The 288,358-nt window shown below is 43.7% G+C and overlaps 1 protein-coding gene across 2 annotated transcripts; it reads right to left on the reverse strand.

Moving 5' to 3' along the window:
- Window positions 1–47,536: 47,536 nt before the first annotated feature.
- PDE8B (phosphodiesterase 8B) lies at window positions 47,537–168,260 on the reverse strand. Of its 2 annotated transcripts, XM_040340900.1 has the most exons (21): window positions 167,625–168,260; window positions 158,892–159,082; window positions 148,011–148,070; window positions 139,094–139,151; window positions 133,381–133,469; window positions 123,068–123,146; window positions 117,786–117,926; window positions 116,491–116,579; window positions 114,176–114,236; window positions 109,003–109,054; window positions 105,201–105,284; window positions 103,422–103,498; window positions 99,092–99,256; window positions 97,832–97,877; window positions 93,134–93,269; window positions 78,049–78,247; window positions 71,606–71,823; window positions 66,712–66,847; window positions 54,905–55,072; window positions 53,174–53,303; window positions 47,537–48,981 (listed from the first exon to the last, which is right to left on the reverse strand). In XM_040340900.1, the coding sequence occupies exons 1-21, from the start codon at window positions 167,649–167,651 to the stop codon at window positions 48,866–48,868; spliced, it is 2,322 nt and encodes a 773-aa protein (XP_040196834.1). In that variant the 5' UTR covers window positions 167,652–168,260; the 3' UTR covers window positions 47,537–48,865. The 2 variants fall into 2 exon arrangements, with proteins under 2 accessions (XP_040196834.1, XP_040196843.1); XM_040340909.1 differs by lacking the exon at window positions 158,892–159,082 and having other exon boundaries at window positions 167,625–167,699.
- Window positions 168,261–288,358: the final 120,098 nt, after the last annotated feature.

The following is a 288,358-nucleotide window of genomic DNA, read 5'->3' on the forward strand; positions in this document are numbered from 1 at the left end:
CTGATGACCACTGCTGTAAGGGATAGGTGGGGCTAGTGCGGATTTAAGGCGGAAGTGGTATATTCACTCAACTGATTCTGTCTGGGAAAACTGCCAAATATCCTTTTGCTGGACCATGTTGTCTACATGGCATTAAATAAATGTTAAATATCTTCTGTATTCAGACACAGAGCTGTGGCCCGTCCCCACCCCCTTTCTTTTCTTATTGGCTGACTGACTTTGACCATATCGGGAGCCAATAGTGCCATGCTGCTGTCTCAGCCAATGAGGAGGGGATTCCCAGGCTGGCTCTAGATGGGGCTCAGGTAAGTATTAGGGGGGCTGTTGCACACAGAAGGTTTTTTATCTTAATGCATAGAATGCATTAAGATGAAAAAAAAAACTTCTACCTTTACAACCACTTTAAGAGTTGGCATTTTGTATTATTTTACAAATAAAAAAAAAAAATATTTTTATTTTATATGAATGGATCCATATTACTGCTTTGATCTTACCATTGATGTGTCTGCATACAGAACAATTAACTACTGATTTGTTTTTATCCAAATAACAATTATTCACAATAGTATTTGCCAAACTGGTTAATTAAATAATTATGAAGTACAGCAAATGAAGATGTTAACTATGTGATGTATAGATGAAGCAAAATGGGTATTATTTTAATTTGATTATTACTAATTTATACAGAGTATTGTCTCCTACTTGTGGTTCTTGTGTAATCAGACCTGCTTGCACTAATTTTTTATTTATTTTTAAAATATCTTCAGTTATTTATTTTGGTGGACTGTTTTCTTGTAGAACGATGTTATTAGGTAGCTCTACCTTTTAAGGAGCTCCATCTATATTAATGCGGACCTTCAACCTCAGTGGCAGGGTTCGCCTGGCCACTTCCCTAAGAATCTGCATAAAAGTACAGGCAGTCACCGATTTACGAACACCTGACTTACAAACAACCTCAATTGCAGCCACTTGTGCTGCATGCTGGTCCTGGATACCTCAGATCACCTCCAGACACATCCCACACTGCAGTACTACATGTACTGCATGGCCAGAAGAGCCCCAGATAACATAAGCGCCCAGAACATCCCACATCCATGTACAGGTGGACGTTACACTTACGAATGCAGAGTTCCAACTTACGAACAACCTTGACTTACGAACAAACCTTCAGTCCTTATTGTGTTCGGAACTCGGGACTGCCTGTACCTATGGAAGGAAAAATAGATTCACTTAGCCCAAAAATCAAGTTAAGACAATCTTGCATTATCGCCCTGTGAAATTTAAGCTAGCTTGCCTTCCCAGGGATCTTGTCAGCAGGAAGACGTCAACCCATGCACTGGGGATGTTGGGAAATTTGAGCATACTGTTCCCCCTCCCAAAGGTACTTTTATGCAGCTTTAAAGGGAGGGGAGAGGGATACCTAAAATATAATAAACTTTCCACTCAGATGGGCTTTAAATTTGATTGGTTTCTATGGTGAGCTAGTTCATGACAATCCCTAGCATTTTAGGGAGTTTTCATACCACCTAGTGGCCATACTTGGCTGTAGTCCTATTTATATAAGTTGGAAAGGGAAGTATGTTCTGCAGTGTATTCTGTATTTTTCTTGGCATATTGTAATTTTAAGTGTAAGTGACTAAAAATATTAAAGACATTTCTAACGCATAGCATGTACATAGCAAACATTACACCCTAAAATACATTCTGCTGCTCTTCCTGAGTATGGTGATACCACATGTGTGAGACTTTTACACAGCCTGGCCACATACCGAGGCCCAACATGCAGGGAGCACTGTCAGATGTTCTAGGGTCATAAAATACACATCTAGTTTCATGACACTTTTGTGAGGCACTGTAGTACCACTGTGATGACACGGATGGGCATTGATGTCGCATGGATGGGGCACTGATTGGCATGAATGGCGCACGGATGAGCACTGATGGGGCATGGATGGGCATGTATTGGCGCTGTGGGCACTTCGGATCCAGCCCACTTACGCTGCTGTACTGGCTCCCTCCCCTCCTCACAGAGAAGAGGATTGAACCGGACATACGCTGGTTTGTTGACGAGTGATTGCTCCGTCATTGGATGGAGCGATCAAGTGGTAAAGGGCTGCTGTCATTGATCCTCTACCCTGATCCGTGATGCGCTGGGTCCAGAATTAAAGGATAAGTTCACTTTTTTTTTTTATTGATTTTTTGTTGGAGGAGCTTGAAAAGCTACAAAATATCAGTGTAAGCTTCCTGTACATCGTATAGGCAGGCAGTTTCACACTGACAGGAAGAATCGATAAACTACAAGCCCACAGCCGTAAACGCGGAAGATCCTCTACACCCCCCCGTCACAACAGGTGATTGGGGGGCAGTGCGGGGGCCGGTGCTACTGTAACATATATGTTACCCCCTAAAAATGGGTGTAACATGTTACAAAAGGTGAACTTATCCTTTAAATGGCCAGGTGTAAAACAGGCCACAGAATTTGAGCTGTACTCGTCACTTGACTGTTTCAAATTATTATGGATTATTTAGCATCTGGTGTGAAAGAGTGCTTAAAGTGGATGTAAACCCTCTCCTATACCCTAACCCCCAAACATTATTATTATTTTTTTTAGAATAAAATGGAGTCCGTTGCAAATTATGTCACACTGTATTTGCGCAGCGGTCTTACAAACGCAATTTTTTTATAAAAAAATAAGAAAACGGTAAAGTTAGCGCAACATTTTTTCTATATTATAAAAGATAATGTTACGCCGAGTTGATACCCAACATGTCATGCTTCAAAATTGCGCCCGCTTGTGGAATGGTGACAAACTGCCATTTTAAAAGTCTCTACAGGTTACCAGTTTTGAGTTACAGAAGAGGTCTAGTGCTAGAATTATTGCTCTTGCTCTAATGATCACAGCAATGTCTCAAGTGTGGTTTGGACACCGTTTACATATGTGGGCGTGACTTGCGTATGCGTTCGATTCTTATTTTATTTTTACACTGTCCCTTTAAAAAAAAAAAATTGGATCACTTTTATTCCTATTACAAGGAATGTAAACATTCCCTGTAATAGAAAATAAGCATGACAGGACCTTTTTAATGTGGGGTCTGGGGTCAAAAAGACCTCAGAGCCATTTATTATTAAAAGCAATAAAAAAAAGTTTCGCTGTGGAGACAACTTTTCCCTTAAAGCGGACCGCTCGCCGTAAATAAAAATACCAGGGTTATTTATGGCAGCTATCTGCTGCCATAACAACGGTATTTAATGTCAAAGTAGCAGCGTAAATCCACGATGGGCGGTCCGGAAGTGGTTAAAGGGATGAGGTGGTATTCCTATTGGAGAAGCTCTCCATGATCTTTCCAGATGGTGAAACAGTGTCGTTACCAAATGAATGGTAACGACACTACCTGGATGGAGTTTGCATGTTTCCTCCCACACTCCAAAGACATGCTGGTAGGTTAATTGGATTATGTCTAAATTGGCCCTAGTATATGAATGCGTGTTAGGGACCTTAGATTGTAAGCTCCTTGAGGATAGGGACTGATGTGAATGTACAATGTATATGTAAAGTGCTGTGTAAATTGACTGCGCTATATAAGTACCTTAAATAATAATGGTACCCAAGCCTCGGTAGATGGAAGCCTACGAGGTGTTACCTGTAATACAACCCATGGGGGCTCTGGACCCTGGGATCTGAACCCTTCGTAAGAAAAATCCAAAGACGATCCGGCAGGGTGCTCTACAGGTCCAGGGGAGTGGCCCCAAGATTATAGGGGGACTCTGTCCTTGAAGGTCCATAAGAGACGGAACCTGCCGTGATGGATGAAGATTGGAGTCTAGCTATAAGCAGAGTCCTGCGGGGGATTGGTAAGAGATTTGTTTTGAAAAATAAACATTTCCATTATCCACTACAGAAAAATTAATTGTACAAGAATCATTACCCTTTAAATAGGCTACACGTAGCATTCCTTATCTGGGTATCCAGCTCACCACCAGCCACTTGGATTTATTTTCCGCCAACTATCCTGCTTTACTAAACTAACTACAAACTTGCTTTTAACATGGTCATCTATACCGACATCATGGGTTAGGAAAATAAATATAATAAAGATGGCCATACAGTGGAACCTCGGACTTGCGAATAACTCGGTTAACGAACGTTTCGCAATACGAGCACTGTATTTTTAAAAAGTTTAACTCTGTTTGCGAGTGTTGTCTTGCAAAACGAGCAGGATTCAGGCCAAAGCGGTGTGCAGCACCACGTTTGGCCTGAGGTGGGGGGGTGCCGGAGTCGAACGGCACCGCTCGGAAAGACATGTAAATACTCGGTTCCCAAGCCTTTCCGAGGTTTGCCAAGGTCGGCCGAGCGGTCCTCGGTCCTTTCCGTCTGTTTCCAAGGCTCTCCGGCCCCCACATCTGGCCGCATGCAGTATTGCATGCCATTGAAGTCTATGCGGAACAAATTATTTTAGTTTCCATTGAATATTTTATGGTTGTGTCCCATAGATTGCAAAACTAAAAAACCCAATCACTAAACGTTCTCTAGCTTTTTGGGATAGACTTAATCTCTCATGGTCTGCAATCCAAACATAATCCACTTCTATCTTTTCTCAAAAACCCAGCTTTCTATCCAGCATGGACCTATCCCAGATCTTTTTATGCTTGGTCTAAAGCAGGTATAACATGTTTACATCACGTGATACTAAATACAACAATCTGTCCCTTCCCAGACTTATGCAGGTCTTTTGGGCTCCCCCAATCAGAAATATTTTGTTGCCTTCAAATTAAGAACTATTTTATTCCTTTCCTAAGCATTGAAGGTTCCGTAGATGATTTTACTAAGTTTGAAAATATATGCATGAAAGACCCTCATACCAGAGGTCTCGTATCAACAATATACTCCACATTGCTTGTTAAATCAGATGCTAAATTACCATATGGTTAAATGGGAAAAAGATCTTGATCAAACTATAGATAAAGTAGAATGGTCTGCAATTTGGTCCAATATCAAATCTTTTTCTTCTAACGTGATAGATATCGACACCGCCTACAAGGTACTGTCACGCTGGTATTTGGTTGCTTCTACAATAGCTAAATTTGCACCTGATTACTCAGGTCTCTGCTTTCAGGGCTGTTCAGAACAAGGAACATATATACACATGTGGTGGAATTGTTCTATTATAAAAAAAATCTGGAAAAAGGTCTTTCTTTATCGTACACCATGGGACACAGAGCCTCTATTCATTACATAGTGGGTTGTATGGTCACCAGCAGTGATTGGACACTGGAACAACCAATGAAGACAAGTTCCCCTCCATATAACCCCTCCCCTAAGGAAAGTACCTCAGTTTTTTCACCAGTGTCTAAGGTGTTGGACGCGAGTAGGATGTGCTAAAGGAAGCCCTGCTGTAGAACCCCTTGGGGGTAAAAGCTACACTTTCGGGTCCATCCAAGACGCCTAAAATTTTACGCCAAAGCTGGATGGTATCCAGGCCTCAGACGAGGTGTGACCTTTAATGTCTCACTTCGGAGGACTGGGCTCTAGGGTCCAGCACTTTTGCTCTATATGCTAAAATTCCTGGCAGAGTCTTTTACAAGACCCAGGGAAGAGGTCTCCTTTAAGTAGGAACCCATATCCCTGAAGGTTGGCATGCATACCCCACCGTGATGGGGTAAGATTGGTTCTGCTTGGCAGAAAACCTGCAGCGGGGACAAGGTAAGCCAGGAAATTTGAGTCCTAAGTTTAAACTTAAGGACCTTTTTCTATTTGGAGTAGGTGTCTTTTTTTTCTGGCCACCACTGGGGGGAGTAAAGAGCTGAGTTCCACTCAGTAGGCTCCAGAGCAGTGTCAGTTCCTCCAGACAGCAAACTCCTTCCGCTGCATAAACTCCATAGTCGGCTGCCTTCCTTCTCTCAGGCAGGTATCGGGAGGATCTCCCTCACACTTGATCAACGCCTTTTAACCTCTAGGATGTGCTTTATGCTGTTTACAATGGGAGGGGGGCGGGCCTGGGGGCATGCATGGGCGCGGGCACGCTGTATAGATGGCAAACAGGCAGGAAGTGATAAAAGAATTTCACAAGCCTGGAGCTTTCCTGCAAGGGGCACGGCAGCGTAAAGGGCATGTAAGATTTCCATGTGGTTGGCTGAGCACTCCCAAAGATAAGACACCTACTCTAGCATGAAACTGTGTTTTATTAGTTGCATACTTATATTTAGATTACTAAACTAGCACAGTAGTATATGCATTTGTTGGTACCTTGGCTTTGCTTGGTAATATGTCTTCCCAAAGAAGAAATTCTGGGACTAAAAACAAAAAAGCATCGCCGCCTAAGACAGGGGGCTCTAGCCGTGCCTGGCTCGGTACCTTCCTCTCCTGTAATATCTGATGCACCTGTACAGGATGAGCCATTACCTCTATCAGGAGCAGCAGCCTTTCCTGTGGTGCCCGTGCCTGCTTATGTCACTGAAGACTCACTGGCAACAGCACTGGACAACTTAGAAGAGAAAATCGCTGCGTTAATCGCAAAGTCCTCAGAAAAGGACAAAAAGCGAAGCAGATCTCCTGTTGTTTAAGATCTCCTTGCAGAAAGATCTGAGGAGGAGGAGGCTCCATCAGGGGATGAGGACTCAGAGGGATCAGTGAGATCAGAGGAAGCTTTTTCTGCTTCCCAGGTTCTGAAGTTAAAGGTGCAATGTTATGCTGAAGCAGTACGCTCTACATTCAGATTACCCTCTGCTGATTTAACTGAATCACCTGTCTCCTCTCTGGGTTCATTAAAATCCCCACAGGCTGCTTGTGCCTTTCCGATTCAGCCTTTATTGGAGAATCTGATTTACGCAGACTGGAAACACCCAGATAAACGTTTTTCTCCTCCTAGGAAGTTTGAACTTCTTTATCCTATGGAGGCGAAGTTTACCAAGAAGTGGAGTCTGCCTGCTGTGGATGCAGCTATTTCTTGTGTAAAATAAAAGCCTAACTTGTTCGGTGGACAATGCCCAGGTATTTAAAGATCCTTCCAAGAAGAAGTTGGAATCTTTACTAAAATCTTCCTTCCTCCTAGCAGGCGCAGTAACCCAACCTGCTGTAGCGGCGGTTGGTATGTGTCAGGTCTTAAAGGACCAGGTGAAACAGGGGATGAGAGATCTGACTTCGGAGCAGATCAAATTTTGGGAGAATATGCCTAGGGCCTTATGTTTTACAGTGGATGCTGTTAGAGATTCTATCCAACAGGCATCTCGCCTTACGCTCCAGCTGGTACATATGTGCAGAATTCTTTGGCTAAGGCATTGGTCAGCAGAAGCCCCATGCAAAAAGATTTTGGCCAGTTTCCCCTTCCATGGCGAATGCCTCTTTGGGGATGATTTGGAAAAGTATATCCAAAAAATATCGAGCGGTAAAACTACCCTTTTGTCAGAGAAGAAGAAAAACAAGCGTCCTTGTTTTAAGCGTTCTCTCTCCCCGGCTCCTGGTAGATCTACCTCCAGCCAGTGGCGACGGCATTTTCAGCCAGCCACAAAGGGAGAAGACCAGGCCCAGAAGAACTAACAAGCAAAACCCCAAAGCCTCTTTATGAAGAAGCGCCCCCGCTCGGCCGAGTGGGGAGACGGCTTTGTCAGTTTTCAGCGGCGTGGCAGACAGAAATCCAGGACAAGTGGGTAGTATCCACAGTATCCCTAGGGTACAAACTGGAATTTCGAGAGATCCCATCTTCTCTGTTCCAAAGTTCAAGGCTCTCCAAAGATCCACTAAAAAGAGGAGCCTTCTTCAAGGGATTGGATCACTTGCTTTCTCAGGGGGTGATCACAGAGGTCCCCCTAAAGGAGCAAGGTTCAGGTTTTTATTCAAACTTCTTTGTGATTCCAAAACCAAATGGAGACGTCCGACCCATACTGAATCTAAGATCTCGAAATCAGTTTCTGAACATTTCGGAATGGAAACTATTCGATCCGTGGTCGCCACCTTACAAGGCTGAGAAATTATGGCGTCTATAGACATCAAGGATGCATATTTACATGTGCCTATCCATCCCGCTCACCAAAAATTCTTAAGGTTCGCAGTAGAACATTGCCACTTCCAGTTTGTGGCTCTGCCCTTTGGTGTGGCTACCGCACCCCGGGTATTTACAAAGGTACTAGCCCCTCTGTTGGCAAATCTGAGGGCACAGGGCATAGCGGTAACAGCCTATCTAGACGATCTACTGGTGATAGATCAGTCAGTGGCAGGATTAGATCACACTGTGCTCACCACAATAAAATACCTGGAGCATTTAGGATGGATTGTAAACCTACAAAAATCCTCTCTACAAGCCCAAAGAAGAGTAGAGTATTTTGGCATGATCACAGACACAGCCCAAAGCATGGTATTCCTGCCAGAGCCAAAGATTAGGTCTCTAAAGAACCTGATCCACAAGGTCAAGACAAAAAAAATGCTGTCTATTCGCCTTTGCATGAGGCTATTAGGGAAGATGGTGGCCTCCTTCGAGGCTGTCCCTTAAGCCCAATTCCATTTGAGACTACTTCAAGGCATTATTTTGGCCGCCTGGAAGAGGAAGATCCAAGCTCTGGATTTACCCATGCGCCTGTCTCCACAAGTGCGCCAAAGCTTCAGTGGGTGGTTAAAAACCAAGAACTTGCTGAAAGGAAGATCCTTTCTCCCAGTGACCTGGAAGGTGGTGTCTATGGATGCCAGCCTAATGGGCTGGGGAGCGGTGTTAGAAGAAGCTTCAGCCCAGGGAACCTGGGCCAAGACCGAAGAGAACCTGCCCATCAACATACTAGAGATTCGAGCAGTATACCTAGACCTCAGAACCTGGACACAGGTTACAGGGCCACCCTGTTCGGATTCAATCCGACAATGCTACTGCAGTAGCTTACATCAATCACCAAGGAGGCACCCGTAGTCAGGGTGCTCAGAAGGAGGTGAATCGGATGTTGGCATAAGCAGAAGATCATGTTCCTTGTCTTTCTGCAATCTTCTTTCCAGGGGTAGAAAATTGGCAAGCGGACTATCTGAGTCACCAGCAGCTATCAACAGGAGAGTGGTCTCTCCACCCCGATGTTTTTCAGGCCATATATCAGAAATGGGGACCCCGGATATAGACCTGCTAGCTTCCAGGTTCAACAGGAAGTTGGACAACTTTGTATCCAGGACTAGAGATCCTCTGGCCTACTGATCGGATGCTCTAATAATTCCCTGTAATCGGTTCTCACTGATCTATGCATTTCCTCCAATCGCTCTCTTACAAAGGCTACTTTGCAGGATCAAGTAGGAAGGAATTCCAGTAATCCTATTGGCCCAGAGGGCCCTGGTATGCCGAGATCATAAAGATCCGCTTCGTCATGACCTGCTGTCGCAGGGTCCAGTGTTCCATCCTTCCTTACAAAAGCAAAATTTTGATGGTCTGGCTAATGAGACCCACATTTTGAAGAAACAAGGGATCTCAGGTCTAGTGCTTTCTACAGTCATTAATGCTATAAAGCCAGCCTCCTGGCTTATCTACTATAGAGTCTGGAAAGCATATGTTTCCTGGTGTGAAACCAAGAAATAGAATCCTCAGAAGTATGACATAAGTAGGATTCTTGCCTTTTGCCAGTTAGGAGTGGATATGAAATTAGCCCTTAGCACCATTAAGGGTCAAATATCGACTCTATCAGTTTTTTCAAAGACCGCTGGCATCTCATTCCCTAGTTTGGGCTTTCATCCAGGGGGTACTGCTGATCAATACGCCAGTCAAGTCTTCCTTGTGCCCATGGGATTTGAATTTGGTATTGTCAGTGTTGCAAAAGCAAATTTTTGAACCTATTCGCCATATTCCTTTGATCCTTTTGAGCAGGAAATTGGCCTTTTTGATTGCTATCTCTTCTGCTAGGAGAGTATCAGAATAGCAGCTCTTTCTTGTAAAGAGCCTTATTTAATTTGTCACAAGGACAAGATTGTTATACGACCCCATCCTACCTGTTTGCCAAAGGTGGTGTCGGCATTTAATTTGAATCAAGATATTGTTCTGCCTTCTTTTTTTTTTCCTGATCCACGGACAGCGGAGGAAAAGTTATTGCACTCTCTATATGTAGTGAGAGCAGTAAAAGTGTATCTGCAGACAACCGCTCAGATACGTAAAACAGATGTTTTGTTTATTTTGCCAGATGGTCCCAAGAAGGGACAAGCGGCATCAAAATCTACCATTTCTCGGTGGATTTGACAAGTAATTATTCAAGCTTATGGTTTAAGGAACAAAGTTTCTCCTTTTTCTGTTAAGGCGCACTCGACCAGAGCTATGAGTGCTTCATGGGCAGTGCATCACCAGGCTTCGATGGCTCAGATCTGTAAAGCTGCAATTTGGTCTTCAATCCATACATTTAATAAATTCTATCAAATTGATGTAAGAGGATTCTGCCTTCGGGCGTAGTGTGCTGCAGGCAGCGGTCTAGGGCTTCTTGTCCGTTAACGGCCTGCTTGGATCTGTGTCTCCCACCCTTCATTGAGCATTGCTCTGGGACGTCCCACTATGTAATGAATCGAGGCTCTGTGTCCCGTGGTGTACAATAAAGAAAATAGGATTTTTAATAACAGCTTACCTGTAAAATACTTTTCTTAGAGTACAACATGGGACACAGAGGTCCCCCCCCCTTCTTATGGGAACCTTACTGCTTTGCTACAAAACTGAGGTACTTCCCTTAGGTGAGGGTTTATATGGAGGGGAACTTGTCCTCATTGGTTGTGCCAGTGTCCAATCACCGCTGGTGACCATACAACCCACTATGTAATGAATAGAGGCTCTGTGTCCCGTGGTATACTCCAAGAATAGTTTTTTGCGGGTAAGCTGTTATTAAAAATCCTATTTTTTCTCTTTCGTTCATAGACGGACACAGCCTTCATTGACCTTAGGGTTATGCTTCTTCCTACCAGAAGATTTAGGCAGAATTCTACAGCACTTAAGGTGTTAAAAACCTTTCCTTCATGCTGCTCCTCCCAGGGGGCGTGGCTCCCCAGGCATAACCCACACCCTGCTCTAGCAGCCTCAGTTTTTTTTTCTGCCTAACGACAGGAGAGTCGGGCTCTCTCTGGAGTCCTGGACTCTGGAGTTTTTTCTTGCGATTTTTATCGCTTTTTATTTTTTTGTTCCTGCATTTTTGAATCCTGCGATTCTTCTATCAACAGCCGACTGGGTGACAGGCTGGGTCCTTGACCCTTGTAATCCCCCCATGTTTGGCCTTCGAGCGTGTGCCGGCCCTCAGCTCAGCTTTGGGACGTCCGCGACAGGCCCCGTTGCTCCAGGGGCGGCCGGGGAACTTCGGTTCTAGGGCACACATATGACCGGTCTTTTATGGCTTTGTCACAGTGTGTCTGGCCGACAGCCATGCCATTCACGGACGTTGGTTCTGTCTGGGATACCTCCAGCCGGGTATTCGCAGGACGGGTAAGTAGTGACCTCTTACTCAGGTAAGTGGTCTGGCTGGAATGTTTCCCTTGGGAGGTCGACTGAGGGTTTTTTCCCTGCTTTCCTCTCTCCCTTATTCCTCTCCCTCCTTCCCTTTTTGGGTGACGGCTGTGAGGGGTTTTTTTTATGGGGCTCATGTCACTGGGCCCGGGTGTAGCAGGGGCTGTGTGTGTGTGTCACTGCAGGGGGCTGTGGTGTTCACTTCTGGGCCTTTGCAGTGTGCTGTGAGTGACAGTTGCTGAAAAAAAAAAAGTCACTGTCTTTTTAAATCTGCGTCATTGGCGGCCATTTTGCCGGAGCCTAGCCTTATATAGCCTGGCGGCCATTTTCTTGTAGTCCTGTGCTGTTTTTTCAGCATTTGGCGGCCATCTTCATATTTTCGTCTGCCTCATGTGGCGGCTGTTGGCGCTGCAATCACCTCGGATGTGTCTCAGAAAGCAGACACAGCGCTGCACGGCTCTCAGCACACCCTGTCCTCTCGGACCACGCTGCAACGGGTGGGGTGGTGAGTACCAGAGGCCCCCATTTTCTCCTTTAGCTGCAGGGAGGTGACCAGTGGAGATTTTTTTGTCCTGCCTTGCAGGGGGGGTGTCTCAGCGCTGGCACTGTGGAACCTGAGCCAGGTCTCCCTCTCCACTAGGCCTGAGATAACCCTTAGCGTCCCTTCCCCTGACACATCTGTTATGTTGGCTGTCCTGGTTTTTCTTGCCAGGTTTGAAGCAGCTAGTGCCCGGATGGGGGGTAATAAAGCGCCTCCTCCCTGAGCCTGCTTCTGGGGATGTCTCTGACATGGGATCTGGTTCTGCTATGTCAGAGGCTGCGGACTTGACCAACATGGATAGTGAGGATGTCTGCTGCAGTGACATCAAAAATTGTTGGAGCTCTTGTTTTTTTCTGTGGTGCGTGAGACTCTAAAAATTGAGGATGTGGCGGAGACACCAGTGTCAGTACCTTTTTGATCCGCAGACCGCCACGCACTGCTGAAGGGTTCCTTGTGTTCCTTTTTGGACAATATGTTATACAAGGAATGGGATGCACCGCAAAAAGTTTGTCTAAAAACTTTGCAACCCGTTACCCCCTTGAGGGGGATTTAAAAAAAAAAAAAAGGGGGTCCACTGGCGGAGGAGAGACCCTATGTCCAGACTGTGCAGGGCCACCACGTTGCCTGTGGAAGGGGCTCCTGCTTTTCAGGATCCCGCTGATAGAGTGGAGGCCGTGGCCCGCTCCCTATTCACGGTGGTGGTTTCGGCGGTGAGGCCGGCTCTGGCCGGGGCCCTGGTCAGGCCCCGACTGTCAGGGCGAAGCTCCTGCTGCAGGAGCTGGAAGAAGGGGACGCTTCCGAGTCCTCTTGGGACCTGGCTGCACGATAGTTCAGGGTCTGAATTTTCTCTGCGAGGCGGCCATGGATACGTTCCGGAGATTCCGTCTATGCAGGGTTCTGCGCCGCCTTGTGTGGCTGAAGAGCTGGTCTGCGGGCTAGTCCTCTAAGGAGGCCTTGGTGATGGCCTTTATGGGTGAACGGTCCTTTTTGGGACTTCCCTTGGTGGCATCATTGTGGATGCCACAGGTGGTAAGCACATGCTGTTCCCACAGTCTGGGAAGGGCTTGGGACCTTGCCCTACGCAAGGACCCTCCTTGACTACCTCCAAGCGTTTTTTTCGCCCGCCCTGTGCGGTGGGGGTAGGTCTACATGGTGCTTAAATCCCCGCGGTGGGGTAACTGCGCACCTGATGCCGCATGCCTAACAAGTCTGCGGACATACCTGCTTCCGCCTGTGGGTCTGCTCCCGCCCGTGTCTAGGGTGGGAGACTGGATTCGCACATTCGTGGCTTGGTGGAGGTCTCTCCTCTCCGATCGTTGGGGTTGCGAAGTGGTTTCCTTGGGGTACAAGATTGAGTTTCTCTCTTGTCTGCCAAAACAGGTTTTTTTCCCTCCGGCCTCCTCCGGTTCGCCGGTTGGCTCTGTCAGGGGCTGTCCAGGATCTTCTGGTCAGGGGAGTGCTTGTGCCAGTTCCCTCGTTGGAACTGTCTCAGGGGTTTTACTCCATTCTGTTTGTGTCACCACGGAGGATGGGGCCCGGTCGATCCTGGGCCTCAAGTCCCTCGTTTGTTTTGTCAAGGTGCAAACTTTCAGGTGGTGTCGATTCGCTTGGTAATAGCGGCACTCCATTCTGGCATCCTTGGATGTCATGAACGTGTACCTACATGTTCGCGTATCCTCAAAGCACCAGAGATTCTGTGCTTTGCGGTCGGGGGGGACCATTTTCAATTGGTGTCCTTCCCATTCGCCGAGTTTTCGCCAAGGTGCTCGTCCCGATACTGGCCCGGCTGTGACAGCGGCGGTTTGTTTTCATGGGATGTCGGGACGACATTCTCCTACGAGCTTCTTCGAGCTCTGCATTGGTGGAGCCGTGTCTATCACGTGTCAGGCTCTCCAAGTGTTTGGCTGGTTTCTGGATTGATTCCGTCTCGGGGACTGGAATACCTGGGACTAGTCCTGGATTCCTAACGGGGAAAACTTCAGACTCTGCTATCTGCTGTGCAGCAGTTGCCGACCCAGAAACGGTCATCTCTGCAGTTCTGCAGGAAGGTTCTGGGTCTGTTGGTGGCCTCTTTCGAGGCGGTTCCGTATGTCCGATTCCACGCCATAGTACTTTGGAGGGAATTGCTGTCACGATGGGACTAGCTTCTGTCATCTCTGGATTACCAGATTCATTTGAGTCATCTGATCATGTCTCCCCTGGTGTGGTGGCTGGCGTTTCCTGTGCTTCGGGCCGGGAAGTCGTTTTTTTCTGCAGGCCACTGGACAGTGGTCATGACGGATGCCAGCCTCTCCGGTTGGGGAGGGGCGCTTGGGACACCCAGTCAGCCCAGGGGCACTGGACTCAGGTGGAGTCCTGCCTACTGATCAACGTTCTGGAGCTCCGAACATTCCAGCTTTGCCTTGCCAGGTGGTCCCTGGATTTACGGGGCCGACAGGTCAGGATCCTGTCCGATGACGCCACGGCCGTGGCGTAGGTTGATCATCCGGGAGGCACACAGAGTTCTGTTGCAGCGACGGGGTCGCGCACATCCTTTTGGTGGGCCGAAGGGTCCGTTCCGGCTCTATCGGCCGGGTACATTCCGGGAATACGGAATTGGCTAGCCGACTACCTAAGACGCACTGCACTGGGCCAAGGAGAGTGGTCTCTCCACCCGCAGGTGTTTCGGGGTCTGTGCCGAAAGTGGGGCACTCCGGACGTGGACCTTCTAGCGTCCCGTCTCGGTAGGTGCCACGGTTCGTGGCCAGGTTTAAGGACCCGTGGGCGGACGCGTCAGGCGCGTTGGTGGCTCCTTGGGGTCACTAATGCCTATTTAACATCTTCCCTCCTCGGAAGCTTCTTCCTCGCCTGCGGCGCAGAGTGGAAGCTGTAGGGATTCTATCAATCCTGATTGCCCCAGATTGGTCGCGTCGCTTCTGGTACGTGGACCTGGGGCGTCTGGTGGCAGACGCCCCCTAGCGTCTTCCCCTGGGAGTTGATATTCTGTTACAGCGTCCGATCTTCCACCCTGTTTCACAGCCAACGGCCTTAGCGGCGTGGCTGTTGAGAACCGGGGGCTTAAGGACCGAGGCCTATTGGGCTCGGTGGTCTCTACCGTGCTGCGTGCACGGAAGTCTACCTCACGTAGGTTTTTTCCTCATACATGGAAGGCCTACATCTCTGTGTGTGGGGAGATGAACTGGCACTCTCGTACATGCGTTGTGTACAGGATTCTGCTGTCTTTGCAGCAGGGAGTGGTTCAGGCTCTCGCCTTACGTACGGTTAGGAGCCAGATTTCTGCTCTGGCTGTTTTTACTTGCGGCGACCCTTGGCGTTGCACTCCTGGGTGCGTACGTTGGGTCAGGGGGTCTGGCAGGTGGCCCCTCCGCTGCGCCCTCCTTTACCCCCATGGAACTTGAATTTAGTCCTTTCAGTGCTTCGGGATGCTCCCTTTGAGGACATTCGGAGGGTTTTTTGTTTATTGTCACAAAAGGTGATTTTATTTCTGGTAGCAATTACCTCGATCAGATGTGTGTCTGTCTGATCTGGCGGCCTTGTCTTGCAAGGCTCCCTGTTTGGTCACCCGTATGGATGAGGTGGTGCTGCGGCCGCTGCCGTTTTTTCTCCCTAAGGTCGTTTCGGCTTTTCACATTGAGGTGGACATTGTTCTTCCATCCTTATGTCCTCGGCCTGAAATGCCAGGAGGAGGCCACTTTGCATCCTCTGGATGTGGTTCGGGCCCTATGAGTGTACTTATATGTTACAGTTCCGTTCCGGAAGTCGGGCTCACTGTTCGTGTCGGTGGCTGGCCCTACAAGAGGGCCTGGCAGTCTCGTCGGCCACCGTTCCTAGGTGGTTTCGATGGATTGTGCTTCAGGCCTATGCCCTGAAGGGGCGTGCACCCCCCTTTCGGGTTATGGCGCATTCGACCAGGGCGATCGGGGCCTCTTGGGTTTTCCGGCATCTTGCCTCTGTGTTACAGCAGTGTTAGGATGCATCCTGGTCGTCAATCCACGCTGTTTCAAAGTCTTACAAGGTGGATGTGGGTGCATCTTTTGATGCCTTCCTCAGCCGCAGGTGTTACTGGCAGCAGTTTATGGTTGGAGTTTCTCCATTGAGCAACTCTGGTTTTTGTTTGGGGGGTAACCTGGTTTGCTGTGTTACCTTCCCACCCCTCGAATTTTTTGACACTGCTTGGGGACGTCTCTAAGGTCAATGAAGGCTGTGTCCGTCTATGAACGAAAGAGAAAATAGTGTTTTTGTACTCACCGTAAAATCCATTTCTCTGAGTTCATAGACGGACACAGCACCCACCCCTCCTTTATTTGTACTGCTTGTTACGAACTGAGGCTGCTAGAGCAGGGTGTGGGTTATGCCTTGGGGAGCCATGCCCCCTGGGAGGAGCGGCATGAAGGAATGGTTTTTAACACCTTAAGTGCTGTAGAATTCTGCCTAAATCTCCTGGTAGGAAGAAGCATAACCCTAAGGTCAATGAAGGCTGTGTCCGTCTATGAACTCAGAGAAATGGATTTTACGGTGAGTACAAAAATCCTATTTTTTACTCGTTTCAGAAATGTTTGAAATTACAATAATGCCAGATCCAGAAATTGCCATTTTAAATATAAAACCTGACATGACTCATAAACAATTTAAGCTATTCATACAACTTATGACGGCCGCGAAACAGGCAATAACTAAAGCATGGAAAACTCCCCTACTAAACATAGCAGAAACCAAACCAAGCCCTAGATAAAGAAAATTTGAAAGACTATGAAGATCTATGGAAACCAGGGATGGACTGGCCATAGGGACTACAGGGAGTTTCCCGGTGGGCCGATGGCTCAGTGGGCCGTTTTTTTTAAAACAGAGCCTCTCTCAGACCCCACTGTCTCTCAGTCCCCCCCTCTGTGTCTCAGTCCCCGTGTCTCTCATTCCCATTCTCTTTTAGCCCCCTCCTCTGTCTATCAGCCCCCTGTATCTCTCAGCTCCCCCCCTCTGTCTCTCAGCTCCCCCCCTCTGTCTCTCAGCTCCCCCCCCTCTGTCTCTCAGCTCCCTCTTCTGTCTCATTCACTCCCTGACTCTTAGGCTGCTTTCACACTGGGGCAGGCATTGTCGGTAAAACACTGCTAGTTTTAGCAGCACTTTACTGTCATTTTAGCTGCACAATTCGGCGTCTAGCAGGCGCTTTTAACCCCCACTAGCAGCCGAATTCAAGGTTAAATGCGCCCATGTAGTGCTGCTGCCGAAGTGCTTTGCAGGCGCTTTAGCTGCGGAAGCCATTCATTTCAATGGGCAGGAGCAGTTTGTGCACCGCTCCTCCACCGCCCCAAAGATGCTACTTGGAAGCCTTTTTTTAACGCCCTGGCAGCGACCCAGTGGGCCGGTCTGGATGAAGTCCAGGGCCAAATTTTTGGCCCAGTCCAGCCCTGATGGGTCACACATTGTTTACCTATAAACTTTGACCACCAGGTACTCCAGTCATGGTAACTAACATTTGTATATGCAACAATAATAAAACTATAAAAATAGATTATGCCTCCGGAACACCCCATGCCCTCTGCCCCCCCCCCAACTTTCTTTACCCTTATTTTTTCTTCTCTTCCTTATTTCTTTTATTATCATTTCATAAGGTACCTAACAGCTACAGGTGATATGGAATACATATACTTTATTCAAATGTTTAACACACATAAGAACTCAGACACAAATAGACCAAATTTTCTTTCATTGACTGATCATGATCCTCTAAATATTGATGTAAGCTAATATCGAAATAGTCTGAAAACTCTGTATAATTTTATTAAATAGGGAACTTATCTAACATACATTTTACCATCTGTATGCTATATTAACCACTTCAGCCCCGGACCATTTTGCTGGTCAATGACCGGGCCACTTTTTGCGATTCGGCACGGCATCACTTTAACTGACAATTGCGCGATCGTGCGACGTGGCTCCCAAACAAAATTGGCGTTCTTTTTTTTTCCCACAAATAGAGCTTTATTTTGGTTGTATTTGATCAACTCTGCGGTTTTTATTTTTTGCGCTATAAACAAAAATAGAGTGACTATTTTGAAAAAATATATATTTTTTACTTTTTGCTATAATAAATATCCCACAAAAATATATAAAAAAAAATGTTTTCCTCAGTTTAGGCCGATACATATTCTTCTACATTTTTTATGTAAAAGAAAATCGCAATAATCGCTTGATTGGTTTGCGCAAAAGTTATAGCGTCTACAAAATAGGGGATAGTTTTATGGCATTTTTATTAATATATATATTTTTTTTTACTAGTAATGGCGGCAATCGGCGATTTTTATCGGTACTGCGACCTTATGGCGGACACTTTTGACACATTTTTGGGACCATTGACATTTTTATAGCGATCAGTGCTATAAAAATGCATTGATTACTGTAAAAATGTCACTGGCAGGGAAGGGGTTAACACTAGGAGGCGAGGAAGGGGTTAATTATGTTCCCTAGGTGTGTTCTAACTGAAGGGGGGTGGGACTGACTAGGGGAAATGACAGATGGCTGTTCATACATTGAACAAAAAGAAAAGAAAGGAGGGCGCACCGACCTTGTGCATTACCACTTAAAATTTTAATTAAAAACAGAATAAAACTGGTCCTACTCACAAGGGAATTATAAGTAAGCGCTTTTCAAACAGCTGGATTGGACCTCACGGCACCTGCCAGTAGAACTTCAGACATCTAAACGGCTGACGCGTTTCTGGGGCGTACCCCCTTTTTCAAAGCCTAGATGGTCCGTGATACCTCTCTCCTGCTGCATGTCCTCCTTAATATAGGTATATGTGTATGCATGCACATGTGCAAGGGCGGCCCCCAACGCTAATGGCCACTGATTGGCAGGCCCCACCCCTTTCCTCTGAACCCCACCCATCCAGACTGCCACCCCACAAAGGCGTGCACAAGTGCGGCACAGAGAGGCACATTGTGTCAAGGTGATCCCCGCACCGCTGCAGACCCAAAAGCCTCCCTGCGCCATGTTTGACAACAGGGCTCACCAACACTTTGCCGTTAGACTATACTGCTGTACCCGGTTTGGCGAAACACCAGAGCGCAGGAGGTTTTGTTGTGTTCATACATTGAACAGTCATTTCTCCCCCTGACAGGACCGGGAGCTTTGTGTTTACACACACAGCTCCTGGTTCTCGCTCTGTAATGAGCGATCACGGGTGCCTGGCGGTGATCACGTCTGCCGGGCACGCGTGCGGCACCAGGGGCGTGCGCACGCCCCTAGTGGCTGAGATGCAAGATCACGTAATATTACGTGATTTTGCGCAGCCGAGCCAACCTGCCGCTGTAAAACTGGGGCGGACGGTCGGCAAGCGGTTAATACAATGCTGTAACCTGTTTATTTTACACGTAACTACTAAAATACCTTTGATTGATATATTATACTTGTTATCATATGTTGATCTTTCAATAAAAACCTTTGAACGAGAAAAATAAACATTTGTGCACTATTGCCTAAAAACAGCATCTTACAGTTTTGACAGTAAGCCGGTTGCCATGATTTGTTTTCACCATTAGAGGGCAGTGATGTCATGGATCCAGCTGTAGTACCTGAAATTCCTCTCCTAAGGAGACTTCTTTTGTTCTGTCAAAATAGCCAATTCATCGAGATCTCCAATCATGTCACTTGCGGTTACTGTAAATCTTCAGTAATTGGAGATAAAGCTTCAGTACTTAGAGATTTAGATGGGTTGCTGATTTTACACAACACTGGTGTTCCGTCAGATTAGGCGATCCATCAGAATTGGTAACGGAAGTGACGTTCCGTCGCTGACATTTTGCTACACCCCGCACTCCTCTACAGTAAAGATATACTGAGAAGGGGGCAAGCGGAGCTTGTTACACCCACCGGAGTTTTGCATTTCACAATAAACGGAGCATATGTGGTGATATACAGGATTTGAAAATCCATAGCACTGTTTACATGTTGAATTATAAAATCAGCATTGTTCCGTTACATTAGCAAACATAGATCAGAAGGTTTGACGCTGCTTTTAAAATTCAACACCTAAACAGTCGGTCCGATTTCTAAATCCTGTATGTCACCTTATAAGCTCAGTTTTCTAAAAAAATAACTGAAATGCAAAACTCAGGTGGATGTAACAAGATGTCCGCTTGGCCCATCCTCGGTGTATCTTTACTGTAGAGGAGTGCAAAGTGTAGCAAGATGGCGGCGACGGAACGTCACTTCCGTTATCAATTCTAATGGGTCGCCATATCTGACGGAACACCAGCAAGCGTTTACACTCCAGTACACGATATTATGAGTAGACATTGTTCGTCCGCCTGATACTAACCAACAACATGGCCACCTTAAAGGTGGTGACAACTTTTTCCTCCTTGCCGCTGTTTTGTCAAAACGGCAAACTCTTTGTGTACCGGAATGTACACAATTGCCGGTGTTGTGTCAAAACAACAACTCGTCTAAATCTCCAATTACTGATGGTTTACAGTAACTGGAATTGACTTAATTGGAGATCTCAATGAATTGGCTATTTTGACAGAACACTAGCCTCTCTATAAAGCCCGGCAGGTGGCGGGACTTCGATTCCCTCCCCGGACCTGGTCTCTCACCCAGCGCCTTTGGTGGCCATTTCCCACCACTGTATATGCGGCCAAATCAAGGGCGCACACACGGGAACGTCTTCCGTTATAAACATGCACATGGAGAGGCAAGTGTGAGGCATGTCCATGACCCGACGAGTGTGCATGTCGCACAGGCACAGTAAGGGTCAAAGGCAGCTTAATTTGAGGAAGTGTTCCCGGCAGTGTGGGCTCCTGAAAGTGAGTTGGAAGAGACACGGAGCAGCTTCAGCTGGACACGTGAATCACTGTGGGTGGATGGATCAGGCACTGACAGGTTTGGTACAGCGTGTAACTGTGATAACTGGTTACAGCTTAGCAGAAGCGTTGAGTCCACAGGAGGTATTGGTACCTCAATGTTTTTGCCTCGAACAATGTCCTACCAGAAGAGGAGTGGGTGGGGGCAAAGCAGAAAGGGGCGCAAGTGTGCCGCCGTCAGGATTGGGGGATCCCAGCCATGCTCTGTGTTAAACTCCCCTGAAAGGCCAGAAGCGACTGGCCAATCTGAGCCATTACAATTATTGGGCATAGTAGCTATGTCAAATGCTTCTGCCTCAGCCTACGTCACAAAGGATGTGAAAGGGGAATCGGCGCTCCAAGTAGATCAGTGGAAATAAACCTCTCCTCTAGATTTGAAGCAGCAGGTGCTGGCAATGCATATAGCAATTAGGATGAGAGAAAATTCTGGACAGCCGCACTCCAAAAATTATCCTTTATTCATAAAAATAGGATCAAAAATACATGCCACAGCAGAACAGACAGAAGAGCTGACGGGTTTCACACTATCAAACAGTGCTTAACCATAGCTAACGATCACAAAATCTAGTTTTGTATAAATACTAGTCTGAATTGACCATGTGACCAAATGAGTAGTTGATTGAATCCAATCAACAGATTCTATGGACTCGACTAAAGACATAACTAACATATGTGATTGAATGAGGTGCTCATGAATCTATCTAAGTGAAGGAATAAATATGTGAACATGAACCCAAAAAACAAAGGATGATTTGGCATCAGCTTTAGCTGGCCTAAAGAGTAAAATAGTGGGTATAATTGTGCTGCTGAGCCACCCCTGGGCTCTTTAATAGGTTAAACCTCCAGGCTTCTTTTGCTGCTCTTTTCAATAGGTATCCTCGGTGCATGCAATTAAGAGACAAGCCACATAGTGCTTATACCATTTTAATACCACTTTTTTATTAAAATGAATGGAGATACTGGCAAATTTTGGGTGCTCACAGCGCACCAATCTACGTTGTACAGGCTCTGTATATTCCCGAATGAACCCGTACAGCCATTTGTTTGTCCACAGCTTCTAGTTCCTCGTGAGGCTGCTGCTGCTTACACTGTACACCGCAGAGAATTTGGCATTTGGCCGTAGTGTGTTACAGGCTGCTGTACAGGCTGATGGTGTTTTTTTAATTGGGATGTGTCTCCCTCCCATCAAAGGGATTGCCCTGGGACCCTCTTTTGGAGTTCATTGCTTGCTACAAAACTGAGGCACTTCCTGTATGGGAGGGGTTATATAGAAGGGGACCCCCTGTCTGGTTTTTTTTTGGTCCTTGGTTTATTCATCTACAGGTGGTGCATAACCCAGTATATAGTCCGCTCTATGTCCCGCATAGGCGTGCACACAGGGTATGCCGGTGGTGCTTGGGCACACCCTAATTACCCCATGTGCATTAGCATTATCCATGGGTGGCACCAGGTGGGTGGTTGGGGTGCCAGTGGGCAGTGTAAATGCCCCCATTATATTAAAGGCTAGGTTCAACTGTAGGAACACAACACTTATACTTGAGATGTAACGTAATATGCTCCCAATCAACTGTCTCCCACCATTGGAGCCTCCTTTCTGCGACAGCAGGTGGCATTCATGTGTGTTTGAGCTATAGGCCAGTGATGGTGAACCCGTGGCATGTGTGCCGCTGCGGGCACACCGAGCCCTCTCTGTGGGAGAGCCATTAAATGAGAAAAGCACACAGTGAAAATCTAATCGTCCGCACCGTGAACTACATCTCCCACGGTTCTGTAGGCGAGTGGGCGTGACAAAGAATAAGCGCCCAGGGGGGCTTGCGCATGCTAATCCAATCATAGTAGCTGTGTCATCCACACTGCACCCACCATCAAACAAATCAGCGGTGACGTGCTGAGCGTGACTGGGAGAACACGCAGCTGGGATCAGAGGAGACTTGCGGGCGGGATTGAGCTGCCGGAGAGACTGGAGACAGGTACGATCAATGTGGAGTGGATCCATTATTTCCCGGCATTTAAACATCTCTAAAGTAAGCCTTTCTCTGTTAAAGTTTATTGCTTGTTTAACAGTATGTAACGATCTACAAAAAACTAATACAAACCAACTCACGGCAATGCTGACATTGTGCTCTGTACAGTTTTGCAAAATAAAGGTGTTAATTCGGTGAGTGTAATGGTCAGGTAGGTGAGTGTAATGGTCAGGTAGGTCAGTGCATTCTGAGCACAACACATTCCTGAGCGAATCTGGCAGAATCGTACGTTTTTGGTCCCCTAGGGCTCATTCAGAGGGATGATCAGTCCCATCCTCTGTACAGAGCCACTGGCAGGTTTAATTCTGTGTTGGAACTTTGAAAGAAATAAGTTGGTTTTGCATCGTGGTTTGGGCACTCTGGCTCAAAAAGGTTCGCCATCACTGCAATAGGCTGTGCACACCTATGATGTCCCGTGAAATGGATTTTACAGGTAAGTATGTAGAAAAAAAATAAAAATGTCCCTTCTGTTGGTTGCACTGGATGTGTCTTTTTTTTTTTTCAAGCAGTATTTAACTAAAAAAGAAGAAAAGTGTAAATTGGGCGTTAAATGGTTAACTTCAGACATATGTGTAAAGACATATATATATATATATATATATATATATATATATATATATATATATATATATATATATATATATATATATATATATATATTATAAATTGATTTTATTATAAACTACAACAGGTATACAAAGGAAAGTATATATCATACATATACATAAAAAGGGGAAAGACAAATCCCCAAAAACAAGACAGTGATACACATACAGTATATATTGCATAAGAGAAAATGATGGCTGACATGTTTCCCGGTTGAAATCTATAGCCGCTTCATCAAGGCTTGGTTACTGTATAGCTTAGTCAACATCTAAAACAAGAAATACAAAATGCATACATACATACATTACAATCCATACACACAAAAAAGCAAAAAATAAAGAGGGGGAGGAGAGAAAAGATAAAAAACAAAGCAAAAATATATACCACCTCAACCAATCCACAGGTCAACCTTTTTCTCCAATCAGTTATGAGAGACCTTTAAAATCTCGTAAAAGAAAGGCAGACAGTCTCATTTGATGACTTTCAGAAACAAACATTATCCAACTTTTGAAAACTAATGACATTATTATCAAGCCCTCTGACAGTATGACACAAACCTTGTACATTAAAATATGCAAGGATATTTTATCCAACAAGAACTGGTACAAAAAATCTCACCTTTTAATGATTACCTCCTTTCAAAAGGAATTTCTTAACTCATTAGGTGGAGCTTACGGACAGGGTCTTATCAGTAAGGATTTGTGTATTTGTGAAGTAAATTCCGCTAACATATGTTGATACACAAATCTAAATAGGAGTATACAAATGTACGAGTATGTCCTGGTCCGCACGTGTGATGCCATTTTGGGTGGAAGGTGGAAACATAGCTGGGCATCACTGCAAGAAATTATCTATTAAGGACTATATATTTTTTATTTTTTTCGTATACAATACATTTTTCTTGCTTTCTTGGGGCACATTCAATCTGTGGATTGTAATAGTAGCATATTTGAAATATTTTTGGATTTATTTCACATTTTTTGATGGATTGAGAAATTCATATGTTTTAGTTTGGCACAGGGCACTGTATTGGTATTTATTGCACACTATTTTGTTGATTAATAACAAATAATAAAATAATAATTAATAACCATAGACACGTGTACATACTTTTTGTTTTTTGAGTAACAAGTTAACAGGATCAGTAGTGGTAAAATGTTTATATAAATATAAGTTAGCGCAATTTACTTCACAAATACACAAATCTAAATCCAACCTTTGAGGTTGCACTTTTATTGCAGCAAGACTTAAATATCTTCGCGATGGTAACACAAAACTTTTTCTAAATCCCCTTATCAGTAAGGACACCAGGAATTTTTTGATTATCAGTCACCCTGTGACACCAACTTTCTATGCACTTTCTATGCACTGTACAAAATCCTCCAGGTCGTCTTATACATTTTTGGTTCGGAAGTATCACTTCACAAGCCAGTGTTTTGGCGGAAGAATACTTAAACCCCCCATGTAGAAAGCTTGACCACCTATATTAAGGATACAATATACTTTTTGATGATACTCGATGGCCTCAATATTGGAACTGGGACCCTACTAGTGTCAGTTGATGTGGAAGCATTTTATTCCAGTATACCTCAGTTCTTGAGTGAGAGAAGTACAGATGACTATGAATACAATGCATTTGTATTAGACCATCTTCTTTTGATTCTGACCAACAATGTTTTTATATTCAACAGCTCCCACTACCTCCAGGTGCAGGGGGTGGCTATGGGGACCACATTTGCCCCCTCTTATGCCAACCTTTACCTGGGGGGTTGGGAGCAGTCGATTTTTGGATCTGAGGACTTATCTATGTACTTCCACCACGTGTCCTTGTGGCGGAGGTACATCGATAATATCACCAATATTTAGGACAGGGCCCATGGATCTACTTGCTAGCTTTATTCAAGAACTAAATGACAATTAATTTAATCAAGTCGGCTGATGGTCCATTAGCATAAGCCTCTTTAGAAAGCCCACGGCTGGGAATTCTCTACTTCATGCTACAAGTGCCTATCCCAGACACTTAATTAGGGCCATACCCGTCAGACAGTATGTGAGAGTCCAATGTAATTGTTTCAATGATAAGGACTTTAAAATACAGGTGGATGCCTTGAGGAATAGGTTTCTACTGAGGGGCTATAGCTATAAGGCTCTTAAACGGGCATATAAGAAGGCTCTTGAAAGCCCATGGGATTTATTATTATTTCAGGATGAGAAGGGATCGGATTGTGTTAATACCAGACCCATTTTTAAATATACCAAGCAAAGTAACAATATAATGGGGATTCTGTCAAACATTGGTATTTACCAACCGAGGACCCTGTGGTGAGACACTTTGTAGACTCATATTCCTATACTGCATAAAAAATAAATCGGTCGCTCAGAGATACTCTTACAGCTAGCCACTTTGACAGACAGGTGGGCCCGGACTCATGTGGCATTCATGCAAAGGGCACATATAAATGTGGGCACTGTGACTATTGCCGTTATATTCAGCCGGGCAATGAGAGCTTTAATATAGGATCCACCTCATTTGAACCTAGGCACTTTGTTAACTGTGAGACTAGGGGGTTGATCTATCTACTCACGAGTGGATGCAATGCCTTTTATGTTGGGAAGACCAGACGTATGCTCTGGCAAAGAGTAGAGGCACATGGAGCGGGCATTAATGACAAAATCCCTATTAGTCCTGTTGCCAAACATTTTGCTGACTGTCCGTCCTGCAACATAGATACATTAAGATTCTGAGTTCTGGATAGAATACACCAGGGTCCCTGAGGTGGTGACTTTGACAATCTTGTTGTTCGCTCTGAATCTCAATAGATTTTTACACTGAGGGCTAGCGATGCCCCAGGCCTTAATGGGTTTATTAGTTATGCTCCTTTTCTTGCCAATTGAGTTTATATAGACACTATTCCAACTTTCTTGGGGCCATATTCACGTAGAATCGCCCTACGCTGCGGCGGCGTAACGTATTACATTTACGTTACACCGCCGCAAGGTTTCAGCGTAAGTGCTTGATTCACAAAGCACTTGCCTGTAAATTTTCGGCGGCGTAGCGTAAATCCGCCCGGCGCAAGCCTGCCTAATTCAAATGGGGTGGGGACCATTTAAATTAGGCGCATTCCCGCGCTGAACGTACTGCGCATGCTCCGTCCCTAAAATGTCCCGACGTGCATTGCGCTAAATGACGTTGCAAGGACGTCATTGGTTTCGACGTTAACGTAAATGGCGTCCAGCGCCATTCACGGACGACTTACGCAAACGACGTGAAATTTTAATTTTCGACGTGGGAAGGACGGCCATACTTAACATTGGCTAGACCATCTAGAGGGCAGGTTTAGTTTTACGCCGCGTATCTCTACGGAAACAACGTAAATTTACAGCGACGGGCAAAGCGTACGTTCGTGAATCGGCGTAACTAGTCATTTGCATATTCTACACCAACCGCAATGGAATCGCCACCTAGTGGCCGGCCTAGAATTGCAGCCTAAGATCCGACGGTGTAAGTCACTTACACCTGCCGGATCTTAGGGCTATCTATGCGTAACCTGATTCTATGAATCGGGCGCATAGATACGACAATCGGATCTCAGAGATACGACGGCGTATCAGGAGATACGCCGTAGTATCTCTTTTGTGAATCTGGCCCTTGGTCTTTTTTTCTCTTTCTGTGCATGTCCCTTTGTCTCTGAGTGGTCGGTAGCCAGCGCTGGAACGCAATATTAGACTCTAGACCCACGTGCAGTGGCACCATGTCACTGCCAGTTTAACGTCACTTCCGGTTTGCGGTATGGCGTCGGCACGCACATGGACAGACCCACTATGCACAAACAGTGGAGCTCTGGGCTGTTCTGTTTGTACTAGGCCCGCCTTACTTCATTTTGGTTATTCTGTGATACTATTGTTCCAATGGAGAGAGGACCTGCCCATCATCCTGTGGATCCTCCCCTCTGTGTATAACATGCCTGACTGAGTCTTTGCTGGAGGGAACAGCTCCTACGTGGTTGGCATGTTACTCAAGTGATAGCCTATAGACCACCTGTTTTTGCAGTTATCAGCAGGTAAGCCTGACTTTTTGTTATTCAGGATTAGAATTTGCTTTTGAACCTTAACTGCATTTTTTAAATACCCTTTGGAAAAAACAAAAATGCAGCGCTTAAAAATGTGAGTAAATAATAATGTCTATATGGAACACATATATGTGTAAACGTATAAGTCCATAAATGAGTGGAAGGAATCTTGGCTTGAAGAATGTCAATCAGTGTATGGAAAACACTGTAGACATGTATTCCAATTATATTAAATAAAAATAGAATAATCAAGGTCCACCAAAATAAACGTGAAAATGGAGGTGAGATGATCAATCAATAACAGTGACACGGCACCCACGGTGATCCAGAGTAAACTGAAATATAAGTGATAACGCCCGCCACCATTGGAGGCTTACCGGATGCGATGGACCCAAATGAGCTTATGCCCAAAGGATCAATAGAGCTTGGAATCAGTTGAACATGGAGATAAACCGAACCACACCAGAACGTTCAACCAGCAAACAACGATGAAGTTTTTCACTTAATAACAGGTGGACAGGGTAACTCTAGTTGGAGGATGGTTCATGGAAGTGGAAGAGCTAGATGATTGTCTTTAGCCAAGACTGAGAATTGGGATTCGTGGAGAACCCAATAACATAGTTTTTCACACTCATCTGTTCAATGCTCCAGTACCAAGATTTCTCCACTTTAAATACCCTTTGGCCTTTTTTTGTCTTTGTTTTTTTTTTTTATTCAAATATGAATTTTATTATACACCAACAAAGGGCGGGGCCCCCACAGTACAAAAAAAAAGAGCGTGAATATTGTCAAAGGTATACAGCCAATGTACAGTGCTTAAAGGGTCACTAAAGGAATTTTTTTTTTAGCTAAATAGCTTCCTTTACCTTACTGCAGTGCTGGTTTCATGTCCTCATTGTTCGTTTTTGCTCTAATCCTTCTCTGTTCTGAACACTTCCTGGTTGTCTGTTTCCTGATGAAAAAAGTCACGGGAGCTTTCTCTCTGTGGTCACTATCAAGGAGGTGTGATTACTGTGTGTCTAAAACCCCTCAACACCAATCAGTTTAGTTTTCCAAACCATCACTGCCCTGTATTGGCTCTGTGCAGCAGAGAAGCAGGAAACATGCAAAAACAAAACTGAAACTACAGGTACATTATATGATTGATTTTTTATCTATTTTTAATCATTTTTAAAAGGAATCAGTTAACTATTATGTCTCTATACCCTGTAAACAGTCATTTCAGCAAAAAAAAAATGTTTTCCTTTACAACTCCTTTAAGATAGCAACCAATAACATATAGTTCAGTTCACATGGTAGTTCAGCACGATACATCGAGCATTCGCCTCCTAAGAGGTTTGGGTCAACAAACATCAACTTAGATGGAAATGTCAGGAGGTAGAGGGCACCCTCCCTTTGCTTTTTCACCTTTTCTTAAAAATAAAAATAAAGTTACAATTGGGGAACAGAAATAGAGGGGAGGGACATCACAGAAAGGGGGGAGGGGGGAGAGACAGAAAAAAAGAAAGAAAGGGAAAGACATGGCGGAAGTTGAAGGGAGTGATCACAAATCGAGCACGGGTATGACCTATGGCCCCAAAAGGCGTTGTCCTTCGCTAGAGAAGATAAAGATATTCCATTTCATCCAGGTCTTCGTGTAAGTTTCCCGTCTGTGCTGCGCAATGAGGATTAGGTCCTCCATTCTCCTCACCTCCTCCACCTTACGCAGCCAATGTGCAATGGTCAGGGGGCACTGTTGCTTCCAAAAAAGGGGTATGCATGCTTTTGCGGCATTAAGTAAGTGTCTTATTAGGGATTTTTTGTATGCTTTGGTAGAGAGTGGTGCAAGAGGAAGAATGCAGCATCGTCTGGGATAATATACTCTGTGAACTCCTGTTTGATGCGGCGGACCTCCCCCAGAAAGGCCGCAATCTGGAGCAAGACCAGAAAGTATGTAGTAGCGACCCCTCCTCCTCCCCGCAGCGCCAGCAGCGGTCCGAGGCTTTTTTGTCTTTGTTTATGTGCGCCCCATTCATGTTATAGGAGTCACCTCTGTAGGTTGTTAGATCCTCGTAAATACTGTGTGGCATTATATTTCATAATTTCTGGCAACGTAGTTTCTAACTACTACTTGTCTGTCAAGGTTGGCATATTTTACTATTACTGGATACCTGCAATCTATACATAATGTATGTATTAGCATTGTCATTATCTTATGGCTTTCTAGATTTATCCTTTCAGGGTTGACCCCAATAGCCTTACTACTTGGAGGTATGGTCCACGAAGTGAGGCCTCTGAGCATGGCATGTAATGTGCGTTTTTGTCTCCCCCTAGTTCGGATGCCTCAAATGGCCACTAGGTAGATATTTTTGCTTTTTTGCTTTGTTTTTTATCTTCTCCCCCCCCCCTTTTTGTGTATGGATTGTACTGTATATATGTATGCACTTTATATTTATTGTTTTAGATGTTGACTAAACTATACAGTAACCAAGCCTTGATGAAGAGGCTATAGATTACAACCGTGAAACATGTCGGCCATCATTTTCTCTTATGCAATATATACTGTATGTGTATCACTGTCTTGTATTTTGGGGGATTCGTTTTTCCCCTTTTCATGTATGATCTATACTTTCCTTTGTATACCTGTTGTGGTTTATAATAAAATCTCAATTTTTTTTATATATCTGTGTCTTTACACATATGTCTGGAGTTGGCCGTTTAACGTCCACTTTACACTTTTCTTCTTTTTTACTACATAATTAGGGTTGGCACTCCAGGACAAATCTTTTGATCTGATATGGGTGGGGCTTGACTACATGTTTCTGACCCCAAACTACCTCACTACATAATTATGTAGGAGGATTTGTTTAATCTCAGTGGATCATCTGAGGCTGTTCACTTCATTGGGTTTACTTCACTGGGTATATAATATACTTACCTGACTCCTGTATCGATCCAGTGCTGTGCCTGACTGCAGTAGTTCCCACCTCTCTCTCACAAGCAGGAGTCGGAAACCATTGGCTCCTGCTGCTGTCATTCAAATTCAGTGAGCAGATAGCATTGGCGGGCCTAAGTCGCGCTATGTGTGTCAATAGACACAAACAGCCCTGCTCAGGAACAAGCCCGCTGGTGTGCCACCCTAGGAATCTGCTTCCTACAGTGGCATACCGAGAAGAGGTGGAGTGGATAGTGCCCGCGTGGGATGCCAGAAGAACATTGGGGCCACTTGCAATTTCGTTATACAGAGCAGGTAGGTATATTTAAAAAAATATTTAATATTTAAAGAAAAACATCAAAGCTTTACAACCGCTTTAAACTCAAGAAAACAGACACAGATGTTAATTTTTACACAGCAAATTTATTAAAGTTCATTTTTTATTTAGAGGTCTCCTAAGCAGTATATCAAAACCTTCACGAAGAAAGGAGTAAGGACCTTTTCCATCTCTTAATGTAAGTGATAACTGCCATTATAGTTTGGCTTGAAAGTACTTCAGTGGAGTGTTACTGTTTCTACAATCATAGTAATACACATTGAAAAGATGGAGTTTTTTTTTTTTTTTACAATTCAAACATTGGCATTTGATTTCTATTTATTTGACAGTAATTCCAGCAAAAAGAAAAGGCAAGGCCTTCACTTATCTTACCAATCAAGTTTTTACCTCTCCCTTTCTAACTTGCACAGGTAATCTGAAGAACTGACCCTAACAGTATGCCATGGATCACAGCCACACTTTTCTGTACTCCCACTTTCTCAAACATCCCCACTTAGCCCACCAACCGTTTCCATCCTGGGGAGAAGGTCCCACTAAAGTCAATGGGGATCGAATGTGCAGGCACAGCCAGCACAAATAAATGTTACCGCAGGATGTAAACAGTGCAGCTGGCTATAAGATACTGGTGTGTATACTTTTGAATTGGGGTGGGCAGAATAGATAAGTGCACTTTGTAAAAAAGTGTGCTTACCTTTGCAAGCTAAACTCCAGGCAAACAGCTACACGCATATAAAATACACCTGCCAAAGAATTTATCTTTCTGTCCATCCAGTCCTGATATTTACCCAGCTGCTATATAGCACAGCCCTATTGAGCAGGGCGGAAGACCTGTTTTTTTTCTCTTTGCTGTATTTAAGCTGAACTCCAGGAATTCAACCACTGTAAAATGTGCTGCCATGCTGTGAGTTAGTGGAACTAAACCCATTGATTTAGCTGTTTCCCAAAACAGTTACTTTCAAGGCATGGCGTGAATGAAAATGGTCACAACTGCTTACACTTTTAACCAAACAGTCAAGCCATCAAATGGCTGATATGACTGATCACAGACTGCACCACAGCAGATCAAACAGAAGCTAAGATGGTAGCTTCCTTGGCTGTAAAGGAGAGGAGGGTTTAGTTTCACTTTAAGTCCAACGAGGTGCATGCCACCTGGTGGACTTATCTCTTTAATTTACAGCTGAAACTTTTATTGGGCGCTCCTGGAGCACAGCTATCGCTACACTCCCAGAGCTCTGACAGGAGTGACACCGCTCTCTCATACAGTAACTGCTGTGCACACCCGTACACTTTACTGTTCATTCATAGAAGTCTTTGAGCTAGATTCACGTAGCTCTTACGTCGGCGTATCTATAGATACGCCGCGTAAGTAGAAAGATGCGCCGTCGTATCTATGCGTGCCATTCTGGTAGCTAGATACGCCTGAATTCTAGCTTCCTCTGACCGACATAAGTGTTAGTACGCTGTTGTATTTAGGGTGCATATTTACGCTGGCCGCTAGGGGGCGCTTCCATAGATTTACGCGTAAATTATGTTAATGACTTAGATACGCCGATTCACGAACATACTTGCGCCCGCTACGCCGTTTACGTAAGGCTTACGTCCGGCGTAACGTTACCCCTGCTATATGAGGCGCAGCCAATGTTAAAGTATGGACGTCGGAACAGCCGTCGAATTTTACGTTGTTTACGTAAGTGGTACGTGAATGGGGATGTGCATAGGTTACGTTCACGTCAAAAGCATTGAGCCGACGTATCTTAGGGAGTATATGCGACGTGACTCTGAGCATGTGCGCGCATGCGCGGATCGTTGTTGAAAAAATTTACATGGGGTCACGGCTACTTTGAATTAGGCGGGCTTACGCCTGCCTATTTACCCTACGCCGGCGCAACCTACGGCGCCAGATCTTTGTGAATAATGGTCTGAGCGCCCTATTTTATGTCGGCGTAGCGCATATGAGATGCGCTACGCCGGCCAAACTATACGCTGAGCTACGTGAATCTAGCTCTTTGTATTTTGTAAGAGAGTTGACATAATACAAAGTGCTCTGTGATTGGGTAGGAGAATGAGAGGGGCAACTGCAGTAGCTGGGATCGGAGCACCAGAAGTATAGAATTAGCTGTGCTGAAGGCGCTCAGTAAAAATAAAAATTGTAAATTAAGGCGATAAGTCCACAAGGTGGCATGCACCTTGCTGGACTTAACCCCCCTAGTAATCTAGAATACTCTACAAAGTGTCTGAATTCCTGCAGTTCAGCTTTAAGTAACACATCTAGGTCTTGTCTCTATACCAGTATGTGACAGTCCATTAGCACATAAGCACTGCAACACAGCTGATAGGCTTTTCGTACTGCTTTGAATAAAAAAAAAAAAAAAATACAAGATGCATAGTCAGTTAAAGATCTACAGTATATTGATGTGTCTTTTATATCTGTCTAGAGTTAGCTTTAAAGTGGAGTTCCACCCATTTTTTTATGTTTGTCTGTGCTGCATGCTCTAATCTCATAGTGTTCAGAATGGACAATTTTTATTTAATTTGTTGCTTGTAAATACCTTTATTTTGTAGTCCTTCATTACTTCCTCCTCCTTATTTGCCTAGGCTATTTGCAAGGGTTTCTGGGATAGGCATCATGTTTCCCAGTAGTCCTTGCAAACCTGACTGAAACCTATTACATTGCTTGTGCACTGAGCATGTGCGAGATATGCAAAGCTGAAATCCAGGAAGTCATACAGTCTGGCTTCATGATGCCCACACTTAAGATGGCCACAGTCTATTTCTAGATTATAAACTATCTAAATGCTGTAACAACCTAACAAAACGGACCTTAGTTTACAGACTAACTTTACTAGAATACATTAAGCTTGTGTATTACAGGGGTATTTATATTTAAAAAGTGAAATTGTGGGTGGAACTCCCCTTTAAGTAGTCAGATAATCCAAATCATATGCTGCCATCCCTTCTCATATGTATTGGTGACTCAAGCTATGAGGTCCCAGCTCTACCTATGTGTTACAGGGCTATCCTTATTCCCGGCATATTCTTCTACTACGTCACATTGCACAGAATGTAACCTCAGACATGAGCTTTTCCACAAGGGCCCAAAGCCAAGACAGGTGGAAGCCTACAGTGGACTTCTCCCATTTCTGAGCTATTGTATCAATGTTATGCCATTTATGGGTTCTGTACATTTACAGTAAAATCTGCATTGAGCATTTCATATTTTGACCATATTCTGTACAACATACAAAAATAGGACTTTGTGCTGCAGAGTAAATTGTATTCATTCTAATAATATATCATTCTATGCTGTATAAATATATCTGTCTTAGAATACATTTATATATTCTACAAATAAAACAATATCTAGATTGGAACTATTTTGTCTCCATTGTATTTCTGAACAATGATAGAGTCTTTCTCTGACATTAAAGTAGAGCTCTAGCCAAAACATTAGCTTTAGAATAGTGTAGGGAAGAGTTTAAACCTCTGTTGGGTTTTTATTGCAATCCATATTCCTGCCGTGGAGATGTAGCTTTGTCACTGGAAGAAAAATGGTGGCCATACACACACCAGCCTGAAGAAACGATTCTTTGCAGAACCAGATAGTATGTTCAGGTCTATAATATATTGAGAAGATACATACGGTGTCATTGATTGATTCTGAGCAAAACCAATCAATATCATCAAAATTACTCCGATCAGTCTGGATAGGGAAGTAGATATTTCAAACGGATCCTTAAAGTAAAACTGTAGGCAACATTTTGGAAAGAGCAGTTTTTTTTTTTGCTATCTGTGTCCCATTGGGGAGATTTGCCTTCAGTTTCCTGTCTCATAACCAAACAGGAAGTGAGAGGAAATCCCTGCCAATACCTTAGAGGCCCCCAGGTCACCAGAGCTAGTGTGCCCATTGGAAGATTTACCCTTTTATAATTTTCAGGGAACAACCCAAAATGTGGGATTTTCTTTTACTTTCAATGATAACGGTAAATAGGACAAATAAAGAGGGTGAATCTCCTTAATGGGGGCACAGACGGCAATAAAACCTGACAGGGGGTCTAATCCCTCTCTATTCTATTCAAAAAAAGAAAGAAAAAGTTTTGCCTTTAGTTATACTTTAAGTGTATGGCACATTGATCAATGCTTTTGATTTTCTCAGGCCGCGTACACACGGTCGGTCCAAACCGATGAAAATGGACTGAAGGACCTTTTCATCGGTCCAAACCGATCGTGTGTGGGCCCCATCGGTCAGTTATCCTTCGGTTAAAAATGTTAGAACTTGCTTTAAAATTGAACCGATGGACGCCTAACCGATAGGTCAAAACCGATGGTTAGTATGCAAAAGCATCGATTAAAAACCCGCGCATGATCAGAATCAAGTCGACGCATGCTTGGAAGCATTAAACTTCATTTTTCTCTGCACGTCGTTGTGTTTTGCATCACCGCGTTGGACTCGATCGTTTTTTTAACTGATGGTGTGCAGGCACATCAGACCATCAGTCAGCTTCATCAGTTAACCGATGAGAACGGTCCTTCGGACTGTTCTCATCGGATGGACTGACCGTGTGTACGTGGCCTTAATGTTGTTCCAATCGGATAGTAAATATATTGACAATACAGTGATCTATAGGGGCTTGTTTACACTAGCCGTTGGGGAGCGAGGGAATAAAACTGCCCCTCAATCACCCCCCCTTTAGCTGGAAAGGCAGGAGACAGTGGTGTACACATGCCGGGATCATGATGCTTTCTGTTGGCAGGAATTACACCCCCTGTTGCGTTCGACAGGCACTACCACCCACTGAACGCAAACTATTCAAGAGAATAGGTTACGCTGCAACCACTAGTCTGCCATTTGTGGACTTAAAACAGGCAGTGAGGGGACAATACAACGTCCCCCCTCACTGCCTAGAAAATGCTCTCTGAAGAGCGATTCGAATGCAGAAAGCCGCAAGTGTAAATGATGCCTTTAATCATTCTGTTTATGGCCACCAAAAAAGAGGGCAAATGTAAAAAATAAAATTTGGCACTGGATTAGGAAGTGGAAGATATCTTTCAATGGGGACACCTGTTTGGTAATAACTGTCAAAGATGGGATTTTCACTGTTATTTGAGTAGACTTCCCTTTTGTGTCCCTGGGCACAGCAAGTCCAGGGAAATCGCCATGATGGGGCTGCAGCAATAAGAACCCAACATAGTTCTGTCCTAAGGCTCGATTCACACTTATGCATGTTGCTTTTTAATGTTTTTGCAGTGCTTTTTGTGGTGCTTGCTGCGTTTTTTGACGTGCGTTTTTACCACGATTTTACCGCGTTTTGCGTTTTTTTTTATTTACATCAATTTAAATTTTTTTACATTTCCTTTAACAACCAGCTATAAAAAGGTAAAAAATGGATGCGGGTCCATTGAATTCTATTACATGCAAAACGCTGCTTTTTGTGGGAAAAAAAGTCCCCGACCCTTTTCAAAAATGCAGAGGCACAAAAAAGCATTGATGTGAACATGTTTCATAGGAACCCATGTTAAAAAATGTCCCTGCTTTTCTGCAAAATGCAAAATGCAAAATGCACCAAAAAACGCATTAGTGTGAATCCAGCCTAAGGCTGGATTCACACTTATGCATTTTTAGTGCTTTTTGCATTTTGCACTACAGTCCATTTAACATGGTTTCCTATGGAACACGTTTTGTAGTGCAAATCTGCAAAATGCAAAAAATGCATAGATGTGAATCCAGCCTTACTCTTTCCAAATCTAAAATATAAATTGGCTACACTTTACGTTTTCTCAATGTCATTCCTTTACAAGTACCAGTCAACCACGAGGGTCCGTTCACATTTCCACGGGCGGAATCGCCGCGATTCTGCCTGCGATTCGAAATAGCAGCAAATCGTGAGACGCCTGTGCGTTCCCTATCACTTTCAATAGCACCCCAAGCGCGGCTCGATGTTGCCACGATTCTTCGGGTGACAAACGCGGTAAAATCATGCAAACAGAATCGCGTGACGCCTGTTGCCCAAAAGAAGTACAAGAGCTCCTTTTGGGCGGCAGGCATCCCGTGATCTTACCACGATTGTCGCCCGATACGCCAAGATGTGAACGGAGCCTGAATGTGCAAAGAATGTTAAGGCTTCATGAACCCCTCAATCAGCATATACCTCTTCTGTATAAAGTGACCCATGGTTATGTTATACTAACTAAAGTGTACGGGTGCAGCTTTAATTGGCCTAAACTCTGTCCCCAACCCCAGGGTGCTGGATGCAAATTGCAATCTTTTTTTGCAAAAGTATGCAGAGACATGTATACATAAACGTTGCTCAGTCCAGGTGTGTATGGACAATCTCAGTCAATGTTGGTTGAAGTTAACCAGAATAAATATAAATGAACAAGTTTGAAGTTCCCTTCCCTTGAACTAACACTACTGTTTTTCTCTGGATAAGGCCGGGTTCACACCTATGCAGGTTGCAGTTTGCATATCTCAGGTGCATTTTGCATTTTTCAATACACATTTTTGATCCATTGAAGTCTATGGAACCAAAAAACAGAAAGAAGTACCTGGCCCTTTGGATAAAATGCACAGATGTGAAGGTGGACCCATAAGAAACCATGTTAACTGGACTGTAGTGTGTTTCTGCAAAACTGAAAACGCACTAAAAAAATGCATACCGTGTTTCCCCGAAAATAAGCCCGGGTCTTATATTAATTTTGGCAACAAAAGACACAGTAGGGCCTATTTTCGGGGTAGGTCTTACCTTGTAATGTTCTGTCTTCTCTCCCCCTCTCCCTCCCTGCCTGTCAGGAATCCCCAGTGTGAACTGAGTTAAAATGCTTGTAAAATCCTATAATCCACTCTATTACAGTATTATATCATGTACAATGTGTGTGTTTCTGTAATATAATTGTGCCAAATACTTTCTTTATAGCGCCGCTCTACACTTCTGTGACCCGCTGGAGCTCTCTTCCCCGCATTTATATTACAGAAACACACACATTGTACATTATATAATTCTGTAATAGAGTGGATTATAGGATTTTAAAAGCATTTTAAACTAGGTCTTATTTTTGGGGTAGGGCTTATATTGCAATCCTCCTGGAAAATAAAGCTAGATCTTATTTTCGGGGTAGGTCTTTTTTTCGGGGAAACAGAGTAGGTGTGAACCAGGCCTAAGCTAGTACTGGAGGCTTATTTTGCACAGCTCCCCTGTCCTGCTCCATAGACTGATCGTTCACATAAACTGATCGTTCATGTTTAGGACCCAGCCAGAAGTTACCTTCTACTGTCTGGGATAGGTAAATGGAGGCAGGGAAGTGACTACATATTCATAAATTCAAAAGATTTTTCAACACGTGTCCTGGGCATGCTGGCTGTCTACTGATACCCTAAGTACTTGAAATTCCTAAAGTGAAATTGCAGAGTATTTTCAGTGAGTGAGCATTTCGATTTATACCTGTAAGCTTGGCCTAAAGCCGGGTTCACACTGTCGCCGCATGCGGCGCTCAGCAGGGGTCCAGTGCGTGCTGATTCACCGGTTCAGGTCCCATTTCATCGAACCTGAAACGCACCAAAAAAGGCGCGCGTTTTTACAGGACACCGCACCGGACCCGCTGCAGACATATGTAAACCGGCTCCATAGAGAGCCAGTCACATTCTACTGCTATGCGAATTGAATGCGGAGAAACCCACATTCAATTTGCATAGGTGTGATAGTTGATTACATTTTCACGTTTGCAGTGTCGGATTTGCATTGTTGTATTTTTATATACACAGTCGTGGATTATCCCTGCAGTTAGCCTCCTTGCTGAAAGACTGACACACCTACTACACAGCGCAACTGACATACACAGAGAGGAACTGCACAGCAGACTCTGTGCAGCACTACGAAGTAGGAAGAAGAGCCTGCATACATAATGAGACAACATGACTACACCATGCACTGAAACAAAAAATTTAAAGTGGAAGTACACTGCATCTGTGCACCACGAAAATGCTATTTGATTTATTTTTAACCGCTTCCATACCGGGCCTTTTCTGTAACTGACAGGTCCTCTTTATGGAGAGATGTGGGGTCTATAGGATCCCACATCTCTCCTCCAGGATGAAAAGACCAAGATCCCCCCCCCCCCCCCAAAAAAAAAAGAAAGATCTCTTTCTTTCCGGCCTAGTCCTCTGCTTTGTGTACTTCCGCTGGCTGGACGTGGCGTCATAACGTCACACCCAGGCCTCTGAAGGTCATTGAGATGACTGGGGACCATCTGGTCACCAGAAAAGATCAACATCCGGCGGTGGCGGATTCCTTCTCCAGCTCGCGGAACGTACGGGCAAGCCAGGAGAAGCACCATTCAGATATCCCCACTCAAAATCAAAGACGTCATATGACGTCCTTGGGCTGGAAGTGGGTAAAATTCAAAGCAAACTCACCTATCCATCCATCCATGTCTCCATGATTTATTTTGTTGAAAAATCACTTGGAAAAACACCCCCTAGCATCTCTGGCAGTGGCCATCCTGAGTAAGGGCAGATGATTCATGTAGAATTTACTTCTGGAGTCCATCTGCCCTTAGCTCAGGCATGCAAGCACGAGAGGGCGTGCTTAGCTCCCCTCCTGAAGACTCTTGGGATGTATGACAACAATTACAATAAAGTAACTGAATAAATGTAAAAAAAATTAAAGTATAAAACAAGTCAAATTTAATATATTTTCCTATCTATTTACTAATGCTAGCAGCATGAGGATTAAAAAAAGTCCATGTTTATAAAGAGAGTGAAGTTCCACTTTAAAACATAACAGGCACAGATGAGATTAGATTCAGTTATAGGCAGAACAGCTGAACATACATAGCTGAAATCCATGTATGTGAACTGCTTTTGTAATTCTGCTCAGTCAGTCCTGTATTGGACACGCCTCTTCCATATTGCATGAAAACAGGAAGTTCCCTTTATTTGACCATTCCACTTTACAGCTTCCTGGGCTCTGTGCTTGCTTATTGGCTGATTCATTGTCCAATGAGAAGGCCTGAGAGGTAATGGTGACCTTGGAAGCTGCAAGCGTGAACCAGAAAAAAGCAGTGTCACCTGCCTGACAATACGGTGTGCAGAAGTGGGAATCACAAGACTGGCTGAAAAGAATTAAAAATCCTTTCCAAAGTATAAATAGGTTTAAATAAATTATACAAAATAAAATCTTAAAAGAGGTGTATGGGTTTTATTTGTTGTTTGTTTTTATTATACTTACCTGGGAGGGTGTAGCATTGGTCCGATGCTAAATCTGTGACCTGCTGGCTCTAAGACTGAGAACTGAACGATCAAACACTGCCGATTGCTCGGTTCTCACAGCTCCCTAAACAGAGAGATGGTTGCCGTCAGTCACCGGATCTCTGCTCTGCTCCTCCTCGCTCACTGGAGCGCTGGGCTGTGGAGGGGGTGGGAGCGTCCGGCTCAGACTCTCAGGCCCCGTACACACGGCCGAGGAACTCGACGTGCCAAACACATCGAGTTCCTCAGCCAGTTCAGCCCTGAAGCCGCCGAGGAGCTCGGCGGGCCGAGAGCTCCCATAGAACAACGAGGAAATAGAGAACATGTTCTCTATTTCCTCGTCGAGCTCCTCGTCGGCTTCCTCGGCGAAATTGTACACACGGCCGGGTTTCTCGGCAGAATTCAGCCAGAAACTCGGTCGGAAGCTGAATTCTGCCGAGGAAACTGGTCGTGTGTACGGGGCCTCAGTGGTTTGCTGAGATGCTAAGCCGAGTGTCAGTCCAGGCAACAGGGGTAGATCCCAACTTCATTGTCGCGGTCTTGCCTGAGCCTGGACTGGCTCTGTGACATCAGCCAACAGCGGGCCTCAGCCCGCTGTCTGCTGAAATTGGTTCACAGGAGTGAAGAATGAACTGCACACCTGTGATCCACAGAAGTACAGCCAAACAAGCTTTGGCTGAACTTCTCCTTTAAGGCCTAATTTACATTTGCGGTCTGGTTGGCGTTAAAAATAAGCAGTTAAGCTGCGGTTATACTATCCCCCAATCGCCCTCCTTTAAGTTGCAAATTCAGGAGAATTCGGCCACGCCACAACTATGTGCAATGCAACTGTGTGGTGGTGCAGGCTTTTTAGGGTCAAAATTTCCTCCCAGTCACCTGTTAACTGCCTTCTGAAAAGCAATCCACCCCAAATTACTTATCAAACTGCCCGTTTTAACCCTGAAAAGTCCATATCACAACCACCTGCATTACATGTGATTGTTGCATGCCCCCATTCACTTAAATGAGTCGCATTTGGCAGCTGTATTTCCCACCTAATGCAACGGGGGTGTCATTTGTTGTGGCCACAAAGCTCAAATGGCTATTTTTTTTTTACCATTCCCCAACCATAACTTTAAATGAGGTCTTAAAGTGTTACTAAACCCACAACAGTAAAATGTGTCTGTATATGCAGCATAGCATGCTTGTTATACTCACTGTGGAACCTAAGGGGTTAATCCTCTACATTGTGTAAAAAAAGCTGTTTTATCCTATATGCACAGATTCTCCCCTCCTGCACTGTCTATCTAGGGAAGCCAGCCTGCACATGCTCAGTTGTGTCTTTTATGCTGGAGAGAATATTTACTTGTTCTCAGAGCTAGCCAGGTCACATGATATTGACATCACACATGTGGGTGTGTATACAGGCTACAGTGGAAATATCCTCCTTCCTGAACTCAGCAATGGAGAAACTGTGCAGTTCATCACTGACAGTGATATACGGATTAGCCAAAAAGGTATATAGCGGCAATATTTTAATGTAAAAAACAGATTTATAACCTGGGGGAGTGGGGGGGGGGGGGGTCACAAATGAACTATTTTCATATTACTGGGTTTAGTAACACTTTAAAGTTAAAAACGCCTGCCTCCTACACCACGACTTCCATTTCTGGAATCAAAGACCACATACAGTATAAGTTCCAGTGTCTTCACTCACTGAGAATAGGTTCAGTCTCACTGCCCAGCCCCTGGCGTGTGACCTACGAGTCCAATTGGCTACTTGAGTCAAAAACGTTTGTGTAAATTTGGCTTTTGTATTTCCTAAGTGAATAGGTATGGACTGTGTTGGCATTTTTACATTAGAGTGAAAAATCTAAAGCAAGGGCAACCAATCAGCTTTCATTTTTGTTTTATAACTGATGTAACTTTTGTAAAGTAAGGCCTGATTGGTTGCTATACTTTCCTATTAAATAAGGCTGCAGTTCTCCTATGTATTTGCCTCATAAATGTCTAATATTAATAAGCTCGATTTTTTTTATTTATTTTTACAGTTTGAGATAAGGTTGTATTATATGTGGAAATAAACTGGAATAGCCCTTGTAACACTGAAAGCGGATTGAGTATCTTTCAAACATATAGAAAAATATTGTCCTAAATGAGGCATACAGTATACGTTTCATATGCTGTATCTACAGTAACAGCAGCATTTCAGCCCCTGCAAGATTACTTCTATGATATCGCTATCAGGGATGACATATCACAGGAAAATAAAGACCACAGACTTAAAGAAAATATTTGTACTATTTATTCTTGTTCTATACCAGTGGTCCTTTTTTTTTTTGCATACCCGGTGTCCCCACCTCCTAGGCTCCTCTGTTAACCTGATGGGGCCCAGGGAAGATATTTAAGCCCTGGTAATCAAGAAGGAGTGCGGGTGTGGTCTAATAAAATCCAATTATTTATTGGATATCAAACTGTGGCCCTTTGCTAGCTTTCATCCGGCCCTTGGGGCACTAATTCTCCCAATGATATGATGACTATTCCTCCCACCGACACCAACAGTGGGGCATAAATCTTGTCACTGAAATAATGATGGGGCATTATTCCCCCCACTAATATTATTGATGGGGCACTTTTCTTTCCACTGACACCAACAATGGGGCACTGTTTATTCCACTAATACCAATGATAGAGCACTACTCCTCCTTAAATTCTGCCAATAAATAATTTGATTTTTTTTAGACCACACCCCCGCTCCTACTTGCTTACCAGGGCTTAAATAACTTCCCTGGTTACCAGAGGGTCTCAAGAGGTGGGAGCAGGGATTAGGCAAATAAAAGCCAATGCGCTGTTCCTCTGCACCCCATGGGGTTAGGGGGTATAAACGGGGTTGGGGTGGCCTTATCAAGAACGCTGTACGGGGCCCCATGTTTTCTAACAGCAGCCCTGAGGAAGCATATTCTATAGTGCAGCCTTTTGTGCGGTGGCATTATCCCTTACCATCAGTAATAGCAGTAAGTTTAAAGTAGAATTCTGGGAATAACTAAACATGTCATTTATGATAGACTGCTGTGCTAATGCCAGGCTGCAAAACATATTACACTTGAGGCTGGGTTCACATATGTGTGGCCACGGTTTACAGCATGGGGTCCGGTGCAATTCAGGTCCTAATTTTTGCCCTAATTTGCACCTGAACCAGACCCAAAGACGCACAGGACCCTTCTGCAATCCGGATCAAAGGCGCTGCGGACCTGTGTGAACCGGCTCCATTGAGAGCTGGTCACACTTGCCTGTCATACGAATTGGATGTGGGGAAAGCCGCATCCAATTTTCATATCTGTGAACCCAGACTTAAAGACACAGCCCTGATTTGCTAGTCAGTTTGTAAATGAAGATGACAGAAAATGGTATACAGTGGAGGCACACCTCCTAAAGGAAAACTGTATTGAGAAAAACTAGGAGGCTTCCATTGTTGAGCTATGCTTCTTAAAATACTGGTTGCCTGGCTGTCATGTTTTTCGATATTATCTGAGCTAGACCTAGAATAAGTATGCACATCGAGACTTCTGACCTTCTTGATCTGTATACTTGCTCTAGAAGAGTAATTCAATATACTGAATCTAGTGGGTTAGCTTAAAGTGGATGTAAACCCTCCATACACCCAGTGAAGTGAACAGCCTCAGATGATACACAGGGATGACACCAATCTCCCTACATAGGTTTTACATGTATATCTGCTGTGTTCACATGTATATACTGTTTAGAAAGTTCAGATCATATTAGGATATTTTCTCTTCCTGGTTAATACATAGTGTGATGTCTGGGCATACAGCCAAGATAGCTAACATTGCCAGAGGCGGCTCTCTAATTAGGTAAATTAAGTGGCCGCCTAAGGCCTCACACTCACAGGGGCCTCGCGACCACCTAATTTGCCTGTGCTCGATCACTAATTTGGACTGACCAACTGGCTCCAGGGGCCATCTGTAAAAGGCGCACCGGGCGGACCGCAAGTAAATGTGGGGCCCTAAAGCAGCTGAGCTGCTCCTTCAGCCCATGCCGCTCACCTGGCCTTTCCACGTCTGACCAGCTGCCTATTTGGGTCAGGAGTCGGGCCAGGTGGCGGAAACTATCCAGATGCCCTGTGACTGTCTGTGAAGGGGAGGTAGGAGCTCCGGTGGATGGATCTCATCCCAGTGCTTGGCCGTCCGCACAGAGAGAAAGTGAGTGCCCGGACCTGTGTGCCTGGATAGGAGGAGTGGGGCCTCGTGTCTAAATTTTGCCTAAGGCCTCACAAAGCCTAGAGCTGCCTCTGAACATTACTGATTGGAGGAAAGGCACACACCCCCTCATCATAGACAGAGACTCTCAGAGGTGTTTTGTAATAGGACCTGCTCTCTGCTAATCTATTTTAGCAATCTCCCAAGACAGAAGATTCAGGCTGCTTTTGTCTAAAAAGTCTGAGAATTTGTCAGGAGTTTTCAAGAGTTCTCAGGCTGATTACAGAGGAACAGTTCAGGAGAGAGCTACGGGACTTAGCTCATTGAAGAGAGATAACAAAATACTGCAGATATAGGTGCCCAGCTCACATTTCATGAATTGGGTTTACATCCACTTTAACCTGCCTGGCGGTATTCCCGAGTCTGAGTCGGGGTTAGATTTTCCTGCTGCGAGCGGTAACCCTGAGTCGGACTCGGGCTTGCCTCGCTAGATCCACAGGCACTGTTTACTTACCTTGTCCCTGGATCCAGCAATGCCACCGCACTGTGTGAGCGAGCGGGACCTCGCTCGATTCACACAGCGTCCTCCTGTGCCGCCAATCTCCGTTCCCTGCGACGTTACGACGCACGGGGACGGAGAACGGCGCCAAATTCAAAAAAGTAAACAAACACATTACATACAGTATACTGTAATCTTATAGATTACAGTACTGTATGTAAAAAATACACACCCCCTTGTCCCTAGTGGTCTGCCCAGTGCCCTGCATGTTCTTTTATATAATAAAAATGTTTCTTTCTCCCTGCAAACTGTAGATTGTCCATAGCAACCAAAAGTGTCCCTTTATGTCAAAAATAGTTTTAGATCAGCTAAAAAACAGCGATAATAAATTATAATCACTTGCAGAATTGTGCGATAGCGATTTGTGGGGAAATTCGTCATAAAAAAAAAAAAATAATGACAGCGACAATTCTGCAACTGAGCAAATTTCTGTGATTTTGATTTGATTACATCATGGAATAATTTTTATTCAAATTATATTATTATTTGTTATAATTATTTGTAATTATTTATTATATTATAATTTATAATTTTGTTTTTAAAAAAAATGTCATACCAGGGATGCCTATTAGACTCTTGTTTGGTCAGATTTAAGTGAGTTATTTCTAAAAATTACAGACCTACAATATAAAACGCCAAATTTCCTTGCAAATAATGGTACCGCTTTCAGCATGTTTTTTCTGAAAGAATCATACCGCCAGGGAGGTTAACAGACAGTTAACAAGCATTTTTAGATGGCAGTCAGCAATGGCAGCCCCCTTAATTCATTAAGACAGGTTTACTTTGATGTCAGTAATTTATTTTCAGGATTCTCACTCAAGGTTCTCAGACTTCCATATCAGGGCTTTTCGTGAATGGACATGAGTAAGCTACAAAAACTGGAATGCCTAGTGGAATTGGTCATATTTGATGAGATCATGGGCTGATTTTTTGAGCTCTTTGAAGCTGTATGCAGGGATGGTGGTGGATGATAGATGGAAGAGATTGACTGGATGGTAGCGAACACAGCCCCTTAGCACCAATGCAGAAAACTATAGGATAGATGGCAGTGCAGTGCTACTATTATGACTATGAGTAAAACAAATCCAATAACGAGTTTAAAACACAATAATTTACACATATGTGAAAAAAGAAATTTTCTAAATATGTGATAACCCAAACATAGCCCAATCTTGGCCTGAGTAATCATATCACCATAAAGTGTCCTCACAAAAAGAATGTTGCTGTTAACTTCCAACTGTGATTTAGCAGAACATATTGACAATCAGCACATATAGTCAATATGTCAATATAGTCAATAACATATGGTCAATCAGTGGATATAGGGTTAGAATATCACCTCTCAGGAACAGTCATCAGAGATAGCTTTCCAACTGCCTCTTTTTAAAAATAGAGAAAGGAGACACAGGAGAGCCCCATAGCGTAATCCAGTGTAAACTGCTTTATTTAAAAATTGAAAACGACACACTTACATAGATAAAATCATCCGAACATGCATCGCTGTAATGCACATCCCATGGGCAAACAGGTCGGTGCAAGCTGGATGTCAGCTAGCATGCGTGATGATGTCTGTCCCTACACGTTTCGTCACAGATGATGTTGTCAGAGGACAGGCTATATGTTCAGATGATTATATCTATGTAAGATTTTATCTGCAAGATGACAGCAGCACTCTTTTTGTGAGGACTTTGTATGGGCACTATATGATAAGTTAGGTTAAGATTGGTCTATGTATGGGTTTATATGGCATATTTTGATGTCTTTTTTCACATATGTGTAAATTATTGTGCCGTTTCAAACTCGTCATTGGATTTGTTTTACTCATACTTATAATAGTAGCGCTGCACTACACTGTTAATATACTGTATTTATTGGCGTAACACCCACTTTTCCGCCCTAAAAATTGGTTGCAAAAAGTGTGTGCGTGTTATACGCCGATACTGCAATTTGGGCTGCCTCGGAGAGAACCGGAAGGGGGCGGGACGAGCGCCATCAGATTACATACATCGAGAATCTCCTGTTAACTCAGCGGCCCCTGTAATAGGAAGTCCTGTCTCCTGGGCTGGCGTTGGACCAGTGTTCTGTCTTTAATATAAGCCGGTCCAGGAGGCAGGACTTTGAATTAAAGAGGCGCTCATCCTGCCCCCCCTCCCTGAGATGGGCATTGATCAGGCTGCATTCATGGCAATGGGGTGGCTGCAGATGGGCATTATTAAGCTACATTGATGGGCAATTGTGAGGCTACAGATTTGCATTGATTAAGCTGCATTGATGGGAAATTGTGAAGCTGCAGATGGGCATTGATCAGGCTGCATTGATGGGCAATTTTGAGGCTGCAGATGGGCATTGATCAGGCTGCATTCATGGCAATGGGGTGGCTGCAGATGGGCATTATTAAGCTACATTGATGGGCAATTGTGAGGCTACAGATTTGCATTGATGGGAAATTGTGAAGCTGCAGATGAGCATTGATCAAGCTGCATTGATGGGCAATTTTGAGGCTGCAGATGGGCATTGATCAGGCTGCATTCATGGCAATGGGGTGGCTGCAGATGGGCATTAATCAAGCTACATTGATGGGCAATTGTGATGCTACAGATTGGCATTGATGGGAAATTGTGAGGCTGCAGATGGGCATTGATCAAGCTGCATTGATGAGCAATTTTGAGGCTGCAGATGGGAATTGATCAGGCTGCATTGATGGGCACTGACCTTTATTTTGCTTCAAAGTTCTTTATTTAAATTTTTTTTTTCCTGAAACTTCCCTCTTAAAATGAAGGTGCGTGTTATACGCCTGTGCGTGTTATATGCCGATAAATACGGTATTTTTGATTTAGTAACACAAGTTGTGTGCTAGCAACTTTCTGTTTTAGTGTCTCATCTAAGTGCAGTGAATTTTTTTTGTTTTTTATAGGATAGATGAGCCCTATAAGCATACAACTTAGGATATAAAAGAAAAGGCTGGTGGTGTCTAAGCAGACAATCTAATCAGAAAAGTATATGTATGCGACTTTTCCCTACCTCACTGGCACAATGCAATGTGAATCTTCTGCTGTATTAGTATATAGATATAACGTTTCCCTCCGCCATCAGTGATGTTTTTAATTTGCTGCAACTTTTCTCCATTCTGCACTTAAAGAAACAACGTATTATGCACCTAGCTACATGCAATACAAAAGGCACCGCATCTTCCTAATCATGGCTCCCTTCCTGTTAGGAAAATATGTAATAAGGCATTTGAGCAAAGGGAAAACTCTGCTATAGTCCCAGAACGGGGCCAACAAATGCAAGACTCTTGCCCTATGGTAGGGATGGCCTTGGCCTCCATATTCTCTACCTGCTGTCTATGTAATAGATGTTCTACCTATTTCATACTAATCTGTGTAAAGGGTGTTAGATTCAATATTTCATGACTGGTTGCTTCAGTAGCACCACCTAAACAGCATTTTGAGGCTGCCTGAATAAAAACACAAGGCTGAAGTTGGAACAGGAACAAGAATTGTGTCATGCTATTGCAAATAACAACCTATCTTCCTGAGTCACTGGTTTTACACCTATAATTGTAGCCCTGTATGCATAAAACAGATCAGTGGGAATTTAGGAAAGCTACCCCATTCATTCTTCCTTTCTCTACAAAACGTACCATATATATATATATATTTTATATATGTACCAAAAAGTGTGTACTGTAGCTGGCATTAACAATTTCAGAAGAAATTACGTAAAGTAAGAGTCAAAAGTACTGTGATAAGTCAAGCTTAAAAAAAAAAAAAAAAAAAAAAGGCGATACAGTTCTACAGTCCCAACTAATACTAAAACTGCAAAATTGTCTTTAGATTTCTGCTTGTGGATATCCGTAGCCAGTGTAAAATGTTGTAAAAACTTAGAAATAAGAGCATCCACCAGTTGATTATTCCCTTTGAGTTAAAGTCTGAGCCCTCCATGTGGGCATCAACGGGTGGCTTAGAACAAGTCTTCACTGTACAATTGTTCCATCCAGAGTTCCAAATACAGTTTTCCCTTATTCTGTAACACTCCACAAGGAAATGGTTCACAGTGCAGATAGGTCAAGAGGCTACAGAGCTTCCTTTATTTGTTGCAGTCAGATGGGTACCTGAGACTTTTACACTTTAACTCATCTAATGACTTCCAATACTTGTGGTTCTCAGTTAAGTGTTGTATGAGGTTTGGCAGATGTGCAAAAGCTGAAAATGAAGCAGACATTGAGATTAGTAACATTTACAGGAATCAGTGTCACTCATTAACTCACTGGATATCCATGGCGTTCAGGGCCGTCTTTAACCCCCCTGGCGGTATTCCCGAGTCTGACTCGGGGTGAGATTTTTATACCAAAAGCAGTAACCCCGAGTCAGACTTAAGCTCGCCTCGCTGCAGCCAGAGACAAAGTTACTTACCTTGTCTCTGGATCCAGCGATGCCACCGCGCTGTGTGAGCGAGCGGGACCTCGCTCGATTCACACAGCGTCCTCCTGTGCCGCCGAGTGGAGAACGGCGCCAAATTCAAAAAGGTAAACAAACACATTACATACAGTATACTGTAATCTTATAGATTACAGTACTGTATGTAAAAAATACACACCCCCCTTGTCCCTAGTGGTCTGCCCAGTGCCCTACATGTACTTTTATATAATAAAAACTGTTTTTTCTGCCTGAAAACTGTAGATTGTCCATAGCAACCAAAAGTGTCCCTTTATGTCAAAAATGGTTTTGGAGCAGCTAAAAAACAGCGATAATAAATTAGAATCACTTGCAGAATTGAGCGATAGCGATTTGTGGGGAAATTCGTCATAAAAAAATAAAAATAATGACAGCGACAATTCTGCAACTGAGCAAATTTCAGTGATTTTGAGTTGATTACATTATTGAATAATTTTTATTAGAATTATATTATTATTTGTTATAATTATTTATAATTATTTATTATATTATAATTTATAATTTTGTTTTAAAAAAAAGTCATACCCGGGATGCCTACTAGACTCTTGTTTGGACAGATTTAAGTGAGTTATTCCTAAAAATTACAGGCCTACAATATAAAACGCCAAATTTCCTTGCAAATAATGGTACCGCTTTCAGCACCTTTTTTCTGAAATAATCATACCGCCAGGGAGGTTGATGTTGATTGGACCCTGGGCAAAAATCCCCCCCCCCCCATGCAATTTTGCTCTCCACTTGCTCTGAGACATACAATAAATATCAGCTTTTCTTAAAATCATTTTACTGTGTCAGATCAGGTAGTGATTGCGATTGGTTGCCAGAGGTTACAGCCAGGGACGGACTGACCAGAGGGCCCCATGCCACTAGGGGGCCCCATCAGGGTTGCCAGGCTCAGTAAAACCAGGGACAGTATGTAAAAATCTATGGGTTTACATCTGTCCCTGATATGTCTGAAACCGACATGCTTTTGATGTGAAAATCCAGAGATTTTGTGCCAGATTCACATCTTTAGATCCGCGTAACCTATGTGATTTAAGATCCGCCGCCACAAGTTTTTGAGGCAAGTGGGTAATTCACAAAGCACTTACCTCAAAACTTGCGGCGGCGTATCGTAAATCCCCCGGCGGAATTCAAATTCCGCGGCTAGGGGGAGTGTACTATTCAAATCAGGCGCGTTCCCGCGCCGATCGAATAGCGCATGCGCCGTCCGCAAATTTACCCAGCGTGCATTGAGCTAAATGACGTCGCAAGGACGTCATTGGTTTCAACGTAAATGGCGTCCAGCCCCATTCACGGACGAGTTACGCAAACGACGTAAAAATTTTAAATCGCAACGTGGGAACGACGGCCATACTTAACATTGGCTGCGCCTCATAGACCCAGGGGTAACTATCCGCCGGAAAAAGCCGAACGCAAACGACGTAAAAAAAAAAGCGCCGGGCGGTCGTTCATTTCAGAATCGGCGTATCTCCTGATTTGCATATTCGTCGCATAAATAAACCGAAACGCCACCTAGCGGCCGGCCTGGAATTTCAGCCTAAGATCCGACGGTGTAACACAGTTACACCTGTCGGATCTTAGGCATATCTATGCGTAACCGATTCTATGAATCAGACGCATAGATACGACCGACGAAACTCAGAGATACGACGATGTATCAGGAGATACACCGTCGTATCTCTATGTGAATCTGGCCCTTTAGCTGCCCCGCCTCTGCACTGCCTCCTGGCGTGGTGGCCATCTGTAAGCCCAGGGGCCCCATGAGTTGTCAGTCCGCCCCTGGTTACAGCATATCATTACTACTTACTTGCTGGTTGCTAGAGGTTACAGCACACATTACGGCTCAGTGATTAGTTGCTAGAGGTTATAGCACATGATTTCTTCTTGTTGATTGGTTGCTAGAGATTACTGTACAGTAATGCACATTATCTCTTCACTGCAGAGGGGCATGATATACAAATGAATGTCGCCTTTATTTACATATGAATGACGCCGGCCTCAGCTATTTACATATGAATGACGCCGGCCTCAGCTTTTCACATATGAATGGTGCCGCTATTTACATATGAATGCTCCTGTTATTTACACATGAATGATAGTCATTTACATGTTAACACAGGGTCTGCAGGTGAGTCATCTGTACGCAACAATTGGGCAGAGCATTAGTAGCAGCACTTCACACTGACATATCAGGACACAGCAAAGGACTAAACTTCAAGGGACAAGGAAATTTAAACTGGGATAGTTGGCAAAAAACGATCGTGCGTGGGGCCCATCGGACTTTTTTCCATCGGTGTAAAAAAAATAGAACATGTTTTAAATTTTTACGATGGAAAAAAAACGATAGAAATTCCGATCGTCTGTGTGGAACTCCATCGGAGAAAAATCCACGCATGCTCAGAATCAAGTCGACGCATGCTCGGAAGCATTGAACTTTTTTTCGGCTCGTCGTAGTGTTTTACGACACCACGTTTTGGACGGTCAGAATTTAGTCCGATAGTGTGTAGGCAAGACTGATGAAAGTCAGCTTCATCGGAATTCCGACGGAAAATTCCATCGGATTTTATTCCATCGGAAATCCGATCGTGTGTACGTGGCATGAGACAGCTGCTGTGGGCCCCACAACAAGGACAGGGCCCAGGGCAGCTTCCCCTTTTTCCCTGCCTTAAAGATGGCCCTGATGGTGTTTGTGGCAATGAATCATTCTCGTGACATAAGAGTTAATTTACTAAAGGCAAATAGGCTGTTTACTTTGTAAGGTTTTTTTTGTTCCTGTAGCTTAGTGAAAGTGGTGAAAAGTCACTTTTCAAAAAATACCCAATGACATACAAGGATTTTTTTTTTTTAAGTATTTTTGTTTGCACATGATTGGGTGATGGAAGTCGGCAGAGTTTCACCTCATTCACTAAGCCAAGGGAAAATTCTCTTGCAGAGTGAAAAGCCTATAAAACCTTTAGTAAATTAACCCCATAATGTACAGTACCACAAGCACAGTACTATTTAACCGCTTGCCGACCGTATAACTATACGGCAGGTCTCTTGCGCAGGATCACTTCTCAGTACGTGATTGTGCACTTCCGGGTCTGGGGCGCTGCCGCAGTCTCGATGTCCACCGGCACCCCCCACCCATTAGGCAGAGAGCCATAACGGTGATCTGGCTATGTAAACAAGGCAGATCGCTGTTCTGTCACTAGGGAAGGCATTGAGCCTGTGTTCCTACAAAGCTGGAACATGGATCAATGCCTTTGCCTATTCAAAGCACCTCCCCCAACAGCACACAAGCGCTGTCTATGCTAATAGTTAACCCTTTGATCACCCCTGATGTTAACCCCTTCCCAGCCAGTGTCATTAGTACAGTGACAGTGCATATTTTTTTAGCACTAATCACTGTATTAGTGTCTCTGGTCCCTCAAAAGTGTAACATTTTCTGCAATATCGGAGCTAGAAGTCGCTGATCCTTGCCATTACTGGTAAAAAATAAATACAAATATAACCCATAGTTTGTAGACGCTATAGCTTTTGTGCAAGCCAATCAATATACGGTTATTAGGATTTTTTGTTACCAGAATACATATTGGCCCAAATTGATTAAGAAATTCGATTTTAATTTTTTTTTTTTAGATATGTTTTATAGCAGAAAGTAAAAAATGTTGTTTTTTTCAAAATTGTCAGTCTTTTTTTTGTTTATAGCGCAAAAAAAGAAAAAACACAGAGGTGATCAAATACCACCAAAAGAAAGCTCTATGTGTGGAGAAAAAGGACATAAATTGTATTTGGGTACAGCGTCGCACGACCGCACAATTGTCAGTTAAAATAACACAGTGCTGTATTACAAAAATGGCCTGGTCATCGAGGGGGGTAAATCTTTCGGAGTTCAAGTGGTTAAACAAAAAATTGTTCTGTTTGGTAACTCAAAGAAAATTAGAAAATCATGTCTTACCATCCCACGCATCAAACATATCCGTTATAAAATAATCTATAAATGATATTTGGGATTTAGGTATGCTACATGTGTTTCGGTCAAATACTGGCATCACCACTGGCAAACTTTGTCTTTTTTCTTCATCAGTCTGTAAAAAAAATAAAAAAATAGTTTTTCACATTGAAAAGGCTTTAAACTTAGTGTTTTATATGCGGCATCAACGTGCCACAAGTACAAATAATGATACAAAAATATATACTTTTTAATTTAAAGGATAGCACCCCACCTTTACCATAATAAACATACTTTCAATCCTGAAATCTTCTGCCCGGTTATATGACGCCATGGTTCGGTTCTTCTTCTTCCTCCTGCAGAGGGCGGTCCTGAATGCTTCAGAGAATAGTACCATGCACCCCCAAGGGTATTTATCCATACCCCCCTGGGCTCACAGAAAGTGATCTGACCGGCACAGGGGATCATTCATCCTGGAATAGGACCAGTGCTGGATCCCAGAGTCTGGATATGGCATAATATTTTGCAGGGCAATTATTATTATTTTAATCTAAAGCTGGAGTGAATGTGCACAAAGGTAAGGCCCCGTACACACGACCGAGTTTCTCGGCAGAATTCTGCCAGAAACTCGGTTCAGAGCTGAATTCTGCCGAGAAACCCGGCCGTGTGTACACTTTCGGCCGTGGAAGCCGACGAGGACCTCGGCGAGGAAATAGAGAACATGTTCTCTATTTCCTCGTTGTTCTATGAGAGAACTCGGCCCGCCAAGCTCCTCGGCGGGTCCAGGACTGAACATGCCGAGGAACTCGATGTGTTTGGCACGTCGAGTTCCTCGGCCGTGTGTACGGGGCCTAAGGCCGCGTACACACGATCCGTCCATCCGATGAGAACGCTGGCACAACGTAGGAAGCGAGTGCTTTGTAAATACTGCACTTGCCTCTCAGGCCCCGTACACACGACCAAACATGTATGCTGAAACTGGTCCGCGGGCCAGTTTCAGCATACATGTTCGGTCGTGTGTAGGCGCGAGCGGGCCGAATTCCAGCAAACATTTGCCCGCCGGGCCTTTTCCCAGCGGGCAAATATTCCTGGACGTGTTTTAAAACCGTCCGCTGGAATCCTGCCCGCTCGGACATGTACGGTCGTCAGTACAGACCTACCGTACATGTCCGAGCGCCCGCCGTCCCTCGCATGCGTCGAATGACTTCGAAGCATGCGTGGAAGCCTTTAAATGGCAGGCCCGCCCACGTCGCCGTGTCATCGTCGCGGCGACGCGGACACGCCCCGCGTAGTGTTTACGCGCGGACTTCTGTACGATGGTTAGTACAACCATCGTACAGAAGCCCTCTGGCAGGCATGTACGGTGAAAACGGTCCGACGGACCGCTTTCATCGTACATGTTTGCTCGTGTGTACCGGGCCTTAGAGTTACGTCGGTGTAGCGCATATGAGATGCACTACGCCAGCACAAAGATGCGCCGATCTACGTGAATCCGCCTAATAGTCTTTCCAAAACATCATTATTTCTGTTAGTCGATAGTTCGACCAACTTCTGTGATACGGGAACAGCCATAGATAGATTGAAATTCGATTGGCCCCTGCTGAACTGGCTGAATTTCTATGTATCTATGAGCAGCTTTACATTGGCTGTGATAGATACTCTTCTCTCAGACACACTGACAATACACAAATTGATTTTCTTACATGCTAATTTCATGGCAATTTCAGTCATACCAACCTGAGCAAAATACTCCTCCGAGATCCTCCCGGCCCATTCTATACATAATTCCAGAGGTCGGCAGGGGTTAGCTACATCTGCACATTTAATCATCATGCGTTTGATGAGTACACGATTCTCAGGAGAGTTTCTGATGCTAGGAGAGCATTCACAGTCACTGCCCTCGCTCTGCAAACACAAGTGTTACAAGAACTGTGTAAAGAACAAAACTACAAATCTACTGTAAAACTGTACCACTAAATACTGCTAAATCTACGTACATTTAGCATACTTCCCAACATTTAAAAAATTCAATGCGGGACATTCTTTACATTTGTCTGTCATTTAAGTTGTTGAGCGGGGGGTCGGATTGAAGTTGTTAAGGGTTAAGGGGGGGGGGGCGGATCAAAGTTGTTGAGCGGTGGGGGGCCATGGGTCGGATCGAGGTTGTTGAGCATGGGGGGGGGGGGCGCGGGTTGGATTAAAGTTGTTGAGGGGGGGGGGGGGGGGTCGGATCGAAGTTGTCTCTTACCTGTGCACAACTGTGCATGTCGCCTATCAGACCGTTGAGCGGGGGTGCCGCAGGTCGGATCGGGTGCCGCTGCTCAAGTTGTCTCACAGCTGTGCATGTCTCCCCTCAGACCACATGCTCCTCCTTCTTGCACAGCTTCGTGTGCGGGAAAATTAACCCGTTCGCGGGACTACGGGAGGATGCAGCATGTGCAGGAAATTCCCGCAGAATCCGTGCTGGTTGGGAGGAATGCATTTAGGCCTCATGCACACTGTGCGTTTAGCCCCGCAAACTGAAAGAGCAAAAAGAGGGACCACCAGCCTATCACACTGCCTTTATATACCATTTATTATTATATTGATTGAATTAAAATAAATATTATGCTCACAAACCAACGTGTTAACAAGCTATTCAGTTTAATCCAGAACTAGAAACGGTTTAGGGGAGCCAACATTTTGTCTCTGATGTAGAGGGGACTCCCCTTGACATGTGTCAGCCTTTGTAGACCTGAGTGGCTACTTCCTGCATTAAGAAGTCTGTAAAGTGGATCTGGTTCTGAAATAAATTGATGAGCTTGTTAACGCATTGGTTTGTGAATAGGGGTGCAATGGATCAAAAAACTCACGGTACGGATCGTTCCTCGGATCAGAGTCATGGATCGGATCATTTTTCGGATCACCACCATATATAGTCCCAACTGTAATATCCACGTCATCTGCCTCACTGTAATATCCATGTCATAACCCCCACTGTAATATCCACATCTCCTCACTGTAATATTCACATCTCTCCCCCCACTTTAATATCCACATTTCTCCCCCCACTGTAATATCCACATTTCTCCCCCCACTGTAATATCCACATTTCTCCCCCCCACTGTAATATCCATATCTCCTCACTGTAATATTCACATCTCTCCCCCCACTGTAATATCCACATTTCTCCCCCCACTGTAATATCCACATTTCTCCCCCCACTGTAATATCCACATTTCTCCCCCCACTGTAATATCCACATTTCTCCCCCCACTGTAATATCCACATTTCTCCCCCCCACTGTAATATCCATATCTCCTCACTGTAATATTCACATCTCTCCCCCCACTGTAATATCCACATTTCTCCCCCCCACTGTAATATCCACATCTCCTCACTGTAATATTCACATCTCCCCCCCCCCCCACTGTAATATCCATATTTCTCCCCCCCACTGTAATATCCACATCTCCTCACTGTAATATTCACATCTCTCCCCCCACTGTAATATCCACATCCCCCCCCCCCCCCCCCTGTAATATCCACATCTCCTCACTGTAATATTCACATCTCTCCCCCCACTGTAATATCCACATCCCCCTACTGTAATATCCACATCTCCTCACTGTAATATCCACATCATCTCCCCACTGTAATATCCACACCCCCCAGTCAGCACGCCACTCTGGGGAGCTCACCTAGGCCGCCGCCGCCGCTCCGGAGCTAGACCGAACCCGCAAATCGCGTGGTGTGCCAACCGGTTCGGATCACGAATCAATGATGATCCGTTGCACCCTTATTTGTGAGTATAATATTTGTTTTTATTCATCAATAAATGATATATAGAGGTAATGTGCTAGGCCGGTGTGCCCTCTTTTTGTTCTTTCAGTGTATTGGGACTTTCCCAATCCTAAGAGGGCAGCCAAACATGGTGGCATTTCATGCTTCTAAAGTGATAATGAAAATCAACTGTTTTCTGAGCATCAGGCCTTGTACTCACGACCGGATCTGTGCGCTGGAAACTGTCTGCCCGACAGTTTCCGGCGTACAAGGCTGATTTGTGTTTGGTTCCGCTGGCGTGTACACACCAGCGGACCAAATTACCGTCGTACCGGAACGCGTGCACGTAAACTACGTACGACGTCACTATAAAGGGGAAGACCAAACTTAATGGCGCCGCCCTCTGTTCCTCTTTTGCTAGTTACGGGTTTGCTCGTGTTAGTGAAGGTTTGGTTAGAGCTGATTCGCGCTTCTCGGTCTCCAGGCTTTGACAGCGTGTATTCACGGGTTCAGTGCGTGTGCTTGCGGTAACGTAGTTGTCATTCGGCTATAGGCTAGCAGGTTGTTTCTGCTTTAGCAGTTGCATCCTGTGCGCTCGTATCTGTTTGTCACGCGTTTGTCGCAGGTAGTGCTGGATTTGCGAGTGCTTTCTGTTTCAGTGTGTTCTTGACTGACCAGCCGGCCGGTTTGAAGCCATGATGGAGCAGCAGCGTCAATTTTCGCGAGTTGGTGCTGTTTATGGGATGGCTGCTGGATATGTTCATTTGTCCAGTACTTTGGCCAGAAACAGGGGGCGGAGGCGTTTCTGGACCAAGAATTGGTTGCGCCAGCGTGACCAGTTCTCACATATGCCTCTGCTTAGGGAACTCCAGGAGAATAATCCTAATGACTTTAGGAATTTTCTCCGCATGACGGACCCCGTATTCAACAGTCTGCTGGAACTTCTGTCCCCCTATATCACGAGGCAGGACACTGTGATGCGCCAAGCCATCACGGCCGAGCAGAGGCTTATTGCCACGTTGCGGTACCTGGCGACTGGGAGGAGCCTGCAGGACCTCAAGTTCTCGACAGGCATCTCTCCGCAGGCGCTTGGGGTCATCATACCGGACACGTGTGCTGCCATCATCAAAGTTATGCATGAGGAGTATATTAAGGTAAGTTTCCTGGCTGTAATAATGTGGCCAACTAACTTTATTTTTAATTTCCCAGATATGCTGTGTGTTTAACTAACGTTACCTTTTCTCCCTATGCATGTTGATATCAGCTTTTACATGTTTTTTTCTTGACCTACCTGCATATTTGTCCCTTACCCAATATTAACCTGTCCAGCATGCTATCCTAGGGACAAACCCACCTTGCCATTTTTGAAAACAGGACTTTTTGGTTTTTGTGTCCCCCCCCCCCCCCCCCCCCTTCAAACTTTTATTGTCCCCATCAGAGGGCTGTGGAGTCTCTTAATGAAGTGGCCCTATATATTTAATTTCCCAAATTCTCCATGCACATTTTTCAAATGCAATTTTAATACTGTGAACTGTCACAAGGATGCTTGTAGGATGTTTTTGTTACAAAGTACTAAATCTCTTTTTTTGTTTGTCCCCACAGCTACCCTCCACACCACAGGAATGGCAGTCTGTGGCTTCCCAATTTGCCCAGCGGTGGGATTTTCCAAACTGCGGTGGAGCAATAGATGGGAAACACGTCCGCATTGTGCCCCCACCCCGCTCGGGGTCCTACTATTATAATTACAAGGGTTATCATAGTATTGTGTTGATGGCGGTGGTGTCGGCACAGTATGAGTTTCTATATGTGGACGTGGGGAAGAACGGCCGGATGTCTGATGGGGGAGTGTTCGCACGGACTGATTTCTATGATCGTCTCCAAGCTGGTGGTCTGGCATTGCCACCAGATGAAGATAATGTGGAAGGACTTCCGTTTGTGTTCCTAGCGGACGAGGCTTTCGGGCTTGGTCCTCACCTCATGCGGCCTTTTCCCCAGAGGACCCTCACCTCAGAGAGGAGTGTGTTTAATTTTCGGTTGGCCAGGGCTCGGAGGGTAGTCGAGAATGCCTTTGGGATACTCACCAACCGGTTCCGCCTGTTCAGGACATCGATACATCTGGCGGAATATAAATTGGACACCGTTGTATTTGCCTGCTGCATTTTGCACAACTTTTTACGCAGGCACTCCCAGACGTACCTACCCGACATCGGTTCTGAGGCAAGACTACCCTCAGATCCCCTTCCCGGGCTGGACACTGGTCGCGCTGGCTTGGCCCCCCAATCAGCTCGTGAGGTACGCGACAAATATGTTGAGTACTTCATGGGTCGGGGGGCCATTGCTATGCCAGATCATATTTCTTTCTAATTCGGCCCCCAAAGAAAGGAATATTCTCAAAAATAATAAATAATTAGACCATTGGACTTTATACAGTTGTTTGTCATTAATGCTTTTTCTCTTTTTCTGTCTTCCTGGTTCTCTAACTAACGTCTTCAATTGTAATGCATAATTGATTTCTCCACTTTTAGTAACTAACCACATTTTGCACAGTATTCACTCATCTACAAACAGGGTATTGAGTCTAGAAATAAGAAGCAACTCCATTTGTAAATTTTGAGGTCAAGTATTTTAATTTTTGCTTGTTCATGACCCCAAAAATTATTTTATATTTTTTTCATTACTCCCTGCTTTTGTACTTAGGAGTCTACAAAATTTTTTTTTTTTTTTTTTTTTTTTTTTTTCAGGTAATTCAACCAAAAATATTATGCAGATTATACATTTATTAACAAGTTCACATTTTTGTTTATCAAATATAGTTAGATTTATTGTTTACATATATATATATATATATAGACTATTTTTGGTGGGGTGTTTACCGCCTTAATTTTTTTTTTTGGCATATTTTTTAGGCACAAAAACCAATATTTTTTTAAGCATTTTTTTTGTTTTTGGTGTGTTTTTCAAAAAGTAAATTTTTTGGTGAGATTTTGGAGTCAAATCTCGACTTCACTAAATTCAGTGATTAGAGAGATTTATAATTCTATATATATATATTTTAAATTTTTTGGCGTTGTTTATTCTTTATGGTCTAAACTTTATAGTATCCCAAAATGTTCAACATGGTCAAAAAGTAACAAAATCCAATTCAAAAAATATAAAAACTCACAACAGCAGTCAGTCATGGTGTGCTTTCACACTGGAACACGCCAAAATTGGAAGATACACACATTCAGTGCAAACTCGCCAAATGTCATTGGTTCAACAGACAAATGGCCACATGTGCTATCTGACATCATGGGTGATCAATGTCTGTGTTCTGTGGGAGCAAACCCTTCCTCTCAACTACTTGAGGATGGAGGAGGGGGTTGGACCCACAAAGCACAGACATTAGATATTCTGTGATGGCAGATAGCACATGTTGGCACACTGTGTGTGTATCTTCAAATTTTGGCGTATTCATTATTAAAACTGTAAAAATGTTTGTGGGGGCGGGGGATGGGCGGGGGGTGTTTCAGTCTTTGACACGGCCCATCATGTCAATAATGTTTTTAAAATTAGATTCGATGACCATCATTCTTTGCCGCATATTGTCCATTTCCGTGCAGCATTCCAAAAGGACATTTGTTAAATTCTCTTCCATGACAACCATCCTTTCACGCATATTGTGCATTTCAGTGCTGCACTCCATTACCTGCTGAATAATTATAGCAGCACTTGCACGTGAAAATATTGGCACACCATCCTCCTCCCCTAAAAAAATAAAAAAAATTGGCATTTACAACATTATTTTTCGATGAGGCCTATCTACATATGTTTTTTGGAATCAAGCTAGGGTGACACTGACCTGATGGGCTTCTCCTTTCCACCTCTTCGACATCTTCTATCACTCCTCCTTCTTCCACCACCTCCCCATCATCTTCTATCACTCCTCCTTCTTCCACCACTTCCCCATCATCTTCGACTCCTCCTTCATCCATCAATCCACCTTCTTTCAATTCGCCAAATTGTTCTTCCGCCACTTGCCCTTCATCTGCTATAACTTCTAAGTCCAAAATTACTTCTTCCTCCTCTCTTCCTTCCTCCTTTCTTCCTTCCTCCTCTCCTTCCACATCCTCTTCTCCTTCCACATCCTCTTCTCCTTCCACATCCTCTTCTCCTTCCACATCCTCCTCCTCCTCCACATGTTGAGATGGCAGATTTTGGCCTTGTCTGGCCCTCTCTGCCTCCTCCAAATGCTGGCGACTTCTTTCCCCTGAAATAAACCAAAAAAAATGTAGACTCATCAGCACACAGATATTGGAGAGCATAAATCGCACACATTGCTTAGAAGATGCTTTCATTTAGTTACTTTTATCTTTCACCAAACCTACATTTTGCAATTACTTCTATATGGCAAGCTCTGATCCTGCCCCTTTTTAGCAAAGTGACACACATGGATGTCCCCCCTAAACTGTATTTCTGGGAGACCCTACCAAAACCCATTTTTGATTTGGGGAGACACAGGTGCTCTGCATTGCAGATGTGAAAACATCTGCTTTATTACCACTGTTTTTAGAATGAATCCTGTTTGCCTTTCCCATTCTCATAATTTTATTTTCTAGAACTAGCTTTTACACAATGTTTACAAACAAAGTTTTTGGCCAGTGAGCCATGTCCAGGTGTGTTGTTCCTGGAATAACCGAGCCTTTCTGAGAAACTATGTGATGTTACGTTGTTTACTAAGAACACTATTTGTAAATATGTCGGTATTTAGGTCATAAAAAATAAATGACAACATGTCTTTAAAATTACAAGCAGGCCAAGGAGGCAGATGGTGAAATATACATGGCAACACATTATTGCAGACAATCACCCCCCCCCCCAACCCCAATATATATTTACTTACTTTTACGCAGAATTTTAAGTATTTTCTTCATCTGATGTGGCTCCCTCAATTTTAAGTCTGACCATCGTTTCCTCAGCTGTTCCTTGGACCTGGTGATCCCAAACATCCTCTGCATTCTCCTCGCCACCTTGTCCATAATATGTGCCTTTCGGCGGTTAGGGGTCTTGTATGGCCCTAATTCACCATCATAGTCCTTCTTTCGCATGATGTAAACTAACTCCACCATTTCCTGGAACCGCATATTAGTGGCTTTATATCTTCTTTGCCTTGATCGGGACGTCCCTGCCTCTGTCCCTTCACTTGTGGCATGAGAGCATCGTGCCCGCTCGTGTGACATCGCCATCTTTCCTTTCCCACAGAGATTATGGGCGTGGAAAAGATGAATTCTTACGCCATGGGCGGAGAAGAGGGCGGCGTTTAATACATACGCGGAGTGTAGAGAATGCAAACAACGTGTTTACGTCGGTTACGCGGAGAATCTTCGAGCGCATCCAGAACATACACAGTTAACGCCATATTTCCTAAACTCATTGATTAGGGGCCTCGCAAAGGTGACGAGGGCTGGTTTTAATAAATACGCGGAGTGTTTAAAAGGTGCACGCCGTGATTACGCATCTTACGCGGTAATTAGGCGAGCGTGAGAAACGAGGAGCGAGAGACAGGAAGGTAAGGAAATTAAAAATGTGATCAGCAGAGGCCTTGAAAATGTAGACACATGGGATGGGGGTTTGGGCTGTTGGTTGCACCCTTTTTAAGCTATTCTGTCTATGGGGTACCACAATGTTATTTTGGTATCCAAATGCTTTTGGACACCTCACAAAATAGAGATGTGAACAATGCTGTACCTCATTGACAAGTTTTTGAATGGTGTATTCAGATCAGGCAAAGTATTGTTCAAGTGTTGGTTGTACAGAGGTCATTAGGAAGTGTCTTTTATGTCATCCATTGTCAGGGGCATGAGATTTACACATGAAAGAGTGCCTAGATGAATACTGTCATTTGTAAGCATTGTTTATTTTTCTATATTAAAAATATTTACTGCAATGTTAACAATGGCTCTGCATCTAGCAAATCAATGTTTGGTACAAGCAATGCGGCCGAGCTGCCAATCATTGTTTAAACAAGAGAGACTGTGTTTGTCATTAGATATAGGTAATAAATTTGAAGACACATATTAGATCAAGGTCAACGCTAATCCTTTTGAATATTTATTTTTCTGTGGTTTATGTTTTTGGAATCTAGACTCAAAAAGAAATATAATTTTTCAAACAATTCAATGGACCTCCTACAAACCAAGGAAGCTATAGAGGCCTTACTCCAAAAATATCAGGAGACGCCCATCCTGTGGAATTCCAAACACGCATTATATTGCAATAAAGAGGTACGAGCGGCAGCACTAGAAGAGCTAGCAAACTATATGCAAACTTGGGTGCCAGGATGCACTGCCAACATGGTGAAGGATAAACTTGCCAACCTCAGAAGCACATACAGGAGAGCATACAAAGCTAATAAAAGCAAAAAATCGGGAGCAGCAGCAAGACAAGCAAAGGAACCCAAACTGTGGTATTATAAACAGATGGCTTTTTTGCGGGACGAAATGGAAGGCAGGAAAACGATGTCGAGTCTTTCTTCCAACCTTTCCTCCATGCTACCTTCCAGCGGACCTTCCCCAGATGACCACAGCCCTGCAGAGTCGGAGGAAGAGGGCCTGGCTGACAGAGATGCAGATCTGCCACCCTTCGATGAGGAGGTATAGTAGTTTCCTCTATATTTCTTGCGTAAATAATTCTTGGTGGATTAATGATTAGATATTGTAAAAAAAAAGCCAAGCTGGGAAAAAGCAAAAAAAAAGGTGTTCAGACAAATAGGTGTCAGAGATGACAACTGCAGGGGTCAGAAGTAGAGTGTATTCAAGTAATAATGAACAGAAAATACTAAACGAAAAACATGAAAATGAGTGTGGTTTTATTTAGCGAAATTGTAAAAAATGTCCTTTTTTTTGCACACAGGAAGAAGAGATCAGCCAGGAGGTGGCAGATCCTCAGGTGTCTGTCAGCCAGGAGGAGGCCGGGGTCAGTGGCAGCCAGGAGGAGGCCGGGGTCAGTGGCAGCCAGGAGGAGGCTGGGCCCAGTGGCCTGCAGCAGGTCCCCCCGGCCAGGAGAACCACCACCAGCCAGTCTTCTCCCCCCCAGGTGAGGCCATCAGGCCGAAGGAGGCAGTTGAGGCCTGTGGAGGAGGCAAGCCTCCGCATGATACAGGAGGCAAGCGCCATCATGAGGGCCCCCCTCAACCCCACAGAGGCCTTCAGTGCCTCATTGGCCCATGATTTAAATGAAGGGGAGGAGGACCAGAGAAGACTGGCAAAGGCCCTGATGAACCAGGTCCTTTGGTGGATGCAGAGGGGCCTGCTGACCCCAGAGACTGGGCTATGTGACCCGGCCCGGCTTGCGGAACACCATCCTCCTGCTGCCACATCGACCCCACCTGCAAGACCCCGTGTTAGATCCGCTGGAAGGCTGCCTGGAGGGAAGGCTGGAAAGAGGAGGAAACGTTGATTTTCTGCCTTCCATTTCCTTCCATATAAAGGACATCTTGTTTGTACTACCACAGTTTGGGTTCCTTTGTTTGTGTGCTGCTGCTTCATATTTTTGTGTTTGGCTCCTGAGGCTTGGAAGTTTATCCTTCACCATGTTGGAAATGCAAGTTTGCATATAGTTTGCTATCTATTCTAGTGCTGCCGTTCTTTTTATTTTTTGTGATGACATTTGCCTGAATAAAAGGCTTTTTGCTTTCATTTGAAAACATGTCTATTGTTTGTTATACTGTGGGGATTATTAGGCAGCAAACCTTTAATAAATATACAATGGGTAATTTACAAAGGACACACTCCTTGGGGGGGGGGGGACATTTGGTGTGCCAACATGGTTTAATATTCTCTAATGAAACACAAAAAATTTTTTTTAAAAAAAATATATAAAAAAAACATGTAAAAAAAAAATATTTTAAATGGTGACATAACTAGAAACAAAAAAAAAAAAAAAAAACATTCCTTTACAAAAATGACTACTATAAATTATGGAGGACCACCAACCAAAACACACGTCTGGCATAGAAAACATTATTAAAGGATTACATCACAAGCAAGAAATGTGACATTTCAGTATGGGACAACTCTATTGAAATTGCATCAGCAAGAGAACGGGGTTATTCTAGCAAGAGAAGAATTAATAAAACGAGGCAAGAAAATGTGGTTTAGTGCGCCTTTTTAAGACATTGTTCTCTTGCTAGAATAAAAGGTTTCTAATGACGAATGTGCCATATCCCAAACAAACGCGAGTTTTACCTGAACGAGCGCTCCCGTCTCCTCATTTGGACTGAGCATGCGCGGGGGTTTTTGTACGCTGCTTTTGTGTACAGACGACCGAACATGTCTGACGGACACGATTCCAGCAGACTGTTTTAAAGCAAGACCAGGAAACAGTTGTTCGTTGGAAAACGGTCTGGCCGACGATTGTTTGCTGGAATCCTGTACGTTACTGCCTACACACGAACGAACATGTCCGCTGAAACTGGTCCGCGGACCAGTTTCAGCAGACATGTTTGGTCGTGAGTACGGGGCCTTACACTTAAGTGCAGGAGGTTGTTCTAATTGTTAGCAATTAGCTCTGGTAAATGAGACCTCAGCATTTAGGTGGGGACAGAGGGGAAGGGGGAACCATCCAGCCCCGCAACCGGGAACTGACAGGCTGAAAGCTGCTGCGCCTTGCTGTTACTAGTGGGGCTGGACAGTATGCACAGACCGCTTGAGTTTCAGGAATTTGTCCCTGGGCGCATACTACGTTGCAGATAGAGAAAGGAGCTTAGTGGTGTGTTAGTGGGCGTCCTGACTCTCCTGCTCGCCCCCTCCCACCTCAAGAGAGGGGGCGAGCACGACACTCCACACCAGGGAGAAAGCCTTGCATTACTGTGTGGAGTTACAGACAGAAGAACAGGAAGTGAGGATTTCTCAGAAGAAATAATGACATTTAAAAGCAAAATCGAAGGATATGGTAATTGATGCAGGACTGCACTAAGGTCAAGGAAGCTATTTAGGAAAACATTTTTTTACCTTTACAACCCCTTTATGTCCTCGGTGTTCATAGTTATAATTCCCGGATTACCTCACCACTACACTCATACCTATCCTAGTACTCCAAAAATAATAACAACAAAAACAACATCCCCTAGACTGTTTTGTGGATAAAAAGTGAATGAGCCTGCTATGTGGTTGGCTGCGCGGCTGAAGTTAGGCTAGGTTCACATCACGATTTTTACATCCGATAATCGGACCGTTAAATCGGATGGAATCGTATATGACAAAATCGTATGTAATCGTATGTCAAAAATTTTCACTGATTCCTGATTTTAAGTAATGTCTGGCTTTCTGGGAAAAAGAAGATTCTTGAAGTTTCTAGCTCGTTCCAGTGTCTAGTGCGCATGCGTAATAAAAAATCGGGTACGATTTATCGGATAAAAACGCACAGTCATCCGATTTATTACGATTTTAGATTGACCACAATATAAAAAAAATCGGACACGATTTTAATACGATTTCAAATCAGGACCAAAAATCGTGGTCAACCACGATTTTTGATGCGATTTTAAATCGTATCAAATCTGATGCGGATCAAATCGGATGCACTTGGGGACCTACATTAATGAATGGAAGTGAATGGATACGTTTTGCCATACAGATTTGTACGATTTCAAACTGTGAAATCGTGAGAACAAGTAGGATGATAAAATCGTGGTGTGAATGCACCCTTAGGAAGACCTGGACAAGAAAATCCTGCGGCTCCTACAGGAGTAGCGCTACATACATAAAACAGAAGCCGAAAAATATTTCCTCCCAATTTCTTACATTTGAGTTGGTCTCCTCAGCTGCAATGGGTTTGTTGATGCTGTTTACAAACTTGTTCACGTGTTCAAAATGCCTGGTCATCTCTGTGGCTAGTACCATGTCAATTATGGCTTGTCGAAGTGTTCGATACTGGGTCCTAAACAGAAGAGGCCATGTTATTTGCGTAAAATCAAAATTAGGGTTTATATGATGCCTATACATTTTTTTACCTTAATGCAAAGAATGCATTAACCTCCCTGGCGGTACGATTCTTTCAGATCTTTGGTGCTAAAAGCAGTACAAATATTTTGCATGGAAATTTGGCGTTTGTTATAGTAGGCCTGTAATTCTTAGAAATAACAAACTTGGCGGTATTCCCGAGTCTGGCTCGGGGTAAGATTTCAATACCAAAAGCGGTAATCCCCGAGCCAGACTCGGGGCCGCCTCGCAGCATCCACAGGCACAATACTTACCTTGTTCCTGGATCCTGCGATGCATCCCCACTGTGTGAGCGAGCGGCGTCCTCGCTCGATCCACACAGTGCCTGTGTGCCGCCGATCTCCGTTCCCTGCAACGTTACGACGCACGGGGGCGGAGAATGGCGCCAAATTAAAAAAAGTAAATAAACACATTACATACAGTATACTGTAATCTTACAGATTACAGTACTGTATGTAAAAAATACACCCCCTTTGTCCCTAGTGGTCTGTCCAGTGTTCTGCATGTACTTTTATGATGGAAAAGAGTACCGCTCCAAGCCCTGTGACCTATGCTGTGCTCCCGCCCTGTAGTACTGACATGTGCAGACTCTGCGCTGATCCGTGGAAAAAGAAATGTTCCTGGACTGCCGCACTCTGATAGGCGACAACAAAATGAACAAAGGATAAAATCCAAAGCTGTATAACATCCAAAAATTCATGCAACACTGCAATCAATGGTAGAAAGTGGACATAGGGGACAAAAAAGCTAACATGTTTCACATCATGGATAGATGCTTAGTCATAGCTGGGTTGTGTTCTGCATGTACTTTTATATAATAAAAACAGTTCTTTCTGCCTGCAAACTGTAGATTGTCCATAGCAACCAAAAGTGTCCCTTTATGTCAAAAGTGATTTTAGAGCAGCTAGAAAACAGCGATAATAAATTATAATCACTTGCAGAATTGAGCGATAGCGATTTGTGGGGAAATTCGTCATAAAAAAATAAAAGTAACAGCGACAATTCTGCAACTGAGCAGATTTCAGTGTTTTTGATTTGATTACATTATTGAATAATTTTTATTATAATTACATTATTATTTGTTATAATTATTTATTATATTATAATTTATGATTTTGTGTTTCAAACTTTATCATACCCGGGATGTCTACTAGACTCTTGTTTGGACAGATTTAAGTGAGTTATTCCTAAGAATTACTGGCCTACAATATAAAACGCCAAATTTCCATGCAAAATAATTGTACCGCGTTTGGTACAAAATTCCAGACATAATCATACCGCCAGGGAGGTTAAATCTGTCCAAACAAGAGTCTAGTAGACATCCCGGGTATGATAAAGTTTAAAACACAAAGTCATAAATTATAATATAATAAATAACTATAAATAATTTTAACAAATGTAGCGGGGTCACCCTGTCAGAGTCCAGTGACAGGCCATCCCCGCTGGAACTTTATTCACGCCTGTAAATATGTATGATACCTTTTTGAAAGTTATGCATTGTGGGACTACAAGTAGCAGGAGATATGGACTCCATAGACTCTTAGGAGAAACAGACTACGCCCCTTGCAATGCCCCGTCCCCCTGGAGTATGTGACAGCTCTGTTCAGCCACTCAGAATGGACTTGGAAAGTTATTTAAGGAAAGGGAGGGGCTGATCTCTCTCTCTTGGACTCAGCAGTGCTGCTAGGCCAGAAGCCTGGGCCTAAATTCACCGAGAGACCAGCCATTCAGAAGGAAGCAAGACTTCAGTATCCAGCCCTTGTTCCCAGGGATCGGAAAGGCAAGCCAGCTGACAACTGAAACAGGGGAAAACCCTCATCCAGGATCCTTGTGCTGTGAAGCAGTGATTTATCAACACATCTTCTGAGAAGAACTCAAGTGGATCGGCTTGTCGGGTGAGAGAGCACATGCTCAGCTTCTGACTCTCTATTTAGTACAAACACCTAGTGCCAACTCACAGGCCACAGACATGTGCTCGGCCTCTAGCTGAAGCTTAGAGGTTTAGTTAACTGTTTAAGTGTTTACAGAAGTGACTGACGCTGATGAGTGATCAGTTCACCAACGTTGTTGCTTCAGATACTTTATTGGTGCCGTTACCCTTCACGGATTGCCGCTTGTGGATTAATGTGCACCTACCGGCCGTGACGTGATATTTACTGTTCCGCAGAACTGCCCACTAGGGGCGCTCGCGAGCATAGACTGCCTGCTTAGTTTAAATGAATGGTACCATTCCTAGGTTTAACTATCTCTTATTTACTCTAAAAGTCTGATTCTTGCAAGGACCCTTGCGAATCAGACCGTGTCATTATTTGCCAGTTGTGTTTATGTATAAAACCTATGCCTTTCTCCTTAAGTTTCTATACAGTAAACTTACTCCCTTATATTTAAATATATTCACTGTGTGGAGTGTATTTTCTTGTCTGGAGGGACCGTCCACAACAGCAGGTAATTCATTGTTATATTGTCACTGCATATTGTATGCTTGCTATTGTGACCCCAGCCCAGCAGAGGTCACAATATCCCACTTACCAGACTTCTGATGTGTCAAGGGAGGGTTTGAGCTAGTTAAACAGGGGTGAGCTGAGCCAAAGGAGTGTAGGACCCAAATCAACCAGCTTCGGGGGTAGCGCTACACAAATAATAATGTAATTATAATAAAAATTATTCAATAATGTAATCAAATCAAAAACACTGAAATTTTCTCAGTTGCAGAATTGTCGCTGTCATTACTTTCAGTGTTTGATGATGAATGTCCACACATATTGCAATCGCTCAATTCTGCAAGTGATTATAATTTATTATCGCTGTTTTCTAGCTGGTCTAAAACCACTTTTGACATAAAGGGACAGTTTTTGGTTGCTATGGACAATCTACAGTTTCCAGGCAGAAAGAACAGTATTTATAATATAAAAGGGCATGCAGGACACTGGACAGACCACTAGGGACAAAGGGCATGTGTAAGTATTTGATGCAGTACTGTAAGATTACAGTATACTGTATCTATACTGTGTTTTTACTTTTTTGAATTTTACGTCGTACTCCACCCATGTGCATCGCGCCGCTCAGGAACGGAGCTTGGCGGCACTCGGCAGTCACCAGTGTGTGAATCGAGCGAGGAAACAGCTCGCACACACAGCGGGGACACATCACAGGATCCAGGAGACAAGGTAAGTAACTTCCCCTGTATCCTGCAATGCGATCCAGAGTCTGGCTCGGGGTTACCACTTTTGGTATGTAAAATTCAACCCGAGCCAGACTTGGGAATACCGCTAGGCAGATTAAGGTACAAAATGTATAGGCTTTAGAATCACTTTAAGAAATAAACTCTAAGAAATAAACTGTAGATAGAAGCTTATTCTTAGGGCTCATGCACACTATACGCTCTTGATGCTTTTTTTCCCTACAGGAGTTTAGAGGCAGCAAAAAAAAAGCTGCGTTTTGCATGAGTGTTCACAGGTCTAGTGTTAATAAATTCTATTGTCCACAATTCTGACCATTAGAATGCATTAGTGTGGGAAGGCACCTAGCATTAAGGTGTTTTTTTTCTGCTCAAAAGCTCCTCTCCTGTATGCACAAATTATGTATTTTTTTTTCTGCCTCTAAACTCCACTGCCACTAAACTCTTGAAAACGCCTACAGTGTGTTTGGACACGTAAGCTAAGGCCGGGTTTACACTATTGCGAATTGGATGCGGGATCACCACATCCAATTTGCAATAGCAGGAGATTGTGACTGGCTCTCTATGGAGCTAGTTCACATATCTCTGATGCGGCTCCAGCGCCAATTTTTTTTGCTTTCCCGATCAACATATCCCACCCCCTGAGTTATTACCTGGGGGTGGGGTGGGGTGGAGGTCGGCGCATCTTGGAATGTTGACCCTGGGCTCTGGATGACCTTTTCCCGGTGTCTTGTTGAGCTAGTTCCCCTATCGATATGGTTCCCTGCTTGACGAAGCCCACGGAAATCTCCGAACTTTATCAGCTGTACACAGCGCATTCGCGTGATCCAGGCTCATTCCTTAACATCCCCGTGGACTTGGAGGATGTTAAAAAAAGAGCCAGGAGGCCGCGCGAGCGCAGCGATGACGTGAGCCCGACTGGCCACTTATAGCGAACTCCACGTCGCCCTGGACCTGTTGCTACAGCTGATCAGGTTTGGTGATTTCCGTCGGCTCGGATTGCGCAGTCAAGGGGGGAACCATACTGATAGGAGGAACCATATCGGCAGATCACCGGCATTGCTGTACTGTCTCCCTTTATATTGTATAACACTGCACAAACTTTTGTCACCTTATAATTACTGTAGTATAGTAATAATAATAATGAGTGACAATGGGAATGATTTACTAAATCGTAGCCAATCAGCTTCTAACTTCAGCTTGTTCACTTAAGCGTTGACAAAATGACCTGGAGGCTGATTGGTTTCCAAGTAGAACTGCACCAGATTTTGCAATCTCCAGTTTTAGTAAATCAACCCCACAGTGTCTTGTTGACACAACATTGGCACAATATTCTGCACACACTCCGTCTTCCTCTAACAGACAAGGGCATTGAACTTATCGTTCGTGATGATGGAACTCCATTTGCTCTTTCACAGTAGCAATATGTAATTTTAGCTCTCACCTTCATGTGCATTGCCATTGAAAATCTGAAATAAAGTAAGGCATTAAAGTAACAAACATACATTTTCAATTTACCTGTCCATGTTTTTGAAAATATTGCATTTGCTGTCCTTTGCAGTGAGTTGAAAAGCCAGCGCAGAGTGGTGACTTTCTAAGACGGCCGTGTCATTGTAAAGCAAGGCTAATTCACTGCCTGCGTTGCAGAGGAAAGAGTTGGTGCGTCCAGGGTGATCAATATCATGTACCGTGGCAGCTATCAGAGCGGCTACCTTATCCAGCTGGTCAAGGCTGGCCTACAAAAAGAACTGTAGTGGTCATCAATTTAGCACTATACAACAGTTGTACGTCAGATGCAGCTTTAACATACACCCCCCCCCCAAATACCCAATCCCTGTTCATAGGTTCATTCACAGTACTAACAACTGATTATTAAAGCGGAGTTCCGGCCACAATTTCACTTTTTAAATATAAATACCCCTGTAATACACAAGCTTAATGTATTCTAGTAAAGTTAGTCTGTAAACTAAGGTCCGTTTTGTTAGGTTGTTACAGCATTTAGACACTTTATAAAATAGAAATTGACTGGGGCCATCTTAAGTGTGGGCATCATGAAGCCAGACTGTATGACTTCCTGAATTTCAGCCTTGCAGATCTCGCACATGCTCAGTGCTGCACAAGCAGTGTCAGATCAGGTTTCAGCACCTGTGCTGTCCAAGTCACATGATTCTTTGAGACTGGGGAGTGCACAGACTCCTGGAAAGTTACACCCACTACATTCCCAGGAGTCTGTGCGGTGTAGGTTAGGAAGCATTAAGCACCTAGGTGCAGGAAGTGGGAAGATTAACTATTCTGCCTAGCAACAACACTTTGAAGGCATCTAAAAAAAAACATTTTTTTCGTAAAGGACTAATGACATTTTTTTTAAACTACTGATGTAATGTTATATTTATGGGTGGAACTCCACTTTAAATTGGAATTTTCAGAAACTACAGGCAACTCATCTGGGTTTATTTAAAGCAGATGTGCAGATTCACACCTGGTGGCACATAGTACTGAAACATGAATGTATAAGGGCTCACGTCCTTAACCGGGCGGTGACATAATAGGGGGTGGGGCCTCCAGATGATGTCACCCAGTGACCCCGCCCCATACCAATATAAGTAGTGGCACACCGCGCACCCAGCATTAGAGCGGGAGAGACCGTTGAGTCAAGAAGAAGAACAGCGGAAAAGACCTGGCAAAAGAGTGAGAAGCCAGTGGAGAAGACCCGGCAGAGGCAGAAGACAGCAGACAGAGGGAGAAGAACTGGAGAGGGCTAGAAGACATCAGCGAAGAAGACCCGGACAGGGGAGAAGTACCAGCAGAGGCAAAAGACATCAGCGGAGGAGGCAGAAGAGCCGGAAATGAGAGAAGGAATCAGAAGAGATGCCGGAGCTGCCTTAAAAAGTTACTTTAAAAACCTATGTACTGCTTTTTTTTCCACTTTTTTTTTTAGGTGAATGGGTAGGGGTACAATGTACCCGATACTTATTCACATAGGGTGGAGGGCCGGGATCTCGGATACCCCTTTAACCAGATTCCGATAAGCCCCCTGCCCGCAGACCCCGACAACCAACAGCTAGGGTTTTCGGGAAGAAGCCCTTGTCCTCATCAACATGGGGACAAGGTGCTTTGAGGTGGGGGGGGGGCGCTTGCTCGTCCCCACCCCCTTTCCTGACCTGCCGGGCTGCGTGCTCGGATAAGGGTCTGGTATGGATTTTGGGGGGAACCCACGCCATTTTTTCAGCGTGGGGGTTCCCCTTAAAATTCATGCCAGACCGAAGAGCCTGGTATGCTTTTGGAAGTGGAACCCATAACACTTTTTTTTTATTTGGCGTGGAGTTCCCCCTAAATATTAATACCAGACACAAAGTGCCTGCATGGTGGGATCAAAGTCGAATCCCCATTCATTAAAGTTGGACTTCAAGTCACAGGGCAAAGTCAGATCCACAGTGGTACGAATGTCGTAAGCTGGGTTCACACTGGTACAACATGACTTTTGTACTACTTTGCCCTGCGACATCGGTCCTACTTCCATCTGCTTGAATGAGCAGAATAAGATTTTGCGCCGACTTTGAGATAGTCTAAAGCCCCATACACACTATCAGTTTTCCTGCTGGTTTTCTCTTCAGGTTTACCAAAACCATGTAGTACAAGGACCTGCCTGATTGCATTCAAATTGAAACGCTTAAGGTTTGACCTCATATTAGATGGTTTTGGTAAACCTGAAGAGAAAACCATCAGGAAAACTGATAGGCCTCGTACACACGGCCGAGGAACTCGACGTGCCAAACACATCGAGTTCCTCGGCCAGTTCAGCACTGAAGCCGCCGAGGAGCTCGGCGGGACGAGAGCTCCCATAGAACAACGAGGAAATAGAGAACATGTTCTCTATTTCCTCGCCGAGCTCCTCGTCGGCTTCCTCGGCCGAAAGTGTACACACGACCAGTTTCCTCGGCAGAATTCAGCCAGAAACTCGGTCGGAAGCTGAATTCTGCCGAGGAAACTGGTCGTGTGTACGGGGCCATAGTGTGTATGGGGCTTGACTGTTTCTTTGACCAATCAAAACAATCCTAGTGTCAGATAAATCCCCTTTGCTGCTGCTGTAATTACCATGTTGGATGGTTAGGACAAGGATCCAACATAAATGATATTCAATGGGCTGAAGTAGGACCAAAGTAGTGCAGGAACCTTTTTCATAGTCGGAACAACTTGTTTTGGACCAGTTAAGACCGCTCTCATAGGGAATCATTGATTTACACACGTCGTGCAACATGTGCAACATGTGCTCCCAAAGTCGGAGCGTATGTCGTACCATTGTGAACCTGGCCTAAGGCTCAGTTCACTTTGCCGCGACTTGGGATCTGACCCCAAGTCACATGACAATGTGAAATCCTATGTTAGTCAATGAGAGCTGTCTTAATTAGCACTACTGAAATCACTCCAACTTTACAAAATCTTCCTGTACTACTTTAAGGCGACTTCTATCCAACGTCTATCCAACTTCTATCCAAAGCCCATAGACTTTAATGGATGTCACCTTCAAGTCCTCATTATTATTGATGTATTGATGTTATTTGGATCTGACATTACAGGAAGATTACACAGGCATTGCCTGCGGTGTAGCCCCTCCCTCGCATCAAAGTAGAACTCAAGTCGTATCAAGTTGCCAACAAATAGCCAGGAAATCACCTGGCAAAATCGCACAGACTTCTGGTCACTTTCTAGTCACAGTAGTGAGAACTGAGCTTTAGTAAATCTGCCCCAACAAGTTTTGCCAAATGTTGTGTAGCACATATTCAAGTTTATTGATTGCCATAATAAAGAACTATTTCTCATGTACCCGAAATTAAATGGAATGGCGAAGTGAGGTAAAAAAAATTACGAAAAAGCAAACCCTTCTATTAAAAGGGCTTGTGACAACCATGAACAATGTTGAAGTAAACTGCAGAACACGTGGGCAGATACAATAAACATAAAGAAGGAAGAAATTACGAGAAAAAAAAAGAAGAAAATAGGGCAAAAGGAAAGGGCAAGGGATGGTGTACAAAGAGATGTGTCCCATCTCTTCCTCTGTCCCGCGAGTCCAGTCAGTTATTCTATTAAATGTTCTCCTGAAATGTAACATATCCAAGGGTCCCATATTTTTTTCAAATAAAGGAATTTTATCCTGTAATGTAGCCAACAAATTTACATTTATCATTATCCATAACTTTGAGAGTATTAGTGTGAATGGGATAGACAAAGTACTCCATGATCTAGCAATTGCTATGCTAGCTGCTAAAAATATGAAGGAGATCAGTTTGTTGGTATGTTTCGGTACCTCCTCTAATGCCCTGCCCAGTAATGCTTGCCATGGGGAGTTTTGGAGAGTAGTCTGGGTCATAGACTATATAAAGTTACAGACTGGAATCCAAAACCCTTGAGCACGACCACTAGAAATGGTAGTCTGTGTCATCCTGTGCAGGGGAGGTACCTGAGACAGATGCTGCTTTTTCTGTGATGCTGCTTCTCCTCTCCTGTTGTTGGATGCAGGGCTCCAACCTTAGGGAGAAGTACTCTGCTACAAGAAACTAGTTTGCCTTACCACACGTGTAGTCCACTCTCTCTCTTTCACTAACAGGACACTGAGCTCAGCCGCTGAAGCTAAAGACAGCTGATTGCGCATGCACGGTTAAGCACGCTGAATCAATATATCCGAGTGCTTGTACATGAAGTGTTGGGGCCCCACATCCAACAGTCAGATATCCTGTCACATAGGCAGGATGCAGCCCACAGTAAAAGCAACGTCAAAAGTAAAAGTCGTTTTTAATATAGAGACAAACCTGCAATGCATATGGATATTTTTTTTTAAATATCAACATGGGAATGACAAATATTAACTAACCCTTTAAGTAATTCTGAGCTATCTACATGTCATTTACTTGGTAATAGACAGTGGGCCCATTGTTCACACTGCCGTTGCTTCAAAGTCGTGACTTTGAATCCAAAATCCCTGTGCGACTTTACCAGAAGTCAATGCAAGTCATGTTGAAGTAGCACCAAGTAATGCAGGAACCTTTTTCTAAGTCGAAGCCACTTAAGTCGCACCGATTAGAACAGTTCCATTGCCATTAATAGGACGTGACTTGTCATGCGACATTGAACTCTCAAGATGAATGAGAAATCTCGGCAGTGTGAAAAGGGGCTTTAAAGAAAGATTAAAATAGTGTATCGTATAACACTCTTGTGAGCAGCTTTATGTTAAAAGTTGCCAACACCAAACACACTCCCTTTTAAAATGTGCAATTAAATCACTAAAACAATTGGTGCAGCGCTTCTTCAATATGTGATACCTTGTGCATCAAATGTAATAAATGTGCATTTAGACAACCATATACTATGTGCAAAAATTGCCAATACCCAAACAGTATGTATATATATATATATATATATATATATATATATATATATATATCAGTGTTGAATATACCGCTGAGGAAGTCACGGGGTGTGACGAAACATGTAGGGGAAGGATCTGAAAGGCTGACACTGAAGCTGTGAATACACAGAAAACACTGACGAGTGTAAAGCTGTCAGGACTGCAGAACTGGCAGCCAGTGGATCTGTGAGACACACGATAACAGAGGATATACTAAAGGCATAATATTTATTGTTCAAGTATGAGTGTATAAGTTTACAAGTATGTTATTAAAGCTTTTTTAAAAAGGATAAAGCATGATTGTTCATCCTTTTGCATGCTATTGAGTGGAGTATTGCTGGAGACTGGAGGCTGCTAAATAACAAGAGGATTGTCACTAAGGAGAAACACAAAGTTATATAAACTCAGTGCTTTTTTTCTCAGAAAATAGGTGCAGGAACTCAACCACGACCCCGTTCATATTTCACAAACAGTAGAAGGGTCTTAAAGGGGCATTAAATACCAAGATTGCATCCCATACATAGTGCAGAATTCAGGGGTTTACATACAGAGTGCAGAGCTGTCACTTGTAAACACAGAAACCAGACTTCTGTGTTTACAAGTGATTGTGGTGAGCAGGCATCAAAGGGTCTGAGCCAGAGGTGGTGGAACTGAGTTCCCCCAAGTTCCCCCTGAAAAAAAGCCCTGTATAAACTATATGGGATTGATGAAATATATATAAAAATAAGGTGAGGGCACACCCGGTGAAGGTGGCACGTAAAACTTAGGATAGGAGAGCACGGTGGAGTTGCTAAAAACGGACACTGTTATTACGGTAGATAAAGGATCACACATTGCAGAGTGAAGGTTTATCATTATTGATGATAAGTGGACTCAAGGAAAGCTGAGAAGCGAGCCTTAAAGAGACAAGCACTAAGACTGTTTCATTTTTTTTTTTTTTTTCAACATTGATATACATATTGTTGGATATTGTCCATTTTTACACATAAATGATTGTCAGAATGCACATTTATTACATTTGATGTACAAGGTATCACAGATTGATGAAGGGCTGCATCAATTGTTTTAGTGATTTAAATGTAAAAGAAAGGTAAAGTTATGAAATTAACACTATAATACAAATATTTTAAGGGAATTGCTTAACTTGTATACATTTTTAGGAATGGCCTTTTATTTCAAATGCCAAGAGTGATAAATAGTACATAGATCTAGTAAAGATAACATATTTCAAAACCTCCTTCAGTGTGAGGTTTTGACTTGAATCCAATAAAAAATCTCTGGAAATAACTAAAGATCAAAGTTCATAGAAGAGGCCCACGGAATCCTCCTTGCTGGAGGTTCTGACATGAGAAGCAAAGTCCTGCCTCTACCAAGATGGCCGCCTCCACAAGGACACAGCTCAGAACAAGGCAGAATTGTTTGGCCATGAAAAAAAGATCAGCTGCAGGGATGCCACTGGTGTCAAGTTCTTTGCCCTCTGACTGCCCTTTTTGGGCCCAGTTTCCAGAGTTCAGTTTCTCTTTAACATACCCGTATCTGATGCTGAAAATGGACGTACCTTTACACTCTCCTTTTGCAAAAAGAAGGCCGTGGCGTGCAGGACATCAGCAGCATGCGTGGAGTTGTGGTAGGAATTAGACGCATGGTAGTTGGCTTCAATCACTTGCAGCCAGGAACGGACAGTACTTTCCGAACAATTCAGAAACTCACCTACTCCAAAGCAGGTAAATATTTTAACTCCAAGGTAAACTAATGGCCTACAAAAAACAAGCAAAAATATGATTAAAGCTCTTGGCCATGTATTACAATTTTTCAAACCTGAATACAGTTTAAGGATTCCAATCGTTCAAAAGCCATATAATTTATAAGTACCTGTATTTTGTTTTACAATGAGGGTTTAATATACAGTACGGAAACACTAAAAACACATTTTAGACTTTTATATTTTTTTAAGAGAATGCCAAAGCTCATAAACGTAACCTTTAACCTTAAACTGTGTAAAGGGTTCCTTACTGTTAGAGCAGTAAGTATGTGTAGCATTACCCCCAATGGAGCTGCTGGATTTTTGGGCGGCGTGTTACCTCGTGGCTCCTTCGAATTTTCTAGGGTGAGTGATGCGTATGTGCATAAACAGAAGTAAAGGAATGTCCACGACAGGTGCTCTTTTGCTGTGCTCTTTATTACCCAGCCGGGTAAAAACAATAAACTTGCAGTGAGGAAAGTAAAGTTGAAAGGAGGAAGGACAGCAGATTCAGGCGTAATGATAGGAAACAGTCCTGCTCCCAAACGTAACACTTTTCTTCACCACTCCCGCCAGAGTGGGTTCAGTGCACCCGGACAGGCCTCTCTCACTGACCTGGCAGCCGAAGTATCACTCTGACAATTATAGGAATAAGTCTCTGCCACAGACCCTCCTTGGTGAACTTGAACTTGGGAGAAAGTCTCTGCCACAGACCCCTCTCAAAGAGCCTCAGAAGATACCTCTGCCACAGGTCCCCTCTGGGTTACGTCTGGATCTCCTTGAAACTTGTCGCCCAGGTACCGACTGACAGGTGATTAGTCCCGCAGTGTCCAGCTACCTGTGATCCCAGGTGGTTTCGTCCAAGCCCTATTGGACCGCCAGCCTCTCAATGGCGCTCCTCAGACCGACTCCCCACCGAACAGCACACAGCTTGGGATATTTAAAAGGGGGAACCCAGCCACTCACTGGATCCTCATTGCTGGTTCAGATGCCCTGGACCAACATGGTCCCGGAACCAGGAACACTGCGTAGCACGCACGCTCTGGCCAGGTAGGCCATAGCGCCGGGGCGCCGTGATGTGGTCACCCTAAAGGTGGGTGCCACACTGGACGAAGAAAGACCCAGAACAATGGTGTCCGTCCCACAAATACCCCTCTCCAGCATGCACAGCGAGGACAAACTCTCAACATTGGCTAAATAGTTGGAAACAACTGCGCTAAGATGAGCGATCGGGATTAATAAGCAGCAATTAGGTTGTGTATAAACAAAATTAACAAATGAAAAAAGAAAATAATTGCGCTAAACCCAAATACACACTTGTATTAAGCAAGTGTATGTGAAGACCATTGTATCTAAATGAATGATCCAATGGAATCAGGAAGTCAGGGTTTCCTACCCTGCTGATATTGATATATGTAAACCCAGTGATCAACAACATAAACAGTGATAAACCATAACTTCAGATAATTGAATAAACAGTAACAATATTAGTGTTTAAAAAGTCCATAAAGTCCAAGACTAATTTTAAATTAGATAGTAAGTCCATATAATGAATAAAAACACCCGTGAAGATTCCAGAAATATTGCAATTAATACACCAGACGTGAATCCTCCACCGATCATGCAGCTGCTTACCAGATATCTGGGTCCTGCCGGACCACTATCCACATATCTCTCAACCAGAGATTTTGTAAGGCAGTAGTAACTCCTTCAATGCACTAAACCACTCCGTGCTCAACGAGGGATATAGAAGACAACAAGACAGAGCTCCACATAGCATAAATCCGGGTAATTTATTTTTAAAAAAACAGTAGTAAGCATATGTACATACAACTCACATTTGGGTTGAATAAACCAGCATTTGGCCTGTAACGCCGGCCGGACGTGTCCAGGAACAAAAAGAGGCCACTCGTTTTGGAGGAATGAAGGGGATGGCGTCCACACGTCACTCAATCCACCCGACGCGTTTCGTGACAAGATCACTTCGTCTCGGGGTACGAGTGGCGTGGGACGCCACCCCTTTATATAGAAATACAAATACAATTCATTGATGAAGCAAATTCACTAACCAAGCCTCGTTCCGGGATTCCCCCATGCGCCGGAAGTGTATTGATCCACATCCGGGTCACAAGTCGTAACACCGCCCAAATGGGCGGACACCTGCGGGACATGTAGAATCCACTACGGCGAGGCGTGGCAGGAACATCTGAGAGGCGGGACCGCAAAGTCACTGCTCCGGATCTAGCAACACAGCTCAGCGCGTCGGATGGTGGGATATTGAGTATTGCACACGATCGTACTATATGCGCCATTAAACAACATCCAAACCACCACCCGGCCCGGGAACTGCATATGCCTATATACATTACATAAAAATTTAAACCATTAAAATTAATAAAACATTTAAAAATAAACATTGGATGCTGGGCTGCATCATAACGTTGTGAACCAAGCCTCATTATGGATTTGCCGCGCATGCGCCCATCTAAGTGGTTGCGCTCCACAGAGCGGCCCACCGCGATGACCCTGCACATCCAGGCACCTCCGCTCCCTCTAAGACAACAGCAGAATAACCTCACCACGTGAGGTATATAGCTGTTGGCAATTGGATCTGGCCATACTGGACATGTTCTTGACCCATCGGTGCATATCTTACAACCAAAGGAGTGTGACCCCTATCTAAATGACACACTATGAAAAAAACTTAGTTCAATATTACTAAATCCATATGGACATAAATTTTATAGAAAAGTATTCCTTATTCATAATGGTGTCTTAGTGTTGTGTGAGTGACCACACTAATTAAATGTAAAAATTAAAAGTTAGAAAAAAGTAATTATATAAAAAATTGATCGAATCTATTATGTGTAACCACACTAAACCAAAAGGTTATAAATACATATGTACAAAAAGTGAATCTTATTTTATTATATTATGTGAGCGTCATAAATTGATTCCCAATATTTAGTTGGGTTTCAGTGCGTGCACATTTCACTCCCGGTGAAGGGTGTTTTAGATAATAAAACTAATATTTAAATATATTAATTATATAAATTAAGAGTGAACAATTCATAATCAATATGGATATTGCACCAATGTTTTCAAATCCATGTCCAGCAGCACATCCATACTTCTATCGTTAGTATAGGCAATCTAGTTGTCTTCAGAGAGAGAACTAAAAATGTATAAAATATATCATAAACTAAAATCAGGCATTATTTATAAAAGCATTGATGTCGGTGTCCACATTGAGGCCATAGGGGAGATATGTCCTCAACCTGTGGATCCATGCCATTTCTGTTTTAGAGATTTCTCTAATTAGAGAGCTTCCCCTCCAGTTGGGCTTATATTTGTCAATGCCCACAAACAAAGTTCCTTCTGGGTTTCTATGATGAACTGAGTCATAATGTCTCGAGACCGAATGGTTTGGAAAGCCACTTCTTATTTTGGCTATATGCTCATTCAGTCTAATTTTAAGTTCTCTTTTAGTCCTCCCCACGTACTGAAGTCCACATGGACACTGAAGCAGATAAATCACCCCTTTACTAGAGCAAGTGATAAATGGTTTTACTTCATGGGTTCGTCCAGTGCTGGTGGAGGAAAATTGAGAAATCTTACGATCTTGGCATTTGTTTAGGGAACACACTTGGCAATTTTTACACCTGTGATAACCTGTGAGATTTTGCCAAAAAACTCGTGTTTCCTTGGGGGGATCCTGTACACTTGGGGCCACACTGGCCCCCAAGGAAGAGGCTCCTCGGAATATCACGGATGGTCTCACTGGCAACACAGGTGCAAGCACAAGATCGCTTTGTAATATATGCCAAGTGTGTTCCCTAAACAAATGCCAAGATCGTAAGATTTCTCAATTTTCCTCCACCAGCACTGGACGAACCCATGAAGTAAAACCATTTATCACTTGCTCTAGTAAAGGGGTGATTTATCTGCTTCAGTGTCCATGTGGACTTCAGTACGTGGGGAGGACTAAAAGAGAACTTAAAATTAGACTGAATGAGCATATAGCCAAAATAAGAAGTGGCTTTCCAAACCATTCGGTCTCGAGACATTATGACTCAGTTCATCATAGAAACCCAGAAGGAACTTTGTTTGTGGGCATTGACAAATATAAGCCCAACTGGAGGGGAAGCTCTCTAATTAGAGAAATCTCTAAAACAGAAATGGCATGGATCCACAGGTTGAGGACATATCTCCCCTATGGCCTCAATGTGGACACCGACATCAATGCTTGTATAAATAATGCCTGATTTTAGTTTATGATATATTTTATACATTTTTAGTTCTCTCTCTGAAGACAACTAGATTGCCTATACTAACGATAGAAGTATGGATGTGCTGCTGGACATGGATTTGAAAACATTGGTGCAATATCCATATTGATTATGAATTGTTCACTCTTAATTTATATAATTAATATATTTAAATATTAGTTTTATTATCTAAAACACCCTTCACCGGGAGTGAAATGTGCACGCACTGAAACCCAACTAAATATTGGGAATCAATTTATGACGCTCACATAATATAATAAAATAAGATTCACTTTTTGTACATATGTATTTATAACCTTTTGGTTTAGTGTGGTTACACATAATAGATTCGATCAATTTTTTATATAATTACTTTTTTCTAACTTTTAATTTTTACATTTAATTAGTGTGGTCACTCACACAACACTAAGACACCATTATGAATAAGGAATACTTTTCTATAAAATTTATGTCCATATGGATTTAGTAATATTGAACTAAGTTTTTTTCATAGTGTGTCATTTAGATAGGGGTCACACTCCTTTGGTTGTAAGATATGCACCGATGGGTCAAGAACATGTCCAGTATGGCCAGATCCAATTGCCAACAGCTATATACCTCACGTGGTGAGGTTATTCTGCTGTTGTCTTAGAGGGAGCGGAGGTGCCTGGATGTGCAGGGTCATCGCGGTGGGCCGCTCTGTGGAGCGCAACCACTTAGATGGGCGCATGCGCGGCAAATCCATAATGAGGCTTGGTTCACAACGTTATGATGCAGCCCAGCATCCAATGTTTATTTTTAAATGTTTTATTAATTTTAATGGTTTAAATTTTTATGTAATGTATATAGGCATATGCAGTTCCCGGGCCGGGTGGTGGTTTGGATGTTGTTTAATGGCGCATATAGTACGATCGTGTGCAATACTCAATATCCCACCATCCGACGCGCTGAGCTGTGTTGCTAGATCCGGAGCAGTGACTTTGCGGTCCCGCCTCTCAGATGTTCCTGCCACGCCTCGCCGTAGTGGATTCTACATGTCCCGCAGGTGTCCGCCCATTTGGGCGGTGTTACGACTTGTGACCCGGATGTGGATCAATACACTTCCGGCGCATGGGGGAATCCCGGAACGAGGCTTGGTTAGTGAATTTGCTTCATCAATGAATTGTATTTGTATTTCTATATAAAGGGGTGGCGTCCCACGCCACTCGTACCCCGAGACGAAGTGATCTTGTCACGAAACGCGTCGGGTGGATTGAGTGACGTGTGGACGCCATCCCCTTCATTCCTCCAAAACGAGTGGCCTCTTTTTGTTCCTGGACACGTCCGGCCGGCGTTACAGGCCAAATGCTGGTTTATTCAACCCAAATGTGAGTTGTATGTACATATGCTTACTACTGTTTTTTTAAAAATAAATTACCCGGATTTATGCTATGTGGAGCTCTGTCTTGTTGTCTTCTATATCCCTCGTTGAGCACGGAGTGGTTTAGTGCATTGAAGGAGTTACTACTGCCTTACAAAATCTCTGGTTGAGAGATATGTGGATAGTGGTCCGGCAGGACCCAGATATCTGGTAAGCAGCTGCATGATCGGTGGAGGATTCACGTCTGGTGTATTAATTGCAATATTTCTGGAATCTTCACGGGTGTTTTTATTCATTATATGGACTTACTATCTAATTTAAAATTAGTCTTGGACTTTATGGACTTTTTAAACACTAATATTGTTACTGTTTATTCAATTATCTGAAGTTATGGTTTATCACTGTTTATGTTGTTGATCACTGGGTTTACATATATCAATATCAGCAGGGTAGGAAACCCTGACTTCCTGATTCCATTGGATCATTCATTTAGATACAATGGTCTTCACATACACTTGCTTAATACAAGTGTGTATTTGGGTTTAGCGCAATTATTTTCTTTTTTCATTTGTTAATTTTGTTTATACACAACCTAATTGCTGCTTATTAATCCCGATCGCTCATCTTAGCGCAGTTGTTTCCAACTATTTTTCTATATTATCTGTATATACCTTCAATTGCAGCTTTGTTTGGTGATTCGTATAGGGTCACTATGGATATTTTTGACTTTCGATCAAATAGAATAGTCAATATTGCGGGGGTGTTTGATTCCACCCCAATACCCACCACTTCTGAAGTAAGTGGGCTCTTCATGAGATTGAAAAATCTCATGACAGCAGAAATTCATACCCAGTGGGACGTGGTTTTTTTGGAGACTTACGTCAAAAATGGGATGGTTCCTAGGAGCCTAAGGTGGGAGGTTAGTCCTCAAACAGATGAGTCTGACTTGATCGGTTGGGCCAAATATTTCAATGATGCTGGCACTTCCTTCTTGCGCTTTCTAGCGGAGAGGAAGAAAGACAAACTGATCAAGTTAGACTCTGAGATTAAAATGGTAAAGGAATCATTGATTCCTCATAAGAAGGAGGAGGAATATCAGGATTACTCAGCCAACCTCCAAAAAAATCTAGAAAAAGAGGACAAAGACCAAAAAGTCAAGAAGAAAAAGAAATACAACCGCGACTTAGAGGACTATAAGTCAAAGTTGGTATTTAAATGGCAGAAAAAAATCGCTTCAGAAGCAGAGGATAGAGAGACAATGGACACAACTCCACAAATCTCTGGTGCCCCCCCAGTGCCCTCACAGCGCACACTGGCTTCATCTAATAAAGGGGACCAACCTAGTACTTCTGCAGCTGCTCAAGCTCAAAAACCTAGAGTTAAGGTTAAAAATGCCAAAAAAGACACGGCCCAGCCCCACACCCCCATTAGAGGTCGACAGAAATTAAGAAGTCACAGATCAGAGTCTCAATTTCAACACTATAGGACTGACTCTCCAGTAGGTCGAGATCAGACAAACATGTTTAGAAACTCTATCCAAAGGGATTTTAACCCCCAAAACAGGAGAGATGGCACCTATGACTTCAATATTCCAACTCAGAATCGTTTCTTCCCTCTATCAGACCCAATGGGGCCTTATGGGCCTGGACCTAGGGAGGCTGCATATAGTAACTGGGAAAGATTCTTTCCCCCACCTGGTTTTGGACCACCTGATAGGGGTTATGGGAACTTTAGACCAGAAAATATGCAAGGACCTCCTCCATCCCGTTCTCCATACAATTGGGGTTTTCCCAGGAGCCATCACGGCCCAGCATGGCCTACAGAACCAAGAGAGGGACCAGAGGGGGGAGGAGAGCCCAAGCATCCAAAGAGAAAAAGAGTGTAGGTGTAGGTATCTACAACTTAAGCCAACAAACACTCACAGACTCTGAAAAAGCTTTGTTGGACAGGGGTTTGAAGTTTGCACCTCCGAGAAATCTGAGCAAATTTCAAACCTTTATGGATGTTCACAAGTTCTCTAGAAAATTGAGCATTAAAAGACACTTCTTAACGAATCCTATTGAAGAAGGGCCTCAGTGCACTTCAGAATATAGGCATTCTAATCTGTCCAATGCCTCTTTGTTCAATCCCGGAACCCTACCTGCTAGCATTAGGGTTTTTAGGGATGTTGTACTTAAGGATTTGGATAAGATGAAGATTAGGAAGGCCAGACTCAATAAATCTCTTGAGACAGGACTAGACTCATTGTGTTCCAACAAATCACTTGTCATTAGACCGGCGGACAAGGGAGGTGGCATCGTCGTCCTAGATAGATGCGATTATGATGCAGAGATGCATCGCATCGTGGACGATGATGCCACCTATACCCCTTTAAACCGTGACCCAGTCATTAAGTACAAACGCGATCTGGAGGTCATAGTAGATCAGGGCCTCCAGAAAGGGATTTTGAACAGAAAGGAGAGTCTGTTCCTAGTGCCGGTGGCTCCTCGCACACCGGTAATATACTATCTCCCGAAAATCCATAAGAATCAAACTTGCCCCCCGGGACGTCCCATTGTTAGTGGGATTGATTCCATCACGTCCCGGGTGGGCAAGTACATTGATTTTTATTTGCAGCCATTGGTGCGCAATATACCATCTTTCATTGGAGATACAAAACAGGTGATCAACCTGCTGTCAGGATTATCCCCTAGGGAAGGTGTATGGATGGTCACAGCAGATGTGACATCCCTCTACACCATAATTCCCCACGATCTGGGCCTCGAGGCTGTGAGATTTTATTTGACCAGAGACTCAACTCTGGTCTCAGACCAGATTGAGTTCATCATGACCCTGCTTCAATTTGCAGCGAGTCACAACTATTTCTGGTTCGATAACTGTTTCTTTCGCCAGGATCGAGGAGTGGCCATGGGGGCCAAATACGCCCCCAGTTTGGCAAATCTCTTCATGGCCAAGTGGGAGGAGGACGTCGTCGATGATTGCCGAAGGCCTGAGGTCATACTTTGGGTTAGGTACATCGACGACGTCCTCCTCCTATGGGATGGAGAGAGAGATGACTTAGATCTGTTTATGAATTCCCTCAACAATAACACCAGAGGCATCAGATTTACTTTTTCTGCAAGCCAGAGTCTGGTTAATTTTCTGGATCTGAATATTGGCATAATAGGAGATAAGTTCGTTACCAGTACTTTTTTTAAACCAACTGATAGGAACTCGTTCATACCCCTGGACAGTTGCCATTATGGTCCATGGTTGAAGGCAGTCCCCCAAGGACAGTATACCAGGATCAGACGCAACTGTACAGACGTTGAAGTTTTTGATACTCAGGCTGCTGTTCTATCAAAAAAGTTCCTTGAGAAGGGATATGATCCACTTGTATTGGATGAGGCAGTACAATCTGCCCGTGATATGAATAGGGAATCCTTGCTAAAGACTCAAACTAAACAAGTGAATAACACCTTTTCTCTACCATTCATAACCACCTTCTCAGTACAACATCGAAATGTTAAGCATTTGATTAGGAAACATTGGCATATATTACAAAGCGATCTTGTGCTTGCACCTGTGTTGCCAGTGAGACCATCCGTGATATTCCGAGGAGCCTCTTCCTTGGGGGCCAGTGTGGCCCCAAGTGTACAGGATCCCCCCAAGGAAACACGAGTTTTTTGGCAAAATCTCACAGGTTATCACAGGTGTAAAAATTGCCAAGTGTGTTCCCTAAACAAATGCCAAGATCGTAAGATTTCTCAATTTTCCTCCACCAGCACTGGACGAACCCATGAAGTAAAACCATTTATCACTTGCTCTAGTAAAGGGGTGATTTATCTGCTTCAGTGTCCATGTGGACTTCAGTACGTGGGGAGGACTAAAAGAGAACTTAAAATTAGACTGAATGAGCATATAGCCAAAATAAGAAGTGGCTTTCCAAACCATTCGGTCTCGAGACATTATGACTCAGTTCATCATAGAAACCCAGAAGGAACTTTGTTTGTGGGCATTGACAAATATAAGCCCAACTGGAGGGGAAGCTCTCTAATTAGAGAAATCTCTAAAACAGAAATGGCATGGATCCACAGGTTGAGGACATATCTCCCCTATGGCCTCAATGTGGACACCGACATCAATGCTTTTATAAATAATGCCTGATTTTAGTTTATGATATATTTTATACATTTTTAGTTCTCTCTCTGAAGACAACTAGATTGCCTATACTAACGATAGAAGTATGGATGTGCTGCTGGACATGGATTTGAAAACATTGGTGCAATATCCATATTGATTATGAATTGTTCACTCTTAATTTATATAATTAATATATTTAAATATTAGTTTTATTATCTAAAACACCCTTCACCGGGAGTGAAATGTGCACGCACTGAAACCCAACTAAATATTGGGAATCAATTTATGACGCTCACATAATATAATAAAATAAGATTCACTTTTTGTACATATGTATTTATAACCTTTTGGTTTAGTGTGGTTACACATAATAGATTCGATCAATTTTTTATATAATTACTTTTTTCTAACTTTTAATTTTTACATTTAATTAGTGTGGTCACTCACACAACACTAAGACACCATTATGAATAAGGAATACTTTTCTATAAAATTTATGTCCATATGGATTTAGTAATATTGAACTAAGTTTTTTTCATAGTGTGTCATTTAGATAGGGGTCACACTCCTTTGGTTGTAAGATATGCACCGATGGGTCAAGAACATGTCCAGTATGGCCAGATCCAATTGCCAACAGCTATATACCTCACGTGGTGAGGTTATTCTGCTGTTGTCTTAGAGGGAGCGGAGGTGCCTGGATGTGCAGGGTCATCGCGGTGGGCCGCTCTGTGGAGCGCAACCACTTAGATGGGCGCATGCGCGGCAAATCCATAATGAGGCTTGGTTCACAACGTTATGATGCAGCCCAGCATCCAATGTTTATTTTTAAATGTTTTATTAATTTTAATGGTTTAAATTTTTATGTAATGTATATAGGCATATGCAGTTCCCGGGCCGGGTGGTGGTTTGGATGTTGTTTAATGGCGCATATAGTACGATCGTGTGCAATACTCAATATCCCACCATCCGACGCGCTGAGCTGTGTTGCTAGATCCGGAGCAGTGACTTTGCGGTCCCGCCTCTCAGATGTTCCTGCCACGCCTCGCCGTAGTGGATTCTACATGTCCCGCAGGTGTCCGCCCATTTGGGCGGTGTTACGACTTGTGACCCGGATGTGGATCAATACACTTCCGGCGCATGGGGGAATCCCGGAACGAGGCTTGGTTAGTGAATTTGCTTCATCAATGAATTGTATTTGTATTTCTATATAAAGGGGTGGCGTCCCACGCCACTCGTACCCCGAGACGAAGTGATCTTGTCACGAAACGCGTCGGGTGGATTGAGTGACGTGTGGACGCCATCCCCTTCATTCCTCCAAAACGAGTGGCCTCTTTTTGTTCCTGGACACGTCCGGCCGGCGTTACAGGCCAAATGCTGGTTTATTCAACCCAAATGTGAGTTGTATGTACATATGCTTACTACTGTTTTTTTAAAAATAAATTACCCGGATTTATGCTATGTGGAGCTCTGTCTTGTTGTCTTCTATATCCCTCGTTGAGCACGGAGTGGTTTAGTGCATTGAAGGAGTTACTACTGCCTTACAAAATCTCTGGTTGAGAGATATGTGGATAGTGGTCCGGCAGGACCCAGATATCTGGTAAGCAGCTGCATGATCGGTGGAGGATTCACGTCTGGTGTATTAATTGCAATATTTCTGGAATCTTCACGGGTGTTTTTATTCATTATATGGACTTACTATCTAATTTAAAATTAGTCTTGGACTTTATGGACTTTTTAAACACTAATATTGTTACTGTTTATTCAATTATCTGAAGTTATGGTTTATCACTGTTTATGTTGTTGATCACTGGGTTTACATATATCAATATCAGCAGGGTAGGAAACCCTGACTTCCTGATTCCATTGGATCATTCATTTAGATACAATGGTCTTCACATACACTTGCTTAATACAAGTGTGTATTTGGGTTTAGCGCAATTATTTTCTTTTTTCTCAACATTGGCTGCTGGGAAGAGCACCCAAACCTCGGCTGCACTGCTGCCACCTGCACAGCAGAATGGGCTCACAGCACAGCCAAGCTGAGACAGAGACCGCAATTTGCCACTAACAATCAGGATCAGAGTCTAACTACACTCTGATCTATACTTAAATTTGACTAGTGCCAGTACTACAAGGTACATGGGCGCTACATATGTGACACTCCTTTCCACAGTAGGTGGTGTCAATGGGGAGTGTCGTTAATTTCAAAAACTTTTGGAACAAGTTCTGGCAAGATACGCCAGACCTTTACTGCGCATTTGTGCCGCTGTCGTCAGCGGCTGCATGCAGGGTGAATATCTCCCAAACCGTGTAGGATTAGGAGATATTCACTTTACCTACAGGTAAGTCTTATTATAGTCTTACCTGTAGGTAAAAATGTCCAAGCGGAGTATACAACCGCTTTAACCCATGGTTTACCACATACTATCAGATTATGCGTTTATGGTATCTTTTCTGAAAGCACACCAAAAGTCCTGTATGCTGCATCTTTAGTGCGCTTTCAGAAAACGCGCCAAAAAACATACAATCTCATTAAACAGTCTATGGGAAATTGCAGGTTACCTACACAAAAAACATGGGCACACCTGCGCTGCAGCAAAAGCGCAGCTTGACAGCGTGAAATGCCTATTAGATGGGCATCTTAGCAAACACAACATACAGAGATATGGGAAATGGGAAATATATAATTATACACCCACACAGGATGAGCTGGATGGACGGGTGTCTTACCAACTATGTAACGATATATAATTATAAAATGTTGGTCTTGATTTAGATTTGTATTTTTTGGTGCTTTGTGGAATTAGATGTATTAAAACTTCTTTGAACAACACTCCAAAGACATGCTGGTAGGTAAATTGGATCTCGTCCAAATTGGCCCAGTATATATGTATATGTGTGTATGACTGTGTGTCCCTAGCATGTCATGATCCTACGGGGTAAAAATGACCACCCCAGCCAAGCAGATACTGGCTGGAAAAAGCGCCCAGAGGCGATTCAGTTTGCATGCGTTGCGCTATACAAGTCATTCATTCATTCATTTATGTTATGACCAGAGCTTTTTTTCTCAGAAAATAGGTGCAGGAACTCAACCACGACCCCGTTCAGATTTCAAAAACAGTAGAATGGTCTTAAAGGGGCATTAAATACCAGAATTGCATTACATATAGAGTGCAGAGTTCAGGGGGGTTACACACAGAGTGCAGAGCTGTCACTTGTAAACACATAAACCAGACTTCTGTGTTCACAAGTGATTGTGGTGAGCAGGCACCAAAGGCCAGAGGTGGTGGAACTGAGTTCCCCCTGAAAAAAAGCCCTGGTTATGACAACATAAACGTACTGAACATACATGCCTTTGCAGAGGTTCTGATATCACACCCACTTTAGGCTGACTACACACAGATGCCAAATGGGGGCTGAAGCGTCCCGTAGGAAGGAAGGGATGTACTGAACAAGGTACATTAACTTGGAAGAACCACTAATAATTTGTTTCAAAATGTCATTAACAGTAAATTATCTGTTTGCAATGAATTACTGAACCTTGCTTTTACTGCTCACACTGAAATAGCTTATTAATCTCATTAAAAGAGACACTACACAGACCCTAGTGCAAATTTCCTCCATAATTTATGTTTGGTACTATTAAAGCTGAACTCCCAGCAGATATAAAAGACAAATTAATACAGCACTGTAATCTTTTAAAGTGGAGGTTCACCCGGAAATGACAATTTTTAAGATTAGATTGATGCTCATTTTTCGTCAAGGGGAATCGGGTAGTTTTTTTTAAATCAAAGCCGTACTTACCGTTTTAGAGATACATCTTCTCCGCCGCTTCCCGGGTATGGGCTGCGGGTCTGGCCGTTCTTTCTTGATTGACAGTCTTCCGACAGGCTTCCGACGGTCGCATCTATCGCGTCACGATTTTCCGAAAGTAGCCGAACGTCGGTGCGCAGGCGCCGTATAGAGCCGCACCGACGGTCGGCAACTTCCGGCTACTTGTGACGCGATAGATGCGACCGTCGGAAGACTGTCAATCAAGAAGGAATGCCCAGTCCCAAAGACCCACACCCGGAAGCGGCGGAGAAGATGCATCTCTAAAACGGTAAGTACTGCTTAGTTTTAAAAAAAAAATAGCCGATTCCCCTAGACAAAATGAGCATGAATCTAATCTTAAAATTTTTTTTTAGGGTGAACTCCCGCTTTAAGCAAATGCAAACACTGTAGCTACTGGGATTTGACTTGCTATCAGCCTCTTGCCGTCCCTGTAAAACAGAGCTCAGACTTGAAGATGGATAATCTGCACAAGGAGCTAATCAGTTGTGATGCAGTGCTTGTGTGTGAACACGGATCTTGCTGAGAGGAGGAGGAAAGAGCAAACTGACAAAGCAATAGGTCTGCTGCTTCCCCTTTCACTGTCCAGTCGCGGTCTGGGGGAGGGACAAGACCTGTAAGTGATACTTGAAGCGGGGGTTCACCCAAAAAAAATTTTTAACATTACATTCAGCCGAGTTGTTAGAATGACAATCGGCTGTTTTTTTTATCTCCTTGCCATACATACCGTTTTACATATATATATATATATATATATATATATATATATATATATATATATGTTCAGCGCGGCTTTCGGGTATAATCTGCGGGACTGGGCGTTTCTAATTGATTGACATGCTTCCGACCGGCGCATACAGCGCGTCACAAGTTGCCGAAAGAAGCTCTATACGGCGCCTGCGCACCGACGTTCGGCTTCTTTCGGCAACTCGTGACGCGTTGTATGCACCGGTCGGAAGCCTGTCAATCAATTAGGAACGCCCAGTCCCGCAGATTATACCCAGAAGCCGCGGTGAACATATATATATAAAACTGTATGTACGGCAAGGAGATTAAAAAAAAACAGCCGATTGTCATTCTAACAACTCGGCTGAATGTAATGTTAAAAAATTTTTTTTTGGGTGAACCCCCGCTTTAACTGCAGCAAAGAAAAAAAACAGGTCTTTAGCCCCACCAGACAGGACTGTAAATCTCAGAACTGTATGGACAGAAATACAAATCCTTTGGCATATAAAACAGCTCCAGATATGAATTTCATCTGTGAATTTAGTTGTTTTCCAGAAGTTCAGCTTCACTTTGCGATACTGACCCCTGCACTTACCTTTTAGTTGTAACAGCTTCTAGTTCAAATATGTTAAAGTCCCAGGAATCCTCGTTGTCGAGTAACTGCGCTATACGAGGTGGAACGTCATTGATTGTAACTGGCACTGATAGGTGACTATGGCTGTGCTGCATATCTGTAATAATTAGTAATTCATTGTTAGTCCTTAGTAGCTCATTCATAAACCATGCAAGAGGTAAACTTGATCGATATAATATCTAAGGGTCTATCCACCCAAAATGCATTATTTACCTGGAGAGTTAAAACACCTATTTTCCTATAATGTTTGCAAACTCGAGTGGGACGATCCTTAAAGTGGATATAAACCCACTCTCATCCTTTCTAAACTACTGCCATAGTGCTGATCTATAAGGATATAGATGCCTCCTGCATGTATCCTTACCTGTCACATGTCTCCCCTCTGTCTGTTATAAGAACTGAAAAACTGCAGATTCTGTGGGTGGGCTGTTGTCTGGAGCTCGGTGGGTGGAGTCGTGATGTCAGTAGACTCCCCGCCCACCACTACACTCCACTTGTCAACATGCATTTTTTCCTATGTATTGCTTACACTAAATTATGCTATGATCACTAACATCCAGTCAAAATCCAGAAAAGTTACCACATGACTTCAAAAAAGGAGTGGGGGTGGGAATTAAAAAATAATGCCCGTCTCCAGGCTAGTGCATGAGATATGTGAATAACCTGTCATTCACAGCAAGGGGGCGGAACGGACTAAGGTTTTTCTCTGTAAGTCCGTTTTATTTCACTGAACAATAAAAGAGGATTTCTCAGAGCTGGATTAACTCTGTGTGGCAAGACTGGGCACAGATGATAGGAACTACTATACTGTACATTGTGACATCAAAAAGAATACATAAAAATGTTCGGGTTTACATCCACTTTAATATGAGTTCCCACACCTAGCAAAGCCATTTTGAGTATATTCCTCTACCTGGTTTAATTGCAATGCAATGCAATGAAAATATAGCGCTGTTTGGTGGCCCTAAGCGTTTCATGAATTTGTTCTACCCTTCAGGGGCAAATGCACTAAATAGCTGTGAAAAAAAACACAAATATATAAAGTAGAAAATAATATTGTATAAAAGTAATCTATCCAGGGTGCCTGACTTTCGAAAAATCATGGATAAAAGTGAAAGGAAACCTCCACCACTTTTATCCACGATTTTATATCTTCATTGGATGGTTTAGACCAGTTTTATATATACAGATTTTATCTTTATACAGTTTATGGACCGTGTCAGCTAGGATGGTTGTTATATATTTACCCTACAATGTATTATCTTGATGCAACGGTCATATGTTTATTATACGATGTATCATTTATTGCTGTTGCCAGTTTTCTACATACAATATTTGTTACATGTTTTCATTATGGACACAAATGTATGAATGAATTTCCTAACATGTTATGCAATTATTATTTAGCAATAAACATTGGGGTAGATTCAGAAAGATCAGCGGATCTTTCTGCTGGCGTAACGTATGTCATTTACGTTACGCCGCGGCAAGTTTTTCAGGCAAGTGCTTTATTCACAAAGCACTTGCCTGTAAAGTTGAGGCGGCGTAGCGTAAATCACCCGGCGGAATTCAAATTCGGCGGGTAGGGGGCGTGTATCATTTAAATGAAGCGCGTCCCCGCGTCGAACGAACTGCGTATGCGCCGGCCGCGACTGAATCCCAGTGCGCATGCTCCAAATGACGTTGGCAAATCGTCATGCTTTCGACGTCCAGCCCCATTCACGGACGACTTACGCAAACGACGTAACTTTTTAAAATTTGATGCGGGAACAACGGCCATACTTAACATAGGATACGCCTCATATAGCAGGAGTAACTATAAGCCGGGAAAAGCCTAACGTAAACGTCGTAAATGTACTGCGTCGGCCGGGCGTACGTTCGTGAATTTGCGTATCTAGCCGATTTACATATTCTAGGCGTAAATCAGCGTACACGCCCCTAGAGGCCAGCGTAAATATGCAGTTAAGATCCGACGGCGTAAGAGACTTAGGTCGGTCGGATCTTAGTCAAATCTAGGCGTATCTGATTCTATGAATCAGGCGCATAGATACGACCGGCCGGACTCAAAGATACGACGGCGTATCTCCTGATACGCCGTCGTATCTTCTCTCTTAATCTACCCCATTGTGTTTTATATTGACTGTGTTTCTGTTGCCGCACATACCTCATGTAAAGTCCCACCCCAGTTCTCTTTAGTTTCGATACTGCACAGTAGAATGTACAGGATACATCTACCGTATATACTCGCGTATAAGACGACCCGAGTATAAGCCGAGGCACCTAATTTTACCACAAAAATGGGAAAACTTATTGACTCAAGTATAAGCCGAGGGTGAGAATGCAGCAGCTACTGTAAGCGGAAAAGAGGGTAAACAATGCCCATTTGCAGCTTCACTGTGCCCATTGCAACTTCACTGTGCCCAACCTCACTGTACCCATCCTCACTGTGCCCATTGCAGCCTCACTGTGCCCGAGTCAGTGTTAAAAACATACAAAAACATACTTGGGGGGGCCACCAGTGCATAGGAGGAATCCCCTCAGTTCTCCCATATAGAGGAGTATATCTCCCAAGGTTGAGACACTAGGTTCTTTCATTCTATTAACAGGTTAGGACCCACCAATCCGGGGTACTTTGTCGCAGTAAGTGGGCTTAGCACTATATGACCATATAGTGTGACCAAACCCCCGTATTTTTGAATATGTTCAGGTGTTTTTAACTAGCCTTGTAGGATAAATGTCATTTTTGCATGTGTGCGCTATAATCTGTTTTGTACATTCATTGTTTAAAACTTGCGGTCTCCTCCTGGTCCCTTCCGTGATAGACGTTTCTCAGCAGACACAGTTCCGCCTATCACAGATGTTCTCTCATCCGAGGATGAGAGAATGTTTGTGATATGCGGAACTGTGTCTGCTGAGAAACGTCTATCACGCAAGGGACCGTGACTTTTAAACAATGGACGCCCATAGCCTCTCAATAATTTCAGGTACACTGACTCGAGTATAAGCCGAGGGAGGTATTTTCAGCTGAAAAACTCGGCTTATACTCAAGTATATACAGTATTTTTTTTTTTTTTTTTAGCCTGCGTTCACACTGAATGCTGGTTTGAAGTTGTGCGAGTTCAGCTGAATTTGCACAATTTTAACCACTTCCCGACCGCCGCATGTATATGTACATCCACAGAATGGCACGTACAGGCAGATGGGCGTACACGTACGTCCCCGCCTTTCCGCGGGTCGGGGGTCCGATCGGGACAGCCCCCCCGCTACATGCGGCGGTCGGATACCCGCGGGGAGCGATCCCGGACGACGGCCTGGCTATTCGTTTTTAGCCGCTCCGTCGCGATCGCTCCCCGGAGCTGAAGAACGGGGAGAGCCGTATGTAAACACGGCTTCCCCGTGCTTCACTGTGGCGGCGGCATCAATCGAGTCATCCCTTTTATAGGGAGACTCGATCGATGACGTCAGTCCTACAGCCACACCCCCCTACAGTTGTAAACACACACTAGGTAAACACTAACTCCTACAGCGCCCCCTGTGGTTAACTCCCAAACTGCAACTGTCATTTTCACAATAAACAATGCAATTTAAATGCATTTTTTGCTGTGAAAATGACAATGGTCCCAAAAATGTGTCAAAATTGTCCGAAGTGTCCGCCATAATGTCGCAGTCACGAAAAAAAATTCACTGATCGCCGCCATTAGTAGTAAAAAAATTTTTTTTTAAGAAAAATGCAATAAAACTATCCCCTATTTTGTAAACGCTATAATTTTTGCGCAAACCAATCGATAAACGCTAATTGCGATTTTTTTTACCAAAAATAGGTAGAAGAATACGTATCGCCCTAAACTGAGGGAAAAAAATGTTTATATATGTTTTTGGGGGATATTTATTATAGCAAAAAGTAAAAAATATTGAATTTTTTTCAAAATTGTCGCTCTATTTTTGTTTATAGCGCAAAAAATAAAAACCACAGAGGTGATCAAATACCACCAAAAGAAAGCTCTATTTGTTGGGAAAAAACAACGCCAATTTTGTTTGGGAGCCACGTCGCACGACCACGCAATTGTCTGTTAAAGCGACGCAGTGCCGAATCACAAAACCTGGCCTGGGCATTTAGCTGCCTAAAGGTCCGGGGCTTAAGTGGTTAAACCCGCATTTCAGTCTGAGTTTGGGAATAATTTTAGAGACATCTGTGCGGGTGTTTATTGAAATCGCCACCAAAAGTCGCCAAACGTAGTAGTAGTGCAAGAACAAACTTTGGGAATGGGCGCTGCGCCGCAAAGTCGGTGTCGCACCCATTCGGATGGTGCTGTTGCTAGCTATAGACAGCGATTTGACATGCAATTTGACATGTCAAATCGCATGTCAAATCGACCCAAAGTGAACAGGGGCTCAATGAGACCTATTCTCAGCTGCCAAAAGCTTTCAGCTGACTGTCTGTTTCCCCAGATCAGGGGTTGCAGGTGATTGGCTGCAGTCGCTGATTGAAGAAAACTTTCCAACATGTTTCTAATACAGAATAAGATTATTGACTTTTGTCAAGCAAAGACGGACACACACTGATTGAAATTCGGACATTTTCGATCAGTTCAGGACCAGCTTAATTTCAGGACACAACCGCAACCATTGCAAAAGTCAAAATGTTGTATGAAAACTTACTTTTTGAGAAAACATATTCATTTCCTGAAAGTCTTCTCAAACCATCCTGCAACAAATAAATATATATATTAGTACAGAAAGGATCTGCATGGTTATATAACAGAACTAATAAAGTGAGTATATATTCGTTAGAGGCAAAGATGAACATCTACAGAAGGAGACTGATCAGGAGGGGCACAAACCGCCATATCACCATCTAAACCTGACTGTTTGTGACAACAATCCAATTATTCTCAATGGGCCTATTGAGCGTTGTCAGTCGATGACAGTCATGTGAAGCTCAATTCTTTGGGGCAGAATCACATGTTTTTAGCCCGAATTACTTTTTCAGGACCTTGAAATTTACAAAAACTTTTTTTAATTAATTCTGCACTGACTGTCCATGAAATTGCCCCAGCCCCTGTTCAAAACCATCTGGGGACAAAACTGGGGACAGACTTGATTCAGGGACAGTGTCCTCAATCCGGGGACTGTGCCCAGAAACCGGGGATGTCTGGTCGGCAAAACTTTTTTTTTCCATTTTGTATACAGCAAAGGTGGGTTATAACCCCTGTCACTTTTTTTTCACCATTTGGGGCCCATTGCGGAGATTTCCCTTTACTTCCTGCCCAATAGACAAACAGGAAGTGAGAGGAAATCCCTGCAAATAAAGGCAATTCCTTGGTGGTCAATGGGGTTTTACTTTCACTTTCAATAATGGTAAACAAGACAAATCGAGAGAGGGGATCATCATACTAGTGGCAGGGGTAGAAATAATAATGTAATATGTGTTCTAATCAATCTCCACTCTGTCCAATTGTGTTCAGGTGGGGTGGTTTGGAGCCCCTTTTTTTTTCTTTTCTTGGGTTTTGTTTTGTTTAATGTGATTATGTTTGTATCATTTGTCTGTATTATCTCAATGTTATTTGCATATAAAAATAAAAAAAGGATCTGATTTTAAACAGACAAATTTGAAAGGAAATTCCAATACTTATAATTTAATAGTTAATATTAATTAGTTCATTCGGATTTTCTTTCTTATTTTCGAAACAAATTTTTAAACTTACGAATTTTCAAACTTACGAATTTTCAAACTTACGAATTTTCAAACTTACGAATTGCGATCATAGCCAATGACCCGAAAAACGAGAACAAAAAAACGTAATGAAATGAAAAACGAAAAAAAAAAATTTCAACAGTGCACGTGTCTACTAAACATACAATGGCTAGTAAACATACAGCCTAGGGAATGTTGGTTGCCATCATTTTATAATTGCTTACTGTCATCAGACCACCAACAAGGTCACTTGTGTGGGGATCCTCTTCTTTGGTTGCCAGCTGTGGAGAATAGAGCTCTGTGGTCCTCAGAATTTCCAACACTCTATCCAAGGCCTCTGCCACCGTCACAGGACTGTTCTCCTGAGCTGCATTTATTATGTTAATGACCTTATGAGACAAAACAAAGAGTCAATAATCATTTTTTCAGTGCATAGCACATAATAGGATAGATTGTTTCTTATGCCAATATCAATGAGTTTGTCCTTACAAAAATAGCTGCAACAGTCAGCCCAATGAGCAGGGCCGCTGATAGAAATCATGGGGCCCCGTACAGCCTACCTGATGGGGCCCCCTTCAGCTCCACCCCTGGTCCCGCCCCTGGTCCCTCCTTCAGCCCCACCCTGGCTCCGCCTGTGGCCCCTCCCCAGATGCCATATTGTGCTGCAGAATGTGCCACCCATGCCACCAATGCCGTAATGTGCTGCAGACACTGCCACCCAAGGCATAATTCTATTGGCAGCATGGGTGGCACTGTCTCTGCAGACAGCACATGCGTTATGGCATTAGCGTCATGGGTGGCACATTACGGCATAGGCGATTTGGCGGCATGGGTGGCACTGTCTCTGCAGGCAGCACGTGTTATGGGCAGACAAAGCCACCAATGCCACAATGTATAGGTGCCATTCCCAGAAAAAAAGCAAATAGCAGAGTAATGCAGTGTTACTAGAGGTGCCATGCTACAAAAAAACAGTGGTAGTAGATCTTGAAGCCCATTCTATTTGAGAGAAGACATCCACAGTGTATCTGTACAGCCATATCCAGGCTAACAACACTGGGATATCATGCCATCTCACTAAAACTGAATCCCCCACACACTTATCTATTTACAGTATTGCCTGCACTTCATTATAATTCACGATTGTAGCCTGCATGTGATCCCGGTGTGTGCTTTTTACGTTGTCCTTTGTTTTTAACCTTATAGTGCTGTACATTTACCTTAGCATGCAAGGGAAACCTAGTCTGAGAGTACTATGGGGCTCTTGTTGCTGACCTGCTTCAGAAAATACTAGTTTTCAGGCTGATCGTTTTGGCTTAAAACTTTCCTTGTCACAGGCTTAGATTATGCATGCAGCACTTTGGTGCTAAACTTTCGATCTGCATTCTTGGGACTCAAATTATGGAAGCATAACAGACAGGAAGCTAATGTTTTCAGGAGAGGTCAGCAGTAGCAGCTTCTCTGTTACTCGAACTCTAGGTTTCCTTTAATCAACAGTTTTACTACTTTGCAATGGTTTAGTTTTGCTGAGTGCCAAATCTTCACCGCATGTTCAGTAATCCGAGAACTAATGGCAGAGTACACATGCTAAATTTTTTTCCCTCACGTTCCCTTATAGATACTATTCCAACTCCGGTGGAGAGAGAGAAATTCAGAGAACATGTTGGAGCTTCTGAACGGCGTAGTCGCCTCACTGCTCGTTCTTCACGAGGTGAGAGAGGAATCAAAATCACTCTGCCGAGCAAAGGAGCCAGGAGGTGACGGCACTAAAAAAGTCTTGAAGACTTGAGCCAGCATGGCACTAGGAGCGGGCGCGGATGAGGTATTCTTCTGTGCCCAAAATACGAGAAATAGTCCCTCCCCTGCCGCGGCCACCACTGTCGCTACACATAAGAATGAACATAGCAAATAATTAAAAAAAACGTAAAATGTACAGAGGGGGTTTGGTGCTGGACGATGTTAAGGGACCCTAATCTGTCATGTTTTTTTTTTTTTTACATTTAACTTACTATTTTGTTCAGGTTGCCAGGCCCCCCTGCTGGCCGGGCCCGGTACAACTGGGCCAGTTGTACTGGCCTATCAGCGGCCCTGCCCATGAGGTATCTACTCACCCTACTGCATTATGCATATCCATGAAGTAGGGCCCATTATATATGCTCTGCTTCAAAACAAATGCTTGTGTTCTGCCGCATGGATTTTTTTCCGACAGAATGTTGGCTCAAACTTGTCTTGCATACACACGGTCACACAAATGTTGACGGAAATTGCGAACGTCAAGAAAGCGGTGACACATACGACAAGCCGAGAAAAATGACGTTCAATAGCCAGTTCAATTTCCGACAACAAGCTCCCATCGAACATTTGTTGTCAGAAATTCCGACCGTGTGTACACGGCATTAGTGTGACAGACGCCAACACAGTGCAGAGCTGGCATCACATTAAGGCAGTGTTTCTCAATTCCAGTCCTCAGGCCCCCCCAACAGGTCAGGTTTTCAGGATTTCCATTATTTTGCACAGGTGATTTGATCAGTTTCACTGCCTTAGTAATCACCACAGCCTTTTCATCTGAGGGAAATCCTGAAAACCTGACCTGTTGGGGGGCCTGAGGACTGGAATTGAGAAACACTGCATTAAGGCAATAAGAGAAAATGCCTTTCCCAAAAGAATGATGCGCCCCTTGCACATCCTTCAAATGGCATTTTATATTTTGTCCTTTACAGTAAGGGCACCATATATCTCAGGGATTTGCAATTAGCGGACCTCCAGCTGTTGCAGAACTACAAGTCCCATGAGGCAAAGCAAGACTCTGACAGCCACAAGGACGACACCCAGAGGCAGAGGCATGATGGGACTTGTAGTTTTGCAACAGCTGGAGGTCCACTAATTGCATACCCCTGATATTACAGGGAGTGCAGAATTATTAGGCAAGTTGTATTTTTGAGGATTAATTTTATTATTGAACAACAAACATGTTCTCAATGAACCCAAAAAACTCATTAATATCAAAGCTGAATATTTTTGGAAGTAGTTTTTAGTTTGTTTTTAGTTTTAGCTATTTTAGGGTGATATCTGTGTGTGCAGGTGACTATTACTGCGCATAATTATTAGGCAACTTAACAAAAAAAAAATAGATACCCATTTCAATTATTTATTTTTACCAGTGAAACCAATATAACATCTCAACATTCACAAATACACATTTCTGACATTCAAAAACAAAACAAAAACAAATCAGTGACCAATATAGCCACCTTTCTTTGCAAGGACACTCAAAAGCCTGCCATCCATGGATTCTGTCAGTGTTTTGATCTGTTCACCATCAACATTGCGTGCAGCAGCAACCACAGCCTCCCAGACACTGTTCAGAGAGGTGTACTGTTTTCCCTCCTTGTAAATCTCACATTTGATGATGGACCACAGGTTCTCAATGGGGTTCAGATCAGGTGAACAAGGAGGCCATGTCATTAGTTTTTCTTCTTTTATACCCTTTCTTGCCAGCCACGCTGTGGAGTACTTGGACGCGTGTGCTGGAGCATTGTCCTGCATGAAAATCATGTTTTTCTTGAAGGATGCAGACTTCTTCCTGTACCACTGCTTGAAGAAGGTGTCTTCCAGAAACTGGCAGTAGGACTGGGAGTTGAGCTTGACTCCATCCTCAACCCGAAAAGGCCCCACAAGCTCATCTTTGATGATACCAGCCCAAACCAGTACTCCACCTCCACCTTGCTGGCGTCTGAGTCGGACTGGAGCTCTCTGCCCTTTACCAATCCAGCCACGGGCCCATCCATCTGGCCCATCAAGACTCACTCTCATTTCATCAGTCCATAAAACCTTAGAAAAATCATTCTTGAGATATTTCTTGGCACAGTCTTGACGTTTCAGCTTGTGTGGCTTGTTCAGTGGTCGTCGTCTTTCAGCCTTTCTTACCTTGGCCATGTCTCTGAGTATTGCACACCTTGTGCTTTTGGGCATTCCAGTGATGTTGCAGCTCTGAAATATGGCCAAACTGGTGGCAAGTGGCATCTTGGCAGCTGCACGCTTGACTTTTCTCAGTTCATGGGCAGTTATTTTGCGCCTTGGTTTTTCCACACGCTTCTTGCGACCCTGTTGACTATTTTGAATGAAACGCTTGATTGTTCGATGATCACGCTTCAGAAGCTTTGCAATTTTAAGAGTGCTGCATCCCTCTGCAAGATATCTCACTATTTTTTACTTTCCTGAGCCTGTCAAGTCCTTCTTTTCACCCATTTTGCCAAAGGAAAGGAAGTTGACTAATAATTATGCACACCTGATATAGGGTGTTGATGTCATTAGACCACACCCCTTCTCATTACAGAGATGCACATCACCTAATATGCTTAATTGGTAGTAGGCTTTCGAGCCTATACAGCATGGAGTAAGACAACATGCATAAAGAGGATGATGTGGTCAAAATACTCATTTGCCTAATAATTCTGCACTCCCTGTATATCTGATCAGTGGATGGTGCTAACATCTCTCTTAATGAAAGCAGACAGGAAAAGTGTACATATGTACTGTAGCACCCTTTGTCGTTACCTTTGTAATGGGAGCCTCTATGGTCATGGTGTGAATCCGTGCCATTGATGAATACCTGTGGTTCTGTAAACTGGCTGCTGTAAAGTAAACACTAAATTGTTATTATCAAGGCTAAAATATATAAAATTACATGTGACATACTGCTTTAAAAGAAATACATAGTAAGGTAAATCTGTAGATTGCCACTGCTGATTTCTTTCAGAAAATGCTAATTGCCTGGCAAGTTCTAGCTTCATTACTTCATAAATTACGCAAAGTCCTCTGGAATTCTTCTTCAAGAAGTGCATTTCACACCCCCCTCCCCAATATTTTATTGAAAGACTTCAAGTATAAGTACAGGGACAACAGTACAATCACAGCTTCAAAGAACAATTAAATGTGGAAACACCACGTATATCAGACTTTTTAACAGCAATCTGAATAGAGCCAATGCACCAGGTTTACGTTGCTTGTGTTTTGGTGTTGGGTCTTAAATGTACAAGCTTTTGTCTCAGTGTATTGCTGGGCTTGAAGGACACAGGGGGTGTGATGTTTGTTAACCACTTGACCTCCGGAAGATTTACCCCCCCTCCATGACCAGGCCATTTTTTGCTTTTTGGCACTGCGTTACTTTACCTGACAATCCCACAGTCATCCAACGCTGTACCCAAATTACATTTATATAATTTTTTCCCCCACAAATAGACCTTTTTTTGGTGGTATTTGATCACTAGGTTTTTTATTTTTTGTGCCATAAAGAAAAAAAACTAACAATTTTGAAAAAAAAAAAAAAACAATATTGTTTTTACTATCTGCTATAAAACATATACAATAAAAAAATCTAAATTCTTTATACATTTTTGGTAAAAAAAAATCCCAATAAGCGTGTATTGATTCGTTTACGTGAACATTATAGCGTCTACAAACTACAGTATACATACTGATTTTATTTATTTTTTAATACTAGTAATGGCGGCGATCAGCGACTTATAGTGGGACTGTGATAGTAGTCTGACACTAACTGAGGCCCCGTACACACGACCGAGTTTCTCGGCAGAATTCAGCCAGAAACTCGATCGGAGCCGTATTCTGCCGAGAAACCGGTCATGTGTACACTTTCGGCCGAGGAAACCGACGAGGATCTCGTCGGGCCAAATAGAGAACATGTTCTCTATTTCCTCGTTAGTCAACGGGGAAACTTGGCTCGCCGAGATCCTCAGCGGCTTCACAAGGAACTCGACGAGCAAAGCGATGTGTTTTGCTCGTCGAGTTTCTCGGACGTGTGTACGGGGCCTCAGAGGTGCCTCTCTTCTCTTTTATACCCTGTAAAAAAAATGCTTTGATATACAAGTGCTTTGGATTACAAGCATGTTCCTGGAACTAATTATGCTCGCAATCCAAGGTTTTACTGTAGATTTTTTTTTTAAAGCTAATAGTATATGTTTACGACCCCTATATGATTATAATTTTAAGAATGTAAGTGTAATTAAATACTTTTTGAATATAATAAAAGTCTCATTGTTTTCATATAAACACACCATACCTATCACGTTTGTTATTTTATTTCTGTTGACTTACAAAATGGAGGTGGAAAACTGTACTGTAGCCTATATTACCAATTAAGGATTAGCTTCATTTTTGGAGACAAGTGCAAGGAATAGAGGAAATCACACTATTTGCTATGGACAGTGCTCCAGCTTTTACAAACCAACCCCACAACATTAGTGTCAACCTTTCTATATGGAAAATAATATATTTGTGAGGTTTGTGTTAAAAATGGAATTAAGTTATTTTCCTTACCGTCACTACTCCGTGATGTGATTGACCTTACATCCATTGACTCTTTCCTTCTGTTCTTATGTCTGAATGAGTGGGAATGAGACTCTAAAAGACAATTTAAAAATACAATTATATTTAAAGTGCTAAGAATGCAAACTTCAATATTTAGTTCACAGACTGCAATGAGTCTAGATATTCCCTTTCCTAAACAAATTAATATGGGCATCCTATACCAATGTGTGTGGGAGATTTCTATAATTTGGTTGTTTTTGGCAGCATAGGTTGAGAAACTTTATTTAAAAAAGAAGTATGGCCAAAGCTTTTTTGCCCATACTTCTTTTCTGGGTCACAGGAGTGCAATTACTTTTGCTCTACTGTGACCCAGAGATAGCTCTGAGCAGACCGAAAACTGAGCGATTGGCAGTCATGTGATCGCTCAGTTCTCAGTACTAGAACTGACGAGGGACAGCTGCAGCATCACACCGATGCTGCAGCATAGAGGTGAGGATGTGTTTGTTTTTGTTTTTAAAAATACTCAAACTTCTTCTTTAGAGCCGGTTCACACTGGGGCGGCACGACTTTGGGGGCGACTCGTTCTTGCCGAAGTCGTACAAGAACCTTTTTCTAAGTCGGAGTGACTTGCGTCGCTCCTATTAGAACGGTTCTATTGAATAGAATGGGACGCGACTTGTCAGGCGGCCGAGTCGCCTGATGAGTCGCCCCAGTGTGAACCGGCTCTTAATCATACACTTCAATCATATAATGCTGTAGGGATCTCCAAACTATGGCCCTCCAGCTTATGCGGAACTACACATCCCATGGGGCATTGTAAAACTCTGACATTCACAGACATGACGGAAATCGTAGTTCCTCAACAACTGGAGGGACATAGTTTGGAGACCCCTGCTGTAGAGTAAAGGAACCTTAAAGTATAATTCCAGTCAAATCCTGACTAAGGCTAAACCTACTCCCACCCAATTTCTAATTATTCTATCTTCCCTGTGAATGAAAAGATGCCTATACTTGCCTATTCTGAAGCCGCTCTGGTCACATTAATTGGGTCGCAGTGGCAGCCTCAGTGGAGAGGAGAGGCAGTGACAATGGCTGCAGAGACTGGGAAATGACGCATTGGCGTAGCGTAGGTTGTCAATGCCTGGGGCAAGGCAAGTGATTTGTGCCCCCTAACCTGTGGGCTTTTAGATCCCCCCACTCTGATCACACCCACCACGATACCCCCACCCTGATTACACCCCCCAGATAGCCCCCCACTCTGGTCACACCCCCCAGATAGCCCCAAAATTCCTCCACTCTGATCACAACCCCAGATTACACACTACCCCCTAAATTCCTCAACTCTGATCAAACTTCCGATTCAACCCATTCTGTTTACACCCCCAGATCACACCTCCAGATCTCCCCCTCCATCCCTCTACTCTATCACACCTCCAGATATCCAACCAGATCCCCCCACTCTGATCACACCTCCCTGATAACCCACTCCCCCATCACACACACAATCCCCCTCATCTTACTGGTCCTGCAGCAACAGAGAAATGAGGGTTAGCTGTGTCCCGCGCAGGCAGGAGAATATCTCCAGCAGGATTTCCAGTGGTGGTTGCAGCCACAGCAACCAACGGGCATCTTCCTCCACCCAGACCTTCTCCTCTAATTGCAGCCCTGTCTGCCTCCCTCACCCCCCCCCCCCCAAACACACACAGCGTGGTGCTCACTGCCTGCACACACTCGGGATCAAGAGCCACCTACCGCTCCGCCATCCTCTGCATGCTTGGATCCATTCTCCCTGCTTTCTCTGTGACAGTAGCTAAACTAAAACCTCCATGCTGTGCCCGCTCTCCTACTGGGCGCAGCATGGAGGTTTTAGTTTGTCTGCTGCCTGGGTTGCTTTGGATGGCCTATAGTGGTGCTGGCCCTGTCCGCACCCCTCTGAATGTTGCGTCCGGGGCTACCTCACCATCTGCACACCCCAGCTACACCACTGCAATGACATCATGTGACCAGACTGGAGCAGCTGTAGAGACATATTTTCTTTTACAGGGTAAATAAAATAGTCTTAGAATGGAGGCGGAAGTAGTTTTAGCCTTAGTTAGAATTTGAGTGGAATTACACTTTAAGAGTTTTTCCACTAAGACAGCACAGAGCAAAGCTGAAATGCAAATTCTGTTACCTATAGTAACCTATTAGTTTACATTTTCTGATGCCCAAAAATATGCTTGGGTTGGATGTTTTGTACTACTATACTATGCCATGTGTATTGCAAAAAAAAAAAGACACAGTTGCACAATCTTCGTGTTACAGCATTTCATTCCCTGTAGACAACATTCATGTAACGTATCGGTTGCTAAATTTTAACCTTTCAAGTTTACAAAGTTTCCATGGAGCACAGCCAGCCACTCATTACTGTAAACATATGTTGTACCACTTTTCTAACCTCCCTTTGCAATGCCAGCTTTACTTTATTTTACTTGCTCACAATACAGGTGTACTACAAAGTTCATCAATTGTCTCCACACTGTATTAAAGAAGAACCCATTAATTACAATTGGCATCCAAACTAAATCTAACATAGCTCCAAATGCAATTGTAATAGAAACAAGTTTACGCGTGAATATCAGAAAAAAAAAACATACTGGGATAGATTCAAGTATCAATTACGCCTGCGTATCCCTAGATACGCAGCGTAATTGCTAAGTAGTGCCGGCGTATCGACTTTCCTGATTCAGAAAGCTCGATACCCCGGCTTAAGCCTAAGATACGAATGGCATAAGTCTCTTATGCCTTCGTATCTTAGGCTGCATTCTTGCGGTGGCCGCTAGGTGGCGCTCCGTTACTTTTCAGCGTAGAGTATGCAAATTGCATACTAACGCCAATTCTCAAACGTACGTGCGCCCGGCGTTCGATCTTTACGTCGTTTGCGTACGTCGTTTTCGTCGTAAGGCTGCTCCTGCAGGGGCAGCCAATGTTAAGTATGGACGTCGTTCCCGCGTCGCGATTTGAACATGTTACGTCGTTTGCGTAAGTCGTTTGTGAATGGCGCTGGACGCCATTTACGTTCACGTCGAGGCAAATTACATCCTTGCGACGTCATTTGCCGCAATGCACGTCGGGAAATTTTAGGAACGGCGCATGCGCGGTACGTTCGACGCGGGAACGCACCTAATTTAAATGATCCACGCCCCCTACGGGATCATTTAAATTACGCGCGCTTACGCCGGCCACTTTTACGGAACGCCCCCGCAAATTACGGAGCTACTGCTTCGTGAATGAAGCGTAGCGCAAGTAATTTACGGAGGCATAGCGTAAAAACGGAGCGCTGCGCCTCCGTAAGAGTGCGCAGCCCTACCTGAATCTACCCCACTGTTTATTGGCTTTCTATAACTCTTCATCATAAATTCAGGATAAAAGCCCAAAATTTAAGAATTGGTCAGGTTTAAATAATTTTAGAAGCTCTTTGTTGCTTTACTCATAGGGGTTGATTTACTAAAGGCAAATGGACTGTGCACTTTGCAAAGTGCAGTTACCCTCTGCAAGTGCAGTTGCTCCAGAGCTTAGTAAATGAGGTAAGGTATGTAGAAGGAATGCAGAGCGCTGCAGGTGCCAGCTGTCTCAGGGGGAAACAGCAATAATCAGCCCAGAAAAGCCAATTCTTCCCGGATTGGGTTCAGCGAGGGGGATCAGAAAAGGGACATATGTTGTTCCTTTTTTATTTAATTTGATTCATATTGTACAGCACATTTCACAATCTGATGTTATTTATAAGATTTTATGCATATTTATGTTTTTTAAACATATGAAAGTGAGCAACCTGTAAGTGTGTTTTCTCCAGAGTATTTCTCATCCCTGCTTATCTTGTAGACCTGGAAAAAAAATAATTGAAAAATAAACGGTAAGTCAGTTAGCTTTATCTGCCTTATTTTTACTTTGATGATCGCTTAATGATCGCTGAGCACTTAGATGCATTTTTAGTGGTCAATGAGAACCTTCATGATTACATGGTGGTCACTCAACTCTTTGTTTGCTGAAAATGTTGATGATCATTTTAGTGTTCTCTTAGTGGCCTCTGATTACTTTGATGATCACTGTGATGATCGCGTGGTCTCTTAGCACTGCTGATCATCAGATGGTCACTGACCACCAATTACTTTATGAAGAGTTTTATGTTCTTGGAAATACCAAGCTAGGAAGGAAAAAAAATGGAATAGAGCCAGTGCCGGCCCAAGACATTGTGCTGCCTGGAACCAAGAATGAAATGCTGCCCCCCCCCCCCCAAAAAAAAAATAACGCCAACCAAAAGGCCCCCACATTCATTATTTTATATCATGATAACTAAAGGGGACCCGTCATGGCTCTATACATGTATAAAGGAGTATAAAGAGGACCTGTCATTGCTCTATACATGTATAGGAGTATAAAGAGGACCTGTCATTGCTCTATACATGTATAGGAGTATAAAGAGGACCTGTTATGGCTCTATACATGTATATAGAGGACCTGTCATTACTCTTTACATGTAAAGGAATATCAAGAGGACCTGTCATGGCTCTATAAATGTATATAGTACTATAAAGAGTACTTGATATGGCTCTATACATGTATAAAGGAGTATAACGAGGGCCTGTCATGGCTCTATAGATGTATAAAGAGAACCTGTCATGGCTCTATACATGTATAAAGAGGACCTGTCATGGCTCTATACATGTATATAGAGGACCTGTCGAGACTCTGTACATGTAAAGGAATATAAAGAGAACCTGCCATGGCTCTATAAATGTATATAGGAGTATAAAGAGGACCTGTCATGGCTCTATACATGTATAAAGGAGTATAACGAGGGCCTGTCATGGCTCTATACATGTATAAAGAAGTATAACGAGGGCCTGTCATGGCTCTATAGATGTATAAAGAGGGCCTGTCATGGCTCTATACATGCATATAGGCATATAAAAAGGACCTGCCATGGCTCTATACAAGTATCCAGGAGTATAAAGGGACCTGTGAATTGCCGGCGGCCACAATGTCTTTTGCGCAAACTAATCAATGTACGCTAATTGTGTTTTTTTTTGGTACCAAAAATATGTAGAACAATACATATTGGCCTAAACTGAAGAAAATAGTTTATTTTTCAAAATTTTGGGGATATTTATTATAGCAAAAAGTTAAAAATATATATATATATTTATAGCACAAAAAATAAAAACCGCAGAGGTGATCAAATATCACCAAAAGAAAGCTCTATTTGTGGGAAAAAAAGGACATCAATTTTATTTGGGTAGCGGAGCTGGCGGAATGGGCTGGCGGGCATCAGTATGCTGCCCCCCTAAAAGTGCTGCCTGGTACCCATGGTACCACCCGGTCCCATCATAGGGCCGGCCCTGAATAGAGCTGTTCTAAAGACGTAACAGGAGGTGAGAGTAAATCTCTTATGCCGTGTACACACGATCGGTCAAACCGATGAGAACGGTCTGATGGACCGTTTTCATCGGACCAAACCGATCGTGTGTGGGCCCCATCGGTTATTTATCCATATGTTTAAAAAAAGCAATCTTGTTTTAAATTTAACCGATGGACACCTAACCGATAGAACAAAACCGATCGTTAGTAGGCACGTCCATTGGTTAAAAATCCAGGCATGCTCAGAATCAAGTCGATGCATGCTTGGAAGCATTGAACTTCGTTTTTTTCAGCACGTCGTTGTGTGTTACGTCACCGCGTTCTGACACAATCGTTTTTTTAACTGATGGTGTGTAGGCACGACTGACCATCAGTCAGCTTCATCGGTTAACCGATGAAAACTGTCCATCAGACCGTTCTCATCGGATGGACCGATCGTGTGTACGCGGCATTAGAGAATGGAATTTCCATCTTAGATAGTTATGACCCATGGGAGGGTTGTCCCTCACCTCTAGCTCTGCTTGCTCTAGTGACACCTCAAAATGATTTCCCCCCCACTTTCTGCCTCTGCAACAATGGTAGGGCCAAACTGAGGTTTTGGCTCTTTCATGGGGACACAGACAGCAATAAAAAAACATCAAAGGGTCTCATCTTTTCATTCGCTATCCAAAGTTAAACAAAAATGTATTTCCATAAACTTTAAGCCTAGGGAGGATTTCGAATTTTTATTAACAGGCGATACAGCATGTAAAATAAGTATTGAGCACATCACCATTTTTCTAGGTAAATATATTTGTAAAGGTGCTATTGACACGAAATTTTCACTACATGTCGGTTACAACCCATGCAATCCATACATACAAAGAAACCAAAACGAATACATTCGGAAATTAAGTTATGTGTAATATAATGGGATAACACTGTGAAAAAGTATTGAACATGTGAAGAAAGGGAGGTGCAAAAGGCATGGAAAGCCAAGACACCAGCTGAATCTGTCTGTAATTAGGAAGCAATCCTGCCCCTTGTCAGTGAAAATTAATATCAGCTGGTTTAGTCTCAACTGATTGCCTATAAAAAAGGGTCTCATTACCAAGGTGTCACACAAGAAACATCCCATGATGGGTAAGAGCAAGGAGCTCTCTCAAGACCGTTGCAACCTTATTGTTGCAAAACATACTTATGGCATTGGTTACTGAAGGATTTCTAAACTTCTGAATGTTCCAGTGAGCACTGTTGGGGCCTTAATCCAGAAGTGGAAAGAACATAATTTCACTATAAGTCGGCAACGACCAGGTTCTCCTCGCAAAATTTCTGACAGAGGGGGGAAGAAGGGAGCAAATACCTCACAAAACTAGGTAATCTCTCACACTTCTGGGTAAGATTGCTGCAATTGTTGTGTGGCAATCTTTGCAATCTACGCAACATCTTTGCCAGTCTAAAGCTTCCCTCCCATCCCTTTGCATATTATTTTATATATATACTGTGATTCTGTACTACCCAAATATACTGCAGAAATCTCCCTCCACTGAGTCTGGCTGCAATAATTTTAACTGTGGGCAGCTGAAGCTGTTGCCTGTTCACTTCCTGCATTTACGCAGCCACACCTCCAGCTCTGAAGCTTTCATTGGCCCCCTTATAACTCACTCCCCTTCTTTTCTGGCAAGCTCTCACAAAAGTGAAAGAGAGAGCTGTACATGATGTCATAAGCCTAGGCTTTTTTTCCAGGGCTGTATAAGGTATTTACTGGCAGAAAAAGTTTTTACTATTCAAAGATACAACAAGGGTAGAGGATTTAATAGATGGAAAATTGAAAAAATGACTGAAGTTCTGCTTTAAGCAGCGGTTTTCCTCTTTAAGGAAACTAAGTTTAGCAACAAAGCTAGGAATTAGATATCATGTTTTACCAAGCTATCCCACACAGGGACAGACACCTTCTACTTCCATATAGCGAATTGTAAAAATCTGAAAATAAAAAATGTTGTGTGCATCAATTCTGAGGTTTGCCATTATTTCTAAGCATAGAGGGCTGCTTTCCTATTATTAAACTTAAAAAATTAGGTTGGCTTGATGCACCAGGCTTGGCCCCAGTAGACCTGATTATAGATAGGATATTGGGATAGAATGCTGTTGGTTTCTCAATGCTGATTGCCACTATCTGACTTTGGAGTGTGCAATATTAGTGCTCTATTGGCGCTATTTCTGTTTTCTGACACTAGGTGGGGCTGTTTGTTCTCTTTAGTGAGCTCTTTGCAGTTAGAAGCTGTAATTGCCTATTTGTTTTCTACTGTTTTGTACATTACAACTTTGCATTATTTTGTGTTTATGGAACATGTATGCTTGAATGTGTTTAAATAAAACTTTCTTCTTATTTAAAAATAAATAGAAATAAGGAAAAAATTTGTGAAATGCACCATCACTCAATACATTATTCCGAAAGACTGTTCCCCTGAGGCCTCGTACACACGACCGAGGAACTCGACGGGTGAAACACATCGTTTTCCTCGTCGAGTTCCTTGTGAAGCCGTCGAGAAACTCGACAAGCCAATTTTCTCCATTCCCGTCAAGGAAATAGAGAACATGCTCTCTTTTTGGCTCGTCAAGTTTTTTGACAGTTTCCTCAACGAAAATGTACACACGACCAGTTTCCTTGGCAAAAAAATATCTCCCAGCAAGTTTCTTGTTGGTTTTTGCCGAGAAACTCGGTCGTGTGTACGAGGCCTGAGAAAGAGTTGGTGGAGAAAGGGGAGTTTTGGCAGAGCTAAAGATATTTTGAAATTCGCATAGAGAATTGGCTTGATCAATGTTGGCCATTGATGAGCTAGGCTACTGAACCAAACACCTCAAATACTTTTTCCAGCAACTGTTCTGCTATTTAAAGCAAATATGCAATATGCAAATAGCTCACGCAAGAAAAGTAGTTTTACTTCTGACTGACTACTGGTCTATTTACTGGTTCTAGAGCAATCACATTACTCAGACTGAAGCTAAACGTGCTCAGCTTCTATGATTAGAAAGCACAGCCCAGAATCCTATGACTGGTTATTCGCTTGTAAGTGCTGAAGTGCTTTCACAGGTATGAATTCATTGAATACTGGAGCTATATGTATATAAAAAGGACAGATGATATAGCATGAATGCATTTGACAATAACAAAAGTATTAATACTTAAATTCATTCAGAAAATATGAATAAATAATACCCAATGCTTTGTTGCGTTGAACCAATCATATAACCCTCTATGGCTTAATAACAAAACGGTGTGGTAAATTAAATGAAGTCATGGGTTGATTTACTAAAGTCAAATAGACTATGCACTTTACAAAGTGAGCAGAAGCAGAAGTTCTGCTGACTTCAATCATTCAATCATGTGCAGCAAAAATACTGTTTTTTTTTTTTTTTTTTTAATTTTCTTTGCATGAGATTCTTTGCAAAGTGAAGTTGTACCTCATTTACTAAGCCATGGAGCACTTGCAGAGGACAACTTCACTGTGCACAGTGCACAGACTACTTACCTTTAGTAAATCAACCCCATAGAAACAAATGTGGTTTCATTCTGATTCTGCACAGAAATATTAAAGCGGTCTTACCTGTTTATTGTTGTCACTGCCACTGCAAAGCTTCTTGATGGACACAAAATGTCTAATTTTCCTAGTAATGTAAACAGTCAACAATTAGCCAATTACATCCGACTAGTTATCAACAATTCCATGCACATGACAATGTAGTAGACAGTCTTTTTATATAAATTGTATGTATATTTTGTAGGAAAAAGAGAAAATGTCATGTCAGCGAATCAATATAAAGGCTTAGCCAAAATGAGAGGAAAACCTAAATTTTATGGTAAAGGCCATTTGGTATCAGGAAACAGCATGGTAGTGTTTAAAACAGTGCTATTGTACATGTAGGCCTCATGCACTAAAAATCTCTATTTTCATAGTCTTACCTCCACTTTTATTAGAGCAATTTTACAGGGCATCTAAACATGACTTTTCATGAGTTAGAGCCAGAACATTCTGTAAAGTAAATGATGTGGTCAGACACTCTCCACCTCTCTACAAGTCTGTGTGAGGACACTTGTGATGAGATGTGTGGCTGTTACTCAGCTCTGCAAGCACAGATGACTGTAGAGGAGAGCAAAAAGCTGATTTGCTACCGTGTTTCCCCGAAAATTAGACCTACCCCGATAATAAGACCTAGCATGATTCTCAGGGAGGGCTGCAATATAAGCCCTACCCTGAAAATAAGCCCTAGTAAAAATCTGTATTTTTTTTTTTAAATCAAACTTGCATAATGATTACACCGCCGTAAGGTGTGCGTGTCTCTCTTTGCCGGAGGTCTTCTCCTCTCCTCTCCGCATAGCTGACGCTCACAGCCTCCCCCTTCCCCAGCACACGGAGCTGGCCGATACCAGCCTGACAGTGACTCCCCCCTTTGCACTCCTCCCGCCTGATGCCCACGGCCCCTCCCTTCTCAGCGCACGGAGCAAACGGGACACCGGCTCCCCCCTCCTCCATTCTCCTCCCACATGCGGCCCCCCACCTCAGTGTGCGGAGCGTGCCGACACCAACGGGACACCAGCTTCCCCCTCCTCCGTTCTCCTCCAGCATGCGGCCCTCCCTCTTCAGTGCACGGAGCATGCCGACACTAACGGGACACCGGCTTTCCCCTCCTCCGTTCTTCTCCCGCACGCGGCCCCCCCTCCTCAGTGCACGGAGCGTGCCGACACTAACGGGACACCGGCTTTCCCCTCCTCCGTTCTTCTCCCGCACGCGGCCCCGCCTCCTCAGTGCACGGAGCGGCCGACACCAGTGGCCGACTCCCGGAGCAGAGAACAAGAGCCCAAGCACACCATGCGACACCCAGGGGATCTGCAACAAAGGTATTTCCCACAAAACAATCACAAAGGGAGACACAATGCACCCCACACTGGCACAATTCCTACAAAACGAGTTACATAATTTTATAGGATGGATTTTAAGATGGTTTTTATGACAAAATACTGACTCCTGACCTGACGTGGAGGGGGAGGGGGAGAAGACTGGGGACACAGGAGATGGATAAATAACACAGCAGAAGCACTATGCAATCTATCATGCGTTAAAGGAAAAGGATTTTGTCTTTTTTTTTTTAGGGTTACAACCACTTTAAGATCATTGTACATATTGTAAATAAATAAGACATCCCCCCGAAAATAAGCCCTAGTGCGTTTTTGGTTGCCAAAATTAATATAAGACCCGGGCTTATTTTCGGGGAAACACGGTAGTTGTAAATCAGAAGTGGGATACAGGACTATAATGAGATAAAAATGTGAGAGACTTAAATTGGTCTTTAAAATTAATCTCCTCTTTTCCTTACTCATAATATACCTTTAGGCCGTGTTCACACTAGCTACGGCCATGGCTCGCAGCAGGGGGTCCGGTGCGTCACCCTGTTCCCCCGTTTCAGGGGGGAATCAGGTCTGAATTTGTGCCTAATTTTGGACCTGAAACAGAGCCAGAGAGGGCACAGGATCCTTTTCCAGTGCGAACTGCAGCCACCCCGGATGTCCATTAAGAGTCGGTCATAGTCTCTTGTCATGCAAATTTGCTTAAGCGTGAACCCAGCCTTACTCCTCACTTTGAATTTGCTGATGTTTTTATGTTAACCACAAAACAGGTCTAAAATGGTAAAATTAAGTTTAATATTTCCACTTTAAACTGAAATATGAAATTTTCTCTTCTGATCCTATTTTTTTTTTTTAAACCTAGTGACACAATATATCCCCCAGTTCACTGAGGACTCCTGTTTGAATATAACATTAAATAAGTGATCTTTAGAAAGCTGCACCTAGAATCATTAAAGGAAAAAAAGGTTTCTTAAATGAAATTTTAGCTAGTTAGTGTACTTGATGATGTCTACTCACCCTCCTTGACCGACTACAGGAGTGACTCTTACATGTTGCTGAATGCTGTCACCCGATTTCCGTCTTGCATAATAAATCCCTTGCCATTCCTTTCAGAAAAGTAAATATAAGTAATAAAAAGTTAAATAGAAGTGGTCACATCTTCACTTTAAGCTGTAGACATTTTGCTGTTGGGGCAGACTGGTAAGTTATGACAGCTTGTTGTAGGACATCCTCCGTCTTTTTTAGTAAAGTAGTGCAAGGAAGAATAGTGTGCAAATAGCAGTCAGCCACATCAACCAACAGGATTTCAGTTCACTGGAGTCAGGTCGTTGAATAATATGTTGTGTGGTTACATTTATTACATTACTCTAAAGCTGGCCAAAGACAGATAAAATTCAAAATGAAAATCCTTGGGAAAATTTGTACGAAAATTCTCAGAACATTTAAATGTTGTTCAAAAGATTTCATTTGCTTTTAACATTTGATTTTGTAATGAATGGACTTTACAAGACTAAACCCACATGCACTGTTAAATGTTTGTTAATTCAAGAAGATTTTCATCCCCCTTCTTAAAGCGGTGGTTCACCCTCAGTGACACGATTTTACCATCGAGACAGGCATTGTAGCGCGAGCTACAGTATGTCTGTCCCGATTTTTTTACCCCCGTACTCACTGTGTACTCGTACATTATAGATTTCGGCTCCCGCGGGGAATGGGCGTGCCTATGGAGAGGGAGGATGATTGACGGCCGGCCCTGGCACGTCACTCTCCCCGAAGACAGCCGGAGTAGGTCTCGGCTCTTCACGGCGCCTGCGCACAGGCTATGCGCAGGCGCCGTGAAGAGCCAAGCCTATTTCGGCTATTTCCGGAGAAGCGTGACGCGCCAGAGCCGGCCGTCAATCATCCTCCGTCTCCATAGGCACGCCCATTCCCGAGGGGAGTCGGTATCTTCGATGTACGAGTACACGGTGAGTACGGGGATAAAAAAATCGGGACAGGCATACTGTAGCTCGCACTACAATGCCTGATTTTATGGTAGAAGAATTTATTTTTATTTTTTTGGGGTTTATAGGGTGAACCCCCGCTTTAAGATTTTCTCATCAGTACCCTCGAAAACCAACACTGATTTGACACTAATGATTAAAAAGACCATTCATAGAACATTTTTTTCCTATGAATTTTCTAAATTCTACCCATCTATGGCCAGCTTTACTGGCTTACTGAATACAGGTTGATCAGGCATTTGGATGACAATTTTAGAAGGATATTATAATGTTGTGTTTTGATGCAACCAATGCTATCTGTGTGCTTACCTTTCCCTTTTTGATGCATGTATTGATGGTATCTAAAAGGTCTGCTCGGTTCTTGTCACTCTTTGGCAATTCTATCAGTTCTTTCCCCAGGAGTTCCTCTTTGGTATAGCCCATCATCCGCTCAAAAGCTGGATTAATATACTGACAAGTTATAATTGTAATTAGAACTGTGAAGTTATTAAGAGCTTGCATAAACATTTAAATAATAATTATAATAATTAAAGCTAAGCAAATTTCCAAGAATCTGGTTGATGACGTCAATCTTTTTTTGGAGTAGTAGAGTGTTTTGTTAGCTATACTCTTTATTGGTTAAGTTAAAGTAGAGCTATAGTCAATTTCTTTTTATATTGGATAGAATAGGGGAGGGTTATAACCCCTGTCAGTTTTTATCTGACATCTGTGTCCTATTGGGGAAATTTCCTTTTACTTGTTCCATAGCAAAAACAGGAAGTGAGAAGAAATCCCTTGGGGCCTCCCAAATCATGACGCCATTGGAAGATTTCCCCTAATTACTATTCTGGGGACAACCTAAAATTTGGGATTTTCTTTTACCTTTACTTTCAATTATAATAAACAGAACAAATAAAGAGGGTTAATCTCCCTTACAGAGGTGGAGGTAGACCTGACAGGTATTGTAATCCATCTCCACCCAAAGATCAAAAACGAAAAAAAAAAAAGTTATGCCTTTGGTTATACTTTAGGTTTTTAAAGGTGTGACCTTTAGATCCCTTCTCCAGGTTCTATAAATCCAGGCTTTAAAACTATATATATTTTTTTACCTAAATGTTGTTTTCTTTAATGCTGGTCAGTCTTACAGTTGATCATGGGACTCTTTAAAGTGATTGAAAAGTCAATTTTTTTTTATACAGCAATAACAAACGTTTTCTTGTTCATACATCACGGGACACAGAGCCATTGATAATTACATAGTGGGTTAGATATTCACCACAGGTGATTGGACACTGGTAACCCTAATTACAAGGCAAGTTCCTCCCCTATATAACCCCTCACATATGAAGAGTACCTCAGTTTTTTCCCCAGTGTCTAAGGTGGTTGGTCACGTTGAACATGTGCCAAGAAGAAAGCTCTGGTTTTCTGCGGAGACCTAGGAGCTATACAACCAGATCCATACCTTGGGCTAATACTACAAAACACCTAAGATGGATGGCACCTGGGCCTCGTGTAAGGAAGAAATGAGGTTTGCCTGTAATGTCTCTCTTTGGAGGTCTGGGCTCCAGGCTTTGGTGTACTAATACAACACAAAAAGTTCTGGCAGAGTCTTCTACAGATCCAGGTAAGAGGATCCTGTAAGGGGAACCCATGAGTCTGAAGGTTGGCACAACGCTACCCGCCGTGATGGGTGAAGGCTGGATATGCTATTTTTGCTTTCCTGCGGCGGGGATAAAGTGAAGATAATTTTGTTTTAAAATGTTATCTTCTGTGAGTAGGCATGTCTTACCTGGTTTGCGCCACCAGAGGGAGTAAGTTACATACCTGGTGTACTCTTACATGCCATCCAGGGACACGCTCAGTGAAGTCGGTCTGTTTTTAAACACTACTCACCTCCTCCGCTGCAGGCTATGCCACATACACATAAGAGGGGTCTCAAGAAGCCCACAGTAGTCTGTTCTCTCCCCTTCACTCCTGGCCACCACCAAGGCGAGCAGCGCGGGAGCGCACTCTGAAGCTGTCAGATGACAGGGGGAAGAGGGGGAGGGGCGTGGTTGCTAGTACCTGGGTGCATGCACGGCTCTCCATGTGCAGATGCCAAGAGGCTTGTATTTTAAAGCCCAGTGCGCCAGAGCCTTCTGTAAGTGGTGTGGAACAGAGCTGTGGGCTGTTAGCATCCCAGGGGATCGGATCAGGCAAACCTAAGACACCTACTTGGCAACAGGTTGTGCAGTGAGCTGATATATGTATATTGTAAAGCCTCGTACACACGACCGAGGAACTCGACAGGCGAAACACATCGTTTTCCTCGTCGAGTTCCTTGTTAGGCTGTCGAGGAAATAGAGAACTTGCTCTCTTTTTTGCTGGTTTTTGCCGAGAAACTCGGTCGTGTGTACGAGGCCTAAGACTTTTGGAACAGCAGTGATTGCATTTATACTAGTACCTCTGCTTTGCAGCTTAAGGACTATGTCTCCCAGTAATAGGGGGTCAGGGGCAAATAAAAGAGGCTCTAAAAGATCCCTGTTTAGTGCTAAGGGTTCTGTACATGCCTGCAGATCATCATCACCTCCTGACAAACATGGTAGCACCCTCACAGAATGAACATGTACCCCTGTGAGGCTTTGCAGCTTCTCCTAATGTTGCAGTTCATGTATGTGCCACTGAGGACACTCTAAAGGTTGCTTTGGATGACTTAGAAGGAAGAATTGCTACATTAATCGCAACCTTCGTAAAAGATAGCAGAAAGCAGGGTAGGTCCCCTTCATGTGCTCTGGCTCTCTCATCAGATGAGCATTCTGAGGGTGAAAAATCCCTATCTGGAGATGAGGATCAGGTACAGTCTGAGGACTTAGAGGATGAGAAGATTCCTTCTACCTCTCAGGTGCTTAAAATGCAGAGATGGTGCGTACCACATACGAGTTGCTCCCTGCTGTGGCTGCCATGTCCTCTGTTTCTTCCTTGGGGTCTCGGAAATCCCCACAGGCTGCCTGTACCTTTGCAATTCATCCCTTGTTGGAGAAATTGATGTATGATGACTGGGTTCACCCAGATAAACTGTGTTTTCCTCCTAAAAAGTTTTCCCTCCTTTACCCTATGGAGGAAGGTTTCACCAAGAAATGGGGGGTGCTGGCTATAGACGCAACTATTTCTTGTGTAAACAAAAACCTGACCTGTCCTGTAGACAATGCTCAGGGCTTCAAAGATCCAACTGATAAAAACTGGAATCTTTGCTTAAATCCTCCTCATCCATGGCTGGTGCAGTGTGCAGACGGCAGTTGCAGCAATTGGTGAAGGCTACAAGAAGATCAGCAAAGCTTTACTTAGTCAGAATACTGTAGAAAAAGTGATACAAAATTTAGCACGATGGAACTGCAACCATCTCACAGAGACGTCTAGGATGTCCACAGATGTTAACACCTCCGCAGGAGAGTCTTCTGATGAGAAGTGTTGAAGAAACCGCCATGCAAGTTTACTGCAGTTAGCTAAAGAAGTAGAAAGCCAAACTGGGGTGATTGTTTCCCGTGACACAATACAGCGTCACTGCAGAGGAATGGCATGCATGGGTGTCCTCCACGAAGGAAGCCTCTACTAAAGTCATGCACAAAAAAGCCCACCTAGAATTTACAAGGGCCCATGCTGAAAAAGAAGAAGACTAATGGGACTCCATACTCTGAAGTGATGAGACCAAGATACATGTTTTTGTAACGGATGGCTTTAAAATTGTATGGCGTTGCAAAGGTGAGGAGTACAAAAAAAATTGATGGTGCCTGCAGTGAAAGATGGTGGTGGCAGTGTCCTTCTATGGGGCTGCATGAGTGCTGTTGGTGTCGGGAAGCTGCATTTCATTGATAAAATCATGAATTCATAGAAGTACTGCTATATATTGAAAGAGAAGATGCTACCATCACTCCGTACCCTTGGTTGTCAGCCCTAGGGTTCCACCAGAAGTTGCTAGGATATTCCTGAGCAATTTCTGCCTCTCAGATAAGTAACCACGGTCACCAATAATCTTTTTAGTGATCTATAATGAAGGGGGGTGGGGGTTCCCACTGACCACAAATGTAAGGGGAAGTCTTCCCTCATCATGCTAATGGACCCTGAGCTGTAGATATCGTATTATCTGCAGCAGTTTCATGTGACCGGAAAGTTATTTCAAGGCTTACTCCACATTAACCACTTGACCATCGGGCCTATTTTGGCACTTCTCTTCTTCATGTAAAAATCAAAATTTTTTTGCTAGAAAATTAATCAGAACCCCCAAACATTATATATTTTTTTATGTTTCATGAATTAAAAAATAACAAAACAGTAAAGTTAGCCCAATTTTTTTGTATAATGTGAAAGATGATGTTTTCCCCGAGTAAATAGATACCTAACATGTCACGCTTTAAAATTGCGCACACTCATGGAATGGCGCCAAACTTCGGTACTTAAAAATCTCCATAGTTGACGCTTGAATTTTTTTTACAGGTTACTATTTTTGAGTTACAGAGGAGGTCTAGTGCTAGAATTTTTGCACACGCTCTAACGCACGCGATGATACCTCACATGTGGGGTTTGAACGGTGTTTACATATGTGGGCGGGACTTGCATACGTGTTCGCTTCTGCGTGCGAGCTATCGGGGATAGGGGCATTTTAAAACCTTTTTTTTTTCCTTTTACTTAATTTTTTTTTTTACACTTTTTTTTTGATCACTTTTATTCCTATTACAAGGAATGTAAACATCCCTTGTAATAGGAATCAGTGTGACAGGTCCTCTTTATGGAGAGATGTGGGGTCAATAAGACCCCACATCTCTCCTCCAGGCTTACAAGCATGAGATTGTGAAAAACATTCACCGATCTCACGCCGACAGTCTCGATTGGGGCTTTGTTTACTTCCGGGTACCGAGCGTGATGTCATAACGTCGCGCTCGGGTCTCCGACGGTCATAGAGATGACTGGTGACCATCTGGTCACCAGTCATCTCTATGCTTCCCCAGCCAGCGCCGGCCGATTTACTCTCCGGGCCCCCGATGGCACGGGAGAGCCCAGAGAAGCACCGGACGTCCCCTCTCGCTGCCTATAAGAATGCCGCTTTGATCGTTCTTATTGTGCACAGAATCGCCGGCTGAAGACGGTGATATCTGAAGGATGCCTGTAGCTGCAGGCATCATTCAGATATCACAGCAGAAAGTCGAGGACGTCATTTGACGTTCAGCGGTTGTTAAGTGGTTAAAAAGGCTGAGAAAGACTGGCCTAGAGGAAGGAGATTGTTCATTGAGGGCATCATCAGTAATAGTGTTCAATAATAGTCCAAGAAAATGGAAAGATACACCACCGTGGCATGTCCTGCTGAACTACAGGCTCTTACACGTGTCACATAGTAGTGTAGAGATGAATACAGTACAGACCTTTGTGACAGGGAAATACTTCTCAGTATGTGTAGTCAGGTGTTAGCTGGAACTACCTTTAATCTCTTTTGAGTGGCATTTATCTCATTACAACCACGCTTATCTACTCTCGTGGCTGTGCCAGGTCTCTTGTCAGACTTCTGAAAGTAATATACTCCAACAATAAACATGACCATACCTGAACACTACTAATTAATTGCATAAATAACTTATCTGTACCTGTATGACATGTTCTTCGCTTGTAATCTCTATGGCTTCTTGGCAGTGTTCTAATGCTGTAAATATTGAATTGCAGGACCTACAACAAACACACAGTCAATGATTATTATTAAGTTACGCACAAAAAAGGCTTTCACATCGAAAATTGACATAGACGCATTAATGAAAAAAACTCCCACTGGCCAAACTCACTTTAGTACAAGCTATTTAACTTCCTAAGATCAATATCAATGTAGAGTAGAATGTCCAGCCAAAAAAGAAGTAATGCAATTTAATGTGTGGAGATTGTTTTTGTCTCTTTAAAACTGATGTTTGCAAAATATAAATAGCAACTTTAAAGCCTCATTGGATTTTCCGACGGAAATTGTGTGATGGCAGGCTGTTGTCGGAAAATCCGACCATATGTATGCTCCATCGAACAATTGTTGTCAGATTTGTTGGATAGCATGCTTTAAAATCTTCCGACAACAAATGTGTGTTTTCGGATTATCTGATCGTGTGTACACAAGTCCATTGGACAAAACTCCAAAGTACAAACACGCATGCTCAGAAGCAATGCTAACCATAACACAACATTAGCAGAAGTTGCCCAAAGGGTGGTGCTAAAGAGCTGAAAAAACACGTAGTTTTGTGTTTGTTTGTCAACAATAGTGTGCTGTTTGTATGCAAGACAACTTCCTGGCCAACACCCTTCGAGGTACAGCATCATTGCTACACTAGAAGCTGCATTTGGTGGACTTTGCTTGCAGGCTCTCCAAGTATTTGTGTGACTTTGTAGGAGGGCTAAGAGAAAAAGGTCATTGCAGATGCCCTTATAATTAAGCTGAAGCACATTTTTTAATGGGAGGCCACAGTTCTACTTTAATAGAAGATATTTTACATCATTACAAGACGCCAGCAACGTGTTTACATAAACTAATATTACCAAGTTCTTTAAACATATTTAAGGGAAGCATTTAAGTAAACATGTTTCTTGATCATACATCACGGAACACAGAGCCTTAATTACTTAATGGGTTATGTAGTCACCACAGGTGATTGGACACTGGTTAACCCAATTAGAATTCAGTTTCTCCCCTATATAACCCCTCCCAAATGGAGAGTGCCTCAGTTTTTTCACCAGTGTTACAGTGGCTGGTCACGTTCAACATGTGCTAAGAAAAAAAATGCTCTTTTGATGGTCTGGCTGCAGAGACCTAGGAGCTATAACCGGATCCATTCCTCGGGCTGATATCAAAGGCCTAAGATGGTTGGTACCCGGGCCTCATGGGATGCAGACTTTGGTGTACTAATACATCCCTAGTAAAGAGTTTCTGGCAGAGTCTTCTACAGGTCCAGGTATGAGGGTTTTCTCGAATAAAACCCTTTGTAAACGGATGAAGGTTAGCACAACTTTCCCGCCGTGATGGGTGAAAGCTGGAACTACTTTTGGTAGCTTTCCTGCAGCGTGGATCAAGGAAGAAGATCATTTTTTTATTTATGCATTATCTTCTTGGAGTAGGATGTCTTTCCTGGTTTTCACCACTGGAGGTAGTAAGTCCAACCTGGTGTTTTCTTACATAGCCTTCCAGGGTAAACATGCTCAGTGAAGTCGGTCATAATAACACCACTCACCTCCTTCCACTGCAGGCTCTGCCACAATACACATACAGGGGTCCGTGGACTGGCTCCTTACCAGATCTTCATGATCCCTTATTACAGGGGATCATAAACAGCATATAAAGGGTAGTCACTCCTAGTCACGTAGTTCAGACGTACATGATCCAATTGGGTCTCATTCACAAGTGATTTCACCGACAACCATGCCCACCATGTAAAACAATGATAAAAAGATCCACATAGTGTATGATAAAAAGCTCCACATAGTTACCCTTTCACTGGGGGAACGTTTGGAGCTTGTTTGAGATGACGACAGCGTGCTGCTCCGCCCTACTTCCGTTTCGTAAAAAACATACTTCTTCCAGGGGCCCATTTACCATTTAATACACTATGTGGAGCTGTTTATCATTGTTTTACATGGTGGGCATGGTTGTCAGTGAAATCACTTGTGAATGAGACCCAATTGGATCATATACGTCTGAACTACGTGACTAGGAGTGACTACCCTTTATATGCTGTTTATGATCCCCTGTAATAAGGGATCATGGAGATCTGGTAAGGAGCCAGTCCATAGCCTGGTGGAGGATTATCACTGTTTCCTTTGAAAAGGTTTTCTACTATATGACATTTGGCACAAACCACGGTTGTTTTTATAAGACTTTTGTTAAAAACGTATAGACTTTATTGCGACAGTTATAATAATTTTTTATTATTTTTTTATATTTTTAATTGTTTATTTTGATTTCCAGCTTCTGTTTATATGTGTTTTTTTGATTGAAATGTATATGTTTTGCTTTCAAGAGTTCTTGCGTTAAGGCCCCATACTCACGAGCAAACATGTCTGCTGAAACTGGCCCGCAGGCCAGTTTCAGCAGACATGTTTGGTCGTGTGTGGGCGCGAGCGGGCCGAATTCCAGCAAACATTTGCCCGCCGGGCCTTTTCCCAGCAGACAAATATTCCTGGACTTGTTTTAAAACAGCCCGCTGGAATTCTGCCCGCTCGGACATGTACGGTCGTCAGTACAGACCTACCGTACATGTCCAGGCGCCCGCCGTCCCTCGCATGCGTCGAATGACTTCGACGCATGCGTGGAAGCATTTTAAAGGCGGGCCGCCCACGTCGCCGCGTCATCGACGCGGCGACACCGCGGACACGCCCCGCGTATTGTTTACGCGCGGACTTCTGTACGATGGTGTGTACAACCATCGTACAGAAGCCCTCTGGCAGACATGTATGGTGAAAACGGTCCGACGGACCGCTTTCACCATACATGTTTGGTCGTGAGTACCCGGCCTTAGAGTTATGCCGCGTACACACCATCACTTTATGTGATGAAAAAAAACGTCATTTTCTGTGAAGTAAAAAACAACGTTTTTGAAACTCCAATTTTCAAAAACGATGTTGCCTACACACCATCATTTTTTCACAATGCTCCAGCAAAGCGAGGTTACGTTCACCACGTTTTTCCATTGAAGCTCGCTTCATAACTAGCTTCTGGGCATGCGCGGGTGTAAAAACGTTGTTTTAAACGTCGTTTTTTGCTACACACGGTCAATTTCTGTGAAGTAAAAAACGACGTTTTGAAAAACGACACATAAAACTGAATCATGCTTTAATTTTTTTTTGTCGTTTTTCACAAGACATAAAACGACGTTTAAAGTGACGTTTTTAAAAACATCGTTTTTTTTTCATCACATAAAGTGATGGTGTGTACGCGGCATTAGCCCGATTTATATATTTCTCACATTTTTCACTTGTATTTATTGTTTACTTGTTAATCGCAGCTCTCGGAGTGAATAGGCTGTCATTGGGTCGCAGGCATTTTATCCTTCCTTTCACTCTTTTCTGTTCATGGTATTTTAGCGCAGTTCCTTTCCATTTTTGCATACAGGGGTCCACAAGATGCCCCCCAGTAATCTTTCCCCCCCGCTTCCTCGTCACATGGATGGGGGGAGGGCCCAAATTGGTTGCTAGTGCCCGTGCGCAATGCAGGACACCTGTGTGCAGGCGCCAAGAGGTTGGTTCAAAAGCCCTGCACGCCAGAGCCTTCTGTAAGCAGCATGGACACAGAGCTGTGGGCTGTAAGTATCCCTGTGGATTGAACCAGGCAAACATAAGACTCCTACTCGGCATCAGGTTGTGCAGTAAGCTAATATATGTGATTGTAAGACTATAACACAACAGAGATTGCATTTATATTTGTGGATAGTACCTTTGCTTTACAGTAAGGACTATGTCCCCGAGAAAAGGGGCCATGGCTGGTAAAGAGGCACCAGAAAATCCCTGCTTATGGCTAAGGATTCTGAGCTTGCCTGCAGTTTACCTTTCCCCTCTGACAGCCTAATAGCAGCCTCACAGGGTTAACCCCCTCTCTGTTTTTTTGCAGCTTCTCCTATGGCAGCTCCTGTATACGTCACTGAGGAAGTTTTTAAAAAGTTGCTTTGGATGGCCTAAAAGAAAGGATTGCTACTATTATCGCAACTTCCTTAAATTATAGCAGAAAACGGGGTAGATCCCCTTCATCTGCTCTGGCTCTCTTATCAGAAGAGCCTTCTGAGGGTGAAAAATCCATTTCTGGAGATGAGGATCATGTGCAGTCTGAGGACTCAGAGGATGAGAGGATTCCTGCTACCTCTCAGTCGCTAAAGACGCAGGTGCAGTATTATGTGGTTCGTGCCACACAGATTGCCCCCTGTTGAAGCTTAAATGTCCTCTGTTTCCTCTTTGGGATATCGAAAGTCCCCGCAGGCTGCATGCTCCTTTTCCAGTTCATCCCTTGCTGGATAAACTGATGTATGATGGCTGGGTTCACCCAGATAAACTGTTTCTCCTCCTAAGCAGTTCTCCCTCCTTAATCCTATAGAGGAAGGTTTCACTAAGAAATAGGGGGTACCTGCTATAGATGCAGCTATTTCTTGTTTAAACAAAAGCCTGACCTGTCCTATAGACAATGCTCAGGGCTATAAGGATCCAACTGATTAGAAGCTGGAGTCCCTAATAAAAACCTCCTCTTCCATGGCTAAGGCTGTAGTACAACCTGCAGTGGCAGCCGTTGGTGTATATCAGTTCCTTAAGGAACAAATGAAGCAGATGATTAACCTCCTCCCTACAGAGGAGATTGAGGTTTATGAAGACCTTCTTAGGCCTTGTGTGTTGCGGTTGATGCGATCATGGACTCTGTTCAACAAGCATCCCGCTTATATCTCCTGAAGCTACACATGCGCAGGCCCCTTTGGTTAAAACATTGGGAGGCCGATGTTCTTGCTAGAAATACTTGGCAGTGTTCCCCTTTGGGGGAGGGACGCCTGTTTGAGGATGATTTGGATAAATACATCCAAAAGATTACCAGAGGCAAGTCTACTCTGTTGCCGCTTATGAAGAAGAGTAAACGTCCCCGATTTAAATGTACTCTTTCTCCAGCCCCTGGAACCTCATTCTCCAGGCAGTGGCAACGGCCTCCCCAGTAAAACACTAGGGGAAAGGCCCAGAGCCAAGCCCAAGGACAGAAAAGGCTTGGGGTTCAAAGTCTAAGCAGACCCCCATGACTTCCCTATGAAGGGATGCCCCCGCTCGGCCGAGTGGGAGGAAGGCTGCTGTAATTTACAAACGCCTGGCAGAATAAAGGTTCTGGACTAGGGGGTCTTCTCCACAGTGTCCTCGGGCTACAAGCTAGAGTTCAGAGAACTTCCGCCACCCCGTTTTCAGAGATTAAGAGTTGTCAAAGATTCAGAAAAAATAAGGCTTTTTACTTGGCCTTGAAACACCTGTTGTCTCAAGGGGTAATCTTTGAGTTAGCCCCAGAGGAGCAGGGATCACGGTTTTACTCAAACCTTTTCCGTTTCTCAACATTCGCTCCTTTCGAAAGGAGTCTGTCCATTCAGTTGTTTCCACCCTTCGTTTAGGAGAATTCTTGGCATCAATAGACATCAGAGATGCATATCTGCATGTGCCAATATTTCCCGCTCACCAAAGGTTTCTAAGGTTTGCGATGGTTCAGTACCACTTTCAGTTTGTGGTCCTTCCTTTTGAGCTGCTACAGCACCTCGAGGGTTAACAAAAATACTGGCCCCGGCCCTGGCAAGGCTAAGGGCACAAAGCATAGCAGTAACAGCCTATCTGGACGATCTGTTGATCATAGATCAGTTCGCTGTACGTATGGGCCACTATGTACACAGCACAGTGGAATATTTAGAGTACCTAGACTAGGTCCTCAACCTGGAGAATTCCTCCTTTCAGCCTCAAAGTAGGCTGGACTTTGGCATGATTATAGACACGTCCCGAAGCCAGGTTTTACTTCCCTACCAAAGGCAAAACCATAGTAGACTTGGTCCAAATGATAGAGGCAAAGAGAAGGCCTTCCATCTCTATGCAGGAGGTTATTGGGGAAGATGGTAGCCTCACTCGAGGCTGTTCCTTACGCCCAGTTTTACTCAAGGTCGTTACAGGGCAGAATTCTGTCAGCTTGGAACAAAGCTGTTAAGGCCCTGGACCTTCCTATGATCTTATCTCCAAAGGTTCACCAGAGCATCAGTTGGTGGTTGCTCCCCAAAATCTGTCAAAAGGAAAATCCTTCACTCTGGTTACCTGGAAAGTGGTGACCACAGACGCCAGCCTTCTTGGCTGGGGGGCAGTTCTAAAATAAGCATCTGCCCAGGGGAGGTGATCCAGAGCCGAAAAGCTCCTTTCCATCAACACTCTGAAGATTCAGGCATTTGGCCCTCAGAGTTTGGTCTTACAGACTGCAGGGTTGGCCTGTTCAGATTCAGTCCGACAATGCTACGGACGTGGCCTATATCAATCACCAAGGAGGCACCAGAAGTCTTGATGCCCAAAGAGAGGTGATTCACATCCTAGGCGGGGCAGAAAGGCATATCCTCGCCTGTCTGCAGTCTTCATTCCAGGGGTAAAAGATTGGCAGGCACATTTTTCAACCCGCCAGAAGCTGAGTCCAGGAGAATGGTCTCTACACCCGACATATTTCAAATCATATGTCAGATATGGGGTACCCCAAATGCGGACCTGTTGGCTTCCCGGTTCAGCGCAAAGCTGGAGGAGGGTCAGATGCCCTAACAATCTCATGGGATCGTTATTCTCTGATTACACATTCCCTCCAGTTCCACTTCTCCCACAATTCCTTTAGAAAGTCAAGAGGGCAGGAAAGCCAGTGATTTTGATCACCCCGGCTTGGCCCAGGAGACCCAGGTACGTGGAAATTGTAAGGATGGCAGTAGGTAGACCTTGGTTTCTCCCACTACGTTCGGACCTACTATTGCAGGGTCCTATATTCCTTCCTGCCGTACAAAGTCTAAATTTGACGGTTTGGCTGTTGAGACCCACATTCTGAGGAAACGTGGGCTCTCAGGTCCAATCCTATCCACCCTGGTTAATGCTAGGAAGCCGGCCTCCAGGTTCATCTACTACAGAATCTGGAAGGTATATGTTTCCTGGTGTAAACCCAGAAGGGGGCATCCTAGGGAGTATGCCATTAATAGGATTCTTGCCCTTCCTCAGTTGAGATCTCATTTCCTACTCTGGGCCTTTGTTCAGTGAGTGCTGCACTTGAATCCGCCAGCTAAGTCTCCTGTGTGCCCATGGGATTAGAATTTGGTATTATCTGTTTTACAGAAGCTACCTTTTGAATCATTACACCATGCTTCTTAAATCTTTTTGACAAAGAAACTGTTTTTTCTTGTAGCCATATCCTCGGCAAGGAGGGTATCGGAATTGGCGTCTCTCTCTGTAAAGAACCATATATATTCATGATGACAGGGTGGTGCTGTGTCCTCACCCGACTTTTTACCTAAGGTGGTTTCAGGTTATCATCTGAATCAAGATATAGTCTACCGTCTTTTTTTTCCAGATCCGCAGTCTGCGAAGGAAGAAGGTCTACACTCTATGGATGTTGTAAGAGCGGAGAAAGTTTATCTGCAAGCAACGGCTCAGATACAAAAGACTGATTGTCTGTTATTCTGCCAGGGCCCAGGGAAGGGCCAGGCAGTGTCGAAATCTACTATTCGACAAGTCATTATTTAGGCCTATGGTGAGAAAAGAAGATCCCTCCTTTTCAGGTGAAGGCGCACTCGGCTAAAGCAGTTGGTGCTTCATGGGCAGTGCATCACCCGGCCTCCATGGCTCAGATCTGTAAGGCTGCTACTTGGTCTTCGGGCCATACATTTACTAAGTTCTACCAGGTAGATGTGAAAGGGTATGAGGATGCCGCCTTCGGGCGTAGTGTGCTGCAGGCAGCAGTATAGATCCTCTGGCCCGATTGCGGTCTTATTCAGATCTGTCTCTCCCTCCCCTCAATTTTAGCATTGCTATGGGACATCCCATTAAGTAATTAAGGCTCTGTGTCCCGTGATGTATGATCAAGAAAATAGGATTTTTTAATACAGCTTACCTGTAAAATCCTTTTCTTGGAAATACATCACGGGACACAGAGCTCCCACACCTCTTCGGAGTTAAACGTGGAACACTTATTGCTTTGCTACAAAACTGAGGCACTCTCCATTTGGGAGGGGTTATATAGGGGAGGAACTCAACTCTAATTGGGTTAACCAGTGTCCAATCACCTGTGGTGACTACATAACTCATTAAGTAATTAAGGCTCTGTGTCCCGTGATGTATTTCCAAGAAAAGGATTTTACAGGTAAGCTGTATTAAAAAATTATATTTGTTCTTCCAATAGCAAAACCTGTACTTTATGGTTTTAGGGGGAGAGGACTGCTTACCCATTTACAGGTACAGCATATATACATTTTGGTTGCATAGGTTTTGCTAGCTAAAGACCTTTGACAATATCACAGGCCAGGTGACTTTCATGAGTTTACTATTGGTTGCGAAACCAATAAAATGTAAACTTTTGTGAGAGAATAATGGAGGCTGTCATGTCCCTGCTCCATGCAGATGCTTGGTTTCAATGCTGTTTGAATAAAGCATTCGTCCTATGGGTCTGTGACTCAAAATCAGAAACATAGTCAGAAGGCCAGCAATGACATCCCCCAATACTTCTTTCATTACAAGTATATTTTAGACTTTAAAGCAAACATATGACTACTTTAACTGGCCCATGACAGCATTAGGGGAATAGGATGTCTTAGCTTGTCATTAAAGAGGACCATTAATGACTGAGTTTATGCAAGAATATGAATATTTGGTCATAAATAATTCATACTTGTACAGGCTTACTTAATTGAGTGGGCATCAGCTGTCAAACCTTAGGGTGGTCTATCACCTCTGACTCTTAGCTCTAAGAGGTATCTGTAAACAAATTAAAGCCCAATGAGTGAATTATCTTGTGACAGACTCGGACCCTCTTATGTCTAAAATCATCCTATGTCCACTAGGGGCATAGGATGACTGAGAAATTATATCTTGGACTACCTGAGATGGGATTATTATGTAATTATTATCCACAATATATTCCAGGATATCTGTAAAGAACTATTTACTGGTTGTTGATTCTGAACTCAACAGGTTAATTGTAAGAGTGACTTATTCATACTGTTAGATGCTAATGCCATCCCCTCCAACCATCTGTCTGTTCTCTGTGCTAATTGACTCAGCTATTGTGTGAAGATGTCCTGTGTTTACACTTATGATAATGTGTATTGTTTAGCAGGTGAGCAGAGACGGGACGTCTACTCTGAAAGGTCATATCTCGGAGTCACCTCGTCTGGGTAAATGATTAGTTAATTAGCTCATGTTAATTTATGTTCTGTTACCTCCTCTTTAAACTGTATATAAGGTTGCATTAACACTCCATGTTTAGCACACAAACCAGTCTCGTCTCGTTGTGTGTTGAGGGCAGCTGGAATATCTGATATCTATATCCAGACTGATAGGAAGCGGTATATGACAGAAGCACTCAAGCGGAGTGTGGGATGTTCCGTTACATACCTTATATAGGGAAGCCTGCAAAATTCGAATAATTTAAAACGGAATGGCAAGATCCTTGCATACATCTAGGTGTGACTGATTTTTTCCAACAACCAGCCTGATTTTTTCAACAGAACTTCTAAAAAATCTGCAGATTTTCCTGCTGTGATCGAGACTTCTTTGGACAATAAAATAATAAACCAATAATTGGAAGTGGAGTGTTTCTTTAAAGGGGTTGTAAAGGTTTTTTTTTTTTTTTCTAAATAGGTTCCTTTAAGCTATTGCATTGCTGGTTCACTTACCTTTTCCTTCGATTTCCCTTCTAAATGTTTTTTCTTTGTCTGAATTTCTCACTTTCTGTAAGCTTGCCCCCATGATTTGTCTTAAATGTGTTGCGCTGCACTGCTGTTTTTTACTTTTATGATTGGGATTTGATATTTTGTCCCTCAGTGTTCTAGCTGCTGTTCGTAGGTTTTTATTTGCGCTGGTTGATTTACTATTTTCTGCCCCCATCATCTGGCTGGGGGTTAGTCAGCCAGAACAGCTTACTGAGGAGGAACAGGAAGTGAGAAATTCAGACAAAGAAAAAAAACATTTAGAAGGGAAATCGAAGGAAAAGGTAAGTGAACCAACAATGCACTAGCTTAAAGGAACCTATTTAGAAAATAAAAAACAAACCTTTACAACCCCTTTAAATTTAAAAGAGAAAATATTTAAAATAACTCATCTCCCACATATATTTTGTTATAGGTGCACTGAACTTGACACGCATCCATTATGTTGGTCATACTGCATTCATATTAACATAATTCTCAATAAGAATATGCATACATACCTCAGTTTGAAGTGTGAGCGCACCTCTCCATGTTCTATCTGGATAAGCTCATTGTAACAGGCAATCATACTGTTTTTCTCATAAAATCTCTGCAAAATATATTAATAAATTGCTGCTTGTTTTAAAATGACAGTATTCATAAGCAATCACTACAGGTAAACTACAGCTTTGTTGAGAAAATTCTAGTTTCCTCAAGGTGAACATGGTGTCGTTGGGGTGGTGTTCATTCAGGACAGACAGCAACAGCATCTTTGCCTTCTAGTGTTGCCTAGTTGTCTTGACCGCTGGGTCTGTTTAAAAAATAGGCATAACCAAAATAGCTGACATGGATTTTTACAGCCATACGTGGCACATTATTGGTCGTATCAAACATCCATAAACCACTTATGATGGAATAATCTATATGTGCAGGTAATCCAACTTTAGACTTCCTCGAAAATAGTGAGCCAATCACTAAAGCAGAAAATTAGATTTAAGAGGATGTTGTTAGCACAGAACTAGAAGCTACAAAAAGGCTTGTTTAGCAAATGTGTGTGTTACATCAATGTTTTGAAAAAAGTATAGTTTTCCTTTAACCGCTTGCCGACCAGCCACCGCAGTTTTGCGGCGGCAGGTCGGCTCGGCTGCGCGAGATCATGAAATATTACGTCATCTCGCGAATCAGCCAATAAGGGCATGTGCGTGCCGCTGGAGGCGCGCCCCCCCCCCCGCTCGCCCCTGGTACCGACGCATGCGTTATTGTAGCAAAAAGTAAAAAATATTCATTTTTTTCAAAATTGTCGCTCTATTTTTGTTTATAGCGCAAAAACTAAAAACCGCAGAGGTGATCAAATACCACCAAAAGAAAGCTCTTTTTGTGGGGAAAAAAGACGCCAATTTTGTTTGGAAGCCACGTTGCACGACCGCACACTTGTCAGTTAAAGCGACGAAGTGCCGAATCTCAAAAAGTGGCCCGGTCATTGACCAGCAATATGGTCCGGGGCTGAAGTGGTTAAAAAAACTTCTCAGCTATAAATAAGCACTTTTGAAAGTGTGAAACACGTCAGCTTTTGTATTTCGCTGTTTGCTGTGGCTTGTATTTTTTGGATTATTACCTCTTTTTTAATAAAGGCATTAATTTTGAGTTCGGCTGTCCAAAATTTTCTCTTCATGCAAAAAAGACTTCTGAGGCCTCGTACACACGACCGAGGAACTTGACGTAAATGAAACATCGTTTTCCTCGACATGTTCCTTGTCAGGCTTGTGGAGAAACTTGACAAGCTTTCTTTGCGTACACACTGTCAAGACCAAATCTCCTCGTTCTCAAACGCGCTGACGTACAACACGTACGACGGCAGGGGAAGTTCGATTCCACTGGCACAACCCTTGGGGCTGCTTTTGCTAATCTCATGTTACTGCGTGTTAAGTAAAAGTTTGGTAAGAGACGATTTGCACTTTTCAGTCTGTTACAGCGTGACAAATGTGTTATCTCCATTACAAACGCTACTTTTACCGAAGGTGTGCTCCCGTCTCATACTTTATTCTGAGCATGCGCGGGTTTCTAAGCATACACACGAACGTGTTTCTCGTCGAAAACCAGCCCGACGAGGAACACGACGAGGAAATTGAGACTCCCGTCGAGGAAAAAGAGAACTTGTCTCTTTTTTCTCGTCGAGTTCGACAGTTTTCTCGATGAGAAACATACACACGACCGATTTCCTCGTCAAAAAAGCTCTCCCACCAAGTTTCTTGATGGATTCTGTCGAGGAAAACGGTCGTGTGTACGAGGCCTAAAGCCCTGTACACACGATCAGTTTGTCTGATGAAAACGGACCGATGGTTTGTTTTCCATCGGTGAAAAAAGATAGAACATGTTTTAAAATTTTCCTATGGATAAAAAACTGATAGAAAAAAACTATCGTCTGTGTGGAACATCCACGCATGCTTAGAATAAAGTCGATGCATGCTCGGAAGCATTGAACTTCATTTTTCTCAGCACGTCATAATGTTTTACGTCACCGCGTTGGACACGGTCAGATTTTTGACTGATGGTGTGTAGGCAAGACTGATGAAAGTCAGCTTCATCAGATATCCGACAAAAAAATCCATCGGATTAGATTCCATCAGATATCCGATCGTGTGTCCTGTGCATTAGTTTCTATTATGTAGAAAGCTAATCTCAAACTTGTTTCACCAAAGTCTCAAAGTCATCTATTTGATACATTAAAGAAAAACATTTCTTTTTAGGTCTAGGATGGAACGTGGAAGGGTTAGTACCCCTTTCAGGTTGTTATTGCTGCCTAGGTTATTATTTGCCTTATTTATGTTTCCCAATGAATAATACTGGGACTGAAAATAAAGAAAAGTCTCAAATTTGGAGTTGTGACCAGAATAGGAGCATCTTCCAACTGAGACAACTGTCTAAAGCCAGGGCCGTTTGAAGGAATTTGGGGGCCCCAAGCAAAAAGCTGGGGACGGGGTGTTGCTGAGCTTTAAGTTGAGAAGCTTTTTACCCTCCCTACCGCATACCGCGTAGCAGGAGATTCAGTTTGCTGTTCCTGGCCGGACTGAAAGGAAGTGAGCACTGAGTGTGTGCACTTCCTGTCAGTCCGGCTAGGAACAGAAAACTGAATCTCCTGTACTGCGCGGTTACGGTACCTGGCTGGACTGCAGGAGGAACTAGGAAGAGGAGCTCGGCCACGCTACAGGCTGCAGTCCTGCTAGGGCCCCAGGCCAGCTCGGGGCCCCAAGCAGTTGCTTGTTTTGCCTGTCTTGTTCCGACGGGCCTGTCTAAAGCAGCCTTTCTCAACAAGTGCTCCTCCAGGGGTTGCTAGGTGTTCTTTGAGCTATGAGCAATGATGGATCTTGATCTCCCACGAACACTGACCATCAATGTTCTGGGGCTTTATTTCACTGGCATCCAATGTAAGGAGACACTTTTATGCCGCGTACACATGATCGCAATTTCCGACAACAAATGTTTAATGGGAGCTTGTTGTCGGAAATTCCGACCGTGTGTAGGCTCCATTGGACATTTGCTGTCGGAATTTCTGACAACAAAAATTTTAAAGCTGGTTCTCAAATTTTCCGACAACAAGTTTTGGAACACAATTCCGACGCACAAAGATCCACACATGCTCGGAATCAAGCAGAAGAGTCGCACTGCCTATTGAACTTCATTTTTTTCGGCTCGTCGTACGTCTTCGCATTTTTGACGTTCGGAATTTCTGACAACATTTGTGTGACCGTTTGTATGAAAGACAAGTTTGAGCCAACATCCGTCTGAAAAAAATCCACAGTTTTGTTGTCGGAATGTCCGATCGTCTGTACACGGCATTACACTTACCAGCAATGCGAGAGGGTGCTTTTTTCGATGGACCAATAATGTAAAAGGGCACTTCTCCACTGACCTCTAGTGTAGTGTTTTCACAGTCTGCTTTTTTCTGGCAATTATTATTATTAATTTCTTTTTATGAATGTTGAAAATTATTTTGTCATGTAGAGCACGTGGGCAAATCATAAAATGATCCACCCTGTGGTGTTGATTTACTAAGATTGGAGAGTGCAAAATCTGATGCCAATTAGCTTCTAACTTCAGCATGTTCAATTCAGCTTTGACAAAAAAAATGGAAGTTGATTGGCTTCTAAGCATAGCTGCAATAGAGACCTCAAAGCATGAGGTAGTCTAGCATGGCTTTCTTTATATGTTCAAAAAATATATTACATAGACATTTTGTAAATTTGTTTCACAGCCTGTCGTTGATCTTTCAACCTTATTATGTACCACTTGTCTCCTTTACTATTGTTCAGACCATATACGATAATCTATACATGCAGAATGGCACTGGCAGGAAGATCAAAGACAAGCTGTGAACCAAATTTGCAAAACTTGTATGTAATATATTTGTGAACGTAAAAAATCCATGCTGGGCTATGTCATGTTACATTATTAATGTTTTATATGAATTGAATAAATCAATGACATTTTAACAGTAGTGTATATGTAATATATTGTCAGGCACTTTTAAAGTCCTATGTATGGTTATGGTGGAGTTTCTTGCTATTTTGTAATTTTAAGGATGGTGGTGCCTATTTGGGCAACTCTGACAATATACTGTTATGGCCCGGATTCACAAAGCACTTGCCCTGGCGTATCTCGAGATACGTCGCGTAAGTGGAAATATGCGCCGTCGTATCTGTGCGCCTGACTCAGAAACTAAGATACGCCTGAAAATAGGCTTCATCCAAACGACGTAACTTGCCTATGCCGGCGTAGAGTGGGCGCATATTTACGCTGGTCGTATTTGGCGCTCCCATTGATTTTCTATTCACATATGCAAATGCGGGAGATACGCCGATTCACGAACGTACGTCTGTCCGACGCAGTGCGCGTAAAGTCATACGTCCGGCGCAAAGTTATGCCCCATAAAGGAGGTGTAACTAAGCAGCATCCATGCAAAGGGAACACAAGCCGGCGTATTTTGCGTAGTTTACGTTGTACGTGAATAGGGCTGGGCGTAGGTTACGTTCACGCCGTAGGCAGTTATCCAGCGTATCTTAGGCAGTTGTTCCGACGTGATTGTGAGCATGCGCACATGAGACGGCGCATGCGCAGTTGGCGATACGTATCTGTCTGGCGCTCGGCCCATCATTTGCATGGGGTCACGCATCATTAGCATGGCTCACACCCACTTCCACTTATGCCGACTTACGCCTGAGAAACCCACCACAGATTTGGGAGGAAGTGCTTTGTGAATTCAGTGCTTGCCTCTCTGCGCTGCGTCGGCGTAGCGTAAAGAAGATACACTACGGCGGCATAAATATGCGTCAGTGTCTGTGAATCCGGGCCTATATGTATATGTCTCAATAGACCACTTTTTTTAATGGAATCAGTCTATTGTGTTTCTCGCTTTCTTCTTTTATTACCCTTTTTTATAGCAACATATAACACAGCACTCTATTTTAACTATTAATAGGTGGTAAATTCCTGTCTCAGGTTGATGTCCTTAAATAAACGGAAGGACGAGCAGTCCTTCACCCAATGGCTTGGTGGCCTAGCATTTACTATATTAGCTAAAGTTAAATCTTATACTATTATAGTTTTCACTTGCCCAGTCGGAGGGGTGGGCAGGGGTAGTCCTTTCTCCGGAACTATAATGTTGACCTGAAATAAGGCCAGTTTTTGTGCTAGCCTTTTCAAGAAATAGAGCTTCATATGTTAGGCTACATGGGACTCATTCATGGTTGATCATTTTGATGTAATTTATCATACTTTCTTATGGACGTTTTATGGGTCTATGGTTGGACCCCCCCCCCCCCCCCCCCCCATTCTCCTCATATGTTATGGTTGTCACTTTTTGTACATTGACTATGCGGACAGTTCTATTTTTGTACTTGACTTTGTTTACTTACAATGTTCTATTACTATTTGATATCTTAATAAAAAGATTGAAACAGAAAAAAAGGGAGGGGCGAGCAGTCCTTCACCCCTAGTATTATGTCTATAGAAGCAGAAGGAAGGGGAGAGTATCCCATCACTATTTTACTATTGTAACAATCTTGTTAATGCTACCTGGAGGAATAGGGTGACATCTTTTCAATCTGTCCATTTTTGTGACCTTTTTAGAGTAAATGTAGGTTGACCTGCCTAAGCCCAATGACGATCTAAAAATGATTCCTGAGTCACCATTTTCTTGTACAGACTACAATAACTGGCATGGTTAAATGTCCTCACCCTGTTAAATCCAGCATGCAGGAGAGGAAGGACCGACGTTTCTTCTTGATCAGATGCTCTGCAACAAAACAGAAATATTCCTATAAATACCTACTACTGTGTTTCCCCGAAAATAAGACCAGGTCTTCTATTAATTTTAGTCACAAAGAACACAATAGGGCTTATTTTCAGGGTAGGGCTTATTTATTTATTTATGGTATGTACATTAAACAACATTTATTCAAATACAGTCATCTCTATTTCCATTTGAACCATTGGTCCTAATCTCTCATTTACAGCAATATATGGTAGCTCTCCCTAAACAACATTTATTCAATTACAGTCATGTCATCTTCTTCTGGAATATCATCATAACTCTCCAAACCCTGATTGCCAGCCTGAATTTCTTGCATCTCCATTTCCTTTTGAACCATTGGGCCTAATCTGTCATGTAAAGCAATATAGCTCTCCTTAAACTAGTACTTCTTGTCCATGTAGCCTGCTCGTAGTGCTTTGGCAACACAGCTGTCAGTGATTTTATCCCATGAATTCTTCACCCATGTCACAACCTCTAGCAGTTTAGGCTTCACAAAGTTTCCACGCTGATTTCTGACCAATCTATTTTCAGTGTATTCATTGATTTCTGTGCGCAAATGGTCCTTGAATGGTATGTTTATTGCAATATCAAGACTTAGGAGATAAGCAGTCATTCCTGCGCGAATCATTACTTGATCTATTCTTCTCTCTGCAAGGAAGTTCTTCATGTCTTTTGCGCGGTGAGTGCTGGCTGAATCCCAGACTAGCAGACCTCTTTGGCCACCTCTCAGAACAAGTGGCAGCATTAAATTGATCCACTTTCTTATAACTGCTTGTGTGCACCAGGCTTTTTCTGTTTCAAGAACATAAATGCCTGAAACACGTTCAATCTTATCTTTCTTGCCCTTTGCGATAATTAGAGGTGTGGCTTTTGTTCCATCCAGACGAATTGCCAAAACACAAGTAACACGTACACTTTCATAACCAGTGGAGGGAACGTAGATTGAGGAGGCTTCCCTCCGATCAATTGTCGTTTGAGATCCTTGGCCCATATACACTGCAGTTGCATCCATTGCAATCATGTTGGAGAGTTGGTATTTAGAAAAGTCTATGCCATCAACAAAGAACTTGAATGCAAGTGCACGTTTAACAACTTCATTATCTTCCAGCTTGAACAGTGTTGTTGATCTTCTTAGAGACAGTTCATATCGCTGAAGGAAGCCATCCAGCCAGTGGTGTGATGCTTTGAAATCTTCTGGGGATATGTCGAATTGTGGTGCCATTGCAAGGGCAAATGCTTGAATATCAGCCTTGCGAACAACCAAAGCCTTTGCTCTCTTGTCAGCAATCCATTCACAGATGGTATCTTCCAGCTCAAGATATAATGGCTGCCGACCTGATCCACACTTGTGCTTCTTAGCATTTCCCTCGTCCACCTTTTGACTGAGGTTACCGTACTCTGCTCGCCATTTTCGGACCATTAGGAGATCTAACTTCATCTCTTTGCAGAAAGCGGTAAGATTCTTGCCGTGGGAGTCCTTTCTTGTACTCGACAGAATAGCTCTTTCTCTTTGAACTCATCTTGTCTGGGGATCAAAATACCGTACTGTATTAATACCGTATACGGTACGCATAAAGTGCGCAAAAGTCTGTCTGGCTGGTTGTTGCTTTAAAAAAAATCCTGTTCCTTTAAAGCATGATAAATAACACAGTGTTTGTGTCATTTATCCCTCTCTATTGTCTAACCTGTTAAAATCCAAAAATTCAGTGTCCGCTGTCTTCCTCTCAGGTCTCCCACCCCCCATTGTCAGGTCAGGAGTCCGTTTTTTACATCATTATTACTGGTACTGTATGAGGTTCAGTGCAGTTTTATACTGGTATACCGGTAAAAGTACCTGTTTAACACCTTTTATTCGTCTCTTTTATTCTTCTCTGAGATCTCTGAGGTGATGATTAAAGAGAAGAGTTCGGCTGTGGTGACGTCAGCCCGCTCCGTGCACTAAAGATGGAGGGGGGCGCAGACGTCAGCGGGAGGAGAGGAGGAAAAAGAAGAGCCGTGATTGCCGCTGAAGTCAGTGCGCTGAAGACGACATCTGGTGGGAGGAGGGGAGGAAAGAGAATAGCCGAGAACCCCGGCTGACGTGCGCAGAAGAGGAAGCAGCAGCAGACATCAGCTGGGAGGAGAGAAGAGGACCTCCGGCGGGGCAGCGGTGGGTGTAAACCTGTTTGTTTTAAATATAGCAGCACGGAGACACTAGCCAACATTTAAAAAGTGTTTTAAGGAGATTTACTAGGGCTTATCTTCGGGGTAGGGCTTATATTGCAGCCTGCCCTGATAATCCAGATAGGGCTTATTTTTGGGCTAGGGCTTACTGTATTTACTTAAAGCAGTAGTAAACTCTCGCTATTCACCTGTACCTCCAGGTAAGCTTACAGTAAGGTTTACCTGTCCTTACAATGAATGTTTCCTAAATGTGCAACCTTTAGAAGATATTCATATCAACAAAAGCCAATTATATCACTGGCACATGCACAGTGATGCTCTGCATTCAGGGCACGCAGAGTGTGCCGTGGAATGCAGAGCACCATGCAGCGATTGTCACTTCTATGCGCATGCACAGGAGTGATATCATTGTGACCCGGTCATTCAGGAGACCACAGTGTGCAAACCCGGAAGAAAGACTGGGTGAAGATGGAAGCGCTGGCAGCGGTGACAGTGCACCCCTGGAGGGCTTCTTTTGAAAGGTAAGTTTGTCATAATGTGCTGGTTGTACTACTGCTTTAAAGTGGAATCCAAGCTAAACACTTAACTAGCCTTAAAACGGTCTCCTTCCACCCCTAACACCTATGCCCCCAGTGCATGGAAGAAGTGTCAAGAAGACTTTGGAAGACCTCACATCATTTTGAAATATTTTATAAAGAATTGGTGGATGAAAAGGACTTTGGACTTTGCCACATATTATTTATTAACAAAGAAACAGAGCCGCGCCACAGACACTAAACAATATACAGTAATGATCTATAGAGGGTATGGTGTAATGAAGTCCATAAACATGTATCTTTCAGCATGGATCACTCTCAGATAAAAAAACAGTCTATTGGAAAGTATGGCATAAACAGTTAGGTGATCAGCATTGGTCTCCTATTGAATAGGTCTCTGCAAATGAAGTCCTAAGATTCCACACCACCAAAGTGACAGGTAACACAATAATAAGTGAGCCCTTCAGCGGAATAAGAGGCCGCTTACCAGAGGGCAAGCAAATTGTGCCTTTTGGCTATAGCCCAGCTGCGGCCTTTGATTCACAGGAACCCAAGGGAGGAAAGAGATAACAGCAGGCACTCGATGGTAACAAGCTCCAGTTCGTCCGGTAAGGACATAGGAAAGAAGGTGCACCATAGCGTGACTCCGTTTAAATAAGTAGCATTTATTAAAACATGAGATATACTCACAAGCATGAAGATAAAAACAGCGTATGCCGGCCGGTATACAAGGAGCCCTCCTCCTTTGCGTGGTGACGTCACTGCGTTGACTCCCAGACGTGTTTCGTCATCAACAAGACGTTTTCAATGGGGGTAGGGCATAACAGTGATTCACCAGTTAAATAGAGCTAAGCCTCATTGTGAAGAGCGGAGCAATAGCTGCAGAAACGCCATCTTAACTGAGGTCAAGATGCCCTTATTTGGCGGCCCGGCGCTATACCACCGGGCGATAAATCCTCATAATAAAAATTATTTTAAAACTGACAACATAGCTGTGTCTAGCGCAAAAAAAAAGGAGAAACGGAAGGGAAACAATTTCAAAAGCAGCGAACGGTCCGACGGGAATGTAGAGCAAGGCTGGCCTGGCACAAGCCGTCCCACTTCATATTCGATCGTTCCGACCGCTCTCTTTCGCCATCTAGAGCTTCATTATAGGAAGTGAGGATGTAAAGTATATTTAAAAAAATCTCCGTTTTGAAAAAGAAAAAGAAAACTGGAGTCCATGGAAACATTATACCATGGCTTCCAGATAGGCGCAACCCTTTTAAAGGCGGGCAATACAAGCATGCATAGTCCTTTGCAGGATACCTAAAAGGCGGCCCGATCTGACCCAGGAAATAAGGTTAAATTAACCTCTAGGTGACATAGATTAAAAACCCCAGGGCATATTAAGGACCTGCTAACTAGGACTAAAATTAACCATTAGAAGGTAAATACATTAAAATATACCAATCAATGCAATCTGATCTAAAAATATTCCCCAACCCCCCAAAAAACAGTGACCAGCCTCCCGCAAAAGAGGTGGGACAATCTGCATGCCTGGTAAATAGGGAGATGGACATCATCACTGTAATTCGTAGATGATGACAAAACACCCTTAGGTAAATAATCAAGCAAAAATAATGGTGCAAAAATAAGTGAAAAATATATTGATGAATTATTTAAATTCGTCCGCGAACCACCTCACTAAGGTGCGCGTCCTTATGATATATGCCCACAGTGCCGTGCACATCTGAGTAAATGAATTCCGCTAGTGTGACTAAGCAAAGTGATTAGAAAAAAGGTGTAACCCTCCTTAATCTGGGTTTTAATAAAAAATTATTGAGTTTAATAATCCGATTAGAAAATTTGTATAAACAAATTCTCTTAAAAAACTGAAAAATGTATTAGAAAATTATTTTTTATACCATCCAAAGAAAAAGTGTAAAAAATATATTTGAACTATCGAGATGCAAAAATAAACCTGCCTCTATTGGTGCCATTCACAATGAGTAAATATATCATGCATTGTTGATGAATGCATTTACATTGGTTTCTATATTCAACCCATAGGGGGCATATGTTTTTAGGCGATGGATCCAACCCATTTCCATTTGTGAAATTTCCCTCACCAAATCACTCCCCCTCCAGTGTGGCTTATATTTGTCGATCCCTAGAAAGAGAGTTTTAGATGGGTCTTTATTATGTTTCAGCTTGTAATGGTTGGAGACGGAATGGTTCTTGAATCCGGCTAGAATGTTGGTGATATGCTCATTCACCGGGACCTGGAAGGACCTTTTGGTCCGACCCACATACTGCAGGCCACACGGGCACTGCAGAAGGTATACTACGCCTGTGGAGGCGCAGGTAATACAGGGTCCGATCTTGTACTCCTTACCGGTAACCGTAGAAGTAAAGGCAGTCACACACCTCTGCGTGTTGGAATTCATAGAGCAAACCCTACACCGACTGCACCTATAGTAGCCTTTTAATTGATCAAAAAAGCCTATTCCCCTGATGGGAGGATCTATAACATTGACAGCTACTTTATTCCATAAGGCCTGCACACCCCTAAAGATTACTCGAGGTTTGGGGGGCAAGATATCCTTCAATCCTTGCCAATGCTTATTGACAAGGTGAGTAATGGCCCTATGTTGAACAGAATAGGTAGTTACAAACGGCACCCCCTCAGGGAAGTTGTCCCTCTCCCCAATCGCCTTTTCACGTAGGAGATCGCCCCTCTCAGTGGCCAAAACTTTATTAAGGGACCCCTGTAGGGACTCCTGGGAGTATCCCTTCTCAAGGAAGCGGTCTGTTAGCATCCCCGCCTGAGACAGAAACTGCTGGGGATCGGAGCAGTTCCTCCTCAGTCTGAGGTACTGACTCTTAGGGACTGCCCTGAGCCAAGGCTCGTAATAGCAGCTGCCTGTCGGGATGAAGGAATTGCGGTCCGTATCTTTGAAATATGTAGACGTAGCAAATTTTCCATCTCTAACTTCAATCTTGAGGTCCAAGTAGTGAACATCCGTCTCACTAGCCTCATATTTCAATTTAATCCCTCTATCGTTAGAATTGAGGGACACTATGAAGTCGGCCAGATCCTGGTGTTCGCCGGCCCATAGGAGGAGGATGTCATGAATTTATCTAGCCCAAAGGACTAGCTGAGGTATAACCCTTGTGTGGATGACATCCTCCTCCCATTTGGCCATAAACAAGTTCGCCAGGCTGGGGGCATATTTGGCCCCCATGGCAACACCTGTGTCTTGTCTATAGAAGTTATTATCGAACCAAAAATAATTTGATGCTGCTGCGTACCTCAACAGGGACATCACAAAGTCTACCTGCTTGCACTGAAGCCCCGACTCCCTCAAGAGAAAACAGTGGACAGCTTCAAACCCTAATCCGTGTGGGTTGATCGTATATAGGGATGTGACGTCTATAGTAGCCATCCAGATATTAGCTGTAGCAGGAAATCCAGACAAGATGTTCATGATATGTCTGGAGTCTTTAACAAATGATGGAATTTTCTTAACTAATGGTTGCAAATAAAAATCTATGTATCTGCCCACCCAGGAGGTAATTGAGTCAATGCCACTCACTATGGGGCGTCCCGGGGGGCAGAATGGATCTTTATGCAGTTTCGGTAGATAATAAATGGTTGGGGTGCGAGGGGCCTTGGGTATCAAAAAAAGTTTCTCCTTAAGAGATAATATTCCTTCATACACACCTCGCCCTATAAGTACCTCCAGATCTCTCTTGTATTTAGCCTTGGGGTCATTGGGTAATAAAGAATAGGTATTCGTGTCATCTACGATATTGTGCATTTCTCTAAGATAATCTGCCTTATCTAAGATGACGACCCCCCCCCCCTATTATTTATTCTATGTTGAATTTTGCGCTACATTGTGTTATAAATGATAAATGTGAATATAGAGTCACATGTGGTAGTAAACACAGTGTTAAATGACAGCCAACTCTCTCCCACTAATCAGCTAAACACAATGGGGGCAGAATATTACTGCTTGATTGATGGAGGCTTTTTTGGGTCCTCCTTTACGCACACGGTCAGGCAAAAGGAATTTTCCCAGCTTTTACGCAGACTCAAGAATTAGTCCAGGGGGTGTTTGTTTATTTAGGGGTTAAAACTTAGATGAGGAGAGGAAGCATGGGATTCCCCAAACTGTAGAACTTCATTGCAAATTTGAGGACTTGCTAACCTTTTGGCTGCTAGGAACGAACGAACAAAGCTATCCTCCCATAGGATTGATGGTACAGCAAAAACAGAAAAAGTTCCAACTGCTGAATACAGGTGCTACTCCGTAGAGAAATGCTAATGCACCTGGCTGCTCTTGAATCCCCAGCTGGAGGTGTAGAGTGTCTCTCTTGGTGGTGAGCTGTCACTAAGCTATTCCCTTAGTTATGGACAAGCAAAGTATGTTTATTTGATCTAATAAAATGTAACTTGTTATAATACATTTTTTACAATACATTTTTTTAAATAATTTTTTACAACTTTTTTTTTTACAATGCTGTCAGTTATGAATGGACTGTAAATGAGAGATTTACCGGCTCCTTCCTCCCTTCCGCATCCTGAAAGATCAGGATGCGGAAAATGCTCATGAAAATGAAAATGCTCAATATCGGCACTGATACCAATACTAGTATCGGTATCAGTGCAACCCTACTTTAAATGGAATCTGTTGCTTTGTCCTCTATGTATAAAGTACATGGGTACTAAGGCAAAACTGTTACCTGAAAACTAAAAAATTTGGAGCAGGGAGGATTTCTTTTTACAAAAGAGGCATACTATATCTCTTCCTCGCAATTTTCTTTACACTGTACACTGAGCTGCATATGCATAGCTCAGTGTACAATTGCATGCATAGCTCAGTGTACAATTCTGGGACGAATAAAGTTCCATGCATATGCAAGGGATTACGCCCTCCCATGCTGGCCAATCAAGATGGTTGAAAACCGAAAACTCGGAATAAGGCAGAGAGTATAATTCGGCACTAGCAAGGGAGCTCATAGGCGTTGCAGCATTGAAGCGTAAGTATGTATAAAGTGGGTTTATTTCACCTTCTCCCACAACTTACAGCTGGTTTTGTAATGTGATGGATAGCTGCATTGATCAATAGTTGGAATTCATGGGAGGAGAGAAGCTGGTCCTGGATTATACAAGAAATATACAACCTCAACTTCCTATGTCTCCATATCTCCTGATGATTTTAACATATGGTTTTCACTAAAGTTATTCTCTATGCCACAGGTGTCCAACTCAAGGCCCGTGGGCCGAATTCGGGCCTCCAGGCCCTTTCGTGTGACCCTGCAGGAGAGCTCCAGCCTTCCTCTGGTCCTCCTCCAAACCCTAATGCCACGTACACATGGCCGTTTTTAATGACGTGAAAAATGATTTTTTTTTTTAATGTCATTAAAAACCACCGTGTGTAGGCTCCAGAGCATTTTTTATGACGTGAAAAATGGGCATTAAAAATTTAGAACATGCTCTATTTTTTTGCGTCGTTTTTCACGTTGTTTTTTTTCACGTCACGCTTTAACGGTGTGAAAAAAACGTGCATGCTCAAAAGCAAGTTATGAGACGAGAGCGCTCATTCTGGTAAAACTAGCATTCATAATTGAGATAGCACATTCATCACGCTGTAACAGCCTGAAAAGCACGAAGACTGAAAAGCGCAAATTGTCTCTCATTAAACTTTTACTAACACAAAATCAGCTAAAGCAGCCCCAACCGGTCGTGTGTACGCGGCATTACTTTCTGCTTTCAGGCAATGCATCCAGCTTCTTCCCAGCAGCAGCATAAGGAAAGGGGGATGCACTCTGATATAAGGGAGAGTAGGGGACTCAACTTCTGATGGTGGGGTGGCTCTTGACATCTAATATATGAGGAGGGGATGCGCTGGACATCTAATCTTACAGATACAACCGGCCCTTTTGAGGGCAATCATAATGCTGATGCGGCCCACCATGAAATTGAGTTTGACACCCCTGCTCTATGCATTTCTTCATGAGATGCTCAGTTAGAACTGCCAAGGTTTATAAGAGGTTTATTTTAAAACTAAACCTAAAAAATAATAAAATACTAATAGTTTTAAAGGAAAGACTGTGATCAATAGGAAAGCACAAAAATAAAACACAAACTTACAATCGTGGGACAACAGCAAGGATTGTAGTGTGCTCTGATGGCTTTGTTGCACGTATCGATCTGCAAAAGAATGAAAAATTTGGATGTCAATAGCAGTGGTGCACTATAATTCAAGAAATCAGAAATTGTGTTAAAAAACTTTGTAGGCTACAGGACGTGCTCTCCCTGGAACAAATCCTCAACCCTTATCGCAATTACTGAGATCGGGATAGGATTCTCACAAACACTCCACACTTTCGTACGGCAATACCTCCGTCCTACTATTCCCGGATTTTTCGGCTGAGCTACAGCGCAAGAGGAAAACCTTTAACGATGTTCGTAAAAGGCTCCATGAAATAATTAAATACAGAACGCTGTACCCTAGCCATCTCTGAGTCCCACATAACGGCTCGGTTAGCTTCGACTCCCCGGCTGACTCAGATGAATGGCTGAATACCCTGCGGTGAGCACAACATTCCACTTATGACTCACAAATGAATTTCCATATTGTGCCATGGAAATGGCTTCACCTCTTTGGGTTCCTCCTTTAAGTTGCCTGTTTAAGTGCTCAATTATCCGGTTCATTCACAATTGTTCCGCTTAATGTTTATTCTCACTTGCTGGACTGCTCTAACTAAGATTATTTTCCGCAGTGTTGCTGAACTTGGAGGTATGGCGACTCCCCCGCGGGTATGACCCCTTTTTCCCCTTCTGTTGGTTTCTAAATTGCACTCATACTTCACTTCACCCTATTCCCATTTTGCAGTTTTTATATAGTTTAGCGTCCCTATGGAACTTAAATTAGTATCTTGGAACATAAGGGACCTTAAAAACAAAATTTAAAAGATCTCTAATGTTTAAATTCCTTAATACTCATAAACCGCATATCCTTTTTTTACAGGAAACTCATCTTTTAGGGAACAAAATGCTATCCCTCTGCAGAGCGTGGGTGCAACAGGCATTTCATGTCACCTATGCTAGGGGGGTCCCTTGCATATAAGGTAATACATGTATGTTCAAATCCAGGGGGTAGATTTATATTTTTAGTTCTAGAAATTGGTACTGTGAAATATGTGTTTGTCAATGTATATATTCCTCTGCCTATTTCTCCTGGCATATTATATACTAACCAGGAGAAACTGGCGCCACTACAGAAAACTATAGTTATTTGGGCTGGGGATTTTAATGCTGTATTGCAGGCTGACTTATACTTAGACTCCTTCAACCCTCAGAGAATGTCCAGTGTAGACCTTGGGTCCTGGGTTCGCACCTTTGATCTGATTTGGAGATTCAAATTTCCACTAGACTGTTTTTACTCACATTATTCCGGCTCCCATAAATCCATCATATGGGTAGCTTCCTACTTGTCTGCAGGCATTTCGGACCACTCTTCGATGGAACTTATTGTAAAGGTAGGGGAGGTAAATTCCTGGGCTGCTGGCACCTAAATTCCAAATGGCTTCTTAACGAGAGGGTACAGGGGCTGCTGAAGGACTCAGACGTGCAATACTGGGTGATGAATGAATCCTCCACATCCCCCAGATAGTTTTGAATGCCTTTAAAGCATTTACCAGAGCTCAATACATTACAGGCATCAAATCTGCAAGGGTCTGAGGCAGCGTCCGATTTTGTATCCTCTCCTACTGGGGAAAACTACTCTATTTTGGCCCGCAAAAAGGCCTGCAGAAACCTGGAACTTCACCTTACATCCCTCACACATGCAGATATCCTGCTTTTGAGGCTGGGAGGCAGTTTGGGTCTGGGAATAAGAATGGTAAACTGTTAGCCAACCTGGTTGCAGATTCCAGGCATCTGACGGTGGTCTCTGAGTTGCTTTCAGATGCTGGGGAATCCATTATTGACCCCTCTAGCATTTTAAATGCATTCCAACGTTTTTTCAATCCTCATATCACCAAGGTGCTTCTCCAGATCTCTTGTCCTTGCTGGACACTCTGCAAAGTCTCTATCTGTTGTCTTTGTCGTATGAGGTGGCTGTGTCTCTAGACAAAGACATTTCCTTCCTGAAATTGAGAGGACTATCAACTAATTTTCCACCAATAAAACTCCTGGGCCTGATGGATTGCCGGGGGAATGGTATAAACCAGGGTTTGACAAATTTGCTTGGAATCTAAGAGCCAGCTAAAAAAGTTAGGAGCAAAAAAATGCACCCCGTCCCGCCAAGCTCGCGCGCAGAAAGGAACGCATACGTGAGTAGCGCCCGCATATGTAAACGGTATTCAAACCACACATATGAGGTATCGCCGCGATTGGTAGAGCGAGAGCAATAATTCTAGCAATAGACCTCCTCTGTAACTCAAAACATGCAACCTGTAGAATTTTTTAAACGTCGCCTATGGAGATTTAAAGGGTTAAAGTTTGTCGCCATTCCACGAGCGGATGCAATTTTGAAGCGTGACATGTTGGGTATCAATTTACTCGGCGTAACATTAACTTTCACAATATAAAAAAAATTGGGCTAACTTTACTGTTGTCTTATTTTTTAATTAAAAAAGGTGTATTTTTTCCCCAAAAAAAGTGTGCTTCAAAGACCGCTGCGCAAATACGGTGTGACAGAAAGTATTGCAACGATCGCCATTTTATTCTCTAGGGTGTTAGAATAAAGAATACATATAATGTTTGGGGGTTCTAATTAGAGGGAAGGAGATGGCACTGAAAAAACACATTAGAACTGCTGTTTTTTGCTACTTGTAATGTAATGTAACCTGTAATGCCAACGGCCACCACAAGATGGCCACTCCTAGATTCCTTCTGCAGGCCTCAGCTTCCTTCTGTGAAGGCCGCAAAGCCGCGGCCTCAATTACTGGCTGGCCGGTAATTGAGGCCGCGGCCTTCTGCTGGCCTCAGCTTCCTTCTGTGAAGGCCGCAAAGCCGCGGCCTCAATTACCGGCGGCCGCAGGCTCGCCGCGATGCGCCCCGCGGGTATTTGAGGTCCTAAGTGCTGTGCATCATTTAGACCAATTTCCTTTTTGAATTATGATTTTAAAGTCCTGACTAAGGTATTAGCCAAGAGATTGACAACATTTTTTCCATCCTTGGTTAGTATTGACCAAACTGGCTTTTTCCCAGGGAAATCAACAGACGTTGAGTATTGACACACTTACAGCTCCCCCCTGAGGAGTCAGCTTCCAGGGTCCTGGTTATGCTGGATGTAGAAAAAGCATTTGACTCATTGGATTGGGTCTACATGGGGCACATTTCTGTAACTGGATCAAGATATTTTATAAGGCTTCCCTGGCACAGATTAAATTGGGAGGCGAGTTGGCTGAATCATTTTCCATTGGCAGGGGGACCAGATAAGGGTGCCCATTGTCCCCAGCGTTATTTACGCTATTGATGGAGCCAACAGCCCAAGCCATATGTAATTCTTCCCTTATTAAAGGTATACCGGTAGGCACTATCATTGAAAAAGTGGCAATATACGCTGATGACATGAACCTTTTTTCGAATGACCCCGGTCCTTCCCTTTAGGAAGCTCTGGCCCTGCTTTCCTTGTATTCTCCCTTGACAGTTCTGAAGGTTTCCTTTTACGTTTTCACTTGGTTCTGTACACTGTGGGAACGTGTTTCTGACATCTACTTAGCACCTTCCAGCAGTTTTGAGTGAAGTTACTTTGGACTTTGGTTACCAGCTTTTAAGTTTTATGTGTTTTGGTTATTGTCACCTTGTTCTCTGTTTATAGGCTTGTTTTGTAACCTCCACCCCTTCTAAATTCAATAAAAAGGATTTGCAAAAAAAAAAAATACTTTAAATAAATTACTTCTTTGGGTTTATTAAGATCTCTGGCCCAGATTCTCGTAGGAGTTACGCCGGCGTATCTCCAGATACGCCGTCGTAACTCTGAGTTTGAGGCGTCGTATCTATGCGCCTGATTCTTAGAATCAGTTACGCATAGATTTGTCTTAGATCCGACCGGCGTAAGTCTCTTACGCCGTCGTATCCAAGTTGCATATTTACGCTGGCCGCTAGGTGGCGCTTCCGTCGATTTACGCGTCGAATATGGTAATGAGCTAGATACGCCGATTCTCAAAACGTACGTGCGGCCAGCGCTTTTTTTACGTCGTTTACGTTAGGCTTTTTTGGGCGTAAAGTTACCCCTGCTCTATGAGGCGTAGATGAGGCGTACCAATGTTAGGTATGGACGTCGGAACAGCGTCAAATTTTTCACGTTTTACGTCGTTTGTGTAAGCCTTCCCTGAATGGCGCTGGACGTAAGTTACGTTCACGTTGACTAGGCATTGAGCGGGCGCAATTTAATTTGAAAATTTGACGTGATACTGAGCATGCGCCGTTCGAAAAAAGCGTCAATTACGTGGGGTCACGATTAATTTCCATAAAACACGCCCACCACTTCCACATTTGAATTAGGCAGGCTTACGCCGGCCCAGTTACACTACGCCGACGTAACTCTTAAGCGCAAGTTCTTTGAGAATACGGGACATGCCGCTCTAAGTTACGGCGGCGTAGTGTATTTTAGATGCGCTACGCCCGCCTAAAGATAGGCGATTCTACGTGAATCTGGGCCTCTATGTTTATTTAGGACCCATATGCAATTGAAATATTTGAGTCACTATTTAGTAAATTGCTTACACTACAGAAACTACCACACAGAAGTGTCTGCCCCTATACTAATATTCAGAAGGAATTTATAAAACATGTTACAGCCGATGCAGTGTAGACTGGGAACAGTTAATGTAAAATTGAGGGATATGTATGTGAACTGGAATGCCTACCTCTTAATGCTCGGAATGCCAGTTACTGCATTTCTATCCCAATAGAGTCCCTGCCCCCCCCCCAACATTATGCTGTGCCCCCCCATGTGCCCCCCCCCCCCCCAAAAAAAAAACACATTTTTTTTTTGTATTTTGCTCGGGCCACTGCTGGAGTAACACAGTATCTCCTGAGAGGAAGAGTGTCCCCAGTCAGCTCTGCAGGGATTCCTCCTAATCCCTCTGCCCGCTGACACTGCATAATGCGAGCGCTCACACAACCACAGCCACCCTATCTACTCCTTCCCCTGCATCCTCATTGGCACAGAGAAGAGCGAGTTGCAGGAAGGACTCCATGAGCCTTCATCTCAGTCACTGAAAAGTTACCTTAGGACAGGAGAACCAGCCTGTAAATTCCGAGAGTGGTGACTGCAAGCTGAGCCGAGTGTCAGTCTATGACACTCTTTCACAGCCCAGCGAGTCCAGCCAGCCCCCCCCCCCCTCACTCTCCTCACATACGAGCAGGGAGGAATACAGCTCATCCTCCTCCTTCCAGTCCCGCCCACCCTATCCCGGCGTGCTGTATCTGAAGAGAGGGGATGTGTGGGCGGGAAATATGAAAATCAGCAGCATTCCTGGCTGTGTGTGAATGATGCCTGAGATTCTAGCCTGGACCGTGGGTAAGTGTATGCACTGCAGACTGCAGTACACTGTAATCACTGAACTGCATTATCTCCATCCCTTCTCTCCCCATCTGTCTCCCTCCCCCTCTCCTGTTCTTTCAAGACATTTACAATTTACTTTCACTTTCAGTTAGGCAGGTAATATACAGTGCAATTTCTTTCCCACATCCACAGATTGCAGGAAATAAACTTGCATGATTCCCCCATCAACACAGACAGTGGTGACAGGGGAATATCCCTCCTGCCCAGCAATTGTATTCTCCCGACAAACAGTGATTATCACTAGTGGCTATACAACAACCACTAGTGATAATCATAAGAGAATCTGCTCATTAATGGTTCAAACCTCAGCCAGTTCCTGCTGAACCAGCTGAGATTTAAACTGTCTATGGCTGGTCTTAGCTCTTAGGCAGCCCATACATTGATGATCAATGTATGAAAAAAAGTGATCAATGATTGATCACTTTTTTCATTCAACTATTAGGTTGAATGAAAAAAAAAAAGAAATGATCCAATTCCCCCATCTACACATTATAGGTGGATGGATCCTCCCAGTGTGGACCAGTGCTGGAACAACCAGAGTTGCTGTCCTGTCCCGGCTATTTACAGCGCTGGTCTCTGTCTCCATGGCATCGGCGGGAGCACATTGGAACCCAGTGCTGGCCCTCCTGTAAATTGTGCTGGCCCTCCTGTACATCAACCTCATAAAGATGAGCCTGATGTACAGGAGGGCCAGCACAATTTGTTGTTAGAGATGGGCTGAGCATGTTCAAAATTCCACATGCCAGAGCCTGCCAGGAAGCCCACACTGCACAGCGTTAATCACAGGGAGTGAGACATTTCCCGGTCCGCAGCTGCACAGATCAGGAAATGTCTCACTGGCTGTGATTAGCACTGTGGATTGTCGGCTTCCTGGCGGGTTGCTTAGCAGCAGTGGAGCCTTCTCTGACATGCTGATTGTGATGCAATCCGGGTGATGCTCCCAGTCAAATCCTAGTCTTAAATATCAATGATTTTATTGATCAAAGCCCACACTTTACAGGCATAGAGACCACATGGCTGCTGAACATACAGTTGATTATATATATGTGGTTGTACTCTTGATGCTAATAAATACTGTGTTTATTAGATCTGACTGGGAGCATCACCTGGATCACATCCCGATCAGCATGTCAGAGAAGATTATACAGCATTGTTGCTGCTAGGTGACCAACTGGGGGCTCGGCTCTCTATAACCAATAGTGCCAGCCTTCCCCTGCATGCACCCATAATGTCACCAGCACTAGGTCCTAATAGACTGGCAAGGAGACAGATGCCAGACCAGTGCTGTAAATAGCAGGAACAGGACAGCTGGGGAACCCCACAGTGGCAGAACACCAGGGCCCAGTGGCAAGACAACCTTTGCAACCCTGATAGTTCTATAGTTCTCCCACTGCTTTGGACCCTTATATTTTCTTGGTGTGCTGGTGACATATATCTCTTGTTTTCTGCCACCGTGGAGGGAGCTCACTGCAGAACATGTGAAAGGGCCCATTGTGGGATTGTAGTAAAGGGTCCCAGGATATATATATATATATATATATATATATATATATATATATATATATATATATATATATATATAATTGCACTTGCTACTTTTGTCCCTGTCCCCCCATGTGCCCCCCCTAAATATGAAAGCTGGAGACACCACTGTTCTATCCAATGTATCATGTGCCAAGAAAGGTTTGTCTGCACCAGAGTTGAGACTTAAAATCATGATTGCCACCTTATTCCTTCATCATTACCAAAATACATAGTTTATTCAGCTTTAATAGTTCAAAGGAATCCTTTACTGTATTATCAAATTAGTTTTTTAATGCTAACCTCTCCCTCTGAAACTACTAGTTGTCTGGCTGTCATAGTGATCTGATGGTTTGAATACTCGGTGTTACTGCTGTATAGAAGTCTACAGATCAAAAGCTCTCGTTGCATGCTTACTCTGGGTCAGAGACTCAGGAAGTTTGGAAACTAGAGACAACCAGGGAACTAACATTGTCAGAAAGGGGTCAACAATCACTAGAAACAATAGGTACTATAGTCACTGGAGTGCTATGTACACGGAATCTCACAGTATTTCGACCAAGAAGGTTTAAACCAGTAAAAAGAAGCTTGGGAGTTTTTCAAGTCAGGTATCTTACCTGCAGATTTTTGGTTATTGTGGGGTACAGATTTTTGTAATCTAGAAGAACTTTGGTACTCTAATTAGCACTGGCAGAATTTACTGTAAACATGATCTATACTTTTAAATCCAAGATAGCAATTTTAGAATTGCTTCTAGACTGCCAATCTGGGTGAGTTTAAGGATGGATATTAGTCATTCTGTGACCAGATTCTTAGTTTACAAGAGGGTCTAAATGATTAATTAGTTCCTAGATAAAAAATACTCCAAGAAATCTCTGGATGAATTATGGCAGAACACTCATTTCATCATTGAGGAAATACAGTATATTACATGTGATCAAAGCTACAATAAATCTATGATGGAGGTCGGGTTCATTGGAAATCACAGACTGTCCTTGTAAAAATGATCTGTTTGGAAATCACAGACTGTCCTTGTAAAAATGATCTGTTTGTGTCTCAGGATACAAATGGTGCTTTATTTAAGTTGATCAAACTATTTTGGGACAAATACCATCATGTTGCCCATACATTCTCATCTTAGCACCCTGTTTTCGTTAATGGTCAGTGATGAATAGGTACAGTATACTGCCATCTTCAAAATGATCCTGGAGAACATAGAAGTAGACTCATTGGAATTGATTTACTAAAAGGTAAATAGGCTGTTCACTTTCAAAAGGGAAGTTGCACTTTGCAAGGGAATTTTTCTCCTAAAGCAGGGGTCTCTAAACTTTCTAAACAAAGGGCCGGTTTACGGTCCTTCAGACTTCAAGAGGGCCAGATCGTGGCCAGCGGCATCAGTAGGAGTAAACATCACCACATTTGGTATTAGGTTAGAGGAATAGTGCCCAATCATTGGTATCATAAGGAGGACTAGTGCCCTATTATTAGTGTCAGTGGGAGAAATGGTGCTCCATTATTGGTGTTCGATGGTAGATTAGTGCCTTGTATCAGTGGGAGGATTAGTGCCCCAAGGGCCGGATAAAAGTAAGCAAAGGGCCGCATCCGGCCCCCGGGCCGCAGTTTGGAGACCCCTGTCCTAAAGCATAGTGAATGATGTGGCAGTCACAGCACTATGAAGTGCCTTTATGCGCTGTGGCATTAGAAGAATTTTGATTTCTCTGATCTTTTAGTCCAAATAAGACCATCTGTAATGCCGCGTACACACGATCGTTTTTCATGACGAGAAAAATGCCATTTTTTAAATTGGTCATTAAAAACGATCGTGTGTAGGCTCCAGAGCATTTTTCGCGACGTGAAAAATGGCCATTAAAAATGCTAAATTTTTTATCAACGTTTTTCACGTCGTGAAAAATGGTCGTGTGTAGGCTTTAACGCCGGGGAAAAAAACACGCATGCTCAGAAGCAAGTTATGAGAAGGAAAATTTGCATAATCAAGCCCAAAGGGTGGCGCAATTCGAACAGAACTTCCCCTTTATAGTGCTGTCGTACATGTTGTACGTCACCGCTCTTTGCTCCAGCATTTTTTTTCACGATCGTGTGTATGCAAGGCAGGCTTGACAAGAATCACGTAGAGAAAAACATCATTTTTTCTATGACATTAAAAACGGTCATGTGTACGCGGCATTACTCTATAATTCCTCTAGCGCCATTCTGTTTGTTTGCATGTTTGGTGGAACTATTTTCACCATTTGTTTCCAGAAAACAGAACTCTGAGTGGATGTGTGTCTGTCCAGTTCCACTCTCTCTGGTGTAATGAACAGCTCTGCTGGGAACTTTCCAGACAGAATGAGTGTGATTGGCCAAGACTCCTGCTCAATGTGAGATTGGCCAAGACTCCTGATGAGTCACAAAAGCTTAACGCTATGCTTTCTGGTTTCAATTCTGCTGGGTCTTGAGCTTACATTACAGTCACAGAACAAATCTTAAAAGGCATATTTTCTCTTTTGCTTCTGTGAACACAATATACAACTGTTACATGACATTCAAAACATGAAATCACAGTAAATAACTCTGCTTTGTCTCTCACATGTGAGCATATGAACTGTATTAAGGTTGTTAGCAGGTCTAGCTGCATATACATGTAAGTCACATTAGCAACCTAGGACAGGTCTTAGCTGGCCAGCTACAAATGGGGTTGGCACTGGATGGCGCTGGCTTCCATTATCCACTAATGTTCAAGCAAAAAAGCAGTTTTTGTTTAATTCCCAGATTTCCCAGCATGAATGGGTATTCTTTGCAAAGTGAAACTTTACCACATTCACTAAGCTCTGGGACAAACTTGTGTCAAGCACAAGATTCTAGCCAGTGCATGCTGTACATGCTGAGCATTTCTATGCAGCGCCTATAGAAAGAATTTGTTGCCAATATTACAAATGTGTCACATACAGGGTGACAAAATATGCATATGTAGGGGTGACCTTCAATGAAATGATCAGTACATCCAGAGCTCTAGGCAGCTGAATGATATATTTTTTCCTGTAACAATTGAGCTTGACCCTGCTGCTCCATCTACTGCATTTCCCTACTGGTCTGTAAAGTTGTCCATCTAGGGCAGTGATGGCGAAACTTGGCACCCCAGATGTTTTTAAACTACATTTCCTATGATGCTAATGCACTCAGCGGTGTAGTTGAGGATCATGGGAAATGTAGTTCCAAAACATCTGGGGTGCCAAGGTTCGCCATCACTGCTCTAGGGTAACTACAGTAATAAGAGGCTGAGGAGGCAGAAGGAGGTAGAGCCAAGCTCAACTACTTTGGAAAGGATAATATTTGGGGCAAATACGCTCAAAATAAATTGCCTAGGATTGTGATAAGTTTACTTTAAAGGGTCACTAAAGGAAAAATAATTTTTTGCTGAAATGACTGTTTACAGGGTATAGAGGCATAATAGTTAACTGATTCCTTTTAAAAAATGATTAAAAATAGATAAAAACCAATCATATAATGTACCTACAGTTTAGTTTCGTTTTTTGCTGTTGTTTCCTGGTTCTCTGATGTACAGAAACAAAGAGCCAATAGAGGGCAGCGATGCTTTGTCTAAAACCCCTCAGCACCAATCCAGTTTCGTTTTACAAACAGTAATCACACCTCCTTGATTAGTGACCACAGTGAGAAATCTTCCAGTACTGTGGTGATCAGGAAACAGACAACCAGGAAGTGTCCAAAACAGAGAGGAATTACAGCCACATCAAAGCAAAAATGAGGACATGAAACCAGGACTGCAGTAAGGTAAAGGAAGTTATTTAGCAAAAAAAAAAAAAATTCCTTTTAGTGACCCTTTAAGCATATTAAATAATATGAATTGAAAATTGATCTCATACAAACAATACAGTAACAGTGCTAGATTTCAGTCCATACTTTGTACTTGCCTGCAAACTGCCTCTGCGTCAAGGTATCTTGAGTGCCTGTGATCTATAACAATTATTTCATGATGTTTATCAAGGAAACACTCCAGGGCTGATTCGGGTGTTCTGGCTATATTACACCTGTACCCAGCCCGGTCACAGGCCCACCAGAAGGCATCGCTCTGACTGTCTTCCTTTGCGAACACCAGCAGCACCTGACAACGAGATGTTGAAGCACAAGAAAATTCATATGAAATACAAAGGTCCACTACACAGAGTGGGTAGTTTTGACGTTTGCATTGCTTTTAGCCCTTTATATGATAAACTGGAAAGCCCAGCATGCTTTACAAGCAGAACATCATGGATGTCCTTGGCAATAAATGTTTCTTTATAGATTTTTGTGAAAAAAAAAAAACCCTGGCCTTCGGTCAGCAATACAATATTAGCAGCATATGCCCCTGGACCCCACAAGGCTGCACTTATTTGCTGGTTCGCGAATAGGGCTTTGCGTAAATTACGTCGTCTAGGCATTGAGCGGGCGTAATTTAATTAAAAAATTTGGCGTGATACTGAGCATGTGCGCGCATGCGCCGTACAAAAAAAGCATCATTTACGTGGGGTCATGCTTATTTTACATAAAACACGCCCCCCTGTTCCTCATTTGATTTAGGCGCGCTTACGCCGGCAGTTTTACGCTACGCCGCCGTAACTTTAGAGGCAAGTGCTTTGTGAATACAGCACTTGACTCTCAAAGTTGCGGCGGCGTAGCGTTACTACTATACGCTACGCCCATTTAAAGATACGCCTATCTACTTGGATCTGGCCCAAAGAGTGGACAAATCTCCTTAATGGGAACACAGACAACATTTACATTTTGACAGAGACAGTACACCTTCACTCTACTAGAAACTTTGCTGTTACGGCTGTCTGTGTCTCTCTTCCTGTTCTGTCAATTAAACAGGAGGAATCGAGAAATCTGCTAAATGAAGAAAAAGGCAGTGATAAAAGGTGACAGAAGTTCTAACTTTTAAATGTAAAAACATTTTTAAATAAAAGTGACGAAAACAAACAAAAAATAAACAAAAAACCAAGAGCGAAAATGTAATATATTGCAGCTTACATGTCCTTAGTATCTTATTATTTTTTTTCCCTTTAGTTTCACTTTAAAAAGGGAAACATTAGATCTTAATTCAAAAAGTGTCTCCAGATAAATGTGGTAAAATTTAAGAAATGGCACAAAAAAAGTAACAAATGAGTTTTAATTTTCATGATCTAAATTAAAGTGGTTGTAAGGCACAAGGTTTTTTTACCTTCATGCATTCTATGCATGAAGGTAAAAAAGCCTTGTGTGCAGCAGCCCCCCAGATACTTACCTGAACCCCCCTCTCGATCCAGCAATATCGAGGAGAGCCTTGCCTCTCCAGGGACTACCACTCTGGATTGGCTTTTGGCAGCAGTGGGAGCCATTGGCTCCTGCTGCTGTCAATCACACTCAGGGAGCCAATCAGGAGACAGAGGGGGCGAGGCCAGGCTACGGCTCCACGTGTGAATGGACATAGAGAGCCGCGGGTTGGGAGCGCACCTGTTTAGGTGCACCCACAGCAAGCCGCTTGCTGTGGGGGCACCCGGCAGGAGGGAGGAGCCAGGAGAACCGACGTGGCACCCGAGAAGAGGAGGATCTGGGCTGCTCTGTGCGAAACCACTGCACAGAGGTAAATATAGCATATTTGTTATTTAAAAAAAAAAAGAAGAAAACAAGGCTTTGATAAAATGGTAGCTTCGGCATATGGGAAAAGCAAGTAAACGTCAACATTTACCACCACTTCAAACCCATACAATTGGAATCAGGTGGTCAAGATTAGGTGCCAATTACTAGAAACAGGTGGAACCTGTCTTATTTTAACTTTAGATATCTAAGGTGTAGTGTTTTCTGTGATATTGAAGTAATCATGGCAAGACCAGTAGAGCTCTCCCTTCAGAAAGGGAGTTGTGGCCTATGAGTCTGGCATGGGATTTAAAAAGCCTGGCGAATGATATGAAATCAACTATTCCACTATAAGAAAAAATGTACAAGTGGCATAGATTTTAAACAAAGAACTGACCATTTGATGCTAAAAAAAATCACCAAGAACCCCAAATCTTCATCGCAGGGCATCCCAGTAACTCTTTTTTAATAGTTCGGGTTGAATTGCATACATCTACAGTCAGAAAGAGATTTTACCAATTTTACCTGGGTAGGCGGTATGTTAGTAAAAGGCCTTTACAGTCTAAAAAGAATAATAGAGCAATTGACATTGAACATGTAGGCAAAGAATTGGCATTCTGGAAGAATTTGCAGAAGACTGATCAAAGATAGAGTTGTTTGGTCACAGTAAAAGTAGATATGCATGTTACAGATACTGGTGGTCAGTTATACAAAATGCCTACAAGAAGTCATTTTTGGGGGCTTAACCAGCTTTTGATGCCAAAGATATCATTGTTTTTTTTTTTTTTTTTTTTTTCCACATCATTACATCTATTGATATTTATGTTGAATACATGATTGAACGGCACATTTTTCCTCTGCTTTTATTCAAGTTTATCATCACTGGCCTAGATTGAAGAAGCAATTGCGTCTGCGTAACCATAGTTACGCAGCACAATTGCTTACTTGCGCCAGCGTTACGAATGCTCCTGATTCAGGAACCTCGTTACGCCGACGGCAGCCTAAGATATGACTAGTATAAGGCTCTTATGCCAGTCATATCGTAGGCTGCATTCTTACGTTGGCCGCTAGGGGGCGTTCCCATTGTGGTCAGCGTATAGTATGCAAATTGCATACTAACGCCGATTCACAACGTTACGCGAGCCCTGCGTACGCAGTTTACGTCGTTTCCGTCCGTCGGGTTTCGCGTAAGGCTGCTCCTTCTATTAGCAGGGTCAGCCAATGTTACGTATACCCGTCGTTCCCGCGTCGCAAAGTTTAAATTTTACGTCGTTTGCGTAAGTGAATCGTGAATGGCGCTGGACGCCATTTACGTTCACTTTGAAGCAAATGACGTCCTTGCGACGTCATTTGCCGCAATGCACGTCGGGAAAGTTTCCTGACGGAGCATGCGCCCTACGCTCGGCGCGGGAACGCGCCTAATTTAAATTCCCGCCCCCTATGGGATCATTTACATTAGGCGCCCTTACTTCGGGCATTTTTGAGGAGCGCCCACGCAAATTACGTGGCTACTGCTTCGTGAATGAAGCGTAGCGCAGTTAATTTGCGGGGGCGCAGGGCAAAAACGGGACGCTGCGCCTCCGTAAGGAGTGCGCAGCGGTACCTGAATCTACCCCACTATCTGTAGGCACTAATAGTAATGCCGCGTACACACAATCATTTTTCGGCATGAAAAAAACGATGTTTTAAAAAAATGTCAATTAAAATGATGTGTGGGCTTCACATCATTTTTCGGCTTCTGAAAAACGACAAAAAATTTTTTTCAAGCATGCTGCATTTTTTAACGATGTTTTAAACAATGTCGTTTTTCGTGTTGTAAAAAATGATCGTGTGTGGGCTAAAACGATGTTAAAAACCGGCGCATGCTCAGAAGCAAGTTATGAGATGGGAGCGCTCGTTCTAGTAAAACTACCGTTCATAATGGAGTAAGCACATTCAGACAGAAAAGCGCAAATCATCTTTTACTAACACGGAATCAGCTAAAGCAGCCCCAAGGGTGGCGTCATCCGCATGGAACTCCCCCTTTATTGTGCCGTCGTATGTGTTGTACGTCACCACGGCTTGCTAGAGCATTTTTAAAAAACGATGGTGTGTGGGCAACGCCGTTTTAATGATCAAGTTGGAAAAACTTCGGGTTTTTTTTAATGCCGAAAAATGATCGTGTGTACGCGGCATAAGAAGAGCCGGCAATACTGTAATCCTTGAAGTGTTATTTATTGGTACATTAGAGTGACAATAAAAAAGTGCAGATTAATATTCAAAATAGTAACTTTTTGTGAAAAACAAAAAAAATTGTAACACAATTTAAGGTCAAGAATTATGGCAAGATCAAAAAAAAATTACTTATTTTTTTTTTTTTTTTGATCTTGCCATAAATCTTGACCTTACATTGTGTTACTACCACAACACCTTTTAAATATTAGTCTGCACTTGGAATAACAAGGTGCTAATATCTCATGTAGCAGTTTTTTTTTTACACATTTCTCTTTAGGCTCAACAAATTTTTATATTTTCTTCCTTTCCTCTCCCCTTTCTCTTGCTGGCTGGAAACAGGTGGAGTCACCAACCACTTGAATGATTGGCGGTATCAATTAAATAATTAAATATGCTAATTTTCTGTGACACTAACCTGATAAGCCAATTATGTAGAGGTGGAGCTTGTATATGTGTATGTGTATATATATATATATATATATATATATATATATATATATATTGCCATATCTGTTTCAAACTAGCTACAACTAAGGCTGCATTCACACCTTGGCGTACAAAATCGCGGCGTTTGGTCCTGTGAATTGCTGCGTTTTGTACCGCGATTTGCGGCGACAAAACGCCGTGATTGTAAATGCAGCCTTCACCCCCTCTATGGAGATGGTTCACATCTCCTATGCCGAACGCCGAAAGCCGCCTGAAAAAAAGGTCCGGGACTTGTTTTCAGGCGGCAGGCGTACGGCGTTCGGCGTTCAGCGTGGAGATGTGAACCATCTCCATAGAGGGCAATGTGAAATCATCCCTCCAGCGTCTCAGGGGCGGCTGCGGCGTCGCACTACAGGCGTATATACGCCTAGGTGTGAACGGGGGCTAAGGCTATTGCTGAAACGTGTCAGCATTATTGTTTTATTGTCACTCTAATGTACCAATAAAAGGATTACAGTCTTGCCGCCTCTTCTTACTATTGTTGCATTCGAGTGTGTTGGGACTCAGCAAGCCTCTGCATCTGTGAGTGGACCTGGTGTATGGATTGGGTTGTCCCTGCAGAGAGCGCTGTTACTTTTTTTTCTTTTCCAACCTGTAGGCACTGTTTGAATAAATCTCAAATTTTTGGGTGTTTTAATATGTTGAAAAGGTCAAAGATTTCCATTATTAGCATTAGCATTGCATATTGGGTACTCATGGATGTCTATGTCCAGCATTTTTTTGGCAACATATCCCCTGCCCCATGTTTAAAACACAACCAGCACATTAAATGACACCTTATTTATTATAATTGTCTACCATGCTTGCTATGCACTGGCATTCTGTCAAATTCTAATGAAATCTGAACAGTTATGTCATGCTTCCTGCGGGAATATACTTTGCTATGGTTCACTCACTTTTATAGATCTATATTATATTGATAGAATAAGCAATGTTTAACTAGGAAATTGTGTTGTTATATAAGGGTATGCTTCTTCGGGAATTAGGAAAGGCTGCAGTCATTCAGACTCTTGTAAACACAGCACTGTTCCATGACCCTGGTTTGTTGGAGTGTGTTACCATAGCAACTCCGCTTTGTGACAGAATCAATAAATTCCCCGGAGTCTGACAAGAGCCGCTGGACTTAGTGACCTGCTTTCAAACTTCTCTGCACGCTGGACTGTTTTTCTAATATGGATACTTCAAACATGTCCTCAACAATATTTCAAAAAGGGAAAAAAGTGTTTATTATAAATAAAGGCACATTTGGATTATTATTATAGTTAAAGCTAAAGCTTAAGCAGCCTTAAAACACTTCAATTTAACCCAGTTGAATTTCAAAAAAACATTGCAACTGGTATAAATACACGTGTCTGCTTTTATATTGGCTTCTCTTTGGCCTGATAGCATTAACATTTTCTTGTTTTTCCAAGGTAAGAAGATAAATGATTTCAAATGGTTTTCTTGGTATGTTTTTCCAGGGTTAGTTATTACTAAACTAAAGCAGGGGGTGCAAGAGCAGTGTCCTTTAGCGCAGTGTTTCTCAACCTTTTTTCAGTCAAGGCACCCTTTAAAAAATTATGGAAAATTTCAAGGCACCCCAATCTAAAATGCAAAAACTATTCTAATAATTTTACATAATTGCAGCAACATCCATACAAGCAGGACACCCAACTTTAGAGGGGATTTATTATTCCAAAGCAAATACACTTTTGCAAACTGGTACTGACTAGTATTCCAGTGTTTCTCTTCTCCCCCAGTTTTTCTCCCTCACTCAGCTAATGTGACCCCAGTGCCGATAGAGAGGGGCACAGGAGGGGCAAACAAGTGCGGTGTGCAGGTGCCCAACGTCCTCCTTATCAACTGACAATGTCATTGGTTGTTAGGAGGCCAGTGACTAGAAGGTTGTAATGGTGCACAATAAAAATCTATGGCTTTGTGTAACTAAAAGGCAGGCTTCATTCACATGCCAGCTTGTATACAATTTTTGGGCAATTTCCCAAGGCACCCCCTGAAGAAACCTCAAGGCTCCCCAGGGTGCCCGGGCACCCTGGTTGAAAAAGGCTGCTTTAGAAAATCTTGCCATATTTTCTCATATTTTGGAATTTTGAGAACTGGCTCTGTAGTTGCAATTTTATCTTTGTAGATGCAGGATTGAATTTACCTTATCTATCCAGAGGCAAGTTGTGGGAGGTTGAGGAGATAGCCAATTGTGGGCTTTAGTTTCCATGGCTAAGTATAGGGTTCAGTGACTGCAAGTACTGTGAGAATCAGCAGGGAGTCCCAGTAATCCACAAATGTACAATCTAGAGGTCTAAGAGGTAGACACAAGTAATAAGGGAAGTAAAACAAGCTGTACATGAGGTAATAGTGTGTGCCTTAGGCAGGCCATACATTATACTGGAAGACCAAAAGAAAATTGCTCAATTTCCCCACCAACACAGTCAGTGTTGATAATAGCAGAGCTATTGTGTTCTGCTGGCAAGGAGCCTTCCCTATCGGTAGAACACAAAGATTAGTGTTGCCAACTATAGCCGGCGACACTAATTGCTCAGGAAAAAACAGGCAGGCTGGTTGTACACAAGTCAATTGATGGATCGACTTGTGTACAACCGGGGTGCTCATACATGTATCGAAATTTGCCCAGCCCCTGCAGAACCGGACAAATTTTAATTCATGTACTGAAGAGCATAAAAACCACCATAGACATCAGAAAGCAGTCCGCCACCCAGAGGCATCAAAAGGTGACTGCTGAGTCTTTGAACATCAGTAGTCTCATCCTGCAGCAGTCTGAGTCCAAGCTATGAAGAGAAGCAAGGATGGTGTACTACAAGTGCCTTTGGTACCAACTTATCAGGAGAAAAATAATAGAAACCTGCACAGGTTATCCCATTTCTCTGATTGTTCCTCTTGATGATAAGCCTCAGGCTTTAGGTCATTGCCTGGACCAGGAGACTTATGTATTGGCACGTTATGTAGTTGCGTGCTTCTCTAAAGAGATAGGTTTTAAGGGTACACGTTAAGGTTTCCAGGATTGGAGAGTGCCAAATGATATGGATGCCCATGATAGCTCATTCTCTGCTGTACTGTGGCACTCTCATTACTCATGCACTGAGCCACTGAGAATAATATTGGTCACCCATCTGTAACTAAGTGCATGTGCTCAGGACACCCAATGTTCTGTATGGTCAGGCCAAACATTGCAATTAGGTAATAGTTCTGGAGAGCCAGGCTATCCAAACACTGTTACAACTTTAAGAAAGCCAGGGAGAGAAAACTTTGGTTCAGTGTATATGAGAGCTTTATTTTTTGAGTAATGCCGTGTACACACCATCACTTTATGTGATGAAAAAAAACGATGTTTTAAATCATGAAATAAAACAACGTTTTTGAAACTTCATTTTCAAAAACGACGTTGCCTACACACCATCTTGCTTCTGAGCATGCGCGGGTTTAAAAACGTTGTTTTAAACGTCGTTTTGCCCACACACTATCATTTTAATTGACACAAAAAACAACGTTTTGGAAAACGACACAAAAAATTGAAGCATGCTTCAACTTTTTTTGTCATTTTTCACAAGACATAAAACAACGTTTTCCCCCCCACACGGTCATTTTAATTGACGTTTTTCAAAACTTCGTTTTTTTTCATCACGTAAAGTGATGGTGTATACGCGGCATTACAGTATATGATGAGAAATGAAGGGAGACAGTGGGGGATTTCTTATGAAACTGTATTCATCCTTAAATGTTATTTTATAACCATGTAGAGACGTTTTAAGAAAAGTTGGGACTGACATTGGTAAAATATTATTGACAACAATTGATAGTTAATGATGTATACCTGTTCACTATAGGGTGCTATAGAGTTGGCCATCCAAGGCAAAGAAAAGGGTACACTTTAATGCCCACCTCTTCAGAAGAACATACCTTTCCTTTGTTTCTCGACCACTCTCCTCAGTTACTGTGTAAGCTACAAGTTGCTTTAGTTGGAGCTTACATAGGACTAATCATCTCTCTATGCCATGTGACAAAACAGGGCCAATAAAAAAAAAAAAAAAAGGTTCCCCTCAATATTTTCCTCATTCCTGGGTAATCGAACCAGTGGGGGATCAAAATGTGTTGCCCGGGAGTTGGGGGAGGGCAATTAAGAAATAATGTTTCTGCAACTAGGAAAATAGATGGTGAAAGCCAATGTTCTTCCAATACATTTCTTTCTATACAAAAAGTTCAAAAATGACCAACTAAGACATGGGTTCATTTTCTAGTATAACAGACCAACGTCACTTTATATAGTCACTTTATATAGCCGTTTCATAAAGCTAAATAATATTTTGTTGTATTTTCGGAGTTAAAAGGTAAGATTGAATTACCTGTATAGGATCCTGTGTTACTCTCATAGGTCCCAGCCACAGTTCTGTTGACGAAACCTGCTAAAAAGTTAAGAATACGGTTCATTATTCTGTATTCTTTTTATATATACAGTAAAAGTACATTTTGTATCTAGATTTGCAAAACAACATGTAACAATGGCAGAACAGAATATCATTATATACATGTTCTTGCCGCTCTGACCTGTACAAGCAGATTTATATTCCCTGCCTTGCCGATTATCTATGTCATGACACAAAGTTTTAGCCTATACTGTATACGGAACTGTCGCCTGAAGCATTAAAAAAAGTTACTTACTGTGAATTAACCAAAGATTTTAAATGCCTTTTAATTCATTTGAGTATTTATGTTGCACAGAAATGTGTTGGGTTGTTCATTGTGAAGGATATGTGTTATTATGCAATACAGACAATAAAACCTTTCACTTAGACCTTTCTTTACAAAGAACAGCTTGTGATATACCTTCCAGGCTTATAAATATCCTACACTTGTACTGTCTCGTCTAGTATAATTCTTACCAAATGTCCTTGAATTTAAAAATATGTTTCCATAGGATGCTAAAGAGGAACTGCAGTTTGCTCACATAATTTGTAATAAAAACATCTTTGCCATTCTGAAGCTTCCATCCAACCACTTTGCATATTATGTTATATATACTGTGATTCTGTACTAGCCAAATATGCTGTAGAAATCTCCCTCCACTGAGTCTGGCTGCATTCATTTTAACTGTGGGCAGCTGAAGCTGCTGCCTGGATTTACACAGACACACAGAGGCACACCTCCAACTCTACAGCTCTCATTGGCCCTCCTATGACTTATCTTCCCTCCCTTCCTGGTAAACTCACAAGAGTAAAGGAGAGAGCTGTGTATGATGTCATAAGCCTAGACTTTTTACCAGACAAGAAACAGGAAGTGGGTTGTATAAGGTATTTACTGGCAAAAACAAAATGCTTTACTATTCAAAGTTAAAACAACAAGGACAGAATATTTAATAGATGGAACATTTTTAAAATTACTATAGTTCTGCTTTAAGTACAGTGTGCATGCATTCAATGGGAAACTAAGGCCGCGTACACACGATCAGTTAAACCGATGAGAACGGTCTGATGGACCGTTTTCATCGGTCCAAACCGATCGTGTGGGCCCCATCGGTTATTAATCCATAGGTTAAAAAAAGCAATCTTATTTTAAATTTAACCGATGGATACCTAACCGATAGAAAAAAACGATCGTTTGTAGGCACGTCCATCGGTTAAAAATCTACGCATGCTCAGAATCAAGTCGACACATGCTTGGAAGCATTGAACTTCGTTTTTTTCAGCACGTCGTTGTGTTTTACGTCACAGCGTTCTGACACAATAGTTTTTTTAACCGATGGTGTGTAGGCACGACTGACCATCAGTCAGCTTCATCGGTTAACCGATGAAAACGGTCCATCAGTACATTTTCATCAGATGGACCGATCGTGTGTACAGGGCTTATCTGTTTTACCATCTGAGAAGATAAAGAGTCTCATCCACAAATACCACAAAAGACTTCAAGCTGTCATTGATGTTAAAGGGGGCAATACACAGTATTAAGAACTGGGGTATGTAAACTTTTGATCTGGGTCATTTGGGTAGTTTCTGTTGTGATTATGATTTTAAAAAGAGTAAACACAGTTTATTGATAATAAATGGCTTCAGCCAAACAATAACCATGAGTGAAAGAAACGTTTTTGTGTTATTCATGTTCTCTGAAAGATGGCCAAGAAATCATAAATTCTGCCATAAAACTTATGAGCACAACCATTTTTTTTTTTCTCAGAGAATAGGTGCAGGAACTCCTCCCTTCCAAGTCACCCTTGACTCCGCCCCCTACCCACCTTCGAGCACCATTCCTTGTTTCCACCCCTTATCCACCTCCCAGTACCACCCCTTTTAGAGAATACAGAAACAAGTATCATTCTTTGTTAATGATAACAAGAAAGGCAGTAATGGACTCCCAACAGCCAGCATCAATAGACCCTCCAGCAGCCAGCAGATCCCTCCCAGCAAAGATTGACCCCCTGCAACATAAGACCCACCCCCAGCAACAATAGACCCTGTAAAAATAGATCCCCTCCAGCAACAATAGATTCCCCAGTAGTCATCATCAATAGATCCTCCAGCAGCCAGCAACAAAGACCCCTCCCTTAACAGTACATCCATCCTAGCAATGACTGACCCATCCCCCCCAGCAACAATAGATTCCCCACGAGCAACAAAAGAACTCCCCAGCAACAATAGACCCCCTTCCTTTGCAAAATAGATCCCCTCCAGCAACAAAAGATCCCCCAGTAGTGATCATCAATAGACTCTCTAGCACACCCCAGATCCTCTTTCAAATTCAGTACAGGAGGTGCCGCAACTGCGTTCCCCCGCTGAAAAAAAGCCCTGAGTACAAATATATATATATATATATATAGTAAGGGGCTAGCTCGGTAGCGGCGTGTGTGACCCCCTGGATGGGTTCACTACACACTGAATTTATACAGACAAGCAGTCGAAGACGGTTGAAAACAAAGATTTTGGTTTATTCTTCCATCTTGCTGGAAACAAGTGCAAGCATCCAAACAGCATAAACAAAATCAAACATAAAATAAACCCTGGCCACTTGGGGCGTCTATCTCCACCACACAGGAACCTATCTAATGAAGTCTGGCACAGCCTAGTGCTGGGCAGACACTGCTGGTCATACAGCAGAAAAACAATAGTCTTGATTTTTTATCACACAGAAAAATCAATCCTCTCCTCACCTTCTCAGAAGACTTTCTGGCACTGCTCTCCTTACTCACAAAGACTCAGGATGCAGCAAATTAGTGGTAATCCTCTGGACTACTTATAGAGGCCTTAATTGCCTCATTCTGAACAGCTGAAGTTTTCCAACGCCCTTAGACCTTTTTCTGCAGCCGACACCTAACAACAATTGGTGTATTGTCTAAACAATGCATAAATCAGTTGACAAACTGTGCAGATAAGTGGCAAATACATCAATCTATACCTAGCCTTTGCAGTAAGGTGCACATGGAAGGAGCATAGCACGTTACAAAGAACAAAAAAACATATAAAAGTTGACAACCACTGCTCTATGTGAACCACGGTATGAGTAAAGTCTGACTCCAGCAAACAGAATTAGGCTGAAAAAGCAAAAAGTTCACTTTAAAGAAAATTATATTAAAAATAAAGAGCTGAAACATTTTCCAAAATGATATAGGTGACAATGGTAACTGGTCTGTGAGAGATAACTGTAAAACAAATGTTAAAGGATTAACCTATAAATATATGTTTAAATGAATGGGGAGTGATGTAATAAATCCTCTCCAATATACAGTATTTTGTTCTTTCTACTAAAGCTACAGTGAGGTGTAATGATTAAGCATTGTTTACTCTAGCAGCCTGTGGAAGGAGTGATAAGATACCGTGCCTTGCAAAAGTATTCACCCCCCCCCCACCCCCCTGGCATTTTTCGTGTTTTGTTGCCTCACAACCTGGAATTAACATGGATTGTTTGAGGATTTGCATCGTTTAATTTACAGAACATGCCCACAACTTTGAAGATTTTTTTTTTTTATCGTGAAGCAAACAACAAATTGGACGAAAAAAAAAAAGTCAATGTGCATAACTATTCACCACCCTAAAGTCAATACTTTGTAGAGCTTCTTTTTGTGGTGGCTATAACAGCTCCAAGTTGCTTTGGATAAGTCTATGAACTTGCCACATCTTACCACTGAGATGTTTGCCCATTCCTCCTAGCAAAACTGATCCAGCTCCTTCAAGTTGGAGGGTTTGCGCTTATGAACAGCAATCTTTAAGTCTGACCACAGATTTTCTATTGGATTGAGGTCTGGGCTTTGACTAGACCATTCCAACACATTTACATGTTTCCCCTAAAAACTTTAGCAGTGTGTTTGGAGTCATTGTCCTGCTGGAAGGTGAACCTCCGTTCTAGCCACAAATCACACAGTGTGGCACAGGCTTTTCTCAAGAAAATCCCTGTATTTAGCACCATCCATCTTTCTCTCAACTCTGACCAGCTTCCCAGTCCCGACTGCTGAAAAACATCCCCACAGCATAATGCTGCCACCACCATGTTTCACTGAGGGGATGGTGTTCTTTGGGTGATGCGATGTGTTGGGTTTGCGCCAGACGTAGCATTTTCTTTGATGGCCAAAAGGTTACATTTTAGTCTCATCAGACCAGAGCACCTTCCTCCATACATTTTGGGAGTCTCCCACATGCCTTTTCACAAACTCAAAACATGGCATTTTGTTTTTTGCTGAAAGTAATGGCTTTCTTCTGGCCACTCTGCCATGACTTGTACTTCTCAACAACATTGTCCCTTACTTGTTTTGGTTCCTTGGTCTTCATGGTTTGTCTCACAGTTCTCTTCGAGAGTGCTTCCAGCGCCGGTTGTGTGCAGAAGGCGCTCAGGAGAATTGTTAGAGACATCAGAAATAATAGACATAGTGGAAGTCTCTCCATATGCTGATGTGATGGGGTGCATTCCTGCTGGCGCGGTCCAAGGTGCGGTTGAGCAGTGGTTGGTATGTGGCGCGAGTACTGTCTCACCCTCTAGACCTCATGTAAAAGGGCTCGGAATGGACGTGGCAGTAGTGGGAATTCAGTCCATCACTCGCAGAGAGGTGCGGTTTGAGGTACCCGGAGACACTTTAACAGGAAATAACAGTATTGGTAACTGTAACGAAAAACTGTATGAGAAGCACTGTAAAGCACTATCAGACATCTCAGAGGCATTGGTTGAGGTACCAATGGACACAGAAATGGTTAAAGAGATTGGTGTGGGAACATGTGCGTTGGTAGAACAATTGCTATTGGAGTGTTGGACAACAGGGGGCAATGTGAAACTGCGGGACTGTCCCATAGGGAGTAACTGCTTGCCTGTGGGTGGTCCCTCCATAGACGTTGTCCTAGCAAACAAGGGGACAAGAGGTCCCGGTGACAGTGTTGAGTTGAGTAACTCTTTGTGGAACATGGCTAGTGGGGTTAAACAGAAGGGTGTGGTGTTGATTTCAGATGGTTTGGTTGCCAAAGGTAACCACATAGGGGTTAGTGAACCTGAGAAACAAATGTTGTTGGTTAATGTTGCGTCAGGTAGTGAGAGCGGTCAGTCCCTGACAGATTTCATGGAAGTGGGTCCCCAGCAGTCCCAGGAGAGTAGGTCTGTGTGAGAGGAAAAAGAAGGATCTTGAGGCCAGAGGGTAGAGGGGATAGAGAGATTAGTGGGAGCCCACGGTTCAGGGAGAAGTGCTGGTGGAAGCACACCCGGAAGAAGATGTGGGTGGAATGCCCCTTTAGAGAAAAGGTTGGGCAGATTAGGACTCCTGCTGCTGATGGTTGGCACAAAGGCGCCACAGCAAAGTGTTGGTGGAAACATACCCAGAAAAAATGGGCCTATGCAGCCAATGGCTTGCACAGAGGTGTCCCATTTGTGATGATGGGTCTATGTGTTCCTCCCTCCGGTTCGAAACAGGGGGGGGGTATGTGAGGGTAGGACCCTGTGCTGTGTGAGAAATTACTGGTGTACGCCAAATTCTGGAGAAAAAGACACACTAATTGGACAGCTGTGTGTCCAGCTATATAGTTCTGATCTGACATGGCTCAGGGCTCCACTCCACAGACAGGAAGTCTGTTCCAGGGAGCCAGGGGAGCTCCCATCTCTCTGAGAGGAAAGAGAGGCTGCATGGGTTGCAGCTAGAGCACGAAAAAACAAAAAAGTCAATGTGCATAACTATTCACCCCCCTAAAGTCAAAACTTTGTAGAGCCTCTTTTTGTGGTGGCTATAACAGCTCCAAGTTGCTTTGGATAAGTCTCTATGAACTTTCCACATCTTACCACTGAGATTTTTTCCCATTCCTCCTAGCAAAACTGATCCAGCTCCTTCAGAACTATATAGCTGGACACACAGCTGTCCAATTAGTGTGTCTTTTTCTCCAGAATTTGGCGTAAACCAGTAATTTCTCACACAGCACAGGGTCCTACCCTCACACTATGTATATACCATACCTGGTTGATGCCCTTGGAAGCTGGATATCACTGAGCTATACTTCAGTGATCTCCACTTGCTTCTAGGTCCTGTGCTGACTGTCTGATCTGCTTTATTCTGAACACAGGAGAACAGCCACTATTCCGAGAATGTTTTGCATTTTCTGAATGAATGCAAAACATACTCTGATTGGACTAAGTGGGTAGTCTGGCAAGGTGACAATTTTCCATCTGGCTCCTTTTTCAGTTGACTTTTGTTGCTCCAGTTGTAGCAGACAGGGCCACCAATGGAGCAAATTTCAGCTGATTCAGCATGAATCAGAGTCAGATGACATTTGAATAAAGCATGGCCAGCTTAATACTAGCCAGTAAAAGTTTATGCCTGATTTTGGACCTCCTGGGGGTATGTAATGAAATCATGCATCCCTCATAGACACCAAACATCCTGCTGAAATAGCATGCATAACTTTATGGTACAGAGTCCTCTTCAGGTTTGGTTTTTACAGGTTGGCATTACAGTAGAAATAGGAAATAACTTTGGATTATATATTCATGCAGTTGATTATGCAATCTCTTTATTTGCCTAGACACAACACAAGTACCTTTACTTATTGAAATACATACTGTTAGTAATGAAAATAGTGACCGAAAAATTCAAGGTCAAGTTGTAATAAATAGACTACACAAGGATTGCTCAATATTCTTATCGCACAACCCGGATGTCTTTTGATTATCAAAATCAGCTGTGTGTACATTTACAGATTTATGGACCTGTCTGTATAAGGCGAGATTGATCTTTGAGTGAAAAAAATGGAGGTGTCCTTACATTAGAGATAGGACTCCTGGCAGGGGGTCACTGTTACCTGGGATAACCTAGTAATTCAGACTAGTGCAAAGAAAGTGAGAGGCCATCCTTCAGGAGCACATCTAAAAACCCCAGGTGACAAAATGATAAGTAGGTTTAATAGCGCATTTTTTTGTGCATTCATTCTTCACAATGCATGTAACAGAGGCGGGAGAAGGGTGTCCTTAGCCTCCATATACTACATAACTACAATATCGCTGTTCTTGATTTCCCTACCTAGGCAAGCTAGGTCATATGGTCTTTGGCTACCAATCTATAGAAGCTATGGCAAACATGATGTTTTCAGACTCTCCCTGTTCTGCCCATATTATTCATAGCAAATATGTGCAATGTTAGTTTGATGTTGCTGCCATCTAGTGGTCAGAGTTAGTTATTTTTTTGCTTACAGGAAGCTGTATTTTCCTCAGAAAGGCAGTAAACCTGGAACTGTATTTCCTCCATTTCATGCCTGCTCCTGGATCTAAGCAGACTCATGCATGAGAAGCTCTCAATACATTCCTGGACTTGTGATGGAATTGTCTGTAAGTACTCTTAGGCCGCGTACACACGGTCGGACAAAACCGATGAGAATGGACCGTGGTTCAGTTTCATCGGTCCAAACCGACCGTATGTATAGCCCATCGGTCTGTTGTCCTTCGGTCCAAAATTTTAAAACATGCTTTAAAATCGAACCGATGGCCCGCTGCCCGATCGGTCCAAACCGATGGTTAGTACAGAAAGCATCGGTTCAAAACCCGCGCATGCTCAGAATCAAGTCGACGCATGCTTGGAAGCATTGAACTTCGTTTTATTCAGCACGTCGTGTGTTTGACGTCACCGCGTTCTGACCCGATCGTTTTTGGAACGATGGTGTGTACGCACATCAGACCGTCAGGCCACTTCAGCGGTGAACCGATGAAAATGGCCCGTCAGACCATTCTCATCGGTTTGGAACGACCGTGTGTACGCGGCCTTACTGATGGACTGAGGCTGCTGTGTAATGTTTAATGTACTGACACATATATTTTGTTTATGCTTATGTTGTAGTTTTACAAAGTTATTCAGAAAAAAAGAATACATACAGATCTGATGTCTCACGTTTCTTGACTTCTGAATTATTGTTAAGCTATCTGACTAGTGTTATACAACAGTTCAATAACGCAAAGCAGAACACCCTCCATCTGGCAGGCTTGCAGCAAGATAAAATTTCCATTTACCGTATTTATCGGCGTATAACACTCACAGGCGTATAACACGCACCCTAACTTTAAGAGGGAAGTTTCAGGAAAAAAAACTTTCCACGGACCCCTGCATATAACACGCAGGCACAGTTTACCCTCTATTTTCAGGGTAAAAAAGTGAGTGTTATACGCCAATAAATACAGTAATCAGTTTTGCACCCCCACCTCCCCTGCATTCAAGCCCAAAAAATACACTGATTGAGCAACATGGATTTGAAATGGCCACAGTAGCCCCTTATTAAACCACAATGGGCCCAGGTGACAGATGCACCCCATAGGGATCTGAAGTGCACCGAAAGGTAGTGGACCATACGGCTGACTGCTGCAGATGGAGCTCTAGGTGATACAGGAGAGCAGGTACTCTGTAGTACCAACACGGATGACACTGGGAGCTAGAGCATGAGATTTTCCAGGACGCAGAATCTGGAGCAATGCTTTGAGGAGAGATTACTTAAGCAGCCAGGTGACAGTGGCTGGCCTCTTAAAGCGGAGCTCCACCCTAAAGTGGAACTCCCGCTGATCGGAACCCTCCCCCCTCCGGTGTCACATTTGACACCTTTCATGGGGGAAGGGGGTGCAGATACCTGTCTAAAGACAGGTATTTGCACCCACTTCCGGCCACACAGTCTCGGGCAGACTGCAGGTATGACGTTTGTTCCCCCCCCCACCCCGTTGTGTTCTGGGAACACTCGGCTCCCAGTACACAGCGGGAGCCAATCAGCAGGCGTAGCGCGACTCGTGCATGCGCCGCAGGGAACCGGGCAGTGAAGCAGGAGCGCTTCACTTCCTGGTTCCCTCACCGTGGATGGCGGGGGGGCAGCAGATTGATGAGCGATCGCTCGTCCTCTGCTGCGGACGGCGCTGGACTCCAGGACAGGTAAGTGTCCTAATATTAAAAGTCAGCAGCTGCAGTATTTGTAACTGCTGGCTTCTAATATTTTTTCTTTTAGCGGACATCCGATTTAAGCTGAACATATGGAGAGGTAAGCTGACAGACAAACATTATTGCATATTCATGACAGGAACAATTAAGAATTCGATTAATAATTAATTAGAGAAAAAAATACCCGATAAATAATATGACAACTGTTAGATTCTTGGAGGGGGTCTTTGATGTCTGTTATCCTAAAGGTTTGATTATGGTCCAACCCTGTCCCCAGTTGTACCCCAACAGCTCGGGAACAGCTCTAAATTGACCATTTTCTGTCTTCCCTGCCAACCAGGCCATTCGATAAGGACAACCAATACCAAAAAAAGGAAACACCATACCACCAGATGGGCCCCAAATTTTGTAACCACCCCAATATTTCAGAGACCCCCAAAGACTGACTACCTGCCAAGCTGCTGTGACAAATCTACCCTTAAAGTGGAGTTCCACCCATAAATATAACATTACATCAGTAGTTTTAAAAAAATGTCATTAGTCCTTTACAAATTTTTTTTTTTTTTTAGATGCCTTCAAAGTGTTGTTGCTAGGTAGAATAGTTAATCTTCCCACTTCCTGCACCTAGGTTCCTAATGCTTCCTAACCTACACTGGACAGACTCCTGGGAATGTAGTGGGTGTAACTTTCCAGGAGTCTGTGCACTCCCCAATCTCAAAGAATCATGTGACTTGGACAGCACAGGTGCTGAAACCTGATCTGACACTGCTTGTGCAGCACTGAGCATGTGCGAGATCTGCAAGGCTGAAATCCAGGAAGTCATACAGTCTGGCTTCATGATGCCCACACTTAAGATGGCCCCAGTCAATTTCTATTTTATAAAGTGTCTAAATGCTGTAACAACCTAACAAAACGGACCTTAGTTTACAGACTAACTTTACTAGAATACATTAAGCTTGTGTATTACAGGGGTATTTATATTTAAAAAGTGAAATTGTGGCCGGAACTCCGCCTTAATCTGACCCAATTGATGTACAATAAATGGGGCAAGATGGGTGATCTCCCAGCAATCTACCCCTAAGGCTCCTCTCAACCACTTGACCATCCACCTCCAATCAAGTAAGGTGGCTTGTACCTACACTGACCTCTTACATTTTTAACTATTTCTTAAGACTGTTCTTACCCCAGTCATTTAGCCCTTACGTTATATTATTCAGCCAGGTCTATCTTTAAGAAGTCTACAGACTCGATTTAAAACTATGCATGGTCAAATAATTTTTGAAGGTAAAATTGACTACAAATGAATGCCTCATGACCCTTGTATAGGCACTTCTAGAACAGCATGACTATATAAGCGTCTCTTCGACAACCAGTGTGTCGGTTACCCTTGTTAAAATAAATGAATAGAAAGCCATGGAATGCATACAAGCACAGCATATCAAGCCAACAATTTTTTTTTTATTCAGGCATAGATGTAATGCACCTGGCTACCCTGCAGATAATAACTACTCTGCCGTGTCCATTAAGGGCCCTTTCACACGGAGCGGATCAGTAATGATCCGCTCCGTGTGTCCGCTTTGCTCAGCGAGGAGCCTCCGTAAAATCCCCGCTGAGCTGGCAGCTGACAGGGCGGTCCCCGCACACTGTTCCTCCGCTCTCCCCTATGGGGGATCGGACGAACACGGACCGTATGTCCGTGTTCATCCGATCCGATCCGGCAGACGGAAGAAAAATAGGATTTCTTCCGTCTGCAAATGCGGATCTTTGCGGAGGCGGACAAATTACGGGTGTCAGCGGATGTTCATCCGCTGACACCCGTAATCACATAGAGACCCATGTATGTCCCGTTTTCATCTGCAAACGGACGGATGAAAATGCGGACATACGGTCCGCTAGTGTGAAAGGGCCCTAAGGCATAAAAACACATTTCAAGAATTAAACCCAGCACACAGAACAGAAGTGCTAATGCACTGTCCATACGTACAGAATAAAAACAAAAAATTACAAAGAGAAGAGACACAGATGCCAATAGTGTTGAACTTTGATAAAAGTTTTAATGAGAACAAGTGGATTGAAAATCACTCAGAAACATCAATGATATATTGGCATAACAGACGAGTTTGGTGGAATTCCTGTTCCAGAGGGAAATCCTCTGCCCTGGCCAGTAAACATAGTCCTCACCACCACTGGAAAGCCACCCTCCAGAAACCACTTTGAGATCTGCTTGGTGGAGAGACACCCTCTACCCCCTTTCTCCCGGAAATGATGTGAAAACAGTGTAGAAACACGTTTCGTGAGGAAACTTCCCTTCCTGAGCCTGAAGGAAGTGAGATGTAGATAACCAGGTGGCTCTCATGGTTTTAGGGTAAGCTGAGAAAACTGCTACAGGTAGACAGAACAGCTGAAACTATAAAAGGGGCGCTTACTGAGACATTGAGTGGAAGGAGTGCAGCAAGACAAGGCATGCGGGTTTGAAGAGCAACAAGAGGACACTCAGAGTCCATTGCAGGCAGCATGCCAGCAAGAACCTAACACAAACTAGAGAAATAAGAGCCCTACAAGTAAGTCCCTGGTATACAGTATTGCCAACACGGTTTAATGGTATTGAAGTTGAGTGGCCTTCCTGCTACGTTTCATTACAACATGACCAGGCTGGTTGCTTAGTGACCTGCTCACAATCATTTTTGTTCACATGAACTCTATGAACTTGAAGATTAAATGGCTAGAAGTGTTTTCTCTTAACGACAAAATCCTATTTTCCAGTATTATGATTATATCCTATTCTCCAATACAAAGTAAGGGAAAGTTTGTGCGTAAATGCATCTATACTTTCCCCTGACCCCCTAAACCTCTGATAATATACTGTGTTTATATCTTTTCATGTGCCCACTGAATCATGGTTTACTGACGGACACAGAACATTTGTAGAATGACTGTGCTATGTATAGCAACATTCAATTACGTTCAAGTTCCATAACCCAAGAAAAAGGTAATTACTAATCTTAATACCTTGGAATATTTAACTTGAAAATACTGGGGCAAATCCACAAAAACGTAGCCTAACTTAACTTTTACCATTTAAGTTACACTGGCGGAAAATTTCTACCTAAGTGCCCGATCCACAAAGCACTTACCTAGAAATTTCAGGCCGTGTAACTTAAATGTCTCCGGCGCAAGGCGGTCCTCTTCTGCAGGGGGCGATGACAATTTAAATGAGGAGCGCTCCCGCGCCGGCCGTACTGCGCATGCTCGTGACGTCATTTTCCCGACGGGCAGCGCGCGAAATTACGTTACGCCGGGCTTTGTGGATTGCGACGGGACAATAAAGTTGCGTCGGGTAAAAAAAAAGTTACGCGCCGAAAAATAAAATTCAAAATTTAAAAAAAATAGCGGCGATCGAAAAAAAGGTCTGTTTTTACAAGGTGTAACTAGTTTACACCTTGTAAAAGCATCCCTAATTTTACGTATGCAAACGTAAACTTACGCAGAAAAAACAAAGCTGAAAAGCTTTGTGGATCTCCGTAAGTCCTCATTTGCATACGCAAAGCGGCATTTCAACGTGAAATGCCCCCAGCGGCGGATGCGGTACTGCATCCTAAGATCTGACAGTGTAAGTGTCTTACAGATGTCAGATCTTCTGCCTATCTTTGGAAAACTGCTTCTGAGGATCAGTTCCAAAGATAGGCACAGGGATACGCAGGCTGAACAGCAGTTCCGCCTGCGTATCCCTTTTGAGGATTTGGCCCACTGATTTCTGCTACACATAGACAATACATTTTTATTATTGAGATGCCCTCTAGTGGAAACACCCATATAAGACCCATTTGTACTCAGAGTCTCAGGTAATCGTGCTAGGGAAAGGTCTGAGGGGAAACAGGGAAATTGACCTGAGGTGTGCCGGGGTCACGTGGTCAGTATGCCTAAAAGGGGGCATACCCAAGTAGAAGTAAAAGAAGAAATGCAAGAAAAAAGGGGATGGGTGGGTGGCACACAAGAAAACCGTCGCCCAGAAGGAGGAAGGAGGGCGGGTTTAAATACCTCCCGACTCCTCCTACAAATACAGGCTGACCTGCGGTCAGCCTTTCACTTAACATACATTATGGCCCGGATTCACATACATTGGCGCATATTTATGCCGGCATAGCGTATCTTTTTTACACCACGCCGACGCAGCGCAGAGAGGCAAGCACAGAATTCACAAAGCACTCGCTCTCAAATCTGCGCTGGGTTTCTTAGTCATAAGTCTGCGTAAGTGGAAGTGGGCGTGAGCCATGCAAATGAGGCGTGACCCCATGCAAATGATGGGCCGAGCGCCAGAAAGATACAACTAACGAACGGCGCATGCGCCGTCCCGTGGACGCATCCCAGTGCGCATGCTCAGAATCACATCGGAACTACTCCCTAAGATACGTCGAATCACGACGTGAACGTAACCTACGCCTAGCCATATTCACGGACTACGTAAACGACGTAAAATACGACGGCTGTGTTGCCTGGTGCAGCCATTTGCATGGATGCTGCTGACTTAGACCTGCTTTATGGGGCATAACTTTACGCCGGACGTACGACTTACGTTAACCGCGTATATTACGCGCCGGGCGCAACTACGTTCGTGAATCGGCGTATCTCCCTCATTTGCATATGTGAATTGGAAATCAATGTAAGCGCCCCTTGCGTCCAGCGTAAATATGCGCCCACGATATGCCGCCGTAGGAAATTTACGTCGGTCGGATGAAGCCTATTTTCAGGCGTATCTAGTTTTGTGGGCACGGCGCACAGATACGACGGCGCATATTTACACTTACGCGGCGTATCTCGAGATACGTCGGCGTAAGTGCTTTGTGAATCCGGGCCTATGTCTTTAGGTAAATATATATATATATACACAGTGCCTTGCGAAAGTATTCGGCCCCCTTGAACTTTGCGACCTTTTGCCACATTTCAAGCTTCAAACATAAAGATATAAAACTGTAATTTTTTTTTTGAAGAATCAACAACAAGTGGGACACAATCATGAAGTGGAACGAAATTTATTGGATATTTCAAACTTTTTTAACAAATAAAAACTGAAAAATTGAGCGTGCAAAATGATTCAGCCCCCTTAAGTTAATACTTTGTAGCGCCACCTTTTGCTGCGATTACAGCTGTAAGTCGCTTGGGGTATGTCTCTATCAGTTTTGCACATCGAGAGACTGAAATTTTTGCCCATTGCTCTGTGCAAAACAGCTCGAGCTCAGTGAGGTTGGATGGAGAGCGTTTGTGAACAGCAGTTTTCAGTTCTTTCCACAAATTCTCCATTGGATTCAGGTCTGGACTTTGACTTGGCCATTCTAACACCTGGATATGTTTATTAGTGAACCATTCCATTGTAGATTTTGCTTTATGTTTTGGATCATTGTCTTGTTGGAAGACAAATCTCCGTCCCAGTCTCCGGTCTTTTGCAGACTCCATCAGGTTTTCTTCCAGAATGGTCCTGTATTTGGCTCCATCCATCTTCCCATTAATTTTAACCATCTTCCCTGTCCCTGCTGAAGAAAAGCAGGCCCAAACCATGATGCTGCCACCACCATGTTTGACAGTGGGGATGGTGTGTTCAGGGTGATGAGCTGTGTTGCTTTTACGCCAAACATAATGTTTTGCATTGTTGCCAAAAAGTTTGATTTTGGTTTCATCTGACCAGAGCACCTTCTTCCACATGTTTGGTGTGTCTCCCAGGTGGCTTGTGGCAAACTTTAAACAACACTTTTTATGGATATCCTTAATAAATGGCTTTCTTCTTGCCACTCTTCCATAAAGGCCAGATTTGTGCAGTAATCGACTGATTGTTGTCCTATGGACAGTGTCTCCCACCTCAGCTGTAGATCTCTGCAGTTCATCCAGAGTGATCATGGGCCTCTTGGCTGCATCTCTGATCAGTCTTCTCCTTGTATGATCTGAAAGTTTAGAGGGACGGCCAGGTCTTCGTAGTTTTGCAGTGGTCTGATACTCCCATTTCAATATTATCGCTTGCACAGTGCTCCTTGGGATGTTTAAAGCTTGGGAAATCTTTTTGTATCCAAATCCGGCTTTAAACTTCTCCACAACAGTATCTCGGACCTGCCTGGTGTGTTCCTTGTTCTTCATGATGCTCTCTGCGCTTTAAACGGACCTCTGAGACTATCACAGTGCAGGTGCATTTATACAGAGACTTGATTACACACAGGTGGATTCTATTTATCATTAGTCATTTAGGTCAACATTGGATCATTCAGAGATCCTCACTGAACTTCTGGAGAGAGTTTGCTGCACTGAAAGTAAAGGGGCTGAATAATTTTGCACGCCCAATTTTTCACTTTTTTATTTGTTAAAAAAGTTTGAAATATCCAATAAATTTCGTTCCACTTCATGATTGTGTCCCACTTGTTGTTGATTCTTCAAAAAAAAATACAGTTTTATATCTTTATGTTTGAAGCCTGAAATGTGGCAAAAGGTCGCAAAGTTTAAGGGGGCCGAATACTTTCGCAAGGCACTGTATATACACACACATACATATATATAGTAATGGTTTGAGAGTAACTTGGTTTGTGCATTTTGCAAGTGAAGCAACATTTTTTAACCACTTGACCACCGGGCCTATTTTGGCACTTCTCTCCTTCATGTAAAAATCGATTTTTTTTGCTAGAAAATTAATCAGAAGCCCCAAACATTATATATTTTTTTTTAGCAGACACCCTAGGGAATAAAATGGCAGTCATTGCAACTTTTTTTTTCTCGCACGGTATTTGTGCAATAATTAAAAAAAAACAGTAAAGTTAGCCCAATTTTTTTGTATAATGTGAAAGATGATGTTACGCCGAGTAAATAGATACCTAACATGTCACGCTTTAAAATTGCGCACACTCATGGAATGGCGCCAAACTTCGGTACTTAAAAATCTCCATAGGGACAGGGCGCGTTTTCTGGCTCCTAACTTTTTTAGCTAGCTCCTAGATTCCAAGCAAATTTGTCAAACCCTGCTTTAAGCAATACCAAACAACCTTGATCATCTTTCTTGATGTCTCGGATGTAACATATTGGTTGGTGTATTTCCTAACATAATGTTGCTGTATATGCAAATTATTATATTGCAATGGACCTTTTTAAGCTGAACTCCAGGTATCGGTAAAAAATTGCCTTGCATTGAGAATCTACTTACAACGGTAGCATCTCATAAGGTAATGCCACGTACAGACGGTCGTTTTTTGTGATGAAAAAAAAAAACGATGCTTTAAATCATGAAATAAAACGACGTTTTTGAAACTTCATTTTCAAAAACGACGTTGCCTACACACCATCGTTTTTTCAAAATGTTCTAGCAAAGCGCGGTTACGTTCAGCACGTACGACGGCACTCTGTTCCATTGAAGCTTGCTTCATAACTTGCTTCTTTTTTTTTATCAATAAATTTTTATTGGGTTTATCAATTTACAACACTTGAGATAGTTGCATTCAATATACAACTTGAGTAGTATAATCACCATGTACAGGCAAACATTTAACAGAAAAAGAATACGGTACTCAGCGACCTAGGCCAGCCTACCCCAATTGGGTACAAACTGTAGGACTGGGAGGTCACCAAGATGATCAGTGGTACACCTATACAGCTAAAGTAAAGACAAATAAAGGAGGGGGGGAGGGATGGAGAAAACTGAAATAAAGGCTGCCGTTAGTCATTATCTATACCAAAGATTCAGTATTTTATACTGTTATTCTTCAGACTATAGGAAGATTATTAAAGTAAGGAATCTTTTAAATATTTGGAAGCTTTCGGGTGGGTTAACCACATTTTCCATTTTCTACGATAGGGGATTATAGAATCATTCTTATAGGCTAATAATAGTTCTAATTGAGCTTGGGTGTTTAATCTGGTGATGACCATTGGTAGGTTTGGGGCGTCTGCGGATTTCCATAGAGAGGCCACTGTAATTCTTGAGGCTATCAAAATATGTAAGACAATAGTCCTATACAAAGTGGGGTATTTGTCTAGATCTATACCTAATAATGCGTTAGTAGGAGTAAGCTTGCCCGTAAGATTGGCGATAAAGGATGAGATAGAGTTCCAAAAACTTTTTAGAGTCTTGCAACTCCAAAGCGTGTGCAGGAGGTTTCCCGTTTGCTCGTTACATTTCCAACAGATGTCGGATGCTGTTGGATAAATTTTGGATAACTTGTATGGTGTTAAGTACCATCTATTCATTATTTTTTGGGCATTATCCCAGTGTTCAATGCAAGAGGATGACTTACTTATTGTTTGAAATGCTTTAATCCACTGAGTCGGGGAAAAAATTTGGTCCAGATCCTTTTCCCATTTCAGCATATTTGTGTTTTTGGTAAAGAGTTGGGAGGATAACACATCGTAGAAAAAAGATATACCTTTCTTTTTATCATTTTTCTGAGGAGAGAGGAACTCCCAAAGGTTCATAGGGATTTCGATCAAATTACTGGGAGAGAAATCTTTCAGTCGGGCACACTTACCAATCTTATTCTCGATGATGTTCTTAACATTAGGGGGTAGGTTCTGGTATAGATTATATCCATTACTGATCCACTCGTTTACAGAGAATCTGATTCTGCAATAATTAATGACTTCTGTGGGAAGATGTAATTTAGCCTTTTTCTCTACATGTCTGGTTTTTGAGAGAATGTGTTTCCAAGCAAATAAAGTAGTTTTAATGCTTATTAGGTTGGGGATTGTTATTTTGGGGATAATGGCGCTAGCTATTGCGAGAGAAGGGAGGTCAAAATTGTGTGTGGCTAAACGTTCAATGTTTACCCATAATTTGTCATTTGTTGGGTTAAACCAATGTTTCATCTGATCTAAGATAGAAGCAAAATAATAATTTCTAATGTCTGGGAGGCCCATTCCACCGGAATTTTTTTTAGTAGTAAGGATCGAGAAAGCAACTCTGGGTTTTTTTTTGTTCCAGATAAATTGTCTAAGTTTGCTGTCTAGTTGTTTAAAGAACTTAGCAGGAATTGGTATGGGGAGGCATCTAAAGAGATATAAAATTTTAGGTAAAGTTTGCATCTTGAAAGCGGCTATTTTACCAACCCAGGATAAGTTGTTTTTTTGAATATGTGATAAGTCACGGGATATTTGGCCTAAAAGTGTGGGGAAATTGGCATCATACATTTTTGTTGGAGGAAATGTGAGTTGGATCCCTAGGTATGTTATCGATTTGTTGTCCCAATTGTATTTATGTGTTGTGCGTAGAGAGTTGATTGTCGAGTCTGGTATGTTCATAGGGAGGATAAAGCATTTTTCCTGATTGATTTTATAGTATGAGACATCTTTGAATTTTTCTAGTATTGCGTGTATTGTAGGCAGAGATATATCAGGTTCTGTCAGTGTCAATATGATATCGTCTGCGAATAGTCCTAGTTTGTGCACGTCTTGGCCAATCGTAACACCTCTGACGTTCGGGGATGATCGAATGTATTCTGCTAGGGGTTCTATAGCTAAGGCAAAAATTATAGGGGATAGGGGGCAGCCCTGTCTGGTTCCGTTAGTTAATGGGAAGTTTATAGATAAGATACCTGAAGTGTAGACCTTTGCGTTGGGCTGGGTATATAATGCCATGATTGCTGAGTGGATAAAACCGGTAAAGCCGAATTTAGTTAAGGTTTTTGATATATATTCCCAATGCATTCTGTCGAATGCTTTTTCAGCATCTAAAGCTAAGAGCAGGGCGGGGGTTCGATTATTGTGTATAGAGTTAATAATATTGAGCATTCTTCTTGTGCTATCTGGGGCCTGTCTACTTTTAACAAAGCCAACTTGATCTGGTTTAATTAGAGTGGGAATTATATTAACGAGTCTATTCGCCAGTATCTTTGGGTAGATTTTCAGATCTGAGTTTAGTAGGGAAATGGGCCTATAGTTTAAAGGGGAAGTGGGATCTTTGCCTGATTTAGGTATAGTGATAATTATTGCTTCTAGCAGTTCTTTTGCGAGGGCTTCTGAGTTAGCTGCTTGATTAAATAGGTTGGAAAGATAGGGGACTAGGGTTTCTTCAAAGGCAGTATAATATTCTCCTGATAGGCCATCTGGGCCTGGTGATTTATTTTTTGGTAGTTCGTGTATGACCTTAATAATTTCTTCATCTGATATAGGTTTGTTGAGTAATTCTAATGATGTAGGATCAATGGAAGGAAGGACAATATTGTCTAAAAATGATGAGATGTTATCAGCGTTTGGTTGGGGGGTGAGAGTGTCATTTTTTAGATTATAGAGTGTCTCATAGTACAGTGAGAAAGTATCTGCTATCTCTTTAGGATTGAGGATTGTTTTGCCTGAGGTGTGGTGGGTTAGTTTATGAATTTTGTTCCTTTGTTGGCGAAGTTTTATTTGGGAGGCCATTAACTTACCTGCTCTGTTACCTTGGGAGTAGTATTTTAAATTTAGTTTTTTAAGATATTTGTCATGGTCAGCAATTAATAAGGATCTAAGATCAGATCTAAGGTTATTGAGTTGGCGTTCTAAGATTATGTTTTGGGGTTTTTTTTTGTGTAACTTTTCAAGGTTGGAAATTTCTACTAGTATTGAGTTGATCGTGTTGTTTCTATTTTTTTCTCTCTAGCGGTGATTTGAATTAAGAGACCTCTCGCATATGCTTTGTGGGCACACCATAGAGTAGTGTTGTTAACGGACATATTATCATTTACATCAAAAAATTCTTTTAGACCTTTTTTCATCACAGATCTATGTTTCTCCTGGGAGAGGATATATGTATTGTTTCTCCAAAGATAATTGTTGGGGCAATTTTGGTTCGAATTAATATCAAGAGTGATTGGAGCGTGATCAGACCATGTTAGGTTGTGAATACTAGCATTCGCTACTTTTGTGAGGAGATTTTTATCTGTGATGAAATAGTCTATTCTGGAGTACGTCTTATGAACATTGGAGAAGAAAGTAAAGTCTTTTTCTGTGGTATGAAGGCATCTCCAGGGATCGTACAGGTCTTCTGCTGAGAAAATGTTGGAAAGACCCTTTCTGGGAGCTTTTCCTTTCTTGGAGGTGTCCATATCAGGATCCATCGGTGCGTTTAAGTCTCCACAGATCAAGAGGTGGCCTTTCTGAATTTTTCTTGTCTTCCCAATCACTTTTTGGATGAATTGGTGGGGATTTTTATTGGGGGCATAAATATTGACAATAGTGTATGTCACGTTGTCTAAGGTGGCAACCAGAATTATGTATCTTCCTTGGGTGTCAGTTTTGAGATCTATTTGTTGGAACGAGACAGTGTCTTTGATAGCTATAGCCACCCCTTTTTTTTTTCTTTCTTTCGTTGCTGGAAAGGAAAATGTGGGGAAAATTATGATGTTTGAAGGTAGGTGTTTTATCCTTAGCGAAATGGGATTCCTGGATGCAAACAACATCACTTCCGAATTTAATTGCATCTGTCCACAATGCTTTTCTTTTATGAGGGCTGTTCAAGCCTTTGACATTGAAAGACATGAGTTTAAGTGGCATATCTTATCAGTTGAGGATGCTTTGTTGTAGATTCAGTCTTGTAGGAGATAGTTTTTTTGTGGGTAGATGGTATATCATTGTGGCGTAGTAATATTGTTTTGCCAGTAGATGGTGGTGTTGCTTTAGAAATAGTGTACAGGCAGCAGAAAAAAAACAGAAAATGGTGAACGAACCAGGGAAGAAAAATCAACAAAAGCTTAGTAAAACTGTGAAAAAAGAATAGGAGTTGTTGTGCTCCAACTCCTGTGTACATGACTATGTACTTCCAATTGATTGGGGGTAAAAACTTAGAGAGAAGTCCAGTCAGGAATTATTCAAAATCTGGATTCCCTGAGCTGCAAAAGGCCCTTAAACATGGGCATAAGAGATTTGTGAGGCCTCAGTTTGTGCCTGGACATTAAAACTTGTCATGAGAGGATTTTTTTTTTTTTTTAATCGCCATGAGAGGATTTTTAAGCTGTTTTCCAGTCCTGGGAAATGGGACCAGGTGTAGTAGTGTCCATTTTGGTATTTTCTTGGTTTGGGAGTAGACCCCATGAGCGGAGGATTTTCAGACCCTGTTCCATTCCGTTAATAGTGTATGAGGTGCCTTTAAAACCTACCAGAATTTTTGTGGGGAAGCCCCATTTGTAAATTATGCCATGGTTTCTCAGCACTTTAGTGATCGAGTTTAGATTTTTGCGAGCTAAGATTGTCGCTTGTGAGAAATCCGAGTAAAGGATTATTCCAGAATACGGATCTGGGAGTGGCGAGTGGCGCCGAGCGAATTGCATCAGTTGTTCCTTGACATTGAAGAAGTGGATCCTAGCAATGACATCTCTAGGTATTTTCTCTGCTATGTAATGCGGTTTAGGTAGCCTATGTGCCCTGTCAATTTCCAGCTCTTGTTGAGGAGTGGCAGGGATTAGATCAGAAATCATGGTTTTAATGAAGCGTTTTAGGTCTGGTGGCTTCACATTCTCAGGTATACCTCTGAATTTTATATTATTTCTCCGATTTCTGTCTTCAATTTGTCCGACTTTGATCCTGAGTTGTCTCATTTCTTCTTCCAGATCAAAGTGGGAGTCCACTAATTCATTGTGCGAAGCAGTGAAATCGCACATTTTATTCTCCATATAATCCACTCTTTCTCCCAGAGCATCAATCTCCAATTTAGATTTGTGCATAAGGCTAATCATATCATGCTGTAATGCACCTCTTAAAGACATGATCATATCTTTAAAGGTAGTGTCCAGTACTGGTAAATCAGTAGTGGGCATAGCCTGTAGTTTTTCATCATAGGGATTTTTGTCCAGGCTGCAGGCAAGGCCTGTATGAGGTGTGTGAGGATTACCTTGTTCAGAGGAGATCCTCCTTTTCTGCCTCACTGGACTCAGCATGTCATCCAGGCGATCGCTGTCAGGCTGGGGCTGTGTAGCTGTGAGATTTTCTCCCTCATGGAGAGAGGGAGCAGCACGCCGTTCTGCATTGCAGTGAGGTGAGGGGGAAGCGCCATCTTGTTCTCTCTGCAGCCCAGCAGGGCTGCAGAATGCGCTGAGTTTGCGGGGTCCCACACTGTTCTTCCTCTTAGCCGACATGTCTGCTACAGTCCCGGTAAGTTCCAGTATCGCTCTGTGTTGTTTAGGGCTCACAGGTCGCTGTGTAAGTTGCTCAGGGAGATCCGTTCTCAGAGAGCTCCCTCAGAATGCAGCCATACAGTTCTGCGGCTGACCACGCCCCCTTCATAACTTGCTTCTGAGCATGCGCGGGTTTAAAAACGTTGTTTTGCCCACACACTATCATTTTAAATGGCACAAAAAACGACGTTTTGAAAAACGACACAAAAAATTCAAGCATGTTTTTTTTTTTTTTTTGTCGTTTTTCAGAAGACATAAAACAAAGTTTTCCCCACACACGGTCATTTTAAATGACGTTTTCAAAAACAACGTTTTTTTTCATCACAAAAAACGACCGTCTGTACGCGGCATAAGTGTTTCTTCTTTTTCCAGTCCCTAAACAAGCATATTTACAGATGTATGAGAAGAAATAACCCAAACATCTTAGCGTAATACAACTGCTGTATAGGCTACAATTCTTAAAGCCGTAGCAAACATCACTTGGACACTTGTACCTTCAGGTAAGCTTAAAATAAAGCTTACCTGTAGATACAAATCTCCTAAACATGCACCATTTAAGAGATATTCACTATTTTTGCAGCTGGTGATGTGACCTGAGCATGCACACTGTTCTCTGAATTGAGGGCACACCAAGTGGAGGGAGGGCACACCAAGTGTGCCCTTAATCCAGAGCGGTGTGCGTTGACTCTGACTCCCATGCATATGTATGGGAGTGACATCATCACTGCTCAGCCATTTAAACATCTGGAGCCCACAAACCCAGAAGAAAGATCATTTAAAAGGCAAGTCTCTCATACTGTGCAAGTATCCGATGCATGCTAGCACATTATACCATTACCTTGCAGGTGGCCTTCTTTTTTTTTTTACCACTTAAGGACCGCCTAACGCCGATATACGTCGGCAGAATGGCACGGCTGGGCACAGGCACGTACATGCACGTCGCCTTTAAGAGCCCAGCCGTGGGTTCGAGTGCGCTCGCGACCCGGTCCAAAGCTCTGTGACCGCGCCCGTGGGACCCGATCACCGCCGGCATCCCGCGATCGGGTCATAGGAGCTGAAGAACGGGGAGAGGTGAGTGTAAACACACCTTACCAGTTCTTCTGTGTGGCAGTGACACTCATCGTCTGTTCCCTGATATAGGGAACGACGATCAGTGACGTCACACAGCCACGCCCCCCTACAGTAAGAATCACTCTCTTAGGGCACACTTAACCCCTAAGCGCCCCTAGTGGTTAACCCCTTCACTGCCATTGTCATTTTCACAGTAATCAGTGCATTTTTATAGCACTTTTCGCTGTGAAAATTACAATGGTCCCAAAAATGTGTCAAAAGTGTGCGATGTGTCCGCCATAATGTATCTAAGATACGCTACACTGCCGTAACTTATCTTTTTTAGTTTGAATCCACAACGAATCTGCGCTGTAAGTTACGGCAGCGTAGTGTATCTCTCGCAGCGTAAGGGCGCAGAATTCAAATGGCTGTGAAGGGGGCGTGTTTTATGTTAATACGTTGTGACCCAACGTAAACAATGTTTTTTTTAACTGCACATGCGCCGTCCCTGGGGGTATCCCAGTGCGCATGCTCGAAATTAAACCGGAACCAGCCAATGCTTACGATGGTGACGTCATTCTACGCAAATTCCTATTCGCGAACGACTTATGCAAACGACGCAAAAAATTCAAAATTGTACACGGGAAGGACGGCCATACTTAACATTGAGTACACCTCATAATAGCAGCTTTAACTATACGCCGGAAAAAGCCGAACGCAAATGACGGAAAAAAATGCGCCGGGCCGACGTACGTTCGTGGATCGCCGTAAATAGCTAATTTGCATACTTGACGCTGATTTCGACGGAAACGCCACCTAGCGGCCGCCGAAAAATTGCATCTAAGATCCGACGGCGTACGAAGATGTACGCCTGTCGGATCTAGCCGAGATGCCGTCGTATTTTGTTTTGAGGATTCAAAACAAAGATACGACGCAGAAATTTTGAAATTACGCTGGCGTATCAATAGATATACGCCGGCGTAATTTCTTTGTGGATCTGCCCCTAAGTGAATTTTTCAATGTGGGTCAGATGAGCAGAGAAAGACAAGAATGAGGAACCGGATTAATCAAAAGCCAGTCTTTGTCTACTGGAAGCCTGCCCACTGTAAATGGTATAATGACTTTTAATAAATGGTTAGAAGACGTTAAAATCCAAATGTGGATACCCTCTTAAAGTGGAACTTTAGTCAGAAAATGTAATCCTGATAGACCACTTCATGTTGGCCCGTTTTGCAAGGTATACAATAGTTGTGTAAAATATTAAACATTAGTGCCTATACTGTTCTTGACACTGTGTCGGAAGTCAGAGCTACTTCAGGTCAATCTCTTAACAGCCCAAAGAGTTACTGCTGCTCAGGGGATCTGGGTTTCAGCAAAATGGCAGCCTCAGGCAAGAAGAAACAGGAATAATGCTGGAGGCAGTTTACAGCACACACTAATTTTGGCTGTATAATTATCAATATGGAATGTATGGTCGTTGCTAAAGAACATTTTTTTTATCAAGATGCTCTGGGCAAAGTTTTGCTTTAAAATGAGGTCTTGTGCCACTGAAAAGGTCACACATCCAAGGCTGGCCATGTTAACCGCTTCAGTCCTGGAAGATTTTACGCATTTCCTGACCATGCGTACTTTTTACTTTTTACAATTTGCCACTGCGTCGCTTTAACTGACAATTGTGCGGTCATGCAATGCTGTACCCAAACTAAATTTGCGTCCTTTTTCCCCACAAATAGAGCTTTCTTTTGGTGGTATTTGATCACCTCTGTGGAGTTTTTTTTTTTGTGCTATAAACAAATAAAGAGCGACAATTTAATAAAACTAACAATATTTTTTACTTTTTGCTATAATAAATACCCCCAAAAATGTTTTTAAAAAACAAATTTCTTCATCGTTTTAGGCCAATATGTATTCAACATTTCTTTGGATTTTTCGCAATAAGCGTATATTGATTGGTTTGCGCAAAATATATAGGGCCAGATTCAGGTAGACTTACGACGAGCGTATCAGTAGATACGCCGTCGTAAGTCCGAATCTCCGCCGTCGTATATTTAAGCGTATTCTTAAACCGAGATACGCTTAAATATTGCTAAGATACGACCGGCGTAAGTCTCCTACGCCGTCGTATATTAACTGCATATTTACGCTGGCCGCTAGGGGCGTGTACGCTGATTTACGCCTAGAATATGTAAATCAGCTAGATACGCCTATTCACGAACGCACGCCCGGCCGTCGCAGTAAAGATATGCCGTTTACGTAAGGGGTTTTCAGGCGTAAAGATAAACCACCAAAAAGATGGCGCAGCCAATGTTAAGTAAGTTTTACGTCGTTTGCGTAACTCGTTTGTGAATGGGGCTGGCCGTAATTTACGTTCACGTCGAAAGCATTGACGATTTGTCGACGTCATTTGGAGCATGCGCCGTCCGTGGACGTATCCCAGTGCTCATGCTCCAAATGACGTTGGCAAATCATCAATGCTTTCGACGTGAACGTAAATTACGGCCAGCCGTTCGATCGAAGTCATTTACGTGGGGTCACACTTAATATACATAAAACATGCCCACAGCTTCAACATTTGAATTAGGCGGGCTTACGCCGGCCCTAATACGCTACGCCGCCGTAACTTCGGCCGCAAAATCTTTGAGAATACCATACTCTCAAAGTTACGGCGGCGAGTGTATAGGAGATACGCTACGCCCGCCTAAAGGCATGTGAATCTAGCCCACAGTGTCTACAAACTATGGGAGAGATTTATAGATTTTTTTTTTTTTTTTACTAATAATGGCAGCGATCTGCGATTTTTAGCAGTACTGCGACATTGCGGTGGACAGAACGGACACCTTTGACACAATTTTGGGACCATTGACATTTATACAGCGATCAGTGTTAAAAAGAATGCACTGATTATTGTGTAAATGTCACTGGCAGGGAAGGAGTTAACACTAGGGGGCGATCAAGGGGTTAACTGTGTTCCCTAGTTAGTGTTTCTAACTGTATGGGGATAGGACTGACTGGGGGAGGAGACATATCGTTGTTCCTACTTAGTAGGAACAAATTATATGTCTCCTCTCCCCTGGCAGAACAGGGATTTGTGTGTTTACACACACAAATCCCTGTGCTGGTGCTCGTGCCCGCTGGCCACAAACATCAGGTCCCCCGCCATGCAGCTGGCATGCGCGCCCCCCTGACAGCTCTTAAAGGGTACAACGTACCCATACAGGGTTTTGCCCAATAGAGCCATTCTGGTGACGTATAAGGACATTAGCTGGTCGTCAAGTGGTTAAAGAGGAACTGCAGTCTGTTCACATAATTTGTAATAAAAACATCTTTGCCATTCTGAAGCTTCCCTTCAACTACTTTGCATATTATTGTATATATACTGTGATTCTGTACTTCCCAAATATGCTGTAGAAATCTCCCTCCCCGAGTCTGGCTGCAGCCATTTTAACTGTGGGCAGCTGAAGCTGCTGCCTGTACACTTCCTGGATTTACACAGACACCCACTCATATATACAGACACATACAAACATATACAGACAGACACACTCACACCATTGCTTGCCTGCTTATTTCTCCTCTGAGGATGAACACACATGTATTTCTGCAGTCTCCTGTTATTTCCTCCCTCATCCAGCCCCCTGCAGCTCTCATTGGCCCTCCTATGACTCATCTCCCCTCCCTTGCTGGAAAACTCTCAGGAGCGTGAGAGAGAGCTGTGCATGATGTCATAAGCCTAGCCTAATGACCAGACAAGAAACAGGAAGTGGGCTATATAAGGTATTTACTGGCAGAATAAAAAATGTTTTACTATCCAAAGGTTAAACAACAAGGGCAGAAGATTTATTAGATGGAAAGATGAAAAAATGACCGCTTTAATACATTATCATAAAAACCAAAAAAAGGTTTAACATCCATTGTACTCAAAGACTATCTGCAATCTAAATCACAAACCTCCAAACTAAGCGCAGTAATGTACAACTGATACACCCTGCTGGATTTTTTCTGTGTAAGGATAAACTTAAACGGGTTGTAAAGGTTCATTTTTTTATTTTCTAAATAGGTTCCTTTAAGCTAGTCGCAGGGGTCCTCAAACTTTTTAAACAGGGGGCCGGTTCACTGTCCCTCAGACCGTTAGAGGGCCGGACTATAAAAAAAACTATGATCAATTTCCTATGCACACTGCACATATGTTATTTTGAAGTGAAAAAAACAAAATGGGAACAAATACAATATTTAAAATGAATAAGAACAATGCAAGCTCCCCAATCATCATTACATCATCATCATCATTAAAAAATCATCAGCTCCACCATCATCATCATTACAAAATCATCATTACAAAATCATCAGCTCCGCCATCATCATCATTACAAAATCATCATTACAAAATCATCATTACAAAATCATCAGCTCCGCCATCATCATCATTACAAAATCATCAGCTCCGCCATCATCATCATTACAAAATCATCAGCTCCGCCATCATCATCATTACAAAATCATCAGCTCCGCCATCATCATCATTACAAAATCATCAGCTCCGCCATCATCATCATTACAAAATCATCAGCTCCGCCATCATCATCATTACAAAATCATCAGCTCCGCCATCATCATCATTACAAAATCATCAGCTCCGCCATCATCATCATTACAAAATCATCAGCTCCGCCATCATCATCATCATTACAAAATCATCAGCTCCGCCATCATCATCATCATTAAAAAATCACGCGGGCCGTAGTTTGAGGACCCCTGGTTTAAACCCCCCCCCCCGCCCACCATCATTATCGTAAGCCAGCCCCCCCCCCCCCCTTCATCATCATTAAAAACCCATCAGCTCCCCTCACCATCGCAAGCCAGCCCCCCCACCCCCATCATCATCATCATTATTAAAATAATCTTTAGCTCCCCTCACAATATAGCCACCCCCCCCCCCCATCATCATTAAAAATAAACTTTAGCTCCCCTCACAATCTCAAGTCACCCCCCCCCCTCCCCCCCAATCATCATCATCATCGTTATTAAAAATTAACTTTAGCTCCCCTCCCAATCGCAAGTCACCCCCCCCCCCCATCATCATCATCATCATTATCATTAAAAATAAGCCAGCCCCCCCCCCCCCCCATTGTAAGCACCTCACAGCCTCCTTACTGTTTTGTGCTGTGTCAGTCTGGCTGTCACGATGCTCCCCCACTGTTCTGGCATGCTGTGTTAAATGTCCCGCCCTCCTCCTCCTCCTAGACTAGCTTGTGTGACAGACAGCACGCTGGCTCTATCACACGAGCTAGTCTTCTAGGAGGAGGAGGAGGGCGGGACATTTAACACAGCGCGCCGGAACTGTTAACGCTGTGTCACGGAGATCTCCGTGACACAGCGGGATTGCTGTGTAACCGGTCGGCATTGCCTGTCAGGGACGGGCGGGCCGGTTTAAAGTCCCCCGCGGGCCGCATGTGGCCCGCGGGCCGTAGTTTGAGGACCCCTGAGCTAGTGCATTGTTGGTTCACTTACCTTTTCCTTCCATTTCCCTTCTAAATGTTTTTTTCTTTGTTTTCTTTGTCTAAATTTCTCACTTCCTGTTTCTCCTCAGTAAGCTGATCTAAATGACTTTCCACCGTTCGGATGATGGTGGAAAGCTTACTGAGGAGAAACAGGAAGTGAGAAATTCAATCAAAGAAAAAAAACATTTAGAAGGGAAATTGAAGGAAAAGGTAAGTGAACCAACAATGCACTAGCTTAAAGGAACCTATTTAGAAAATAAAAGATGAACCTTTACAACCCCTTTAACTCTAGAATCTATTATGAAACAGAAGTATGAGCTGTTCTTCAATGACGGCAGCAGTCTTCTATTTTTGACCATAACTAGGTAGATTAATGTGGAATGTGCATCACAGCAACATTTTCATAGTGTTTTCGCCACTATACTATTTCTGTTAGTAACATTCTTACTGAGAACTCAACAGCCATGGTACCATTGAAAGTCTTAGGAATAAATAAACATTTATTTGACCTTCTTTTAATTTTGATGAAAAATATCGTTCTAAGCCAGGGGTGTCCAAACTTTTTTCAAAGAGGGCCAGATTTGATTATGTGAACATGCGTGAGGGCCGACTATTTTGCCTGACATTCTTTGAACCATTAACATTCGGTCTAAGTGTGTTCATCTGAGCACTAATACACAGCCCAACAAGAATTCTCTTGCCTTTGTGTCTGTGTGTGGTGAAGAGATGAGCTTGGGAGTGTTATTTGGATATACCGTATATTATTTTATTTGTGGCCCCCAACGAATCCCAGAGCGCTGCTTAGGACTAAGGATGAGCTTGGGCGTGTTATTTGGATGTACCGTATTTATCGGCGTATAACACGCACAGGCTTACCATTGTCATGAATGCAGCCTCACCATTGCCATGAATGCAGCCTTACCATTGCCACCAATGCAGCCTTACCATTGCAACCAATGCAGCCTTACCAATGCAGCCTCACTTGTGCCATAAATGCAGCCTCACATGTGCCATAAATGCAGCCTCACATGTGCCTGAATGCAGCCTTACATGTGCCATGAATGCAGCCTTACCATTGCAATCAATGCAACCTTACCATTGCAATCAATGCAGCCTCACATGTGCCATAAATGCAGCCTCACATGTGCCATGAATGAAGCCTTACCATTTCTATCAGTGCAGCCTCAACGATGCCCATCTGCAGCCTCGGAGGGCAGAGGGAGGGGGGCGGGACAAGTGCCGAAAGATTACAAACAGGAGAATCTCTTGTTTACCCTGTGGTCTCTTTAATACAAAGTCCCGCCTCCTATGATAGACAGAACAGTCGTCCAATGGCATCCCAGGAGACGGGACTTCCAATAGAGACGTTGCTGAGTAAACAGGAGATTCTCTTCATGTAATCTGACAGCGCTCGTTCTGCCCCCTCCCTGTCCCCTCCAAGGCAACGCCAAAAAATACAGTATATATCTTTTGTGACCCCCAGGGGGCCATATTAAATATATATATATCCAAATCCCCAGGGGGCCATATTAAATCAACAGGGGGGCGCATTTGGCCCCCGGGCCGGACTTTGGACATGCCTGTTCTAAGCCAATGAAGCACCAGCTAAATAAACATGACACCCGCCTAATGCACACTTGCTAACACCCATTAAATTGAGCATTAATGTGCTTTGGCTAAGACAGACCATAAATCCGACATGCACCATTCTCCCAGGCACAGAGTACCTCAATGCACAGTAGTGCATTACTGTGCTTTGTGGTGCGCTACAATGAGGTGAGTTCCTATAGTGTGTTGGGATGCTCTAACAATCCCCCCCCCCAAAAAAAAACACACAGACGGGAGAGGAGAGAGGGTTTGTTCTGCACCTCTCCCCCCACCCCTCTGTGTCTGCCCAACCTCCAATCCCCAGTGCTGTGCTTCAGAAAAGGATAGTGGGGGTCAGAAATCTAGAAGCCTCAGATACATCTGAATGAGAGGTGCTGACTGCCAAGGGGTGAGTGAGCTCACCATCCATCCCTGTGTTGGACTGAAGTCTCCCCTCTTCTCTTTCTCCTGTCTCTGAGTGAGTACACTAAGGCAAATCAGGGTTCTCAGAGCACCCCTTACATCAGAGTTCCCCTTTACACCAGAGGCCACAGTGTTCCCCCTTACATCAGAGTCTTCTCCGTACATCAGTGTGCTCTGTGTTCCCCCTTTAAATCAGGGTTCCCAGAGCATCCCTTAGAGTCCCCAGAGTTCTCCCTTACTTTAGAGTCTGCAGAGTCCCCCTTTACAGTGAAAGGGAACTCTGTGGATCCAGATGTAAAGGGGAACTCTGTGGATTCAGATGTAATGGGGAACTCTGTGGATTCAGATGTAAAAGGGAACTCTTGTTATTAACATTATATTTTTTATAAAGTGTTTCGGGTTTGATTTGAAGAAAAGGTGGCAACCCTAATCTGACCTGTGATTTATGCCAAGGCCAGAACCATTCATTTTCAATGTCTATGTAACCATGTAGAGAATGGCAAACTTTGAAGCCAAATGCAAGTAGAAACATGTGCCATAAAATGAAATATCAAATAATAAGCTTTCACTCGCACACTACTGTATATTTAAAGAAGAAAGATAGGACGTTTATTTGTCACCAATAAGAAGAAGTGTTTGGAGGAAAGAAGTACTTAGAGGCCTCAAAATGTTGCTACTTATGGGTGATGAATACAAATCCTTAGCCAGATTCAGAGAGAGTTACGCCGGCATATCAGTAGATACGCCGTCGTAACTCTGAATCTGCGCCGTCCTAAATTTAAGTGTATTCTCACATTGAGATACACTTAAATCTAGCTAAGAAACGACCGCGGGCGCCGTCGTATCTTAGCTGTCTATTTAGGCCGGCCGCTAGGGGCGTGTACGCTGATTTACGCCTAGAATGCGTAAATCAGCGAGATATGCCTATTCACGAATGTACGCCCGGCAGTCGCAGTAAAGATACGCCGTTTACGTAAGGTGTTTTCTGGCCTAAAGATATTCCACCAAAAAGATGGCGCAGCCAATTTTAAGTATGGACGTCGGAGCCACGTCGAATTAAATTTTTTTTTACGTCGTTTGCGTAAGTCGTCCATGAATGGAGCTGGGCGTAATTTACGTTCACGTCGAAACCGATAAGTCTTTGCGGCGTAATTTGGAGCATGCGCACTGGGATATGTCCACGGACGGCTCATGCGCCGTTCGTTAAAAACGTCAATCACGTCGGGTCACTATTCATTAGCATAAACACGCCCACCTATTCACAATTTGAATTAGGCACGCTTAGGCCGGCACATTTACGCTACGCCGCCATAACTTAGGACGCAAGTGCTTTGTCAATACAGCACTTGCCTCTCTAACTTACGGCGGCGTAGCGTATATGAGATACGCTACACCTGCCTAACATTAGGCAGGTCTACCTGAATCTAGCTACCTGTCTTCAGCTTTGATCATGGTGAGCTTGTGATGTCATACTATTAGGACCTTTGCTATAATGGCTCAATCCACCACTTCACCTTAGCAAATGCTGATGACATGGTCTATCGTTGTGTGGAGCTTCCTGGATGTTTTGTATTTATGATAAAAATTAAAGAGACCCTGTCACAACATCTAATGCCGCGCACACACGATCGGAATTTCCAATGGAAAAAGTCTGATGGAATTTTATTCATCGGATATTCCAACCGTGTAAATGCCCCATCGGACTTTCCGATGGACTAAAGCCCTGTACACACGACCGGGATTACCAGCGGTATAAAGTTCACCAGGAAACCCGAGAACCTGCTTGGTAAGTTTCCCTGTGTACACACGGCCGGGTTTCCCATTGGGAAAACTGCGTGGAGAGCTTTGGCCGGGAATCCCGGCCGTGTGTATGCTCCCTCACAGTATTTTCCCATAGGAAAATTGCCGGGTTTAAAACTGCTGTGAATCCCGGCAGGAAAATAGAGAGCCTCGTACACATCACCGGTTTTCCTGTTGGAAAAACTGCGAGGAAGCATACACACGACCGTTTTTTTTCCGGCCAAAAGCTCTCCCGGCAGTTTTCCTGGCAGGAAAACCGGTCATGTGTACGAGGTTTTAGAAAGAGAACATGTTGGCCCGGATTCAGATAGAGATACGACGTCGTATCTCCTGATACTCTGAGTTCCGACGGTCGGATCTATGCGGCTGATTCATAGAATCAGTTACGCATAGATCTCCCTAAGATCCGACCAGTGTAAGTGACTTACACCGTCGGATCTTAGGCTGCAATCTCCAGCTGGTCGCTAGGTGGCGTTTCGTTTTTTGTACGTGACGAATATGCAAATGAGGAGTTCCGCCGATTCAGAAACGAACGCCCGCCTGTCGCTTTTTTTTTACGTCGCTTGCGTTCGGCTTTTTCAGTCGTATAGTTACCCCTGCTATGTGAGGGGTATCCTATGTTAAGTATGGCCCTCGTTCCCGCGCCAAGTTTTGAATTTTTACGTTGTTTGCGTAAGTCGATTCAGAATACGGCCGGACGCAAGTTAGGCTCACGCCGAAACCAATGACGTCCTAGCGACGTCATTTGGAGCAATGCACGCTGGGAAAAATCGCGGACGACACATGCGCTGTTGGATCGGCGCGGGGACGCGCCTGATTTAAATTGTAGACACCCCCTAGCCGCGGAATTTGAATTCCGCCGGGGGATTTACGATACGCCGCTGCAAGTTTTGAGGTAAGTGCTTTCTAAATACAGCACTAGCCTCAAAAACTTGCGCCGGCGGATCGTAAATCAGATAGATTACGCGGATCTAAAGATCCGCTAATCTATCTGAATCTACCCCGTTCTCTTTTTTTCCCACAGAAAAAAATTCTGTCGGAAATTCCGTTCGTCTGTATGGAATTCCGATGGAGAAAAAAACATGCATGCTCGGAAACAATTTGACGCATGCGCGGACGCATTGAACTTCATTTTTCTAGGCTCGTCGTAGTGTTGTACGTCACCGCGTTTTTGGCGGTCGGAATTTGGTGTGTCCGTGTGTATGCAAGACAGCTTGAACGGAATTCCGTCAGAAAAACCCGTCGGGGTTTCGTGTGTATGCGGCTTTACCCATACAACTAAACACAGATCAGCAGTCTGCATTAGGTGTACTTATATAAATTCTGCTTGCTGAAGAAATGTAAGATTTGTTAGCAAATATGTCAGCGCTGCAATTCAGCCAGAAAAATTGACACTTTTAGGAACGTCGGATTGTAAGGACTCCTGGGCCGCCGGCAGTGATCTCACCCACCACCAAAATGTGGGTCTAATACAAAAGTTCACTATGAGGTCTTATTCATTAATGGGGAACGCAGACCCCCCTCCAGTCCCTACGTCATTACAGTGTCTCTTCTGTAAGTACAAAACTCTCATAAGAACGGGAACTGAAAGGCGCTGCATAATAGACCTGCTGTTATTGTTTACTACGCATTGGAAATCAGTGCCAATCCTATGAGATGTTTGTACTTCCAGAAGAAACACCGATGACGTAGGGACTGGAGGGGAGTCTGTATGCCCCATTAATGAATAAGACCTCATAGTGAACTTTTGTTTTAGACCCACATTTTGTGAGCGAATCCTGGAGGATGAATTGCAGATTAACCATGAACTCTTTACAAAGCTGCAAACATGACACAAAGCACCCTTCACCATGGCAGCACTCCTTTAATGTACATGTGAACTCCACTGAACTCTGATAGACATCTTTGTGGTCCTGAATACACTTATGTTTTCATCCCTATTTGTCAGCTTTTAGATAATGATATGTCTATGAATTTATAAAAGATCAACATCTTACCCCAATGATAGGCGTGCGCACACAGGGCCGGATTTGCTCTCTCTGCCACCCCAAGGCCAGGTTCCACAATGCACCCCCTCCCCACCAACCAACCCCCCCCCCCCCCCCAAATCAATAGAGAATGTGCGGCACAAATATGTTTTGTTTGTTTTTTTACTTTTTTTATCACTTTTTTTATTTGTATTTATTTGTAGCTTGTCGCTTACTTTTTTTAATTTTTGTATAATTTTCTTATTATTCTTCTTATGCTTTACTTTTTTTTTTATTCATTTAATTATTATTTCTTATTATTTATTTTTTATAAAAAAAAATTCACTTAACTTTTTTGCTATCACACAGGAGAAACAATTTCCTGTGTGATAGCAATTGGAGGTGACATGTTCTCTTTATTGACCCTGTCACCTCCAAAACAGGAGTCCTAGCACTGTGCTAGAACTCCTGTCACAGCTGAGATGGGAAGAGCACAGCTCTCCCCTCTCACTGTGTACATCAGCGGCAGGGACAGGAGACAGACTCGGTGGCCGGGGGGAGGACGGAGTCCCAAAGACAGAGCCAGCAGAGAGAGGTATGTGGGGGGGGGGGGGGGGGGGGGGCGGACGGGAGCACATATTTTACAAGTGATTTCGGTGACATCGCCGCAATCACTTGTTAACGACCGATCGGATTCCCCCATAACTTACCACCCTTAACTGTTTGTTCCGGGCGTCGGGGGACTCCATGCCACTGCCGCCCCTTGGAGCCCTGCCGCCCCAAGGCCTGGCCTCAGTGGCCTTGTGGGAAATCCGGGCCTGTGCGCACAGGGTGTGCCAGGTGTGCCCAGGCACACCCTAATCACCCTGTGCAGCAAACATTCCCCCTAGTGCCTTGGTTCCCCCACTCCTTCCCCTTGCAGCGCTGCCGGCTTCCCTACTCTCCTCTCCCTCTGGTTGTTGCAGGGACATTTTAGGATGAGTGGGGGAAGGGGCCGGTCCCCTTCCCTTTCATCGTGAGTGATCGGTAGTATGTGTTTGAGCTTTGGGGTGCACACCCTAAAGCAATAGGCTGCGCACACCTATGGCAAAGGTTTAGGGTTGGTTTTAATATCTGCTCTAACATGGGGACTTCATGGCTTCGCCCTGATGAAAACAAGTCTGGTGAAATGACCCTACTCAGCCCTACTGTTGACAAAATAAATGACTGTTGTTGGTATTTTATCAAGTTTGGTGAAATGTCTCTGCTCAACCATGATATTGAGAGTAGAGAAATGACTAACAATGGTATTTTATGAAACGCCCGGTAGTGATTTGCCAAGTCATTACTGAATCCCAGCATGCGTGAACCCCCAGACTAGGTTCTTAGTAACTTTTGTTAACTTTTTCCATATATATATATATATATATATATATATATATATATATATATATATATAAGTTATCATGATTGGCAGGCATGAATATATAACGTTTCTGTACATAAATGCTGCAAACACAATCACATGGCATATCCTTAAGGCCCCTTTCACACTGGGGCGGGAGGCGCGGTGGCGGTATAGCGGCGCTATACCATCGGATTTGCCGTGGGATTTGGCCGCTTGCGGTGCGGTATTAACCCCCGCTAGCGGCCGATAAAGGGTTAATACCGCCCGCGGTATTACCGCGGTTTCCCATTGTTGTAAATGGGAAGGAGCGGTAAAAGAGTGGTATACACGCCGCTCCTCTCACCGCTCCAAAGATGCTGCTGGCAGGAGATTTTTTTTTCTCCCGCCAGCGCATCGCCTCAGTGTGAAAGCCCTCGGGCTTTCACATTGAGTATGCAGTGCAGGAGTTTTTCAGGCGGTATTTAGGCGCTATTTTTAGCGCTGTACCGCCTGAAAAACTCCTCAGTGTGAAAGGGGTCTAAGTGACTGAGGATATTTGTTATGACAATCTGTTTTCTCATACGTGTTGTACATCAAAAAGTCCCGAAATAGTTTCATACGAAATTGCTTGAGGCTAATTCATGAGTGTGATGAATTTAATTGAGCAATTATGCAACTTCACAGTTTAAGCCACTCTTCGGAGTGGTTTATGAGGCTTAAATGCCATGCTTTAAAATACACAGTTTAAGTCTGAATGCAAATATAAGAAAAACATTTAATCCTAGACCACAAAAGAATGAGAAGTCTGTTTTTTATGAGAAATTGCAAAAAGTGGTGTTTAGAGATTGTTTTCTTAACAGTATAAACCTATAAAGATGTAGCACCCTGGTGTTTAGGCAGGGTCGCTAATAAATGTAGTCTGCCAGGTAGTGAGTATCCTGGCTAATTGTTAGAGAATCCACTGGTTTTCTCCCTAAATCTGGATTTGCCGCACTTCTCTCTTCTGTCACTTGGTGGCACTGTTACCAGCGACATTGGATTGACAAAATCCTAGCAAAGTCAAACTATGACTGGGTTGGCCCGGCCAATTGGCAGGGGTCTCTATGGTCCCATGGACTGCTGGGAGAGTCTATTTATTTGTGATCACTGTTCTGTGCCACCTAGAAGGCTGTCTGGGTGGAAATGTGTTGAAATGCCCGGGTTGCTATGCCAGAAGCCTGAGGTCTACCCTGTAAGTACCTGGTTGCTAGGCTGTCTGAGGCCTATCCAGGAGTAGGAGAAGCAGTGCAGGGTTGGGACTTCAGGCTTGGAATCCGACCAAGTTGCAGAGGTTCAGCCGGGCTATTGGGAACGATGATTCTGGTTGCCAGCGGCAATCAAGGCCAGAGGTAAAAGGAAAGCAGTCGTCACTAAGGGACCATCCTTCCTGTTATCAGAGGACAGTTTATGGAAGCCTGAAAGAAGTATCAGAGCAGCCTTTTTCACTAGCTGGGGATGGCGAAGAAGTGGGAAAGCTTCAGCAAGTGCCAAGCCAGGGAACCAGCGGGTTAGAGGGGGTGATGCTTGAGGACTATATGCTTATCTTTGAAAGAGCTCAGAGTATCCAGTGACGACTGGGATCTTAAAGTCTAGTTAGACACTGAGAGCTCAGTGATTGAAGATCTACAGTGGGACACTGTAAGAAAAGATCTATACCAAGTTACTGTGAGTTAAATGTAAGGCCCCGTACACACGACTGAACATGTCCGCTGAAACTGGTCCGCGGACCAGTTTCAGCGGACATGTTTGGTCGTGTGTATGGCCGAACGGACAGGTTTCCAGCGGACATTTGTCCAGCCGACCGTTTTCCAGCGGACAAAAATGTCTTAGCATGCTAAGAAACATGTCCGCTGGAAGCCTGTCCGTTGGACATGTTCGGTCGTCTGTACAGACTCACCGTACATGTCCGCTCGGCCGAAAGCCCTCGCATGCGTCAAAGTGATTCGACGCATGCGTGGAAGCATTGACCTTCCAGGGCCGCGCATGTCGCCGCGTAATCGGCGCGGCGACGGCGCGGCCACGTCACCGCTAATCATGTCCGCGCAGATTTCTGTTTGATGGTGTGTACAACCATCAGACAGAAATCCGGCAGCGGACTGTCCGCTGAAAACGGTCCGGCGGACCTTTTTCAGCAGACAGTCCGTCCGTGTGTACGAGGCCTAAGGATCACTATTGGCTGTTCAGTTGCCATAGGAGACAGCAGTTCTACAAATACAGTGACCGTATCTGGCTGGAAGGTCCTTAACCTGTATAGTTGTCTGCCTTTTTTTTTCTTGGAGTCTGCCAATTACCACTGCATCTGTCTAAGGGTGTCCTGGCCCTAACTCTCTCTCCTCCAGTTCTTGTTAAGAGACAATAAATATCTTCTGTTCGCATCCAAAAAGTAACTGGCGCTTAATTCTTCCATCTTGCATTACACCCACTATGCTTAGTAACCCACTCTACAAGGAAGGTTGTCAGCTCTCCCTGATTCTGGAGGTCACCATTGGGCCTTTGGAGGTTACATCCAGCGCTACAAACACTGTATTCCATAGCTCCCAAATGTCCCTGATTTGGAGGGACTGTCCCTGATTTGGAGCAATGTCCCTCTGTCCCTTATTCCTCCTCATTTGTCCCTCGTTTTGGTCTGATCTATATAGTTGTATATAATATGCACTTTTTATCTTTCAAAAAGTGTTTCCCAGAGCTAAACCTTTCATCCAATTTCTAAATTGTTGCATTTGTAAATTCCAAAAGACAATATAAAGGAATAGTAGTGGTAAAAAAAAAGCACTTGTGGGTTAAACCAAACTTGTTTTTTGTACAATTCTCCTTTAAGGGGGCGTGACAAGGGTTGTATCCTATGCCTGCATACTTTTGCTGATACCGTGTTTCCCCGAAAATAAGACCGGGTCTTATATTAATTCTGGCTACAAAAAACACACTAGGGCTTATTTTCAGGGGATGTCTTATTTATTTACACAAAAGTTTCTCCCCCTGTCAGCTCTGGAGTCAGCATTGTGAAATTCTGTAATCCCAAAAATAAACCTTTGTTTAAAGACCTTATAAAATGATGTAATCCGTTCTGTAAAAATATCATGTGCAGTGTGTCTCCTTGTGTAACATTATTGTGGAAAATACCTTATTTACAGTAACGCTTGCCGCTCACGTGAGCAGCTGGAGCTCTTCTTCGCTACTCCAAATACTGCAGAGGGAGGGGCCAAGATCCCCAATGACATCAGCCCCACTCTGAGTACTGCAATGGGTAGGGGCTTAATAAAGTTTTATTGAAAAAAACAAACAGCTGACATCAGCCGGGAGGAGAGGAGAAGAGCTCCGGCGGGTCACGTGAGTGCCCAGCAGTGCTGTAAATAAGGTATTTTCCACAATAAAGTTACAAAAGGGAGACACACTGCACATTATATAATCTTTTTACAGAACAGATTACATGTTTTTACAAGGACTTTAACTAGGGCTTATTTTTGGGGTAGGGCTTATATTGCAGCCATCCCAGAAACTCACGCTAGGTCTTATTTTCGGGGTAGGGCTTATTTTTTGGAGAAACAGGGTAGGTGTCCCTCATTCCCATCTCAGAAAGTTGGGAGGAATGTGTATTCCAAAACCTACTTACACAGCTGTCTATATAAGGCCTCATTTACATGGGACATATGTACCTGGGCCCCCATGTAAGGGCCATGTATACCTGACCCTGCACAGATGTGACATTGGGAGCAGCGGCTGTGTCTGTGCAGCCACGGTGTCTTGATTGACAACTGTGAAACTGCCTACACGGAACACCTGTGCACCCCCATGCAGGTATACACTGCCATCATACGGGCATGGGTGCATACACCCCATGTAAACAAGGCCATATTCTCAGAAGTAAAGAGGAAAATTAATCCTCTGTATCTTGTCAAAAGATGCTGGAAAAACTGTCTGAAGTAACTCAGGGCATAAAAAAAAAAACATTGTGCGAAATTGTTTTAAAAAATATCAGTTTTATTAGCTATAAAAATGCCCACTCGCATAGCTATCATCTTGTGTATGGCATAAAAAGGTCTCACAATGAGCGGCTCGCCTCCTCACCACTTCTTCCGGGTTTCACGAGACACCGGAAGTGACGTCACCAGAAGTGACGTCACCAGCTACTACCGACGTGTTGCGTCACCTATCATGTGACTTCTTCCCTTGAAGGATTACTAAAGATTAGTATACCAAAAGACGTGAATAGACCCAAGGGGTCTTTCCCTAAGGTGAGCGGCCAATTCACCTGGAGGTGGCGGTGGTGGTCACATATTATTTGAATTGTTTTTACTACGGGGTACATGTTGAAGCAAAGTGTCTAAGGAAGGATCATAGACCTGAAATCATTCTGTGGGACATTTTCTTTACACTTGAAGTATTTTGTATACCTGGACTATTTATTAAGAGGGTGTCACCATTCACTATTTTTGTGTCACAAGTAGCAATAGATTTTGTATTTTGATTTATGTGTCATTTGGATGAGCACACAATTTTTTTCACTTTTTATATCATTTTCTAGTTTGAGATCACTATTGGAATGTTGCAGCTGTCCTAGCTTTATATCTTTCACAATATTATATGTTTATAATTGTGTGCATAGCAGCGCTCTAGTATTCCATACAAAGAGTAAAATGCTCTCATTCCTTGTTTGACCACATGCACACTGGCCATTTAGCTTATGTGTGGTGCAGTACTCATGTTTAGGGCCCTATGCTTTCAGGGATAAACACAGAAGTATTCTGCATTCTGGGAATTTGTTCTTGAATGGATAGTACCAGAATACAATTCAGTACAGCATTCAGCCTCCTCCAGCCGCAGCGGCTTTCAGCCTGCCATAGACATTGAAAGGCTGAAAGTAGCATGGCTGGACCCAGCGTCTGTGCCTCCTGGGCTTACTAAAATGCCAAGAGTGGGTGCACACAGGCTAAATACCTAGTGTGCCTTAATGAGGCGTTCCAGTCTGTAAAAAAAATAAAAATTAAAAGTCAGCAGCTACAAATTCTGTAGCTGCTGACTTTTAATATAAGGGCACTTACCTGTCCAGGGATGCTGCAATGTCGGTACCCCTAGCCGATTTGCCAATTGCATAGCTCCCAACTGTCCTTGATTTTGAGGGACTGTCCCTGATTTGGAGCAATGTCCCTCTTTCCTCCTCATTTTGGTCTGATTTATATACTCATATATACAATGCACTTTTTATCCTTTCCCAGTGCTAAACCTTTCATATGATTTCTAAATTGCTACATTTGTAAATTCCAAAAGCCAATATAAAGGAGTAGTTGTGGTAAAAAAAAAAGCACTTGTGGGTTTAACCAATCTTGTTTTTTTGTACAATTCTCTTTCAGGCCGGAATCACACTAGTGCGTTGCTTTTTTGAGCTGCGTTGTCGTTGCAGATTTCTCTAGAGGGTGTTCTGCAGATCAACTGCGGTTTAGCTGCAGATCAGGTGCGAATTTGGAGACCTGGGAGAACTTCCGGGTGAGAGGAGAGTGGGGGAGAATTGTATTGAGCTGAATGAGAGAAACTCCTGCAGAGAACTGAACACATGTGCGAATTAGATGCGTACCCATAGAAGATAATGGGACTAAATTCGCACCGCAAGACATAAAAACCGCATGCGGTTTGGAGGCAATACGCAGTGCGGATGCATCGCACATATGTGAACCAGCCTCATTGAAAACAATGTATTTTGAAATGTCCTGCGAATTAGATGCGGTTTAAACCGCACTCAATTCGCATAGGTGTGAACCTGGCCTTAAGGGGGTGTGGCAAATGCCTGCATACTTTTTCTGATAGGTGTCCCTCATTCCCATGTCGAAAAGTTGTGAGGTATGGCCAATTGGCTTTGGGTGCAAGCGCTGGCATCTGTAGTAAGGGAAACTGGAAGTGATGCTTCACAGCCTGTTTCCTACTGCGCATGCGCGAGTTATGCTCCGCTTTCTGAATGTTCCTGCCTTCTTATGTGACCTCTGTGTGTCCCAGAAGGCAGTGGGGGTGGAAGGAGGAGGGGCCGAGTGGTGATCTTACCTGGAAGTGGGAACAGGTATCTGTCAAGACCATGTACCCTCTCCCCCCCCAAAAAGTGCCAAATGCAGCGGTGGTGCATAAGACAGCACCGCTTATCAGCTCCAGATAAAGTCCTCCAGTTATTATGCTGAAGAACCTCTATTGAGAAATCATGGAATACAAGTGTTCAATAACCAGGCAGTAAGTAAATCGAATGTACTTGCTAGCCTTGATTCACAGACATCTTTCCACTTGACTAGATACAAGAAAGCCTGTCACATGAGTAATTCATGCAGAAAACAAGCTCTGTGAATAATCTTTCATCACAGAAATTGCATTAAATGATCATTAGCTCTTGGTAGGCATCAATCATTCCTAGATTATACATTTAAAATGCAAACCCACCCAAAACTGATATAGTCAAGTTGAATAGCATGCTGTCTTCTTTTATCTCTTGCACATATCAGAGGGAAGATCTCTTCAATAGAATTCCACATTTTAACTCAAATTCAGTTCCCTATAAGGCTTCATTCACACTTGTGATTAGTGATACAGTGCTGGTGCAAGCATTTTTGACACCCTAGGCAAAACTTCATTTTTCCGCCGCCCCCTTGGCTCCACCCCCTTTGCCCTAACCATGTATACCCCATCTTTTTAATGAAGTGCCCTTCAAATGCAACCTACCATTGCCCATCAATGAATGTTTGCTTGCCTTTGGGAGTCGAGACAAAGACACAGTCCTCTGCGCCTCTGACCAGGGCCGTCTTTAAGGCAGGGCAAAAGGGCTAGCTGCCCTGGACCCTATCATTGTTGTGGGGCCCAAAGCAGCTGCCCCATACTTGCCAACTATCCCAGTTTAAATTCCCTCATCCCTTGAGGTTTTAGTCCAGTGCTGTGTCCTGATATTTCAGTGTGAAGTGCTGCTACTAATGCTGTCCAGCTCTGCCCTATTGTTGTGTACAGATGACTCACCTGCAGACCCTGTGTCTGAGCCTATTCCTGGCAATGACACCGTTCCAATCGGTGCGGCTCAGACTTTGCGGCGCTGCACTGATTTGCAAAAGTAGTTACTGCACTACTTTTGCCAATTTTTGGTGCGACTTCAACAGACATCTGTGCATGAAGCCGCACATATGTCTTCCAAGTCGCACTGAAATGCGGCTTTGAATTAGTGCAATTTCAGATGAGGTTGCACGATTTCAAAGCCGCGTTTAAATGCGAACGAGGGTCAATCACAATTACTGTGCCCTTATAGCAGTGATCGGATTATGCAGAGCTGCGGTTAGTTTCTGTAGGTAACACCGAGACAAACACAAGCCTTGTGCTGCATTCTCTTGAGTGTCACACGGGTATTTTGTTGACAGCGGACAAAGACTGTTACAGATGTATTTTGACTGTTTTCAAAGTGTCATATCCGCTAAGATTTATGTCACTCTGTGTCTTCTCACTAAAAAGTACTCTGGGGAGATGCTGGCGGAACTACAGTCTCCTGTATATTGGTCCCAAAGGGGAGCCTGCTCTAACAGTTGGGATCTTCCTGTTGTATCCCCAAAGGGACCGATCTTTTCCCTCTACATTCGTTCCTTGTCAGCTTCTCAGCACTCGCAGCTGCTGCATTCTATCAAAACATTTGTTTTTGTTTTTCTGTGTGTTTTATGTGTATCAGTCACCCATAAATATCTTTGCACTGCACATAAAAGCAAATATATTTTAAATATGTATCCTATTAAATGCACTTATGCATTTCTCATGTGTTTTAATGCTTTTTTTTAATGTGTTTTTATCCACTTAAGCCCTGGACCATATTGCTGGTCAAAGACCAGAGCACTTTTTGCGATTCGGCACTGCGTCGCTTTAACTGACAATTGTGCGACGTGGCTCCCAAACAAAATTGGCGTCCTTTTTTCCCCACAAATAGAGCTTTCTTTTGGTGGTATTTGATCACCTCTGCGGTTTTTATTTTTTGCGCTAAAAACAAAAATAGAGCGACAATTTTGAAAAAAATTAATATTTTTCCTCAGTTTAGGCCCAAACGTATTCTTCTACATATTTTTCGTAAAAAAAATTGCAATAAGTGTTTATTGATTGGTTTGCGCAAAAGTTATAGCGTTTACAAAATAGGGGGTATTTTTATGGCATTTTTATTAATATTTTTTTTTACTAGTATTGTCGGCGATCAGCGATTTTTTTTCGGTACTGCGACATTATGGCGGACACTTTGGACACTTTTGACACATTTTTGGACCATTGGCATTTTTATAGCGATCAGTGCTATAAAAAATGCATTGATTACTATAAAAATGCCACTGGCAGGGAAGGGATTAACACTAGGGGGCGGGGAAGGGGTTAAAGGAACACTAAAGTCACGCGTACGGGAGTCAGGGACGAGCGTGCCTCTATTGGCTGCTGGGCGAGGTGACGTATAGCTGCGTGCTCTCGCCCAGCAGAGCCGATCCTGCCGCTGTAAAACTGCGGCGGCTGGTCGGCAAGCAGTTAAAATGTATGCCAAAACAACGTTTTTTTTCTAGTTTCATATAGAGCAGAGAAGGATTAACCCCTCTTGTTTTTTGTTTTTTTACTGCTATCCTGAGCTCTGTTAGGCCCCGTACACACGACCGGATCCGCCGGACCGTTTTCAGCGTATAGATCCGCTGCGACCGCTGCCGCATTTCTGTCTGATGGTTGTACACACCATCAGACATAAATGCGCGCGTAAACAATACGCGGGGCGTGGCCGCGCCGTCGCCGCGACGATGACGCGGCGACGTGGGCGGCCCTGGAAGTTCAAAGCTTCCACGCATGCGTCGTACTGATTCGACGATGACGCGGTGACGTGGGCGGCCCTGGAAGTTCACAGCTTCCACGCATGTGTCGAATCAGTACGACGCATGCGAGGGATGGCGGTCGGTCGGACGTGTCCGGTGAGTCTGTACAGACGACCCAATACGTCCGACGGACAGGTTTCCAGCGGACAGATTTCTTAGCATGCTAAGAAATTTTTATCCGCTGGAAACTGTCCGATCCGCGGGACAATTGTCCGCTCGGGCCTACACGCGACCGGATCTGTCCGCTGGAACTGGTCCGGAGGACCAGTGTCAGCGAATCGATACGGGGCCTTAGAGAGATTTCCCCTCACTTCCTGTCCTGCTGACAATGGTTTTATTTGACAGGAAGTGAGGGAAAATCTTTAACAGGAATAAAGAAATAAATATCTGATAGGGTTCCTAGTAGGGTTGTCCCGATACCACTTTTTTAAGACCGCGTACAAGTACGATACTTTTTTCCAAGTACTCGCCGATACCGAATATCGATACTTTTGTTTTCAATGTCATGTGGCAGTTTGACAGATGGGGACTGATAGATGGCACTGACAGGTGGCTGGCACTGACTGGTGACTGGCGCTGATGGGCACTAATAGGTGGCTGGCACTGATAGGTGGCACTTGTGGGCACTGATAGATGGCACTAATTGCACTGATAGGTGGCACTTGTGGGCATTAATAGATGGCACTAATTGCACTGATAGGTGGCACTTGTGGGCACTGATAGATGGCACTAATTGCACTGATAGGTAGCACTTGTGGGCACTGATAGATGGCACTAATTGCACTGATAGGTGGCACTTGTGGTCACTGATAGATGGCACTAATTGCACTGATAGGTGGCACTTGTGGGCACTGATTGCACTGACAAGTGGCTGGCACTGAAATGCGAAAAATGACACTGAATTTAGAAAAAATAAAAAATGCTGCAACGCCCATCTTGGTACACCCTGCACTCCGCTGCAGCACGCAGCAGCAGACATCTTGTTACACCCAGCTCATATAGCTCAGGCTGGGTGTAACAAGATGTCTGCTGCTGCTTACTGCAGCGGAGGTCAGGGTGCACCAAGATGAGTGTAGGGACGTTCAGCCACTGACATGTTACACAGACCCCTCCCCCTACAGTGCAGACCCCCCTCCCCCTACAATACAGACCTCCCCCTTAAAATATAGACCCCCCCTAAAATACAGATCCCCCCCCTACAATAGACACCCCTCCTACAATAAAGACAGTCCCCCTCCTACAATACAGACCCCCCCCTACTTCAAACCCGTAATGCTGTGCACAGCACTTGTAGTATACACAGAGGAGGGGGAGGCGGCTGCGGTCTGCTCGGCTGTGTGACTGTGATAAGGTCACAGCCGAGATTTGTCAGAGCCGCGGCTGGGTCCCGGGTGTGACGACGGACCCCCCCCCCCCACAAAGCCAGGCTTCAGCCTGTGTGTCACTGCCTCCCTGTCACCGCCATGCTGCCCGCTGTCTCCACGCTGTCCTCTTCAGTCGCGGAAGGGGAGCACCGGCCCAACACCTTTACAGCCAAACTCCGCCTGCACTCCCCCCGCCCTCTCCTGCCTTCCCCAGACACTGACTCCTCTCCAGCCACTCTACATAAAAATAAACGGGCCATAATCGTTGATAAACGTTGTTTTTCCTGACGAGATTCTTGGCAAGAATCTCTTGCCGCCCGAGTGTACACACAGTCCTTTCAAAAGAGCTGCGGTTCTCTTGAAAGGCAAGAACTCGGTGACGTCATCGCGTACGACAAGCATGCACTCGTCACATTTGATGCCGTCACCACCATCTTGCTTCACCCTACCTATGCCGTGGAAGCTACCGCGCATGCGTCAAAGTCATTTTGAGCATGCGCGGGTTTCCACGGCCACAGGTAAGTATACACACTCTTGGGTTTCTCGTCGGGAAACAGGCCAACAAGAATCTCGACGAGAAAATAGAGAGCAGGATCTCTATTTTTCTCGTGGAGATTCTGCCCAGATTTCCAGACGAGAAACCTGAAAGCCTCGTAGACACGCTCGGTTTACTCGGCAAGAAAGCTCTGCCAGCAGTTTTCTTGCTGGTTCTTGCCGAGAAAACCGAGCGTGTGTACGAGGCTTTTCTCTACCTTATTAAAGGGGTTGTAAAGTCTCATGTTTTTTTACCTTAATGCATTCTACCTTCTTTGCTGCAGCTGCCCCCCAGAGCCCCCATTTTTCTTACCTAAACCAGTCCGTTCCAGCAAAGTGCATGAGCGATGTGCTCCAGCCGCTGTCTCTGTCCTCATTAGATTGATAGCAGCAGGAGCTATTGGCTCCTGTTGCTGTCAATCAAATCTAGTCACACAGGAGCCAGGGGCGGGGCCGAGTCCTGCTGTCTGTGTCAATGGATGTCAATGGTTGCCCCCAGGGAAAGCGGCTCTCCGTGGGGGCACCCAATGAAGGGGAGGAGCCAGGGCACTGGCGAGGCACTACAGAAGAGAAGTGAGTGTGTTATTCACTGGACTACCATGCAAAAAAAGGAAAGAAAGCCTGAAAAAATTAAACAAATGATAATGGTAAGCTGTAATCTGTTAACTGTTTTTTTTTTCTCTGGTTTAAATACGCGTTAGGTGTTAAGGGCTAAGTATTAGGTTAAGGAGTAATGCTAGGTTGAGGTTTACCACATCGCATGTCATTTGTAGAGAAATCACACCGGATTTCTGTACAAATTACATGCAAACTCAGTGCGGTGCGAATTGAGCCATAAATTATGTCCGCACTGGGATCAAATCGCATGGGTGTTCAGACCCATGCGATCTGATTCTATCCAGTTCCACAGTTCGCACTGCGTTCTGCAAACGGATTTGGGGGTGTAATTAACTTTATAATGACACCCGCAGCAATTTGCGTGAACTGCCTGTGATTCTGATGAGGTGCAGGAACCCACAGGAATAGCTGTGGTTCCCACACCGCATCAGTGTGAACCCAGCCTGGCCTTTTCATACTTGTATGACCTGAAAGTCGCGCGACCTTAATACAACTTCGACGTGACTTGAAACAATGGCCGTGTAATTTTGAGGTGTATGGACCTCAAGTCGCATAAAAGTCAGACCAAAGTAGTGCAGGGACTACTTTGAAGTTGTTGAGACTTGAAGTTGCACAGATATGAACGGTACTCATTGTAAATCATAAGGTACGACTCGTCATTTGCAGTCCCAAGTCCCAGGAAAAGTTGCACAAGTGTGAAAGGGGCCCAAGTGTTGAAACTTAAAGTGATATTAAAGGCTTAAATTCAACAAACAATAGTCACTGCCCCTACCTATGAATGGTATAATAAGGAGCGCTGGAATGGGCGTATAAACATACAAAAACATAGAATATCCAGGCTCAAACTTACCGACCAATCAGCAACCAACCAAATTCCCCTGTCTAACTGGTGCGTTAAAAACAGAGGCTTAGTTGCACACATCTGCAAATGCATGTGTAAGCTGCAGGCCCCGTCAAGGCGCTCTGTGTAAACTGCAGTCCTAACTGCAACATTGCATTTTATGTCTCCTCAGTGGGAGCACATGACTGCTGATGGATAGGGGGCCTGCAGCTTACACATGCATTTGCAGATGTGTGCAACTAAGCCTCTGTTTTTAACGCACCAGTTAGACAGGGGAATTTGGTTGGTTGCTGATTGGTCGGTAAGTTTGAGCCTGGATATTCTATGTTTTTGTATGTTTATACGCCCATTCCAGCGCTCCTTATTATACCATTCATAGGTAGGGGCAGTGACTATTGTTTGTTGAATTTTTGTCATTGTGGTCAGGCAACGCACTAGCACCTTTGCTTCCATGTGCTTAGTGTGCAGTGTGTTCCTGCCCCTTTATTGAGGGCTGGGCTCCTCCAGTCACCTGCCCCTTATCTATCCATCAGCAGTCATGTGCTCCCACTGAGGAGACATAAAATGCAATGTTGCAGTTAGGACTGCAGTTTACACAGAGCGCCTTGACGGGGCCTGCAGCTTACACATGCATTTGCAGATGTGTGCAACTAAGCCTCTGTTTTTAACGCACCAGTTAGACAGGGGAATTTGGTTGGTTGCTGATTGGTCGGTAAGTTTGAGCCTGGATATTCTATGATATTAAAGGCTTGTTGTTGTTTTTCTTTTTTAAATAACAAACATGTTATACTCACTTGCTCTATGCAATCAATTTGCACAGAGCAGCCCAGATCCTCCTATTCTTGGGTCCCCCACCAGCATTCCAGGCCCTTCCCTCCTGCCGAGTGCCCCCACAGCAAGCTCGCTCCCGAGCCTCTGCTCTGCTTGTTTATTCACACACAGAGCCGCAGCTCGGCCCCGCTCCCTCTACTCATTGGCTCACTGGTTGTGATTGTCAGCAGTGGGAACCAATGGCTCCCACTGCTGCCTCAGCCACTTTGAGTCCCCAGAAAGCCAACTCTGTCGTGCACATCGCTGGATCGGGATGGGGCGTTGGTAAGTATTGGGGGGGAGGGCGCTGCACAGAGAACATTTTTTATCTTCACGCATAGAATGCATGCAGGTAAAAAAAAACTTGCGCCTTTAGAACTACTTTAAGTTTCAACGTTTGGTTAGGGCACTTGTAAACTCTTACCAATACCCAGTGAAGTGACTGGCCTCAGGTCATACACAGAGATGGAACAAATCCTCCTATATAAGTTGTACCCTTATTATCTGTAAATTTTTCCCTTGTACATCCATATAAAATTTAGAGATGAAAAGGATTTTTCATACACTCACAAAGCAGGGGGCATGGTTACATGCTGCACAAGAGCTCTGAGAGCATTTGCAGATTTGTTTGTAGATGGTAGAAAGGATAAGTGCGCTTTGTATCAAAAGGTTTAACAGGGTTTAAAGTGATTTTAAAGTTTTTTTTTTATATATAATTAACATGTCATCATAGGTGTGCGCAGCCTATTGCATTAGGGTGTGCACCCCAAAGCTCCAACACATATGCGTTTAACATATTTACTGGCCTCATCCTGAAACAATGGGAGAAAGGGGGAGCAACGGAGCACATGGGGGACCCAGGCAACAGAAGGAGGAGAAACCGGGAAAAGAAGGGGTGGCATATATTAGTATCGATCCCCTATATTTTCCTCCTGTGGCAGCTGAATGTTGACAAAAGGGAGAGGAGGAGAAGCCTACTTTCAGCTGCTGCAGGAGGAAAATACAGATCGGTTCCACTAACTTCCTCCCCCACTGCCTCTCCTGTCCAGGTTCTGAGGACCGGCAAGGAAGTATTGTGGTTTACCTTTCACCTGCCCACCATTGACAGGTTGCCAACACCAGGATTAGGGGGTACCCAGGCACACCTGGCAAACAAACCCCTTGCGCACGCCTATGCATGTCATACAATGTTTTTTTACAGAACAGCCCTGATCTTCCTCTTCTGCCTTTTTCTCCCATTTGAGGCTTGATATGGATGCACTCGTGCGTGATATGGATGCACTCGTGCAGGCCCACTCCCAAACTGGGCTATGTGTGCTCATTGACACACCCAGCGTGGCTCTGCCCCATCCCCGACTCCCACTGCTGCTTCTATGTTCAGTGCGGAGGGAAAGAGAGCAGCATTGGATCGGGATCAGGCCTAGGGAGGGCTGGAGAGGAGCAGAACACAGAATGTTTTTACCATAATGCAGAGAATGCATACCTCCCAACTTTATAAGATGGGAATAAAGGACACCTAATATCAAAAGTATATAGGACACACCTCGTGCCACACCTGGAGAATTATACAAAAAAATGTCTGGTTAAACCCACAAGTGCCTTTTCCTTCATACTGGCTCTTGAAATTTGCAAACGCAGCAATTTAGAAACTGAATGAAAGGTTTAACACTGTGAACCACTTTAAGTGATACGTGGGTGTCTTTGTTAGTAAACACCTAAATTGTGGCATTGTCAAATTTGGCACAACTTCTTTAAAAAACAAGGTCTACAGTATATGCTCCTTTCCAAAAGATCCTTGGCTTGCACATTTTCATCTCAAACCTCCCTTTTTCAAAAAGCCCCAATTTAAAATAGCCACTTATGTACTACTAGCCGCTAAACAAAGTATAATAAGAGCTTAGAAGAAACAATTCACACAATTAATTAAAGTTCAACAACGCTTAGATGCTTTGTTTATTAATGAGAAACTTTTAGTATCCGCCTGGCCACTAACATGAAAGTCTTCCTCTAAGAACCCAATAGCTCAGTGGGGAGCTATGTCTTGTTTAACCTGATTGTGTAATTCGATTTTTTTTATGCCCCTGTGCCTAGGAATACGTTTAAACTACAGTCTTGGGTGGTTGGGTCTTTAGACATGTAAATCACAAACCACTCGTTTTAATGAAGTATCCACCTCCAATTTCGGTTCTATTTCTTGGAGACTTCATGGTCTTGATCTCTGCCAAACTTCATCCACCTTCCATTGCAATTACAAAAAGCAGCAGAAATAAGACAACTATACAGATCAGATCAAAATGAAGGTCAAATGAGGAGGAATGAGAGACAGAGGGACTAGCAGAGGAGACTCCGGAAGATAGATGCTAAGGTTGCTAAGGTATAACATAGATTGAAATCAAATTCTGATTAGCATTAGTGGGAAGGAGGATCTAAGGCCCCTTTTACACGGGCGGGACCGTTCAGGTCCTCCTGTCAGTTTTTTCAGCGGACCTGAACAGACGCTCCATGCAAGTCTATGGAGCAACGGATGTCAGCGGTGACCATGTCCGCTGACATCCTATCCACTAAAATCAGATGTATGGCGATACGTTCGCCATCCGTCCTGCCAGATCGCATCAGATCTGATAAAAACGGACATGCTGTCCATTTTCATCCGATCTCTCCATAGGAATCAGCGTGCTCAACAGGCCCCTCCCATCCCAGTGAGCAGAGAGGGACCTGTCATCTGCCAGCTAAGTGGAGATCAACGGAGAGATCTCCTGCTGAGCTAACAGACGTTGCAACGGATCCGCCCCATCTGAAAGGGGCCTTAGTCCGGTGCTCTCGTCATTTTGAAATAACACACACCTCCTTAAAGTGGATGTAAACCCTCCATACACCCAGTGAAGTGAACAGCCTCAGATGATACACAGAGATTAACCAAATCTCCTACATTTTTATATGTATATCTGATGTGTTCACATTTATATACTGTTTAGAAAGTTGAGATCGTGTTAGGAGATTTTCTCTTCCTGGTTAACACAGAGTGTGATGTTTGGGCATACAGCCAGGATAGCTTACATTGCTCATTGGAGGAAAGGCACACACCCCCTCTCCTCTATCAGAGCTGTTTTGTAATACGAGCTGCTCTCTGCTAATCAATTTTAGCAATCTCATTTGACAAAAGATTCAGGCTGCTTTTGTCTAAAAAGTCAAAAAAATATGTCAGGAGTTCTCAGGCTGATAACAGAGTAACCATTCAGAAGAGAGCTATAAGGCCTCGTACACACGACCGAGGAACTCGTCGTAAATGAAACATTGTTTTCCTCTACGAGTTCCTTGTTAGGCTTGTCGAGAAACTTGACAAGCGTTCTTTGCGTACACACTGTCAAGACCAAATTTTGTCGTTCTCAAACGCGGTGACGTACAACACATATGACGGCAGGGGAAGTTTGATTCCACTGGCACAACCCTTGGGGCTGCTTTTGCTAATCTCATGTTACTGCGTGTTAAATAAAAGTTTGGTAGGAGACGATTTGCACTTTTCAGTCTGTTGCAGCGTGACAAATGTGCTATCTCCATTGCAAACCCTACTTTTACCGAAGGCGCGCTCCCATCTCATACTTTATTCTGAGCATGCGCGGGTTTCTTAGCATACACACGATCGTGTTTCTCGTCGTAAAAACCAGCCCGACGAGAAACACGACGAGGAAAAAGAGAACTTGTTCTCTTTTTTCCTTGTCGAGTTCCACAACAGTTTTCTCGATGAAAAACATACACACGACCGTTTTCCTCTGCAAAAAAGCTCTGCCACCAAGTTTCTTGATGGATTCTGTCGAGGAAAACGGTCGTGTGTACGAGGCCTAAGACTTAGATCATTGAAAAGAGATAACAAAATACTGCAGATATATGTGCCCAGCTCAAATTTCATGAATCGGGTTTAAATCCACTTTAATGGCATCTAAAATTCTTCTATCTGCAAGAGACATTAGTGCTATTGACACATGGACTAGAAAATTATTCTGAGTGCCTTCACAATACAAAATCCACTTGTCTACCAATAAACAGACTTAACCTTCTGGCTTTTACATTAACACACTATTGAGTGACTTATCTCAATGCCCCAAATTATCCACATTTCATGTATACCACCACTTTACACCTCTCTATATATTGAAAAGCTGTCACCTCAATTCAGTGTTGTGCTGTGAAGTGTGTATTTTTGAAGCAACTTGTCATGTTATAAATTATTTTTTTATGTTTTTCCTACTTTTTATTTCTAAAAAAGTGATAAAATGTAATACTTTTCCTCCCCCAGAACTCAACCAAACACTCTTGCAGATATGTTAGTAATATACATAGACAGACTCACTTCCTGGGACGAGTAACAATTGCACTACTTTGGTCCGGAGTTACACTGAGTATTTGGTCCCTGAGGTCTGGTGGGCACTTACTTTATACTATGCCAGGCCCAGTTATATGCTTCTCCACTGGTCTATTCTTATATCTGATTTAACAGAGCTGTGTAAAAGACAGAGAAAATCACAGCAGATGAAACCACTGGCGGGATATAGTTTCTGCTATACATAATTGTAAGATTGTAAAACATGGCTACTTTAAAGTGTTACTAAACCCAGAACCTGCATTCACTATATCTGGTCTTCCACAGTACACAGAACATGGAAATGCAAGTATTTTCATAAATATAAACTGCTAAATACCCTTTCTCATCAGCAGTATATAGCAGCCTTGTGGATTCTATAAGTTCCTAGTAAACCTTGTAGGAGTTTTCATTCTCCCATGATTGTCCTATGAGGATGCAGGACCCCTGACCCTCTGTCTGGACAGTGCTGATTGGCCCTGTGCTGATCACATGCACCCTCCCAAGAAAAAAAAAAACCTCTCTAGCAATACACACCAAACTGAGCATGTGCAGCCCGTCCCCTAGCTCTGTAAATATCAGGTTATTTTTTGGAGAGAGTGGAAGAAGATAATCAGAGATACAGGATCAAACAACCTTTATAAACAATGCAAAGGATTAACCCCTTAGGTTCCACAGTGAGTATAACAAACATACTTTACTGCATATACAAACTGATTTTACTGTTGTGGGTTTAGTAACCCTTTAAGAATTCATGCACACGAGAAAGCTAAAAACGGCTTTAGAAATGCTGGACAAAAAAAATGCTAATATTTCAGCGTTTTGCAAGCGTTTAGCAGTGTTTAGACTAGAGTCTAAGCTACATTTAGTAGCTGCAGCATTAAGGAGCGGGGCTGTCTGCGTCCTTAACAAACAGTGAATAGCTGGATGAGTCATTAGTTGTCAGAGGGGTTCCCTGTTGACAGCTGAATGTAAAATAAACCAATACAAAAATGTGAAACAAATGGCGTGGGGGTCCCCCCCCCCCAATCAATACCAAACCCTTTGGGTCTGCTACAGATTTTAAGAGGAGGCCCACGACAAAATGTAAAAAATTTGCATAGAGTCCCCCCTAAAATCCATACCAGACCCTTATCCGAGCATGCAGCCTGACAGGCCAGGAAAGGGGGGGTGAGCAATCGCCCCCCCCCCCCTCCTAAACCATACTAGGCCACATGCCTTCAACATGGGGGAACTTTGGGGCAGGGACAAGAGCCTCTTCCCCACAACCCTGGCCGGTGGTTGTGGGGATCTGTGGGTGGGTGGCTTATCGGAATTGGGCCTCAAGATCGCAGCCCCCTCTATGTGAATGGGTAGGGGTACATAGTACCCCTTACTCATTCACCACAAAAGTGTGAAAAGTAAATAAAAACACAACACAGTTTTCTGACAGGTCCTGGGCATGCTGGGTCGTTCCCTTTAAGTACGGCGAAGCTGGCAGATGACAGGAGCCTACACTGGGACCAGAGTTTTTTTTGGGAGTCGTAATTGTTTTTATGTTTGATTTTTAATAAAGGACTTGTCAAAAAAACTTGTTTTGTGTTTTTATTTACCTTTTGCACTTTTTTGGTGAATGAGTAGGGGTATTATGTACCTCTACCTATTCACATGGTGGGGCATGATCAGGAGGCTTGATTAAGGGGGTTTCAGGTTCCCAGAATGTGCTGACAGAGGGTTCTAAACTCTCCTGCCAAAAAACACTGATAAAAGTCGATGTGTGCATGAACACATAACATGCAGGGGAGTTTAGAGGCAGTTAAAAAACATCTGATGCCCAAATCAGCAGCTGTAAAAACGCCCAGTGTGCATGAGGCATAAGAACCATGGGTAGCAGTCTTCTTGCAATTTTTAATTGTCATATTTATTACCTTGCTCCAGTTACCTAATTCATCCTCTCAGCAAATGTATACATCAAACAACTGGATAATTTGCTTGTCTTGCAGACTTAACTTAAAATTATACTATTGTCATATCACACATTCTGTAAGATACAATACTTTCTTCTTGGTACCTTACTTAGTATATCATAGATCCACCTGAATATATTCATCTACCAATCACAGTCTTTTCATCACTCTGAGCCACACCCCTGAGCTCACTTTCATAGTCCACTCTGGGCATTTCCCCTCAGTTCCTATCAGCTGCTTGGCAAGGCAAAAATAAACATAATTTAACCTGGGTACTAAAATGTACTATATGTGTTCCAGCACTGGCACTACTGGGTATACACGACAAGCATCCAGGTTTTACAGTTGTCTCCTATTGTGAAAATAAGTACCAGCTCTAACCATTTCGCAATCAGAGCTTACATGTTAAAAAAAATCATTTAGAGCCTGAAGATTGGTTAAAGGAGTTGTAAAGGAAACATTTTTGTTGCCTAAAATTAATGTCTGCAAGGTAGACAGACAGAATAGTGTAATGATTCTGTTAAAAAAACGAGTAAATACCTATTAACCACTTAAGGACCGGACCAATATGCTGCTACATGACCCAAGGGGTTTTTACAATTCGGCACTGCGTCGCTTTAACAGACAATTTCGCGGTCGTGCGACGTGGCTCCCAAACAAAGTTGGCGTCCTTTTTCCCCCACAAATAAAGCTTTATTTTGGTGGTATTTGATCACCTGTGGTTTTTATTTTTTGCGCTATAAACAAAAATAAAGCGACAATTTTGAAAAAAATGCAATATTTTTTACTTTTTGCTATAATAAATATCCCCCAAAAACATATATAAAAATATTTTTTTTCTCAGTTTAGGCCGATACGTATTCTTCTACATATTTTTGGTAAAAAAAATCGCAATAAGCATTTATCGATTGGTTTGCGCAAAATGTATAGCGTTTACAAAATAGGGGATAGTTTTATTGCATTTTTATTATTTTTTTTTTTTTTACTACTAATGGCGGCGATCAGCGATTTTTTTCGTGACTGCGACATTATGGCGGACACTTCGGACAATTTTGACACATTTTTGGGACCATTGTCATTTTCACAGCAAAAAATGCATTTAAATTGCATTCTTTATTGTGAAAATGACAGTTGCAGTTTGGGAGTTAACCACAGGGGGCGCTGTAGGATTTAGTGTTCACCTAGTGTGTGTTTACAACTGTAGGGGGGTGTGGCTGTAGGACTGACGTCATCGATCGAGTCTCCCTATAAAAGGGATGACTCGATCGATGCAGCGCCATAGTGAAGCACGGGGAAGCCGTGTTTACATACGGCTCTCCCCGTTCTTCAGCTCCGGGGAGCGATCGCGACGGAGCTGCTATAAACGAATAGCCGCGCCGTCGTCCCGGATCGCTCCCCGAGGGAATCCGACCGCCGTATGTAGCGGGGGGGGTCCCGATCGGACCCCCGACCCACGTCTAGGCAGGGATGTACAGGTACGCCAATGTGCCTGTACGTGCCATTCTGCCGACGTATATCTACATGCGGCGGTCGGGAAGCGGTTAAATTCCATCATCTATATCACCTCCGGCATTCTAGTTTCTGTTCTCTCATTCACTTCCTGGTTTGCATCGCTCGTTCATGTAAGAACTACATTTCCCAGTATGAATTGCGGCACACCCAGTAATTCACACCTCCTTGAACACGTAGAGAGCGTCCTGCCGCACAGATGTAGTTCCCAGGAGGGGGCGAGCACGTTACTGACCACCGCAGTAAAGCCTCCCGTCACGGTGGTCAGTAAAATCAGACAAGCAGGAAGTGAACAGAACAGAGAAGAAATAGAGCAACTTCTGAGCAAAAACAAACAATGAGGAAGTGAAAAGAAGAATGTCTGCAAGTAAAGGATGCTTATTATGAAAAAAAAAAAGTCCTTTACAACCCCTTTAAAGCCCCCAACAGTATTTATTTTATAAAAGCACAGAGGCTGGAAAATAGAATGGTGGTAGTTCCAAAATGTTATGTTACATGATTTTAGTGCAATGGCTTATTAGGCACAATAGTTTAGTACAAAGATGCAAAAGTGACAAAAAATTGAATATATCACCCATTTTCTGGAAAAATATAAAAGATAAGGTTGTGGCAAGTAAATAGATTCCCAACATGTCAGGCCTTAACATTACACATGCCCATAAACACCCAAACTTGTAAAGCTCTTATGCCTTGTACACAGGGTTGGACTTTTGACTGTGCAAAAGTCTGCAGTGAGTCCGTCGGAAAGAAAAAGAACAGGTCCTCTATCTAAGGTCCGTTGGACTTCCGGGAAAAAAGTCTGATGGAGGCTACACGCATCCGGACTATCCTTGAAAAAAAGCCTGTCTGACTTTTTTACTCTGAAAATTCGGCCGTGTGTACGAGGCATAACAGGTCATTTTTTTATGTAGGCACTTACAAGTTGTTTTTGGGTGTGTGCATTAACATGTGTATGTTTGGGGGCTCAAACTGTTTTGATGCGCGTTCAACTGCTTTTGTGTTGCTTTTAGGGCCGAAACAACTAATCGATTATGAAATTAATCGATTACAATTTTCATAATTGTTTAATCGGCCAGTAACATAATGGGGTTAAAAAAACTAAAATTAGCCCTTTATAGCAAATCGCTACTGTAACTATTACTTTCACTGTCCCATAGTAAAAAATGAACCCCTTACAGTAGTGATTATTTGCTTTTTTTGTACTTAATTTAGTTTTTTTTAACCCCATTATGCTACTAAACATCTCAGGCCGGGTTCACACCTCTGTTTGGTGCTTTTTGCAGAAACACACTACAGTTCATTTACATGTTTTCCTACGGGGCACGTTCACATCCATGATTTTTTTTCAGCTGCTGCATATTTGGAAAGGGCAAGGACTTTTTAACGCAAAATGGTGCAATTTTTTATGGGGTTCAATATACTTCAATGGAGAAGCTGCAGAAAAGCATGTAATGTGTTTTTGCGGCAATTTGTGTTTTTAATCTGCCCAACAACAAATTGGCCCAATTTTTTTTTTTTAAATGCAAATTTTTTTTAAGGCTATTATCCGATTAATCGAAACAATAATCGCCCAACTAATCGATTATGAAAATAATCGTTAGTTGCAGCCCTAGTTGCTTTACTTTTTTTGTTTTAAATTTCCATGTGACTTTACTGCTATTGCATAGTGGGCCAATAGGCCCCTCCGTGATAAACTTAATTTAAACAACCTGGGTAGGTCAACCAGTGTTCCATGGAACACTAGGGATCCTCCAGAGGTTGCTTTGGGTTCCTTGAGCTGTGGCTTACTACCTGACCTCCCGTTTGATGGTGCTGGCATAACACTTGAAAAAGACAGCTCCATGACACAAATGATCCCTTTGGCTGTCTGTAATGGTGGCCACCACTATAAGGGGATCATTCCTCTCTTATGAGGAACAGGAGCTATAATTTGAGATATCAACTTCCCATCATCTTCTTATAACACTTTCTATTGAACTTTCTATATAACCTATATACAATTCATATTTTAAAGAATTGACCTTGTTCTGCACAAAGAAAATGGTGGTGGTGGGCAGCAGTTTTGCTCACCCACTAACTGTCACTTTTCAGGCCAGTGATTGACAGGTGGTGGGCAAGTACAATCATTGACATGAGGCCTCGTACACACGGCCGAGGAACTCGACGTGCCAAACACATCGAGTTCCTCGGCCAGTTCAGCCCTGAAGCCGCCGAGGAGCTCGGCGGGGCGAGAGCTCCCATAGAACAACGAGGAAATAGAGAACATGTTCTCTATTTCCTCGCCGAGCTCCTCGTCGGCTTCCTCGGCCGAAAGTGTACACACGGCCGGGTTTCTCGGCAGAATTCAGCCAGAAACTCGGTCGGAAGCTGAATTCTGCCGAGGAAACTGGTCGTGTGTACGGGGCCATACTCTGGCTTACCCTGATTAGGTCATGCCTGTGCATGCAAGGGCCAAGTCTGAATTAAGCTGTGACTGCTTGTATTTGTTACCATAATATTTTTTGTGAAGGTGGTTGGGCAGGGAGCAGTGTAAAGGTCATGGGCACATTTTGAGCACTGAATATGAGCTGAAAAATTCAGTGGGTAGTGAATGCCATCTAAGGAAGATGTCAAACTTAAAGAGGTGCTGGGCAATCAATTTAGATTAAAGAAGGTGGTGGGCAGTGAATCTGAACTAAGGTGCCATTCACATCTGGAACTGCACAGGAACGGGCTACGAGTCACATGCAGTTCTGTGCTAATTCCATAAGGGCTGAAATCGCACCTCAACGAAAGAAGTGCATGCACTACTTTGGATACTTACTGCATCCAAATCCCATGGTACTTCTGCACCTGTAACCTGTGTTTAGGGTGTCATTAACTTAACATTGACACCTCACAACTGCAATGCATTTTGAACGCAGTGTAAGAAATATGCATGGAACACGTTCTGGTGTGACCAGGCACTTAAGAAGATGGTGGGCAGTGAAACTAAACTAAAGAAGGTCTTGGGGAGTAAATATGAACTAAAGAAAGTCGGGGGCAGCCTAAGTAGATTTTTAAATTACAAAGTAGAATACCTGATGGGTTGAATTTTAAATGGGATGTGACACACTACTATGAGTAATTATGGTAACTTTAATACATCCCATTCGTATTAATGCAATCTAGTTCTTCAACTGTTACATATATATACATACACTATACTACATACATCTATATTTCAATGTGAATATGTTTTATTTATGGATAATGATAAAACTAAACCGTGATTGGATAGTATGTGTATATATATTAAAGTGAAGTTCCACCCATAAATATAACATCAGTAGTTTTAAAAAAATTTCATTAGTCCTTTAAGAATTTTTTTTTTTTTTTTTTTAGATGCCTTCAAAGTGTTGTTGCTAGGCAGAATAGTTAATCTTCCCACTTCCTGCACCTAGGTGCTTAAGCTTTCTAACCTACACCGCACAGACTCCTGGGAATGTAGTGGGTGTAACTTTCCAGGAGTCTGTGCACTCCCCAGTCTCGAAGAATCATGTGACTTGGACAGTACATGTGCTGAAACCTGATCTGAAACCTATTACACTGCTTGTGCAGCACTGAGCATGTGCAAGATCTGCAAGGCTGAAATCCAGGAAGTCATACAGTCTGGCTTCATGATGCCCACACTTAAGATGGCCCCAGTCAATTTCTATTTTATAAAGTGTCTAAATGCTGTACCAACCTAACAAAACAGACCTTAGTTTACAGACTAACTTTACTAGAATACATTAAGCTTGTGTATTACAGGGGTATTTATATATAAAAAGTGAAATTGTGGCCGGAACTCCGCTTTAATATGGAATAATCTTTTTCTGTTTTCCATATGCAGTTTTTTTCCTTGTATATTTTTTACAATGTGCATCTTTTCTTGCATCTTTCTGCTATGCATATTCCCTATAAGTGCCATAGGGTAATTTTATTAGTTGTGCAAGAGTCTTATTGTAATTTAGAAGCGTACATATTCACCAGCATACCATGGATCGTCAATATTCGTCAAAAAGATTTACTAAAAGTGATCACATCACAAAAAAAGTGCAACGTTTCGGAGCCACGCAGGGCCCCTTCGTCAGGCATGTGATAATTTAGATTAGCGGTTGTTTAGATTTCTTGCACATCTACATTAGATACACATATATATATATATATATATATATATATATATATATATATATATAAAATGTGTTAGATCTATCTATCTATCTATCTATCTATCTATCTATCTATCTATCTATCTATCTATCTATACCCCAAATGGAACTGGGAACAAATATATGTGTGTGTTTCTTTTTAAGACAAGTATATGAATTATCTATACATATTTATTATTGTCCCCTTATAGCTATATATATATATATATATATATATATATATATATATATATATCTGTATTATTTCTTACTATTGGTTTTAGTTGTGGCTCTTTTTGTGATGTTCGTCTGGAGCAGAGCCAATTAAGCACTTTAATATCATTCAGCTGTGTTGTGACTATTTAAGATATGTGGTTGCTAGTGCTTATGGGGTATGACTAAGCGAAGAAATTTGTGAAACGCGTAAACCATGCTCCCCCCGTGCGTGCCAGGATGCTGTTGCTGTAAATATTTTTGATGTAGGACGCTTTTTATACAATAAAGCTTTTTTCTTTATTTTTGGAGTGCGGTCATTGGCTTTGCCATTTGAAGCCTAAGTAGAATACACTGCCCTGCAGCTCACACATAGCTAGATTCAGGTAGAGTTAGGTCGGCGTATCAGTAGATACGCCGACCCAACTCAGAATTTGCGCCGACCTAAGTTTAAGTGTATTCTCAAACAGAGATACACTTAAACCTATCTAAGATACGACGGCTTGAGCCGTCCTATCTTAGGGTGCAATATTTAGGCTGGCCGCTAGGTGGCGCTTCCATTGTGGTCGGCGTAGAATATGTAAATCACTAGATACGTCTTTTCACGAACATACGCCCGGCCGACACAGTACAGATACGCCGTTTACGTAATGCTTTATCAGGCCTAAAGTTATTCCAACAAATAGTTGGAATAGTAATGTTATAGTATGGCCGCCGTTCCCGCTTCGAAATTCGAAAATTTTATGTCGTTTGCGCAAGTCGTCCGTGAATAGGGATTTACGTCATTTACTTCCACGTCGAAATCAATAGGCCCGTGCAGCGTACGTTGCCGCAATGCACACTGGGAAATGTAGGCGGACGGCGCATGCGCCGTTAAAAAAAACGTCAATCACATCAGGTCAAACAAAATTATAATAAAACACGCCCCCTCAGCCTATTTAGAATTAGGCGCGCTTGCGCCCGCCGCATTTACACTACGCCGCCTTAAGTAAGGAGGCAAGTACTTTGTGAATACAGTACTTGCCTCTCTGACTAAGGCTGCATTCACACCTGAGCGTAGGGCGTTCGGTCGTTTTTTCGGGCGTTTTTTTTCGCGCGTATTCATGCTTATTTGCGCGTTTGCATACAGCGTCGTGCGACGTTTTTGTACTTCGGCGTTTCTTATTTTAGCCAATAGGAAAAATTATCATCTTTTCATCACTTGTTGCTATGTTGGTAGATTTTTTTTAATCTTCTGCATGGGCGACAAGTTCTATTGATTAAAGCGACGAAACGCCCATAGCAAACGCCCGTTGTCGCGCGATACGCTCAATACGCGCGTTTCCCATTACTTTCTATGGAAAAAAAAAAACGCTCAAACGCCGCTGTCGCGCGATTCGCGCGACAAAAAAAGGTCCGGGACTTGTTTGAGCTTCGCGCGACAGGCGTTTGGGCGTTCAGGCGTTCAGGTGTGAACAGTCACCATAGGGAATAATGTTAATTCTCCCCTCTGGCGTTTGTGAGCAGTGCGCTTCAGGCGTAAAAACGCCTAGGTGTGAATGGGGCCTTAAGGCAGCGTAGCGTAAATACGATACGCTACGCCGCCTTAAAGTTGCGGCAATCTCTGTGAATCTACCTAACAGCCTTTCTCTCGGGCTATAATTATCATTTTTTTATTCTGTTTTGTATATTATAGTTTTATTATTATTCAATTTATAGAAAAATGCAATGATTACAAAGCAGATAAGCATATCTGCCCTTCAGCTTACCCATTGCATAATTTCATCACAACACATACATTTCCCATATCCCGCCCCCTTTCCCAGAAAGAAAAAAAATATGTATTCTAAAATAAACTCTGTCAAAGTAAAAAGAATGAACATGGGAATAGTGTGTTCTAAGATAAATGGGAGCTACAGTTCTTTGCTCACTATTATCCCACAAACTTCACTGTTTAATATTATTTATTATTACAAATTATAGCTATAAAATACAATCAAAACTATTATAAAATATTATATGTTAACTACTATAGCACCGCCAAGTAACTGTCTTAACTCCACCAAAGGTGTTGCAGAACCACAAAGCCCAGCATACCTTGCAAGCGACACATAATTCCTAAGAATAGTTGTTTTCTTTGTATAAATAAAAGCCACATACTGTATGTACATTTTTTCTTTCACAAAACGTTATTCATTAATCCCCACTAGGCCCCAATGTGACCCTGTCAGACATAACTCACTTTCAAGTCAAGGGGAATTATTGCTGGAGAGGCCTTGCAAACCCCTTAAAGCAATTAGATGAATGACCCCACTGTGGCTTTCCTAGTAAAATATTATTTATAAAAACCTGATAACATTGTCAGCCTTTACAAAAATAGCATGCTCTGCACATGTTCAGTCATAAACACCAGAGGGTTTTCCATGTATTCTGCTGTTCTTTAGCGCCCTCCATTATATTTCTGTAACACGTTTACTATAAAAGACAAAAAAGCAAGACAGGGAGAGGATGCAATCTGATTGGTTGGAGAACCTCATTTGCGTCTTTTGCACTGCTTCATTGATTAACCACTTCAGCCCCGGAAAGTTTTACCCCCTAAATGACCAGAGCATTTTTTTGCGATACGGCACTGCATCGATTTAACTGACAAATGCGCAGTCGTGCGATGATGTACCCAAACAAAATTTATGTCCTTATTTTCCCCACAAATAGAGCTTTCTTTTGGTGGTATTTGATCACCTCTGCAGTTTTTACTTTTTGCGCTATAAACAAAAAAATTGCGACAATTTTCTGCTATAGTACATATCCCCCAAAAATATATAAAAAAAACAAATGTATTCATCAGTTTAGGCCGATATATATTCTACATACTTTTGGTAAAAAATAATAAAAAATGCAATAGGCGTATATCGATTGGTTTGCGCAAATGTTATCGCGTCTACAAACTACAGGATCGATTTAGGGACCTTAATCTTTTTTATTGTTTTTACTGGTAATGCTGGTGATCTGTCGGGACTGCGACATTGCAGCGGACAAATCTGACCCCAAATTACACTTTTTGGGGACCAGTGACATTATTACATTGATCAGTGCCACTGATCAATGTAAAAATGACACTGGCAGGAAAGGGGTTAACACTAGGGGTCGATCAGGGGGTTAAGTGTGTTCCCTCAGCATGTTCTAACTGTAGGGGTCGATGGGCTTACTGAAACATGACAGAGATCACTGCTCCCGATCACTGGGAAAAGTAGATCCCTGTCATGTCACTAGGTTGAACGGGGAAATGCCTTGTTTACATAGGCAGTTCCTCTGTTCTGCCTCTTCTCGCCACGCTCGCACACGCCCCCTATCCTGCTTTTACGAACTGATGTACAGTTCGCGCAGGAGTGCCATTCTGCTGACGTATATCGGCGCAAGCCAGTCGGCAAGTGGTTAAAACAAAGACTAGCTATTTAGACAAATGTTACTCGTTTTTTTTTACGTTTTCAGTACCTTTACAAGTCTACAATACAGTAAATGCCTGCCATGTGTGGAATTTACAATTTTCATTACAGGAGTGGGGCATCCGCTTTTAAAAAAGAAACAGTGAGGGAGATTTACTAAAAATGGAGCGCACAGAATCTGGTTCAGCTGTGCATGGTAACCAGCTTCCATGTCAAAGCTTCATTGAACAGGTTGAAGTAAAAAGCTGATTGGTTACTATGCACAGCTACACCAGATTCTGAGTGCTCCAGTCTTAGTAAATCTCCCAGAAGGTTTTTACACTTATTATGCCTTGTTTTGTTGTTTTTATTCTCAATTTTTTTGTGACTGGTCTTTTCTGAATAGTTATGCGTACGTACAGACTACTGTATAATTTGTTATTTACTGTATACATTTTTGCTCACGTATTTAGAATATTTATATTTCTCGTTAATGATTTAAATAAAAATGTATAATAAAAAAAACAACAGACACATTGGGGGTTATTTACGAAAGGAAAATCCACTTTGCACTACAAGTGCACTAAAAGTGCACTTGGAAGTGCAGTCGTTGTAGATCCTGAGGGGGACATGCAAGGAAAATAAAAAAACAGCATTTTTGCTAGCACATGATTGGATGATAAAATCACCAGAGCTTCTCCTAATTTCAGAGCTTCCCCTCAGATCTACAGCGATATACAACTTGCAGTGCACTTGTAGGGCAGAGTGGATTTCCCTTTAGTAAATCAACCCCAGTGTTTTATAAAAAAACACCCCCAATGCTGAAGGTTATGTGAGCTGGATTCATGATAGCAGGGGGCACTGTTTTGTTTTTGTTGGTACTAGCTTTTTTCAGTTGCTAATAGCTTGTATATACCCCTTTATTACAAGGACATTTTCCAGTGTTGTGATAGTATGACTGACAACTACTTGGTCATGCTACACTGTACCCAAATGTATTATATATTTTTTTAGCAAGACAGAGCTTACTTTCAGTGGTGTTTAAAAAAAATCCCTGATCTTTATTTTTTATCGCCGTAAGTCTTTCATTAATAATTGTGCTTCGTACATGCTGTTTTAGCTCATCAAATGTCAATGAAAATATGGTTGATTAAAGAAAAGCTCCAGGCTCCTTCAGAAAAAATCCAAAGTCAGCAACTACAAATACTGTAGCTGTTGACTTTTAATATTAGGACACTAATTAGGGAGGAGTCAGATAAGCAGAGCTTCCCCTTTTGGTTTATTATAAGAGAACAACATTTTGTAAAACTGGGGGTGATCCATCAATAATAGCTCTGTGGATTTTCCATCTCAGGGTAGAAGAGAGGACAGTTGAATAGCTGCATTAGTGGTAAATGTAGGGAGAGAAAACAGGCTGAATATTTTACAAAGTCCCACATCGCCAAGGTGTGTTAATGTTGGGCTAAGAGGTTTTCGGTCATAACGGCGGGGGAATTCATGTTATTGAATAGAGAGGGATAGGGCCAGAGTCCAATACATCTATGAAAATCTATTGGGGCGCCATGTTGCCAGCGTGCAGTTGAACTAAGAAGCAATTTAAGCCCCTTTATAATAATGGGAGATATTAGGGACTCCCAAACCTCCATTAGTCTATCTAATCCTTCTATTGAATCGTGGTCTAGTGGAGTACCAAATAAATTTCAAGTCGTTGAAGAGAATGAAGTGTAGCTGGGGGTACAAGGATTAAGAGGACTCTAAAATGGGTAGAGAAGTTTCAGCAGGAATAATAACTTAATCACGTGTATAAGGCCCAGCCAAGAAATACTAGGTGTATCCCAAGATTTAAGCATCTGGGTAATGGATTTAAAAAGACAATGGCAATTAACCATGTATAAAGTATGGCAGGAAGGAGGGAGATTGATTCCAAGATACGGGATCATATTAGACCATTCAAAGGAGAATTGAGCCTGTATGGCGGTGCGTACGTTATCCAGTAAGGCTGCTTTTTACCTAATGAAGACCAAAAAATTTACGTATCCCATTTTTTAAGCCAATAAAATGCCTATATAGTATACAGCATAGCAGAGTGTAGGGTTCAGGAGTATGCAATGATCAGAATAGCTTGCAGGTTTCAGTGATCAGGAGTTAGCACCTCCTTATGGTGGGGGTTGGTGGTGAGTGCCCCTTTAAACATTGGTAGTCAGTGGTATACTGATCTAGATATATGATTCAAGTTTGAAATCACTGTCACATTTGTATGACTCATATATTTCTTATATTTTTTATATATATATTGTTTGTATTCAGGTTATTCACATTTAAGATTGGGTACATTGTGGCCCTGATATTTCACTCATGTCCATATTCCCAGAGACTAAATACCTCTGGATAATTAGATCAGCGCAGTTACACTTTTCTTCCTTATGCACTATTGACCCCCACTAAGGGCACACAGTACTGCAGCAGATCACGGTTCACATTTATTTATTTATTTTCTTTTGCGCCGGTGACATTCACAACCAGTGGTATGTGAACCCTTTAATGTTGGTGATTAGTGGTAGCCAGTGGTGTTTTCCCCCATAAAAATGGCGGTCAGTGTGCAAATGCCCCCTGTGTACCTCCTTGCTGTACTCATGTGATCTTTGCCCTTCCTGTTGCTTACCAGTGTGACCCCTTTTTTTGGTCAGTGGGAGAAAATTTACTCACAGGACCAAGCTGGAGAAATGCCAACTGCAGAAGAACGAGGGAGATCTAGACAATTGGTGGCAGAGAAGGAAGGGTGGGTTTTCAAATGCAAACAAAAACTGCAATCACTGTGATTGGCCCTCATAGCAATCACAAGGCACAGAGCCAACTAGATCAGCTCTGTGCCTTTTGCCTGTTACGTAAGGTGTCTAATGACCACCCGTGCCTTATTTTCCCAGTGCCGATCATAAACTACACTCCAGAAATGTCTACCTCCGTACCGATCTTGTACAATACAGCAGTATGGAAGTTGTTTATTTTAATTTCCTTATAAATGCACTGAAACCTCATGTTGGTAATAGCTCTCCATGGTGCTGAAACTATGTTTACTTACAGTTTCAGCACCATGGAAAGCTATTGCCGGCAAATTCACCTGCAGACTATCTGAAATATTACCGACAAATAAACATAGATAGGTGAGATTTAATAGCAGTTCATTGGCATCTGCATTCACCTGGTCAAATATCAATTGGTGCATTTACCAACTGACATGCAAATCAGAAATGTAAATAGTCCCTGGTGTTGAAAAACCACCATTAAAAACTAAAATCTAAGGCACCGTACACACGACCGGTTTTCTTGGCAGAATTCAGCAAGAAACTCGATGGGAGACGCATTCTGCCGAGAAAACCGGTCGTGTGTACACTTTTCGCCGAGAAACCCATCAGGAAACTCGTCGAGCCAAAAAGAGAGCATGTTCTCTATTTCCTCATTGGGCAATGGGAACATTTGGCTCAACAAGTTTTCTTTCAGCCGAACAAGGAACTCGACAAGCAAGACGATGTGTTTTGCCCGTCGAGTTTCTCGGTCGTGTGTACGGGGCCTTAGTGATCCTAATGGGATCACATTACCCTTGTTGCCTTTTTGCATTGAACAGGACAAAAATTCTGGACATTCCTAAGGAGAAATCTCTCCTCCGTTGTCCAACCATCATAGAGAATTCAGATTTGGGTGTACTGTCGCTTTAAGAGTTAGCATAGGACCTTCTTAAACTCAGTAAAAATACGTAACTACTATGGTTAGTACACCTCTACTTACTTTTCACACACACAAACTGAGTCCCCCTCTGACAGTGTACAAACGTTCTACTCCCTTATAAGTAGCTGTCAAATTTAAAATTGGCCCACCTATGTGAAGCTCTGTAGATCTCTGCAGAGATCTGTGAATGAATAAACTACAAGTTCCATATTCCACTGTGGCGGACGGACATAAAATTTACAATGGAACACAAGTGTGGTGATGGCACAGTCACCTTCAGTTCATTGACACTTCCTCCAGCTCTCCAACTGAAAGCTTGCACCACAGTAAGGCCCCGTACGGGCAAAACTCATCGTTCTGCTCGTCGAGTTCTGTGTGAAGCCGCCGAGGATCTCGGCGAGCCAACTTTCCTCATTGAACAACGAGGAAATAGAGAACATGTTCTCTATTTGGCTCGGCGAGGAACTCGTCGGCTTCCTCAGCTGAAAGTGTACACACGGCCGGGTTTCTCGGCAGAATTCAGCTCTGATCGAGTTTCTGCCTGAATTCTGCCGAGAAACTCGGTCGTGTGTACGGGGCCTTAAGAGACTTGATTGCAGTTGCTAAGCTTTGCAGGCTCATCTACAAAAATACATGTGCATTTATTATTAATATTATTTTTTTATATAGAAAAAAATAAATGCAAAATGTGGACTTAAGCCTCGTACACACGTCCGAGGAACTCGACGGGCGAAACACATCGTTTTGCTCGTCGAGTTCCTTGTGAAGCCGCTGAGGATCTCAGCGAGACAAATTTTCCCATTCCCGTCGAGGAAAAAGAAGACATGCTTTCTTTTTGGCCCGACGAGCCCGACGAGATCCTCGACGGTTTCCTTGTCTAAAAAGTGTACACACGACCGGTTTCCTCTGCAAAAAAATAAAAAAACAGCAAGCTTCTTGCTGGTTTTTGCCGAGAAACTCGGTCGTGTGTACGAGGCCTGAGCCTTTAATGCATTAACATGCTGTGCTCCATTTTGTAAATAAATGCTTACATTTAAAAATGTTCACATAATTGTCCTCCTCCAGATAGTATGACGTACCCAGCGTTGGATAAGCGCCCCTCCTGGTTTTGTTCCCTACCCACGCGTGTGCAGTCCTTTCACCCTTGCAGGATGCTGAGCTGCAAGAGCAGCATATTTTTTAATAATCCTATATGTTTGGAAGCAAGTAGCAAATATATAGTAGGTGATATCTCAAAATATGAAATGCATTTTAAGGACTGTAGATTTTTAGATCCCCTTTTACAAACAAGCATGCACTGCCCACTAATGGGTCAAATAAATCAGGCTAAAATGGGTGCTGTATAATAGAAAGTGAAAAAAATAAAAATAAATACATGTTAAAGGCACTGTCCAAATCTACCAGCCAGTTCCACCTGAAATCTGTTCAGTTATAAATGAGTCCAATTGTAGGTGTTTTTTTTTTACAGGGTACATTGTAAAAACAAGCTGTACATGGGATTAGCATGATTAGTGGTTGTGGTTAGGTTTGATTGAGGCATTTCCCAAAGTTTAGAGACGAGGCACCAAGAAAGGGGCAGAAGGAGCCTATATTAAGCGCCCTCCTCCTCCCATTGGAATTCACATTACGTTTGCTAAAAGTACAACATGATTATTAATTTAACACTGAAAATGATAAGGCTCTCTGTTTTCACTAGAAAACCTTGAGGAACACCTTTGAATGGGACCATTATTCCCATGAAATATCGTAAAAAAACATAGTAAATTACTGCATAGAAAATAAAAATGTAGTGCAACTAGAAAAGTAGAGGTCAGCTTTTGCCATACAAAAAGCGAATCTTCATCATCTTACTCAATACTTTTTTTAACCCCTGCTTCCCAGGTGCTGAGCGACAGGGCTATACCAGAGATAGGTTTAATTTTACTGAATAATATACATTTTCTTGCAACCAATCACACACCCACAAGCAGGGGTCATATTTCATTTAGATTACATTTAGATTCTAGCCATCATTTGGTCCTTTTAGGACAAAGATGCAGAAGCCCTTTAGCTTTCATTTGGTATGATGATTATGCAGGGCCGTCTTAATAGCATCATGGGCCCCTGGGCAAAGTAATGCTCTGGGGCCCCTACAATGATGGTAGTGTAGGTAAACAGACATCAAGTAGGTAGGAGGCAGACTTCCTCCCCTGTGTATCTATCACTCTCAGTGCCATCATGGGGCCCCCAATTTCAGGGCAGGGTGGGCTCAAGAACCAGCTGCTTTGGGGAAAGTGCAGGGGCCCCTCATGCAGCTGGGGCCCCTGGGCAGTGCCCTCTCATTAAGACAGCCCTGTGATTATGCTTATTACTTATTACTTATATAGCACCCTCAGTTTACATGTATATTTTATGCATTCACAACAGTCCCTGTCATCATGGAGCTTACAATCCAAGGTCTCTAACTCACATTCATACATACACACACTAGGACCAATTTAGTCAGGGGCAAATTACCCTACCAACTTGTCTTTAGAGTGTGGGAGGAAACCCACGCAGGCACAGGAAGAATATGCCAACTCTGTGCAGGTAGTGCTGTAGTTGGGATTTGAACCAACGACCCAATTACTACTAGGCAAATGTGCCACTTAGCCACTGTGCTCATAATCTCCATATTATAGTTTTGTTTTTTTTGCAAATCTTAACCACTTGACCACTGGGCACGTAAACCCACTTAATAACCAGACCAATTTTCAGCTTTCGGTGCTCTCACAATTTGAATGACAATTACTCAGTCATACAACACTGTACCCAAATGAAATTTTCGTCCTTTTTTTCACACAAATAGAGCTTTCTTTTGGTGGTATTTAATCACGGTTGGGTTTTTTATTTTTTGCGCTATAAGAGAAAAAAGACTGAAAATTCTGTAAAAAAAAAATAATTTTTCTTTGTTTCTGTTATAAAATTTGGCAAATTTAGTATTTTTTCTTCATTCCCACAGGACTTGAGCCCTGATTCTATGTAACTGTGCTTTATGAGATATCCTCCATACCATTGTGTGTAACTGTGCTTTATGACAGGGGTCAAGTCCTGGGGAAAAAAGTGTGGGAACTCCCACCCAAGATCCACCCCCCCCACCAAAAAAAATAAAAAATGATACGCTCATATGCATAATTACTAAACTGCATGTTTTTTTATTTTTTCGATCCACAAGCAAGTTCTTTCTAAATCCCGCGATAACTCGCGGCAGACCTCCGCAATGTCTCCTGGGAACAATGACAAAAGCTCCCAGGAGACATTGCGGCATCGAGGAAGTGACGGAATACCCGCACACTACCCAATGAATCCATATACAGGAAGCAGCCAGTAACATAAAGGATTACTAAGGTTCGCCTGCCCCTGACAGTGACTCAAGCTGGGCATCACCGCTTAGTGAAGGATTGGCTCGGGCGGCTCGGCTGCTCTAGTCCTGCAAAGGGAACTGAGTTCCTGCTGTGAAAAAAGTGCAGGAACTCCGTTCCCACGCGTTCCCGCAGGACTTGAGCCCTGCTTTATGAGATATCCTCCATACCATTGTGTGTAAGGCCCCGTACACACGGCCGAGGAACTCGACGTGCCAAACACATCGAGTTCCTCGGCCAGTTCAGCCCTGAAGCCGCCGAGGAGCTCGGCGGGCCGAGAGCTCCCATAGAACAACGAGGAAATAGAGAACATGTTCTCTATTTCCTCGTCGAGCTCCTCGTCGGCTTCCTCGGCCGAAAGTGTACACACGACCAGTTTCCTTGGCAGAATTCAGCCAGAAACTCGGTCGGAAGCTGAATTCTGCCGAGGAAACTGGTCGTGTGTACGGGGCCTAACTGTGCTCTATGAGATATCTTCCATACCATTCTATGTAACTGTGCTTCATGAGATATCCTCCATACCACTCTGTGTAACTGTGCTTTATGAGATATCCTTCATACCACTCTGTGTAACTGCTTTATGAGAAATCCTCATTACCACTGTGTGTAAGGGCCCTTTCACGCGGAGCCGATTAGTAATGATCCGCTCCGTGTGTCCGTAAAGCTCAGCGGGGATCCTCCGTAAAATCCCAGCTGAGCTGGCAGCTGACAGGGCGGTCCCCGTACACTGTGCAGGGACCGCCCTGTGTTTCCTCCGCTCTCCCCTATGGGGGATCGGACGAACACAGACCGTATGTCCGTGTTCATCCGATCCGATCCGGCAGACGGAAGAAAAATAGGATTTCTTCCGTCTGCAAATGCGGATCTTTGCGGAGGCGGACAAATTACGGGTGTCAGCGGATGTTCATCCGCTGACACCCGTAATCACATAGGGACCCATGTATGTCCCGTTTTCATCCGCAAACGGACGGATGAAAATGCGGACATACGGTCCGTACGTGTGAAAGGGCCCTAACTGTGCTTTATGAGATAACCTCCATACCACTGAGATATCCCACATCTTTCTACTATGTTCACTGTGCTGTATAACATATACTCATAGCTCTCAACTGTCCCTGATTTCGAGGGATTGTCCCTGATTTAAAACAAAGTCCCTCTGTCCCTATTTCCTCCTCATTTGTCCCTCATTTTAGTCTGAGCTATTTAGTTGCATATAAAATGCACTACCGTATTTATCTTTCAAAAAGTGTTTCACAATGCTAAACCCCTCGTTCAGTTTCTAAAACGTTGCATTTGTAAATATCAAAATCTAGTTTAAAGGAATAGTAGTAATAAAAAAAGCACTTGTGGGTTTACCTAATCTTTTGTTATTTAGAATTTTAAGGGGGAGTGACAGGGGGTTTGTCCCTTTCCTACATACTTTTGCTAATAGGTATTCCTTGTTCCCATCTCAAAAAGTTGGGATGTATGTATACAGCACACTGCTCCACCATGTCCTAAAGCCACATATTCTTTTATTCGATTGTGGTCATATCTGGTTGTCCAGGCAGGAACTTATTCAAATTATCCTTCTAACATGCAAGTTTTAGAAACTATTAAAGATAAACTACAAACATAGTTTAGTTATGTATTAATTAACATGTGCTAAATTAACTGCTTGAGCCCTGAACAGCTAAAGGACCAGGCCACTTTTTGCGATTCGGCAGTGCGTCGCTTTAACTGACAATTGCGCGATCGTGCGACGTAGCTCCCAAACAAAATTGGCGTCCTTTTTTTCCTACAAATAGAGATTTCTTTTGGTGGTATTTGATCACCTCTGCGTTTTTTTTTTGCGCTATAAACAAAAATACAGCGACAATTTTAAAAATAAATCTATATTTTAAAATGTTTGCTATAATAAATATCCCCAAAAAATATATAATTTTTTTTTTCCCCTCAGTTTAGACCGATACGTATTTTTCTACATATTTTTTATAAAAAAATCACAATAAGCGTTTATTGATCGGTTTGCGCAAAAGTTACAGCGTGTACAAAATAGGGCATAGTTTTATGGCATTTTTATTAATAATTCTTTTTTTACTAGTAATGGCGGCGATCAGCGATTTTTATCATGACTGCGACATTATGGCAGACACATCGGACACTTTCGACACCATTTTGGGACTATTGTCATTTTCACAGTAATTAGTGCTATAAAAATGCACTGATTATTGTGAAAATGAGGCCCCGTACACACGACCAGTTTCCTCGGCAGAATTCAGCTTCCGACCGAGTTTCTGGCTGAATTCTGCCGAGAAACCCGGCCGTGTGTACACTTTCGGCCGAGGAAGCCGACGAGGACCTCGGCGAGGAAATAGAGAACATGTTCTCTATTTCCTCGTTGTTCAATGGGAGCTCTCGGCCCGCCGAGATCCTCGGCGGCTTCAGGGCTGAACTGGCCGAGGAACTCGATGTGTTTGGCACGTCGAGTTCCTCGGCCGTGTGTACAGGGCCTGACACTGGCAGTGAAGGGGTTAACCACTAGGGGGCGCTGAAAGGGTTTAGTGTTCCCTAGGAAGTGATTCTTACTTTGTGGGGGCGTGGCCTGGCGTGACACATCACTGATCATCTGTTCCGCTGACAGGGAACAGACGATCAGTGACACTGCCAATAGGAAGAACGGGGAAAGGTTTGTTTACACCTAACTCTCCCTGTTCTTCAGCTCTGTGACCCGATCGCGGGACACCTGTGGCGATCAGGTCCCGCGGTCACGGAGCTCAGGACAGGGTCGCGAGCGCGCCGCCGGCAGCGTGCGCTCGCTCCACGGCTGGGCATCTTAAAGGAGACGTACAGGTACGTGAATATGCCCAGCCATGCCGTTCTGCCGACGTATATCGGCGTGAGGTGGTCCTTAGGTGGTTAATATACAGTACTTGCATGTATTTTTGTATTGGCTCCCTGCAATTATGTATACAGAAACGCAACAGGGATGACAGCAGGAACCAGCAGGTAGCTGTGGAGCAAAGAGGAGGCCCTGTGAATATTTAGGACTTATAGAGCATATTAAGACTTGTGAACCACAAGTTTTTTATATATATATATATATAACTGTTTTCGAATAATATTTGTTTTTGACTATAAAAATCTTTACCAAATGTGCATACTTTGAGTCGTCATAGTACAGTAAATTTAAATTCTGCACATTTCATCGCGTACATTGCATAACATGGACATATGGCCCCGAGAATGACTCACCCTGCTACACATTAATGCTGCTTCTGAACGTCTCATTGATTTGATTTGATTTGGTAAAACACAGGCAGCAGCTGCATAAACACGCAATACAGCTTAGCATGTGATGGAAAAATTCAACATGTTAATATGCATGCTTTCCTTTCTCCCTGTGTACAGTTGTATGTATACATTTAATCACACACAAGTGATCAGTGTGGCTGTGATAATTACGGACAGATGTGAAAAAGTCAACGAGAGTATATTTTTAAGCAGAAAAGGAGGTGAGTAGAGTTAGGGGCTCATACACAAAGATGATCAACCAGCACCCATAATAATCAGGTGCGGCATGCAACAATCAGGCCATTGCAACATGAATCCACATTCAGTGAATGCAGCTATTTCCAGTGCAGCGCCAATGTATAAAAATTGATTCCTAAACCGTCAGTTCGCAACATTACTCTTATGTGTGCTGAAAAAAAGTACCACATTCAGTATTTTTCTTCAATGCAGTATGCTGCAACACAAACCACCGCAAGGCAACACTGCTGCATTGAATACAAATGTATTGAAACACAATTTGTAACATTTCAGCGAAAAAACGAGAGTGCAATGCTCTGGGAACAGCACATGGCCATTGTGTCTCCAAATACACACCAGTGGCCGTTCAGCATGGCTCACGGATGTGAAGGAAGCCTAAAGTTCATCTAAATGCAATAACTAATGTCTCATATTAGATTTAAAGGAGAAGTCCAGCCTGAGCTTGTTAGGCTGGGCTTTTCCTCTGTGTCACAGGCGTGCAATTCGTTTTGCACTCCTGTGACCCGTTTTCAGCGGAGAACGGTTTGAAGTCCGTTCTCCGCTGACGTCACTGCTATCAGTCGAGGCAGCGCATCATCCCGACTTCCAAGTCTGGATCTTCCAGCTGCCTTGATTGATGGCAGTCTCAGTGTCTCAGGCCTCGTACACACGACCGAGTTTCTCAGCAAAAACCACCAAGAAACTAGCTGGGAGATATTTTTTTGCCAGTCGTGTGTACATTTTCGTCGAGGAAACTGTCGAGAAACTCCACGAGCCAAAAAGAGAGCAAGTTCTCTATTTCCTCGACGGGAATGGAGAAACTTGCCTTGTTGAGATCCTCGACAGCCTAACAAGAAATTTGACGAGGAAAACAATGTGTTTCGCCCGTCGATTTCCGCGGTCGAGTGTACGAGGCTTCAGCCTTTAATTGGGTTCAGACACAATTTTTGTCAAATAAGGATTTTGAGGCTGCAGTTACAGATCCTTCCATGAACCAAATCAAGGCCAACCCACTCATTACTACCTACAATGTAAATTAAGTATGTCCCCTGATGGGCAGGTGTAATGCCGCGTACACACAGGGGCGTACCAATAGCGGTGCGGGGGGGGCGGACCGCCCCAGGTACCACACATTGGGGGGTGTCAGTGGCCGAGTTACTTCGCTATATGGGGTGCGCTCCGCACCCGAGTCGGGTCACACTGTCCAATCACCCTAAGGGCATCCCTGCTGGCTCTGGCTGCTCCATTTTACTTTAGGTGTTTTTTAGAACACCCCCATCGCCGCGGCCGCAATGGACTAGTCCAGATCGTCCACTCATTCATTGACTGAATTCCCTCCTGATAGCTCCGCCTCCACCCACCACTGCGGCCTCAGCCTGTGTCTGTCATCTCTCTCCGCTGGGGCGGCTCAGCTGCTGCTATCACACACAGAGACACAGGCAGGATCAGGGATCTAATCCGGACCTCCCAAGTTACTCCCTAGCAGAGGCAGAGTCTGAGAGCCTGAGGCACAACAGTGGTGGGGGGGGGGGGTTGTAAGAAGAAGAGCCTGGAGGAGTGTGTGTGTGTGTGTCTGCTTTGCCATGTGCTGACCTGATTTGAGGGGGGGGGGGGATTGCTGTGTCCACCACCCCCTGCCATGTGTACTAGCACTGTATGTAGCTGACCTGATTTGGGGGGGGGGATTGCTGTGTCCACCACCCCCTGCCATGTGTACTAGCACTGTATGTAGCTGACCTGATTTGGGGGGGGGGGGGATTGCTGTTTCTGCCACCCCCTGCCATGTGTACTAGCACTGTATGTAGCTGACCTGATTTGGGGGGGGGGGGGGGATTGCTGTTTCTGCCACCCCCTGCCATGTGTACTAGCACTGTATGTAGCTGACCTGATTGGGGGGGGGGGGGGGGTGATTGCTGTGCCCGCCACCCCCTGCCATGTGTACTAGCACTGTATGTAGCTGACCTGATTGGGGGGGGGGGGGGGTGATTGCTGCGTCTGCCACCCCCTGCCATGTGTACTAGCACTGTATGTAGCTGACCTGATTTGGGGGGGGGGGTGATTGCTGTGTCCGCCACCCCCTGCCATGTGTACTAGCACTGTATGTAGCTGACCTGATTTGGGGGGGGGGGGTGATTGCTGTGTCCACCACCCCCTGTCATGTGTACTAGCACTGTATGTAGCTGACCTGATTGGGGGGGGGGGGTGATTACTGTTTCTGCCACCCCCTGCCATGTGTACTAGCACTGTATGTAGCTGACCTGATTGGGGGGGGGGGGGTGATTACTGTTTCTGCCACCCCCTGCCATGTGTACTAGCACTGTATGTAGCTGACCTGATTGGGGGGGGGGGGGGGTGATTGCTGTGTCCGCCACCCCCTGCCATGTGTACTAGCACTGTATGTAGCTGACCTGATTGGGGGGGGGGGGGTGATTGCTGCGTCTGCCACCCCCTGCCATGTGTACTAGCACTGTATGTAGCTGACCTGATTTGGGGGGGGGGGTGATTGCTGTGTCCACCACCCCCTGCCATGTGTACTAGCACTGTATGTAGCTGACCTGATTTGGGGGGGGGTTGGGGTGGGGGTGATTACTGTATCTGCCACCCCCTGCCATGTGTACTAGCACTGTATGTAGCTGACCTGATTGGGGGGGGGGGGGTGATTGCTGTGTCCGCCACCCCCTGCCATGTGTACTAGCACTGTATGTAGCTGACCTGATTGGGGGGGGGGGGGGTGATTGCTGCGTCTGCCACCCCCTGCCATGTGTACTAGCACTGTATGTAGCTGACCTGATTTGGGGGGGGGGTGATTGCTGTGTCCACCACCCCCTGCCATGTGTACTAGCACTGTATGTAGCTGACCTGATTGGGGGGGGGGGGTGATTGCTGTGTCCACCACCCCCTGCCATGTGTACTAGCACTGTATGTAGCTGACCTGATTGGGGGGGGGGGGTGATTACTGTTTCTGCCACCCCCTGCCATGTGTACTAGCACTGTATGTAGCTGACCTGATTTGGGGCGGGGGTGATTACTGTTTCTGCCACCCCCTGCCATGTGTACTAGCACTGTATGTAGCTGACCTGATTGGGGGGGGGGGGGGGGTGATTGCTGCGTCTGCCACCCCCTGCCATGTGTACTAGCACTGTAGGTAGCTGACCTGATTTGGGGGGGGGTGATTACTGTGTCCGCCACCCCCTGCCATGTGTACTAGCACTGTAGGTAGCTGACCTGATTTGGGGGGGGTGATTACTGTGTCCGCCACACCCTGCCATGTGTACTAGCACTGTATGTAGCTGCCCCAGGGCTGTCTTAATGAGAGGGCACACTGGGCACTGCCCAGGGGCCCCAGTTGCATGGGGGCCCCTGCTTTTTTACCCAAAGCAGCTGTTCCTTGGCCCATGATGCTATTAAGACGGCCCTGATTGGGGGGGGGGGGTGATTACTGTGTCCGCAACCCCCTGCCATGTGTATAGTGTAACACTGTAGCTGACCTGATTGGGAGGGTTGCAGAATGTAGGCATGTGCGACTTACAGTGTGCAGAATTTAGACACATGCGACTTAGTGTGCAGAATTTAGACACATGCGATTTACAGTGTGCAAAATGTAGACACGTGCGATTTAGTGTGCAAAATGTAAACACGTGCGATTTAGTGTGCAAAATGTAGACACGTGCGATTTAGTGTGCAAAATGTAGACACGTGCGATTTACAGTGTGCAAAATGTAGACACGTGCGATTTAGTGTGCAAAATGTAGACACGTGCGATTTACAGTGTGCAAAATGTAGACACGTGCGATTTAGTGTGCAAAATGTAGACACGTGCGACTTACAGTGTGCAGAATGTAGACACGTGCGACTTACAGTGTGCAGAATGTAGACACGTGCGACTTACAGTGTGCAGAATGTAGACACGTGCGACTTACAGTGTGCAGAATGTAGACACGTGCGACTTACAGTGTGCAGAATGTAGACACGTGCGACTTACAGTGTGCAGAATGTAGACACGTGCGACTTAGTGTGCAGAATGTAGACACGTGCGACTTAGTGTGCAGAATGTAGACATGTGCGATTTACAGTGTGCAGAATGTAGACATGTATTATCTGTTCAGTAAATGTTATAAATAATTGAAATAGGTTTAAGTAAGTTAATAACTTATTTTCCAATGTTTTTTTCAGGGTTTTTTCAGGTAAACGTTGGGGGGGGGGGGGGGGTGCCAGATGTAGGATCTGCCCCGGGTGCCAAATGCTCTAGGTACGCCCCTGCGTACACACGACCATTTTTCATGACAAGAAAAATGCCATTTTTTTAATTGGTCATTAAAAACGATCATGTGTAGGCTCCCGAGCATTTTTCTCGACGAGAAAAATGGGCATTAAAAATTTAGGACCTGCTCTATTTTTTCTCAAAGTTTTTCACGTTGTCGTTTTTCTCGTCGTGAAAAATGGTCGTGTGGACTTTTGCCGGGCAGTTTTTGACAGTTTTCCTATGGGAAAAACTGTGATGGAGCATACACACGGCTGGGATTCCCGACCAAAGCTCTATCGCAGTTTTCCTGTCGGGAAAACCTCTCGTGTGTAGGGGGAAAGACTGCCCGAGCAGGTTCTCGGCTTTCCCCTTTGGGATTTCCGACGGGAACATTTCCCATCGGAAATCCCGCACGTGTGTACGGGGCATTAGAGGTATGGAATACTGTAATATGAAAGAGTGACTGGTGTGCAGATTTTTGAAATTATAAAGCAGCGGGGAAATGATATGGGCTTGGTCTGCCCTATTTCAACTTATCCAGTACACAGTTTTTCCATGGAAGATGTACCATTGTTATTCCATGAGGTGCCAGCAAGTGGTCTGCCAGGGACACACCATGATCAGAACATCAAAAGAGGGAAAAACAAAGCAACACAACTAGAGCAAGATGCCCATGCTATTCACACCAGTATTTTCTCCACTATGTCATAGGGGTCAACCTTCTCTCTGGTGTTTTCTCTTTGCCACTAACATGATCGTTCGTAATAAAGTAGAGAATAAGATAACAGCAAGCTTCCTTTAAAGGGGTTGTAAAGGTTCCTGTTTTTTCACCTTAATGCATCCTATGCCCCCCAGCCCCTCCGTTTTACTTACCTGAGCCCTGGATGTCCCGCGTCACGAACGCGCTCTTCTTCTCCCCTGTCTTCTCGGCTCTTCTCGGATCTTCATTGGATAGATTGATAGCAGCGCAGCCATTGTCTCGCGCTGCTGTAAACAAATCCAACGATCCTGCCGCCACAGGGGGGGGGCAGAGTCCTGTAGTAGGTGGCTATGGACGCCGAATACAGGACTTTGGAGAGCGCCCGCAAGGTAACCCCCTTGGGAGAGCTCTTCCCAGAGGGGGTTATCAGAAGCAGGGAGGAGCGGAGACAGCCGCCGTGGGACCCCCGCACTGTGGAGGTAAGTATAACATGTTTGTTATTTTAAAAAAAATATATAAACCTTTAAAACCCCTTTAAGCAGTTTATCTATTTGTATTTACAAGATTTATTTTACAGAAGGTAATACTAAGTTTACATTCAGTAGAGTGCTTTCCAACAGCGGAAACATGTGCTTCTGTATTAGGAAAAATATCCAAACCGGAATGAAGTAAAATCCAGCCAAAACTTTTTACGTTTTGACAGACTGGGCAAGGGTTAGAACTTCTATCAGGTTGTTATCACGGTATGTATCTTAAAAATAGAGATATTTTATTATTCCCAGCACTGCTGTCTACATCACAAGTGCCAGGTGCTAGGGTGATGCCCCCCTATGTGGTAGGCTCACAATGCCCTGCACTTACAGGATGTGAATGAAGTGCAATTTTATGTGTTTATACATTAAGGCCTGGTTCACACTAGTGTGATTTCAGATGTGACCTGAGACATACAGAATCATAGGATAATGGAAATCACATTGCTTTCAGTCGTGGCTCTTCACATCAATATAGCACAGAACAGCACGATTTTGGAAAATGGTTCTGTGCTACTTTGGTGTGATTCCAGCATGATTTTGTCCCCATAGAAAATGCAAACCAAATCCAAAATGTCACACTATATAATCGCACTGAAAATCAGATAAAATCGCATCCACAGTAGTGTGAAGTTAGCTTAAAGCCTAGTACACATGGGCCGAATGTTGGCTATCATTTGGCTCATGTGTATGACCAAAAAGGTCTGCCGACCGACTCCCGATTACCGCTCTCAGCCAATGGGGGGGTTCCCCCAGTCAGAACACAATAGCTTAGCGGGGGAGATCGCTGTACTAACATCAAATTGTTAGTATATAGGCTCAGACCGAAGTTTTTTTTTTCGTTCAACCGGCTGGATTGAAATAAAATAGAAACAAGTGGTGTGTACGAGGCTTTAGACAGCCAACTGAAGTTAAAGGTACAATTACTAACCTCACCATAGAGGAATATGCATATTATTCTCCCCTATTACAACTATAAAGATGTGATTTTCTAAAATAATCCTCTACCAAACCAGGTGATTACACTACCTGTGCACTCCCACTTCAGCGTAAGGCCTAGTACACACAATAAGAATATCAGACCAATGATCGTCCGTTTTTTTTTTTTTGCATGCTATTCTCCTTATAGAAAATTAAACTAAAGTTATGAAAATTCTCGTATGACTGAAAAAAATTCGGAAGTGATGTATTGTGTTGCATTGTATTTGTATTGTATTTTCGGACACAAACTGTCCTGATTAAACGAAAATCGTACGATCTGGTATTGTACGAGTAAAAAATCTTAGGGCCAGATTCACATAGAAATGCCCAGGCGCAGCGTATCAGAGATACGCTACGCCGCCGTATCTTACCTGGCTCTGAGTCGAATCCAGGAAGATTTTGCGCCGTAAGTTACAGCGGCGTAGTGTATCTCTCGGCGCGTAATTCAAATCGGCGGGTAGGGGGTGTGATTCATTTAAATGAAGCGTGTCCCCGCGCCGATTGAACTGCGCATGCTCCGTTTCGAAATTTCCCGCCGTGCTTTGCGCGAAATGACGTTGCAACAACGTAATTTTTAGAACTTCGACGTGACTTACGTCCATCCCTATTCACGGACGACTTACGCAAAAAAAAAATTCAAATTTCGAGGCGGGAACGACGGCCATACTTTAACATGGCAAGTCTATCTATACGCCGCAAAATAGCAGCTTTAACTATACGCCGGAAAAAGCCGACTAGAGACGACGTAAGAGAATGCGACGACCGCGCGTGCGTTCGTGGATCGTCGGAAAAAGCTCATTTGCATACCCGACGCTGAAAACGACGCGAACTCCACCCAGCGGGTGCCGAAGTATTGCATCTAAGATCCGAAGGCGTACGAAGCCGTACGCCTGTCGGATCTTACCCAAATGCTGTCGTATCTTGGTTTGAGGATTCAAACTAAAGATACGACGCGGGAAATTTGAAAGTACGCCGGCGTATCAGTAGATACGCCAGCGTACTTGCTCTGTGAATCTGGCTCTTAGTGTTTGTCCCTTCAGATAATTTTGGATGAACTATTGTGATCGACTCTTGAAAACTGTGTACGAACGATCAGATTATCGTACGATCGCTTCGGAAGTTGTCTTTTTCATACGATTTTCTGATCGTGGTATGGACCTTTGGAGACAGATGGACTATAGTATCATGCTTATAAGCATCCCTATTAATAATATTTAATTATATTTCTTGTTCTGTTATAGACAATAGCAATTATACATGTATTGATTTTTCCATTTTTGCCGTGCTATTTTCTCTGTTGCCTGTGTGCTCTGATACAGTTAATTATCACTGCTCTCTGATCTTATTATGGGCTAATAGGAGGGGAGTGTCCTTCATTTCACTTAATAACTAATTGATCACTCAAAGCCATACGCTCCTACACTAGCTTGTATTTTTTACTAGAATAGATCTATGTTGAGTGGACAAAGGACAACAGAAAAATACAAAACATCAAAATGTACCAATAAAGATTAAAAATAGAAAGCAAAAAAAATTAGAATAACTAACGTAACCGATTACATCCTCCCCGAAGACCTGGCTCTATTTCTACTACATGTTTCGAACATACCTGAAAAAACATATAATAAGTTAATCTTACGCCATCTTCTTAACGCCGCTAGATCGTGCATTGCCTGGCACTGGAGAGATACGAGGTCCCCTACAATATCTCTATGGCTTACAAGAATTGAAGAGGTAAAAAAGATGGAAGATCTGTTACTATCAGCCCAAAATCTATATGAAATTTATTCTCAAACTTGTGTCCACTGGAATACCTGTATATTTACATTTTCGGAGAAGGGAAAGTGTGCTATCACTCTACAATTGATCTGCTAATTTTACATTTGGTACAAAGACAAGTAGCCATCCCAAGGGCATCTGCCACCCAATTTGGGTCCTGACCAATCGTTTAAGAAATATTGACCTAATGGATTACTGGCAAGTGTAAGCAATATTATTATGGAAAGTCAATCCATAATTGCTGCATCATTATTGTCCCTACAGACAAAAAGAAGAGAAGTCATATTTATTTTGGGGGTTTTGGACCTGCTGTTTTGTCAAATCCAAAAGAAAACCAGAATCTTTGTAGCACCTAACAATCCATGGACATATCATTATATCTAAGATGTGTGCTGCATAATCTTGATTTCTCTGAAGAGATCCTCATAAAGGAAGGCTGGAGTTGTAGAATCTGCATGTGAAAAAGTCTATACTTTGCTGAAATTGGACGATTAATACCATAATTAGAAATACGCTGAAGCAGTCGTAGAAATTGTTAGATTCTAGAATGAAACCAGGTTGAGAAAAAACATTTTTTTTGTTGCCGAGTTCAGCTCTAACATTATGACCACTGACAGGTGAAGTGAATAACTTTGATTATACATCAGACAGGAGGCTCATATCTTATGCATTATCTTTCTTTAATAATGCCCATAGCAGAAATACAGTAAACATTTATTGTAACTTAAAAAATTCAAAGAACTACCCTTCCCAGCAGTCCCTGGGCCAGTGTAGCACCTCCCAGACCGTAATCTATATAAGGGACTGTCTGAGGTAACCTATTCCTCTTTCTTTCTGCTCATGGCAGAGCATACAAGATAAGTGATTCATGTACCTTTATTCTTGATTGTGTGTTAAATATCGTGTGTCCCTGATACCGAATCCCGGTATCAGGTAATTTGATGAATTTTGATTGTTATATTGATTTTGTGGAATATTGGGGGTTTCTCCCTAGTATTCCCCCGTTTTAAGTTTTCATGTCTAAGCCCTGAGGCCGAATCTCGGTGTCAGGTAATTTTGTCGGATTCATATTTCAACTTTTCAGTTTTATTGTTTTGGAAGATAATCATACTGACTTAGACTTTATTTATTTTTTATTTTTTATTTTTTTTTCCCTTTGGCGCCGGAACGCTATGGCGTCCTCTGTTGCACAATCCGCTGTTTTTTCCACCTGTGATTTTTATCTGTACTTTTTTCTCTGTACTTCTCTTTCTATTTCTTTCCCCCCCAACCTTCTGGTTGGGCTCCGGTCGACGCGCACCTCCCGGGTGCCTGTGCGCTTTGACCAGCTGTCATTGCTCCCTCATGTCGAGGTCCGTGTTATCGCGAGACGTCGCCATTTTGCTGGCCGCGTCACGCCGTCTCTTTCCCCATTCGCCGACGCAACCGCGCTCCTTCTGGGCTGCGCGCTCTCCCTTCGTGCCGCGCGCTCTCCCCTCCAGGCCGCGCGCCTCTAGGGGCGGGCGGGACTTCCTTCACATCGCGTTGAGGCCGTAGTCTCGCGAGACTACGTCCTCGCACCAGGACCTCGCTCCCCCTGCATCGCTACGCCAGTGTGCGGCGTGCGGTGTAGGGCACAGGACGCGGGTCCTCAGATCAAGCTTCCCTGGTCGTGGGGAATCTCTCCCCTCACTGTAGTAACCTTGTAGGTGTCGGGGGAACGAATCTTGCCTCGGTCACCTACACTCCACTTAAATAAATACGTTGTAATAACATCAGTTTAAATAAATACATTATACAAAGAAATAAATAAATCATACAAATTAAGGAATAAATTATACAAATAAATAAATAAATTATACAAATAATAAATAAATCATAGCATTGTACATATTCCCATGTTATACTATGCTTTATTACGGTGCGGTTCGCAGACCCTTCTCCTAGGGCTGACAACAGGACCTTATCCTGCTAATACCCCTGAAATGGTGGACACAGTCCTAATAGGCCCAGTCGCGACAGTGCTGCACAGGTTCAAAACTGATCGTTAGATCCGTCTAGGCTGCCATGGCGTCGGTTATCCCAACCCGCCTACACCCCCTATGTCCGGACCATCCGGCAACGGTTTACCACCTCTAAGAAGGGCTAGGTGCCCCAGAACGCCGCCACGTTTTTGTGGCCCCCAACTCCCCGGCAGGGGAAGTAAATAACATGCTCCAGGCAGTACCCTCCCAGGACTGCCAACCCACTGCTCTCCCAGACTCCGATCGACCCCCGAGCCTCGGGGAGATACGCATGCAGAGGCAGCGGTCCACTAGACGGACTAAGCCGACCCATTCGTGGGCTCTTCCAGAGTCGTCCGAGGCGGCTAACACCTTTGAGTCTGAGGATGAAGATGATGAGGATGATGATGGTTATTAGAGCAGTGGGCACATGGCGCTTCATGACGACGCCAACCCTGTGTCCCAGGGTGAAATATTATTAGACTCTCGTGGAGAGCCATTGTCGATCAGGGGGCGACTTGCCATCCACACTCCGGTGACTGGGCACCTCTACCCGAGGTAGCCCAACATATCAAAGACTGGGCCCGGAGACCGGTCGGTAAAGCTAACCGCAACAAATTGAGGGCGTTATGCCCCTTCCAATGCCAAATAAGATTGTGCACACTCCCGAGGTGGACCCCATACTCTGGAGGTATCTCACCAAACACGGGAAGTATCACAAGAAGGGAATAGAGGGGTCCTTTTGGACCATACAGGTCAGGGTCTTAGATCTTTTAGACCTATCACCAACATCCTACGCCTTAGTGAGCAGGCTACCGCCACTGAACAGTCGATTGACCTATCCCAACTCAGGGGCTGGGCCCATCGGGCAGTTGCCTCCTGGGATGCGCGTACACACGTGTCCGACTGGACACCGCCGCTCAATCTTTAATGAGGCTTGATCCCCAGCTGTCCCACCTAACCGAATCAGATCCCGGACCGAGCGCCGAGGGCATGATATTCGGGACCACGCTGATTTCAGATATTACAAGACGGTAGGGCTCTATCCCAGCCTGGATAGAGCCCGAACGTCATTAAAGTCTAACAGTACAGTAGCGGGCTATCAGAAGTATGGTACCAAACATGGACCTGATCCCTCTTCCCATTCGGTTTTCAAACCTGAACACCGCCTAATAGACAACGAATTTCAGGACCTTTGGACCAAACAAGCGATAGTAGAGGCGGACCCGCTCTCTCTGGGCTTCCTCAACAACATCTTCCTGGTCAGGAAAGGGTGGCGGTTATCGCCCAGTGGTAACTTGAGAAATCTCACCAAATTACTAAATCCGGTGGTGGCACTCTACGGAACAGAGGGGTGAGGTTGATTATCTACTTGGACGACCTACTCTTAATGGCTCGTCCCCCTCGCCTGGCGAGCAAACACGCCTCCCGGACAACTCCCCATAGATCACGGGGATCTATCCTCTCCCCATCTCAGGAGACAGAGTTTTGGGGTTCTGGGTGGACACCAACCGAGCGATTCTTCGGCTACCCATGACCAATTGGCCGCCATCTGCAAAAGATCAGTATCGTGCTGGGCAAAACAACGGGTGTCCTTACGCGGACGGGCTCGCTTAGTCGGCCTGTTATTGGAGTTAATCCAGGCCATTTTCCAACCCCTCTTCACTATCGAGCTCTCCAGAGACTCAGAGCACTGCGTCTTCGCTAGGGGCTTCGCTGTGCAGACGAAGTCGCTTTGGACGCGAAAACACGATGGAACTACGGTGGTGGTTACGTCGGGCCGGCGAACGGAATGGCAAGACCATCCTCAATTCCACTACGGACTTCGTCATAGAGTCGGATACCAACGACCTCGGCTGGGGTGCTCGGTGCGGTCCCTCGTCCACAGGAGGGACGTGATCCGCAGAGGAGTCTCTGCTGCACATCAACACGTAGAACTCCTGGAGACCTTCTTACCATCAGGAGTCTGCTGCCACACACGTCCAACTACTGTGTGTTCTTGCGTATGGACAACGTAACCGCGGTCCAGTACGTCAATCGCTTGGGGGATCACAGATCCAGAATCCTAGCGGATCTACCAAGACTTCTGGCACTTCGACCTGGAACGCAACATCGTTCCGGTTGGGGAATGTACCCCAGGCACTTCCAATATGATGGCAGATTGGAATTCTCGGTACCCGACCGATTCCAGCGCTTGGTGACTGCGCCGGTCAGTGTTCCTGGCCCTTGCTCACTTAGGGGATCCTTTCTCTATGCACCCGTTCGTCTCTCGTCTCAACCATCATCTCCCGCACTTTTACAACCAAAGGCCGGATCCGTAGGCGCACGCTGGACGCCCTCCGCCAAACCTGGTCACAGGGGACACAGTACGCGTTTTCCCCGTTCTCGTTGGTCCTCACTTAGGGGATCCTTTCTCTATGCACCCGTTCGTCTCTCGTCTCATCTCCCGCACTTTTACAACCAAAGGCCGGATCCGGAGGCGCACCATGTGGACGCCCTCCACCAAACGTGGTCACAGGGGACACATTACGCGTTCCCCTGTTCCCGGTGACCCTCAGGGTCCTCCTTCACTTAGCGAGCCGGAGGGCATCAGTCGTGCGGTTCACTCCGTGGTGGCCGACGCAGCCATGGTTTCCCCTCCTTCTGAGGATGACGGTGGAACTCCCCAGGTTGTTTCCTCATTCCCCCCACCTCCTCGCTGGTCCGAACGGGGATCTGCACCCTCTACTCACGAAGCACATCCTACCTCTCCTCATATGGTTAGTATCGGGGTTCCGGTCGCAGACTACGACCTTTCGGGAACAGCTAGGGATTCCCTGCCTTGGACTGGGCCCCGGGACTAGATCGGCATCTCGATCTACCTGGGGACTCTGGGTTACTTGGTGTGATCAACGACGGGTCGACCCCGTTCAAGCGCCAGGGTCTGTAATAGCCAATTATCGGGCGGACTCTTTGGATCCGTTGGTGTGTCAATTTTGAAGGCGTTAAGTTTAAATCGCCCAAGGTACCAACACACTTGGGATTTTTCCAAGGTCATGATCATGTTCTCGGGCTGGGGGACGTTGACACTCTGTTTTGAGGTTACTGTCTTTTCGAGCTTACTGTCTTCTTGTGTCTGATTTCCATCATCGTGGGTCAGACGTCAGGCTTTGGACATATCCAGGCGTCATTCCTCGCCTCAGAGACTCAAGTCTTTTTCCGTCGTGCGTTGGACCAGACGGTACTTCGATCGGTTTTCTACCCGTTCTTCCCCGCACATCCACAACTGTATGTGGTCCGCTGTCTACAGACTTATATGTCCTTGACAGCCTCGCTGCGATCTTCGCAAGTCTTTCAATTCCTCGTTTCCTACGTTAATCCTCTCTTCCCGGGTTTCCTCTGTGACTTACTATAGCGGCGGACTGTTGTCAGCGACCGCTTTTCCGCCAATCCCGCTTTGAACAGGAGGTACACATATCTATGTCAGTGTTGTGGATTATTTTGATTGTTATTGGTCATATGCATTGTTATAGCTTTGAACTTGCATAAGATATGAGCCTCCTGTCTGATGTATAATTCGAGATTTTCCTAGCTTGTGACGGAAAATATTAATTATATGAAGACAGGAGGCGAGTATCTTCCCTCCCAACCCAACCCTGTCACGAGGTTGTCTCTCTCTCATTCTAGACTGATGAACCACGCACCCTGCAAGTCGGAGGCTGGTACGCCCGGGAGTTCGTTTTCACTATCCCCGTTGGGATTGCTGTCCGTTTCGATCCATGGGTTTAGTTCACCGCAGATGGAGGTTCCTACTGCGTTCCAGATCCGGAGTCGGGATGCCGTTGACTGAATCCGTTGGTCCATGTTCCTGAGGACAACTGACCGGTCGGCTCCGAATGGTTTGGGTTTCCTGTAGTCCCCGTTGGGATGAAGCTGGTCTGGATGAAGTTGGTCCGTGTTGGCCTTGTCCTTTCGTTTCCTCCAGATTCGGATGTTGTGTTCCGGTCGGAAGGTTCCCGGCAGCCGCAGAGATGTCTAATTGGACTTTCGGTTCCTGTTTACACTAATTCGCATGAAGAAAGAGGAATAGGTTACCTCAGACAGTCCCTTATATAGGCTACGGTCTGGGAGGGGCTACACTGGCCCAGGGACTGCTGGGAAGGGTAGTTCTTTGAATTTTTTAAGTTACAATAAATGTTTACTGTATTTCTGCTATGGGCATTATTAAAGAAAGATAATGCATAAGATACTCGCCTCCTGTCTTCATATAATTAATATTTTCCGTCACAAGCTAGGAAAATCTCGAATTATCTTCTTAAAATGGCAACTAGAAGTGGATGTGATATATAAGGCCTCGTACACACGACCGAACATGTCCGCTGAAACTGGTCCGCGGACCAGTTTCCGTGGACATGTCCGACCGTGTGTACGGCCTAGCGGACATGTTTCCTGGCCTAGCTGACAGGTTTCCAGCGGACAAAAGTTTCTTAGCATGCTAAGAAACTTGTCCGCTGGAAACCTGTCCGTCAGACATGTCCGATGGTTACTACGACTCATCGGACATGTCCGCTGGTTATGAAGTATAACCAGCGGCCCGAAATCCCGCGCATGCGTCGAATTGATTCGACGCATGCGTGGAAGCATTGAACTTCCGTGTTAGAGAACGTCGGTGTCTTCTACGTCACCGCGTTCTCTGTCCGCAGGGATTTTGGTCTGATGGTGTGTACACACATCAGACCAAAACCCCCCAGCAGACATGTCCGATGAAAACGGTCCGCGGACCATTTTCATCGGACATGTTCGGTCGTGTGTACAAGGCCTTAGTCAGCAAGTGAACATGTTTTCCAGAAAAAATGGACAAGCAAAAGCATTTGTGCAATTTTGACAAAGGCCAAATTGTAATGCCTAGAAGCCTGGGTCAAAACATTTCCAAAAGTGCAGCTCTTGTAGGATGTTCTTTATCTGCAGTGCTCAGGGATTACCAAAAAAGGAAGGAAAAATGTCAAACCAGCAATAGAGTCATGGGCATCCAAGGTTCATTGATGCACGTGGGGAGTGATCGCTGCCCTGTGTAGTCAGATCCAATAGAAGAGCTACTGTAATTCAGATTGCTGAAAGACTTAATGCTGGTTCTGATACAAAGGTTTCAGAACACACAATACATTGAAATGTGTTGCCTATGAGGCTGCATAGCCGCAAACTGGTCAGGGTGCCCATGCTGACCTGTGCCAGCAGCCAACAATGCGCATGTGAGCACCAGAACTGGACCATAGAGCAATAGAAATAGATGGCCCGGCCTCATGTATTCAAGAATTGCCTGAGCAACACAGCAATGCATTTAAGGCTTCCAAATTTTCCAGATCTTAATCAAATCTGTGGGATGCTCTGGAAAAACAAGTCCTATCCATGGAGGCCCCACTTTTCAACTTACAGGACTTAAGCCTAATACACACGAGCCAAATGAGTGAGTAACTTGTATAGCACTACAAATGTGAACTATATCGCCTCAAGGTATTTTTGCAGCCAGTGCCCATCTGTGTATTCAGAAGAGGTGGGGCTTAAGCTTCTTCCTGAAGGCCAGATGGTTTTCTTCCATGCGGATGTCCGTGGGTGAAGTGTTCCATAGCCGGGGTCCTTGGACTGCAAATCTTCGTTCTTTTTGATTTGTAGCAAGTCTTGGGGATGTGGAGGAGGTTTTGGTTAGTTGGCCGGAGGGGGCGACTAGGGGTGTAGTGCTTTATTTTCTCGCATAGGTATTGCGGAGCGTTCCGTCAGGAGACATTCAATAAAAACTGACCGACATTCGGTCCGTGTGTATAGCAGCCGGTCCGACAGAAGCCAGACATTTGGCCAGCTTATGACGGATGAGCATGCTGGAAAACCAGCAGTCGACTGGCTCACGATCACCAAAGTATTCTGGTGGGGGGCTGTCCCCCTGTCAGAACACAAAAGAACAGTAGGGGAGATTGCTGCACTATATTGGATTGTATATAAGGAAAACTGCGATCGGGTCCGCGGGTCCCGGAGCTTCGGATCGGGTCGCGGGCCGCGGGTGAGCGCCCGCGACCCACGGCTGGGTAGGTGTACAGGACGTACCGGTACGTACATCTGCCCAGCTGTGCCATTCTGCTGACGTATATTTACAGGAGGCGGTCCTTAAGTGGTTAAAGGAGTTGTAAGGGCAGAAGGTTTTTTATCTTAATGCATTTAGATTAAAAAAAACTTGTGTGTAGCAGCCTCCCAGCACCCCCCCAATTACCTACCTGAGCTCCTCCTCTCTCTCCAGCGATCCCCTCAGCCATCCAATACACTCCTCCTGATTGGCTGAGACAGAGCAGTGGCTCCCGCGGTTGTCATAGTCAGTCAGCCAATCAGGGGAAAGAAGGGGTAGGGCAAGGTCGGCGCTCCATGTCTGAATAGATACATGGAGCTCTGACTCAGCTTGGGTGCTCCCTGTAGCAAGCTGCTGGCTGAGGGGCACTCAAAGGAGGGAGGGACCAGGAGCAGCAAAGAGGGACCGGAGAAGAGGAGGATCCAGGCTGCTTTGTGCAAAACCAGCTAAACAGAGCAGGTAAGTATAACATGTTTGTTATTTTAAAAAAAAAAACACGAGCCTTTACAATCACTTTTAGGTGAAGAAAAAGAAGTGTCCTATTTTTAACAGGTGCAACACCCAGTGCTCCCCAAAGGATAGACTGGGCAAACATATCCTCTTACCAGATATTTAGACCTAACAAGGTAATCACCCCTCACATTGGGTATTGGCCGCTTTTGCTGTTCAGCCTGCTTAATGAACGCCAATGATACAAGTCACCGCATATATTGTTCTTTAGAGAACCTCAGACCCGGTCATACGATATGTCAAATAGAAGAGGAAACAAACTCATTGTGCAGCGTTTAGTAAAAGCACAGAGTTTAATAAAAGAGTCTACTAACAGCAGAAAATATTTGAAGAGGCATTTTGGAAACAAGCATTCATCAAACACCCTCCACGAGTGCCATGACATCGCTGCTATTCCTTGCCTTGCCTAACGTACGTTTCGTCCAATTTGACGTCTTATGTGAGTCAGTAGGGGCTAGGCGTAAGCGGTTACTAATATTGAATTTTTAGTACAGCGGCTCCAACCGGAACGGTCAGTTATTTCGTTCAAGCCAGCGGGTTGTGTATCAGGTTTTAAAGGATCTTCAGAGGTCTAGTGGAGTCTATGGCTCAGCTCGATGGATTATGATACCCTGTTTCCCCAAAAATAAGACCTACCCTGAAAATAAGACCTAGCGTTATTTTCCAGGAGGGATGCAATATAAGCCCTACCCCGAAAATAAGCCCTAGTTAAAAATGCTTGTAAAAATCCTGTAATCCACTCTATTACAGTAGTATATGATGTACAATGTGTGTTTCTGTAATATAATTGTGGGGAAGTGAGCTCCGGCGCGTCACAGAAGCGCAGAATGGCGCTATAACAAAGGTATTTGGCACAATTATTTTACAGGAACACTCACATTGTACATTATATAATGGAGTGGATTGTAGGATTTTACAAGCATGTTAACTCAGTTCACACTGGGAATTCCTGGCAGGCAGGGAGGGAGAGGGGGGGAGAAGACAGCACATTACATGGTAAGACCTACCCCGAAAATAAGCCCTACTGTGTCTTTTGGCATAATTAATATAAGACCCGGGCTTATTTTCGGGGAAACACGGTAGGTGGTCATATGGTTATGGCTGATTGGTTCATATAAATGTGCTGTGTTTACAGCCTCCATGCAGAAATGTTGTCAGATGCTACCTGTGCCTGCACATTATCTTCCCATCGATGTCTGTATTTGTACAACTGAAGTAAAAATCCATTCAGACAGCGTGCCACGTCCAAATTTTATATATGTCCTTTAAAGTCACGAGTTACATTTTTTTCATGTTGTATGCACTATGTATTTTTACAATTGTCAACTGCAATAGCAGGCATAAGGCCACATTTTACATACTGGAATAAGTGCTGTTTTTCTGCATTTTTCAAATGCAATTCTCCAGATTCTTATTTACATTGAGGGTGTAGTATGGATTACAGTACTTACAGTACTACAGGCTGCATCTGACCTACTTTGCTTTGCATTTCTTTGGATGAAGTAGGCCCTGTTGAGATGTCTTTGCATTTTAGGCACAGCAAAGGAAGCCTTTGCTGTGTTTGGTCTTGCCCGTAAAGTGTTAATAAACCCACTAACATTCAAACTATATTTAGTATCACATGCTTGCTGTATTGCTATCAGTTTTTTTCATCTGTGCTTTTTTTCAGCATACTGAGCACTTGAAAAACCTGTCCAATATATTTTTGTCTATAGGGTGCAGGGCCTCCCTGGAGTAAGGTGACAAGGGGCCAAATTCAGAAAGCATTTACGTCGGCGTATCTCCTGGAGATACGCCGCCGTAATTTCAAATGTGCGCCGTCGCATCTTTGCACCGATTCACAAAGCGAGATACGTCCAAAAACATGGCTTCAGCCGTCCGACGTAACTTGTCTACGCCGGCGTATCGTGGGCGCAAGGTTACGCTGGATGCATTCGGCGTTCCCATTATAAATATGCAAATGACCTAGATACGCCGATTCACGAACGTACTTGCGCCCGGCGTATTAATATACGCTGTTTACGTAAGGCGTACGACCGGCGTAACTTTACCCCTCATAAAGCAGGGGTAAGTCATGTTAAGGTATGGACGTCGGAACGACCGTCAAAATTTACATTGTTTACGTAAGTCGTACGTGAATAGGGCTGTGCGTAAGTTACGCTTACGTCGTAGGCAGTTTTCGACATATCTTAGGCATTCTAGCCGACGTGATTTTGAGCATGCGCACTGGCATACGTCCATGGACGGAGCATGCGCCGTTCGTTCGGCCCCTCATTTACATGGGGTCATGGCTCATTGTAATACAACACGCCCACTGCCTTGATAATTTGAATTAGGCGGGCTTATGCCGGCCCATTTACGCTACGCCGCTGTAACTTAGGGCGCAAGTTCTTTCTGAATACGGTACACACCTCTCTAAGTTACGGCGGCGTAGCGTATATGAGACGCGCTACGCCTGCCGAAAGTTACGCCATTCTTTCTGAATCTGGCCCAAGATTTTTTAAATTAAATCCGGGGACATATTCTTTTTTATTGGCAAATAGTAAACTATTTTATAAGCATATTTCCATCAAATTATATATTATATATAAATTATATAATTATACAAATTATAAAAATATATGCAGTGTATGTGGTATGTGTTTATGTAATGATTGTATGATATATATGTTATTTCTGGAAATCATTTCATACCAGCCCTATAGCATTATTATACCAGCCCAACCGCATGACGTCATTATTTTCAGTGCAGCCTCACCAGTGCCCATCAGTGCAGCCTCATCAGTGCCCATCAGTGCAGCCTCATCAGTGCAGCATCACCAGTGCCCATCAATGCAGCCTAGCCAGTGCCCATCAATGCAGCCTGTTCAGTGCCCATAAATGCAGCCTGTTCAGTGACCATAAGGGTAAGGGAGTTGAAGGAAGTAGAATTGAAGTGATGTGGAGGCACTGTAAAGCGATCATGTGACCGGCACTTCCAAAGCAGGAGAAAGCAGTAAAGGTTTGCTGTACTGATTTGCTATATATATTCCAGCTGTCTGTGGGTTTATTGATTTTAAACCGCAGGCCTTTTTGACTGTCTCCGCAAGTTCCTTCAATCATCAAACATACTGGGTCTCTTTTTTCTCCCTACGATTGAGCCTTGCCCCCTCTTTTCAGCAGCATTGAAATTTGGACTAGGTCTCTACACCAATCCCTGTGTGTGGAGTCCTACTTTGACTCCTCTTTGTTGGCAGGATCGAGGTGGTCCCCATCTGGGGCGACAGTTTGAGACCTTATCGCGATACAGGGAGTGGAGGAATCACTGCAGGGAGCCATTATCATTCTGGCCAGGTTGTCAGTATCAAGCGTGCATGATCTCCTTAACACGAGATCTATAGTTTTGGTAAGCGGCAGTGTTTACATTGGTGGAGGAATTTCTTTTTCTCAATCTGAGAACAGCACTATTCCGGAGGTGTACTGCATGTTTTCACGGATGTTACTATTGTATAGATTTACTCAGAGAAACTACTTATTTATTCATTTGGACTCTTATTGAATTTGCACATTGATCATCCAATTTTTTTCCAATTTTTTTTTCTCCCACGTGTGTTATGAAACCCATTTGATTTCATTATTGGTGGGGTTCTGCTTTTTAATATTGACACTTTATTTAGTGACAGTAGACGTCATTATCTTGTGTTGCACTTTTTCTTTTCATTTCACAAATTGTGTATCATCATTATTTATTCTGGTTGTATGTTCAATATCATTCAGAAGACTTTTTCAGGTGGCGCAGCTTTTTTCTTTTCCATAAGGGAGACTAAAGCAAGACTTGCCTTAAGCACTGTTTGTTACTACAAAAAAAAAATCACAATGCTGTAATTTGTTTTGATACTTGATGGAAAAAACAAATAAAAAATATTTCATAAAAAAAAAATGCAGCCTGATCAGTGCCCATCAATGCAGCCTGTTCAGTGCCCATCAGCTCAGCCTGCTCAGTGCTTTTTCAGCTCAGCCTCCTCAGTGTCAATCAGCTCAGCCTGTTCAGTGCCCAGCAGCTAAGCCTTACCTAGAGGAGAGGAGTTGGATTATACCGGGTGGGGATCAGCTGTTTACCCGCGCGGCCGCTGTCCTCAGACAAATTCCTGACTCACTCATTAGTGTGCTGTCTATCATAGGACCCGACCCAGGAGATGGGACTTTGTTTGATAGCCGGGTAAGCGAGAATTTCCCGCTCTGCATAATCCGGAGGCGCTCGGCCCTCCCTGTCCGAGACAGACCAATCCCCAGCAGGACTTAACAAAGGATGGGGTGCCGCCGCACTGGATATTTCACAGCCCAGGCAAATATAGAGTAGAATGAGTGACCAGACGTCCCTGGCCCTGTAAAGCAAGGACAAAACCGGAAACCAGGGACGTCGTGTAACCCTACTCCAGGTCCATAGATGTAAGCAAAGAAGCTCTGTGCGTCGACAGGTTCAGCACAGTAAGCCCCACCCCTGTTCACCAGCACTTTAATTGGTGGCTGGTTCCCTTTTAAGAAAATACATAGTGGAGTTGATTTACTAAAACTGGAGGGTGCATTGCCGGCGGTATTAATCCTTTTTCGGCCACTAGCAGGGGTTAATACCAATCAGGTTTTTTTTTCTTTTGAAGCACATGAGTAGAGCCTGAGGCTCTAATAGGCTTCTAAAAAGAGGGTGGGCTCGGGGCACAGAGCACTGCGCCTTGAGCCCGTCTAGTTGTGTGACAATAGTGAATGAACAGCAAGGGGAAGCCGTTGCCCACACCATAGATAGGCTGGGGCAGTGCAGTGGGTGCAGATGACCCAACTGACTGGATGGGGGGGTGGCTGTGGGTGCACTGTTTGCCCCCCCCCCCCCCCCAGAAATATACCACCAGCCACTTCTGGGTGACATGTCCGCTGACATTCGCCGTTATCCGATCTGATCCTGTCTGCAAAATCCAGAAGGATAGTGGTCCTATTTTCCATCAGTCTGGTGGATAGGATCGGATGAAAATTGACAAGCAGACTTGTTGCACAGAGGCGCCCATGTGAAAGGGGACCTGTGGAGGGACCAGCAGAAGAACTATGAGAACAAGCCACAAATGCGCTATAAAATCAATGCAGATTGGATAATGGAATATTTAGGTGATTAATTATTCACTGACATGCACAGTTTACTCCCTGACCAGAAGCTCATGGAAATCCTCAGGCCTCGTACACACGACCGAGTTTCTCGGCAAAAACCAGCTGGGAGATATTTTTTTGCCGAGGAAACTGGTCGTGTGTACATTTTCGTCGAGGAAACTGTCGAGAAACTCGACGAGCCAAAAGAGAGCAAGTTCTCTATTTCCTCGACGGGAGTCTCAAATTGGCTCGTCGAGTTCCTGGTCGGGCTGGTTTCCGACGAGAAACTCGAGCGTGTGTATGCTAAGAAACCCGCGCTTGCTCAAAATAAAGTATGAGACGGGAGTAAAAGTAGCATTTGTAATGGAGATAGCACATTTGTCACGCTGTAACAGACTGAAAAGTGCAAATCGTCTCTCAACAAACTTTTACTTAAAGCGGGAGTTCACCCGAAATTTTTTTTTTAACATGAGATTGATGGTCATTTTGTCAAGGGGAATCGGCTAGTTTTTTTAAAATCGAAGCAGTACTTACCGTTTTAGAGAGCGATCTTCTCCGCCGCTTCCGGGTATGGTCTTCGGGACTGGGCGTTCCTATTTGATTGACAGGCTTCCAAAGGTCGCATACATCGCGTCACGAGTAGCCGAAAGAAGCCGAACGTCGGTGCGGCTCTATACGGCGCCTGCGCACCGACGTTTGGCTACTTTTCGGAAAATCGTGACGCGATGTATGCGACCGTCCGAAGCCTGTCAATCAAATAGGAACGCCCAGTCCCGCAGCCCATACCCGAAAGCGGCGGAGAAGATCGGTAAGTACTGCTTCGATTTAAAAAAAAACTAGCCGATTCCCCTTGACAAAATGAGCATCAATCTAATGTTAAAAATGTAGTTTTCGGGTGAACCTCCACTTTAACACGCAAACACATGAGATTAGCAAAACCAGCCCCAAGAGTTGTGCCAGTGGAATCGAACTTCCCCTGCCGTTGTATGTGTTGTATGTCACCGCGTTTGAGAACGAGGAGATTTTGCCTTGACCGTGTGTACGCAAAACAAGCTTGTCGAGTTCCTTGACAAGCCTAACAAGGAACCTCGACGAGGAAAACAAGGCCTTAGTGTTTGCACAATGGAGGTAATGTAAAAGTTTTTGGGGGGGGGGCTGCATAAAGGAAACTAGGATATTAGTGAAGTTATTTTTATGAAATTAAAAAAGAAATCTGAACTATTTGCTGAAGGTTATTTTATAGAATGGATTCACAGAGTCCATATAAGCAGGATGCTGTCTAATACAAGCTTCACTTCCTGCTACAAGCCTAACAATATTTTTTCTTCCAGATGGTACATCTAAAAACAAAAGCATATGGCTAATCGCTTTTCTGTGTGTTCTTCCTAAAGAAGAATCTTTGTTCATATCATTGTGGGGGCTGCAAAGCTGAAAGAAAAAATATTGGGTATGGTTTGTAAATAGACAAGACCTTGTGTTCAATTAAGATGATAAAAAAAAACTTGGAATACATCATGAGAATGGCTCCATAAAAGTAACAAAAGACACATGTTCTTACTTCCGTTAGTCACATCAGCACCTCATGGGGATAAACTTGTCTATCTGCACGTCCCTGCTCGCACAACCATCAGTAATGCATTAAAAAATGTAGAAATGAGATATTTGGACAATGTCAAGAAATCTACTATACATATTTCCTGGTAAGGGTTTTATTACCCATAATGACCAAGAACAAATACTCTCAAGAGAATCCACAACAAAACTCACTGATGTTTGAAATAATGTTGACCTTTGAAAATTAAGCATTTTAAAGGACATACTTCATTAAAGTGAAGCCCCGGGAAAAAAGATAAATACAACTGGAATGTGCAGTGTATATGCATATATTCCGTATTTTCCGGCGTATAAGACCTCGGACCAGTTTCCGCAGACATGTCCGACCGTGTGTACGGCCTAGCGGACAGTTTTCCGGCCTAGCGGACAGGTTTCCAGCGGACAAAAGTTTCTTAGCATGCTAAGAAACTTGTCCGCTGGAGACATGTCCGTCGGACATGTCCGATGGTTAGTACGACTCATCGGACATGTCCACTCGTTATGACGTATAACTAGCGGCCCGAAATCACGCGCATGCGTCGAATTGATTCGACGCATGCGTGGAAGCATTGAACTCGCGTGTTAGAGAACGTTGGTGTCTTATACATCACCGCATTCTCTGTCCGCGGGGATTTTGGTCTGATGGTGTGTACACACATCAGACCAAACGTTTCCAGCAGACATGTCCGATAAAAACGGTCGGCGGACCGTTTTCATCGGACATATCTGCTCGTGTGTACAGGGCCTAAGACGACCTTTTACACCGGAATTACACAGCCAAAAACTGGGGGTCGTCTTATACGCCGGGTGAAGCAGCTGCTCGATTGATATCAGCCCGCCGGGTGCTCTGTAAGGCTGTATTTATTCTGTATATGCGCCGCTCAGCCAATCCAGGCGGGCGATACATTCTGTTGATGACTAGAGTCTGTTAAGCCTTCTCGGATTGGAGTAGTAACCTCTGCCAATCTGAGCAGGCTACATTATGTAGCCTGCTCGGGTTGGCAGAGGTTTTTACTCCAATCCGAGCAGGCTTAGCATGCTCTGTCATCAACAGAGTTCATCTGGATTGGCTTAGCAGCGCATATACAGACTACATACAGCCTTACAGAGCACCCGGCGGGCTGCGGCCTCTTCGTTTAATTAAAACGCATTACTACCGCACAAGGGGGTCGTCTAATACAGTGAGTAGACCACAAAACCACAGTTTTCAGCAGAATATTAGGGGGTCATCTTATATGTTGAGTCGTCTTATACGCCGGCAAATACGGTGTGTGTGTATATATATATATATATATATATATATATACTGTATATTTTTCATATATCATGTATGCATATATACTGTATATGCAGCACAGCAAGGTACGGGACCTAGCTCAAACTGTTGATTGGGTAATATTTGAATATCAGAAAACTGATGGGGTTATTCTTCTGTTATCCCCTATTGTATACATGTATGAGCTTAAAGGAGTTGTAAAGGTTTGTTTTTTTGTGTTCACAGCATCTCTCCACAGGGATGTAATCCCAAGGGAGGGGGTGAGCATGCTGACTAACCCCCAGCCAGAACGGCTCAGATGATGGGGGCAAGCTTACTGAGGAGGAACAGGAAGTGAGAAATTCAGACTTAAGCCTCGTACACACGCTTGGTTTTCTTGGCAAGAAACAGCAAGAAAACTGCTGGCAGAGCTTTCTTTCCACGTAAACCGTGTGTGTGTACAAGGCTTTGACGTTTCGCGTCAAGAAAACTGCCCAGAATCTCGACGAGAAAAATAGAGAACCTGCTCTCTATTTTCTCGTTGTGAGATTCTCGGCAGTGTTTTCCTGCCGAGAAACCCGAGCGTGTGTATACTTACCTTTCCATGGAAACCCGCGCATGCTCAAAATGACTTTGACGCCTGGGTGGTAGCTTCCAAGGCATAGGTAAGGTGAAGCAAGATGGCGGCGACAGCATCGAATGTGATGAGCGCATGCTCGTCGTAGTCGATGACGTCTAACCACGTTCGTGCCATTCAAAAGTACAACGGTTCTTTTGAATGGTGTGTGTACACTCGGCCGGCAAGAGAATCTTGCCAGGAATCTCGTCAGGAAAAACTACTTTTTTTTCCTGACGAGAATCCGGGCCATGTGTACAGGTCTAAAGAAAAAAAAAATTAGAAGGGAAATCTAAGGAAAAGGTAAGTGAACCAACAATGCACAAGCTTAAAGGAACCTATTTAGAAAATAAGTGATTTTGCTGAGATAATGGTTGCCTGGGATACCTATCCCTCATTCCAGCATTTTGTTTATGGGGTCACAGAAAAACCAAATTAATTCAAGTACATTTTGCATTTACTCTCTTAATGATAGATTGGCAGATTATGTTGCTTTGTCCAAATTGTCTCCAGTATGTGTATGCATGAATGTGAGTTAAAGGGTCACTAAAGGAAAAAAAAAAATCTTTAAAATAACAAACATGTTATACTTACCTCCACTGTGCAGTTCGTTTTGCACAGAGTGGCCCCGATCCACGTCTTCTGGGGTCCCTCGGCGGCTGTCCCTGGTCCTCCCCGCAATAACTCATCACCTTCATGCGAGAGTGCTCGCATGGTGATGAGTCCTTGCGGGCGCGCTCCTGTGATACAGTGAGTGGCGCGCCGCGTCACTGGATGTGATTGACAGCAGCGCCAGCCATTGGCTGCGCTGCTCTCAATACGTCCGCTCTAGCCAATCAGCGGCCAGGCTGAGTGGCGAAGAGGATCTCGGGACCGAGCGCGGGACTTTCGAGGGCTCAGGTAAGTAAAATTTCTTTACAACTCCTTTAAGGACCTTAGATTGTAAGCTCCTTGTGGGCAGGGACTGATGTGAATGTACAATACATTTGTGAAGCGCTGTGTAAATTGATGGCACTATATAAGTACCTGTAGCTAATAAATAAATAAGACAGTCAAATACACACGCAGGTACAAATACACTTTACACAAAGTGGTTTTTAACCCACTTTCCTATGTTTAAATAATCTGTGCTGTCTCCTCATACAGTGCCCTGATGTCTCTGTTTTATACCAAAAAATCCTCTGTATTTCACGGCGGCTTCCGGTGCTTATGTAACCAGCTGTGTCTCTTCTCTGTCCATCTTGCAGAAGCAGGGGGTGGGGGCCGAGGTTTCCCCGCTGACGTCAGTGGGACGCGAGGAGGAGAGAGAGGAGACACGGCGGGTCACGTGACCGCCGGGAGCCGCCGCGAGATATGGTGAAGGAGGATTTAATAATACACAGAGACAGGGGGCACTGTATGAGGAGACAGAACAGATAGTAGGTAGATATATTGTATATTCCTGCAGCAGGAGGGGGATGGGGCGCTACTGTCACTAGGTGACACATAGAGAGAGGAGGGGGGACAGAGGAGACAGACACAGGGTAGCAGGCTGCGGATGACGGAGGGACCCAAACAGACCACAATGTCAGGGGCTCAGCAGCCATTGATATTGTGGTCTGTCAGGATCAGCCAGGTATTACAGGGTGCCGAATTACAAAGCACAAGCACTGTGCTGTGTAACATGCTTTAAAGGAGCAGGATCCATATATTATATTTTTTTGGGGGTTATCAAACACTTTAACCCAGGAGGTTGAAGTTCCTCTTTAAAGGGGTTGTAAAGGTACACGTTTTTCACCTTAATGCATTCTATGCATTAAGGTAAAAAAACTTCCGAGGATTATCGGCCCCCAGCCCCCCCATTTACTTACCTGACCCCTCAAAAGTTGGCTTCTCCCCCGGGCTTCTCTGGCTCATTCATTGGTTGATTAAAAGCAGTGCAGCCATTGGCTCGCGCTGCTGTCAATCACATCCAATGACGTGTCACGTCAGGGGGCGGAGCCAAGTGATACAGTAAGCCGCTATAGCCGCCAGCTGTATCACAGCAGTGCGCCTGCAAGAACTAACCACTATGCCTTGCATGAAGGTGGTTAGTTCTCGCGGGAAGGAGCTGAAACAGCTGCCGAGGGACCCCAGAAGACCAGGTTTGGGGCCACTCCGTGCAAAACGAGCTGCACAGTGGAGATAAGTATAACATGTTTGTTATTTAAAAAAAAAAAAAAATTGTACCTTTACAACCCCTTTAGAAGTGCGCTGATCTTGGTAACTCAATTATTTTTTTTTCTCTTTGAAGCAAAGGTGGTCCTAGTTTTCTAAAGCACAATGAAGCCTTGTACACACGACGGGCGAAACACATCGTTTTCCTCGTCGAGTTCCTTGTTAGGCTGTCGAGGAACTCGACAAGGCAAGTTTCCCGTCGAGGAAATAGAGAACTTGCTCTCTTTTTGGCTCGTCGAGTTTCTCGACAGTTTTCTCGACGAAAAAATATCTCCCAGCAAGTTTCTTGCTGGTTTTTGCCGAGAAACTCGGTCGTGTGTACGAGGCCTGAGAGGCTAATACATGAACCTACAATCTGAAACTACATAATGTATAAGTCTCTTATGAGCACCCCTATACTGCTGAGTCAGGGGTAAAGTACTTTGGGCCAAATCCACAAAGATCGTGCCTAACGTAAATTTTTCCATTTAAGTTACACTGCCTTAAAATTTCTACCTAAGTGCCCGATCCACAAAGCACTTACCTAGACATTTTGGGCTGTGTAACTTAAATTCCGCCGTCTCAAGGCGTTCCTCTTCAAATGGGGGCGATTACCATATAAATGATGCGAGCTCCCGCGCTGGCCGTACTGCGCATGCTCGTGACGTCATTTTCCCGACGTGCATAGCGTGAAATTACGTTACGCCAAGCTTTGTGGATTGCGACGGGTCAATAAAGTTGCGTCGGGAAATAAAAAAAATACGGCGGGAAAAAAAAATTAAAAATTAAAAAAAAATCGCGTCGCTGGACAGGAAGGTCTGCTTTTACATGGTGTACTAACTTTACACCTTGTAAAAGCAGCCCTAATTTTGCGTATGCAAACTAAAACTTACGGAGAAAAAACGAAGCTGAAAAGCTTCGTGGATCTCCGTAAGTGCTAATTTGCATACCCGAGGCGGCATTTCGACACAAAATGCCCCCAGCGGCGGATGCGGTACTGCATCCTAAGATCCGGCAGTGTAATTCAATTACACATGCCGGATCTTCTCCCTAACTATGGAAAACTGATTCTGTGGATCAGTTCCATAGTTAGGAACAGGGATACGACGGCGTAACAGCAGTTACGCCGTCGTATCCCTTTTGTGGATTTGGCCCTTTGTGCCTCTTTATAAAAACTATCCTTCTCCTATTAGAAATCCATGTTGTCGTCAAAGCTCCCTACAGTCCACTGAAATCAGAACATCAAAGCTTTTCTCCTTACTGCCAATGCTTGGAGATCTTCTTTGACAAGCACTTTGCGCTGGCACATTTTCTCCAACTACCAGCAATGGTATCATGCTATACATATTTAATCCTAAATCAATGTTAAAGGAGTAAACTGCTCTGAAGCTGTTATGTTTTTAGACTTACTACACCACGAAACAATCATCTCCATTCTATTATCGGCAGTGCCAGTCCCTACGGACAGCTTTCTAAGCCACAAAGTAGTGAATAATTGGAAAGGCATTGATGCAATTAATATCAATTGAGCTGAGTACAATGTGCAACTATGTTACAGCCTCACGTGCCAAGTGCCTCTTTATCTTTGCTCTAAATATGTCACGCATCATCAAATATAACAAACAGCAGTGCAAATGTTCACATTCACTATCACAGGCGTCTGTGTATGCTTATATCATGCACGTGCAAATGTAGATGTACTGTAAATCAGGGCCAGCATTTAAGTGAACCTGTTGCATTGCTCCACATAGGTAGAATAGAGGTTCAATGCCACGACGCTATAGAACAAAGAAGACAACACAGAAATGGCAGAGCAGCTGTGATGAGGACAGGTTGTTCAAGCGCTCTCCTCTTACTCTTACGTGACGTACAGCTGAGTGAATGGAATGCAGTGTTCTGTTCGTCTACAACCATCCACACAGACACAATCTGTACTATCTGTTCTGCCAAGAATCATTGTTTTAAAAATAAAAAAAACATTTTCCCAAAAGAAAAGGAATTTAAAAAAATAAATAAATAAAAATAAATCTATTTTTCTGGCACTATGCGTATTGGGGGACATTTAAAAAAAAAGTCTGAAAACCAAATGATGTCTGTGCTTTCCTGAAGATATGCATATTTTCTTATTTTTATCACAAAGCTGTAATAAACGATGTAGTATTAACCACTTGTGGGCCAGGGACTTTAATTGAAGCCAATCTCCAGGCAAACGGCTAAATACACAGTTGAAATACACATATGTGAAATGTCGTATTTGCCAAAAGATTTGTAGTTTTGTCTGGCCACTTTTGTGATTCATATTCCTCTGCCAGACAGCACAGCCAGGAGGATGAAAGCCCTTCTCCCAGTCTGCTGCTCTGCATGATATAAGCAAATATTTAGGTATTTCAGGTGCTTATCATAGTATATATGTTGTAAATTAAAAATGCTTTTAGAAATAGAAGTGTTAATTTACGTTCCATTTTGTTAATTGGTAAAAAATAACAGAAAAGAAATCCAAATCACCCTTTGCCTTCAACACAGCATCAATTCCTCTAGGTACACTTTTGAAGGAACTCGGCAGGTAGGTTGTTCCAAACATCTTGGAGAACTAACCACAGATCTTCTGTGGATGTAGGATGCCTCAAATCCTTCTGTCTCTTCTAATCCCAGACAAACTCCATGACGTCCTGTCATTTTAAGCCGCTAGGGGGCACGCGCGTGCACCAGTCGCGTTACTGGGAACACAATGCGCGTGCCCGGCGGCCGCCAGGCACCCGCGACTGCCCAGTAACTGAGCAGGACCATGGATCTCTGTGTGTAAACACAGAGATCCATGTCCTGTCAGGGAGAGGAGAACGATGCCGTGTTTTAACAAAAATATGTAGAAGAATATGTATCGGCCTAAACTGAGATAAAAAAAATTGGATATTTATTATAGCAAAAAGTAAAAAATATTGTGTTTTTTTCCAAATTTACGCACTTTTTGGTTTATAGCCCAAAAAAAAAAAAAAACCCCACAGGCGATCAAATACCACCAAAAGAAAGCTCTATTTGTGGAAAAAAAAGGACGCCAATTTTGTTTGGGAGCCACGTCGCACGAACGCGCAATTGTCAGTTAAAGCGATGCAGTGCCGGAAGCTGAAATTTTGTCTGGGCAGGAAGGGGGTGTATGTGCACAGTAGGCAAGTGGTTAAATAAATTTGGGGCCAATCCCTGATGGTATGGTATGATGGATATGTACAATATCTCACAAAAGTGAGTACACCCCTCCATGGGCGTCCGCTGAAATTTTTTCAGGGGGGGGCGCTTCAGCAGCGGTGACACACAGTCACATTTAACCCTTTCTTCAACCGCTAGCGGAGGTTAAAAGTGCCCCCCCCCCCCACGTTAAAATGTAAAAACGCCCCACTGTGCCCCCTGCATCTTTCAATTTCTCTTTGTCACTACTGTGTACCCCTCTCCACAACTGCACCTCTGGACACCTTTACATTACACAGCACCCCACAGCTCTGGACCCCTTTACATTTCACAGCACCCTGCACCTCTGGGCCCCTTTACATTACACAGCACCCCACAGCTCGGGACCCCTTTACATTACACAGCACCCTGCATCACTGGAACCCTTTATATTACACAGCACCCTGCATCATCGGACCCCTTTACATTACACAGCACCCTGCATCACTGGATCCCTTTACATTACACAGCACCCTGCACCTCTGGACCCCTTCACATTACACAGCACCCTGCACCTATGGGGCCCTTTACATTACATAGCACTGCACCTCTGGATCCCTTTACATTACACAGCACCCTGCGCCTCTGGACCCCTTTACATTACACAGCACCCCACAGCTCTGGACCCCTTTACATTACACAGCACCCTGCATCACTGGACCCCTTTACATTACCCTGCACCTCTGGACCCCTTTACATTACACAGCACCCTGCATCACTAGACCCCTTTACATTACACAGCTCCTCACAGCTCGGGACCCCTTTACATTACACAGCACCCTGCATCACTGGAACCCTTTACATTACACGGAACGCTATACATTACACGGCACCCTGCATCACTGGACCCCTTTACATTACACAGCACCCTGCATCACTGGAACCCTTTACATTACACGGAACTCTTTACATTACACGGCACCCTGCATCACTGGACCCCTTTACATTACACAGCACCCTGCACCACTGGACCCCTTTACATTACACAGCACCCTGCACCTCTGGACCCCTTTACATTACACAGCACACTGGACCCCTTTACATTACACAGCACCCTGCATCACTGGAACCCTTTACATTACACAGCACCCTGCACCACTGGACCCCTTTACATTACACAGCACCCTGCACCTCTGGACCCCTTTACATTACACAGCACACTGGACCCCTTTACATTACACAGCACCCTGCATCACTGGAACCCTTTACATTACACGGAACCCTTTACATTAAACGGCACCCTGCATCACTGGACCCCTTTACATTACACAGCACACTGCATCACTAGACCCCTTTACATTACACAGCACCCTGCATCACTGGACCCCTTTACATTACACAGCACCCTCCACCTCTGGAACCCTTTACATTACATGGAACCCTTTACATTACACAGCACCCTCCACCTCTGGAACCCTTTACATTACATGGAACCCTTTACATTACACAGCACACTGCATCACTGGACCCCTTTACATTACACAGCACCATGCACTGTGCAGGGCATTAATACATGAGTTACCATGACCAGTGCAGGACATTTACCCCCCCCCCCCCCACCATGCTGCATAGTAAAAAAAAAAAAAATCACAGAAAGTCATCACAGTTAATAATGCCATACGGAATGCAGTCTGAAGATTATGAACTGTGAATGTGATTTTTTTTTTTTTTAATATGCAGCATGGTGGGGGGGGGGGGTAAATGTCCTGCACTGGTCATGGTAACTCATGTATTAATGTCCTGCACAGTGCATGACATTAATACATGTGTTATTACTATGACCAGTGCAACTGTGCAGGACATTTAGGACATTTTGTGATGAAAGTATATGTTGTTGGTGCTTGCCTGGTTTGTTCCTCGTCGGCGGCGCTGGCTCCTCCTCTCTACACTCCTCTCATCAGTGCCGTCCCAGTCAGCCCTGAATGATAATCCCCGCCCGCCGTGAGTGACGTCACGCCGCCAGGACGGGCGCCGGGCGGGGGTGTAAACTAAGGTTAGCAGCTCGGCAGCACGATCACATGATGATCATATTGGCCAGGCTGGAGCCTGGTGTCGGCAAACAGGGGCGGGCCGCGGGAGCGGAGTAAATACACTGACAGACTGCAGACTAAAATAATCATTGCAGTGACACTCTTACACGATCTCAGGGGGGGGCAAGCGACCCCCCTTGCCCTATGGAGCGGACGCCCATGCACCCCTCACATTTTTGGAAATATTTTTTTATATCTTTTCATGTGAAAACACTGAAGAAATTACACTTTGCTACAATGTAATGTAGTGATATGCCTGTATTTCTCAGCATTGAGGACACCATTGATCCTGACCAAATCTCCAACTCCGATTGCAGAAATGCAGCCCCATACTTGCAAGGAACCTTCACCATGCTTCACTGTTGCCTGCAGACACTTATTATTGTCCCTCTCTCTGGCCCTTCAGCCAAATATTTCAAATTTTGACTCATCAGTCCAGAGCACCTGCTGCCATTTTTCTGTACCCCAGGTCCTATGTTTTTGTGCATAGTTGAGCCGCTTAGACTTGGTTCCTTGTCGAAGGTATGGCTTTTTGGATGCAATTCTTCAGTTCTGTGCTCATGGCACTGCTGGACATCTGATGTCAAAGAGAAGAAAGAATGATGTGTCTTTCATCTGCTGCATTCTGCTTCCTTGGTGATCCACTGCATCTACGGTCTTCAACATTGCCCATTTCTTTGTGCTTCATAAAAAGAGCTTTAACAACTTATCTTGAAACCCCAGTCTGCTTTGAAATCTTTGCCTGGGAGAGATCTTGCTGATGCAGTATAACTACCTTGTGTCTTCTTGCTGTGCTCAGTCTCACCTTAGACCCCTTTCACACTGAGGTGATTTTCAGGCGTTTTAGCGCTAGAAATAGTGGCCCATATTCTCTGTAAATGTCCGCGGGCGGCGCGTAAGGCATTTACACTCCGCCGCCCCAAACTACAGGAGCAAGTGCTGTATTCCCCAAACACTTGCTCCGTAGTTTAGGGCGGCGGAGTGTAAATGGCCCGGCGTAGCCACGCGTATCTTCAAGGGGGCGGCTTCTATTCAAATTAAGCGTATTCAAGAACGACTTAGGGAAACGACGTAGCCGACGGAAAAACACGACGCGGACCCGACGCTATCCGTAACATGGCCTACGTGGGACATGCGGAAACTTACTCCTCATATAGCAGGAGTACGTTTCCGCTTACGCAAACGACGTTAGCGACGGGTACGCGACGCGAAATCGTTCAGGAATCGGCGTAGCAGGCTCATTTGCATAAACAAATGAGACCTTCACGTAAATGCCATCTAGCGGCGGCCGGCGTAATTACATTTAAGATCCGACAGTGTAAGTGACTTACACATGGCGGATCTTAAGTGTATCTATGCGAAAATGATTCTAAGAATCAGTCGCATAGATACACGGGCCAAAAAAGAGAGATACAATGGAGTATCCTGAGATACTCCATCGTAACTTCTCTCAGAATATGGCCCAGTGCCTGTAAAGCACCTTAAAACCGTCTCCCATTCATTTGTGTGACTTTTCACACTGGGGTGGTGTGCTTGCGGGATGTTAGGATGTACGAGTCCTGCAAGCAGCATCTTTGGGGTGGGTTGGGAGCGCTAATTTAGCGGTCGTCTGTACGCGGCATAACTATCTAGATTTTGTTAAAGGCATAGGAAAGGGAAAAAGAAACATTGGAAACTATAGAAAAACTAAGTATCTGGTTAAATCCATTTACTTAGACCCCTTTCACACTGGGGCGTTTTTCAGGTGCTTTTAGGCTACAAATAGCGCCTGTAAAGCACCTGAAAAACGCCTTCCCTGCTGCCCCAGTTTGAGAGCCCAAGTGCTTTCACACTGGGGCGGTGCGCTTGCAGTAAGTTACAAAAAGTCCTGCAAGCAGTATCTTTGGGGCGGTGCCAGAGCGGTGTATACACCACTTCTCCACTGCCCATGCCATTGAAATCAATGGGCAACGCTGCCGAAGTACCTGCAGAGCGATTCGGTAGCGCTTTGCGGATGATTTTATAACAGCGGTAAAACATTGCTTTACCGCTAATGCCCCCGCCCTGCCCCAGTGTGAAAGTAACCTTACGAAGGATCAGTTTTGGCCAAAATGAATTACATCAAAGCACCAGTATCCAGAAATAAACACAAGCTTTTATCCTCATTACAAGCAGTTTGTCTGACAACACCAACATGAAATGTGATCTTGTATCACACATAACCTTAGGGACCCAGCTGCTCTCCAAAGCTGCAATTATTGTTTTACACTGTAATTTCTATAGACATTAAGGACCAACAAATGCCTTGCATGTACTATCCACTGTATCTAATTAATATACACATAATCATTATATATATATATATACACACACACTATATTACCAAAAGTATTGGGACACCTGCCTTTACACGCACAACTTTAATGGCATCCCAGTCTTAGTCCGTAGCTCCACCCTTGGCAGCTATAACAGCTTCAACTCTTCTGGGAAGGCTGTCCACAAGGTTTAGGAGTGTGTCTATGGAAATGTCTGACCATTCTTCCAGAGGTCAGGCACTGATGTTGGAGAGAAGGCCTGGCTCGCAGTCTCTGCTCTAATTCATCCCAAAGGTGTTCTATCGGGTTGAGGTCAGGCCAGTCAAGTTCCTCTACCCCAAACTTGCTTAGGCATGTCTTTTTTGGACTTTGCTTTGTGCACTGATTCAATTCATTTGGTGGAAGGGGGGATTATGGTGTGGGGTTATTTTTCAGGGGTTGGGCTTGACCCCTTAGTTCCAGTGAAGGGAACACTTAAGACACTTTGGACAATTTTACGCTTCTGACTTTGTAGGAACAGTTTGAGGATGGCCCCTTCTTGTTCCAACATAAATGCAAAAAGCAAGGTCCATAAGGACATGAATGAGCGAGTATCAACCTGATAGAATAAATGAATTGAGTGGAGACTGCGAGCCAGGTCTTCTCGTCCAACATCAGTGCCTGACCTAACAAATGCGCTTCTAGAAGAATTGACAAACATTCCCATAGACACACTCCTAAACCTCGTGGACAGTCTTCGCAGAAGAGTTGAAGCTGTTATAGCTGCAAAGGGTGGGCCAACTCAATATTGAACCCTACGGACTAAGACTGGGATGCCATTAAAGTTCATGTCCATGTAAAGGCAGACGTCCCAATACTTTTGGCAATATAGACTCTCTATCTCTACACGGTATATAGTATATATCTGTTTTAGGGCTTAGCAACCCACTTTTATTTAAAAATTAAAGGCAAGTCCAACAAAATAAATGGTTGCCTTCGCAGGAGTTTTCACCATCAACAAAACATCCTGAAGTGGTTTTGCAGCACAGCTGCTCAAACTTTAAACTTAGGCCTTTGGTAAGGTCCCTCAGACCACCTTACATGCGTCCTCTGTACACTCTCTGGGCTCTTTGTACAGACATGCACACTGCTGGCTGCCCCTCTGCAGACTCCTTGGGAGGGCAGAGGCCTGAACTACTGTCAGGTCCTTGACTATAACAGGTGGGCACACCTGCACACTCAGCCTACTAGTCTGCAGTAGGACCCGGACACAGAATTACACAGACTTCTTCCCTCCCAAAGCTCTTTGAAGCCTCCAGACTCCAGACCCTAATCCAGGAATTACAAAACCTTGAGAAAGCTGCAAGATCAGATCTGGAGCCCCTCGTTTTGCATTTTTGAGAACTCTATGTCACTTTTGCCTGCTCTTACTTAGTGCCAGGGCCTTGCACACACATATATATATATATATATATATATATATATATATATATATATATATATATATATATATATATATATATATATATATATATATATATACATACATACAGTACAGACCAAAAGTTTGGACACACCTTCTCATTCAAAGAGTTTTCTTTATTTTCATGACTATGAAAATTGTAGATTCACACTGAAGGCATCAAAACTATGAATTAACACATGTGGAATTATACATAACAAAAAAGTGTGAAACAACTGAAAATATATTTCATATTCTAGGTTCTTCAAAGTAGCCACCTTTTCCAGCAGACACATCTCTAGAACTGTTAAGAGGAGACTGTGTGAATCAGGCCTTCATGGTAGAATATCTGCCAGGAAACCAATGCTAAAGAAAGGCAACAAGCAGAAGAGACTTGTTTGGGCTAAAGAACACAAGGGATGGACATTAGACCAGTGGAGATCTGTGCTTTGGTCTGATGAGTCCAAACTTGAGATCTCTGGTTCCAACCCCTGTGTCTTTGTGCGACGCAGAAAAGGTGAACGGATGGACTCTACATGCCTGGTTCCCACCGTGAAGCATGGAGGAGGAGGTGTGATGGTGTGGGGGTGCTTTGCTGGTGACACTGTTGGGGATTTATTCAAAATTGAAGGCATACTGAACCAGCATGGCTACCACAGCATCTTGCAGTGGCATGCTAATCCATCCGGTTTGCGTTTAGTTGGACCATCATTTATTTTTCAACAGGACAATGACCCCAAACACACCTCCAGGCTGTGTAAGGGCTATTTGACCAAGAAGGAGAGTGATGGGGTGCTGCGCCAGGTGACTACCTCTTGAAGCTCATCAAGAGTGTGCCAAGAGTGTGCAAAGCAGTAATCAAAGCAAAAGGTGGCTACTTTGAAGAACCTAGAATATGAAATCTATTTTCAGTTGTTTCACACTTTTTTGTTATGTATAATTCCACATGTGTTAATTCCTAGTTTTGATGCCTTCAGTGTGAATCTACAATTTTCATAGTCATGAAAATGAAGAAAACTCTTTGAATGAGAAGGTGTGTCCAAACTTTTGGTCTGTACTGTATATATTTTGAAATGTCACCCGCACACCAGGGATCTCCAAAATGGGTCCACGCCATAGCTTTATTCAGCGATCACATTGTTACAGCAAACAGTAAGGTTTTGGAACCTTGCAGAATGCTTTCATCAGGCATGTCATTTGAAAATAACATCTGCACAGAAATAACATGGTGCTTTTGCACAATGTGATTTCCCACACCAAAAAACACACTGCATTTTGAGTTGCGTGGGGGGTCATTAGCAACTAATGGTAGCCCCACACATCTGCCAAATAGCAACGCGGTTTGCCTGCGCGTGTGGGAATGCATGTGAGTTACACACATTCCCGCACCTGCATATATGCAAACTTAGCCCAAGACCACACATACATACAGGTAAAAAATAATAAAATATTTCCCTAGAGATGCTGCCCTCCTCTACCTCGCTGCACTAGAAACTTGCCCACAAGTGCCCTCCGGATACCAATATGTCACTAGGTTCAAAAGCCATAAATGTTAATGCAAGATATTGGCTCTGATTAGTCTAGCTTTAATTAGTACTTAAAGAGGTTATCTGGACAAAAATAACAAATTGTGTAGGGTACCAATGGAAAATGCACAATCATAATAAGCTAATTTTTCTTGGCCTTACCTGGTGATCCTGTGGTTTCCTAATTTCTAACACTGGTTAGAGTGTTGGCCTACAATGGCATTCAGTCGCTATTGAAATGGCTGATCCCCTCACCACTGTCAGCCTATGGAAATTTCCCCTCACTGCCCATGCGTATGCCCCAGACAACACTGCTGGGGAGAGAGAGTGACTGTGCCTTAAATTAAAAAATGTACCGTAAGTTTGTAATGGGCAATTTTTTTTTTTTATTAGTTTTTTGCACACAGAAACAGCACACACAGGCAGGCAACATACGCACCACAGCAGTGGCCACGCAGGGCCAACACACACAAACAAAGACAGAAAAAAAAAAAGAAAACAAAATCCCCCACGGGTAACTCCCCAGCCGCCACCCCCCCCCCCCCCCCCACCGACTCCGACCAACACCCTACCCCACAATCCCATCATGAAGGAATTTGTCATAAGAAGGATTAGATAAAATTGAAGTAGAATATTTCACATAACTGTAACCACACAAATCAATCCCATTGACCTAGCACCCTAACCCACCGTTGCCGAATTGTCAAGCCATGCCTGCCAAACCTTTGAAATTTTTTTACCACAACCCCTTAACCTATAAGTAGCCTTATATAAGTGTATTACTGAATTAACCAGCCCCTTCCAGTACGACACCGTGGGGGCAGCAGATTTTTTCCATCTTAGTAGGATAGCTTTCCTGCCGTAGAACAGCCCTATATTCAATAAGGTACGGTGCGCCAAGGAAGGAACAACCTTCTCAACAAATCCAAGGAGGCAAACCCTAGCCGTTAGGGGGACCGGAACACTGAGTACCTCTGACAAACATGTAATGGGCAATTTTAAGATTAAAAACAGGGCAATAGGACTTTAGGTTGATCTGCTACTGTGCTCACAGAGGTTAACCTACACAACTACTTTACGGCATTTTAAAGTTTGCAACTCTCTCACCAAATTAAAGCTCCCAGTATAAGAGCTCTCTGTAGAAAAGAAAATGAATACCTACCTTTCCTGTCACCCACATCACTGTATGTCACCCACATCACCGTATGCCAATCTGTAGAGCAGAAATCCCCATCTGAAGTCTGATCCTTCCTTCTGACTCCTATGTCTTTATAGGACACAGTGGTGAAAGGACCATGTCTTGTAGTGACGGCAGGAGGAACCACTAAGGAGAGGAGGATGTGAGGAACTGACACTCCCAGAGGGCTACAATTTCTACTAATACGGATATTACTGAAGAAGCCCACTGGGTATATGGCAATTACCATGGCTGGTGTTCTTTGAAAAGTGCCATCATGGCAAATACACTTGTTTCTTTTTATGGTAGGTAAGAAATATAAGTGCATTGATTCATCAAAGTCAAATATGGAATACGAGTTAAATACCGCAAAAAAATGAAATAAAAAATTTGGTAAATCATTAAAGTCAATTCACTAAAAACCACACACATTCATTATTTATCAGCTGGCAGTAGGAAGTCGGTATTTAGTGGATATGTACAAAATAACAATGAGGGGAGTTAAAAGTATACAATGTATTAATGTGGAAATGTTCTGCCCTGAGCTCAGGAATGAAAATAAATTGTAACATTTCCCCAGATGGAGATGGTTCCATGAATGGAAGCACCCTAGAATGTTGTCACTGTTCCATAATATTTACGTGTGCATTTATTTATCTTCCTCTGGTGCAGTGTCAGCATGTAAAAAAAAATTATAAACAAACAATGCCAAAATAACACAAAATTATTGGCATCTAGGGACATGAACACAGCAAAAACGAAAAGAACTCTGGACAGCCGCACTCCAAAATGACTTGAAATAAAGTTGGTCTTTTAATGTAAAAAGTACATACAGGCACTGCAAACAACAGATACAGATTGGCCGACGCGTTTCACGCTGCAATTCAGCGCTTAGTCATGGCTGACAGGGACATGAACACATGGACACGGTACAACAGAACCCAATCTGTGCCCCATGGATTAGAACCCCATACTGCAATGTTCTCACCCTACAGTATATATAATATAGACATTACCTATTAGTGAGAAATAGAATGGATTATAAAGTACAGATGCTGAAGCCTGACATGAACAGGTACATGAACCCTGGGACTGTCTGTGGACAATACAATTCAACATGCGCACATACATAACATAGGCATTGGCATAGGAGATCAGAAGAAGGGATTTTATAATACAGATTATAAGGCGCATGGACACTGGACTGTGCTTGGACACTACGGAAGATGTCTAGTACAATAAAACCCAACAGGTGCACCATGAATTAGAACCCCAGACTGCAGTTTATACACCCAATGTATAACATATACTGTACGTTGTCCATAGGTGATCAGAAAAAGAGGTTTTATAATATAGATTATTTGATCATTTGAGGACAAGAACCCTGGGACTGTTCCTGGACACCATGGAAGACCTCTAGTACTATAAAAACCCAACCTGTGCACCATGGATTAGAACCCCAGACTGCAGTTTATACACCCAATGTATAACATATACTGTACGTTGTCCATAGGTGATCAGAAAAAGAGGTTTTATAATATAGATTATTTGATCATTTGAGGACAAGAACCCTGGGACTGTTCCTGGACACCATGGAAGACCTCTAGTACTATAAAAACCCAACCTGTGCACCATGGATTAGAACCCCAGACTGCAGTTTATACACCCAATGTATAACATATACTGTACGTTGTCCATAGGTGATCAGAAAAAGAGGTTTTATAATATAGATTATTTGATCATTTGAGGACAAGAACCCTGGGACTGTTCCTGGACACCATGGAAGACCTCTAGTACTATAAAAACCCAACCTGTGCACCATGGATTAGAACCCCAGACTGCAGTTTATACACCCCATGTATAACATATACTGTACGTTGTCCATAGGTGTTTAGAAAAAGAGGTTTTACAATACAGTATATATTATTTTAGGACAAGAATCCTGGGACTGTTCCTGGACACCATGGAAGACCTCTAGTACAATAAAACCCAAACTGTGCACCATGAATTAGAACCTCATACTGCAGTCCATACACCCCATATACATTGTAAAAAGGTGATCAGAAGAAGGGATTTTATCATATAGATTATATGATCTATCATTTGGGGACAAAAACCCTGGCACTGTCCCTGGACACTATGGAAGAACTGTAGTACAATAATACCCAACCTGTGCACCATAAACTAGAACCCAAGACTGCAGTCTATACACCCCATATATAGCATAGACATTGGCCTTAGGCAAACAGAAGGTGGGGATTTACAATACAGGCTATAAGGCCCTGTACACACGATCAGTCCATCCGATGAAAACGGACTGAAGTCTGATGTGCCTACACACCATCAGTTCAAAATCTGATCGAGTCCAACGCGGTGACGTAAAACACAACGACGTGCTGAAAAAAACGAAGTTCAATACTTCCAAGCATGCGTCGACTTGATTCTGAGCATGCGCGGGTTTTGAACCAATGCTTTTGCATACTAACCATCGGTTTTGACCAATCGGTCATCAGTCCGATTTTAAAGCAAGTTCTAAAATTTTGGACTGAAAGACAAAAGTCTGATGGGCCATACACACGATAGGTTTGGACTGATGAAACTGAACTTCAGTCCGTTTTCATCAGTTTGGACTGATCGTGTGTGCAAGGCCTCAGAGTTGTCTTTCAGGCACAAGGACGGTGGACTGTCCTTTGACACCACAGACGAAGTCTAGTACAACCAATGCACAATGAATTAGAACTCCAGACTGCAGTCTATATAACCCTTATAAAACATATACATTGTCCATAGATGATCATAAAAAGGGGTTTTATTTTACGATATAGATTATATGACCTATCATTTAGGAACAGAGTCCATGGACTGGACAACATGAAAAACCTCTAGTCCAATAAAACTCAACCTCTGCACCATGGATTAGAACCCCAGACTGTAGTCAATACATATAACATTTACATTGTCCATAGGTAATCAGAGTAAGGGACTTTTATACTTTTATATAGATTATATAATTTATCATTCAGAGACAAGAACCCTGGGACTGTCCCTAGACACCATGGAAGAACTCTAACCCAATCTGTGCACCATGGATTAGACACCCAGACTGTAGTCTATAAACCCCCATATATAACATTTACATTGTCCATAGGAGATCAGAAGAAGGGGTTTTAAAAAAAATAGCTTAAATGACCTATTATTTAGGGACAAGAACCCATGGACTCTTCCTGGACACAATGGAAGACCTCTTATTACAATAAACTCAACCTGTGGCACCATGAATTAGAACCCCAGACTGCAGTCCATACACCCCATATATAACATTTACAAAGTCCATAGGTGGTCAGAAGAAGAGGTTTTATGCTATAGATTATATGATCTATCATTTGGGAACAAGAACCCTGGGACTGTCCACCATGAAAGACCTGTAGCACAAAAAAAAAAAAACCTGTGCACCATGGATTAGAACCCCCAGACTGCAGTCCATACACCCCATATGTAACATTTACATTGTCCATAGGATATCAGAATAATGGAATTTATGATACAGATGATAAGAGCCAGCATTCAGGGCCATGATGAACCCTGGCACTGTCCCTGGACACCATAGAGGACCTGTAGCACAATAAAACCCAACATGCGCACCATGGATTAGAACCCCCAGACTGCAGTCCATACACCCCATATATAACATTTACATTGTCCATAGGTGATCAGACTAATGGAATTTATGATACAGATGATAAGAGCCAGCATTCAGGGCCATGAACCCTGGGACTGTCCCTGGACACCATAGAGGACCTGTAGCACAATAAAACCCAACATGTGCACCATGGATTAGAACCCCCAGACTGCAGTCCATACACCCCATATGTAACATTTACATTGTCCATAGGATATCAGAATAATGGAATTTATGATACAGATGATAAGAGCCAGCATTCAGGGCCATGATGAACCCTGGCACTGTCCCTGGACACCATAGAGGACCTGTAGCACAATAAAACCCAACATGCGCACCATGGATTAGAACCCCCAGACTGCAGTCCATACACCCCATATATAACATTTACATTGTCCATAGGTGATCAGAATAATGGAATTTATGATACAGATGATAAGAGCCAGCATTATGGGCCATGAACCCTGGCACTGTCCCTGGACACCTGTATTAGAATATAAATAAGCTGACTGCAGTGCATCCCCCAGACATTGGCCCTATAGGAGGTGATGGGCCCCTTACCTTGACACTGGTGTGACTGGTTTGGGTCTCGGCCTCTATACAGCTGTGATATCCTGGCTCCTTGCGATCTTTCCTGGATCCGGTCCTCGGGGGCGGTGGCGGGTAGCGGCTCTGATAGGCAAGTACGGAGGGGATGGTGTCGGCGGCGTCGGTCTTGATGAAGAGCCCGTGTAGGGTGGCCGCGGTGCCCTGGGAGATGGTGGTGGTCTGGTGTGGAGAGTTGGACTCGTCTGAGTCCCTGCAGTAGATGACCCCGCTCTGAGAGACGTGGATACTGGGAGCGCAGCCCATCCCTGACCACCCACGAGGAATCACTAGTGCCAGGCTACAGGGCAGCCCCGCGGAGCATAGTAGCGGAGCGCATCTAAAGCCAACAGAATGGGGGCGCTTCCTACAGGGGCATCACCCATCGGCTCATTTTAACAATGGAGCAGCCCTACAGCGTCAATGGGGGTGTGCCAGTGCGCTGCTGTGCCAGCCTACACATCACTAAGGTGTCATCCCATGTGCCAGGGGACATCAAGGCCCTTTAAACCTCCCCTCCCCCTAGATGCTGCCAGCTGCTTTCTCCCACCAGTTGCACAGAGAATGAATGAATGAAATGGAGCAGAAATGGGGATTCCCTGCTATGGCAGTACCACCCCCTAGCCTGGCATGGATCACAAGCTTCCTTCCACAGGTTCTTGTATTCTGCTCAGCAACTCGATGATTTTCCCAGCAGCTCTCTGCCCCTGCAATGCTTTGACATCATCTATGCCTGCAGTAGGTAGATGACAGAGGCACACACACAGATCTAAGGTTGGTACATGTCACCTGGACCTGGCACTACCTTCACCCAGCAATCTCCTCCTAGTTCACCACCTTGCCCAGATCACTGGTGGCCCCCGCTTGTCCAGATTGCTGTTTAGCATTGCGCCTCTGCAGCAGGTAAGCCTATTGCATGCGTGTGATCTCCGGTGACCCCGTAGCAGGAAATGCTGGCTGTGTCCCCCTCGATGTGTGATATAGATCCCCTGATAGTGATCCTTCCTGGAGACTGCAGAGATCCTGTCCACGAGCAGCTGTAGATCAGCGTCTCCTGAGCCCTCCCAGCCCTGTCACTGCTGCTGCTGCTGCTTTCTCCTCCTCTTGCTGGAAAGCAATGAGGCGTTGTCCCATTTACACATCTTTTCATCTCTTATCTCAGAGGGATGAGCAGGTGATCTCTTCTTTACCCCCCCCCCAGGAGGACTGACAGGTGCTGCTTTCATACAAGTCAGGGGATGGAGAGGACTGGGGGGCTCTGCTCCCTTATATTTACCCAATCACATATTATGCCATTTCCTATGTCTCCTCCAATTATAGGAAATCTGCAGATTTTCATTCAAATACTTGTGATCTGTCATGAAGGATCTGCTTGCTATGGGTGACACCGCTCTGCCCCTTTTCCAATTGTGCTCCTGGGTTGTCACCCTGTCACACATTGTACAGGCCTGGTCCGCTAATGTCAACCTGTGACCACCCCCATGAGAAATGGTATGCAGTCATCCCTGGGGTGCATGTATGTAGGCAGGAAGTGAATGCAAAGAGGCTGCAGGAGATCGACAACGCTGAGATGCAAGAAAAGAAGGGTTGCACAATGAAATATTGAGTATTTTCACGAGTACTCAGACTCGTGAAAATGCTCCGATACCCGAAACCCAGTGGCAGTGCATCTATAAGGGGCGCATGGGAGTCACCCCCTCTCTCCTGGCACCGTTCTGTCACCATGCATTGCATGAACCTATGGTCGCTGCTGACACCCCCTATTCAGGTGCCAGGCACCTGAATTACAGAGACGGGGGTGTTTTTTTGGAATCACCTGATTAGAGCCATAGGCTCAAAAAGGTGAACAGCGGGCGCCATGCTGGGCGTTTGCTGTTCACTCAGCTGTGTGTTAGCAAAGCAAAGGAATTCGCTTTGCTGACACTAAACCGCTGGGTCTGTTACCTGTCACCTGATTGGCTGAAACAGGCGCTGTGATTGGACACCTGAGAGAGGACAGAAGAAAAAATGGAGGACATGCAGGACACTGCCGCTGACCTGCTCCGAGACAGGTAAGTGCCGGGCAGCGCTTGATTGGCACAGTAGTGGCAATTGATAGGGACACTGACAACTTTTGATGGGACACAGTAGCGGAAATTGATGGGCACACTGGCTACATTTGATGCGGCACAGTAGTGG

The sequence above is a fragment of the Rana temporaria genome, chromosome 1, assembly GCF_905171775.1.
Source record: "Rana temporaria chromosome 1, aRanTem1.1, whole genome shotgun sequence".
In the NCBI taxonomy this organism is placed as follows: domain Eukaryota; kingdom Metazoa; phylum Chordata; class Amphibia; order Anura; family Ranidae; genus Rana; species Rana temporaria.

Bases quoted from the DNA above. Each gene is read 5' to 3' on its own strand.
- PDE8B (XM_040340900.1), bottom strand. From the start codon at position 167,651: ATGAGAGTAACACAGGATCCTATACAG. The intron at 116,580-117,785 runs GTAAGCACACAG...CTTTTCTGAAAG, and splicing joins CATGCATCAAAAAGGGAAAG to GAATGGCAAGGGATTTATTA. The intron at 99,257-103,421 runs GTAACGACAAAG...TTGTCTCATAAG, and splicing joins TAGAGGCTCCCATTACAAAG to GTCATTAACATAATAAATGC.